Below are 288,358 nucleotides of genomic sequence, written 5' to 3'. Positions count from 1 at the left end.
GAACTGGGACATTGGTCTTCTGCGCCCATAATAGGACTTGCACCAATGGTTGCTCCTGTTTTTCTCTAATACCTTGAGTCCAACTGGAACTACATACACCACCAGCTACCCTGGGTTTCAGACTTGTAGAGAGAAGATCCTGAGACTTACTAGCCCCCATATTTGCATGAGCCAGTTCCTTATTAATAAATCTCTTAATATATATGTATATCCTATTGGTTTTATTTCTATGTCATATCCTGAATAATCTAGTAAATTTCATCCATCCCCTTGATGTATTATAAATTAAATTAGGCCTAATGATTAGATTCAAGTTAAAAGCATTGGACAAGATTTTCACAGGTAATGTTGAGAAGTTCCTATTGTGTCACATCTGTAAGGACATCATCCAAGAAGTCTCACTATTAGTGACGCTAAGTTTCATCACTAAGATAACAGTCATGTCTATGGCCATACCACAACGCGCCTGATCTCATCTGATCTCGGAAGCTAAGCAGGGTCAGGCCTGGTTAGTACTTGGATGGGAGACTAAGATAACAGTCCTATCTCTTTATTGTAATTATTCATTTTCCATTAATAATTAGTATGCAATCTGTGGCATCATATAAATATTTGGTTCCTTGATGTGATAGGCAGCTTCTGAGGTTACCCCAGAGCACGCTCTCTGCACATGCTATGTACTTGTGTAAGCTCCTCCCCTTGAGTGCGGACTGAACTTACAGTCTCTCTGCTAACAACAAGATAAAACAGTGGAGGTGGGATGTCTCCTCCAAGCTTGGGTTATGAAATAAAACTTAAGTATTTTCCACCTCTCTCCTTATCTCTCGTTCTCATCACTCATGCTGGGGTAGTATGGCATGGGGAGCATCTGAGGCCCTCATTCCAACAATTCTTAAGGACCTGAAGACTGATAATGAAGCAGATCTTAAACCACAAGTGGAGTTTTGAGATGAATGCAGTCCTGGTCAATAGGTCATGAGTGAAGTTGAGCCAGAACCACCAGCTAAATCCCTCCTGGATTTCTGATCTGCAGCAACTGCAGGATGATAAACATTGCTTATCTCAAAATGATGAATTTGAGTGTAACTCATTCTCTGTAAAGAATTACTCCAAAACTTTTATCTCATGATTTTAGCATCTGCTAACAATCATTGCCTGACTCAACTCTTATAATGACATGATAAATGGTGACTTTCTAACTCCATTTTTCTTCCTATGCTTATTAGTTGATATTCTTCTGTAAAGAAAGTATTCATTTACTTTTACTCATTTTTTTTCTTCAGTTGAAAGATTATTAAATCACATTTGAGTCAATGCCAGTACTTAGACTGTGAAAACAAGACGGCAGAAAAGGAAGTCCTGGGTTTTGGTCCTCATTACTAAGAGACTAACAAGTAACTATTCACAGAAAATAACATCAGTGTGAAAAATCAGAATCCAGGGGTGTGGATGAAGCACCCCTTGAATAACAAAAACTGGGAGAAGCCAGATTAGAAGACTAAGAGGGGTGGATTCACTTTGACCAATTTGCCCTTCCTTCAGGCTGGCACACTGCCCCACTGACAGGGTTCCCCTGGGTCCATGGTTTCTCCAGTGGAGAAAAGAGAGCCTGAGGTTGATACCCAGCTTGTCCAGCATTCCATCAGGAATGCTTATGTCTATCCCACCTCACACGGAACACTGGGGGGAATTGGCAGAGTTACACAAAATGAGGTCAACTAGAAACAAAGAAGAAGGGAAGAACTCACAGCAACCAGTGCAATGATCGTGCTGTAGCACTGCATTCCTCATCGCAAGGGTCCTAGAAAGAGTGGAGAGAGAGACAGAGGACAGAAAGTCTACTTAAAAAAAAAAAACAATGGCTTGTCTCAACAGCAATGTGTGAAGGAAAGAAGAAGTCCAATGCAGTCATGTCTACCCACTGACCTCTCCCATCCTCCTCTCTCCCCCTAAAGTTTATTTGGTTGGTTTGGACTCATTTATAGCCTTTGATTAGATATCGAAGGGGCTTAAGGAAGACCTTCCTACTGCACAGGGTTAGAGGCACTTGAGCTAGGACCCCACTCTCCAAAACTCTGGTAGTTGGGTTATGGGGATGAGGGGAGGCATTTCTGGGAAATGCAACCAGCCTAGATAACAGGAACTCACAGAGGAGCAGAGACTGTGACAAGTTTAGTAGTCTCTAAGTGGGTTATCTCCCTTCCCCCATCACATCAGCATCTTCAACAGAAAGAAGCATCAAAGGAAGCCAATCTCTCACACACTTCCCAGGCAGAGTAGAGGTGAGAGTCAAACCAGGGTGAGAGGTGGGTAGAGAACCCTGTTTGAGGTTGTGGTTGATTCCTGTTAATAACTTTCCTCTAAGGACAGGAAACTCTAGGAAGAGGGAGACCCAACAGGGGATCTTTCTTCCCACCCCTGCATGAGGCAAGCTGTCTGCCAACCCCATCTTCCAAGGAATGGCCTTACCTGGGAATTCCCACTATACACACCCTCTTCTTTTTTTCTAGTCAAACTCTGTTTACTCCCTGGCCTGCCTCCCTCCCTCCCCTCTAAAACTTTACTACTGATTTCTCTTTCATGGAATTTGGGACTGAAGTTAAACTACAACAGTGGTATCAACACCCAGTCTTGCAGGAAAAAAAAATGACAAAGAAATTTAACAAAAATATATTAGTAAAAAAAGTTAAAAAAAAAATACTGGCTGAAAACTTCCCAAATTCAGGGTGAGTAATGGACATCTGGGCTTATGAGTCCCAAATGCTTTCAAATCGTATGACCCTGAAAAAAATCACCAAGACACATTATAATTAAATTATTAAAAGTCAAAAATAGAGAATTTTTGAAAGCAACAACTGATTAATTATATACAAGAAGTCCCATAAATATGAGCAGATTTCTCAGTAAAAATCTTGCAGCCCATGAGAGTGTCTGATGACATATTCAAAATGTTGAAGCAAAAAACTTGTTAAATAAGAATACTATTCCCAGAAAACTGTCCTGAGAAACAGAGAATTCCCAAACAAGCAAAAGCTTGACCTGCAAAAGCAGGTCACCATCTGACCTGCCTTACAAGAAATGGTAGAGTTCTTTACAGTGAAATGGAAATGAAATCAACAATGAAAAACAGTGAAAAGCACCTAAATATATAAAACTCAATGATAAACATAAGCAGTCCACATCAGAATTTTCTAATGTTGTAATAGTGGTGCATAAATTACTTTCAATTCTAGTTTAAAAGCTTTAAAAATTAATGTATTAAAAATAACGACATAATAATTTGATAATGGATACACAATATTATAAAAATGTATATTGTAATACCAATAACCTAAAATGAGGGTGTATGGGGAAAAACACAGAGTTTTGTAAGCAGCTGAAGTTTTTATCAGCTTATAATTGGATGTCATAACTATAAAATATTTTATGTAAGCTCATAGGTAGCCACAAAGGAAAAACATGTAGTAGATGGCACAAACAATTAAGAAAGAAGTCATTCATCACAAAGAAAAACTGCGAGAGAGGATGTAAAGAATTAAGGAAATACAAAAGTCAGAAAACAATAAGACTGCAGTAGTTAAGTCCTTACATACCAAAAACTACTTAACTGAGCTCCCCGGGGCACTCAGTTGGTTAAGTGTCAGACTCCTGATTTGGTTCAGGTCATGACTGAACCCATAAAGGGCTCTGTGTTCAGCAGGTAGCCTGCTTGAGATTCTCTTTCTCCCTCTTCCTCTGCCCCTCCCCCTGCTCATACACACTGACTCTCTCTCAAATATATAAATAAATCTTCTTTAAAAATTGCTTAAAGATAAATAAATGCTCCAAACAAATACTATAGAAAGATTGAATCGGTATAAAACAAATTCCAATGATATGCTACCTGCAGGAGACTCACTTTAGCTTCCAGGACACATATAGGGGAGGGGAGCCTGGGTGGCTCAGTGGGTTAAAGCCTCTGCCTTCGGCTCAGGTCATGATCCCAGGGTCCTGGGATGGAGCCCCGCATCAGGCTCTTTGCTCAGCAGGGAGCCTGCTTCCTCCTCTCTCTCTGCCTGCCTCTCTGCCTACTTGTGATCCCTGTCTACCAAATAAATAAATAAAACCTTAAAAAAAAAAAAAAAAGGACACACATAGGGGAAAACTGAAGGTATGGAGAAAGATATCCCAAGAAAATGTCAACCAAAAGTGAGCAGGGATACCTACACTTACATCAGACAAAATAGACTTGCTGTGAAAGAGGGTAACAAAAGACAAATAAGGTCATTATATGGATAAAAGGATCAGTTCATCAAGAGGATATGATAATTATCAATATTTATACACTCAACATAGGAGCACCTAAATATATAAAGCAAATACTAACACAGATAAAAGAAGAAAAGAACAGCAATGAAATAATTGTACAAGATTTTAATACTCCACTGTCAACAATGGATAGATCACCCAGACAGAAAAGAAGTAAAATAGCAAGTGTAAACAATATTATACCAAATGGATTCAATAGACAAAAATGTTCCATCTAATACCAGCAAAATACACATTCTTTTCATGTGCACATAGAACATTCTCTAGGACAGATCATACGCTAGGCCACAAAGTAACTCTTAAAAATAAAAAATATTGGGGGGTGCCTGGGTGGCTCAGTGGGTTAAGCCTCTGCCTTCGGCTCAGGTCATGATCTCAGGGTCCTGGGATCGAGCCCTGCATCAGGCTCTCAGAGAGCCTGCTTCCTCCTCTCTCTCTGCTTGCCTCTCTGCCTACTTGTGATTCTCTCTCTCTGTCAAATAAATAAAATATTTTAAAAAATAAAATAAAATAAAAATAAAAAAATATTGGGTGCCTGTGTGGCTCAGTGGTTTAAGCCTCTGCCTTTGGCTCAGGTCATGATCCCAGGATCCTAGGATTGAGTCCCGCATCAGGCTCTCTGCTCAGCGGGGAGCCTGCTTCTCCGCACCCCTCCATCCCATCTGTCTCTCTGCTTATTTGTGATCTCTCTCTCTCTGTCAAATAAATAAATAAAATCTTTAAAAAATAAAATAAAAAATACTGAAATGCTATCAAGTATCTATCCTTACCACAATATTATGAAACTAGATATCAATAACAGGAGGTTAATTTGGAAAATTCACAAGTATGTGAAAATTAAACAGCATACTTCTGAACTACTAGTGGGTCAAGAAGAACAAAGGAAAAGCCAAAATATTTTGAAACAAATGAGAAGAGAAACAACAAGAAAAAACTTGTGAGATACGGCAAAAGCCATCCTAACAGGGAAGTTTAGAGCAATAAATGTCTACATTAAGAAAAAAGAAAGTCTCAAATAAACAACCAAACTTTACATGTCAAGGAACTAAAAAAAGAGGAAACAAAATTCAGTAACAGGAGAAGAAAAGAAGAAAGATTGTAGAAGAAATAAATAAAAGAGACTAGAAAAACACCCCATAATCAGGAGGGATTTATCCCTGTGATTCAAGTTTGGCTTAACATAAGCAAATCAATAAATGTGATTCATCACATTAACAAAATGAAGGATTAAAATCACATGATTATCTCGATGCTAAAAAACATTTAACAAAACTGAAGATTATTTCATGATAAAAGCTTTCCACAGATTTGGCTTAGAAGAAATGCTCCTCACATAATAAAAGCCATATATGACAAGTCCACAGCTAACATTACATTACATTACCACTTCTAGTCATCGTAATTAACTTAATCATCAGGAAAAAAGAATCAAAACCACAATGAGGTATCACCTCATACCTATTAGGATGATAGTATTCAAAAGACAAGAGATGGGGAACCTGGGTGGCTCAGTCAGTTAAGCATCTGACGCTGGGTTTCTGCAAGATAGCAATGTTGGGAATAACCAGAATGTGAAGAAAAGAGAAACGTTCAGCACTATTGGTGGGAATTAAAGTTGGTGTAGCCATATGTAAAACTATATGGAGATTCCTCAAGAAATTAAAAATAGAACTACTGTATAGTCCAATAATCCCACTTCTGGTATATATATATATCCAATGAAAATGAAATAAATATCTCGAAGACATAACCACACTCCCATGTTCATTACAGCATTATTCACAAGAGCCAAGATATGGCTACAGCCTAAGTATCCATTGGTGGGTGAATAAAGGAAATGTGCTATACGTGTATAATGGAATATTTTTCAGCCATTAAAAGAAGGAAATCCTACCTTTTGCAACAACGTGAATGAACCTGGAGGATATTATGCTAAGTGAAATAAGCCAGGCACAGAGAGCCAAATGCTGATCACTTACATGTGGAATGTAAAAATCTCAAACTCATAAAACCAGAGAATATATGGAGGTTGTCAGAGACAAGGGATGAAGAAATAGGGAGAGGTTGGTCAAAGGGTATGAAATTTCAGTTATAAAATGAGTCAGTCCCAGGGGTCTAACATACAGCATGGTGACTATAGTTAATAACACTGTATTGCGTACTTGAAATCTTCTAAGAGTAGATCTTAAATGACCTCATGACAAAAAAAGATTATTTTTTTAAAGGTAAGAATGTCAAGTGATGAATGGATTAATTAACTTAATTGTGGTAATCATTACACAAAAGATCTGAAATCATCATGTTATACACCTTAAAAAATCATGTTGTATAATCTTAATATATGTCATTTTTATTTGTGAATCATGCTCCAGTAAAATTGAGGGGTGGTAGGAAAGACGTGAGTTGTTTAATCCTTACTGACACATCTTGGTGTTCTCCAGTTATTTTTTTGTTACTGATGTCTAGTTTAATTTCATGTGGTCTGAGAGCATGCTTTACATGATTTCTATTCTTTTTGCTATGTGTTAAGGTGTGTTTTATAGCCCGGAATGTGGTCTATCTTGGTGAATGTTCCATGTGAATTTGAGAGGAATGTATATGCTGCGGTTGCCAATGTAGCGTTCTTCAAATGTCAAATGTCAGTTTAGATCCAGCCTATGGATGGTGCCGTTCAGTTCAACTAAAATCGTCCTCCCTTATTCACGGTGGATATGTTCGGAGCTGCCTGGTGGATGCCTGAACAAGTAGATACTCCCGAACCTATGGAGACTGTGTTTTTCCTATACATCCCCACCTATGATAAAGCTGAACTCATATATTTGGCACAGTAAGAGACTCATAACAATAAGCTAGAACGTTATAACAATATACTGTAATGACAGCTATATGAATGTGATCTTTCTCTCAAAATATCTTACTGTGCTGTGCTCGTCCTTCCTCCCAGGATGTAAGATGATAAAATGTGTACGTGAGGAGACGACGTGAGATGAATAACAAAGGCATTGTGGTATCATGCAAGGCTCCTACTGAGCCTCTGACAGTACGTCAGAAGGAAGCTCATCTGCTTCCAGACCCCACAGTTAACTTCAGGTAACTGAACCCATGGAAAGGGGTGCCTGGGTGGCTCCACAAGTTAAGCCTCTGCCTTCAGATCAGGTCATGATCCCAGGGTCCCAGAACCGAGCCCCGAATCCTGCTCTCCACTCAGCAGGGAGCCTGTTTTCCCCTCTGCCTCTGCCTGTTGCTCTGCCTACTTGTGCACTCTCTCTCTGGCAAATAAATAATCCTTTTTTAAAAAAATTAAACCATCGGGACGCCTGGGTGGCTCAGTGGGTTGAGCTTCTGCCTTCAGCTCAGGTCATGATCTCAGGGTCCTGGGATCCAGCCCCGCATCAGGCTCTCTGCTCAGCAGGGAGTCTGCTTTCCCCTCCACCTCTGCCTGCCTCTCTGCCTATTTGTGATCTTTCTCTCTCTGTCAAATAAATAAATAAAATCTTAAAAAAAAAAAAAATGAAACCATCAAAAACAAAACCATGCATAAGAGAGTACTACTATATGTCCTTACTAATTTTCTGCCCGCTGGACCTATCAATTACTAATAGGTACTCAAATGAATTTTATATGATTTTATATACTCTTTTTTCTCTTGGCATATCAATTTTATTTCTTCTTCTTCTTCTTCTCCTTCTTCCTCTTCTTCTTCTTTTTTAAGTAAGCTCTACACCCAACATGGGGCTTGAACTCATGACCCTGAGATTGAGTCACAGGCTCTACCAACTGAGCCAGCCAGGTGCCCCATCAATTTTACTTCTAGTTAATTTTTTTTTCCGTGTTTCAGACTGCTGTGTGTGCAGTGCCCTGAGGGTAGTAGGCTGCTAAAAGCCAACTGTCCAATTTTTACAGTCCCATGGAAACCAGGACCACAAACCCTACTGGCCTCCAAAGCCAGGAACCTGAAGTAAATGCTGGATACCAGAAACATGTAAGAGCTCCTCTCTGAGGTGCTGGCATTCTGGAGTGTGAAGGGGGGTGGTGGGTGGGGGAGCGGAAAGACAGTGCCTGCTGTCTGTAGGCTCAGGAAAGGTTTACAGTCAGTTCTCAGATGTACATTTAATTAGAGGCCTGGCCCTCAGGCTGCAACTATGGCAAGGCCTCTGTCACTGAACGACTGAGCTCCTGAGTCTGCTGCCTCTTGCTGGGGATCATAGCTGTTTAAGAACTCTTTCTCGGTTGGTTACAGTCCTGTGGGATCCACAGTGGTAAGGCCTGTTGGCCCCTGGAGCCAGGCAATGGCCGGGTGGCGGGGGGAGTGGTGCTCCCTGGCTGTAGCTGCAAAAATGAGGGCACCAGACAAGTGTTTAAGGTTCTTTCTGGAAGAAACCAGTGAGCTGGAGGGCGGGGGCAGAAGGAAAGCACAAACACTGAGTCCCCGGGCCTCTGCTCCCTGGGGATAGCTCCATAGGTCCCTCTAAATGTGCCAGACCAGCGGCCAGCCGCGTCCTTAGGTCACAGCTCCCAGACCAAGCAAAGAGGCCTCTTCCTCAGAAAGCCTGGGCGTGTGTTTTAGTCTGCTCTCTGTGCAGTGCCCTGGGAGAGGGAGTCGGCCGACAACCATCTCTTTGGTTGTTACAGTCCCTTGGGACCCAGGAATGCAAGCCCCTCTGGCCCCCACAGCCAGGTGATCAGGCAAGCAAACCAACAAAGAGGAAGAGGGAAAAAATGAAAAGGGGAAAAAGAGATGGCGTCTGCTGGCTTTAGCAAGGTGGAGTGAGCTGGCTTTAGCAAGGTGGAGTGAGCTATTAACCTTGACAATAAAACTGCCAGTTAAGTTAACTGCAAAAGATAGTAGGGTTTTTTGTTTTGTTTTGTTTTTTCCAGGAATGGCACAGAACTGCAATCGAGGACAAGCCCTCTAGGTTAAAACTATAGGCAAATCGGGAGAACAAAGAGAGAGGAAACTCTTCTTTAGAGGAAAGGGAGGAGTAGGGAGGGGCTGTCATAAACAAAACGTCCATTGGCATAAACCAAGAGCTGGAAGTATAGTGAATTTTCACTGGATAAGTTGTGATTGTCTCTTATTGCCTCGACTGTTGAAACCCTCCCCGCTCCCCCAGCCCCCCCAAACCTTCCTTCCTCCTGCTGGGAGAGTAAATAAAATAGTGTATCCCCTGGGACTGACTAGGAGTGGTAGGGCTGAGTCCTCTCCCTCGGGCCTCCTAACACCATTCTAAACGAGTTTTCCTTTTATTAATTTCCATAGGTTCCACCTAGTGGACCATAATGATGGCACCTGCTGGAAAGAGGGAAAAATGGTGCGTGCTGGCTCCAGCAAGGCAGAGGGAGAGCACTAGCCTCCCTCCCTGGAGAGTATTTCATCAGGCTCCTGCCCCTCTGACCAATGCTTTAAAACCAGCAACTAAATCTCTTTCCAATAAAGTCTAGGTGTTTTCCAAAGGGCTGCTTCTGCCCTGGGCCCCTGGAAGGGTGAATGGCATGTGAGCCCTTTAAGAACCATTCCTCAGGGCGTGCCTGGGTGGCTCAGTCAGTTAATTGTCTGCCTTTGGCTCAGGTCATGATCTCAGGGTCCTAGGACGGAACTCCAGATAGGGCTTCCTGCTCAGCGGGGAGTCTGCTACTCCCCCTCCCTCTCCTCCACTTGTATTTGTGCTCTTTCTCAAATAAATAAATAAATACATCTAAAAATAAAATAGTATTCCTCAGTTCCTGTAACCCTTTGGGTCTTGTGGATGGCAGCCGTGATGGTCTTCAAAGCCAGATGTTTGGGGGCCCATCTCTCAGTTGGTAGTCTTTTTTTTTTTCTTTCTTTTAAGATTTTATTTATTTGACAGACAGAGGTCACAAGGAGGTGAAGAGACAGGCAGTGGGGAGAGGGAAGCAGACTCCCCGCTGAGCAGAAAGCCCCATGTGGGGCTCAATCCCAGGACCCTGGGATCATGACCTGAGTTGAAGGCAGAGGCTTTAACCCACTGAACCACCCAGGCGCCCCTCAGTTGGTAGTCTTAAAAAGTGGGGTGCCCACTGTAGGGTATGAACCCTTCACTCCCTATGGAGAAGGTCTGGGTTCCTGAGTTCCCTTGAGATTGTGTGTGAAGTTCTCCCTTTAGGGATTTATGGCAAGATTGTTCTCAGCCTTTCTTACCAGTTCCATGTGGTTTCCCTCTCATTTACCCAGTATAGAGGGGTCAGTCCATCATTTTTTATTTTTTTCCCAGAAGAAACTGTTCCAAATATAGCTCTACATTCAGTCTGTCCAGGGGAGAAGGTGAGTTCAGAATCTTCTAATATCACCATCTTGAGCTGGAACTTCTATCATTCCTTTCTGTTTTTTCCTTAGGATTTCATTTTTCTGCTGAGACTGCCCAGTCAGTTTTTGCATGCTGTCTACTTTATCCTTGGAGGACTTGGCATAGTTGTTTTCAGTCCCCAGTCTGATCATTCCAACAGCCCTGCCATGTCTGGTTCTGGTGCTTGCTCTTGTCTCTTCAAATTATCTTATTAAATACATTTGCTCTAGATACCTAGAACTAACAATATGGGCCAACAGTATTTTAAGTTAAGAAAATACTATATTGTAAACTACACTCAAGTGCAAAAAAAAAAAAAAAAGCATTCAATATAAAAAAAAAATACACCTGGGCACCTGGGTGGCTCAGTCGGTTAAGCTTCTGCTTCAGCTCAGGTCATGATCCCAGCGTCCTCAGACCAGATCCTGCATCAGGTTCCCATATAGGCAGGGAGTCTGCTTCTCCCTCTGCCCTTCCTCTCTTGCTCTTTCTCCCCGTCTCTCTCTCTAATAAATAAATAAAATATTTTTTTAAATTTTTTTTTAAGATTTTATTTATTTATTTGAGAGACAGAGGTCACAAGTGGGCAGAGGCAGGCAGAGAGAGAGGGGGAAGCAGGCTCCCCACTGAGCAGAGAGCCTGACAAGGAGCTCAATTCCAGGACTCTGAGATCATCACCTGAGCCGAAGGCAGAGGCTTAACCCACTGAGCCACCAAGGTGCCACTAAATAAATAAAATCTTAAAAACAAAATTAAACAATACATTTGCTCTGTCGCTTCAAATCTTTACCTTTCTTTCTTTATAGCCAGACACGATGTGCTAGGTAAAAGGAACTGTTTTAAGGAGGCCCGTAGTAACGTGGAGGCGAGGTGTAGGCCAAGGAGACGGGATCTATGACTAGGTCTTTCAGTGAGCTTATACCTCTGAAATGTGAGCTTGTTGTTTAAATTGTTTTCCCTCCCCCGGGTCAGAGAGGATTTGGATAGAGTGGGCAGGCGTTGGGTAGTTCTCTTCATTGAGGTTAGTGAGGCTCTGATAAGACCCCAGCAGGTGAGGCTCTGACTAACTAGTTTCTCCTGAAAACAATCCTTGTTAGGAACAGAGGGCTCTGATGTATCTTAAAAGGGCTGCCTTCAGAAGTATAAGGGGCTTTTTCCCTATGTTCGCTGTGAAGACTGGTCAAGGTCCTGGAAGTAAATCCCCCAGTATTGTGCCCACCGAATGCCCCCCCCCCATGACGGGGTCCTCTGGAGTCATTGACTCTAGAGGTGCCCACACTGAACCCTCAGCAATGCCTCCAGCATATTTCCAGTTTTTCCACCTTGGCCCTGGTTCCCGCTGCGGTTTCAGCTCTGGGTATCTGCTCCGGTAAGCCACGACTCTCTGTACTCCCCTGTCTCTTCAGTCTTGAGCAGCTGTTTGCCCTGTGTTTTCCTCTCGTTTCTGAATCCAAGAAGAGTTGTTGATTTTCAGCCTGTTCAGCCTTTTTACTTGTTGCTAGGCAGAGTGGTGGATTCCAAGCTCCTTATACGTGAAACCAGACTGGTCTTGCATTTTTTTTTTAAGATTTTATTTATTTATTTGACAGACAGAGATCACAAGTAGGCAGAGAGGCAGGCAGAGAGAGAGAGGAGGAGGAGGAAGCAGGCTCCCCGCCGAACAGAGAGCCCGATGCTGGGCTCGATCCCAGAACCCTGGGACCATGACCTGAGCCGAAGGCAGAGGCTTTAACCCACTGAGCCACCCAGGCGCCCCTGGTCTTGCATTTTTTAATGGTGAGATATGAAATACGTGTCATAACCCTTATAGTTTTGTAACGGTCTTGGCGTGTAAGACACGGTGTAAGATCCCTTCCACGTAGAATCAAGATTGGTCTTTTGGTGCTGTCTTTGCAGAAGATGAAATCTCCAGTTTGACGATCATGCAAGGGCTGGGGTGGCAAAGGCAACCTGGCCTGCTGATGACGAATGAGTGTCTCTAATAAGACATTAGCAGTGTTTAAGGACAGGCATTGGATTGGTCAAATTAAGGGCGCCTTCAAACAAATGAATTAAAAAACAACAACACATTTGTTTGACTGTAAGAGAGCCATTGTGTTTGTTTTGCTCGGTTTTGTTTTGCTTTGCTTTTCCCCGAGGATTGAGAGAGGTAGAGAAAAGCGAGAAATTTTCGTAGCTGTGTGGTTACTTGTCAAATATCCTGACTAACCTTACCATTGAAGTTCATTTCTCTATCACTAGAGAGGAACAAAGGGATTCCAGAGTGGGGAAAATTCTTTCCGGTGGCAGCTTAGCTACAGTTGTGGCAGTAGCCTGTTTGCAAAGAAAAGCTTCTAACCATCCTGAAAACAAGGAAATGAATGTCCTTCTTTTGTTGTAAAAGAAGGGAAAAGGGTAATGAGCAAATGGAGAGTCTAAAAGTGGGAGAAACAGATAGGGAGGTTTTCAAATGCTGCCGTGGAAGGAGAGTCCCAATTAGGGAGAACGGCATTGTTTTCTTAGTCATGGCATGCAAGGGAGAGACAACAACAAAAAAGCTAGTTGAATGTTCTAGCAATTAGCCAGCTAATCCTTGAAATCCTCAGAGTTGCCTTTTGGTCTCAGGGAAAGGGAAATTAATGATGGTGTTAAGACATTCAGGGGACAGAGTCGTCCCTTCACTGGAGGTAATGTGTCCTAGCTACTGCTCTTGAGGAGGCTGAATCATTGCATTGTGTTTTTAGAAACCTTATGTCTGTTGTGGGCAAATGCTTGTGATAAACAAGTTGTTAAAATCAGATGAGCAGAGAAGACAGTTATCTGCATGACGGATAAGGAGAGAATTACAGGGAAAGGTTAAATTTCTCAGGTTTGCAGAGAGTCGGAGAGAAATAATTACTGGCTTCAGGAAACCCCTGAGGCATGGCAGTCCATGTGTATTGTTGATTTTTTTTTCTCTTCCATCTGATGGCCAAAAAGATATTTGAATCAGGGTAAAGGGGTATGGTGGGGGTGAAGGGGGAGCAGAACACAAGTTGATAACTGTGAAGTGAGTGGTGTTGGATTGCATATAGGCCAGAAGGCATTGGGGTTAGGAACTAGAGGAAACTGGGTTTAGCTAGTTTATTGCTCACAAATGTTAAACTAATCAGTATCCCTTACCATTAAGATTCTTTACGGCAGGTAGGGGAGGATTATTATTACAAGATGTGTCAACAAAGCCTTGAGTTCTAGGGTGAAATTTTTGGAGAGCTTCTAGTTGTAAGTATTCCTGGTAATCTTGGGAGTGGCATGGAAGGATGTATTTCTATTTCCAAAGGTATGGCCTCCTAGACTTGGCCTGGTCAGAGGAGTGAACTCCCCAAAGGGAGTCAGGTATTATAGTTAACAGTTTGTATTTAAGTATGTGGACCTTTTTATGAGAGGAAAAAAAAAAGTGTTCAATGAGTCATAAAAAGGCAAATGTACATAGGTACAGAGTAAGGAACTTCGAGGGTGACGCATTTGGGGAAGAAAATCTCTTCCCAGAAAGATGAGTGGACCTGTGGAACTAAGCACTAAGTCATACTTTGTAGTGAGAGGTGCTAGTGAGACAGAAAAAGATGTAAACAAAGGCAAGTAACGTTTAAATTTATCATCTCCTCCTTTTTAAGTCCAAGATGAGGATGTCAGCAGGGTTAGCACCTCTGAAGCCTCTGAGGCAAGGATCTGTTCTAGGCTTCTCTCTTTGGCTTGTAGATACAGAACATTTTCATCATCACAGAAAATTCTATTGAACAATGCTCCTGCAGGCCTGAGAGCACAGTGTCTAAGACTTTACATTTTGTGAAAAGCAAATGAAACCAAATGATGCTAAGTACTCACATGAAGAAGTTAAAACTCAGTGACTGAGCACAATTTATTTTGAGGGCTGTATACTGAAACAATGTTGATAAGTACAAATTTATAACATTTTGATAAAGCACAGACTAGATTAATTCAAGGGATGGTTGAGTATGTATGATGCCTAGCTCTAAGGATCCTGAGTAGAACAGAGTCTCTTTGTGGGAAAATTTCTATTTGAAATTAACCTCAATAACCAGAATTCCAGTTGCTTCCATTGATTTGGAGGTGGGAGTGTAAGGTGCTATATTGGACTACATTAAGAGGTTAATGGGAAAAAAAAAAAAAAGAGGTTAATGGAAATACTTTTGCACGGCTTCCTGAACATGAAATACTGACTTTGTGAGACCACTGAAGCATTTATTTATATTCCTGATTTACATAATTTGACATAATCCATATATACTGCTCTCTGAGATAAAAATTTAACAGGCCTGCAGATGCCGGTGAATGTTTAAAATACTATCATATACTTTAGAATTTTTCCAGAGGCAAGTTTAAAATCTGTAAGGTCAAAAATTCAAAACACTGACAACACCAAATGCTAGGAAGAATGTGGAACAACAGGAATGTGCATTAATTGCTGAGGGGAATGTAGAAACTGTATAGCCACCCCTTTGGAAAATATGTTGGTAATTCCTTACACAAGCTAAACATGATCTAACCTTAGGACCCAGCAATCGCTCTCCGTGGTATTTACTGAAATGAATTGAAAACATGTCCACACAAAAACCAGCACAAGAGGTTTATAGCAGCTTTATTCACAAAGGCAAAAATGCAAAGCAAATGAAATGTCATGGAGTAGATGATGGATAAGGAAATTGTGTAAATCGCAATGGAATATTATTGAATGATAAAAGAAAAGAGCTTTTAATGAAGAAAATACATGGGGGAAACTGGAATGAATACTGCTAAGTGAAAGAAGGTTTTTAAAAAGGCTACACATCATATGATTCCAACTATATGGCACTCTGGATAAGTTAGAACTACCTAGACAGCAAGAAAATCAATGGTTTCTGGGAGTTGGAGGGCAGGGAGAAGGAGGCTTAAATAGATTGAACACAGAGGATTTTCAGAGCAGTGAAACTAATTGTAATGGTGGATACATGACATACCTTTTTCAGTGCCCACAGTACAACACAGAGTGAAATCTAATAGGAACAATCCACCTTAATTCATATTAACGTACTAGTCTAAGTTCATCACTTGTATCAACACACACCCCAAGGCAAGATGTTAATAATAGGAGAAACTATAAGGAGATGGAGTATATGGAGTATATGGAGGTCCCCTACAAAATTCTGCTCAATTTTGGAGCACCTAAAACTGATCGTAAAAATAAAATCAAGTATTAACGAATAAAATAAAGAGACGAACAGAAACAACAACAAGCAGATTTAAATAGAGAGAACAAACTGGTGGTTGCGGGGGGAGGGGGAAAATGGGTGAAAGAAGTAAAGGGAATCAAGAGTACACTAAATGAACATCGAGTAATGTATAGAATTATTGTACCGTCTTATTGTACATCTGAAACTAATAGTTGAAAAAGGAAAAAAAAATCTGTTACTAAATGCGGGGGCGAGGAAAGGGTGGAATCTCTGCAGAAACCTGCAGGGCTTTGAATTTTTTCCTACAGGCTCATAATCTCCAGACTGGGCGCTTGATTTTTCATAAACGGTAGAAGAAAAGCTAAAATTTATCTAACCTTTACATCACAGGTACTGCGTAAGTGCCTTATTAATCTAATCCGCAAATATTCATTCAGAGCATCCTATTTAACCTACGCAATTCATGTCGTCGTCACACAGCGCTATGACATATTGTCGTTATTCACATTTTTTTAAAACCGTTCTGAGAGCGAAGCCAAATAGTCGACGAATACAGAATATGGGACTAATCTGGATTCCAAATCCAAAGTTCTAAACCATAAATCCGAACGAAAGAAAATTAGCGATTTCTAATTCCGTCAGCTGAAACAATGAACAGCCGATAAATCTCGCGATATTATCGAAACTACTACTCCCAACAAGCACAGCGGCTTCTGTCCATCCGCCTATCCCCTTGAGTGTGGAGGGCCCCGGCATGCCTTGAGGCGCGAAAGGCAGCTCGGGAGCCGTAGTTCTCTTGGACGCCTACCGGTATTGCCAGCGCGGCAGTGGCGGCTCTCGGTTCCGTCCAGCGGGTTCTGTAAGGCGAGCAGAGGCGGAGAAAGGGCGCGGAACTGGAGGAGGGTGAGTCAGACACTGTCTACGCTATAAAGGGAGGCGGCACTGCGGCACAGGGCTGAATTAGGTAAATGGACCCGTGCTGCAGTCTCTCCGGAGACACCGCGATCTAGCGCCAGCGAGAAGAGGGCGAGGAGGAGCCAGAGCCCGGTCCTTGCACCCATTCTCGCCCTCGTACCCCGCCGCCATCGCCACCATGCAGTCCCGGGAAGAAGCTCCGCGCTCTCGCCGCCTGGCCAGTCCTCGCGGCGGCAAGCGGCCCAAGAGAATCCACAAGCCCACGGTTTCGGCTTTTTTCACGGGCCCGGAGGAGCTGAAGGACACGGCTCATTCTGCAGCCCTCCTGGCACAGCTGAAGTCCTTCTACGACGCGCGGCTGTTATGCGATGTGACCATCGAGGTGGTGACGCCTGGCAGCGGGCCTGGCACCGGCCGCCTCTTCCCCTGCAACCGTAACGTGCTGGCTGCCGCGTGTCCCTACTTCAAGAGCATGTTCACCGGCGGCATGTACGAGAGCCACCAGGCAAACGTGACCATGCATGATGTGGATGCCGAGTCCTTCGAGGTGCTGGTCGACTACTGCTACACGGGTCGAGTGTCCTTGAGTGAAGCCAACGTGGAACGCCTTTACGCGGCCTCTGACATGTTGCAGCTCGAGTATGTGCGGGAAGCCTGTGCCTCCTTCCTAGCCCGCCGCCTTGACCTGGCCAACTGCACTGCCATCTTCAAGTTTGCTGATGCCTTCGGCCATCGCAAGCTGCGATCGCAGGCCCAGTCCTTTATAGCCCACAATTTCAAGCAGCTCAGCCAGATGGGCTCGATTCGGGAAGAGACTCTGGCAGATCTGACCCTCGCCCAGTTGCTGTCAATCCTGCGCCTGGATAGTCTCAACATAGAGCTGGAGCAGACCGTGTGTCATGTGGCGGTGCAGTGGTTGGAGGCGGCTCCCAAGGAGCGAGGTCCGAGCGCTGCGGAGGTCTTCAAGTGTGTCCGCTGGACGCACTTCACAGATGAAAATAAGGATTACCTGGAAGGGCTGCTGACCAACACCATTGTGAAGAAGTACTGTCTGGACCTTATTGAAGGGGCCCTGCAGATGCGCTATGGTGACAAGTTGTGCAAGTCTCTGGTGCCGAAGCCAGAGACCAGCAGTGGCAGCAGCGGCAGCAGCAGCAGCAGCAGCGTGGGCGGCAGCGGCAGCGGGGGCGGCAGCAGCGGCAGCGGCAGCGGCAGCGGCAGTGGCAGTGGCAGCGGCAGCGGGGGCGGCGGCGGTGGCTGCAGCAGCAGCAGCAGCAGCAGCGGTGGTGGTAGCTCTAGCTCCTCTGTCGTGCCCACAGCAGAAAATCCCCCCCAGAGGCTGGGCGTGTGTGCTAAGAAGATGGTGATCTTCTTTGGACATCCTAGAGATCCCTTTCTGTGCTGTGACCCATACACCGGCGATATTTACAAAGTGCCGTCACCTCTGACCTGCCTTGCTCACACTAGGACTGTCACCACCTTAGCTGTCTGTGTCTCTCCAGACCATGACATCTACCTGGCCGCTCAGCCCAGGAAGGACCTCTGGGTGTACAAGCCAGCCCAGAATAGCTGGCAGCAGCTTGCTGACCGCCTGCTGTGCCGGGAGGGCATGGATGTGGCCTACCTCAATGGCTACATCTACATCTTGGGTGGGCGAGACCCCATTACCGGTGTTAAGCTGAAGGAAGTGGAATGCTACAGTGTCCAGAGAAACCAGTGGGCACTGGTGGCTCCACTACCCCATTCCTTCATATCCTTCGATCTAATGGTAATCCAGAACTATCTCTATGCCCTCAACAGTAAGCGCATGTTCTGCTATGATCCTAGCCACAATATGTGGCTCAAGTGTGTTTCTCTCAAGCGCAATGACTTTCAGGAAGCGTGTGTCTTCAATGATGAGATCTACTGCATCTGTGACATCCCAGTCATGAAGGTCTACAATCCGGTCAGAGGAGAATGGAGGCAGATTAATAATATTCCCTTGGTGTCGGAGACCAACAACTACCGCATTATCAATCACGGCCAAAAACTGTTGCTGATCACCTCGCGCACCCCGCAGTGGAAGAAGAACCGGGTGACCGTGTATGAATATGACACTAGGGGGGACCAGTGGATTAACATAGGTACCACCTTAGGCCTCTTCCAGTTTGATTCTAACTTCTTTTGCCTCTCAGCTCGTGTTTATCCTTCCTGCCTTGAACCTGGTCACAGTTTCCTCACTGAGGAAGAAGATGTGCCAAGTGAATCTAGCACTGAATGGGATTTAGGTGGATTCAGTGAGCTGGACTCTGAGTCAGGAAGTTCAAGTTCTTTATCTGATGATGATTTGTGGGTTCAGGTAGCACCTCAGTGAAATGCACAGGATCAGCAGAATTTGTTGTAGATAGGTTGAAACACTAAGGTGTTTTCACTGCTTTGGAAAGTGTCTTAAAGAGATACCCTTTCTCTTTGCTGGGGAAAAAAACAACAACAACAACAGGTTGATTCATTTCAGGTTTGGCTTAGAAAGGGTATTGTTTGAAATACTAACATAATTTAATGTTAGGGAACTTGTACACTCAAAGAAATCAACCTATTTAATAATTTACTGTTCTAAAAGTCCAGTATTGATTTGATTGTTGGGTTTGTTTATGTTTGATTATACTAATTTAGTGTTCTGTTATTAAATCTTATCTTCTGTTTTGTGCCACAAGTACTGTGACTTGAATTTTGATTTTCACAATAGAAAGCTGATTGGATAGGAATTACCAGGTAGGGTTTGGAAAGTCTGTCTTTTCCTTTAGGACAGGGTAGAATGTTCCAAAACCTTGGAAAGTTCCAAAACTTTAAACTAGTGGGTTATTACAAAATGTGTTCTAATTTAAATAGAGTTTGCCAGGTTTTTGTTCAGTTACCTCCCCTTTTGTGAAGAGAAAAAATGCCTATGTTTAATGTGACTGGTGATTTCATTTGTAATGATGTACAACATGGCTGTAAGCTGACTAAAAGTAAAAACAAACAAAAACAAGATTCTACTGTTTAAAAAGAAACTTCAGTTTTAAATTTGTACTGTAAAATGTGTATTTGCAAACAGTGACCAATGTTCCATCTGTTCTAGTAGGGTCACCAGTCATCGAAAAACCTTAAAAAAAAAAAAAAAATGAAACTAACTTGCTTTGTAGGTTCACGTTTTTGATCTATACTTGATATATGCTTCACAGAATCAGAGGAATCATCCTCTTTTTCACTGGACACGATTGTGTAAATTTGTATCCATTGTCTTAAAAAGTTTATGTGATTCTTAAAATACTTTGGCTGTACAGTTTTGGTGTTCATCTTAGATTTGTCAGCAAAATGTGATTATTCTTTGCTGTTTAATGAGATAATATTCGTTTTGAAAATCTGTGTAAGCTAAGAACAGTATTTTATTGAGATCAGTAGATATTGTGTCTATCAACTATAAAATCAAGTGCCAGCAAAGAACTTTAAAACTTTAAGTTGTGTATAGAACTGTTTTGTGTAGCATTGAAATATTGTCAGTTTTGTAAGTCACTAAATGTTATTATCAGCTTAAAGGTATTTTTGTATTAAAAGTTTACAGTTAAATAACATAAGTGAATGATGGCATTTGGGGCCAGTAGTGAAAGTATATTTCGTCTAAAATATTTCCCTAAGCAGTGGTACACATGGTTATTTTATTAGGGTATTTGTATCTGTTCTGTGTTTCTCTGTGAACCATGCTCCGGTCTTTGTTTCTGTCACACTATGTAAGGGAGAATTCAGAAACAGAGACTACATCATACAAAACTGACCTTGCTAAATACAAGTGCTTACCTCTTGAGGATTTACTGGCTATGGTCATCATGCTCCGTATCCGTGAAAAACGACCAGATGCTTACAGTGTAAACGTTTTTTCTATATACCCAGTTAGAATTTTCTTCCTAAATCCTCAGTCAGTAACACGCTAATTCCTCTTCTCTGTTTATGCTCTAGTGGTAGAATGCTAACATTTCTCACACGGTGGCTGAATACAGAGGATTGTGTTCTCAGGTGGGGAACTGAATTTTTTAATGAAATACTATAGGATGAAAATGGAGAGAGGGACACAAAGGGTTAAAAAAAAGTTGTCTCAGCCATTTTGATTGGCCATCTGAAGATACTACAAAACATTCCTCTTTAATGTTTTTTAGTGAACTAAGATGCTTGTCCTAACAGTATGTGTTCCTTCAAAAGGGCAAACATGCTTTTAGTTGTTTAAGGCTACGTTTTGTTCTATTTAACAGCAGGGTTGTTACAAGCACTGTACTTAACACAAAACTGTGTCTCAGTAGTGTATTTGGCCAATTTTTTCTTCACCAGTAACTTCTTGTGGATAGCTTTTTGTTTTGTAAGGTTGAAATAGGACAGTGCTGATCTGAACCAGATTGTCTCTCTGCAGAATGAAAGTATGCAAGTGACAAATTCTCTAATTTGTCATTCTCAACCTTTGAGTTAGGGAAAAGCTAAGTAGCAGTAATATCTTGGTTTACAAAGAAGTTTTCTTGGGAAGAATTTTGGTTTCGTGATATATTTGTGAATTAGAGAATTGATGTTAATCATTATTTTATAGATAAGTGATTTGTATGTGATTAGTTGCAAATAAAACTGGTATTAGAACCTAAACTTCCTGCCTTTTTAATTCAGTGTTTCTGCAAAACGTATAAAACCCTTGCTTGTGCCGTGAGTGACACAGCCAGCAGTGTTGAAATCCCTTCTTGACAGGGAAGCACCTTTTGTCTCAGTTTTCCAATTAATCAGCACATCTTTTAGTGAATGCTCAATATAACGCTCTTTGCAACACTATTCTTTGTAAGATTTAAATGACCTTGATTATCTTTTGTATCTGTTCCTGTAGTCTGAAAAGCGTAACCCAGATTTTGCAGGTTCTTCTAAGTCCAAACGATGAGTGTCATTAGGGCTTCCAGAAGGATAAACTAGAAATTAATTTTCACAACTGGATTATCTATATTAAAGAAAGAAATTAAATTATAATAGCTGTTTTCATTGCTTTTAGTTGAGCAGAGATTTTTTTTTAAGTTTTTTGTACTTGATATTTTGAGAATCTGGGGAAAGCATGATCCATTTTTCCCTCCCAGATTTTATTTATTAGAGCACAAGGTGGGGAGGGGCAGAGGGAACCAAGAAGCAGGCAGACTTGCTGCTGAGCAGGGAGACGCGTGGGGCTGGATTCCAGGACCCTGGGATCATGATTGGTCCATTCTTAAGAAAAAAAGCAAATTTGTCGTAATTTTATAATGTCAAGGGTGATATGACACTTCTGCTCGTCAGACCTAAGGTAAGAGTATATGTCACAGCGTTTCCTTCCATATCTGCTTAGAAACTTCAAGATCCTTTGCATCACTCTAACTTTAAAAGGATATTCATTATAGCAAGTATGAGAAAGCAGGGAAGTATTAGGAAGCAAAATCACTCATAGAAAATGTGACCATCAGTAGAAACGTAAGAGAATGGTATTTTTTTAAACAACAGCATTCAATGTGATTTGAATCTGATTGATTTTTTTAAATTATAGTTTAAAAAAAAAACAAAAGATAGTGTTCACAGAAACCTCTGAGGCTCAGAGTATCCTGGGGGCAGTAGGTTTTTGTGCAAAACAGGAAGAAGGACCTCCTCGAGTCTGAGCCATTTGTCATGCAGATCTGATTCATCAGATTCATCCTTACATGTGCAGCCTTGAGGATTCAGCACCGTCCAAGCAAGGCACAGAGTAGGGAATGGATATTGTTGTAATAACATCCATCTTATATGGGAGACCTGTTTGCTCCTATAGTGGCCTAATCAGGAGTCACCTAATGGAGTCAGCCTTTTACACTCCCACTTTCAAAGTTAAAATTGCTGCTTAGAAACACTGTACCTCGGGGTGCCTGGGTGACTCAGTGGGTTAAAGCCTCTGCCTTCAGCTCAGGTCATGGTCCCAAGATCCTGGGATAGAGCCCCACATCTGGCTCTCTGCTAGGCAGGGAGCCTGCTTCCCGCCCCCTGCCCCACCCACCACCTGCCTGCCTCTCTGCCTACTTGTGATCTCTGTCGGTCAAATAAATAATTTAAAAATCTTAAAAAAAAAAAAAAACATATCTCAATCAAATAGATTTGGGGGCAAATTACTTGTTAATTCTAGGGAAATGAGCTAAACAGGGCTTAATGTAAACGTCAGGTAAAATTCTTCTCCCAAATAGAACTGTCTGTGCCTTAAAGAAAGGAAGAGCCAGTACTCTAAATTGTAAGTAATATTGCCTTAACCTAGATGGTCTTAAGAAAATCAAGTACATTTTTTTGGAGGGTGGGGGGAGCTATTGTAGCAGAAAAATCCAGCAATTGGAATTTACAGCCTGATCTAGAGTCTGTCTTCAGATGATATCGTGAGCTAATGTTTTCTCTCACTTTGTATATTGGTTGGAATGTAGGTCTGGTTGTAAGTAACAGAGACCTAGTAGTTATTTAAACAAGCAGTCTGTCCTATAAAAGTCCAATCTGTTATGTTGCCCCTCATCTAGAAAGTCCCCTGAGATCCAGGCTTTTCTGTTTTCCCATCTGTTATCCTTAGGGGTTGTCCTGGTCTACATGACCCAAACTGGTTGATACCCGTGTCTATTGGTTACATATTGTTGATATATACATCAAGAAGAAAGGAAGGAAGAAGGAGAGATCATGACCCTCCCCTGTAGGAGAAATTGTGCACATCACTTCCAGGCACACAACGCTGGCCAGGTCTCAACCATGTAACTACACCTGGCTTCAAGAGTGCCTGGAAGAGGTAGTCTTTATTCTAGGACATGTATCAGATTAAAATTCAGGGGTTCCTTCTTATCATAGAATGGGGGAGAAAAGCTATTAGGTTAAATAGCAACCTCTATCACACCATCTGTCAGGCCAGATGTTATCACATGGCCACCAAAGTCACAACACCATCCGGGGGTGACTGCAATCCCTGCAACGTGGGGTGGGCCTTCACCCCCCAGAAATCCTTGGGGGAGCTCCCTGGGCCGCTGCTCTGTACAGAAAAGGCAAGGAAAGTCACTTCATCCTGTTTCGATTAAATAAAGCTTCGCAGACTCGATGTGTACTGAACCCTAGATCATGAGCCAAAGCCTAGTCTTGGCATTGCATCACGGAATGTTTCCACTTCTGAAAAGAAAGAAAAGAGCACTGACAATGGCTCTGTATAATCAACGGCAGTATTAATTATCTTAAACAGCAAATGTTACTTCTGTTTAAAAAAAAAGCTATCAGAATACAGAGTAATGATGAAAACTGGAAGTTTCTTAGAACAAGCTCAGCTATTTAGCAACATTCTAGCATTTTCTGTGCCTGGATCATCTCTGCAGTGCTGTGTGAATGTAAATCTACGGGTCCCCCCGCTGTTGAAGCCCGGACTGTCAGCCACAATAGTCTATTCAAAACTTCATTTCTTGCTGGATTCTTGTCCTGACTTCCAGTTCATCATGCTTTACTCAGTGTCCACATGGAGGGTCACTCCCTGCGTTGGGGCAAACTTCAAAAACAGCTGCCAGAGGATGTTGTGAATACTCGCTTCTGTCACATTGGGATATAGCTTTTACCATCATTATCATTACAAATACCCACATTTTATTTAGAAAATGCATCCCTTCTTATTTTGACATAGAACCCCAACCTCTCCCAGCAAGCAAAGAGTAATACACCAGTTAGTAGCTGTGTTTCTAGCCCTACATTAATCAAGATTGTAAGACTCCATTTTCTGTTTCATTGCTAAATCTCCTTCCTCTGAGCCCAAAGATACGATCTGTGATCTGTGCAGTGACTGGGTTCTTCTGCATTTTCTGCTCTGGGTATTTCTTGTGTAGGGTCACAGCCCCATTACTTTCTTTCCTGCAAGACCTTCTCACACGCGGGAATTATCCAGTTTATTGATGTTTTGACTCTTTCTTATCTGCCTCCTGCACCAGAATGTGAACTCCACCATGGAGGGACCCTGTTTGTCTTTTCCTCGGCTCCCTACACAGCCAGGCACACAGTGTTCAATGAATTATTTGTTGAACAAAGAAATAAACGTATTTGGTGCTTGTTTGCATTTATATGAGAAACACTTGCATTTAGAAATCTCATCTTTTTGTCAATTTTCCAGCTTTGAGGGAGAGCTATTATTAAACTCTTTTGTCTGGTTGTCATAGCAACACACTGGCCTCCCGAGCTACAGGTTATTTCTGATGGGCATATTCTACCCGACAACCAAACGCACGGTATTTTCAATTATGGAATAATGACGTTATTATAAATCACAGCCCTCACACTGTATCTTTCTCTATCTTTTATAAAGATAGCAGAAAATTAGCAAGAAAACAAGTCTGCTCAGACCGCAAAGGCTAGAGGATAGAAAGCAGCCTAACCTACATCTCTAGCCTCAAGCCTTTCGTGTTCCCTCCGAGTGCTCTACCTTTCCACAGCCACCTTTGAATTCAGCTGGCTTTCTGTCCAAGCTGTCCAAGGAAGTTTAAAAAATATTAATTGTTCCAAGACTCTAAAGAGCTCTATTGTGGCTTAACGTTCTCTTTTTCTCCTCCTTGCTTGTTTCTTAAATCTCCTGTGAAGTAAACAAATAATAGTCTTACAAAAATTGAGATTTGCACTGAAAAGATCCAAAATCAGGTACTCCCCACCCCCGCCCCCTCACCCCCCCACCCCGACCTTGTTCCTTTGGCTCATATTTTAGTGGCTGGAGCTGAGAAGGGTTTTATTAAGCAGAGTTAGAAATCACAGAAAACTCATTAGGATCCTTTATATACGACAGGGTTTTGGGGGGCCATTCAGCCAGCCATCAGTGTAGTTTTCAAAAGGCAGAGTCCGATGGTGATACGCTGAAGGGATCTTACATGGACATAGTTATGCGGCATTTTCTCTTCTGTAGATTTTCCTCCTCTTCTAGGGAGAGTCAGGTGTCATCCATTTCCAAGGTGTATCCTGTGGTAATTACTTCACCCTTCCTCTGTGCTGTTCCGAATGCTCTTCTTATAAATAAGGTTGCAGTACCCACCAGTAAGCAGTCATAACCGGGTCTAAATGAAATTATACTGCAATTAACTTACCTCCTGGGTTTTAACATAAAAGCAGGAACCACCCACCACTGCCAATTAGCAGGGGGTTGTAAAGGGATTCATGCTAAATGGATATCCCGATTTGGTTTCACTTTTAAACAGAGGGGTTCAACAGCAGGCTAGATGAAGAGGAAGAAAGAATCAGCAGATTCTTGTTACTCGTGGAATTTCAAACGATGCACCAACCTGGTTATTACCTTTTCATTGTTTTACGTGAGGGATGCAGTCAATGTCATCTGTGCGGGTATCAGCTCTTCTGTCTCCTGTAAAAATAAGCCCAGCAAAGCTTTCATGAAACCCTTGCATCTGATCCTGCTTTTTGATCTGAAGACTTCCTCTGTCTTTATTTTAAACGATTTTTACAATCGTTTGCAATTACAAGCTGGAATGCAAAAAAGTACATGATAAGAGCGGTGGGCTATCTGTGACAGTTTAGCCTTGAGGTCAGGGCCCATGTGAAGTGCAGGTGCCCATAAGGAAGTGAAAGTAATATATTCTGCAATTCAAAACAAATTAGAAAAATTAAGAGTATTAAATAATAATTCTAGGTTTATTTTTTTAACGCTATGCTTGAGGAAAGATGGATTTCCTTTAGGAGAATGAAGAGGTCTTGTGGGAGTTTTCTAGGCTTAGAAATAGATTAGACAGATTCTGTCTGGAATAACAAGTTATAATATACTTCAAAATTTTAGGTATGATTATGATTATTCTTATGTGTATTAAGGAGATATTCAAAGACAGTAAAACTTAACCTCCCAAAGCCAGTTTTCGTGTGTTTTTTAGTCTGTTCTTGATCCCTCTGTCACTTGCTCGCTCTTGGGATTTGAAGGTTGTTTTTTTTTTGGGCCTCATAGTGTGTGGCAATGCTTACCCAAGATCCTTCCACACCCTCATCTGGTAACTGGAACAACTCAGGATTTTATGGATGTTCCTTGTGTGATCTAGGTTGGATTACAGCAACCTTCGTGTTTTGGCACACTTTCTCCAGGCATTTTTTGGAAAACAAGTTTTCTTACACAGATCATATAGGTCATACTATCGATTTATTGTGATTTCATGTGATTTTTGTCACACTTTCTCATTTCCTAGAAAGTTCTCGCTCTTAAAGTTGCCGCTATGTGCGCACGCCCACACTCTAATATGAAGAGATTATATATACGAGGATGGTTGTTGCAATTTCATCTTAGTGTTGTTAAAAGGTCATTAAGGCTTATCAACAAATATTCATAGATTAAGCATATACCCAAATATTCAGCAAGCATTTATACTAAAGAACCATAGGCAGACTTTGAAAAAAAAATGAGACGGATCTGTGTGCATTGACATGGAAAGATGTTTGCCCCAGAATTTGTTAGTTTGGGCCACGTGACATCTGAAACCCTTTCCTATATTTGCCCAACCTAATGTCGTGTGAGTGTCCTAGGGACCAGGGCTTCTCTACAGAAGCCAGAAAGTTCACAGGCAGGTACCACCCCAGGCTACTGGCAGAGCGCCCGAGGGGAAAGGTCATGGGCATGGATGGTCTTTTCCAGGACTTCCACTCTCCAGAAGGGACACAAAAGAGCAGAGTGTGCAGAATTCATTCTGGGACAGAGGCAGAAAGGACATTTACTTTTTGGAGCAGCTGAGTAACAGCATATTAATAAGACCTTTTAAAAAAGATTTTATTTATCCATTTGAGAGAGAGGAAGAGCGCTAGCAAGCAGAAGCAGGAGCAGGGAGGAGAGACAGAAGCCGAGGGAGAAGCAGGTTCCCCACTGAGGAGGAATCCGGAAGCAGGACTCGATCCCAGGACTCTGAGATCACCACCCAAGTTGAGGCAGATGCTTAACCGACTGAACCACACAGGTGCCCAATAAGACTTTTTGGTGTGACTTTTCACTTTCTTTTCTAAATTGGTATTACATTCAATTAATTCAAAATTCAAAGAGTACAATACCTACATAATGAGAGCCCCCCCTCACCTTTCTCCTGTCCATCTTATCCCTAACACCTAGTTTTCTTTTCTAAGCTTATTAATTTTGTGTGTCTCCTTTTAGGCCTGTATTCTGGACATACAGGACAGTGTGCCTATCTTTCTCTTTTTTCCCTTTTTCTTGTTTCTTTTTCTTTTTACTACAACAGCAGCATATTATATAAACTTCTGATCTTGAAGCACATTCTGTATCCATATGTCAGGAACATGTCGATTCTTTGATAGTTTTAGAGTAGACATTGTGCAAATATATCATAATCCAGTCCGTTTCTACAGATGGACATTTCAGTGACTTGGTAGGCCTTTGCTGTTACTAAGAGTGCTGCTGTCAATATTCTCATACTTCTGTTCTTCCATATCTTTGCCAAAGCTTCTGTAGGAAAACCTTTTCAAAGGGTATATACATTTGGAATTTTGATGAGGTATTACAAAATTGCCTCTGGAAAGGGTAAGCCAATTTATGCTCCAACCTGTGATGAGTAATGATACCATTTCCCCACATTGCCCTCCAAAAGATATTACTAGATTATTGATCTTTGCTCTAACTTGATTTTTACTTTATTTCTGGCTGTTTAAGAAATTTTTGTTTCTTGGGGCACCTGGGTGACTCAGTCAGTTAAGTGTCCCACTCTTGATCTCAGCTCAGGTCTTGATATCACGGTGGTGAGTCAGAGCCTCGCCCCAGGCTCCATGATGGGCATGGAACCTACTTTAAAATTTTTTTTTTAATTTTTTTTGTTTGTTTCTTCATGTTTTCTGAGCTATGTCTCTGCCTTTCCAACACATTCCTTTTTTTTTTTTTTTTTTTGCTTAAATTAACCAGAGAAAGTTTTTGTTGTTTGCAACTAAGAACGTAAACCTAGAGATCTATGATCTATGATATATTTTTGAGAGTAAAATCAAGTTGAGGAATAATATGCATACAATGATTGATACTTTTATGAAACCAGAGTAAATCAAAACAACAGCTATATAGACATGCAGATGGGTATTTAGAGAAATACCTGGAAGGATACAAACTAGACAGTGGCTGGTTACCTCTGGATAGAGAGGCAGACTGACAAGGTTAGGGGGACATGTTAACTTTCCCCCTCATATACTCATATCATTGGAATTTTTTATAATGATCATATTCCACTTTTTAAAGTTTTAAATTAAAAAAAAAATAGGGCCTTAAAAACTGTTTTCAAATTCTCGAATCTATGGGGCTGTGTTTGTTTGCTTGGGCTGCCCTAACAAAGCCCTACAGCCCGGGGGGTTTCAACAACAGAATTACGTTTTCTCACAGCTCGGGAGGCTAGAAGTCCAAGATCAAGGCGACAAGCAGATGCAGCTACCAATCTGTTCTCTCTGAGATCCGAGATTGCCGGAGGGAAAGGAGGAGACCACAGTCCATCCATCTTTTTCATTCCTCTTTGGTTCAGTTTTTATGGGGAAATCACAGTGCTATTAGTGTGATGAAAATATTCCTCCAAATCAATGGTCGTGCTTAGCGTCTTGGTCCTAACAGTTTAGCTTGGAGGACTCAGGAATGGCAGAAGGCAGGAAATGGTACTATTACACGGAGGTGCAGTCAACAAACATTTCGTGAACCAGTGAACATTTTTATGGTCTGTGTGAATTTGAAAACTGGTTACAAAATATATTCCTATCTTGTGGGTAGAAGCTGATGTGACACGCCTTTGTCCTACTTACATGGGTCACAGATCTTACCAATTACTGCATAGCCTTTTGTGTTTTCATCCCGTATTAATTTTCTGCCATTTGCATCCCACGCCAGAGTGGGGAGGGTAACATCTCTTCTCTTGCTCCAGGAAGCCCTTTCCACTAGGGGGGTGGCGGGGCAGGGTAAAGCAAAGGTGCCTAGACCCTGTAGCAGAATATACCAGATTCTCAGAAAAGCCCACTTTACACAGTATACTTCTAACTCACAGAATTTATGTTATTTTTCTCCTTTCTGGGGTCAGTGACATGAGTCAAAGGCATCTAATCAAACCCTCAGAGAGAGATGAGTCCTAGCATCATGCGGTGCGATGATCAAATTTTTGCCTTCTGTCAAAAAATGTATTTTGGGAACAGAGAGGAGAATGATGTGTGAGGTCTTTTTACAGTCACTGCGGAAATATGTGCGTGGCACAGATCTGCTAGGCTCATTATTTCATGTCTCTGGATAAATACTGAAATTGTAATTAGTATGGTAATAAATACTTAGGAAACACGAGGACGGGTCTTCTTGATTCCACTCTGAGTTCCGCTAGCCAACACCAAAATTACATTCTGACCTCTGAACCAAATGAATTAATGCCCAAGAAGGTAATGCAATGACAGGGAAGTCTACAGGCCAGATGCCTGATTGCTGCTGCAGAAATCATGATATAATGAAGCTTATGTAGTATGGAAAACAAAAACAAAAAACTTCTCAAGCCAGCATGTGATGCCACGATTCACAATGTTTGGCTACTTTGGGCTTTAGGAACAGCTTGCTAATAGCTTGCCAATTATTTAAGTGATGTAATTTAATTTCTTCTACATCACATAGTGGTTTATTAAAAACTCACATTTAGCTCCTTGGCCCTAGAGGACCAGCTCATTTGTTACTGTGGCTAACAGCTTCCAAGCACTCTCTGACGACTTCACTATTGTCCTAATGCCAAGAGGAAAAGAGACGCTTGAGCCCAAGTAATAATCAAGTGCAAATAAAGACTCAGTTGATGAGCTAAACCCTACATCTCAAACTTAAATCTGAACCTGTAAAATAAGAAGATGGGAATGATGTTCAGATCTCAAGATATTAGAGAAAATCTCTCTTTGGTCCCATGTGAGGTCCTTTGTCCTGAGTTCACAGTGAGTGTTTGCTGTATGACAAAGCCCTGGGTGATCCTTTGTATAATTGCGGTGTTTTGTTTTGTTTTTTTGGTCTAAGAAGTGGAGGACCAAAAAACCTGGGAGACAAGGAAGGGAAGTGAATCACTAGCAAGAAACTTAAGAGAAAGGTAGATTCCACATAAAAGAACTCCAGCCAGCGATGTATCTCTAAGCACATAGAGGGGTCCCTATTGCCTTTCAAGCCTGGGAAACTGAAAGCTCGATTTCCAATGCAAATTAAAGAACTAAGGACTTTGTCTCAACTGATCAGGAGAAAAAAAAAATTAGGATTCCCCATTTGCCAGGTGCCAGAAGTTACTTCAGTTCTGTCCATTACCTTTTCTAGAAATACCCAGGCCAATACTTCCCTCTACCGCTTGGAAGCAATTCTACAGCACAAGTCAACCAGAATGAGTTATATAAAATAACATACCTATTTCACAGGTGTGGGAACTGAGGCATATGTGTTAAAGGTGACCTCTGCAAAGTACAAAGGGAAAAGTGTGGCAATGGCTCAAGACCCGCTCACTTTTGTAGAACATCTTTAGGTAAGTGTAAACAAATTTGCTTTTCTGAATGTGTTTCTGAACCAGAGGGACTTTGTTATGTGAAGAGAGGAGGCTTGGCAAAAAATAGCTCTTTAAAATAGATTTTTAAAAAATTGATAGAGTCACAGTGCTAACTAACATGTAGAGAGCTTGAAAGTCCTCATTCCAGCCCTTCTAAGAAAAAAAAGGAAAGGTCACCAAAATTAAAATCAATACAATACAGTGCCTAGTTGGCTCAGTGGTTAAGTGTCTGCCTTCAGCTGAAGTCATGATCCCAGAGTTCTGGGATCGAGTTCTGCATCTGGCTCCCTGCTACTGGGGAGCCCGCTTCTCCCTCTGCCTGCCACTCCCCTGGTCATGCTCACACACTCTCTCTGTCAAATAAATAGATAAAACCTTCAAAACTTAAAAAAAAATTTTTTTTAAAGATTTTATTCATTTATTTGACAGACAGAGATCACAAGCAGGCACAGAGGCAGGCTGAGAGAGAGAGAGAGAGAGAGAGAGAGAGAGGAGGAAGCATGCTCCCCGCTGGGCAGAGAGCCTGATTCGGGGCTCCATCCCAGGACCCTGGGATCATGACCTGAGCCGAAGGCAGAGGCTTTAACCCACTGAGCCACACAGGTGTCCCTTTTTCAAACAATTTAAATCAGTGAATTTTCTTAGAGCCATCTTAGAAACCTGGGGTCACCTGACAAAGCACCATCCCCCAAACCAGAAAGACTGGTAAACACAGAGGACTTTGATAGCTTACCTGAAGGAGAAGCCCCAGCCAGGACTGGTAGGGACACTTACAAGGTAACTGACAAGCCTGCTGGAGGCTGAATGCCCAGGAGCCTCAGTTAAAAACTCCTGAGAGCCCCATCTAAGAGAGACTGTCGGGGGGGAAATCCCTCATTCTGAGGCTTTACCACCAGGAGCACCATCAGTTCTTACAGCAAAGACCTCTGAAAAGTTCCCTCTCTGTAGCCCAGGGGGAGGGGAAAATTAACCATTTTGAAATACGCCTAGGGGGAAAAATATCTTTTTAAAATGACCCCAAATGCATTCTGTTTTTCTAACAAAACCCTACTATCAAAGGAAACTGCTTTATCAGAGCCTTAACTGAGGTGAAGGGAAATCCCAACTCTAGTACCTTCTAGTTTCCCAGGATCACCAAAGTGGGAAAGAAGGGAAGCTGACCAGTGTTTGTGGAGGTCACAGCCCAGAGGCAGGAGCCCACCAGGACACGGAGACTTAATCATCAAATTCTAGGATGCTTCTCTTCCCTTATGCTTTCCCAGCGCATCACCAGGGATCCTGCATAAGGGTCTGCATATATATAAAATGGTGGTTGACAGCTGAAAGAATGAACGGCAAGGCTCAGACTCTAGTTAAGGAGGAATTTCCAGGCCAAGACAACTGAGGAGAGACAAACAAGAACATTAGATCAAATTGAAACCTCTGACACCTACAGCTACACCTACAGTTGTAGGAAACATTAAACACTGCCTAGCTCCAAGGAAAACAAGCATAAAAATCTCACAGTAAAGGCCGATTTACTTCCGTTCCTTTTCTCCAAGACATCATGAGTGGCATTCAACACAAAAATTACAAGGCATGCTAAGAACTACAAACCCCAATCCAAAGAGACAAAGCAAGTATCACAAACCGATGTAAATATGGCAGAGATTATAAAATTACCAGAAGCCGAAGATAACTGATTAAAATGCTAATGGCTTTCATGGAAAAAGTGGCCAGCATACAAGGACAGAAAAGTGATGTGCAGAGAGAAGGAAACAGAGAGAGACAGAATCTCAGAGAGAGAGAATTTCAAAAAATCAAAGGAGGGACGCCTGGAAGTTCGTCTGTTGAGCCTCTGCCTTCAGCTCGGGTCCTGATCCAAGGTTCCTGGGATCAGTTCCTCATTGGGATCCTTGCTCAGCAGGGAGCCTGCTTCTCCCTCTGCCTGCTGCTCCCCATGCTTGTTCGCTTACTCTCTTTCTTTCTCTGACAAATAAATAAATAAAATCTTTTTTAAAAATCAAAAGGAAATTCTAGAAATAAGAAACATCATAAAAATGAAGAATGCTTTTAATGGGCTCATTAGCAGACTGGACATGGACAAGTTAGCAATTAGCTTGCAGGTATCTCCATAGAAATCTCCCAGTGTGAAATGCAAAGAAATAAAAGAATGAAAACCAACAACACTGGAACAGAATCTCTAAGAAGTAGCCAAGAAGTATGCACTACCAAGAGTAAACTTGAACCCAAACATTGGGCTTTGAGGGACTGTGTGTCAATGTTGGTTTGTCAGTTGTAATCAATGTACGACTCTGTTGAGGGGTTGAGGGACCTTGATAGTAGTGGGTATGTGGGTGTGGGGACAGAGGGTATGTAGGAACTCTCTGTATCTTCTTGTCTTTTTTTTTTTTAAGGTTTTTTTTTTTTTTTAAGTAATCTCTACAGCTCACATGGGGTTCAGACTCACAACTGCAAGACCACGAGTTATAGGCTCTACCGACTGAGCCAACCAAGTACCCCTGTACCTTCTTTTCACTTTCATTGTGAACCTGAAACCTCTCTAAAAAATATGCCTCTTTTATAGATAAGAAGATGGAGGCAGAGAGATTAAATAGCTTGCCTAAAATTTACCAAGGTCTACCAGGTACAAAATAGGGACTGGCAGAGTCAGTCTGGCCCTAGAGCATTTGTCTTTAACCAGTGCACTTTTCTTCCTTTTCTGAATCTTGCTTCTTTTCCAACGAAAATGTATCTTGTAGATCAATTCATAAAACACATGTAGAGTTCCTTTTAATTTAATCAGTCTGTGTTGCTAGACCTTCAAGTTGCTTCTAATGTGACTTAGAAATAATGCTACGTTGGTCTTCTATGTCACTGCTGTCAATTCGAAATGAACAGATCTTTTGGGATGTCTAAAAGAAAGTTTTATTTGAGCCCAAGTTAGGACAGCTACCCAAGACTCATGCTCTTCACAGGGAAGAGAGTGCTCCAGAGAACTAACAGTTTTAAAAAACTCAGAAGATGTTTTATCATAAAGGAATGCAGGGAGGAGCAGCCTTGATCAATATCTCAAGGACAAGATGGTTTTCCTTTAGGCTACTCATTCACAAAGCTGATGGAGGATGCATGTGTGGTGGCCCATACACCAGGCTTTTGGTTTGAACAAAGTTAATATACAATCCTGTTGACTTAGAAAGAAATCCAAAATGGTTTCCCTCATGTATCAGGCCTTTAGAGAGTTTTCTCTCATCATTTCCTCCTTTCGATCAATAATCTTTTGACAGAAGGCATTGATGACCCTTATTTAGTCCCTCAATACTAGGGTGATTGCTTATCTGCCCTGGGTCCATCATGTCCTTTGGTGTTGGGCCCCGTTTAGGTCACCTAGGAGTCTCCATCAGGGTGGTGGCTGGGGGTGGTCAGCTCTATGGCTTTTCGTAGGGAATATTATAATTGATTTTTCTGATGAGGGAATTGTGAAAACATTACATGTGTGCTTTAGTGGTGAGTTTTTTACTTTTACATTTTTGGGCATACACTTATAGCATAAATGTAGAATAATAAGTAAACTCCAATTAATAGTATTCCAAGTAACTAATGGAGAGAGTGGGTACAGAAGTACAATAACAAGAATCCAAAAAGATCCAAGTATTTTTGATAACCTTAAATTAATTTGAGTATCTTTTTACCTTTTTTATTTATAGTTCTTTGTACTTTGTGATATGTTTGATGACTGGTTTAAAATGGGATTACATTTTCTGTTATTATAAATAACAAATTCTCTGGTCAATTAGTTTCCATAGATACTACTTCTTATGGTAGCTGTAATTCTATTGCCCAAAACATTTAGTCATTAATATTAGTATAATTTTTGTTAGAATCAGGTAATTCTATTTGAGGTGCAAAGCTAATATTACACTATATAGCAGTAACATTATGATGAAAAGTATTCTGGTTACAAAAGAAATCAAGGAGTATTACAGTGGTGTTTTGCAAACCTTCTCAACAAAATCTTCCTTTTTCCCATATAGTATATGTCAGTCTGTATAGATCTATGTGTTATAGACCCTGTTGGAGTGAATTCAAAGTTCCCTTGTTGTCCAGGGCATAATCATATATTTTGCTGAATTCACAGATGTCCTTTGATACTAGAATCCAATAAGAACCATTGGTTAATAAGGCCCATCTTCCTCCAATGGGAAGAACTCTGATGGTATTTACAATAGTTTCTTTTCCTATTATAATGTTGAAATAAGTCTGGTTGGCCATAATTTAGAGTATTAAGGCAGTAACTGAACATTTACATAAATTACAGGAGTCTTTAACAATTTTCCACAGGTTAGAAGAGTTGTACATTTTGGGTTTCTGCAGTTAATGATGAAGGTCACTGAGCCATAGTTACCTCAGAACCTTCTGGGTTTTATGGCAGAGTTAGATTTCAGAGATGGCTGAATCCACCAAGTTGTTCCTAAGGTAGCATTTTTGTGGATAACCATTGTTTTTTGTTACTTTGTCTTAGGCCATTCCATCCACAAAACTTGGTTTGTGGGTACATTGGATATTTTGGTATGTTGGACAAGCTGCTGCTAAGTTTCTCCCATTGTTGAACCGGGAGAATAAATTATCACTTAAGTTTATAGAGACACAATATTTCATTCTGTTTTTTAAGCTAACTATTTTTTAAATTAACATATAATGTATTATTTGTTTCAGGGGTATAGGTCTGTGATTCATCAGTCTTACATAATTCACAGTGCTCACTATAGCACCTACCCTCCCCAGTGTCCATCCAGTGACCCCATCCCTCCCACCCCCACCCCTCCAGCATCTGTGTGTGTTTCCTGAGATTAAGAGTCTCTTATGGTTTGTCTCCCTCTCCGATTTCATCTTGTTCCATTTTTTCTTCCCTTCCCTTATGATCCTCCATCTTGTTTTTTAAATTCCTCAAATCAGTGAGATCATATGATAATTGCCTTTCTCTCATTGACTTATTTCATTCAACATAATACTCTCTAGTTCCATCCATGTCTTTGCAAATGGGAGGATTTCAGTTTTTGATCGCTGCATAATATTCCATTGTATATATATTTACCACATCTTCTTTATCCATTCATCTGCTGGTGGACATCTAGGCTCCCTCCATAGTTTGGCTATTGTGGACATTGCTGCTATAAACATTTGTATCTTTGGAGTAAATACGCAGTAGTGCAATTGTTGGGTCATAGGGTCTATTTTCAACTTATTGAGGAACCTCCATACTTTTCTCCAGAGTGGCTGCACCAGCTTACATTCCCACCAACAGTGTAGGAGGGTTTCCCTTTCTCCATATCCATGCCAACATCTGTCATTTCCTGATTTGTTAATTTTAGCCATTCTGACTAGTGTGAGGGGGTATCTCACTGTGGTATTGATTTGTATTTCCCTGATGCCGAGTGATGTTGAACACTTTTTCATGTGTCTGTTGGCCATTTGGATATCTTCTTTGCAGAAATGCCTGTTTGTGCCTTCTTCCCATTTATTGATTGGTTTCTTTGTTCTTTGGGTGTTGAGTTTGATAAGTTCTTTATAGATTTTTGGATACTAACCCTTTATCTGATATGTCATTTGCAAATATTTTCTCTCATTCTGTTGGTTGTCTTTTGGTTTTCTTGATTTTTTTTTTCCTTTGCTGTGCAAAAGGTTTTTTATCTCAATCAAGTCCTAATAGTTCATTTTTGCCCTTGCTTCCCCGGCCTTTGGTGATATGTCCAGGAAGAAGTTGCCGCAGCTATGGTCAAAGAGGTTGCTGCTTGTATTCTCCTCTAGGATTTTGATGGATTCCTGTCTCACAGGTTTTTCATCCATTTTGAGTCTATTTTTGTGTGTGGTGTAAGAAAATGGTCCAATTTCCTTCATCTGCATGTGGCTGCCCATTATTCCCAACATCATTTGTTGAAGAGATTGTCTTTTTTCCATTGGATATGCTTTCCTGCTTTGTCAATGATTAGTTGACCATGGAGTTGAGGGTCTATTTCTGGGCTCTTTATTCTGTTCCATTGACTGGTGTGTCTGTTTGTGTGCCAGTACCATACTGTCTTGATGATTACAGGTTTGTAATAGAGCTTGAAGTCTGGAATTGTGATGCCATCAGCTTTGGTTTTCTTTTTCAACATTCCTCTGGTTATTTGGGGTCTTTTATGGTTCCACACAAATTTTATATTATTTGTCCCATTTCTGTGAAAAAAGTTGATGGTATTTTGATGGAGATTGCATTAAATGTATAGATTGCTCTAGGTAGCATAGACATTTTCACAATATTTGTTCTTCTAATCCATGAGCATGGAATATTTCTGCATCTCTTTGTGTCTTCCTTAATTTCTTTCATGAGTGTTCTATAGTTTTCTGAGGAAAAAACTCCTTTGCCTCTTTGGTTAGCTTTATTCCTAGGTGTCTTATGGTTTCAGTACAGTTGTAAATGGGATCGACTCCTTAATTTCTCTTTCTTCTGTCTTGGTGGTGGTGTATAGAAATGCAACTGACTTCTGTGCATTGATTTCAATGGTCATTCTATTGAGTGTTATATATAATAAAGGTTAATTGTGAGTTAGGTGGTATTTTTTGAAAGGTCTTTCCTGATGGAGGCCCTTTGTAACACATAAGCACCAGAAGCTAAAGGAGCATTAGAGTATGTCCAAGAGGTCATAAACATTTTATATAAGTTATCAAATAAAGCACTAGGGGAGTACTAAAATTATGTTAGTTAAATCAGTGGGTAACCACAAAATTTTATCAGAATGTAATAGAGAGGTGAAAGCAAATACATAGGTTTACTATCTCCTGATATTACAATTTTAAAAGAAGAGTAGAAATATAGACCTGGTCCCAAATCTGGGAAAAGCAGTCTACCCTGATGTCATTACTTCTCATCCTGGTTTGTGGTTTGATCTTCAAGTGGCCCACTGAACAATAGGCACAAAGTTTGATGATGCATGAGCTATTGTGGTGGTTTTTTTTTTTTTTTTTTTTTTTTTTTTTTTTTTTTTTTTTTTTTTTAACATCAAGCTGTTTGTATTTTCAATTTGCAGAGCTTCCAGGAAAAGGGCAGTTTTCATTCTCAAATGATTCCCAGTGAGAAAAATAGGGGAAAATTGGCATGTTAGTTTGGAGAGTTGCAGGCAGGCATTGGAGGACACTAGAAGAAATCAGGGGCTAGTGCCCAGTTTACAGTGAATAGTATTAAAATCTAGTATCTGGGGCGCCTGTGTGGCTCAGTGGGTTGGGCCACTGCTTTCCGCTCAGGTCATGATCTCAGGGTCCTGGGATCGAGTCCCACATCGGGCTCTCTGCTCAGCAGGGAGCCTGCTTCCTTCTCTCTCTCTCTGCCTGCCTCTCAGTGTACTTGTAATTTCTGTCAAATAAATGAATAAAATCTTAAAAAAAAAAATCTAGTATCTGCAAAGATGTGTTATTGAAACATTTTCATTCTATAATCACTTTTATTTTTACCTGAAATAGCCAAATTAAGACTAATTTGTTTGTAAAAATAATCCAGTTCTAATAAACTGGGCCTCATGTTTTATGTAAGCATGGGAAGAATAGTGATTGACCATATAAGCTCTTTAAATCTGCTTTGCTGGAACTTTTCATAAGGAATTTTAGATTGAACTTTTAATAGCCTCTAAAGATCAGAAGGAAAGCCAAATTCTTGCTGTCAGATTTCCCTGCAATACCTGTAGATTTGGGTGAATTCTTCTTGAGATATCCAAAATATCCTGAGTTTCCTGCACCTGCCAAGAAGTGACATTCTTCACTCACCTGTTGAGGCTGCTGGGAACTCTGTAAGCAAGGTATCAGGTTGATACTTCCAAGGGGCTTTTTTGGCCCCATAAAGTCAATCTTAGCTCCTGAAAGCTGTCTGGTCGTATCTGAAATCTGTGTGTGTCTTTCTCAGAAACTACATTCCTGTCAAATCCTTGGTAAAATAACCAATGTTTCCAATAGTGTCTTATTACAAGGAGCACTGATTCTTACTGAACTTATGCAAATATAATTGCCATGAAAGAAATAATACTGAGAGTTTCTGAATTCTAGAAGGTTCAGGTAGGGGGAAAAGATAAATGTGTCAGTTTGTTCATGAAGGATTACTTTATCATATTTCGTAAGTCATTGGTATCTTCAGAGGAAAAGTTTCCTTAAATCTGGAAGAGCAAACAGAAGAGGACAAGCAAAGTTTCACACAAAAGTCTTCAAAACCATAATCTTCCTTGATTCATTTGGTCTCACGTCAGTAATTCTTGTTCTGTTTGAATGCAGCTTTTCCTTTAGTTTTGCAAATTATTATTCAGCTTAGTGTTATTACTTTAAATATATTAGAAACCATTTCGTGAGTCTGCTTGAAGATGAGCACATTTTGTAAGAGCGTCAGAACAAAAACTACTAATGACACAAGACTCAAAGATGGCCATGATTAAGAACCCAACGAGAGCTCATTATCATGCAGTTGACGAGGAAATCTAGCGATTTCTGCGACCAGAACATTTTAAAAATAGAATGTCAAGGGATGACCTTATACCAGAACATATTTAAACTTCAAGAATTTTATATAATTTCTGAAAACAGTTATAGCATTTACCTATAAAATATAACCTAAGAAGGCTCATTATCATTTGTTTGACAATGCTTCCCATGTAACACCACCAAATAAACACATCTAATTAGTCAACATGACTTCATTTAGAATTCCAGTGTTGGGAGATTTTGTTAAGAACATCAGAAGGTCAAAAGAAAAAAAAAAAAAAAAAAAGAAAAAAAGAAACAGGAAAAAAAAAACCCACAAGAAAACCTCAGAGAGTTTTAAAGAACGTGCCTAAAAAAATAAAAAAATAAAAAATAACAAACGTGCCTAGGGAAGCCTGAGTGGCTCAGTTGGTTAAGCGTCTGACTTCAGCCTAGGTCCTGATCTGGGGGTTTGGGGATCGAGCCCAGCATCAGCTCTGTGCTCAGTGGGGTGTCAGTCTTCTTCTCCCTCTCCCTCCGCCCTTCCCCACCCACCTCCAGCTCATGCTGTCTCTCTCAAATAAAATAAAAAGCCTTTAAAACACATGCCTAAATAGGATTATAGATCATTATAAAATTTAACTATTTAACCAAGATGGAAACAAGAGATTCCAAAGGCAAATGCAAGTCACCTAGTTGTTAGCAAAACTTAGGTTCTTTTAATATTGAGTTTTAACTTCCTAAAGTAATCAAAGATGTGATAAAGACTAAGTATAGAAACCTTGTGGGGTAGATAAGGAAAAATTTTGTTTGTAATCTCTCTCTCTTTTTAAAAAATTTTTAAAAATTTATTTGTCAGCAAGAGAGAGAGAAAGAGCACAAGAAGAGGGAGTAGCAGGTGGAAGGAGAAGCAGGCTCCCCACTGAGCTGGGAGCTGGATGTGGGACTTGATCCCAGGATGCTGGGATCATGACCTGGCTTAACCGATTGAGCCACCCAGGCTCCCCTGTTTATAATGTCTTATCAAGAACCGATTAACAGGGATGCCTGGGTGGCTCAGTTGGTTAAGCATCTGCCTGTGGCTCAGGTCACGATCTCGGGGGCTCTCTGCTCAGTGAGGATCCAGCTTCTCCCTCTCACTCACCCTCTGTTCTTTCTCTCTCTCAAATAAACAGATAAAATCTTAAAAAAAAAAAAAAAAAGAGGGACACCTGGGTGGCTCAGTTGGTTGGACGACTGCCTTCGGCTCAGGTCATGATCCTGGAGGCCCGGGATCGAGTCCCGCATCAGGCTCCCAGCTCCATGGGGAGTCTGCTTCTCTCTCTAACCTTCTCCTCGTTCATGCTCTCTCTCACTGTCTCTCTCTCAAGTAAATAAATAAAATCTTTAAAAAAAAAAAAAAAAGAGCAGACTGACAATCCAAGGAAATTCTCTTTTTAACAGAGAGGAAGGCTAAATCTCAATCTTACATCAATGTACATTTGAAACACACGCATTCCAATCTTATTCAGTCCTGAGCACAAATAAAATTCTTCTCCAAAGATTTCCCTTTACAAACCTACAGCTTTCTAAAAAAACAAAAACAAAACCTACAACTTTCTTTTTCTTTTTTCTTTTTTAGCATTTTTGTATATATATATATTTTTAATTTTCATTTATTTTTAAAATTTCTTTTCAGTCTTCCAGCTTTCTTTTTCATTCAGATTTTGTCCTAAGCCTTCTCTAAATAACCAGTTTCATTTGAAGACAAACTTGCTTTCTTTTCCCTCAACAAAATTGCATTCCCATTCCTCAGACCTTTCTTATCAAAAAAACACATCTTACTTTCTGTACAGAGTTGCTTCCCTTATCATCTCCATCAGTCTTAATTACCTTTATGAGAATTTTAACTTTTAGAAATCTTCCTCTCCAGGGAAAACTAAGTAGTTACCCATTGTGCACTGCCTGTTACCAGAACTCATTAGATCTGAAATGTGGTGGTGGTGGTGGTGGTGTTTTTAAGATTTTACTTAAGATTTTGACAGAGAGAGAGAGAGAGATAGGGAGAGAGGTAACACAAGCAGGGGAAGTGAGAGAGGGAGAAGCAGGCTTCTCGCTGAGCAGGGAGCCCCATGTGAGGCTTGATCCGGGGACCCTGGGATCATCACCTGAGTTGAAGGCAGACGCTTAACCAACTGAGCCACCCAGGCACCCTAGATCCGAAATTTGTGAATACATTTTTTAATTTCTAGAAGCACTTTTTTTTTTAATAATACAAAAGCATTTTTGCCAACAAAACCAAATATCCTCCAATTTCTCTACAATAAGAAGCCAAAGCAGACAACCCTGCATTCAGTTACCAGTATTTTGGTATTCTATCTTAGTTGGAAAAGATTTAGATATCCAATGAATTCAGCCCAATGCATCACTTAACTTAGCAAAACTTCAAAGTTTCAGGTTACCAAAGATTTGAAAGCTATAACACTTTTTATTTATTTAACCTATTTGCTTGTAAGAGTTACAGCATGAAAGCTTTATAAGACAGACAAAATCAGGGCACCTGAGCAGCTCAGTTGGTTAAGCGTTTGCCTTTGGCTTAGGTCATGATCCTGGGGTCCTGGGTTTGAGTCCCACACTGGGCTTCTTGCTCAGCAGGGAGCCTGCTGCTCCCCCTGCTTGTACTCTCTCTCACACACACAAAAATAAATAAAATCTTAAAAAAAAAAAAAGACAAAAATCAGTCATCATTTTTAGTCATTTTTTGCTGACAATTTGGAACAGAGATAATAAGCTTATTTGACTTTTAGTAAACCTTGGTAGAATAATAGTTTTATATTTCATGTTGATAAATCTAAAGACCTATTTTAATTAAACAACAAACTTACATTAATTTTAATTATTGAATTTTTCCCCGAGATCATATGAATTTGAAAAATGTTTGGGTTAGACACTGAGAGATACTTAGTCTGAGTGCATTTTAGAATGCACAATTCCTATAAATGCTTCCTTAAAACAAATAGAGCTTTTACAAATTAATTTTAGCAATACCATCTGGACATAGAAAAAAAATCTTACATTTATAACACACATAAACACATATACACAAAGTGCAAACAAAATCTAATCTCTTTTTTCACTGACATTAAAAGAGCAATTTCCAAATCTCTTTCCTTTTTTTGTTAGGAAAAAGAATAAAACTCAAAATAAAACAGGAAGACTATTCTTTTCTCCCATTCTCCACTATTTTTGGTAAGAATACCATTTTTTCCCCGTATCAGTAAATATGTCACCAATAATGAATTATTGCTCTTGCAAGTAAAATATAGTGCATACATATATATATATATATATATATACATATATATATATATAATTTAATTTTTTTTTCAGAAAAAAATGTAAGTAAGCTCTTTATCCAACATGAGGCTTGAACTCCCAACCCTAACATCAAGAGTCATGAACTAGCTAGGTCCCCCAGAAATTTTTGTAATTAAGTTTTTAATTTAATTTATTTTTTTAAAAGATTTTATTAATTTATTATTTATTTATTTATTTGACAGACGGAGATCACAAGTAGGCAAAGAGTCAGGCAGAGAGGGAGGAAGGGAAGCAGGCTCCCTGTTGAGCAGGGAGTCCGATGCTGGGCTCCATCCTAGGACCCTGGGATCATGACCTGAGCCGAAGGCAGAGGCTTTAACCCACTGAACCACCCAGGCGCCCAAGTTTTTAATTTTAATCCCGGTGTTGCTACCATACAGTGTTATATCAGTTTCACGCATGCAGTGTAGTAATTCAGCAGTTCCATACCAACCCGTTGACTCCAACCCCTCTAGGTTATTCCCACCTAAGAACCCACCTAAAGAACATTTCCGATAACCCTGAACAGCTTTGAAGAAAAGTCAGGACCACCTACTCAAATTGAGAAAGTCTGGATATCAGGAGAATGCACCCATACACCCACAAGGAGCTGAGAAGTCGGAGGGGGCACAAAGGGCCCATGCTGGTGCCAAGTGCAGAATTCCAGGTAACAGCCCGGTGTTCTTAGGCAAGTTGCTCTGATGCCCTACCAGCCCTGCCAGGAAATGTCGATGCAAAATAGACAAATCTTTTAGACTCTCTTAAAGCAAGAAAGAGAGTTTTATTGGAGACCAAGATAGGACAGCTGCCCCGGAAACATCTCTTCATAGGGAAGAGAGTGCGCCAGAGAATGAACAGGTTTTACAGAGTTATGTCCTTTTTTACATATTGTAAAAGCTCAAAAGATTACAGATTAGGGGTGTCTGGATATCTCAGTCGGTTGGGCATCTGCCTTCCCCTTGGGTCATGATCCCAGAGTCTAGGGATCGAGCCCCATGTCCAGCTCCCTGCTCAGCGAGAAGCCTGGTTCTCCCTCTCCTCCCCCTGCTTGTGCTTGCTCTCTCTCTATGTGTCAAACAAATAAATAAAAACTTAAAAAAAAAAAAAAAAGATTATAGATTAGCATATAGGCAGGAATCCTGAGTTTTATGCCAGGAATCACAGGGAATCTGGGGAATAGGAGCCTTGTTCAATACCCCAAGACATTCACAAAGCAGATGGACAATAGCTCGTGTGGTGGGCCATACATCAGGCTTGTGATCTGAAGAAAGTTAATAGTCCTGTTGATGAGGAAGAAATCTAAAATGGCCTTCCTTGATTTCTTCTTTCTCCCTCCACATGATTTCTTTCCCTTATATATCAGGCCTTCAGAGAGTTTTTCTCTCCTCACTTCCTGCAGGTGTGAGAGTACCTATAGGATACATCCTTGAACATGGACTCGCCGGTTTAACAGATACATACCTGTAAATTCTGATATATTCTTCTCTGTTGATGTTATATTGATTTATAGTGATGTACAAATGGACATGTTGGCTTTGGCACGGTCAAGTAGGTAGGGCCACAAAAAGAGGTAACACTGAGGCTTGGAAGGAGAAAGTTTATTGTGGTTACAGGTCTCAGAGAAGATCATCACATGCCCCACGAGGCCACCGGGTGAGCACTAGGTTTTGGCAGAAGACAGGAACGAGGGGCAAGTGTAGGCCAAAGTCTTTGTTGGGGTTTCTGTGGGAAAGGCAAGGCAAGGCAGGGCAAAATGCATAGTTTAGGATTGGTGGGTTTGAATAATTCTAGGGTGTGCTGGGCTATCGAAGTGGTCTCTGGTTGTCTGCTCTCTGGCCCTGGGGTGATTTAGGGCAGAGAAAATGCTGGTTCAGTGTGTGAGAATTAGATAAGGAGGTGGCCAGAGGGTGGACTTGGGATTGGTTAGTTTGTATGTGAAAGATGGGCTTCAGAGCAAGGCCTTTGTTATTTCTAAGAAAGGGGTAGACTTGGGAGGGGCCAGGAAGTATTTTTAAGATGTCAAAACACCCATGAAATACAGAAAAAAAATTAATGCATGTATTTTAACTAGCAGTGTATAAGATCATGTATTTTCCCACAGTAGGAGTATGATCTATATTTCTTTTGTTATTCCTCTTCTGATTATGTTTCTCATTCATTCTCTAAACAACGAGTAATAACTGCTTCTGATGTGCCACGTACTTAGACATGTGAACAAAACAGACAAAAACCTTGTCCTCAGGAAGCTTACCTTTCAGGAAATGTATAGGGCCCTTAGGGAGGAAACCACAGAACTTGAGAGAGACAAGAAGGTAAGAAGGTGTCTTGCCATATCTCTGTGTCAGCTTCAATTTCTTTCTTTGGTGTTTTTTAGTTTTCTGACTACAGGTCTTTCATCTCTTTGGTTAGATTTATCTTAGGTTTCTTATTTTTGGTGCAATGGTTAATGGGATTGTTTTCTTTTTTGGGATTTATTTATTTTTATTTTAGAGAGAGAGTGTGCACATGGTGGGGAGGGGCAGATGTAAAGAAACTGAAGAAGAATCAGAGAACAGAGCCCATCATGGGGCTCCATCTCAGAACCTTGAGATCACGACCTGAGCCAAAACCAAAAGTCATATGCTTAACCTACTGACTGTGTCACCCAGGTGCCCCAGTGGGATTGTTTTCTTAATTTTACTTTCTGCTGCTTCATTATTGGTGTATAGAAATGCAACATCTGGGGCGCCTGGGTGGCTCAGTGGGTTAGGCCGCTGCCTTCGGCTCAGGTCATGATCTCAGGGTCCTGGGATTGAGTCCCGCATCGGGCTCTCTGCTCGGCAGGGAGCCTGCTTCCCTCTCTCTCTCTCTCTGCCTGCCTCTCCATCTACTTGTGATTTCTCTCTGTCAAATAAATAAATAAAATCTTAAAAAAAAAAAAAAAAGAAATGCAACATCTTTCTATGCACTGATTGGTAAACTGCAACTTTACTGAATTCATTTTTCAGTTCCAGCAGTTTTTGGGGGGAGTCTTTTGGGTTTTCTATATATAGTATCATGTTGTCTGCAAATAGTGGAAGTTTTACTTCTTCCTTACCCAGTGTGGATGACTTTTCTTTTTTTTCTTTGATTGCTGTGGCTAGGACTTCTAGTACTATGTTGAGTAAAAACAAAGTAGCCATCCTTGTCTTGTTCTTGACCTTAGGGGAAAAGCTCTCAGTTTTTTCCCATTGAGGACATTAGTTGCGATAGATGGCTGTGCGGCTCAGTTGGTTAAGTGTCTGCTTTTGGGTCAGTTCATGATCCCAGTGTCCTGGGATCCAGTCCTGCTTCTCCCTCTGCCTCTGCCCTCTGCTTGGGCACACATACATACTCTCTCTCTCAAATAAATAAAATCTTTTAAAAAAGGATGTTAGCTGAGGGGTTTTTTAATATGTGGCCTTTATTGTGTTTGGGTGTGTTCTCTCTAAACCTACTTTGTTGTTGTTGTTGTTGTTGTTGTTGTTTTTATAAAAAATGAATATTGTACTTTGTCCAATGCTTTTTTTGCATCTATTGAAATGATCCCATGATTCTTACCCTCCTATTGATGTGATGTATCATGTTGATTGATTTGCAAATATTGAACTACCCTTTGAACCCAGGAATAAATCCTATATGATGGTGGGATGATTTCTTTAATGTATTATTGAATTCAGTTGGGTAGTATTTTAATGAGAATGTTTGTAACTGTGTTCATCAGGGATATTGGCCTGTAGTTCTCTTTTCTAGTGGTGTCTTTTTTAAAAAAATATTTTAATTATTTATTTGGCAGACAGAGATCACAAGCAGGCACAGAGGCAGGCAGAGAAAGAGGGAAGCAGGCTCCCCGCTGAGCAGAGAGCCGGAAGTGGGGCTCGGTCCCAGGACTCTGAGATCATGACCTAAGCTAAAGGCAGAGGCTTAACCCACTGAGCCACCCAGGTGCCCCTTTTGGGTATCAGGGGAATGTTGACCTCATAGGATTAATTTGGCAATTTTCCTTCCTTTTCTAAGATTTGGAATAGTTTGAAAAGAATAGGTAATAAGTCCACTTTAAATGTTTGGTAGAATTTGCCTATGAAGCCGTCTGGCCCTGGATTTTGGTTTGTTGGTAAATTAGTTCCTTCATGTTTGTTATTAATTGTTTTATGTATTTGGGTGCTCCTATGCTAGGTGCATAAATATTTACATTTGTTATAGCTTCTTTTTGGGTTTCCCCTTTCTTATTATATAGTGTCCTTCTTTGTTTCTTGTTATAGTCTTTGTTTCAAAGTCTGTTTTGTCTGATATAAGTATTGCTACTTCAGCGTTTTTAAAAATTTATTATTTATTAGAGAGTAAGATAGGGAGGGGCAGAAGGTGAGGGAGAGGGAAACTTTAGCAGCACACTCTGCATTCAGCATGAAGCCTGATGTAGGGCTTGATTTCATGACCCTGAGATCATGACCTGAGCTGAAGCCAAGAGTTGGACATTTAACTGACTGAGCCACCCAAGCGCCCCTTGGTTTTCTTTTGACATCCATCTGCATAACAGGCCAGCTTTCACATCCATCTGCATAACCTCTGCACAACAGAGGTTTCTCCATTTCCTTACTTTCAATCTACAAGTGTCTTGGGCCTAAAATAAGTCTCTTGTAGACAGCATATAGATGGGTCTGTTACCCTGTATCTTTTGATTAGAGCATTTCGTCCATTTACATTCAAAGTAATTATCAATAGATATGTATTTATTACCATATTATTACTTATTTTGTGGTTATTTCTGAAGATTTTCTCTGATCCTTTCTTATTACTCTCTTCTGTTTTGCTGATTTTCTTTAGTGATATATTTGGATTTATTTCTTTTTATTTTTGCATGTTTATTAGTGTTTTTAAAAATTTTTATTTTTTAAAATTTCTAAAGAGATTTTATTTATTTGACAGAGAGAAAGAGAGAAGAGGGAGAGAGGCGGACAGATACAATAGCAGAGTGAGAGGGAGTAGCAGACTCCCTGTTGAGCAGGGAGTCCAATGCAGGACTTGATCCCAGGACCCCGAGATCATGACCTGAGCTGAAGGCAGATCCTTAACTGACTGAGCCACCCATGTGCCCTATTAGTTTTTTTTTTTTTAAAAGATTTATTTATTTATTATTTGAGAGAGAGAGAGAGAGCATGCACACAGGGAGGGAGAGGCAGAGGGAGAAGGAGAGAAAGAACCCACAGCTGACTGTGTACTGAGCAGGGAGCTCAGTGCAGGGCTCAGTCTTACAACCCTGAGATCATGACCTGAGCTGCAATCAAGAGTTGGACACTTAACCAACTGAGCCACCTGTGTGCCTGTTATGGTTATCATTAGGTTTCTATGTAAACTCTCCTTCAATAGCAGTCTACATTAAATTGATGGTTAAGTTTGAATCCATTCTTTTCTCTTCTCCTCTCTATATGTATTGGTATGTATTATTTTGTATGGTATGTATTATCTATATGTTTTGGTATGTATTACTTTATCCTTTTTTTTTTTTTGTGAGTTCCTTGATTAATTTTATACAGAAATATTAATTTTTATTGCTTTTGTGTTTCCTACCTTTATAACATAACTTTTGGTCTCTTTTTTCTTTCCTTTTTTTTTTTTTTTTTTTTTTTTAAATTAAGGAATCTCTGTATTCAATGTAGGACTCAAACTCATGATCCCAAGATCAAGAGTTACACGCTGTAATGATTGAGCCAGCCGTGAACCTCTGGTATCTCCTTCTACTCATGAATTCCTCTTTAATATTTCTTGCAGAGCTAGTTTAGTGGTCACAGACTCCTTTAGTTTTTGTCTGTCCGGAAAAGCCTGAATCTGTCTATTCAGAATGACAGCCTTGCTGGATAAAGTATTCCTGGCTGCAGATTTTTCCCATTCAGCAATTTAAATATATCATGCCACTCCCTTCTGGCTTTCAAAGTTCTGATGAAAGATCTACTAGCCTTATGTGTTTTCCCTTGTAATATACCAACTTTTGTCCTGCTGCTTTTAAGATTTTTTTTTCCTTACCACCATACTTGTCCAGTATAATTACATGTCTTGGTGTGGATCTGCTTTTGTTGATTTTGATGGGAGTGCTCTGTGCCTCCTGCATCTGGATATCTGTTTACTTCCCCAGATTAGGGCAGTTTGCATTATTATTTCTTCAAATAATTTTTTTGCCCCCTTGTCTGTATTCTTGTACGACTCCTACAGTGCAAATATTAGTACATTTGATGGAGTCACTGAATTCCTGTCCTTGTTTTGTGTAACTTTTTTTCTCTTTTGTTCAGCTTGATTATGTTCCATTACTCTGTCTTCCGGGTCACTAATTCATTCCTCGGCTTCTTCAATCTCACTATTCATTCCATCAAGTGTGTTTCCCATTTTGTTTATCGAGCCCTTTATCTCTGCTGTATTATTCCTTTATCTGTGTAAATGTCTCACTCATCTTCCACTCTTTCTCAAGTCCACTGAAAATCCTTATGATCATTGCTTTAAATTCTCTATTAGGCATGTTAGCTTATCTGTTTTGCTTCGATCTCTGGCCATGGATTGTCTTGTTCTCTGGTTTGGGATAAATTTCTGTCTCCTCATTTTGTCTGCTTCTCCATGTCTGTTTCTGTGTGTTAAGAAAGTCACCTAGGGGGGCACCTGGGTGGCTCAGTGGGTTAAGCCGCTGCCTTCGGCTCAGGTCATGATCTCAGGGTCCTGGGATCGAGTCCCACGTCGGGTTCTCTGCTCAGTGGGGAGCCTGCTTCTCTCTCTCTCTCTCTGCCTGCCTCTCTGTCTACTTGTGATCTCTCTCTGTCAAATAAATAAATATATAAAAATCCTTAAAAAAAAAAAAAAACAAAAGCTCAATTTAAGAAAGTCACCTAGGTCTTCTTTTTTATTTCTAAGTAGGGGCTTGAACTCACAACCCTGTTGTGAGTCAGACGCTTACCCAACTGAGCCACCCAGGCACCATGGTCTTCTGCTCTTGAAAGTAGTGACTTTATAAAGAAGAGGTCCTGGAGTGCCTGGCAGTGCAGTATCCCGTTTATCAGAACTTGGGATTTTAGAAGGGTATCTAATGCTTATACCCTCCTGCTGTGTTTGAGTCACTTTTCCGTTTGGTGCAGGCATCTGCACTGACTCTGGCGTAGTGAGGGTATGCTTGTTCTCTGTGTTGTTTGTGGGACTCAGGCAGGCCAGCTCTGAGGGGACTGCCTGCTAAGGAACTTGGCATTAGGGTAGTGGTGTTAGTAAAATTTCTGTTGGGGCTCTAGTTCTATGCTGGATCGCCCAAAACGCTATGGCAGCTGAGGGCTATGTGCTGGAGCCAAGGAGGATGTGAGGTTGGGCGTGCGGCAGCAGCTGAGCGAGTCCCACAGAAGCAACTATATACCTTGTGGTTCAGCAGGGTGTGAGTAGGGTCTAACAAGATTTGCCCTGAGGGGGTGCTTGGCTGGCTGTCAGGGGAGCGTGCAGCTCTTGGTCTCAGGATTGGGGGTTTGAGCCCCATACTGGGTATAGATTACTTTAAAAAAATATAACAAAACTTGTGCTGAGCCCAGGGTTGAAACTAGTGGGCTCAGAAAAGGCAGTCACTGCGTGTGGGGGGCCGGTAGCATGTTAGGTCCTGAGTGTCCGTGCGGCACCACCTCCCACGTCCCGCAGGCGGCCCTGTGTTCATGCTGGGGGCGGGAGGAGGAAAACGGCACCTGCCAGCTCCCTCATTTTTGAAGTCCCCTAACATAATCTGCAATCAATATGAACAGATCTGTCTCCTGTTTCCCCAGCATTGCGTAAACGGCTGTTTTGCATCTCCAAGCAGGCTGCTGTGCCTTCAAGGGTGGAAACCCAGCTATCCCTTGCCCAGGGCTGAGTTAGTTGACTTTTAAAGCTCCAGGCTCCAAGTCCCACTGGTTTACAAACTCATAAAACTCAGCACCTCTGATTTTTAAAGCCAAACCTTATGGGGATTAACCTCCCCCATGCGAGCTCCCTGATACCAGGGCCCATTTCTCTGCCCTCTCCTGAGGCACAGCTGCCTCCATCCCATGGCAGCCTCCCTCTGCCTTTCTGAGTTTCCTAATCTTTCAGATGCAGTTCCTTCTCTGTGGTTAGTCGTGGAGTCTGTTCTGCCAGTCTTTGGATTGTTCTCCTGTTTATTGACTTGGATGTGGATGATATCTAGTTGTAAATGTGGGACAGGGAGAGCTCAGGGGCCTCCTATGGCACCATCTTCCCAAGCTCCTGATGATAAGCTGTGTTCTTTGCATTTTTTGTATGAGCTAACTGGGGGTAACATGAAGCAGCATTTCATTTATGGTTTTCTTGCTTTCTCCAACTGAGCACCAAATACACTGGTTAGGTAGATGACAAATGGGCTACTCAGAATCTAAAACACTTCTTCATAATGCTATATATTCACGAAATATCCAAATAAGTCAACTGAATATAAAGACAAATCTCTAAATACTGCTTCACCAAAGCTATATTGACTCTATTGATTATTAGAAGGAAAAAAACCCAATATTATTTTTTATAACATTTTTAATAAGCTATCATTTTCTTACATGTACACTAGTAAACTTAAAAAGACAAATATTTACTACCAAATGTTAAATACTGTACAATTTATAAAAAATATAATTTTTAAGAATTTGGAGTAATAAAGGGAAGAAACCTACTTCAAATGGATAAAATAAGAAAATTCTACTTCTCAAGAAATTTAACTAGAAAGACATTTCCCATTTGTCTAAGGGAACACTAAAAACTTTACTGAAGCCAGAGACACACTATTTTTTTTAAGCTTTCATCTAACATAGCTTTAAATAAGCCTTAAAAATTATTTTCCAGTACATATAAGGCTGCTAAACAGAGTACATGACTGCAGGATTGACTGTGCTAGCATGGGAAGTCATAAAGAACAGAGATAAGTCTCTTTCATCTTTGTATCTTCAGCTCTAGCGTAATGCCTAGCTTAAAGTAATGTTTAAGCAATGCTTGTGGCTTTGAACTGAACTGGGAAAATACACATTTCTAACTTTGGTCCAATTTTCATTCCATATTAAGCATTTACACTTGAAGTACCTGAGTAGCAGTCCTGTTCTTTGGCCCTTGACCTTAAACATAGTATGTATGGTAAGCTAACACACATACGCTTTCTCCATCAGCCTTCTCACAGGATCCTCAAAACTGAACCATCATGTGACTGAATTTTCTTTTATGCGGTCTGATTCTTTGCCTTGGATAAGTTAGTATCAGTGTGCAAAAGTAATGCATTTTCAGTGCAGGATAAGAATGTACTTTTGAGTAAGAATGGAATAAAGGCCTTGCTTTTCCATGTTTTAAATAACAGATACATAGCATCTTATATTATGTCATAATTAGCAATTTTTAGACACTGAACATAATACACTGTATTACAATGAAATGTGGTAGGCTTCCATTTTAGGAGCAAAAATAAGTTTCACATGAAAAAAGATTTATTTTAGATTCACATAAAATACATTTAGAATAAATCTAAATTTTTAGCATTTAAACAAACACAGAGGAGCTTCAAGATGTATAGTCTCCATGCTGTCCAAAGAGGAAGTACAAAAAGCTCTTTTATAATTATTGATCATCACCTCGTTGCCTTAAATTTCTAGATTTTCCATTTTCAAGTCTTCTCTTCTTAAAGACTGGGGCCACTCCATCTGCCATGACTCCAAGAGAAGTGACTGTTTTTTCTTTAAATATTACTTTGGGTTGCCCACCAATATCAGGTTCTGAAGTTGACACATATTCATTTTCGGTGCTCGGAAGTTCCAAATCTACCTCCTCACTGAAACAAGAAGTAAAAATAAAACCATTATCTGACAGACTTAAGACAAACTTTTACATAACCTCCGAGTCTACTAAAGGCCCAAGAACATCTTTCTAATGACAGTGAGAGGTTAAAAATCATTTCAAAGTAGGCAACTACTTAAAGATACACATTTTATAGTATTATTTAAGATAAAGAATACTTAGGTGGCTACATGTCTGGGAGTTTCGTCTATTTTTTTATTCCTACTGCACAGAGCATGTATCATCTAAGGCAATGTTTGTGCTTATACATGACCAGCAGTACATGTTACAAAGATGGGTAAGTTATTTGTGGAAGCCAATCTTGCCATAAACTGTTGACAAGGACTCTGGGGGCTTACATAGCACAAGGTGAAAACCATAGGATCCCACCACCATCCTATGGTAGGTGACTCTACAGGCCTTTTGCCTAGTACTCTTTTTCTAAGAAGTAGTCCTTCAACCACCCACGTGGTTAGTAAAAATAATTAGCTTACTAGTCTAGACATTGGTACCTTATAAACATGAATCTATGATAGTACCCCACCCTCTCCACAGTTAATTTTCCCTGAAAGAGCAACTACTTCATGCCACCCCCATCAGTTCTACCCATTAGCTTTTTGACACGGCCAAGAAAGATCATTATGTTTAATTCTGTAGTGGTTAAGAGTATAAAATCTGTGGGGAACTACATCTCCTCCTATTTAAAGGAATTCTGCCATGACTGAGAATATAGTTGGCTTACAGAGAAAAGCAGCAAAGCGGGGGACAGAGAATACTGTCAATGTTTCATTACTCCAGTAACTCCTGAGACTCAGCCCAATTCTTGCCCTACCCATAGCTTGGTAGGTAGAATCTTCCTAAGAACCTCTGAATTATTAACCTTTTTTATTTAAGGTAACTTAAGTTTCTATCACTTGAAACCAAAAGATAGTATTTGTTATAGACTAACCATATAAACATGGGTTTATTTCTGTGTTCTCTACTCTGTTCCCTTGATCTGTGTCTATTTTTGTGCCAGTACCATACTATTTTGATCACTATAGCTTTGTAGTAGGTCTTGAAATCTGGGGTTGTGATACCTCCAGCTTTAGTCGTCTTTTTTTTGGTAAATTAATTTCTTTTCAGTCTAACAGAATTCATTGTTTATGCACCACACCCAGTGCTCCATGCCATATGTGCCCTCCATAATACCCCCACCACCTGGGTCCCCCAACCTCCCAACCCCCGCCCCTTCAAAACCCTCAGATTATTTTTCAGAGTCCATAGTCTCTAATGGTTCATCTCCCCTTCTAATTTCACTCATCTCCTTCTCCTCTCCATCTCCCTATGTCCCTCCACAAGTAAGTGAAACCATATGATAATTGTTGGTATTTTGATAGGGATTACACTGTATCTGTAGTAGGTTGCTTTGGGCAGTATAGACATTTTAACAATATTATTTCTCCCAATCTATGATAATGGAGTATCTTTCCATTTGTTTGTGTTGGCTAAGACTTACCAATATATGCCTATTTGGTCCAATTATCTTAAAAGTACATGATAACAAATTTGATTCCCTCAAAGAAAGATTATCTAGAAAGATCTAAAGCAATAGTACTGCAAGATTTTTTTTTATGTCCCATCGTACATATACATGAATAAAAACAAAGGTTTAAAAAAGTAGGTTTCTAGGCATAGTAATTACTTAAAAATAAAATCTTTTTAAAAAAAGTTATATTGGGGCACCTGGGTGGCTCAGTTGGTTAAGCGTCTCCCTTCAGCTTAGGTCAATATAGTTACAGGGATGTAAGTATATTGATCAAGCCCTGAGTCGAGCTCCCTACTCAGCAGGGAGTCTGCTTCTCCCTCTGCCTCTCACCCTGCTTGTGCTCTCTCTATCTCACATAAATAAAATCTTAAGTAAAAAGTCAGCTCTAGGGGTGCTTGGGTGGCTCGGTTGAGTGGCTGCCTTTAGCTCAGGTCTTGATTCCAGGGTTCTGGGGTCGAGCCCCACCTCGGACTCCCTGCTCAGCCAAGAGCATCTCAGGGGAGAGCCTGCTCCTCTCTCTCCCTCTGCCTGCAGCTCTGCTTACTTGTGCTTTCTTTCTCTAGTTCTCTGTCAAATAAATAAATAAATCTTAAAAAAAAACCCACCAGCTCTAAACTTAATGCGGGGACTGAACTCACAACCCTGAGATCAAGAGTCGCATGCTTTACCAACTGAGCCAGCCAGGTGTGCTCCTATTTTTTTTTTTTTTTAATGTAAAAATAGTTAGAAATTCACCAGGATTGCAAACAAAACAAAAACAGAGAATGTTAAGTACAAAAATAACATTTCAAACTAGTAATAGGCAGTTCAAAACTAAAACAAAACTTCTGCTTGAGGAAGAATCTATCTTAGTAGATTATAATGTGATAAACATTTCCTCAAAATCTGATAAGGGAATGCAGAAAATAGGATTCTCACTGGAACAGGTCTTAAATCTGGTTTGTTTTGAAAACATATGCCTTCTAAAACTTTGATTTACTGTATTAAAACTGCATGTTAAAGCGTTTTTGTTTGCTCTGCCTACTTCCCTATTTTCTCTTAGCTTGCCAACAACAGTGCTAGTAGCTAGTAGCCCCTGCAGCTGATGGGAGTATTAACTCTTGGCTTTCTACTCTTTTATTAGAGGAGAGGAAACTGAGGTTTAAAGATATTAAATAACTTGGTCAATCGAACTTAGGGAAGTGGAAGAGCTTGAAATAAAATCCAGGTGTGTCAGACTTAAAATTTATATTCTTTCCCCTACACCAATCTGCCTCCAAGTGAAAGTAAATAATTTTATTAACCAGGGGAGAGATGCTTGATGAATGAAGAATAGTAGAGTTGGTCACTGGAAAAATGACTATGTATTCAAAAATATTTGATGTGAGAGTCATGTATTTTACTTGAATCTTAGTGCTTTATATTATATTCTGGTAGAGTGATCAAGCTGTAATTTTTAAAATTTTTCCTTTTTTTTTTTTTTCAAAGATTTTATTTATTTATTTATTTGAAGAGAAAAGAAGGGGAAGCCTCAGGCAGGGGAGAGGGAGAAGCAGGTGCCCCTCAGAGCAGAGAGCTGATGTGGGGCTTGTCCCAGGATCCTGGGATCATGACCCAAGCCAAAGGCAGTCACTTAACCAACTGACCCATCAAGTCACCCCTGTAAGTACTGCTTCTTACGTGGGATTATGGGAAAGATAAGACAGAGAAGGGTTCCATTTTGTGAAATGATGGTTCTAGGAACCAGTGGAGGTTAACAGAAATGGCAGTGAGGCAGGATATATTATGACATATTTAACAGGAAAGAAGTTTGTAGGCAAGAGCCTGCAAGTTAACATCTTCCAGAGAAATGCCTGTTCAAATAATTCTGGGACAGTTACAAAAATAATTACATAAGCACTTCTACAAAACCATAATCATTTCCAAATTCAAAATGCAAGAACTGTAAAGGTTATAGTATCTGAACACAATGTAATAAAGGTAGAACAAACAACCCCCCCCTCCCCAGTGTAGATTTAAAAATGTGAAAATTAATAAAAGGAAACTTCATTTAGAATGGAGTCAGGAGGCCAGCAGGGCAAGCTCTCAAACCCTATTACTCCTCAATTCCAGACCCAACAGGAAAAGAGGGACCTTACACACAGATACCACTTTGCTATCCCAGCAGGAGGAAGAAAGGCTTTCCTCCTCCCCCAGGAACAATCCAGCCAATGAGAGATGGTCACATCTCACTCAGCCAATGGAAAGCCACTATATGTCCACTTGCCAGTTTACTTCAGTGGACTGTTTTATTTGTAATAGCTTTCCTAACATCCCACTTTTGTCTAGAAAAGGGCATTCCTCGCCTTCCTTCTGCAGATTAGCCTATGGTTTTGTCCTACGTTATTTGTTCTGGACTGGAATCCTCTGCTATTCGTGAGTAAATCCATTTTTGCTGATAAAATAATGGACAGTTTTATTTTTAAGGTTAATACTATTTGGTGATCAGAAATGGGATCCAGTGAAGATCCTCAGCAACTCTGAGGTTGGGTGAGCGAAGACATGATGGTACCTACAGAGCCAAGTGAATTTGCAGCTTACTCTCCAACCCGGGAATTTAAAGGTAGGTTTTCTCCTGGATTTTGAGTGCCATGTTTTGTGTTCAAGCTCCCCAGGCTTCATTTGGGATTGTTTTAAGGCCTTGAGTTTTTCTTGTTTTTACATCTCTAGCAATTACTTCTTTGGCCTTTGGTCTGACTCCTATTAGAACTTGGACTGTTCCTATGCTGGTCTTTGGCCCAACTCCTGTCTGGATCCAGACTCTGTGCCTACTGAAAGAGTTCTAGCATTCAGTCTGACTCATTTTTGGAACCAGACTGTTACTGTTGAAACTGTGCTGTTTAGAAATTTTCACTGCTCTAGGGAAAAGTCTCTAAGAAATGGGAGCCCAGTCATCAAAATGCTTGAAGGTGCTCCCTCACCCCCAATGTCCTTTACATCTTTCTGGGATGTTTTGTTTAAAATATATCGTCCCTATGCATCCATATTTATAACTAAATAGATCAACTTAACCAAAAGTAAATCTGAACTTCAGTGGCATTATGGGGAACTCTGAAATCCCCAAACTTGTTTCATTCAAATTTAAATTGGAAGGCTATGACTGGGAAGGGGAGAACCAACATGGTGGAACAGTAGGAGTCCTTAATTTTGTCTCGTCCCAGGAATTCAGCTAGATAGTTATCGAACCATTCTGAATCCCTACAAACTCAACAGGAGATTGAAGAAAAGAATAGCAACAATTCTATGAAAGAAAATCAACCACTCTCTGGAAGGCAGGACATGTGGAGAGGTGAATCTGAGGCGATATTTGGGAAGATAGACCGTGGGGGGAGGGAGCCTCTGTGAGCCAACTACCGGCAAGTGATAGAGCAGCAGAGAACAAAATCAGAACTTTTAGAAGTCTGCTCCACAGGGGGTCACTGCTCCAGTGCCTAAGCAAGGGGTGGGACTCTTGGGGGAACAGTGTGGTCTCAGGACCCTCAGGGTCACAGAAAGACTGGGGGTACTTGAGTGTGCCAGAGCTCCCAAGTATTTTTTTTTTTTTTAAGATTTTATTTATTTGTCAGAGAGAGAGAGGGAACGAGAGTGAGCACAGGCAGACAGAATGGCAGGCAGAGACAGAGGGAGAAGCAGGCTCCCTGCCGAGCAAGGAGCCTGATGTGGGACTCGATCCCAGGATGCTGGGATCATGACCTGAGCCGAAGGCAGCTGCTTAACCAACTGAGCCACCCAGGCATCCCCAGAGCTCCCAAGTATTGAAGTCAGGAAGCCAGCTGCAAAGACAGACCTGAGGAGTGGGCTTTCGGCTCCAGGATGCCATAAATTGATCTGTGGCACAGTTGGGCCACTACTCTTTAAGCAGGGACCCCACAAGTGGCACATCTGGGGAGATTCCCCTTCCCCCCTGGGAAGGAGTGGCATGGGAGTGCACCACAGCAATCTGCTGGCTTTGGAAACTCCAAATGGGGTCGTGTGCCAGAGACAGAAATGCTCGGTCACAGGCCGGGTGAGCATGGAGTGTGGGTGGAGACCAGGAAGACAGGAGTAACTTTGACTGCTTTTCTCTGAGGGCTCACTAAGAGGGACCTTGAATTCTGAGCTCCTCTAGGGCCAGAGACTGGGAGGCTGTCATTTTCATTCCTGTCCTCCAAAGCTGTGCGGAAAGCCTCCAGGGAACAAAAGCTCCCTAAAGCAAACCCAAGCAGATTATTTAGCCTGGCTCCTGACAAGGGTGGTGTAATTCCACCTGAGGCAGACATTTGAAAATCACTGCAAGAGGCCCCTCCCACAGAATATCAGCAAGAACATCCAGCCAAGACCAAGTTTACCAATCAATGAGAACTGCAAAATTCCAGTGCTGGGGAATACAGCACATAGAATTCATGGTTTTCCCATGATTCTTTAGTCTTTCAAAGTTAATTTTTCTAATTTTAATTTTTTTCCTATTTTTTTCTTTGAATTTTTCTTCCTTCGTCAACCAACCTCTTATTTTCTAATATTTAAAAATCTTTTTAAATTTTCATTTTTACAGTCACTCTATCCTTTCATTTATTTAACCACATTTTTTGTATATATATATATATATATAAATTTTTCTTTCTTTAAAATTTTGGGATACAGTTTCTTCTAACAGACTAAAATATACCCTAAATCTAGTGTATGGCTTTGTTCTAGTCCGGCCTAATCACATTTTAAAAAGATCTTTTTTCAACCAACTTATCAGTTCCTTTTAAAAAATCTTTTAAAATTTTCATCTTTACAGTCACATTCCATCCCTCCATCATATTTACCCTTATTTTTGTATATATGTATGTTTCTCTTTCTTTAAAATTTTGGGAGGCAGTTTCTTCTAACAGACCAAAATACCCCAAATCTAGTGTGTGGTTCTGTTCTATTCACCAGTCTAATCATATTCTTTTTTTTTCTCCCATTTTCCCCTGCTTTTAGGTCTCTTCTGATTTGTTTAGATAATATTTTTCTGGGGCCGTTGTTACCATTTTAGCATTTTGTTTTTTTCACTCATCTATTCTTCTCTAGACAAAATGACAAAAGGGAAAAACTCAACTAAAAAAAAAAAAAAAAAATGAACAGGACGCAGTACTGAATGCCAGGGACCTATCAATACAGACATTGGTAAGATCTCAGAACTAGGGCGCCTGGGTGGCTCAGTGGTTAAGCCGCTGCCTTCGGCTCAGGTCATGATCTCAGGGTCCTGGGATCGAGTCCCGCATCGGGCTCTCTGCTCAGCAGGGAGCCTGCTTCCTCCTCTCTCTCTCTCTGCCTACTTGTGGTTTCTCTCTGTCAAATAAATAAATAAATAAATCTTAAAAAAAAAAAAAAAAAAAAAAAAAAAAAAAAAAAAAAAAAAAAAAAGAGTTTCTTCTGTTTAAAAAAAAAAAAAAAAAAAAAAAAAAAAAAAAAAAAAAAAAAAAGATCTCAGAACTAGAGTTCAGAATGACAATTATAAAGATACTAGCTGGGTTTCAAAAAAGCATAGAAGATACTAGAGAATCACTTTCTGGAGAAATAAAAGAAGTAAAATCTAACCAAGATGAAATTAAAAAGGCTATTAATGAGTTCCAATTAAAAAAAAAAATGGAGGCTCTAACTGCTAAGATAAATGAGGCAGAAGAGAGAATTAGTGATATAGAAGACCAAATGATGGAGAATAAAAAAGCCGAGAAAGAGACAAACAACTACTGGATCATGAGGGGAGAATTCGAGAGATAAGTGATACCATAAGATGAAACAATATTAGAATAATTGGGATCCCAGAGGAAGAAGAGAGAGGGAGGCAGAAGGTATATTGGAGCAAATTATAGTGGAGAACTTCCCTAATTTGGGGAAGGAAACAGGCATCAAAATCCAGGAGGCACAATAAACCCCCACCCCCAAAATCAGTAAATATAGGTCAACACCCATCATCTAATATTAAAACTTACAAGTCTCAGGGTCAGAGAGAAAATTCTGAAAGCAGCTAGGGACAAGAGGTCCTGACCTATAACATTAGAAACATTAGACTAGCAGCAGACCTATCCACAGAGACCTGACAGGCCAGAAAGTACTGGCATGATATATTCAGAGCACTAATCGAGAAAAACATGCAGCATGAATACTATATTCAGCTAGGCTGTCATTGAAAATAGAAGGAGAGATAAAAATCTTCCAGGACAAACAAAAACTGAAAGAATTTGCAAATACTAAACCAGCCCTACAGGAAATATTGAAAGGGGTCGTCTAAGCAAAGAGAGAGCCTAAAAGGAACATAAACCAGAAAGAGAGACAATATACAGTAACAGTCACCTTACAGACAATATAATGGCACTATATTCATACCTTTCAATAATTATCCTGAATGTAAATGGGCTAAATGCTCCAAAGAGACACAGGGTATCAAATTGGATAAAAAAAATAAGACCCATCCATATGCTGTCTGTAAGAGACTCATTTTAGACCCAAAGACACCTCCATATTTAAAAGTGAGGGAGTGGAAAACCATTTACCATGCTAATAGACATCAAAAGAAAACTGGCATCAAAAGAAAATAAGGCAATCCTTATTATCAGACAAATTAGATTTTAAACCAAAAACTATAATAAGAAATGAGGAAGGATACTAGATCATACTTAAAGGGTCTGTCCAGCAAGAAGATCTAACAATTTTAAATATCTATGCCTCTAACGTGGGCGCAGCCAATTATATAAACCAATTAAGAACAAAATCAAAGAAACACATCGACAATAATAGTAGGGGACTTTAACATCCCTATCACCAAAATGGACAGAGCACCTACGCAGAAGAGCAACAAGAAAATCAGGGCTTTAAATGACACACTGGACTAGATGGACTTCATAGATATATTCAGATCATTCCATCCCAAAGCAAGAGAACACCTTCTTCTCTAGTATACATGGAACACTCTCCAGAACAGATCACATCCTGAGTCACAAATTAGGACCCAACTGGTACCAAAAGATTGGGATCATTCCCTGCGTATTTTTGGACCACAATGCTTTGAAGCTAGAACTCAATCAGAAAGGGTAAGTTAGAAAGAACTTAAATACATGGAAGCTCAAGAGCATCCTACTAAAGAATGAATGGGTCAACCAGGAAATTAAAGAAGAATTTAAAAAATTCATGGAAACAAATGAAAATGAAAACACAACTGTTCAAAATCTTTGAGATGCAGCAAAGGCAGTCCTAAGAGGAAAGTATATAGCAATACAAGCCTTTCTCAAGAAACAAAAAAGGTCTCAAATACACAACCTAACCCTACACCTAAAGGAGGTGGAAAGAACAGCAAGTAAAGACTAAATCCAGCAGGAGAAGAAAAATAATAAAGATCAGAACAGAAATCAATGAAATAAAAACCAAAAGAACAGTAGAACAGAACAACAGAACTAGGAGCTGGTTCTTTGAAAGAATTAGTAAGTCTGATAAACCCCTGACCAGACTTATCAAAAAGGAAAGAGCAAGGACCAAAATAAATAAAATCATGAATGAAAGATCAGAACTAACACCAAAGAAATACAAACAATTATAAGAAAATATTATGAGCAAACTATATGCCAACAAATTAGATAATCTGGAAGAGGGGCACCTGGGTGGTTCAGTGGGTAAAGCCTCTGCCTTCAGCTCAGGCCATGATTTCAAGGTCCTGGGATCAAGCCCCGCATTGGGCTCTCAGCAGGGAGCCTGCTTCCCCCCTCCCGCCTGTCTCTCTGCCTACTTGTGATCTCTCTCTCTGTCAAATAAAAAAATAAAAATCTTAAAAAAAAAAAAAAAAAAGATAATCTGGAAGAAATGGATGCATTCCTAGAGAAGTATAAACTACCAAAATTGAACCAAGGAGAAACAGAAAACCTGAACAAACCCATAACCAGTAAGGAAATTGAAGCAGTAATTAAAAATCTCCCAACAAGAAGAGCCCAGGGCCAGATGGCTTCCCAGGGGAATCCTACCAAATTATTTAAGAAAAATTAATACCTATTCTCCTGAAACCATTCCAAAAAAAATCGAAATGGAAGGAAAACTTCCAAACTCATTTTATGAGGTCAGCATTACTTGATCCCAAAACCAAAGACCCCATCAAAAAGGAGAATTACCAATATCCCTGATGAACATGGATGCAAAAATTCTCAACAGTAGCCAATAGGATCCAGTAGTATAAAGGATAATTCACCATGACCAAGTGGGATTTATTCTTGGGCTGCAAGGGTGGTTCAATATCCACAAATCAATCAGTGTGATACATTAATAAAACAAAGAACAAGAAACATAGAATGCTCTCAATAAATGCAGAAAAGGCATCTGATAAAGTACACCATCCTTTCTTGAATAAAACTTTTCAGTATAGGGATAGAGGGTACATACCTCAATAGCATAAAAGCCATCTATGAAAAACCCAGTCAATATAATTTGTTGTATGGACATTTTAACAAGAGTTGTTCTTCAAATCCATGAGAAATGGAGTATCTTTCCATTTGTGTTATCTTTAGCTTTTTTAATCAGTGTTTTCAGTTTTCAGAGTTTAGATCTTTTACCTCCCTGGTTTATTATTATTATTATTATTTAAGTGGGCTCCACAACCAACATGGAACTTGAATTTATGACCCTGAGAACAAGAGTCACATGCTCCACTGACTGAGCCAGGTAGGGGCTCTGGATTTCTGTATATTGATTTTTGTATTCTGTAACTGTAATGAATCGATCAGTTCTAGCACTTTTCTGGTGGCCTTTGGTGTTTTCCATATATAGTATCAAGTCATCTGTCAGTAGCAAATGTTTTACTTCTTCCTTACCGATTTGGATGTTTTTTGTTTTTTGTTTTTGTGGCTAGGACTTCCAATAGTATGTTGACTAGAAGTGGTGAGAGTGGACAACCTTGTCATATTCCTGATCTTCAGGGAAAAGCTCAGTTTTTTTTACCATTAAGTACAATGTTCTCCTTGGGTTTTTCATATATGGCCTTTATCTTGTTGAAGTAGGTTTCCTCTAAACCTACTTTGTTGAGGTTTTTATCATGCATGAATATTGTAATTTGTCAAAATGCTTTTCCTGCATCTATTGAAATGATCAGATGCTTTTCATCATTTCAGTTGTTTATGTGATGTGTCATTTTGAGTGATTTGGGAATACAGAATCACCCTTGCATCCTGGAATAAATCCCACTTGATTGTGAATGATTTATTTTTTAAAGATTTTACTTATTTATTTGACAGAGAGACAAAGCGAAAAAGGGAACACAAGCAGCGGAGTGGGAGAGGGAGAAGCAGGCTTCCCGCTAAGCAGGGAGCCCAATTTGGGGCTCAATCCCAGGAACCTTTATGACTTGAGCTGAAGGCAGGCGCTTAACAACTGAGCCACCCAGGCACCCTGAATGATTTATTTTAAATGTGTTGATGGATTCAGTTTGCTAATATTTTGTTGTAGATTTTGCATTTATGTTCATTAGGATAAATATATGTTCACCAGATGTTCTTTTTTTCTGTAGTGTCTTTATCTGGGTTTAGAATCAGGGAAATCCTGGCCTCATAGAATGCATATGGAACCTTTTCTTCATCTTCTGATTTTTTGAATAGTTTGAGAAGACTAGGTATTAACTTTTTATTTTTTTAAAAGACTTATTTATTTGACAGAGCATGTGTGCAGCAGAGGGAGAGGGAGAAGCAAGGAACCCCCTGTGGGACTTGATCCCAGGACCCTGTATTCATGACCTGAGCTGAAGGCAGATGACTAACCAAAAGAGCCACGTAGGCACCCTAGGTATTAATTCTTTAAATGTTGTTAGAATTCACCTGTGAAGCTGGTCCTGAACTTTTGTTTATGGGGAGTATTTTGATTACTGATTCAATTTCATTGCTTGTATTTGGTTTGTTTAAATTTTCTATTACTTCCTGATAGTTTTGGGAGGTTAAATGTTTCTAGAAATTTGTTTTGTTTTTTAGGATGTACAATTTGTTGGCATATAATTTTTCATAATATTCCCTCATAATCCTTTATATTTCTGTGGTGTTGGTTACTTTTCCTCTTATTTTGTTTTTTATTTTTTGACAAGTCTGGGTCATTTATTAATTTTGTTGATCTTCTCAAAAGAACTGGCTCCAGGTATCATTAATCTGTTTTACTGTATTCTTAGTTACTATTTCATTTATTTCTGCTCTAATACTTATAATTACTTCCTTCTACTGGTTTGGGTTTTGTTCTTCTTTTTCTAGCTCCTTTAAATAAGGTTAGGTGGTTTGAGATTTTTCTTGCTTCTTGAGGTAGCCCTATGCTGCTAACAACTTCTCTCTTAGAATAGCTTTAGTGGCACCACAAAGATTTCAGACTAATACCTGTTTTTACTTATTTCCATGTAAGTTTTTATGTCCTCTTTGATTTCTTGGTTGACCCATTCATTGTTTAGTAGCACGTTATTTAGCCTCCATGTATTTGTCCTCTTCCAGATTTTTTAATTTTTAAAAAATTTTTTAAATGTTTTGAGACAGAAAGTGAGTGCATGCACAAGCAGGAGAGAGGGGCAGAGGGAGAGAAGCAGACTCCTCATTGAGCAGGGAGCCTGATGCAGGGCTCAATTCAAGGACCTCAAGATCATGAACTGAGCTGAAGGCAGATGCTTAACCAACTGAACCACCTAGGAGCCCAGTCTTTCCAGACTCTTCCTGTGGATGCATACTGTTGTGTTCAAAAAAGATGAATGGTAGGACTTCGATTTTTTGCTATTTGTTGAGACTTGTTTTGTGGCCTAATATCTGATCCGTGCTGGAGACCTATGTGCACTTGAAAAGAATGTATGTTTTGCTGTTTTAGGATGGAATGTTCTGAATGTAGATCCATCTGGCCAATGTATCATTCAAAGCCACTGTCTCTGGTTGATATTTTGTTTGGATGATTGATCAATGTGAGTGGGGTGTTACTACTGCAGTTACTACTGCATTACTATTGATCAGTTCCTTTATGTCTGTTATTAACTGTTTTATGTATTTGGGTGCTCCTATGTTGGGTGCATAAGTATTTGCAACAGCTTTATCTTCTTATTGGATCATCCCCTTTATTATAATATCCTTCTTTGTCTCTTGTTACTTTTTAAACAAATTTATTTATTTTTCTCTTCACAGGGAGAGACACAGCAAGAGAGGGAACACAATCAGGGGGAGCAGGAGAGGGAAAAGCAGGCTTCCCATGGAGCAGGGAGACTGATGCAGGGTTCGATCCTAGGACTCTTGGATCATGACCTGAGCCAAAGGCAGCCAATTAACAGCTTAGCCACCCAGGTACCCCTAAAGTCTATTTTTTTTCTAAAAGAAGGTATATTTTGTCTAAGTATTGCCACCTGGGCTTTCTTTTGACATCCATCTGCATGACAGACGTTTTTCCCTCTCCTTATGTTCATTTAGAAAGTGTTTTTAGGTCTGAAATGAAAGCCCTGTAGGCAGCATATGGATGGGTCTTGCTTTTTATCCATTCTGACATTCTATGTCTTTTGACTGGAGTCTTCAATCCATATGCATTCAAAGTAATTACCACAATTTATTTATTGCCATTTTGTTCCTTTCTTCTCTTTTTCTCTTCTCTGATTAGTTGGCCTAAGTGATATACTTGGGTTCCTTTCTCTTTATTCTTTGACTATCTGTTACTGGTTTTTGAATTGTGGTTACCATTAGGTTTGTAAATAACATTTTTAGCATACAACAGTTTATATGAAGTTGATGGTCACTTAAATTTGAACCCATTCTTTACCCTTCTCCTTCCCCCCACATTCGAGATATATGGTTTCATGATTTATATCCTTTTACTTTGTGAATCCCATTATCGATTTTATAGATACACTGCTTTTGTGTTTCCTACTTTTCTTACTACACTTATGATCTGTCTTTCCACGCAAAGAGTCCCGTTTAACATTTCTTGTAGGACTAGTTTAGTGGTCATGAATTCTTTACCTTTTATTTGTCTGGCAAACTCTTCATCTCTGGGATGCCTATTTTAAACAGTACCTTGAGGCTTCCTGATGTTTTCAGGATTGGGAGTTTGCGTTTTTGCAAAATCCTATTTCTGAATCAACTGAGGCAAACAAACAACTGAAAGGCACCAAAATGGCTTCTGAGGCCTTTTTCTCCCTACCTTCGTCTGCACCCATCTTGTACTCAGTCCCCAACTCTGGCACCATTTTTGTCTATTCTCTCTGAACTTGCCTTTTCTACTAATCTCTCTGCTGCTCCCTCCTCTCCTGAACTGACTAAAACCTGCTTCTTTAAGTCTTTTAAGGACTAAATAAATCTCAAGTTCCTTATGTTTGGTGTACTAAGGCTGAATTATGAGCCACAGTTATAGTTCCCTGAAGTGACCGAGGACTCTCAGTAAGTCTGCTGAAGAATTTAACACAGTTTATCAAACTTACCACTTGGGTTTCTCAGATCTATATCCGTTATTCCATGTGCTTTAAGAAACAGGACAAACACTGCATAATACTAGCTAGAGAACATCCTGAAAAATAAACCTCTAACTAGAACACTTGTTGGAAATCTCCACTGAGCAATTACAGTTGCTTTTCCTAAAGTCCATTGTCTGAAACAAAATTTAGGTTTGTACACAAAAGCTTGATGAACCTGTTCATGTTGATTACGAGGGGCTCCAAAATGTCTTTAAAGAAGATTATGATCTTTCTTTAGACGCTGAATCTACTCAGGTAGCATTCAACTTTGTGTTTATTAATGTTCCAAACTGGGAAATTTCTCCTTTAGTTTAAAACGACCAGGATAAAAGGACATACTGCCCACTCCAGATTTAGTTACTATGGCAAACCAGCCTGCCTGCATCCTAGATGAGTCACCTAAAAGACAGACTGCTAAAAGTATCAATTTTCAACTCTGGCAAATGAAGGCCCCTAAACACAAAACAAAAAAAAAAACCCACCCCAGTTTCTGCTATTACTGCAAAGAGCCCAGGCAGCTGGGCAGAGGGGTGAAGGGAGGCTGTTATAAGTGTAAGCTCTCCAGGCACTTTCAGCCCTCTAGTCAGCCTTTCTAATGACCTCCTAATTCCCAATGATGGGGCTCTGAGGAACTGCAGGGGCTCTTTCCTCTTAATCATTTCGGGGAAATCACTCTCCAGATTGGGAACAAATCTCTCTCTCCAAATTGACACAAGCGCTACTCTCTGTCATCCAGCCCACAGCGACCAAGCTGCCCCTGCCTTGGAGTAATAAAATGGCTCAGACAGCGGAGATCTCTAATAAACCTCAAAACGTTCCTGTCTCTGAATCTATTTCCTTTTGTTTAGGCTCTTTTTCCCTTAGTTATTGCACTCTATTCATTTATTGGGCCTAAATTTCTTAGAAATTCTGGCATGAGATGCTTTTCTTCCTCCCAAAGAGGGAAATAATTCTAGAATTTGAGAGTAGTAATCAAAATAGTCAACCAGGGCAATTAGAGGACCTTTGACGTCTTCTATTTGTTCCTACTGAATTAGCTACCATCCTCTATACAGCTCCTCAAATGATACTGGGAGAATCCACAGTGCACCTTCCTTTAAAATTCAAATAGAGTCCTCAAAACTTCACCCCATAATTAATCAATACTCTATAAGTAAAGAAGCCCTTTCAGGTGTCAAACGCATAATATAAGATTACAGGGCCCAGGGCCTCACTATCCCCCTTCCCTAGTTCCTGTAATATGTATTTTACCTGGGAGCAAACCCAGTAGCTGAGGATGGAGGTTCTTCCAGTATCTCCAAGCAATAAATAACATTGCTGTTCCTCTCTTGGCACCCTCCTGGTCCTAACCCCCATATGCTACTGATACCCATTTCCAATGAAAGGAAGTTTTTCATTGTAATTGATGTACGCAGTGCATTTTTAGTGTTCTAGTTGATAGGGAGAGCCACTGTCTTTTTGTTTTCATTTGGAAAGAAAAGAAGTATATGGAAGTACACCTGGACAGTACTTCCCCAGGGTTTCAGACAATCCTTCCTTTTCACAAACCTTTGAAGTTGATCTGGATATCAGGTTTTCTGTAGATTCTAATTTCTAAAATGTAGATGATATGCTTCATTGCTTCCCTTTTCAAATCTCTTCACAAGAAGATAGAGATCCACCTGTTAAAACTTATGGCCTTAAAAAATAGACGTACAGGGGTGCCTGGGTGGCTCAGTGGTTTAAAACCTCTGCCTTCAGCTCAGGTCATGATCCCAGGATCCTGGGATCGAGCCCCGCATCTGGCTCTCTGCTCAGCAGGAAGCTTGCCTCCTCCTCTCTCTCTGCCTGCCTTTCTGCCTACTTGTGATCTCTATCAAATGAATAAATAAATAAAATATTTTTTAAAAAAGAAAAAAGAGACGTACAATCTCCAAAGAGAAATGGCAGTTTGCTCAAACTCAGGTTGGACACGTAGGGTATCTGACCTCAGAGCAAGGACTACATCTGGATCCAGAAAGACTTCAAGGCATCCTGAATTTCCCCAAACACAAAAGTAAGTACCAGGTAAAAAGCTTTCTTGGACTGGCTGGCTACTGTCAAAACTGAACTCCAAACTTCTCTATTCTGGCTCAACTTTTATATGCCTTATTTAAAAAAATGGCAAACATAACCCCCTTATTTGGAAAGACGGATACACAGCCTTTGAGAACTTAAAGCCTAATAAATAATAACTCCCCTTGCTCTTGGACATCGTCACTATCAACTTCCTTTTTTTCCTTTGAATGTAAGAAGGAACAGAATGCCCTTGGAGTACTGACCCCAGAATATGAGAACCATCATGGACCCACAGGCTGTCAAAGCCAACAACTAGATGCTGTGGCACAGGGATATCCTCCCCTAGCCTCAGAGTCATTTCTGCCACTGCCTTTTTAGTTAAGGCCACTGAAGAAATAGAGGATTCCCTTTAAGAATCCTTGTGCCCCATGCAGCAGAAGCCGTTCTGAATTCTCCTCTTACTCTTGCTCACCTCCTATGAAATCGTTATGCTAACTGCTCCTCATGTAACTCTCACTGCAGTTAGACCCTGCTATTCTCCCCTCCTTCACGGATGAAACCTCTCATGACTGCTTAATGTTGACAGCTCACCTTTTGACTCCCTGTGACAATTTACAGGAAACTCCTTTAACCAATGCAGATTTTTCATGGTTTACTGATTGTTCTTGTTTAAAGGGTAAGAACGGTAACTAATGTGCGTAGCATGTTATTGCATACTCCTTTTGAAGTCCCTGAGGCGGCACCTTTAATTACTTGAGTCCAAGAGGCTGAATTACACATCCTTACTTGAGCTTGTATTTTAGGCAAGGGTAAAGCTACGTATGTTTATACTGACAGTTGGTATACTTTGGGGAGAGCTCATGACTTAGGAATATTATGAAAACAACAAGGTGTCCTTACTTCAAACGAGAATAAAAATGACTTATATGTCCAAAATGTATTAGACGTCATAGTTTTGCCAGTGGCTGTAACTATTATTAAGGTTCCTAGGCATTCCAGACTTAACACCCTGGAGGCCAAAGGGAACCACCTAACTGATATTTTGGCCAAAAATGCTGCACTCAGGAGATCAACAGGCAAACCTCTGTCAAAGTCCACAGAGATGTTCTCCCAAATATAATTTGGGAAAACTGACAAGTCATATCTAATAGTTGGCCCCAAGCAAACAGAAACAGTATCTGAAATGTAGTAATTGTTGGCTCAATAAAAAGAAAACTCTGGTTTGGACCAAGTAACAATGTGGCCTTACCAGTAATACTGATTCCCAATACTTACCTCTGTACATGCATTTAACCTGTGGTCTACTGATAAAATAATAGCATTCATCAACTGATACTGGTGAGGGAAGTTAGTAAGGCTGCAAAAAGTGTGTACCTCACCGGTCCCACTTGTCCAAAGTATCTTCCACAGAAACCTGCTTGGAAAAATGGATTTCATACAACTTCTCCCTCTCGTGGATAAATATTTTAGTCATGGTTTGTATGTTTTCTCACTGGACTAAAGCCTTCCTTTGCAGACAGGGCAATAATGCTTTCATGGCTAAAACACTGTTAGAAAAGATTATCCCTACCTGGGAACCCTCTCAAATTTCACAGTGATTGGGGAACCCTTTTTCCTAGCCAGGTGCTTTGAAAAGTGTATGCTGTTTGTCCAGTTTTACAACACTTTCATTGCACATGTCCTTAATCCGCACTTAATCACATGCAGTAATGGTGCTATTAGGACACAACTCATACAGCTGGTAGAGACCCTCCAAAAACCTTGACCGGAAGCATTGCCACTGGTCCTAAATCTCAGACTTACCTGGTTTGGAACTCATAGACTCTCACCCTCTGAGAGAGTCACAGGATGCCCAATGTACTTGGCCCCTGCCTCCTCTGACCCACAGTAATAAAAGAAGATCTATTTCAAAAGTATAAAGATGTAACTGCTTCTGTCAAAAGTAACCATGTTGTGGCATGTTTTTCATAGTGCACTCTGGGGGTGACAATGACCTTAAGTATTATACCTTGCAACACAAGGATTTTTTGGTTGGAAAAGGCATCTCCAAAATCCTTACTACCTCACTAGAAAGTCTCTTATCAGGAACTGCAAACCAACCCTTGTGTCTCCTGAACTCCAAGGAAGACTCTTGGTTCATGTAACATATCTAAAGAAAGCATAACACCCTGACTGCACCTGCACATCATGTAGTGACCTGAAAGTACAGATTTCCTGGAACTGAAGCAGATAACCTCTGATGACATGCTTTCCCAAGATATCTGGACTAGGCTGTATGCCTTTTTTCTCACTCTTCTCTTTCATGGAAAGACAAAGTATTCATCTGCATTTCCCAATCCCTCAGGAAAAAACCCTCTTCTTTGGATCATGGTCTTTAGGAAACATCCGTATGATCCCAAAACAAATGAATTTTTCACTGATTTTTCTGAAGGGTTAGAGGATTTGGGGCGCCTAGGCAGCTCAGTAGGTTAAGCCTCTGCCTTTGGCCCTGGTCATGATCCCAGGGTTCTGGGACTGAGCCCCACATCAGGCTCTCTGCTCAGTGGGGAGCCTGCTTCCCCCTCTCTCTGCCTACTTGTGATCTCTCTCTTGATCAAATAAATGAATAAAAAAAGTCTTAAAGAAAAAAAAAAAGAAGATTCAGAATTCACAGAAAGTTTTATTTCATCTGAACTATTAACGGACTTTGGATTCTTGTCCAAAATAACAGTTTCTGACTTTGCAAACTTACTGGCTGTATTAGCTTTTTTTTTTTTTTTTTTTTAAGATTTTGTTTATCTTAGAGCAAGTGAGCACACGCATGCATGCGTGAGTAGGGCAAGAGCCAGAGGGGGTGGGAGAGAGAGTGAGGATCTGAAGCAAACTCTGCACTAAGCCTGACATGGGGCTCGATCTCACAACCGTGAGATCATGACCTGAGGCAAAACCAAGAGTTGGGACACTTAACCAACTGAGCCACCCAGCTGCTCCCTGACTGAATAATTAATAGCACAAGTTGGTTCTAAACACTTCTTTCTGAGATAATACTATTTTAAAAACAATCTTTCAAGTTTTACTGTTTTGCAAAAAGTTCACCAGCTATTGTTTCATTATACCTGCACTGTATCTTCCAAAATGCACTTGGGTTAATTCCTTCGGTGTGTGTCTATAGTATCTACTATTCTGTTTTCATTGTTGTTTTAAGTGGGGGCTTTCAGAAAGGAGGCAAACATGACTCCAGGTTTGCCTTCATAGGGAGAACTTTTCTCCCCTATGTTGGAGTAAGTGCTAATAAGTATTTCAGCTGGCTACTTTCAGACTAAGAGTCCTCGCTTGGAATCTGGTTTAGAAATATCATACAATTTGAAATTGTTACTTCTGTTTTGCAGAAGTTATTTTAAGTTTTATACATATATTTTGTCTGCACTTAAACAAAATGGACCCAATAAAATGATGCTGGCCCATCCAACACAATCTCAAGAAGATTAGTGTGAGCACCTTAGAGTTTCTCCCTCTTAACCTTTCTTGCTACTCAAAGGCGGCTTTAAGTGGTTTCTAACTGCAATGCACATTCTTTCTGATATTGCATATGACAACCAGGAAAGGTCCTTCCAGGCACTGAGGGATAAAACCACCAAATATGGAAAACCTGACTTCATCAGAAATACTTTCAAAGAAACTTCATCAAAAGGGAGAAATGTGGAGGGTTGGCTAGGAAGATGGTGAAGTAGGACCTTAAGTTCACCTTGTCCCACAGATACAAGTGTACCACTTACTTCACTGTAAATAACCCAGAAAATGATCCTGAAGACTGGCAGAACAAACTCCGTAACTAAAGGTAGAGAGGAGGCCACAATGAAGAAAGTGGGCAAAGATGCAGTGTGGGAGTGAAATGGATTGTGCCTATCTGTGATGGGGAGAAGGGTAAAAAACTAGGCTTTCACACCAAGCAGCCCATGAATGGGGAGAACAAATCCCTGTAACATTTGCCTTTGGAAGTGAGAGGAGTTGAATTTTTGAGTTCTTACACCCAGTGAGACTTAAAGCCTAGAATTTTAAAAATCAGAGGGCCTGGCTCTGGGAGAGTACAGAGAATATTAAGAAGCTGAGTTCACACCCTTAAAGAGACAGGACAACCAGCAACACAAGGTCATACAGCACAGAGCCAGCAGTTTGAAAAACACCAAAAGCAGACAGAAGGGAGAGTGATGTGTTCATTTCAGAGTGTGGCCTGGAGACACAGGGTTCCTCCAGGAACAAAGGAGTGGCAGGTGCCATTTCCCTCCCTAGCCTCCCCCCACCCCCATAAACAATGGCCACTTGTGGGAATGAGTGAAGCCAAGACTCATTACCTAAGTTGCGTTCACCAAGACCTGCTGTCAACCCCCCAACCCTATGCTTCTGTGGATCTCCCTTCCTAGTCACAGTTGCTTCAGTACCAGAGCTGCAGATCCCTTCCCTGAGAACTATGGCGCAAACCCTGCCAACACATCTCCTAACCTGCATGTTTTGTGAAACCTCATTCCCTGTGAGGGGGCAGGTCTCATTTTGCAAGCAGACCACTGCACACTTCGTTAAAATGCACCTCTCACCCCTGTTGCAGACCAAACAATAGGCAAAGAGAATCTCTGCAGACAACTGGACTGAAAGCCAAAGAAGTCACGCCTCAACAGCAGAGAACAAACATACGCAGCATAGACTTCACGAAGTTCCAGGCCCTGGGGAACAGGGGACACTGCACTGCAGGGCCCTATAGGACTTCTCCTCATAAAACTATTAGTGTTAAAAGCACAAAGTAGCTGACCTTCCAACACATAGAAACATACACAGAAAGACAAAATGAGAAGACAGAAAAATATTTCCCACATGAAAGAACAGAGCTAAACCATAGCAAGAGAGCTTAAGCAAAATGGAGAGAATATGCCTGACAGAGAATTTAAAGTAATGATCACAAAGATACTCTCAATGGACTTGGGAAGAGTGGAGAACATCAGTGAGACCCTTAACACAAAAATAAAAAAGAACCAGAGATCAAGAACATGATAAATGTAATTAAAAATACATCTGATGGAATGAACTGCAGGCTAAATGAAGCAGAGGAACAAATTAATGACCCTGAAGACAGAGTAATAGAAGGTAAGTTGGGAAAAGGAGAAGAAAGAAAATCATGCAAATTAAGAACAGTCTTTTAGGGAACTCAGATTCCATCAAGTGTAGTAACATTCACATTATAGGTATCTCAGAAGAAAAACAGAAGAGGGGGCAGAAAATTTACCTGAAAAAATAATAGTTGAAAAATTACCTAACCTGGGGAAGGAAACACATCCAGATCCAGGAGGAACAGAGATCTACCCAAAAATTCAACCCAAGGAGGTCTACACACCAAGACACATAGTAATTAAAATGGCAAAAAGTAGCAATAAGGAAAAAAAAAGAAAGCAAGTAGCAAAAGAAAAGAAAACAGTTACATACAAGGGAAACTCCTTGTATGGCGATCAGTAGATTTTCAACAGAAACTTTCCAGGTCAGAAGAAAGTGATATGATATATTCAAAGTGCTAAAAGGGAAAGACCTGCAGTCAAGAATACTCTATCCAACAAGGCTACTGTTTAGAGCAGAAGGAAAGACAATTTTTCAGTCAAAAACAAAGTTCATGGCCACTAAAACAACCGTGCAGGAAGTATTCAAGGAGCCTCTCTGGCTGGAAAGGAAAGACCATATAAGTGAGAGTGTAAAAAAAAATTTTTTCCTGTAAAAATCAGTCAAAGGATTAATAAAATAAAGAGATGACTATGACACCGTACCCACACATCAAAAACCAGTAATAGATATGCAAAGAATACAGAGAAAGGGATTCCAGTACTTTACTAAAGAAAGCCAACAAATATGATAGAGACCAGGAAAAGAATCAAACTCTTTAAAATCAACCACAACACACATAATGAAATGACAATAAATACATACCTACCAATAATTACTCTGAATATTAATGGACTAAATGCTCCAATCAAAAGACATAGGGTGACAGGGTAGATTAAAAAAAAAAAAAACAACCAAAAACAAAATCCATCAATATGCTGCTTACAAGAGACTCAGTTTAGCCCAAGACACCTACAGAATGTACATAAGGGTATAATGTACATAAGGATATCTATCATGTAAATGGATGTCAAAAGAAAGCCAGAATGGCAATACTTGTATCAGACAAAATAGACTTTAATACAAAGACTGTAACAACAAAGAATGATGCTATGTAATAATAAAGGAGACAATCCAACAGGAAGATATAACAACTGTAAATATTTATGTACCCCCAAACATAAAGCAGTTAATAAAAAACAAAAAGGAAATCAATGAAGGTAATATATTAGTAGGGCACTTTATTTATATATTTATGTATGTATTTACTTGAGTGAGAGTGAGAGTAAGCAAGCAAAGGGAGAGGGAGAAGCAGACTCCCTGCTGGGGCTTGATCTCAGGACCCAAGATCATGACCTGAACTGAAGGCAAATGCTTAATGGATTGAGCCACTCAGGCTCCATAAGTAGGGTACTTTAACACCCCCCTTACACAGATGATAGACCATTCAAATAGAAAATCAACAAGGAAACAGGGTTTTGTTTTTCAAGTAAACAGTGGTTCTGAATGACACATTGGATCAAATGGATTAACACATATATGTGTAGAACATTCTATCCTGAAACAGCAGAGTATACATTCTTTTCAAGTATACACAGAACATTCTACAGGAGAACATAAAACAAGTTTCAATAAATAGAAAAAGACTGAAGTCACACTATGCATCTTTTCTGAACATAATACCATGAAACCAGAAATTAACCACAAGAAAAAAAATCTGTGAAGAAGACAAATGTACGGAGGTTAAATATCATGCTACTAAACAGTGAATGGGTCAACCAAGACATCAAAGAAGACATAAAAAATTACATGGAAACAATTGAAAATGAAAACACAATGGTCCAATATCTTTGGGATTCAGCAAAAGCTGTTTCTAAGAGGGAAGTTTATAGCAACACAGGCCTATCTGAAAAAGCAAGAAATATCTCAAACAACCTAACCAAACACCTAAAGGAGCTAGAAGAACAAAACCCCAAGCCAGCAAAGAATGGAAATAATAAAGATGAGAACAAAAATAAATGATACAGAAATAAAAAGAGAGAGAGAGAGAGAAAACACAGATTGCTGAAACCAGGAATTGTTTATTTGAAAAGGGTAAAAAAAAACCCTGCTAAACCTTTTCATGGGGGGTGGAGAGGACCTAAATAAACAAAATCAATAATTAAAGAGGAGAAATAACCAAGACCCCTGAAAACCTACATGAAAGTATACGTGCCAACATATTGGACAACTGAGAAGAAATGGATAAATTCAGAGAAACTAAACTCCCCCAAAACATAAGTCCAGCACCAGGAAGCTTCATAGGTGAATTCTACCGAACATTTAAAAAAGAGTTACTACCTATTCTTTTCAAACTATTCCAAAAAATGTAAGAGGAAAGAAAATTTCCAAATCTACTCCATGGCCTCATAGACAAAACCAGATAAAGACAGCCCAAAAAAGTAAACTACAGACCAGCATCTCTCATAAATATAAAAGTTCTCAACAAAACATCAGCAAATCGAATCCAAGAATACATTAAAAAAAATCACACCACAATCAAGTGGGATTTATTCTGAGAATGAAAGGGTGGTTCAATATTTGCAAAACAATGTGATATGTCATGTCAATAAGAGAAAGGATAAAAAGCATATGATCATTCCAACAGATGTAGAAAAAGCATTTGATAAAGTATAACATTCATTCATATAAAAACTCTCTGCAATGTAGGTTTAGAGGGAACATACCCAATGTAATAAAGGTCTTACATGAAAAATCCACAGCCGACATCATACTAAATAGTGAAAAACAGAACTTTTCCTCTAAGGTCATCAACATGACAAGGATGTCCACTCTCAGCACTTTTATTCAGCAAAGAAGTCCTAGCTACAGCAATTTCAACATAAAGAAATAAAAGGCCTCCAGAGACTCCTGGGTGGCTCAGTCGGTTAAGCCTCTGCCTTTCGCTCAGATCATGATCCCACCGTCCTGGGATCCAGTCCTGCCCGCATCAGGCTCCTTGCTCAGGGGGGAGCCTGCTTCTCTCTCTGCCTCTGCCTGCCACTTTGCTTGTGCTCTCTCTCTCTCTCTGGCAAATAATTAAATAAAATCTTAAAAAAAAAAAAGAAAAAAGAAAAAGAAAAGGCCTCCAAACTGGGAGGGAAGGATAGCTGCAGATAATATACTATATATAGTGTGTGTGTATATATACATATACACACACACAAACACACACACACAAACCCTAAAGACTCTACCAAAAAACTGCTGAAACTGATAAATGAAGTCAGTAAAGTCACAGCATACAAAATCATTGTACAGAAATCTGCTGCATTCCTATATACTAATAACGAAGCAGCAGAAAGTAAAATTAAGATAACAATCCCAATTACAACTGCACCCAAAAAAAAGAAAAAGAAAAAGAAAAGAAAATCTAGAAATAAGTTTAACCAAAGAGTTGAAAGACCTGTACTTTGAAAACTGTAAAACACTGGTGAAAGAGATTCAAGATGACAGAAAGAAATGGAAAGACATTGTACACTCATGGGTTAGAGGAACAAATACTCTTAAAATGCCTATATTCCTCAAAGCAATCTACAGATCAAATACCGACAGCATTTTTCACAGAAAAATGAACAATCTTAAAATTGTATGGAACACAGATCGCCAAAGCGATCCTGAGAATGAAAAATAAAACTGGAGATATCACAATTCTAGATTTCAAGTTATATTATAAAGCAGTAGTAATTAAAACAGTATGGTACTAGCATAAAAACAGACACACAGATCAATAGAATAGAATAATATAGAAAACCCAGAAATGGACCCACAATTACATGGTCAATCTTTTTTTTTTTTTTTAAAGATTTTATTTATTTATTTGACAGAGAGAGAGATCACAAGTAAGCAGAGAGTCAGGCAGAGAGAGAGAGAAGCAGGCTCCCCGCTGAGCCTGCTTGATCCGGGGCTTGATCCCAGGATACTGAGATCACGACCTGAGCCGAAGGCAGCAGCTCAATCCACTGAGCCACCCAGGTGCCCCTACATGGTCAATCTTCAATAAAGGAGGAATCAATATGCAATGGGAAAAAGATAGTTTCTTCAACAAATGATATTGGGAAAAGCGGACAGCTACATTCAAAATGAAAAAACAGGGGCGCCTGGGTGGCTCAGTGGGTTAAGCCGCTGCCTTCGGCTCAGGTCATGATCTCAGGGTCCTGGGATCGAGTCCCGCATCGGGCTCTCTGCTCAGCAGGGAGCCTCCTTCCCTCTCTCTCTCTCTCTCTGCCTGCCTATCCATCTACTTGTGATTTCTCTCTGTCAAATAAATAAATAAAATCTTAAAAAAAAAACAAAAACACAAAATAGGACCACCTTCTTACACCAAATAGAAAAATGAATTCAAGAGGGATTAAATGGGGAACCTGGATGGCATGACCAGTTAAGTATCCAACTTTTGATCTCAGCTCAGGTTTGATCCGAGGGTCATGAGTTCAAGTCCTGCACTGGGCTCCATGCTGGGTGTGGAGCCTACTTAAAAATAAATAAGTAAATAGGGGCGCCTGGGTGGCTCAGTGGGTTAAAGCCTCTGCCTTCAGCTCGGGTCATGATCCCAGCGTCCTGGGATTGAGCCCCACGTCGGGCTCTCTGCTCGGCAGGGAGCCTGCTTCCTCCTCTCTCTCTGCCTGCCTCTCTGCTTACTTGTGGTCTCTGTCAAATAAATAAATAAAATCTTAAAAAAAAAATAAGTAAATAAATAAAACCAAAAACAAACAAAAAAACCCTAGATGGATTAAAGACCTAGATAAGAGACCTGAAATCATAATAATCCTAGAATATAACACAGATAGTGATTTATTCAGCATCAGCCATAGCAAATTCTTTCTAAATACATCTCCTGAGGCAAGGGAAATAAAAGCAAAAATAAAGTACTGGGACTTCATCAAAATAAATATTTTCTGTACTGTGGAGGAAAATTAGCAGAACTAAAAGGCAACCTACCAAATGAAGAAGATCTCTGTAAATGACATATCCAATGACGGGTTAGTATCCAAAATATATAAATAACTGATATAAACTGGGGTCCCTGGGTGGCTCAGTCAGTTAAGCACCTGACTCTTGATTTCACTCAGGTCACGATCTCAAGGTTGTGAGATTAAGCCCAGCATCTGGCTCCATGCTCATAAGGGAGTCTGCTTCTTTCCCTCTCCCCCTGCCTGTGTGTGAACACTTTCTCTCTCTAAAATAAATAAATGAATTAAAAAAAAAAAAAAGAACTGATACAACTCAACACCCAAAACCATAAATAATCCATGGGCAGAAAACATGAATAGACACTTCTCCAAAGACGACATACAAATGGCCAACAGATATATGAAAGGATGTTCAACATCACTGGCCACTGGAGAAATGAAAATCAAATTTACAAGGAGAGTGGGGCACCTAGAAAGCTCAGTTGGTTAAGGGGCTGGTTCTTGATTTCAGCTCTGGTTTTGATCTCAGGGTCTTGGGATCGAGCTGCACTGGGCTCCCTGCTCATCAGGGAATCTGTTTGAGGATTCTCTCTCCCTCTCTCTCTGCCCCTCCCTTGCATAGGCACACACACTCTCTAAAATAAATCAATAAATCCTTTTTTTTAAAAGCAGATTTTATTTATTTGACAGAGAGAGAGACAGCAAGAGAGGGAACACAAGGGGCGCCTGGGTGGCTTAGTGGGTTAAGCCGCTGCCTTCGGCTCAGGTCATGATCTCAGGGTCCTGGGATCGAGTCCCGCATCGGGCTCTCTACTCAGCAGGGAGCCTGCTTCCTCCTCTCTCTCTCTCTGCCTGCCTCTCTGCCTACTTGTGATCTCTCTCTATCAAATATATAAATAAAATCTTAAAAAAAAAAAAAAAAAAAAGAGAGGGAACACAAGCAAGACCCTGGCATCATGACTTGAGCTGAAGACATATGCTTAAGGACTGAGCCACCCAGTTTCCCCTAAATCAAAAAATCTTAAAAACAAAACAAAACAAAACAAAACCCTAAGAGGAGAAACCACCTCACACCTGTTGGAATAGCTAAAATCAAAAATATAAGAAATAACAGGTGTTGGTGCAGATGTGGACAAAAAGGAACCCTTATGCACTGTTGATGGGAATGCAAATTGGTGCGGCTACTGTGGAAAAGTGCAAAAATTCCTCACAAAATTAAAGATAGAACTGCCCTAGGGTCCAGTAATTGCACTACTGAGTTTTTACCCCCCAAATACAAATACACTAAATTAAAGGGATACATGCACCCCTATGTTTACTGCAGCATTATTTACAATAGCCAAACTATGGAAGCAGCTCAAGTGCTCTTTGACAGATGAACAGATAAAGATGTGCTATATATATAGATAATGGAATATTATCTGGCCATAAAAAAGAATGAAATCTTGCCATTTGCAATGATACGGAGGTGCTATACAGCATCATGTTAAATGAAATAGTCAGAGAAAGACAAATATACAATTTTACTCAAACCAAAATATCCCTTCCTCATGTCCTGTCACAGCCTAAGTGTTCCTCTGAAAAAAGAACAAATAAAAAAGGAAACTTAAGAAAATTCAGGGTAACAAAATTAAGAAAATAAAGGTAGAAATGGATAAACAAAATCCATTAATAAATGGAAGCACAATAAAACATGAAATCAAGAATTTATTCATTAAGTAAAAACAGATTTTTAAAAAATCCTTTAGTGGAGACCCAAGCCTCCATTCCCCACAAAATGATCAACAATTAAAGAGCTGTATGTGAAGAAAAACAGTTCTGGGAGTGATCTGGAATCCACTCAAGATATGTGAGTGACATAGAAAACCCTGAGAACTACAAAAGAGAAAGACAACTTCATTCATCTCTATCATTCCACCTACCAAGGTGACATTGCTCAGAGCCAAGAGGAAACTTCCCAGCTAAAAAGAGTTCCCTTCACCAGGTAACAAGAATGGGATGAGTGACCAGCTTATCTAGCCTTTTGGGGCACTGCAAGAAGGTCCCATTTTAGTTTCACTTCATACTGACAAGCTGAGATGTACAGAGATGGCTAAGAACAAGAAGAGAAGTGGGACCTACCAAGAACAGCCATGCAGTGGGAGTGATTGTGGTTCACAGTGACCTGCTCTACAAACTCACCTGTAACTGGTGCCCTGCACCACCAGACATGGAATCACAGCATGCTCCACTGCTGTTCCACCCACAGATAAGTCCTCCCTTACTGAAGTCAGTCCAAAACATCTCGAAGAAGTGATTCTTTTTTCAGGTGTGTAGACACCTATTGAAGGCTACAGGGATCACTAAGAATCGGGAAAAATGTCCCCCTCCGAGAAATATAGTAAACCTTTAGGAACTGGCCAAAAAAAATCAAGAACTAAGAACTGCCCAACAAAGAATTCAAAATAATTGCTCTATGGATGCTCTGACAGCCATAAGAGAAGAGAAATAAGCAATTTAGTGTATCAGGAAAACAAAAAGAACAAAATGAGAAGTTCAACAAAGAGAAAACAAAAAGGAACCAAAAAGGTTTTGGTGCTAAAGAATAAAATGAGAGAACTGAAAAATTCAACAGAGAGGAGCTTCAACAGACTAGACCAAGCAGAAGAAAGAATACGAGAGCTTGAAGACAGACACTGGAAGTTAGGTAACTGGAGGAGAAAGAAAGTTAAAAGAATGAAGGCAGCCTATGGAACTTCTGGGATACCAAATAGAAATAATGTATGCATCATTATAGTATTAGAAGGAAAAAGGAGGGAGAAAGGACTTATTTAAAGAAGTAATGGCTAGAGGACTTCTGGGAAGATGGTGGAGTCAGACAAGCTCACCTTGTCCCATGCACACAACTGGATAATACATCAGTGTAAATAATCCAGAAAATGAACCAAAGACTGGCAGAACAGACTCTCCACAGTTAAATGTAGAGAACAGGTGACATCAAAGTGTGTAGAAAGGGTGGAGATGCAGTCAAAGCCACACGGCTTCTGTGGAAAGGAGGGATGCCATGGGCACAGAGAAGGGAGAGAGACTGACACTCACTCCAGGCACAGGGAACCTCTACTAGGAAGATGAATTTCTGTAACACTTTGCTTTGAAAACCAGAGGGGACTAATTTTGCAAGTTCTTTGTTGTTGTTGTTTTTTAAAGATTTTATTTATTTATTTGACAGACAGAGATCACAAGTAGGCAGAGAGGCAGGCAGAAAGAGAGAGAGGAGGAAGCAGGCTCCCCATGGAGGAGAGAGCTTGATGTGGGGCTCGATCCCAGGACCCTGGGATCAATTTTTTTTTGCAAGTCCTTACAATCCGTGGGCTTAACATCTGGAACTTTTTTTTTTTTTTTTTTTAAATGACCTGAGCTGAAGGCAGAGGCCTTAACCCACTGAGCCACCCACGCGCCCCAACATCTGGAACTTTAAAAATCAGTGGGCTTGGCTGTCTGAGAGCTGGAGGTCAATAGTAACCGGAGTCCCTACCCTTAAAGAAACAGCACAACAAATAGCCCTGTGTGGAGAAAAAGCCCAGAAACAGCAGTTGGAAAAATGCCCAGAGTATACAGGAAGGGGATTTACTTACTAGTCTCAGAGTATGTGTTGGAGGACTAGGGATTTTTGGAGCAGAGGGATCTTTAGGAGACTTTTCCAGGACAAAGGAGGTGGCAAGTACCATTTACCTCCCCCATACTCCTAGCCTAGACACATAGACAACTATGGGAATCAGTGCAGTGCTAATACTGTCCACTTAGCTTGCTAACAGTGCATCCCCCTCCTTCTACAGACCTACCCCCTCGGACCCAGCAGGTCCCCTCCTGAGCAGACTAGTGTAGACCTTGCTGGCACTATGCCCCACCACCTCTTTCTCCTGAGGACTGGTCCCCTCCAGCTCTGTGGCAGTTTTCTAAAGTGGCTCCAGGTATCTTCCCACAACAGACCTATGCAAACCTTGCTAATGCTATGCCCTTGCCCCTGTATTCTCCTGAAGACTGAGCCCCCTCCAAAATGCCCTTGGCTAGGGCCCATCTAAACTGAAGTCATAAGCCTGGCAGTGTGCAAGCAGCCCTGACAGATACCAGCATCACTCCAAAGTGACTTTTGTTCTAGGGTAAGGGAAAGATAAACCAGACACATCAGTCCTACTACAGCCCTAGCAGTGGGCTGGGGGCAGACATTGGGTTTGGCTACAGGCCCTGCCCATCAATGAAAATTTTTCAGGCAATAACACAGGGAAGGTGCTCTGCATTTTGCTGCTACTGCATCTCTGGCAAACATCTGGTCTGACTCAAATCAAGCCTAGGCAGCCCCCAACTGATCCACTTATAACACATAAACAAAACCCTGCCCCCAAAGGCAAAGAGAGCCATTGCAGATGACTGGTCTGAAGGCAAACACTGCTCAGCCGCAGCAGTAGGATGCATACGACACACATAAGAGACCCCCTTGAAGTGCCAGGTGAACAGGAGGACACTGCACGGCAGGGCACTATGGAAACTCTTCTTCATTAAGTCCATTACTTTCAAGAGCAGTAGACGTGGCTGATTTACCTAATGTATAGAAATAGACATAAAGGAAAAAAGAAAAAAAGCCAGACACAGAGAGAGCAAATGAACAGACAGATGACTATATCCCAAATGAAAGGACAGGACAAAATCACAGCGAGAGAGCTAAACAAAACAGATAACATGCCTGAAAGAGAACTTAAAAGTCATCATCATAAAAATACTTACTGGACATGAGAAAAGAGTGGAGTACCTCAGTGAGACCTTCAAAAAAGAGACAGACATAAAAAAGAACCAAAAAGAAATGACGACTTCAATAAATGAAAATAAAAATACAATAAATGGAATAAATAGTAGACTAGAAGCAGCAGAAGAATGGATCACTGACCTGAAGAACAGATAATGGAAAGCCATCAAGCTAAATTGGAGAGAGAGAAAAAAAAATTTAAATAGCCTTAGAGAACTTGGCGACACCATCAGTGTAATAGCTTTCACATTATAGGGATTCCAGAAAGAGAGAGAAGGGGCAGAAAATTTATTTGAAGAAATGAAAGCCAAATCTGAGGAAGGAAACAGAAATCTAGATCCAAGACACATAAAGAGTCCCCAAAAAAACCAGCCTAAGAAGGTCCACATCAAGACACACAGTAATTAAAATGGCAAGAAGTAGAATTTTAAAAGCAGCAAGAGAAAAGAAAAGAGCTACATAAACGGGGAACCCTATAAGGCTATCAGTGGGTTTTTCAGCAGAAACTTTGCAGGCCAGAATGGAGTGCTGAATTCAAAGGGCTAAAAGAAAAAAACCTGCAATCAATACTCTATTCAGAAAGGCTACCATTTAGACTAGAAAGAAGATAGAGTTTCCCAAATGAGTTAAAAAGGAACTCATTACCACTAAACTATCCCTACAAGAAATGTTGGGGCACCTGGATGGCTCAGTGGGTTGGGCCTCTGCCTTCGGCTCTGGTCATGATCTCAGAGTCCTGGGATGAGCCCTGCCTCGGGCTCTCTGCTCAGCAAGGAGCCTGTTTCCCCCTCTCTCTGCGTGCCTTTCTGCCTGCTTGTGATCTCTCTCTCTCTGTATCAAATAAATAAATAAATAAAATCTTTCAAAAACAAAAAAGAAGAAATGTTAAGGGGGCAGAGGGAGTGTATACCTGGCTGGCTCAGTTGGTAGAGCATGCAACTCTTGATCTTGGAGGTCACGAATTTGAGCCCCATGGTGGATGTGAAAACTACTTAAAAAAAAAAAAAGAAAAAGAGGGACACCTGGATGGCTCAGTTGGTTAAGCCACTGCCTTCAGCTCAGGTCATGATTCCAAGATTCTGGGATCAAGTCCCACATCAGGCTCCTTGCTCAGCGGAGAGCCTGCTTCTCTCGCTGCCTCTGCCTGCCTCTCTGCCTGCTTGTGTGTACTCTCTCTCTATCTCTGGCAAATAAACAAAAAGAAAGAAAGAAATGTTAACAGGAACTTCTTAGGAAGGGAAAGACTGTAAGTATAAGTAAAAAAAGGAGAATGCACAAAAGCAGTAAGATTAAGTATATCTATATAAAGCAGGCAAGGGCTTACAAAATAAAAGTAGTAAAGTATGAAACCATATATCTTAAATGTAAGGATGGGAGAGGAATAAATTAATTAAGTCAGAGAAAGACAAATACCAAATGGTTTCACTCATATGTGAAATTTAAGAAACAAAACAAATGAACAAAAGAGATAAAGAAGCAAAGAAAAAAAAAAAAAGACTCTTAACTATGGAGGACAAATTGATGGTTTCCAGAGAAGAGATGTGTAGGGGGATGGGTGAAATAGGTGAAGGAGATTAAGAACACACTTACAATGATGAACTCTGAATAATGTACAGAATTACTGAATCACTATTTGTAAACCTGAAACTAATATAACTCTGTATGTAACTATACTGTAATAAAAAAAAAAAGAAGGGATATTACTGAAATAAATATATAAAGAAATAATGGGTGAAAACTCCCCAAATGTGGGGAAAGCTCTGTACATACAAGTTAAAGCTAACAGGTCACCTAAAACTTTTAATACAAAAAGATCTTCTCTTTTAATACAAAAAGACCTGTGTAAAAAAAATAAAGAAAGAAGTTTAAAAACAGCAAGAGAAAAATAACTTCTCTCATACAAGGGAATTCCATAAAGCTATCAGATCTCAGCAGAAACTTTGTAAGCCAGGAGAGAAAGGATGATATATTCAAAGTGTTAAAAGAAATAAACTGGAAAACAAGAACACTTTTTTTCCTCCCTCAGAAATAAAGGTGAGATAAATACTTACGTTAAAAAAAGAAAAAAAAAAAAACCTCAGAATTTTTATCACCACTAAGCTGTCTTACAAAAATGTTGTAAGTAGTTCTTTAAGCTGAAATGCAAGGTTGCGCATTATTAACATGAAAATATATGAAAACATACAAGATAATGGTAAAAGTAAGCATATAGTTAGATTCAGAATACTCTAACACTATAATATGGTGGTGTGTTAAACTTAACTCTAGTATAAGTGTTAAAGGACAAATGTAATAAAAAAATAGCTACAGTGAAAACAATTTGTTAATGGAAACACAATATATAAAGACATAAATTTGGACATTGAAAACCACAAAAATATAGGGGTGAATAAAAGGATACTTTTTGTATGTGATCTAAGTTTTTATCAGTGTCAACTATAGTATGTATAAAATCTTTTATGTAACCATGATGGTTATTACAAAGCAAAAGCTGTATTACTATGGAAAGCCATCAATTCACAAAGAAAAGGAGCAAGAGAGGAAAAAAAAATGGACAAAGGGAACAAAATAGTCAAAAAGCAATTATACATTGAATTCTCCAATCAAAAGATATAGAATGCTTAGATAGATTAAAAACAAACAAACAAACAAACAAAAAAACAATAAAAAGTAAGAACCAACCAGATGCTGCCTATAAGAGATTTGTATCTGATTTAAGGACACACACAAGTTCAAAGTGAAGGGATAGAAAAAAGTATTCCATGAGAGTGAAAACTGAAAGAAAGCAGGTAGCTACAGTTACATTAGACAAAGTAGACTCTAAGCCAAAAATGGTAACAAGAGACAATAAAAAAAGTCATTATATAATGAAAAGGAAGCCAATTTATCAAGAAGATATGACAGTTAAAAATATGTATGCACCCAAAACTGGAGCACCCACATAAATCAAGCAAATGCTAATAGATCTGAAGGGAAAAACTGACTCCAATACAATAAACAGGGAAGTACAATATGACACTTACAGCAATGAATAGATCCTGGATACAGAAAATCAGCATGGAAACATTACACCTAAACCATACTTTATAGATCAAATGGATCTAACGTCCTATAAAGAACATTCTATTCAACAACAGAACACACATTCTTCTCAAACACAGAACATTCTCTAGCACAGATCATATGATAGGTCATAAAACAAATTTTAGCAAATTTAAGAAAACTGAAATCATATGAAGTATCTTCTCTGACCAAATGGTAAGAAACTATACACTGACAGGAGGAAAACTAGAAAATTCACAAATATGTAGAAATAAACAAACTCTTCAACAGCTAGTAAGTCAAAGAAGAAAATGGAAATTTAAAAAAAAAAATGCTGAAACAAAAATGGAAACACAATATATCAAAACCTACAGGATGTTGCAAAGGTGGTTCTAAGAAAGAGTTTATACAGTAAATGCCTACATTAAGATACAAGAAACATCTCAAACAACTTAACTTTACATTCAAGGAACTAGAAAAAAGAATAAATAACAGATCACAGCAGAAACAGAGACCAAAATAGAAAAGATTAAGAAACGTGAGAGAAGGTTCATTGAAAAGAACAAAACTTTACTAGATTAAGAAAAAAGAAAAGGATTCAAATCAGAAATGAAAGGGGAAGCATTACAACTGAACTATAAACTATCGTAAGAAACAACTATGAACAACTGCATACCAACAAACTAGATAACCTAGAAGAAATGGATACATTTCTAGAAACATATCACCTACCAAGACTGAATCATGATGAAATTAAAAATCTGAATAGACCAGTAAGGGTATTATTTTTTTTAAAAAAAGATTTTATTTATTTATTTGACACGAGAGAGAAATCATAAGGAGGCAGAGAGGCAAGCAGAGAGAGAGAGAAGGGGAAGCAGGCTCCCCGCTGAGCAGAAAGCCCGATGCGGGGGCTCGATCCCAGGACCCTGGGATATTAAACAAGTAATCAAAAACTTGCCAACACAAAGAGCCCAAGACCAGATTCAATGGTGAAATCTACGAAACATTTAAAGAATAATTACACCAATTCCCCTCAAACTCTTCCAAAGTACTGAGGAGAAGAGAACATTCCCAAATTCATTACAGGAATCATACATAATCCTGATTATCAAAGCCAGAGAAGGACACTACAATAAAGTTACAGACCAATATCTCTGATGAATATAGATGCAAAATTTTTCAACAAAATATTTGCAAGCTGAATTCAACAATATATTAAAAGAATCATATACAATGACCAAGTGGGATTTATTCCCAGGATGCAAGGATGGTTCAATATCCAAATGAATTGTGATATATCATATTAATAGAGCGAAAGACAAAAGTCATATGATCATTTCAAAAGGCAGGAAAATGGTTTGACAAAATACATCTTTTCATGATAAAAACATTCAACAAACTGGATATAAAGGAAATGTATTTCAAAATCACAAAGGCCATATATGACAAACCCACAGCCAACATCATGCTGAATGGTTAAAAACTGAACTTTTCCTTTAAGATCAAGAACAAGATAAGGATACCCAGCCTTATCACCCTTTCAACATAGTACCAGAAGTCCTAGCCAGAGCAATCAAGCAAGAAGAAATACATAAATAAAAGGCATCCAAAGTACAATGGAAGAAGTAAAACTGGCTCTACTTATATATGATTTCACCTTAGACACAGAAAATCCTAAAGATTCTACCGAAAAACTGTTAGAACTAATCAATGACTTCAGTAAAGTTGAACGATACAAAATCAACACCCAGAAATCAGTTGTTTGTATACATTAACAATAAAACATCTAAAAAAATCCCATTTACCACAGTATCATAAACAATACTGAGTGATAGATTTAACTGAGGTACAAGAACTGTGCACTGAAAAGGACAAGACACTGATGAAAAAAACTGAAGACACAAATGTAAAGATATCAAACATTTGTGGAATGAATATTGTTAAATGTCTGTACTGCTCAAAGCCGTTAACAGATTCAGTGGCTATCTGATCAAAATCCCAATGGCATTTTTCAAAGAAACAGAAAAAAAATTCCTGAATTTGTATGGAGCCATAAAAGACCCTGAGTCGCCAAAGCAGTCCTGAAAAGGAAGAACAAAGCTGGAAGTACCTCATTTACTGATTTCACACTAAAGTATCAAACTATAGTGATCAAAACATTCCATTTCTGGAATCTTAAAGGGATACCTGCATTCTCACAATCACTGCAGCATTATTCCTAACAGCCAAATACAGAACAGCCAAACTGTACATCAAATTATGAACTGATGAAGAAGATGTTGCATACAGGTACACTGTATTTTTTTAAAAGTTTGCAAGACATTTTGCTTTTATGAAAGACCTACATTAGCATCTGTTTTTGTTAAGAAAAATAAATCTGAAGAGGATTTTTACTTTTACAAGAAAAGGCAAAACGTGAAAGTAGTATTCAGCATTTATTTGACAGCAAGCCCTCACAGAGGTGGCATGTACCCCAGGCAGCCAAGAGTGTCACTGCTAAGCTCTCCTGAGAACTACACTTTGTATCTCAGCATCAAGCTCCTTGCCATAGCTTTGAACTGTGCCTGTGCGCATTTGTGCTTTACCTCGATTTATTCTGGGCAGCCTTCTTTGCAAGATCTGTGTGTTCTAGGTATCAAAAAAGCCAAGAAGAGGCCACTTATTGAGTCTGGGAATGCTCAAAAAATCTTCCATATAAATGAATGGTAACTGCTTTTTTGATTTATGCCATTTGAGTTTACAGAAGATTTCACAGGAAGGCTCTATTTTTGGATAGTGGACAAAACCTTTATATATACAATGGAATATTATTTAGCAACGAGAAAGGAGGTCATCTACCATTTATGACAACATGGTTGGATCCTGAGGGCATTATGCTAACTGAAGTTGAGTTAAACAAAGAAAGGTAAATATGGTATCAGTTATATGTGGTCTAAAACATCCAAACTCATAGAAATAGAGTGCTTGTGGTGGTTACTAGGGTGTGGGGGGCTGGGGAAATAGGGAGACTGGTCAAAGGGTACAAACTTCCAACAAGATGATTAACAATTTGGGCTATCTAATGTATAATATGATTATAGTTAATCAAATTGTATTACATACTTTAAAGTTGCCAAGTGACTAGATCTTAAATGCTCTCACCATTAAAAAAAATAGTAATTATGTGACATGATGGAGGCTAACACTATTACGGTAATCATTTTATAATACATGAGTGTATCAAATCAACACATTGTATATCTTAAATTTACATAGTGTTACAAGTCAATTATGTCTCAATAAAGCCAGAAAAAATTATTTAACAAATATCACAAAAGAAGAAAAAATAAAAATTTAAAAGGAGGCATTAACATCTGAAAAACTTAAATTATAAAGAAAATTCAATGTATATATTTTAATATATGTATATATTTTAATATTTAAACCTTTGATTAAATACAATATTTAGGAAAAAATATAAATTATCAAAACTGACTAGCATTCAAGAATAAGTAGCTGAAAGTGAAATAAGTTAATCAGAGAAAGATAATTATCATATGATTTCACTGATAGGTGGAATTTGAGATACAAGACAGAGCATTATAGGGGAAGGGAGGGAAAAATCAAACCAGATGAAACCAAAGAGGGAGACAAACCATAAGAGACTCTTAATCTCAGGAAACATACTGAAGATTGCTGGAAGGGAGGGAGGTGGGAGGGATGGGGTGGTGGGGTGATGGACACTGGGGAAGGTATGTGCTATACTGAGTGCTGTGAATTGTGTAAGACTGATGAATCACAGACCTGTACCCCTGAAATTAGTAATACATCATTTGTTAATTAAAAAAAAAAAAAAGAAGAAGTAGCTGAAGCTGCAATGTGTTTAGTTACTGGGTGCTTAGGTGTTCTAGGTACCAACTACATACATGGTACTGTGTTGACTTGTCTTTTCTAATTTATTCTTCACCATAAATTAGAAAATGGAACTATTATTATGCCATTTTACAAATGAAAAAATTGAGGCTCAGGTAGATTAGGCCATTTGCCCACAGTCATGTAGATAGTAAGCACGAATCTAAAAAGTTATCAAAAATTAACTCCCCTAGGATCCAGGACCAGAAAATTGTACTAGTATTTTCTTTTAACCTTTCTAATCCCCTGTTCTCAAATAAACTTCCTAACCCCAAAGAAACCATTAAGTATTCTAGAACATTAAAGAAGAGGAAGTTTCTGGAAAAAGAAAAGTTACTAGAAAGTTACAGGGGGAAGAAAACCATAAAAAGAAATGGAAAATTAGAGATGCCTGGGTGGCTCAGTGGGTTAAAGCCTCTGCCTTCAGCTCAGGTCATGATCTCAGGGTCCTGGGCTCAAGCCCCACATCAGGCTCTCTGCTCAGTGGGAAGCCTGCTTCCTCCTCCCTTTCTCTCTCTCTCTCTGCCTGCTTTCAATCTCTGTCTCTGCCGAATAAATAAATAAAATTTTCAAAAAAAAAAAAAAAGAAAAACTACCTAATTCACTTTATTTAGCATAAATTGGATACAAAAATCTGATAAAGATCTGATAAAGATAAAGATATTTAACAAACAAAAGCAAAACTAAACTACAGACCACCATTCCCAATGTTTTCTACATCAAAGCTATCATTACTGAAATTTACCCAATTTTTTTTATAATAACCCTTGAAATATCTAGAAATAAAGCATACTTCTTCAACATAATAAGGATTACCTATCTTAAGCCAATAGTGAATATAATCCTTAATATAAATTTTAGAGACATTTGCACTCAAATCAGAAACAAAACATACATGCCCCTTTCAACCCTATATCATCGGGTATGAAAATCTAACTAAAATAAATAGAACATGAAATAAACGGGAAATATAATCAACAGAAAAAAGACCACAAAATATCTGCAGACAAATTTCTGCATGAAAAACCCAAGACTCGGGGTGCCTAGGTGGTTCAGTGGCTTAAGCCTCTGCCTTCGGCTCGGGTCATGAGGTCAGGGTTCTGAAATGGAGCCCCTTCTCTCTCTGCCTGCCTCTTTGCCTGCTTATGATCTCTGTCTATCAAGTACATAGATAAAATCTTTAAAAAACTTAAAAATAAACTTAAAAAAAAAGAAAAGCCCAAGACTCAAAATAATAAATTTTATAAATAATATAATAATTCAGCAATACAACTTGATTCAAACTTTTTGAGACCATAACTCCTGGTTAAAGAAATAGTAGAAAACATGGATTTAATTCACAATTTAAAAGAAGCAAATCATGTAAAAATATATGTAATTAAATTTACTAAGCACTTATTATGTGCCAGGTACTGATTTTAATTTTGGGGTACAGAAGTGAACCAACTAGACTAAGTTGCCTACATTCAAGAAATGCAAGGATGAAGCTTAACAGAGAGGCAGTTACAAAGGTTGTGTAAAGAATCATACATGATAACTTGAATAAAAAGAGAGATAAACAACATTTTTGGATGAAAATATGAAATACTGAAAACATCAATTTTTACCAAATTCAACAACTAAAACAGAATTTCAATCATTTTGATTAAAATCACATTATAGTTGTTGAACACTTGCAAAGTCATTTAATTTACCTGGGGAAAAAAATGAAAAGAAAAACAAACAGAAAGGAACTACTTAAGAATATTTTGAAACAAACAAACAAACAAACAAAAACCAGGATATACCACCAGATAGTCAAACATTATCATATAAAATTGTATGATTAAATCATGATAATTAAGTCTTTACGGTACTGTCACAAAAACAGATAGGCTAATAATGGAACAGAATAGTTAGCTAGAGCGGCGCCTGTGTGGCTCAGGTCATGGTCTCAGGGTCCTGGGATCAAGCCCCACATCGGGTTCTCTGCTCAGTGGGGAGCCTGCTCCCCCGCTCTCTGCCTACTTGTGATTTCTCTGTTAAATAAATAAATAAAATCTTAAAAAAAAAAAAAAAAAAGAATAGTTAGCTAGAAACAAACTGGCAAATTCAAGAATTAAACCTGAGATTAAAAAAAAAGTGTCACTTAAAAATCTCATCTCATATGATGCATCAAAATAATTAGGGATGGATTAAATAGTTATGTGAAAAAGAAGACAGACCATATAAATCAGAAGGAAATACAAGTATATATTTGACTTTTGGATGGAAATTATATCAGTAAGATAACAGATCACAAAAGAAAAAAGTTGGACTAGTTAAGCCTGACAAAATTGTGCACATCAAAATCCATTGTAAGCACAGTTAAAAATCAAACTAAAATGAGGAAAGTCCACCATAAATACAACTAAACAATGGTTTGCATCGTACTACAAAAGGAGCTTGTAGAAATAAGGAAAAGACTAATAGTTCAATAGAAAAACTTGCAAAGACTATTGACAATTTATAGAATACAAAACACTGATAAATATATGAAAAAAAACAGTAAATAAAACTAAAGGTTTTTTTGCTGAATTAGAAAACATTGGGACGCCTGGGTGGCTCAGTTGGTTAAGCGGCTGCCTTAGGCTCAGGTCATGATCCCGGCGTCCTGGGATCGAGTCCCCCTTGCTCAGCAGGGAGTCTGCTTCTCCCTCTGCCTCTGCCTGCCTCTTTGTCTGCCTGTGCTCACTCTCTCTGACAAATAAATAAATAAAATCTTAAAAAAAAAAAAATTATATGCCCCTGATGAATCACTAAATTCTATCTCTGAAACTGATAATACACTGTGTTAATTAAACAGAATTCAAATAAGAAATTTTTTAAAAAAGAAAATATTTAAAAGCTCAGGAATAATTATTGCTGAGAAGGTCCAAAGGGACAGAAACTTTCAGAAACTGCTGATGGGAGTACAGATTGGTATGCTCTTTTTGGAAAGTAATTGGGCACTGTATATCAAGATTTTTAATATGTCATAACCATTAAACAGGTATTCCATTTCTAGAAATAATCAGAAATGGTTACAGAGTGATATATCAATGTAATAGTCAAAATGTTATAAAATCCAAAAGTGCAGAAATAACCTAACTGCCCAACAGCAAGGGAATGACTGAGTAAAATCAAAGTACATCTAAATGATTAAATATTATATAGCAATTAAAAGTAACACAAAATTCTAATAAAGTACAAAAATATTAACATAATGCTAAATAGGGAAAAAGAAAAAACTAGGTAAAATATTTAAAAATGTTACTATTATCTCTTGGTAACTGAGCTATTCTTATGTTTTTCTTCAATTCAAAAAATTTTCTATAATAAAAATATAATATTTTTATTATATTTTAATATAAAAATATTTTTAGGGGGGAACTTTTAAAAATTAGGTTTCTCTACTTAGGAAGTCAGACATAATCCATCACATGTGAAACTAGCTGACCAAGACAAAATTTAACACGAATGGTTTATAGTATATTTATCACATAGAAAACAAAATACCTGAATTTTAAGAAATCTTAGCTTTAAGTATAGGAGATGTTGGTATAGTAGGGCCATTTTCCTACTGTAAGTCGCTTAAAAAACATCTCTTAGTAATGCAGCCTATTATTTCTGCAATTTCAGCATCATAGTCAGCATGGCTTATCATGATGCCTGGCAATCTGCTGCACTAAATGCATTTTTTCTAGTATTACATTAAGTAACAAATACAACCTAAACTATCATAATGATCGTGACACTCTGACAGCAGTTTTAATCTATACTATGGTATGTTATCCCTGGAGAATTAATTCTTATTAGAACATATAGATCTTTCCTTACTTAGGATGGGGTTATGCCCAAATAAACCCACTATAAATTGAAAATATCCTAAGTTGAAAATGCATTTAGTACATTTAACTTAGCCTAGCCTACCTTAAATAAGCTGAGCACATGTATATTAGGCTACATTGGACAAAATCATCTGATACAAAGCCCATTTTATATTTATATAAAATACTTTCTCCTGTAATTTATTGAATAGTATACTGACAGTGAAAAACAAAATGGTTTGAAGTATACTGGCTGTTTACCCTCATGGTCACACTGCTGCCTGGGAGTGCATGAGAGAGAAATGTATAGGAGTGTATCGCTAGGCAGGGGGAAAAGATCAAAATTCCAAATCTGAAGTATAGTTTCTACTGAATGCATATCGCTTTTCCATCATTTTAAAGTCAAAAAAATCCCACGTCAAACCATTACAAGTTGGAGACTGTCAGTATAAAGCTGGCCAAAACCTGCATTATCCTATCTTATGAAAAAATATGATCTTTTCGTTAATGTACAGTTTTAAGAGTAAATAATTTCACTGTAGAAGTATCCACAGAGTAGTCATTTTACATTACCAATTCAAAGCATTAATGTTTTTGGAGAAAAACTGCTAACTCATGTACTTCTTTCCCCCCTGAAGATTTATTTTAATATTTAAGAAATAATTTGTGGAGCTGGGAATGACTTCTTCCTTTTACTGTGTAAATGCTCCAAAGGCAATAACTAATTTAAACATGTAATCTAATAATATAAATCAGGTAATATCCCTACCATGATCTTGTTTAATTGATAAAATTGTTCTGTTTCTTGACTACTGGCTTTATTTTTTAAAAAATTCCATTTATTTATGAGAGAGGAAGAGAGAGCTAGAGAGGGGGCAAGAGTGGGAGGAGGGGCAGAGGGAAAAGGAGAAGCAGATTGCCTGATAAGTAAGGAGCCCAACGCTGGGCTTGGGGCGTGATCCCAGGACTCTGGGATCATGACGTGAGCTGAGGGCAGACACTTAACCAGGTACGTTTGAATACTGGCTTTAAAACTTCAGTGGAGTGTCGTAAAACATTTTTAAGATGGTAACAAAATAAAAGCTTTTTTCTCACTTTTAGACATATACTATGAAGCCTCTATTGAATATGCAGATATTTGTTTGTCCAACAGAATAATCATGCTGAGTGTGAGAACACAAATGTGTACATGGTGTGAGTTAGCGTGTGAATATGTGGTCAAAAGAAATGTTATATTTGGGTAGGAATTAGAGAGATCATTAGAGGTTGCACTAAGTAACATACAGAATTGCTGAATCACTACATTATACCCCTGAAACAAATATAACACTGTATATAACTATACTGCAACTAAAATAAACAAACAGCATCTCTCCTACCAAAAAAACCCTCATTAACTTACTTTTTAAAAAATAACCAATACTTTACAGTTTCAAATACTCTAAAATACTGAATTAGAAGAGATAAAATCACTCTAGAAATAAAAGAAATGAGCCACACTTTTAATGAGCACCTTATCCTTGAAATTAGTTACTGTGACGTATGGAAGTACTGAGATAGAAAATACAATTTGTATTAACAGTGGGATTAAGTTTTAGGTACTTACTGAGATTCAACTTGTTGTTTAATTTCTTGCCATTCTCCATATGGGTTTGATTTTTTATGAGCTTTGGATTTTTCTTCATTTGGACCTGATGAATTTTGTTCTTGGGTATTTTTTTCTTTTTGTGTTTCTGGTTCAGTTCCTTTATCACTATTTTTATTTTTTTCCTGAAATGTCAAAGTCAAGAAATAACATATTTCAAGCAAAACTACAGGGACACAATTTCATTAACATAATCTTACTGATTTATAAATAATAATATACTAACTCAATATTTTTAATTTGCACATTACACAAAAAATACACATAGAAGAATTTTAAATTTTAATCCTTGATTAGGTTTTTTAATATGTCAGATGTTAAGATACAATGGGCCAAGGCTGGTTTTTAAAATAATCTAGTATGATGTTTTTTTTAAATTCCAGTACACTTAACATACAGTGTAATATTAGTTTCAGGTATATTAGTTTAGTGACTCAGCAATTCCGCACATCTCCCAGTGCTTATCACAACACAGGCACTTCTTAATACCCATCACCTATTTCTCCCCCTCCCTACCCACCTCCCCTCTGGTAGCCATCAGTTTGTTCTCCATACTTAAGGGTCTGTTTCTTGGTTTTTCTCTCCCTATTTTTTCCCTTTGCTTGTTTGTTTCTTAAATTCCATGCAAGTGAGTTCCTATGGTATTTATCTTTATCTGACTTACTTCACTTAACACACTCTAGTTCCATTCATGTCATTGGAAATGGCAACCTTGCATTCCTTTTTTTTAATAGCTAAATAATAATCCAGTACATATTCATATATCACATCTTATTCATCTGTCAGTGAGCACTGGGCTACTTCCATAGTTAGTTGTAAATAATGCTGCAATAAACATAGAGGTTTGGCTTCCGTAGTTTGCTTAGGGATTTGGCTTCCGTAGTTTTGCTAACATAGTTTGACTGTTGTAAATAATGCTGCAATAAACATTTTTTCCTATAGTTTTGATTTGTATTTCCTTAATGAACAGTGATGCTGAGCATTTTTTCATGTGTTGGCCATCTCTTTGTCTTTAGAGAAATTTCTGTTCGTGTCTTCTGTCTATTTTTAGTTGGATTCTTTGTTGTTTGGATGTTGGTTTGTATAAGTTCTTTATATATTTTAGATATTAACCCTTTATTGGCTATGTATTTGCAGAATCTCTTCTCCCATTCAGTAAGTTGCCTTTTAGTTCTGTTGATTGTTTCCTTTGCTGTGGAGAAGGTTTTTGTTTTATTGTAGTCCCAGTAGTTTATTTTTGCTTTTATTTCCCTTCCCTCAGTCATATGTAGAAAAATGTTGCTATAGCCAATGTCAGAGTCCTTACTACCTGTGCTTTTTTAAAGGATTTATGGTTTAAGGTCTTACATTTAGGTTTTGTTTTTTGTTTTTTAGGATTTTATTTATTCATTTGACAGAGAGAGAGATCACAAGTAGGCAGAGAGGCAGGCAGAGAGAGAGGGAGAAGCAGGCTTCCCACTGAGCAGAGCGCCTGATGCAGGGCTCGATCCCAGGACCCTGAGATCATGACCTGAGCTGAAAGCAGAGGCTTAACCCACTGAGCCACCCAGATGCCCCTCTCATTTAGGTCTTTGATCCATTTTGAATTTATTCATGTGTATAGTATAAGAAATTGGTCAGTTTCATTCTTTTGCATTACCTGACCAGTTTTTCCAATACCATTTGGTGAGGATGGTCTTTTTCCTGGTGTATATTCATTCCTGCTTTGTCAAAGATTAATTGACCATAAAACCGTGGGTTCATTTCTGGGTTTTCTCTTTTATTCTGTGGATTTGTGTGCCTATTTTTGTGCCAGTAACATACTGTTTTGATTACTAAGGCTTTGTAATATAACTTGAAGTCTGGGCCGCGTCGGGCTCTCTGCTCAGCAGGGAGCCTGCTTCCCTATCTCTCTCTCTCTCTGGCTGCCTCTCCGTCTACTTGTGATTTCTGTCAAATTAATAAATAAAATCTTAAAAAAAAAAAAAGAAAAAATAAAAAGAAAAAGAAAAAAATATAGGGGTGGAAATAGTTTATGTTCCCAATGGCCAGAGAGAGAAACATCATTAATATAAGGGGCACTGAGTGAAAGATGATGGGATTGTGAATGCAGAAAAGTCCTAATGACTCTACTAAAAAATGCTATTGGAACTAACAGTACATTTAATAAAGTTGTCAGAAATAATTACTATGTGATTTTTTTATATATTAGCAGTGAACAGTTGGAAATTAAAAATTTTAACCTGTACCACTTATATTAGCACGAAACAATTACCCAGGGATAAATCTGACAAAATATGTGACACTGAAAACTCTAAAATACTGTCGAGAGAAATTAAAGCAGACTGAAATAAAAAGAAAATAAAGAAAATAAAAAAGAACAACAAGAAATATAAACATCATGAGATAGCTACTATAAGGCCTCTGCGGCTGCTCCTCTACAAACTGGATACAGCCCTCAGCCTGAGTTCTACCAAGAATTATGGGGTACGTAGAAAAATTCCAGGCAAGGACAACGATTCTAGATGTGGCCTGGAAGTACCCTCTCTCCAGTATCCTTAGATTTCCTTCACTACTCTGGCCAGTAATGTCATCTATGGATCAATGCTATGTGTCTGTTTTGCTTTGCCACCTAGGCTCCCAGAGTATTCCTGGAAAGATCACAAAGCAGGACTAGCAATACTGTAAAAATGTTTAATTTTACTTTTCTGCCATGGATGGGGATTCAGCAGCATCTGACAATCTTTTTACTTGGTTCACTTTCTCTCCCACCCCAGCTGAATAACTGTTTCAATTCATTAATGTTGTCAAGCTACTCAAAGCTCCTCACTCTCAGGAAGCAATCTTGATTTCTTTATAAATGAGTAAACTGAGGCTAAAAGGGAATGACTCTTTCAATTTCCTTCCTGATACCAACTCATCCATAGTCCTACCTTCTTACAGAAAAGGAAAACCTTACCCTATCGAAAATGAGTTTATTCCTCGTTCAAGACCAACCTATCCACCTACCCTTGTTGGTATTCCCACTCCACCTCCTTTCGAGTCCCTCTGAATGAAAGCATCATTACCACAAATCTCTCATGATTAAGAGTCAACGTGTAGCCATCATCCTGACAACCAATTTCTAGGTTTCATCTCATATCCAAACCACATATAAACCATGAACCACTTTTCATTCCTCTATAATTGGAGTTCTTTAAGACTTTTTATTTCTCACTTGACAGTGAGCGAGAGTACAAGCAGGGGGGTGGGGTGGGCAGAGGGAGAAGCAGATTCCCCACTAAACAGGGAGCCTGATATGGGGGTCGATCCCAGGACCCCAGGATCATGACCTGAGCTGAAGGCAGATGCTTAACTGAAGATACTCATTTGCCCCTTTATTTATTTTTTAAAGTTTTTATTACAGTTAGTTAATATAGTCTAATATTAGTTTCAGATGTACAATATAATCTGAGTTCTGCCACCTCAAACCCTGGTGAAACTACTAGAAGGGCTTCATTCTTCTTGTTCTAGACCTAATTAATACTTGACACTCTATTCCTTTAGCTTCTTGGATCTTAAATTCTTCTGCTTCTCTGCATAACTTTCTAGCCATTCTTTCCATTATGAGTTCCTCTTTCCCTGCCTGTCACTTTAATATTTAATGTTGCCCAAAGTCATTTTCCTAGGTTATTTCACTCATTCTGAGATTTAAATTACTACCAGTATGCTGATGGTACTCAAATTAGCATCTCTAGCCTAGATACAGATACTCAGATTTGTATATTCAGACAGCTCTCTAGATGTTCCTGGGGTATCTCAAACTTAGGAAGTCTAAAAATGAACTGTCTTGCCACCAGATAGATACTACAAGTGCTACAACCATTTATCCATTTGCTAAAAATGTACATCTTGGCTTTACTTCTATCTTCCACCAGAAAACTGAGTAAGTCTGCTGAGCTTTCAGTAAATTGGTAACGTTCTATAAAGAATAAATCAAGAACCTACCTTAAACTTTATTTTTGGCTTTTGTGTTTCGGTAGAGGCCTCTCCTTTTTCTGCTTCCTCTTCTCCATCAGAATCACTATGAGAATCTGATGATTTAGACTCTTCTAGGGTACCAAGTGATTTTTCATCGACCTTACTAGAAAGCAGATCGCCAGAGTGTGGTATGAAATCATCAGGTTTTTCCCATCTGGATTCTATTCAACAAATTTTAATAGTCATGTTATTTAGTTACCAATTCTATTCCAAAGTAAATACCAATATAACACTCCCTGTCATTTACAAATGTATTTTTTTTAATTTTTTTTCCCCACAATATATTATTAAATAATAGCACTACATCTATTTTACACTATCACTTGATTAAGAAGATAATAAATAAGAATTCCCAAAGCACTTGCTCTTTTTATCTTTTGAGAATTGATTTCAATCTGGATTCCAGACACATAAACTATAACCCTAATGGAAAGAGACCTAAGAACTGGGCAACACCTTTGAAGGACTGTCACACTTTATCTGACACCAGTATCAGGAAACATGTGCTAATGAGTACACATTAGATTTCCTGGAATTTATTTATCACAAAGGTTTCCTGGGGTCCGCACAGAGTGAAATCATACTGTGAAGACCTGAATGAATATAATTCGTCATTTTTATACTAGGAAAAAAATAATCTCCATTGCACTCTACTGCCATCCAGTGGTTTACTGGGCTTTTAGTAAAATGAGAGCCTGGTGGCAGGTATTAAGGAAGGCACATACTGCGTGTGGCACTGGGTGTTATACATAAACAATGAATCTTGGAACACTGAAAAAAAAAAGATAGCATTTCTAATTATCTAACAGTCTCCATTTTTAGTATAATAAAAGGGAAAGGAATGATAAGATTTACTGTCTAACTGAGACACTTTTAAGAGTGAAAGGGGCTGTATCAATAATTACGCTCGCTATACATAAACTGAAACAGTTTGAGGGCAAAGCAGTTTGTATAGCCTCTTATTAAAAGAGGGTGTTTTCTAGGGCGCCTGGGTGGCTCAGTCAATGGAGCATGCAACTCTTGATCTCAGGGCTGTAAGCTCGAACCCTACTCTGGACGTAGAAGATTAGTTAAAAATAAAATCCTTAAAAAAAAAAAAAGGTGTTTTCCAACATGAAAATAATTATTTCCTTATTTATATTTCACACGAGTAACAAACTTTCAGGAAATAATTTAAGCACCTACTATGTATTACGTACTGTTCTGGGAACTTCATAGATACCCGACCTTCATGATCCAAGAGTATACATGATCATCTCAGTTTTGCATAACAGTGGCTAGAGGTTCAGAGACTTCCCCAGAATCATAAAGCTGGTAACGGAAGAAGCTATGCACTAAGCCCAGCACCAATTCTCCACCTATATTATGTCACTATATTATTTTATTCAGTATATTCACTATATTTATTTTATTCAGTATCTCAATTTTACCAAGCTAGAACCATTACTACTGTTGGGCAGGCTAGGTTATCTACTTGGAGGCTAACATGGGCCTTTTCTTCCAAAAAGATTTAATGCTATGTGTTTGGATAGTAGAAATTTGATAAATAATTAAATAAAGACTCTCAAACTTCTACTGATACTATACATATTTTGGAAAATTTAATTGTAGGAGAAACTAACTATAATTACTTGCTGACCCATTCTATAAAATTAAATTAGAAAAAATGTTAACTTGAAAAACTTAGATAATAATTGATAACAGTTATGCATGTTTTATAAATATTTACATATAACTGAAACATTACTGGGATAGTAAAAGTGAAAATCTGACATTCTAAGCCACTGCTAACATAACTTGTTTTGTTTTTAAGAAAGGAAAAGGCAAGTCAAATTAGGTGATTTCTAAGGTAGCTTTCAAAGTAATGATTATATTTCTACCATAATAATTTAAAAAGTTAATAATGGGCACGCCTGGGTGGCTCAGTGGGTTAAGCCTCTGCCTTTGGCTCAAGTCATGATCTCAGGGTCCTGGGATCGAGCCCCACATCTGGCTCTCTGCTCAGCAGGGAGCCTGCTTCCCCTTCTCTCTGCCTGCCTCTCTGCCTACTTGTGATCTCTCTCTCTCTCTCTGTCAAATAAATAAAATCTTAAAAAAAAAAAGTCAATAATGATAAAGTAAAAATAATCTTTAAAATTTGTGAATGGCACATCAAGTAAGAATTATGAGCAACACAGTATATTATATATGAAAACCTTCCTGTTCTTCCATTGTGTTGTTTTTAAATTACAAAAGTAATATACACATGCTATGGATATATGTTGATCGCTATACTACAATTCCTAAGTTCCCTTCATCAGCAGGCTAATAAGCAGTTCCAGGTACAACTTTATATAGTTAGGATAATCAAAGGTCATACTTACCTCCTGTTTCTGTATTGTAATAGTAGGTATAACCATCTTCACTTACTCCTTCTACCCAAACAGTCTTCCCTGCTATCTAATGGGAGGAAAAAAACCAGCATAAACGGAAGATAATGATGTAGTTATACTATATGAAATAACTAAGGCATAGAGTCAGCTACTTTCCCTTTCCTCTTAACACCTGGGAATTAGAGAGGCAGTATTGACTATGGCCAGGAAGCTTGGTTTGTGTTAATTATAAACTAACTTTCAGAGAGAGAACATTGCACCTCTGAAAGATAGGAACAATTCTTTGCAGATGGACAGGGACATCTGAATGCAATGGACTACAAATTAACTGATGATATTTGCCCTGCATGGAGTTTTTAGGTAGATATCAATTTTTCACCTCCACCCAGTCTTCTCACAAAAGAATATAGGAAGAAAGTAACAAAGTGTGTGTAGGGGGCCTTATTTGGAAGTAAATTTGCTTAACAGAACTCTTTTATAAAAAACCCAGAAACCAATCAGTTTAAAGACACTAACAGTATGCTTCAGTTACCTTTTTTAAGTTTCCTTGAAATCCTTCTGGTCTCTCCCATTGGGATGCTTAAAGCAAAATATACTTCATTAATACAATTTTTTCACTTTAAAAGAAAAACTTCTCAAAAAATTTAATTTGGCAAAAATTTATAGGACATTTAATGTGTACAAAACACTACAGGCCTACAGTTAAACATAGAATTGAAAAATAAAAAGAAACAATATACATCCCAGTAGTATTATACAGAACATATTTGAATGATATTTAACCAAGAAGGAAAAACAGAATGAGGATTAGAAGTTACTGGGACTGGGACGCCTGGGTGGCTTAGGTGGTTGGACGACTGCCTGAAGCTCGGGTCATGATCCCGGAGTCCCAGGATTGAGTCCTGCATCGGGCTCCCAGCTCCATGGGGAGTCTGCTTCTCCCTCTGACCTTCTCCTTGCTCATGCTCTCTCTCACTGTCTCTCAAATAAATAAATAAATAAAATCTTAAAAAAGAAAAAAAAAGAAGTTACTGGGACTTCCACAAGAATTCTTAGATGCAGGTAAGATCTCGCAGAATTCAGAAGTCTGTTTTTTTAAAGATTTATTTATTTATTTGAGAGAGACAGAGAGCATACAAGTGAGTGTGCATGCTTGTATGCATGGGAGGCTGGGAAGAGGGAGAGAACCCTAAGCAGACTATCTGGGGGCTCACAGAGCCTGATGCAGGGCTTTATCCCACACCCCATGAGATGATGACTTGAGCCAAAACCAAGAGATGGATGCTCAACTGACTGAGCCACCCAGGTGGCTCGACCCAAGGATCGAAAAGCTTTTTTAAAAGTTTATTAATATTTTTTTTAGTAATCTTTACACTCAACACAGGGCTCAAATGTATGACCCCCAATTTAAGAGTCATGTGTTTTTCTGACTAAGCCAGCCAGGTGTCCCAGGCTTGATGAGTTCTGAAGAAACGAGATGGTCGTTTGACATCCTAGGGAGGGGAAAGTGAGAAACAATGAATGACTTAAGATGAACAAGATGAAAGATGCAGGAATTAAAAACAAGTACACCTGACCCTTGAACAACATGGGTCTAAATTGTGCAGGTCCACTTACAAGCAGATTTTTTTCAATAAATATATTGGAAAATTTTTGAGAGATTTTTTGACAGTTAAAAAAATCCTCACAGATGAACCACATAGTCTAGTAATACTGAAAAAATTTAAAAAAGGTATTACTATAAAATATAGTATATAATACATATAACACACAAAATGTGTGTGTCAACTGTTTATGTCACCTGTAAGGCTTCTAGTCAATAGTAGGCTATTAGTAGTTAAGTTTTTGGGGAGTCAAATGTTATAAAAACCATATGATCCAGTAATTCCACTATGGCATACACTTGAAGAAAATGAAAACATTAATTTGAAAAGATAAATGCACCTCTATATTTATAGCAGCATTATTTATATATGATAATAATGTCTATTATTATATATAGACGGATACAAAAGCAACCCAAGTGCTCATTGATAGATGAGTGGATTAAAAATGTGAGATACTCATCTCTCTCCCTCTTTCACACACAGACATGCACACACACACACACACACACACACAAATATTACTCAGCCATAAAAAATAAAATCTTGCCATGTAAGAGCATGGATGAACCTAGAGGATATTATACTAAGTGATATAGATCAAAGAAAGAAAGACAAATACCATATGATTTCACTTACATGTATAGTCTAAAAAACAAAACAAATAAAACCAGACTCTTAAATATTGAGAACTGGTGGTTGCAAGCAAGGGTGGTGGATGGCTGAACACGTGAAATATGTTAAGGGGAAGAACAGGCTCAAACTTCTAGTTATAAAATAAATAAGCCATGGAGATGAAGAAAAGGACAGCAGAGAGAATATAGTCAATAAAGCTGCAATAGAAGTGTATTGGGACTGCAAATGGGGTGAGCATGGGTTAAAGTTTGGAACTGTCAAATCACTATGTTGTATACCTGAAACTAATGTAACACTGTATGGCAACTGTACTTTAAATTATAAGCAGATTTTCTACCACATGGGGTAGGAGGGTCAGCGTCCCTAACACCTGTTGTTCAAGGGTTTTGCTGAGAGCAAGACTAGAAACGGTAGGATGGCGAACAAAGGAAGCAAGCAATAGGAGTTAAAAGGGAGAAACACATAATTAATAGCTCTTAAAAATCTTTTTCATAAAAGATTTTACCTATTTATTTTAGAAAGAGGGAGGAAGGGGCACCTGGGTGGCTCAGTTGGTTAAGCGTCTGCCTTTGGCTCAGGTCATGGTCTCAGAGCCCTGGAATGGAACCCCACATCGGGTTCCCTGCTCAGCGGGGAGTCTGCTTCTCCTTCTGCCTGCTCTACCCCGCCTGGCTTGTGCTCTCTTTCTCTCAAATACATAAATAAAATCTTAAGAAAAAGAAAGAGGAAAGAAAGGAGAGAGCATGGGGGTGGGGAAGCACAGAGGGAACGAGTAAGAGAGAGAAAATCTCAAGCTGACTTCATACTGAGAGCCAGGAGCCCGATGTAGGGCTTGATCCCACAACCCTGACATCATGATCGACACTGAAATCCAGAGTCAGATGCTTAACCAACTGAGCCACCAAGGCGCCCCCTTAATAGTTTCTATGTAAATCTAAGAAAGACTTGTGATCCTTAGCAAACACAATCATTTGCGGTTCACTGCTGAACTAACTAACATGTACTTCTCTTAAGGCTCAGTGGAAAATGTGATTATTATTATTTCCATGTAATCCAAAAGTGTGATTCTAAAAATTGTAATAATTATAATACTGACAGCCCAATGTTTTTTTCACGATTAACTCTGATCTCATTTCCTACCTTTCTGATCATTCTTTTCTTTCTGTATTTTCTTCTTTCCTTCAATATATGTACTATCCACCCTTCGTACTTGTTCTCTTCTTTCTCCCTGTGATCTCATATACTCCTAAAAGTTCATGTATTATTTACACTTCTATCCTGCCACATTACTGAACTGCTGTATGAGTTCTAGTAGTTTGGGGGTGGAGTCTTTGGGTTTTCCACATAAAGTATCATGTCATCTGAGAAAGGAGAGTTTGACTTCTTCTTTGCCAATCTGAATACATTTTATTTCTTTTTGTTGTCTGATTGCTGTTTCTAGGACTTCTTGTACTATGTTGAACAACAGTGGCGAGGGTGGATATCCTTGTCAGTTCCTGATCTCAAGGGAAAGGCTCTCAGCTTTTCCGCATTGAGAATATTCACTGTGGGTTTTTCATAGATGGATTTTATGAAATTGAGGAATGTCCCCTCTATCCCTATAAGCTGAATAGTTTTAATCAGGAAAGGATGTTGTATTTTGTCAAATGCTTTTTCTGCATCAATTGAAAGGACCATGTGGTTCTTGTCTCTTCTTTTATTTATGTGTTCTATCACACTGATTGATTTGAGAATGTTGAACCACCCCGCATCCTAGGGTTAAATCCCACCTGGTCGTGGTGGATAATCAATGCACAGAAACAAGTTGTTTCCTTATACACTAACAATGTAACTGTAGAAAGAGAAATTAGAGAATCGACTCCATTTACAATAACACCAAAAATCACAAGATACCTTGAAATAAACCTAATTAAAAAGGGAAAAGATCTATACTTTGGGAACTAAAGGACACTCATGAAAGAAACTGAAGACATAAAAAGATGGGAAAACATTCCATGCTCATGGATTAGAAGAATCAACACTGTTAAAATTACTATGATATGCCCAGAGCAATCTATAGTTTCAACACCATCCTAATAAAAATAGCAATAGCATTTTTCAAAGTGCTGGAATATACAATCCAAAAATTTGTATGGAACCAGAAAAGCCCAAATTGGCATCATGTTCCCTGATTTCAAGCTATGTTACAAAGCTGTGATCACCAAGACAGCATGGTTCTGGCACAAAAACAGACACATACATCAATGGAACAGAATAGAGAACCCAGAAATGGACCCTCAACTCTAGGTCAACTAATTTTCAACAAAGCAGGAAAAAGTATACAATGGAAAAAAGACAGTCTCTTCAATAAATGGTGCCGGGAAAATTATACAGCTACATACAGAAAAATGAGACTTGACCATTCTCTTACACCATACACAAAGATAAATTCGAAATGGATGGAAGACCTCAACGTGAGGCAGGAATCCATCAAAATTCTAGAGGAGAACATAGGCAGTAACCTCTTCAGCAGCCACAGCAACTTCTTTCAAGATACATCTCCAAAAGTAAGGGAAAATGAAAAGCGAAAATGAACTTTTGAGATTTCATTAAGATAAAAAGTTTCTGCACCACAAAGGAAACAGTCAACAAAACAAAGAGGCAACCCACGGAGAAGGAGAAGATATTTGCAAATGACACTACAGACAAAAGGCTGATACCCAAGATCTATGAAGAACTTCTCATACTCAACACCCTAAAAACAGGTAAGTCAAAAAATGGGCAGAAGACATGAAAAGACCTTCTCAAAAGGAGACATACAAATGGCTAACAGATACATGAAAAAACGCTCATCATCATTAGCCATCAGGGAAATTCAAATCAAAACCACACTGAGATACCACCTTACACCAGTGAGAATGGCAAAAATTGACAAGGCAAGAAACAACAAATGTTGGAGAGGTTGTGGAGAAAGGGGAATTCAAGGTGGTACAGCCACTTTGGAAAACAGTATGGAGGTTCTTCAAAAATTAAAAATAGAGCTACCCTATGATCCAGCAATTCCACTAGTGGGTATTTACCCCAAAGATATAGGGGCAGTGAAAAGAAGAGCCATATGCACCCCAACGTTCATAGCAACAAGATTCACAATAGCCAAACTGTGGAAAGAGTCAAGATGCCCTTCAACAGATGGATGGATAAAGAAGATGTGATCCAGACACACAATGGAGTATAACTCAGCCGTCAGAAAGGAAGAATACCCAACTTTTCCATTAACATGGATGGGACTGGAGGAGATTATGCTGAGTGAAATAATTCAAGCAGAGAGAGTCAATTACCATATGGTTTCACTTACTTGTAGAACATAAGGAATAATATGGAGTATATTAGAAGGAATGGAAAAGTGAAGGGGGGGTAAGTCAGAGGGGTAGAAGAACCATGAGAGATTGTGGACTCCAAGAAACAAACTGAGAGTTTGAGTGGTGGGGAGATGGGTAAGCCCGGTGATGGGTATTAAGGAGAACATGTATTGCAGGGAGCATTGGGTGTTATATGTAAACAATGAATCCTGGAACACAGCATCAAAAACTAATGATGTACTATGTGGTGACTAACATAATTTAAAGAAAAAAAAAGATATTATCTACATTTCTAGACTCAATTTATCTCCCAAATGCCAGACTATAATCAGCCACTGAAAACTACCACATGAATGTTCTGGAGGTACCTCAACCTCAACATTCCAAAAACTGAATTTATTATTGTCCCACTTTAACCTACTCTATTTCTGTATTCCATACTTCAGGAAATGGCACGATCTTCCTAGCCCTCCATGACATAGCGCCAACCTATTTTTGTAGCCTCTTTCTTCTGCTACGACATCTTCAGAGATCTGTATATGTATATACATTTTTAAAGTAAGCGTTTATTTATTTATTTTTAAAGATTATTTGTCAGAGATGGAGAGACTATAAGCAGGGGAAGCAGCACATAGACAGAGAAGGCTCTCTGCTGAGCAAGAAGCCCGATGTGGGCTTCAATCCCAGGACCCTGGTATCATTACCTGGGCTGAGGGCAGCCACTTAACTGCCTAAGCCACCCCAGCATCCCACAGAGAACTATATATTTTACCTCTACCAAATGACTATTTCCCAAACTTTCAAACTTTTTATTTTTTCATTTTTTTTTTTACTTTCAAACTTTTTAAACCTTCATATTGTTCTACCTGTTTGGAGTGCTTGCTTCACCCTCATAACAAACTACTACAATCTTTTTCAATCAAAATATCTATAAAGTGTCTATACCATGCCAGGCACTGTATTTGGTGCTAGGGATACAAATGGTGAATAAGAAGACATCATTCTTGATGTTCTCCTTTTAATTTATAAATGGGTTCAAAAGTAATTTCTGTGATAATCTCTCACATCTACATAATCACACTCCCTTACAATTTGAAGTTCCCACACAATTTTACATCTCTATTCTATCACAGCACTTTAAAACTCCTCCTTGTATTATGCTTATTTCTAATCTTAAATTTTATAATTCTGGATGGTAAGATGCTACATAAATATATTTACTTATCTCAGAATTAAAATGAATAAGTCCTCAATACATTTAGTTTTAAAGGAAAACAAAACTGCTTTTGATATTCCCACTGGAAAACACCACTGTGTATTTTATTAGAAAGTGATATCCAAAACATGAATAGGAGGCTGGGTTCTTTACTACAAGATGGCTACACAAAAAAGAAAATGGTTCTGGTTCCCAGTCTGGTTTTGGATAGAAAATCTCTCCCACAGAATATTTTAAGAACCTCTGCAATTTGTAAAGTGGATCTGAAATGCCTTATTTCCATGTAAATTGCTTTATTTTAATGTAGTTCATGCTTTCAAAAGATACTCTTGAGATGGGGCGCCTGGGTGGCTCAGTGGGTTAAGCCGCTGCCTTCGGCTCAGGTCATGATCTCAGGGTCCTGGGATCGAGTCCCGCATCGGGCTCTCTGCTCAGCGTGCTCAGCGGGGAGCCCGCTTCCCTCTCTCTCTCTGCCTGCCTCTCCGTCTACTTGTGATTTCTCTCTGTCAAATAAATAAAATCTTTAAAAAAAAAAAAAAAAAAAGATACTCTTGAGATAATATAATGCTTTAATTAATTTGAAAGGATTCCATTCCTTTAAAATTTTTTTGTTGTTGTTTTTAATTTGAGAAAGAGAGAGTGCAAATGAGAGCCCAAGCAGGAAAGCACAAGCATAAAGGCATAAAGCACAAGCATAAAGGGAGAAAGAGCGAAAGGGAGAAGCAGCCTTTCTCCTGAGCGGGGAGCAAGACGCAGGACTCCAAGGGATTCGATTCCAGGACACTGAGATCATCACCTGAGCCAAAGGCAGATGCTTAATTGACTGAGGCACCCACGTGCCTCATAAGGAACCCATTCTTAAGGGCTTAACTAAGTATAACATTGAGTCACTATAAGAAGGATATCTTTTTCTTTTTTTTAAGAAGGATATCTTTTTAAAGGGCACATTATTTTTTTACCATTGTGGCAAAGATGTCAAGTTACAGTCTTCCATTGTTTAAATGTTCCAATATTAACTAGAACAAAATAAACAGTCAGTTATCATTCTTACCAGTTCTATGCCTGACCTACCTCCCGTGATAAGATCATAATAGTAATGGTAACCCTCAGAGGTTATGCCTTCTACCCATCTGCCCTTTGAAGGGTCTTTTTTCTTTTTCTTCTTTTCCTTCTGTTGCTTTGGTGCAGAGGTAGGTGGGATAGTGCTTGTTACTGGTGATATACTTGGCTCTGAAATTTCTAGAGAAAAAGATAAAAGAAAGGTGAAGTACCAACACTTTTTTTTTTCCTGGTATGAAACAACTAATAATGTTACTCCAATTAAAAGTCTGACAAGAAGATTCTTTTGGGAACTTGACAAATTATAAATAAAGCTCATTTTGAAAACTAAATATGCACAAATATCCAGAATTATAAAACAGAAATGATAAGGGGAATCTAATTCTACCAGATGTTAAAACTGACTCTAAAACAATTGGTATATTAAAAAAAAAAGTAAAATGAATCCTGGAGTAGGTAAACATATGAATGAAATAGAACAAAGAGTAAAGAGACCCAAATGCAGACTCCTGATGCCTATTAGAAAAAGAGGTCACTTAACAAATGATGTTGGTTACTTATTTGGAAAAAAGTCGAGCTATTCTCCACTCCAAGTCCCCTCTCATGTTTGCACATAAATATAAACTTCAGATTAAAGATATATGTGAAAAAACCCCACAAACTAAAATAGTGTTAAACCTACATACAAATCCAAATAAATAAAAATAAACAACAAAAATAATATGCTATGTTATTCATAATAGAATTAAGATTTTTAAAAACTAAAAAAAATTAAAAGACAAATAATAAGTATTTACAACAAATATGGCTCATGGTTAATTTTGTAACAAAGATTCCTTACAAATAAATCCAACATTCTAACAAAAGATGGACAAAAAGTACAAAGATAAGACAGCTTGGTATTAGCTATCAATATATAAAATATATTTATACTTTGATTCTGCAATTTCATCTCTATAGAGATTAAATTTACAGAAATAAATATGAAAAAACACGCCTGCATAACGGTTCACTGAAGCATTCATTCTAACAGTGAAAACTCTAGGCAACCTAAAATGTTAGTCTGGAAGAGATTAGTTAAATAAGTTATGACACTTTTATGGCATTTTGTTATGGCATTTCATAACCTTTATTAAACACTTATTGCAAGTGGTCACTGTAATAAGCAGTTTATACCATTATGTTACTTAGTTTTTGTGAAAACTGGAGGTTGTATATCTAGCAAGTGGCAATTCTGGTGGATTCCAAAGTCTGTGCTCCTAACCACTCTGTAGCCATTAAACACAATGTATATCCTTAATTATTTAAAAGAAAGGAAGTATTTGACATGTTATTGAGGGAAAAAATAAAACCACCTCCAAATAGACTACAAAGTGGCGTATAACTTAGAAAACTCTAATGATGTCTGGGATAACCTTAAAAGCATTTAGTTTTTAAAAGTCTTTTCTTTGTACTGCATTATTGCACTTTAAGGGGAATGTATATCCTATTAAAGAAAATGAGGCTATCAAAAATAATTTGAAAAATCCTATTTAAATACATTTAAGTACAAAATGCAAAGACTGATTTGCTTATAGGGTAGCATAATGGAACCTCCCAATCCATATAATTGATGAGATGAATTTTCAACGACTCCCTTTTAATCCTGCAGGAACACCTCTATCCTTTTTTTTCCTTTAAGCATACAGCTTTATCCTCATGGAAATACAGCCCCCATCCCTTCCTTTTAACTAAAAATGTCCAGGATAATATTTTTAAAGTCTGGTTACAACTATCCTTATTTGATGAGGGCAATACCAATTGACTTATTATTCTGCTTAAAAACTAATGGAAAGAAGTTTTTGGAGAGTGAAGAATATCATTCCATGTTGACTATCTCAACCATTCTGCAATATCAACAACTGGGACTGCTATTTGCCTGGTTTAAGGATAATGGATTTGTCAAGGAAGAAATGCTGACAGAAAAGCTCCTGAGTTAAAGCCTAAGTTCATCAACAAGACTGATACACTCTACTTAATAAATGCCTTTATCCGGAACTGAGTTATCTTCAAACCTCCAAATTATTTACCTTCTTGCTGGTGACCGCATGGCAAAAGGGGACTCTCATATCCTGCTGGTGTATGTGAACTGGTCCAACCACTATGTAGAACTTATGGAGGTTCCTCAAAAAGTTAAATACACATATACCATATGACCTAGCAATTTCACTTCTGGTTATCACTCAATGGACATACAAGCAGCATTTCAAAGGGATATATGCACTCCCATACCTACTGCAGCATTACTCATAACAGCCAAGATATGTAAACAACCCTAACGCCCATCAACAAGATGAATGGATAAAAAAGATATAGTACATATGCATAATGTAATACTATTCAGCCATGAGACAGGAGGATATCTTGCCATCTGTAGCAACATGGATGGAACCTGAACATATTATGGTAAGTCAGGTAAAGAGAAGACAAGCATACTGCATGATATCACTTGATGCGGAATCTAAGAGTCCAACTCATAAGACCAAAAAGTAAAATTGTTGTTTCCAGAGGATAGGGGGTTGGGGGCTAATGCTGATACTGCTTAAGGTTATAAACTTGCAATAAGTAGTACTTAAGCCACAGAGATTGAATGCACAGTATAACGAATATAGACAACAATACCATAATAGATAATGTGGTAAATATTGCTTTAGTAGTGATCTTATTACGGTATATAAATGCATCAAAGTATCACCTGCATAAACTATGTTTTATGTCAAATTTATCCAATTAAAAAAATTATCTGCCTTCTAGTGGTAAAATCAGTAAATTTGTCCACAAAAGGCTAATTCACTATAACTCAACTATATAACCAAACATAATTCATACTTTTGACCATATGGATAAAGCAAACTGTGGTTATAATACAAGGCCTATTTTTTAATGAATAGCTCCTTTTAGCCAAGTACCTAAAAAACTCAGCTGTGTCTGAAATGAACACTGACCAAGACAGAACTAGGACTAGCTAACCACCGAGGCAGTATGGTTATGAATGGAGATGTTACAACATGAAGCTTTAAAAGTAAAATAAAAGTGCATAAGCAAAGTCCCATGGTCTAAATACAGCTATGATGCATAGGAAAAGCACCAAGACTAGACCCTGAGTGTACCACCTCTTTATGGAAACAATAAAAGCTCACTGAGCATGACCTCTGATGTTAGTTTTAAAACATGCTGGCTGCTTTTTTACCTGACTCTAAGCCAAGCCTTTTCAAATCCTCTTGGTATGCTTTCAGGGCAGCTGCCTCCATTGCGGCAAACTCCTTTGATGCCTTTTCTTCTTCCTTTGCCTTATCCAGGCTTTTCTGTTTAATCTATGTAAGACACATATAAAATCGAAAGCCAGATAAAGGACCGATATTTACATAGAAAAACTGGCAAAGAAATAAATTAAATTACCTCACTGATCCTCTTTGCAACATTCTCCTTATGATTCTTTCCTCTTTCGTGAAATTCAACACTCTTGAAAATTAATAAGAGAGAAAATGCAAAGGAAAGTTACATTAATATCATAATGGTCACAGTAAGGTAACAATAAATAGAGGAATGGAACATAACAAAATTGGAATGATTGACAGGAAAATAATTTTAATGCAAATCAGTCCTTTTAATCAAATGATATGAGGGAACTGAACCATGTTAATTGTTATCATATCCTCTGGTTTCCTTTGGTGCTTAAAATAAACTATGATAACCATATCAATGGAGAAAAATACAAAGTACCCGTGATGACAAATCTAGTTAATATGATTGTAACAAGGACTCAAACAAGACATGAAGCCAGAGAGAGGAGTGGGAACAAAACTTAACTTCAAGAAACACCTCTCAACATAAAATGTCAAAACCTGTAAGTCTCTAGAATTTGTACTGCTCTGGAAACAGAGAATAAACAATATTAGAACTTATTCCTCCAAACTATGAGGAAAGTAGACAGCAAGGAATTCCTTCCAACTTATGAACAAATACTTTTACACACTGTGGTAATGGTATAAGATGTACAACTCTTATGGAGGACAATTTGGCACTATCTACCAAATTTTGGCTGCTGGAATAGAGAACAAAGTTCCTACATACTGACATGGAGAGAGCTCCAGAGATACTGTTCAATTAAAAAAACAAACACGAGGGGCACCTGGGTTAAGCCTCTTCCTTTAGTTCAGGTCATGATCCCAGGGTCCAGGGATCGAGCCCCACATAGGGCTCTCTGCTCAGCAGGGAGCCTGCTTCTCCCCTCCCCCACCCCGCTCTCTGCCTACTTGTGATCTCTTTCTCTCTGTCAAGTACGTAAATAAATAAAATCTTTAAAAAACAAAACAAAAAACCACGAAACTATGGTGAAGGATAATGTGTATGGTATCCTAGGTTTTACATGACGCTGTAATAAAAACCTGTATGTGCAAACAGAAACAATGAAATGGACTAGAAAATGAAAAAAAGTGGTAACCTACAAAAAGTGATGGTGACTGGATGGGACAAAGGAGTGAGTGAATGTTATTACTCATTTAAAACAGTCAGGAATGCTCCCTAAATTACAAATGTCTGGGTGTACGCAATTAAACAATTTCTGATAAACCTTGCAAAATAAATTTTGTCAATCAAATCTAAGCTAAGCTATCCTAAAGTACTACCATGAATTCCTCTTTAAAGTGAGACATTGTAAAACAAAGGTTTCACAATGGAAAAAATTCACCTTCTAATTTTCATATATCAGGTTTCCTAAAGTTAATTATACCACACAAAGAATATTAAAGACCCATTTCAAAACAAAATAATTTTGTTTCTAATTAAAGGTTAAACTGATGTATATTAATAATCCAAAGAGAACAAAGATTATCCTAGAAGGGATTATTTACTCTTCTTGACTCCTAAAATTCATTGAACTGATTAGGAACCTCAAGAGAGGAGAAACTATCAACCATTTGTACAGAATTCATAATTTATGCAAGGATGGCCCAAGTTAAACAAGTTGAGATCTTTAGCAACTATTCAAAAGACCAAAAACAAAATCCTGGAAAAAAAATATGCCCAAACTCCTTGTACACAGTAGTAAATAAATGTCTATCAAAGAAGTATAATATTGTTAAAAACGGGGCTGCTGTTCTGTTGTGCATGCAACTCTATCAAGTACAAAGGCTAGGAATATATACTTAAAAGATAACCCCGTCTTTCAGTATATAATAATATATACATTCTGTATATAATAATATATACATTATGGCATGCACATAAGGGGGAAAAATCAGTGATGCTTTTATGTCTTAAAAGTTTAATCTAGATTGAGATACAGTAATAAATGCTTAATAGAGCTGCTATTTTCATAATAGTCCATGAAAGAGGTAATGATATTCTTTAAAATGAAACCATTTATAGCTACAAAGCTTTGCAAATATGTTTAATTTATTTTTCTGGAGTTGAAAAGACACAAGATAAACTACAATAATGTTCTTTTTTATATATAAACGGCTTTGTCCTTTAGTATTTTTTATATGGTAGTATTAAACAACATCATAATGTGGATAAACATGGAGATGACCCAGTCAACATCCATTTTCTGAATGTGACTAAAGGACATAGAGAAATAATTTGGCTCAACATATAATCAAATTTAACCCGATGAAAAGGAAGAAGGCTCACCACTTTCGTACAAGAAATGAAAAGACAACAGAAATATTTCAATGTTTTGAAAAATCAAGAGCAATGTATTTGAAGGTGCTTCATAAATACTGTTCAGATCAAAAAGAAACACAGGAATACAATATCATTAAACTCTCTTATAGTGGAATTATCATACAGGCCTATTGTCCGCTATCCAACACTTGCAGTAATCACAGAATTTCTTTGGTTGCGACTTCCAGTAGTCTGCCCTGAAAAAGAGAAAAACAGGTCTAAGCTTATTTATAATTAAAAAGGCAAAACTGTGCATGTTTTTATATCTTCTTAGAGTCTGAAATATAACACCCTCTTGCTGAATCCTGTCTTATTATACACATTACCTTTAGTATTTAACTCATGCAGCAGTTATCTGAAATTGTTGCCACCAGAAAAGTCGTCTGCACCGGATTTAAAACTGCCTTTAATAAAAGTGCTTAAAAAAATTTTTTTTTTTTTCTCATTTGCCACTATCATCAGTATGAAGAAATAAGAAACATCTTGGAAAAGATTTATCTTCTCTATGCCTTTCTGGCAATTTGGGAGATTGCCCTAATGGAGGCCTGAAGAAGCTCAAAGTTTGCTTTAAATCAAGTTAGTTCCATCAAAGGAACAAAGAACAAGACTCTTTTGGAGGGAGACTGGTTCCTCCGAGACTATCAGTTTATACAATTTGTTTTTGGGACTTGGGGCAAGAGGAGTTGGAAAAGCCAAGGGACCTCTTAGCCCGCAAGGCTTGGGGGGGTTGAGTGGGAGTTATGCTAATAAGACTCGCCGTTTCTACCAGTCGGTGAAGGCGGAGGTGGCCCAAGTCCAACCCTAAAGTTTCACAATACCCCAGGATTCAAGCGCTACAGAAACGAATAGGGTGCTTGCTACCCCCCAACTGTGCAAGTGAGGGAGCTCCCGGCTGCTTCGCGGGCAGCAGTCCAACCTCAACTGGCCGCCAACCTCCCTCCCGAAGCCCGAGCTTCGGGCCCCCAGGGCGCCCCGAAGGATAGCATTTCCAAATGCCCTGAAAACCGGCCCTGCCGGTCTGCTGCCGGTCCCGAGCGAGTTAAGAGCACCTCCGTCACGCCTCCAGCCGAAAAGAGGTGGGGGGGGGGGTGGAGGGCGAGACCCGGCAGAGAAAGGGCCGCCCTGGGAAACAACACCTCGTTGTTTAGAGCCTGAGACCCGACTCACATGACTGGACCAGCCGCTCCGTGCGTCGCCCCGGGGTCCGGCTCGAGCTCGTGTTCCCCACGCGGGGCGAGTTGGGACCCAGCCCGTCGCGAGGCCCACCGTAGCCTCCAAACCCGAACACCTCCCTCTTTCCCCGGGACCAGGGTTCCACGGTTCCCAACTACGGATGCCCAGGCGACTCAATCCGCGTTCGAAATCTCCTCCTCTTCCCCTCCCCCTACGGGGCGGTACTCTGGGATCCTGAGAGGTGGGGTCGGTATAAAGGGGTTGAGGTCACCCAGAAGGGGTGAAAGCGCGACGGGACCTGAGCCGAAGGACAAGAACTTCACGCCTCAAGTCCCCGCATCATCCCGCCTTCACTCTCTCTCTTCCCCTGGGATCCAGAACCTCCACCCTTCTAGGCTCGCTGGCTCGTGGCCGAGGAGCTCGCGCGCCGCCTCCGCCCCAACGCAAACAGCTGTTCCCCGAGACGTCGCCGCCCTCAACTTTGCCAACTAGTCCGCACGCACTTTGACCAGCGAAGCAACCCGGACCTGTAGGCTGGGGGCTGTTGGCGGAGTTAGAAAAAGAAAGGTGAAACAGCTGGTGTCGGGGCAGCGAGTTGCTGGGCTTTGCCTCAGAACTTTCCGGAGGCGGCGGAGTGGCCCCGCCCCGCCCCCGCGACGCCCGCGCACACGGGCCGGCTAGTTCCTTCGCTCGGGGAGCGCGTGGGCATCCGCGGCGGCTCGAGTGGCGCAGAGGCGACGGGGGGGAAGAGCGGCGTGGGGAAGCACAGCGGAGGCAGTGGGGGCGCGTGCACTTGTCAGGTGAGTCACGGCAGCGTCTCTTTCAGCACTTCCCATATGGTCTAGCGGTTAGGATTCCTGGTTTTCACCCAGGCGGCCCGGGTTCGACTCCCGGTATGGGAACGAAGTAACACTTTTAACACTTTTAAAGAAAAAAACCGAATGGGAGAACTTACTTATTTTGTTTCCCCTATTCTGACTCTCTACTTGTCTCCTTCTGATGAGTTTGTGACAAACGGACATTCGTGCTACGCCGGGCAGACTGGAGGAGCGAGTGCGCTTGGGTCCCTCGCCTCCCTGCTCTGCCAGCGGAGTTTCACTTTCCAGGGGCTGCCCTCCTGCCCCTCCGCCCCGAGTCGTCCTTTTCCAGACGCTCGGGAGGTGATGATTAACTCCGGCCTAGTCTTATCTCCTCCCAGCGCCCCCCGCACCACTCCCCCCCCCGGGCCCACACCCTCCGCGGCCGTAGTTTTCCGACCGTCCCAAGTGACGTGGGGCGTGTTCACCCCCTGCCCTCGGCGCCGGGAGTCCGCGCCCGGTTTGGAGTCCTCGTTTCTTTCCGCCTGCTGTTTACGGGGACACCCCCTCCCCCCCCCCCCCCCCCCCCGGCACAAAGCCGCCTGTCGCGGGGCGCGCGGCGGCGTGGCGGTCTGGCGAGCCTCGGTGCCTTCGGGCGCGCTTTCCCGTCCGCGTAGCTGCCCGTCGCCGCCCGATCGGCCGCGTGTCCACCCGGCTGTCCCGCAGCGGCCGAGCCCGCCGGCCAGCTCCGCCCAGCCTGACCTCGGGGGCGCTGGTTTCTGCGCACAAAAGTCCCGCGGACTCCGGAGCCACACACTTGAGTGCCACTGCCTGGGAAGGCCTCCGGGGCAGGGAATTTCCCCCCCCCCTCCACCCCCAATCCTCCCGCCCGGCTTTAAAGCGCGCACCCGGACGCGCGCGCACGTGCCGTGGAGAAGAAAAAATACCACTATGATGAGATGTCTTTAGGGAAGAAATTTAACTTTCCAAAGGGTCTAACGTTTTGAGCGCCGCCGATAGAAGAATCTTGGGGTGGAGGTGGGGCTTGGAAGAGAGAAAATTGGCTGGAGACTGGGGAGGGGATGTTATAACAAAGTTTCACTGTATTTTTAAATATAGAAGCCCTGTGTTTATTACAAAGAAGGGGCAGCTGTGTCAGCAGCATGTGAGCTGTAAATGAAACAAAAGCGTTATCTTAAATGCAAGCTGAAATTAGAAGATGGGGTGAGCTATAATGTTTAGTCCGTTGGGCCTCTGGGAACAATTGGAGAAGGAAGAAGTGGCTCTTGTGGATGGGTTTCTGGCCAGTGCATTGAGAAGAGCAGAAGTGGTGGTTAGTGAGCGCATTTCCAAACTTTTATATTTTAACCGCACAGTGAGTTTTGAAATAATCTGTTAACGTGATGCGCATGATTAAGGATTAATCACTTTTATATTGTAAGTAAACTTCCGTAATTTAAAATATTTTACCTCTTGGTTAGCTGAAATCTTTGAGTATTTACAAGCACCGTCACACGCTTTTGAAAGTTCCCGATGTTCAGGATCGTATTAGTAGGTTTTGGACACAGTACTGAATGGAATTGTATTTTCGCTCCTGCGATTAGCTCGGGATTGACCTTGGGTGAATCTTCCACCTCCTCTGTGCGCATTGTTTACAGCCTAAACTCTTGATAATACATATCTTCAGAAGCTTCGGATAGAGTTGCAAGAATTGAGCAATTCTTGAATAGGTCATGCAAGTGGAAACGTTTTATTTACGTGGGGAAAGTTTCATTTAAATGAAGAGTAGGATTGTGTCATTATTGAGAAACCATTTACTAAAAAACTCCGTCGGAATTTGGAAGGAGGGAAAGACCCCTCTGCCTTGTCTCTGGAGAGGGCTTAATTGTTCTTGACCTTGCATTTTGTGTTGACGTGGTATCATACAGTACCAAGGTGCTAAAATGGATATGATTTTCAACTGAGCACCCAGGAATTGCAAATAGCTTTGCTTTTTGTATACTTAAAGGATTGCTGAAGGGAGTAGTTTGGTGACAGTATTTTTCAGACTCCTATACTGTGTACCAGGCCAAACAGGGTAAGGCACTATCAGAGTTACAGAACATCACTTTTACTCCCGAGACCTGGCAAAGAGAGGTAGAGGGGAGAGTGTTTGCCTTGAACCTTGAAGAACTGGTTGGATTTCTCCAAGTGGAGAATGTATCTTAAAGCTGAGGGGAGTGGAGGGTGGGGGGCGGGGCTGGAGGAGGAGGCGGAGTCAACGGTATGAAGCTGGCACACTGTCTGAACACAGTGTCTAGAGGAAGAGGCATGGGAGATCAAGCTGGTATGGTAGAAGAGAATTTCACCTTAATAAATTTTGACTAGATAACAGGTTCTTTTATCAAAGGAGTACCATGTATGTAACTAGAGTTTTCAAAACATTTTCTCCTTTGAAAAAACAAATATAGCAGTAATATGTGAAACTTTACTCTGTTAAAAACCTTAAGCAATGTAGAGACTTGTGCCCGTATTTTATGTTCATCAGTTGAATAGTAATTTTTAATTGATAGAATGAGAAAAGCAGTCAGTTAGAATTCATTTTGAAAGAATGAAATCTTGGTTTAAATCATGAGCATTATCTACAACTATATTCTTACTAGCATGCTTTATTGAAAATGACCTTAATATTCTAAGACTGAGCTGCTAGCTGCTCTCAATAAGGCATACACCTTAAATTGGTTAAGGGTCAGTGATAAGTTTATAAGGCTTCATTCTATGTGTTTGTGCCTTGTTACCAAAAAGGCACTGATAGTCATTAGGTGTTTTAGGTGTCCCCTCATGAGCCACAGAGTAAAGGGATACTAATTGAGTGGTATGTATTTGCCCAAGTAGTCTCTAAGATTTGCTGCTCTTAGGCACAATCAGAAGCTATATGACCATTTAGTAAATGTTTACACAGATGAATGCCTACATTTAAAGAAACATAAGGGATTAAAAAATGATGGCATTTAAAATCCAAGGACTTTGCCATGGTTGAATATTATCTGGCCTCTATTTACCTCCCCAAATTCATGTCCTCCCTTCTCTGTCTCTTCATTATATATCAGCCACACTGGCTTCCTTTTTGTTCCTTGAACATGCCAAACTTGTTTTCCCACTTTTATTTCTTGGTGTTTCCACTGCCTAGAATATTTCCCCTCCAGCTCTTCATATTTCAGTCAACATCAGTGAGGTCTTTCTGATCACCCTTTTTTTTGTTGTTTATTTTATTCTTTTGTTTTCTCCTTTTTTTCTTAGTACCTGAAATTAACACATTCCCTTGTTTCTGTTTATTTCTTAACCTTTTTTCCCACTAGAGTATAAACTCCTGGAGGGTAAGGATACTGAATAGTGAAATCATTCTTGCTCTTTAAGATTCAAACAATAGTGAAGTAGTTGGAACCCTCATGCAATGCTGGTAGGCTGTAAAATGGTGTGCAGTCTGGAAAACAGGATGACAGTTCCCTCAAAATGTTCAACATGGACTTACCATAGCCAGCCTTTCCATTCGTAGGTATCTACCCAAGAGAAATTAAAACCTGCCTGCACAAAAACTTGTACATGTGTTTATAGCAACATTATTCGTAAGCAGAAAGTAGAAGTGCAAATGCCTATCAACTGAATGAATAAGATGTATCTAAACAGTCAAATGTTATTTGGCAATAAAAGTGAATGAGCCAATACATAACATAATATAGATCAGTTTCAAGATGGTTATGCTAAGCAGAAGAAGCCAACTCAAAAGACCACATTTTATATGATTCCGTTTATATGAACTGTACATAATGGGCAAATCTAGGAGAGAAAGAGGATAGATTATGGTTGCCTAGGATTGGGAGGTGAAGGGGCAGTAGTTACAGGGGCATGGCTTGGAGTGACTGCTAATGGAGATAAAGGTTTCTTGTTAGAGTGTTTGAAATGTCCTAAAATTAGAATAATGATAATGGTTGCACAACTCAGTAAATAACCTAAACGTTGAATTCTATTCTTTGGGTGAACTATGGTATGTAGAGCATATCAACAAAACTTAAAAGATTGAAGTAATAAAAAGCTTACATAATATTTTGTCTCTGCATTTTATTTTTATCATTTGGATAGTAAGCATTTAAAAATATAAGTGGAATAATTTAACACTGCAGTTCTAGCTCCTTGGATGTAGCAAGTGTTCAGTAAAGAGCTGATGAAGGAGGTTAATCTATACAGATAATTATGATACAATTCATAGTGTGACAGATGATCAGAGGGAACAAAGCCAAGGGTTATATGGCTTGGGGGCCTCCACGATATCACATCTGGAGTCATGTGAAGTGAATGGAAAAAGGCCTCCTATAGGAGGCAACATTTGGGATGGGCTTTGAAGTCTGGTTAGGCATTTTCTGGTGATGATATAGTGGAAAGCAAGGCATTAAGAAAGAAGCAGGCCAGAGTAGAGGCAGATTAACAGTCACTAGCACATTTTGGCTGAGCTGAGGGTACAAGCAGGATAGGAATTGGAAATAAGGCTGCAAAAATAGATTAGAGCCTGCAGCAGACAATGTTGGTGCTGTCAGATCCCTGGTGTCTTTATCATCCCCCCCCAACCAGTTGTATGCCTCGAGTGGTGCTTTTTTACCTGTGGAGAGCTGGAAGTACTTGGGGTTTGTCCCCTTACCTTTAACAACTCTCCACTGAAGACTCTCCAGTCAAGAGAATAACTTTGAAGCAGGGACTTCGATTTGTTCCCTTCTATACCATCAGCGCCTAGAACAGTGCTTGGCACTCAGAGAACATTCAGAATGTATTTGAATGAATGAATGCAAACCAGGAAGTTGGAAGGTCTATTCAAAGTTTATTTTACAGATCCCCTTACCTCTTCCAGAGCACTTAGATAGGAAATTTTGGAAGGTTCTGATTGTGAAGCTCTTTGAATTTGGGGATAAGGAATTTACTTAGCTGGGAAAAGGGATTTCTAGTGATACAAGTTTTTGATGAAACTAATTTGGTGGTAGTGTGCATGATGAACCAGAGGATGGAAGGATTGTGTCTGTAGTGTCCACTCTCATCTGCCCATTCCTGTTTCTGCTCCCACTCTCCCTTTGCATCCGGCCTTAAACAAGGTGGAGTGTCTCCGGAAGTACAGAAATAATCTGATAGCTGTCCTTGTCTCTCTTCTCTCCTTAAATAGGGTGGTAGCAGTGGAATGCAAAGGATGAGATTTAAAAAAAAAAAAAAAAAAGTAAAATGGAAGAAAAAATTGAAGATGCCAGGAAGTAAATACTCCTAAAAGAAATAGGGAGGTTACAAAGCATAAATATGTATTTATTTGTTTATTTATTTGGAGAGAACAGGCAACTGTTACTCCTAGGGTTGGTCAGACAGTAAACTACTACTGCCCACCTTTATGTGTATGTGTGTGTGGCATTTTGAATACTAAAACTGTACGTTGAATCCAGAGACAAATTTAAATGAGACTGCCACCCTGTGGACTTAGATGACCTAATATCATCAAGAATCCTAATAAAACCTCACTCATTTGAAATTCACTATTTTCGAACTCATCATGGTTCTTCTCTGTTGTTACTTGTGGGTTGGAAGGTTGAAATTTGTTTCCTGAACTTTTTCTGAGGCTTTTAAATAAAGGAAATTTAAAATACAGTCAATAGTCTTTAAAAGTTGCTAGGATAGGCTCCTGGGTGGCTCATTGGGTTAAGTCTGCCTTCAGCTCAGGTCATGATCTCAGGGTCCTGGGATTGAGCCCTGCATTGGGCTCTCTGCTCAGCAGGAAGCCTGCTTCCTCTGCACTCTCTGCCTGCCTCTCTGCCCCTCTCTGCTTGTGATCTCTCGTTCTGTCAAATAAATAAATAATTTTTTTAAAAAAAAGTTGCCAAGAGGGGTGCCTGGGTGGCTCAGTGGGTTAAAGCCTCTGTCTTCAGCTCAGATCATGATTGCAGGGTCCTGGGATCAAGTGCTAGTCTGCAGCTCCCTCTGCCTGCAGTTCCCCCTGCTTGTGCCTGTTCGCTTGCTCTCTCTCTCTCTGATAAATAAATAAATCTTAAAAAAAAAAAAAAAAAGTGGCATGTTGTAAAATAGTCTTTTTCCCCCTTCTATTGTACTAATTTTTTTTTTTTTTAAGATTTTATTTATTTGACAGAGGTCACAAGTAGGCGGAGAGGCAGGTGGTGGGCTGCTGAGCAGGGAGCCTGATGTGGAGCTCCATCCCAGGACCTGGAGATCATGACCTGAGTCAAAGGCAGAGGCTTAACCCACTGAGCCACCCAGGCACCCCTGTACTAATTTTTTCATCCTATGTTATAATACATATGGTACTGCTTTTGACCGTTGTAGCTCTTGAGAAATATTTGAAAACTCTCTACCCTCCCTCTTTTCTTTGGCTAAGTGAAAGTGACTTCCTTCTTATTTTTTTATAGAGCTGGATTTTATTGTTAGAAATTGTCCAGGCTTTGATAAATTGCCTTAAGTGTATTTATGTAAATAATTTAGATTTTATTCAGTGTTAGTTATTTAGAAGGGCAGTCTGCTCACAAATTAAACTGGTAAACTAATTTGACTCAAAATGAAATAGTGATTGTGAAAGACTTTCTTGGTCTCTGCAACTCAGGCAATGGTTCTGTCTAGAACTCGAGAAAATAAAACTTTCCCAGCAGAAGAGCTGTTTACAACTCGATGTTGTAAATGGCTTATATTCCCTGAGGTGTCAGGAGGGGTGGAGTAGCTGTTTAGCACTTGAAATTTGTATTAACAGTAAAGCAGAAGTGGGCTGAAGCAGCATTCTGAGGTCAGCAATGGTGCATTCTTTCTGAATGTGGTTTCTAGACTGAGGAGGAGAATGGTTGAAGTATCAACTGGACTCCTCGCCCTTCAGTTACCTGATACTTCCTCTTAGGAACCTTATATTTTGGTAATGAAGAGATTTTCAAATAGAATAGTAATGATTTTAAGTAACTCATTATTTCCTTGAGTTTTTCTGAAAAGTGTAGCATGACATATATCATGATATCCTTTAAATGGTTTCATTTAACTATTCCAAAGTAAAGGAATGGGACTGGGGGGTGACTTGTATACATTTTTTTGCAACATTTATATCTTATATTCTACAGTTGATGTATACTCTAGTTTATATGAAGTAGATGATGAATCGTGAAAATGCAGATGTTTATCTAGGTTTACAAGGTACATTGCTATTAAAAAGCAGTATTATTTAAATATCGTTTAGGTATGGAAAGTAACTTTTGAGACACTTCATGGTTCATTTGCTCCTTTCCTAAGTATTGGGACCAAGAACCAGTAAAGTTGGGGAGGTATTTGTTTTTTAATCTTTAATGGTTTCATTATCGTATTGGCTTTAAAACTGTAAATGACATTGTACTTATATAAAGAAAATTTTAATTTGATCTTTAGTTTGCTGTTTGTTATTGTATAGTATTTGCCTTTTTATGCTGGAATGGTGATTACTTTAGGATTAATGGTAGCTAGCGTTTCCTTTTACTTTTCACATCTGGCTTCATTTTCACAAATGTAAAAATAAATATTTTGTTCTCTGAAAAGTAATTCCAGTATAGGTGACTTGAATTTTGTTAAAGAAGTAACATCTGTTTCATAAATTTTATGTGCGCACCTGTGTTTGCAAATTCAAAATTTTATTTTTGAATGAAGACTACTCACTATTAAATAACTTTGATTTAAAACCTTTTTTGCTTTGTTTTAGATCTCTGGGAAGGTACTTCGCTAGTGAAGTGTCCAGACAATCCTTCTAAACAATCTTAAATCTTTCTTTGTAGTTTAAATCTCTTAATTTAGTTAAACCCTCTTTTGGATTTAAAATCCCAAACCTAGGATACATTTCTGATTTAGGATGTGTTGATATATTGCTTTGTATATAACTTTTCATCTGTTCCCAGATTTAATTAAACATTTAATTTGAACTTTCAAGATTGTAATGGGATTTGTTTTACCCTAGCTTTCCTGATGTCTGTAATTTATCACTGATACTCCCTTGTGCTACGGCATGCAGATGACTCAATTAACTGGGAAGGTTAGGGCCCTGCCACTCAATCTCCCACTGAGCAGGGTGGGCACTGACCCAGTTGTAAGAGCTGAAGTAGGAAGTAAGAATGTGACTGGAAGAGACTGACGGCAGACAGGGTCCTAGCAGTCTGAGAAGATACACAGGTGTGGCTAAGGGTGAGGGGAAGTATCAGGATGGAAGGAAGAACATAGTTAAGTTCCTTGAGTTCCAAGCAGGCAGTTGTCATCAGGGAATTTCAGATATGAGTAGGGAAGCCATTTCTTTGTTTTCCCTTGTTTTTTTGTTTTGTTTTTGTTTTTGTTTTGTGGGTTTTTTGCCACTGCACATGAACCACAATTTTACTGTTCTTTAAAATCCTGCTTTCAAAGACTGTCTCTTTTCTATTTTCATTAGCTTCTGGAATGTCTTGGGTTAGTTTAGGGGTGCATGTTTTAATGGGACTTGTTACCACAGCTTTGTAGGAAAAAGAAAGCACTTGAAGTTTATAAAAAAAGCAAAGCCTCACAATCATTAGAATGGCTGCTATAGAAAGAAAAGGAAATAACAAGTGTTGGAGAGAATGTGGAGAAATTAGAGTCCTTGTATACTATTCATGGGAATGTAACATGGTACATACAGCCACTATGGAAAGCATTATGGTGGTTCCTCAAAAAAAAAAAACAAACAAACAATTACTGTATGATCCAGCAATCCTATTTCTAGCTATATACCCCAAAGAATTAAAAGAAGAGTCTCAAGGAGGCTCTGTACATCCATTTACACAGCATCATTATTCACAACACACAAAAAGTAGAAATAACCCAAGTGTTCTTCGGTGCATTAATGGATAAACAAAATGTGTATACATACAGTGGAATATTTTTCATCTTAAAAAGGAAGGATATCCTGCAATTTGCTACAACATGGGTGAACCTGGGGGACATCATACTAAGTGAAATAAAATAGTCACAGAAAAATAAATACTGCGTGATTCCACTTATTTGTGGTATCAAGTATAATCGAAATCATAGAGGCAGAAATTAGAATGATGACTGCTAGGGGTTGGGGGAAGAGGGAATTGGGATTTGTTTAGTGGATATAGAGTTTCAGTTTTGTAAGATGAAAAGAATTCTGGAGATTGGTTGCACAACAGTATGATTATACTTATTGGTTATGATGGTAAATATACTTATTGGTTATGATGGTAAATTTTACGTTATGTATATTTTTCCATAGGTTTTTTTAAAGGAAAACTTGAATTTATATTTGGATATTAAAGTTGTAAGATTATAAAAACCTCTGTGATGAGACTGAGGCTATTTGGTGGATATTCAGGTATTAGTTGCCGAATACCTGGATAGAACCATGAAAAATGCAGACAAGATCCTCATGAAGCTTACAGTTTAGAGCAGGAGACAACTGTTGCATATGGGGGAGACCCTTGACAGAGTAGGGGGAGGGGCTACATTGAAAAGGCTTCTCCAAGAAGATGACATTTAAATGGAGATGTGGTGGATGAGTATGCTTAGTGGCTAGGAAGGAAAGGGTGGGGAGGCAGGAGGGAGTAGTATTTTGGAAAAGCTCCAAAGCAAGGAAAGGAACAGTCTCCTTTGGAAGGTGAAAGAAGATCCTGAGGGCTGTGATGTGTGAAAAGTTGGGGGAGGTGACCAGGGCATGTATCAGATCATTGAAGTCACTGTAGGCCACCACAAGAATTTTGAGTGTTGAGGCACCTGGGTGGCTCTGATGCTTGAGCGTCCCGACTTTGGCTCAGGTCATCATCTCTAGGTCCCAGGATGAAGTGGAGCTCCCTGCTTAGAGGGGAGGCTACTTCTCCTTCTTCCTCTACCTCTCCGCCTACTTATGCACTGTCTCTCTCTGTATCTCTCTGTCTCAAATGAATAAATTAAAAAATCTTAAAAAAAAAAAAAAAGGATTTGAATGTTATCTTAAGCAGAGATGGCAGATGTAGATGGGCTTAAACCAGGGAGTAGGGAGGTAATGTGGAGTGGGAGTAAGGAGAAAAATCCTGTATCTTCTCTTCCGTGTAGGTTTTAAATATGAATTACCTACTTAATCTGGAGCTTGAATGCCAAAGGGAAAAATGGTTCATTTATATTTATTCGGATGATATATTGGTTGCCAGTGTGACCTGTTGATGTGCTAAAACCTCAAGAGTAAATTTAAGGGGATTGTCAAGGACAATCATGGACATCTATGAAATGTCAAGGGCAATTGAGCAGAGGTGATTTTCACCTTTATTCTCTGATTTGGTAGTTGAAACCCCAGAAATGGATGGATTTGCCCAGGGAGAGTTTGGAGAGGAGTGCTTTCGGTGGAATGTTTAGAACTTCTCTGTGTTCAGTGACGAGGTGGTGGAGTGGGGCAGAGAAGACTAAGAAAAAGTACTCCAGAATTGACGGAAAACCAAGAGAGAGCATTTATTAGGTCTAACAAAACAAGTTCCAAAATCATTAATTGGTTTTCACCCTGTGTGGTCATTAACTTATAGATTTAGTGGTTTAATAGAGGTATAATTCAATTTGATTAGATTCAATTCGATTCGATTAGAATGAATTAAAAAATGAGTGGAAAGTGAAGAAATGGAATATAGACAAATCTTTGAGGAAGTTTGGTTGTGAAGGGAGTGAGAAAAGTGGTAGATGGGTTTAGGGTTATCCAGTGATTGGAGTTGTTCCTATGGAAAAGTCTGAATTTAAAGAATATCTTTTTTGGATCTATGAAATGTTTGAAAAACACATTACACACCTTGCCCTAAATAGGATTTACCCAATGCAAATATGACCTTCTCATGGATTTAATCTAGATATGGTAATATGGAATTACATATATACAGGGCAGTCAGGTTTCTGGAGGTATGGAGGTCTCTCTGTCACTATACTAATTTATGGTCCTCAGGGAAGTAAAAAATAGAGAATCCTGAGTCCCACTTAATCAGTTTTAACCTTAGGTGTAGGACTCAGGAATGTGTGTTTGCACGGTGCACATGTCTTTAGAGGATTCTCCTGCATCTCTTCTGCGAATGGCCTTGGAGAAAGTTGCTCTGAGAATCCTTTACTTTGAAATGTTCTGCTTTTTAATAGCTCTAGCATGACTTAAATGAGATGTAGGGCAAGCACTGAGGAAGGAAAGATTTTCAAAATTTTGTCTTCTGGTATGATTGGGTAGTAGTAAAAGTTTTTAGTGTTTTAGGATGAAACTAGCTTGATCCTTTTTCCTGATTGTAAAAGTGGTAACATGTTCAGTGTCAGTACTTCCGCTTTTCTTGTTTCTTCCCTCCTTGCACTCTAAGAAGCATGGTGCTTACTCCTACTGAATTGCCTTTGTTTGCTCCTAGAACTTCCTCTACTAATAATATTCCATAGCCTCCGCTGTATATGGCGGGTTCCTATCATTCAGGTCTCAAAGCAGCTGTCACATTTTCAGAGAGGCTGTCAAAGTAGGTTTTCTTGGTCACTATGTCACTTTGCTGATTTCCTTCATATGTGGACAGGGACTCTGCCTGAATTGTTAACATGAATCTATAGGTAAACTGTATCCTGAGTCTATACAGCATGTAGAAACTACTTAAATACTGGAAAACAAATAATAAAGATCATAAAAACCTTAACAGTATTAATACTGTTAACTTTCAGTTAACTGTAACTTCAGATGTTGGAATGTGGACCACAGATGCATAAATGTTGATTGTACGTGACATAGACTGTTTGTAACTTGTATATTTCACTTAAGTGTATTCTGGAGATGTTTTCATGTCTACACCATTTTATACAGATAATCATTCTTAACAGCTGAGTGATACGGTATGTTCAATATGATGAGGTACAGTCCCTATAACATCTGATTTGCCTGACGGTCCTTTTTTTTTTTTTTTTTTTTTTTTATAATTTTGAATGATAGTGCTGAATTTCTATCTACATCTTTTTTTGTTAGAACAAATGCTTATGATTGAAATTGCTGGATGAGAGGATCTATACATTAAACCTTTTTGATTGTGAAATTGCCTGCTGGAATGATATTCTTTTACTCTCATGAATAGCCTATGAGACGATTTATTTCCCCTGGACCCCCTCTAATTATTTTACTCTTTGCTATTTTAATAGGGGAAAATGGTATTGTTTTTCTGCTTTAAGGTTCAAGAATGAGTATCTTTGAACATTCTCTGTTGTGTTTGGCCACATTTCTTTTGTGAAGTGCATATATATATTCATGCTCAGTGCCCAATTTTTCTGTTAGAGTGTTTGATTCTATAATAGTAGTTTTTTTCTCTTGTATTTTACTACACAGGTTTTTAAATATACAGCAAAGATGAATTTTGCTCATGTATCTGCCATCTAGTTTTTATCATTAACATTTTATAATATTTGCCTTATCACACATTTATCCTTTTATCAAAAGTAAATTGCAGGTATTAGTACTTTTCCATCCAAATACTTTAACATGCTTGGCATTGACTATAGATTCCATGTTTGTTTAGTTATTTTTTTCTTTTGATGTAAAGTTTATATAAAATTAAATGCATGAAACTTTTTACTTTAAATGTTTTATTTTTTTAAAGACTTTATTTGTCAGAGCAAGAAAGAGCACGCGCGCACAGCAGCAGGGAAAGTGGGAGCCAGAGGGAGAAGCAGGCTCCCCACTGAGCAAGGAGCCTGGTCTGCTTGTCCCTCTTTCTTTGCCCTACTCATGCTTTCTGCCTCTCTCTCAAATAAATAAAATCTTGAAAAGAAAATAAAACAGAATCGGATGTTTATTGATCAAGATTTTTTTATTTGAGAACACACACATGAACACACACACACGTGGGGAGGAGGAGGGAGAAGAGGGAAAGAACCTCAAGCAGACTCTGTGCTGAGTGTAGAGCCTGTGACAGGGCTGGATCCCAACCCTGAGATCATGACCTGAGCTGAAATCAAGTTTGACACTTAAATGGACTGAGCCACCCAAGGGCCCCACTGTTCAAAATTTTGATGAGGAGGCCAAGGCTGTCTTCTGTCAGTGAGCCCATGGAGGCAGCTCCACATTGTAGGGTCTTTCATACGCACCCACAAGATGTTGCCTGATAGTTCTAGTTTTGATTTTGTAAGAGGAGCATGAACTTTATTTTTCATAAAGTATTTGCTGGATTTCAATGTATGTATTTGGCTGTGGAAGCCAAACCAAAGACTAGCTTTTTTTTTCTTTTCTTTTTTATAGGACTTTTGGTCACATATACCCCTTGTATTTCCTTTGCCTTAGCTTTGGTTATAGTGGTTTTAAATTTTTACGTAGTCAGATGTCATCATTTTCCTTGTATTTTGACTCCCTTTTATGTCAGACATAGGAAGACATTCCTTACCAAATAATATACAGGTGTTTATATTTTCTTCTGGTACTTTTCCTTTTATTACGTTTGAATATCTATTAGGAAGAATGTGGTATAGGGATTTTTTAAAGAAGATTAGCAGTGGTTTGAGATCATCAGCATATACTGTCTAATGAACAGTCTTCTCTTCTGTATACCTTTTTCTGATACAAAATAGAATTTAATGTTTTATTGATGCCATTTTTTAGTAAAGATTTAATTTTTAAGTAATCTCTGCACCCAGCGTGGGGCTTGAACTCACAACCCAAGATCAAGAGTTGCATGCTCCACTGACTGAGCCAGCCAAGTGTCCCTGATGTCATTTTTATTATAATCTATGTTTGCAAATAGTATCTGCTTTCTGTTTTTGAGAGTATCAATTTTTTTTTTTTAATTCGGCTCCATTCTGGGCTCCAACTCACAATCCCAAGATCAAGACCTCAGCTGAGATGAGGAGTCGGATGCTTCACTGACTGAAGCAGCCAGGCACCCCAAGAGTTTGAGATGTCTTTAAAAAAAAAAAAAATCCTATTATATTTAATCTCTCTTATTCCTACATTTAGATACTTGAGATAATTTATTGCCCACAGGCACATTCTCTTTCACTATTTCTTTTTTATGGTTTCATCACTTTTCTTATATATTGTTTCATTCAGCTGACCTCTAGCGGAGTCTTGAAGAATGGGGAGAAAGGATAGTAGGGAAACAGTAGGAAGAGTCAAGGCTGAGAGAGGTTGGTAAGTCGTGGAGACTGACTTTTCTGACTTTTAATTGTCTGAATTCTTAATCTGTAAAGCAGATTATGCATGTTTATTTTAGCATCCTTAAATTTGGGAAATGTATATTAAGGTGGCTCAAACTAAATTCCAAAGTTCAAAATATTTATGAGATTTTTAAAGTTTGGGGTGTTATCAAAATGGCATAGAATTCCACAGTGAGGGTGGTTTTTAATCCTGGCTTTAAAGGAGCAAGTCATAATTTTTGAGCAACTAAGTGTATCCCCTATATTACTCTTTTTTACGACTGGGTGATTCTTCAGACCAGAGCTGACTCAGCAGGGGAGAGATGCATACTCTAGGGTGGCCCACATGGCTGGGGGGTCTGTCTGTGCAGCTCTCATACCATCGTGGTGGCAAGAGGGATCCCAGCAGCATGAGAGGGTAAGCCCCTGTGTCCTTCTCCTTTTTAGACCTGTGCTTGTGTCTTATTCTTATTCCATTGACCACCGCATATTTAAGGGATGGAGAAATAGACTGTGCTTCTCTATAGAAGAAGAGGCAGAGTCATATTTCAAACTTAGAAGTCTGAACAGCTTAGTACCTATTAGTACAGTGGTTTACCACAGGAAGTGAAGGAGTTAGCTACCTGGATATCTAACAGAACAGCCTCCCCGGTAGTGAGAAGACGCTGTGCACAGACCTGGAGGGGAATAATGCTTAAGATGTTCCTCGGATAGCAAGGAGAGGTCAGTGGGACTAGAAGACAGGGAGTGAGCTGAAAGTAGGAAGAGATACAATCATAGAGGTTGGGGCCAGGGTAGGATCTTGTCCTTGTAAGCTCTTATGAAGACTTATTTTTTGTGTGAAAAAAAGAGCTAAGGGGAGTTTTAAGGTAGAAGAGTGATATTATCTGGCTTGTGTTTTAAATAGATTACTGCTGGCTGCTGCTTTGAGACTAGATTGTAGGGAAAGAAGAACAGAAGCAGGAGGGCTCCTGAGGCTGCTGCAGATTAAGAGCACACAATGGCTTGCAGCACGATAATGACAATGAAGCGGAGTGATTCTAGGATTCTATGTATGTTTTGAAGATTGAGCCAACGGGATTTTTGGATATGACTGTAGGACAGAAAGAAGAGTCAGTAACCAAGGCTTTTGGTGTGAGCAGCTAGAAGTATTCACTGTCTACCAAGACTGGAGAAAACTGGATAGAGTAGGTGTTGGAGAGAAGACCAGAAATTCAGATTTGGATATGTTAAGTTTGAGAAGACTGTGACATTTTTGGAGGTGTCAGGTTGGGTTAAGAGTCTGGAGTTCAGGAGCAACACCTGGAGATAGAAATTTGTGAGAACATGGGGGTGCCGAGGTGGCTCAGATGGTTAGGTGTCTGATTCTTGGTCTCAGCTCAGGTCTTGATCTTGAGGTTGTGAGTTCAGGCCCCACCTTGGGCTCTAAGCTGGTAAAAAAGAGGAAAAAAAGAAGGAAATTTGAGAACATTGAAATACTGAGAGCATTGTGTATATCTAAGAAGTATTTCCTAAAATGACTATAAATATAAAATACTTCTAAGTTTTAAAGTTTCATTTGTACCACGGGTATGGTTTGAAGTAGGGAAGAAGAGAAGCAGAGCAGTTTAGCTGGAGCTGAAGTGTATCCTTGGTGATGACAGTAAACTGAGAGTTTAAAGAAGTTGTTAATTGTTCCATCTGTACAGTATTATGAAACATGAAAGCCTGTAGGCTAAGTATCTTATTTGAATATTCCTTTTTACTGAAACATTTACCAGTTTGTTTCTAATTAGGGAAGTTTATTGACAGAGGGCTGCGTAAGTAAACACCTGAAAGGGACAGAAGATCAAAAGTTGAGGGAAAGGACCATGATTAGATAATCTGTTGTACTCTTTTGAGAGGTTTTTTTGTTCACTCCTTTGCTCTCTGTGTCTGTCTCTCTCCCTTTAACTTTCTTCATTGTCTATTAACATAATGAGATGTTCAGGTGTAAGCGTGGGGACTAACCCAGAAACTGTCCTCTCTTAACAAATGTAAAGCTTGCTGCTCAGGCCTCAATCTCCAGACAGGGCTGCAGACCAAGGCTTAACCAACCCATTCATAGATCCTGGACCGTTCAGGAAAATGCGGAAGGGACCTTAGTTTTTGTGTAATTGAGGCGTATACAGAAATGACCTGAGAATGGTTTGGCTTGTGTGGAAGAGAAAAAAACAGATTTATCATTGAGCCAATATTTAGTTCAACTTCCAAATATTTTCATTCAGCAAATATTTATTACCATACTATTGTGGGGTCAGGAATGCTATCAGGCTAAAATAAATGACCAGAGAGACATGTAAACAAATGATTTAAAAAAAAAAAAAAAAAAAGCAACCCAAACGCCATGTTCTTCACCAGATATTCCAACAGAGTAGCAGGAGGAGTTATGAAGGAAATCTGTTCACTTTTAGGTTCTCAAAACCTATTGGGAGTGCTTTGTACATTTTAACAATGCTTAACTGTATATGTGAATGCATAAGCAATGTGATTCATATGTCTGTTAGATAATTTACAAAATACAGACGGAGGTACAAAGGAGAAAATGACCAGTTCCTCCTCGTAAAGATGGAGAGAAGGGCTTTGCAGGAGATTCAGTGGGTAGAAAGGCCAACAAATACGGAGTTAGAAAGCATGACATGCTCTGAATAAGTTCAGCAGAGTTGGATTGTGGGGTATATGTTAGGAGGTAAAAAGGCCACAAGTGAAGCTACTATAGGATAGACCAAAATCAAGATGCAGAAGTATCTTGTATTGGGGGCACATTGTTGGCTCAGTTGGTTAAGTGTCAGAGTCTTGATCTCACTCAGGTCTTGATCTCGGGGTTGTGCGTTCAAACCCTACATGAGGCTCCACACCCAGCTACTTCAATAAAATCTTGTACTGGAATTTATTCTGTGAGTATTACAAGGCTATTGAAAGTTCTTTTAAATAGGAGTATTAAGGGACGCCTGGGTGGCTCAGTTGGTTAAGCAGCTGCCTTCGGCTCAGGTCATGATCCCAGCGTCCTGGGATCGAGTCCCACATCGGGCTCCTTGCTCTGCAGGGAGCCTGCTTCTCCCTCTGACTCTGCCTTCCACTCTGTCTGCCTGTGCTCACTCTGGCTCGCTCTCTCTCTGACAAATAAATAAATAAAATCTTTTAAAAAAAAATTTAAATAGGAGTATTAAAAGAATAGGTAGAATGAATAAATGAATAGGTAGAATTCATGAGAAATTCTTAAAAACACAAAGTCATTCTTGAATTAGGAAACCAAAGTTGATAGAATTTTTAAAAAGTTACAAACATATATAACTGGAAGTAAGTACTACAGGTAAGGGTTATATCATTTATGGTAGAATCTGTTTTATCCCTTTCAGATTACCTATATGATCTTAGTGTAGGTATAACCTAAACTAGATGATCAAACTTACACTAAGGTAATCAAAATATGCAGGATGGCATTGGTTGGTTTGGGGAAGAGAAAGAATATATTTTTGCCTTATGAGATTATTGCAAACATTAACTTTTTTCTTTATTAAAAATTCTATTTATTTAAGAGAGAGTGTGCATGCAAGCACAGTGGGGAGGAGTAGAGGGAGAGAATCTGAAATCTCTGATGGTTTCTTGTCTTTTTTGACTCTGACACTTCAGAGTACTGCTCAGGTGTTTTGTAGAATGTCCCTCAATTTGATATTACCTTCTATTTTCTCATGATTATGAACTGGAGTAATGACTTTTTGGGCTTTTGGATTTTTAACATAATTATAACATAAAATTACCCTTTGTTCAGCATATAGTTCTATGAGTTCTAACACATGTATAAATTTGTATAGCCACCACTATAATCAGGATATAGAGAAATTCAGTCTCCCCTCAAAACTATTGTGTTCTTCTGTCACACCCTACCCCCTAATTCGTGCCCCTATTACCACTGATCAGTTCTTCGTCATTATAGATTTGTGTCTTGGAGAAAGTCATATAATTGGAATCATAGAAGATATAACCTTTGACACTGGCTTCTTGGACTCATCAGAATGCTTTTGAGAATCCTCTAAGTTGTGTTTAATTAATAGTTATTCCATTTTCTTTCTGAGTATGAAGGTACTGTTAGAATGTTTATCTCTTCTCCCTCCTCCTTTTTTGATAAGTAATTGAGAAATATCATGTCCTTCTGGCACTATAATAAGCAATTTAAATGATTTTTTTGTGTGTGAAATAGGGATTATCATTTTTCCCCATTACAGAAGTGAAAACATAGGCGTGGAGCTAAAGTAGCCCTAGGTCATACAACTAGTTAATAGTGGAGCTGGGGCCCAAACCTAGGTCACCTGCTCTAAAGCCCATGCTTTTGGACTATGTGGTTAGTTGCTAATCGTCAGCAATATAATTAAGAGCAATTGAAGTTCTTGTTTAACATAACATAAAGTTCCTCTTCTTTTTTGTTTATATTTAGTTCTTTTTACTAAAGAGAAAAATAATAGAACTGTAATTTTTTTCATATTGCTGGTTTATAACCTTTGGGGCTAATAAGCCTTCTGTGATTCAGTTTTAAAGCACAAAGTCAAGCCAAGTAAATAATCAGTTCACAAGCAATTATGAATTAACATGGAGTGCATCTGTTTATGAGAATTAAAGCCATAATACTAAGTTTTTTCTTTTTTAAAAGATTTTTATTTATTTATTTGACAGAGAGAGAGAGAAATCACACGTAGGCAGAGAGAGAGGGGAAACAGGCTCCCCACAGAGCAGAGAGCCCAATGTGGGATTCCATCCCAGGACCCTGAGATCATGACCTGAGCTGAAGGCAAAGGCTTAACCCACTGAGCCACCCAAGCACCCTGCCATAATACTAAACTTTTTCTTAATCTCCTCCTAAACAGGATCTCTAATTTGTGTTATAGATGAGTAATAAATGTTATATAAAAATAGACACTGTCTAAATAGTTTAAATCAGCCTAGTTTAAAATAAGAGATTGGCCTTCTATCGGAGTCTTCTTTCTTTTTCTTCTTTCTTTCTAAAGAGCTTGGAGGTTTGGGGTATTTGGGGTTTTTTTGCTCTCGTACTAAAAGCCCATTTACTAAACTATCCTCCTGTCATAGGATAAAAAAGAGTGTTCCCAGAATATTAGTATAAGGTTTCTTGTGTTTTTACAGATATTTTATTAGTGAACTGAAATAAATGTAATAGGGTTTGGGGGAAACATAAAATTTCCAGTTATTCTGAGTATCTGGTAATTTTATGTATTACTTTCAGTAAACTAAAATTTTGATGGGGAGATTTCTTTCTTAAATGTGGCCTTTGTGTGGTATTTGTTCTCTGTTCCTCAAACACTTCTCAGAGGACTTGGAGCGGCTACAAAATCATAAAACATCAGAACTGAAATGGGTCTTCAATATGACCAGATCTCTAGGCTCTCCTAGTATTTCAAGAAAAAGGAAACGGAGTCCCCAGCGGTAGTGTAGCGTGTCTACGGTCACGGTTGGTCATACCAGCTGCATGGTGTGGCTCTTGCCCTGAGACAAGTTACCAGTTTATCCATGTGGAGATGGACTTGTACAGAATTTACTGCAATACGAGGTGGAATGTTCTTGGCAGCAGAAAAGGCACTGTTTTTCTTAAACAAGCCCTCCCCTCCCGCTTCAAGTCTTTTCTTGACTCATTCACTACACAATAACTTTCTATTTAGTTTCTCACCTTTCATTCTCTGTTAAACTGTCTCTAATCAGATGTTTTGCCTTTTTTTTTTTTTCACCTCTACCATAATATGAAAACTCTTATTTCAAAATTCATAGTGACGTTCATGTTGCTAAATTCTGCTGGTTTTTTTGGTGTTCCCCCCACCCCCCGCCCAGACTTCATTTTATTTGATCTGTCCTCAGCATTTGGCACAATTGCTCAATCCCCTTTGGTACTCAGATTCCAGGGTAATACCATATTTGCCTTTTTTTCCTGTGACATTTTTGAGTACTCCTTCTCAGCCTTCTCTGATAGCTTTACCTCAGCTCCCCCACCTCTAAATATTGGAGGGTCCCAGGGGTCTGTCACTGTTACTTTTCTGCCTGTAGCTTTAATATCATATACACATTAATATCATGTATATGTTAATGACTTCAGTTTGCATATCCAGCCCATACTCCCGCCCTGGGCTTTGGGACTATGTCTGCAACTCAGGGACAATATATCCAACTAGACATCTCCACTTGGAACATTTAAAACTTAATGAGTTCAAAACTGAGTTCTTAGGTCTCCTGGGTGGCTCAGTTGGGTTAAGGATGTCTCTCTTGATTTTGGCTCAGGTCACGATCTTAGACTTGTGGAATTGATCCCGGAGTCGGGCTCCCCACTCAGTGTGGAGCCTGAGATTTTCTCTCTTGCTCTCTATCTAATACTCCCCCACTAGCATGCATGCACACACACACTCTCTGAAATAAATAAATCTTTCTTTCAAAATATTTTATTTTTTATCTGACAGAGCACAAGCAGGGGTAGTGGCAGAGGGAGAAGTAGCAGACGTTTTTAACTGACTGAGCCACCCCGGTGCCTCTAAATAAAGAAATCTTAAACAAAACAAAACCTGAGCTCCTGATATTTCCATACCCCAAACCACCATCATCTGTGGTCTTTCCTGTCTCAGTCTGGGCAACTGCAGTCTCTGATTTGCCAAAAAAGGAGTTTTGAGACCTTTCTTTCCCCACCAACTCTTCTCCATCCTTTTAGAATTCTTGTTGGATATTCCTCAGAAACACAGCCATAATTTGATCATATCTTCCTCTTATGCTGCCTCTTTTGTCGAAGTCATTATCATCTTCTTGGGGCTATTGCGTTACTTCTCCTTGCTTCCGTCCTTGCCCTGCTGCAGTGTGTTTTCAACACAGCAGTCAAATCTTATGACTCATATGATGAAAACTCTCCAACTATTAAATCTCTAAACAGTGAGGCCCTCCAACAGTTTCTAGTATTCTTCCTTCTCTTACTCTCCTCCTTACATTTCTTTACATGCCCCCCCTGGCCTCCTTGCTTTCCTTGAACATTTCAGGCAAGCTCCCTCGTAGAGTCTTTCTCTGGCTTACAGGCCTTCTCTGTCTAGAATGTTCTTCCTTCAGATGGGTCTACATGGCTGGAAGTCTTTACTCAGTGTGGCAAAGTAAATCCTCCGTAGCTAGTCTGTCCAAAATATCATTCTCTCCTCTTTGCTGTCTTGTTTTTTTCCCTCTTTGTCCTTACCACTAGCATATTGTATCTTTTATTTGTATCTTTTATTTATAAATAACATGCTCTATGTTTAGTTTATAATGTTTATCACTTTTTCTTGCTAGAATAGAAGTACCACGTGGGTAGGGATCATGTATTAACAGTGTGTCTTCTACTGTACAGGAAGGGTCTAGTGTCTGCACATAGTGGGTGCTCAGTAAACATTTGTTAAATGAATGGATACCTAGGAGTACCTCAGATAAGTCATTAACTTGATATTGGGCAAGTCAATTCTCTCTAGATCTCCTTTCCCTATTTTTGAAATGAATTTGAATTGGATCTGTATTTTTAAGCTTTCTTACAACAACAAAGACTTAAATGTATGTAGTATCGTGGTTCCTTAAAGATTTTTCTAAGAATTCAACTCTTAACAGAAAACTTTGAAAACCATAGTAGGTAGTCCAGATTTTTATTCTGTTTCTAGGGAATCAAAATTTATAAGTTTGTTTCTTTTTCTGCCACCGGTGATAACCACATCAGTTCACATAGTTTTTTTAGTAAGAAAGATTTCTCTGATAGCAGAGTACAAGGTGAGTTGGTGATAGGGAAAGGGACAGTTAGGATATTGTTGCGATACTATTTTTCTACAGGGTGATGCAGCAGCAAAGGAGGACCTTAAGCCCCACATCGGGCTGTCTGCTCAGCAGGGAGCATGTTTCCCCCTCTCTCTGCCTACTTGTGAACTCTCTGTTAAATAAGTAAATAAAATATTTAAAAAAAAAAAACCACACTGTTCCTTTCTTTCTTTAAAATAGACTTATAAAAGGAATTTACTGTGTAAGCGAGGATTCTCTTCTTCGCTTTTATTGTGACTTCTCCTTGAACTCAAATTTGAAAACTTCCTAGTACCTAAAAATATAGAACAGTCTAATGTTCATATCGAGGAAAGCTGGGCTTAAAAAAACATTTGCTTTGAATCTGTCACCCTCGTTCGGCAGCCAACATGCTGTCATTACTAGAAATGGAAGAAGCAAAGATCAAACCATTAAAATGATAAATGACCAAAATCACCATTCTCTACTACTTAAATATAAAAATAAAATTAAAAAGAATGAGATTCAGTGTTATAAATACTTCAGTTGGAAAGAATTAATTTTATTGATGTTAACATCTCTCAAAGTATCATCCCAGGTTCTGAACAACATGCATTTCCACATGTGAGCTGAGATATCAGATAACAGTGAATTCTCTATTTAATCTATTACTAGCTTGGTTAAACCAAGTCCTCCTCCTCTGCTTCTGCGGACAGATTACTAGGACCTATCCATAAGGAACATCCTCTTAGACAAGTGCCTGAGTGTTTTAAAAGGCATACCAAAGTTGAAAGGGGCCATGACTGGCTGGTTTTGCTTACTAATATATTCCTATCAGTAAGACAGGATACAACACACAGCAGAAACTCAGAGACATGAATATTAACTTTTGTTATTTATTTATTTATTTGACAGACAGAGATCACAAGTAGGCAGAGAGGCAGGCAGAGAGAGAGAGAGGAAGAAGCAGGCTCCCCTCTGAGCAGAGAGCCGGATGCGGGGCACGATCCCAGGACCTTGAGATCATGATCTGAGCTGAAGGCAGAGGTTTAACCCACTGAGCCACCCACGTGCCCCAGAAAGAACCACTGTCTTAACTTTAGTTAGCATTCAAGTCCCTCAATTAACTAATCTTGCTCAGCTAATAGTTAAAATATAAATGCTGAAAATTCTTCCAGGCAGCCATGAAAACTTTATATTAAGGTATATACTGACTTGATACATACCTGATTTTACAAATAACCGCATTCACAGTATGTACAGGTACATTATATTAGCCTCACAAGCCTAAGATGCCTCATTTTATTTATATGAAAATTAGAGATTTACTTAAACTTTCTCATCTTGAAGCATTTGATACTGGCTACTTCTGTGAAGCATAGTAAAAACAGTTAATGTTTATAAAGTGCTTATTTGTGCCCAGTAGAATATTAATAACTGTATTACTCATGAACTAGATTTCTTTTTAAAGTCAGGTTTATTGAGATACTGTTTATGTACAGTACAGTTTGCCCTAGTCAGATGTATAGTTCTGTGATTTTTGAGAACATATGTAGGTCATAGAACCAGTACCACAATCACTGTTCAGAATGCTTCCATCACCCCAAACAGTTTCCTTATTCCCCTTTGTAGTCCATTCCCTCCCCTCATTCCTAACCCCTGGCAACCACTGATGAGAATTCTACCCTTTTTGTTTTGCCTTTTCCAGAATGTCATATAAGTAGAAACATATAGTACATATTTTGAGTCCGGCTTATTTCAACTCCCTAATGCTTTTAGATCCATCCATGTGGTAGCTGTATTTCAGAAGTTCAACCCTTTGTATTGCTAATAGCATCCCATTGTATGGATATACCACGGGGTGTTTAACCATTCTCCAGTTGGTGGACATTTGGGTTTCCAGTATTTGGTGATTCTGAGTAAAACTGAAACTGCTAAATATTTAAGTAGAAGTTTTTTTTATAGACCAGTATTTTCATTTCAATTGGGCATATATCTACAATTGAGACTGATGGATCATCTAATATGTATATGTTTATCCTTATAAGAAACCGCTAAACTGTTTTCCAGAGACGCTGTCCCTTTTTGCATTCTTAACAACACTGTATGAGACTTACCATTGCTCTATAAACTCCCTACTATTTGGTATTGTCTTTTTTTTTTTTTAAGTTTTTCTACTGGTATTCTGACTTTAATTTGGATCTGTCTGTTGAATAACGATGTTGAGATTTTTGTCTGTGTTTGTCTGCTATCTGTATCTCTTTTTTGGTGAAGTATCTATTCAGATCATTTGACTGGCTTGCTTATTTATTTATTTATAGATTTTATTCATTTATTTAACAGAGCGAGACATCACAAGGAGGTAGAGGGCAGGCGGGGTGGAGTAGAGCAGGCTCCCTGCTGAGCAGAGCGCCCGTGGGGCTCCATCCCAGGACCCTGAAACCATGACCTGAGCGGAAGGCAGTGGCTTAACCCACCAAGCCACCCAGCGCCCCTGTATGACTGTTTTAAAAACTAGTTTGTAGGGCGTCTGGGTGGGTCGGTGGGTTAAGCCGCTGCCTTCTGCTCAGGTCATGATCTCAGGATCCTGGGATTGAGCCCCGCATTGGGCTCTCTGCTCAGCAGGGAGCCTGCTTCCATCTCTCTCTCTCTCTCTCTCTCTTTCTGCCTGCCTCTCCATCTACTTGTGATCTCTCTCTATCAAATAAATAAATAAAATCTTTAAAAAAATAAAATAAAATAAAAACTAGTTTGTATTCTTATGTTTAAGTTATGAAAGTTCTTTATTAACCATAGTAGTACATGCACTGGTTTTAATGCTCATAGTACTCCTCTGAGGTGGGTACTATTAGCCTAAATCACAGATAAAAAAAAGTTATGTCAGGGCGCCTGGGTGGCTCAGTGGGTTAAGCTGCTGCCTTCGGCTCAGGTCATGATCCCAGGGTCCTGGGATCGAGTCCCACATCGGGCTCTCTGCTCAGCAGGGAGCCTGCTTCCCTCTCTCTCTCTCTGCCTGACTCTCCATCTACTTGTGATTTCTCTCTGTCAAATAAATAAATAAAATCTTTAAAAAAAAAAAAAAAGTTCAGCACAGGATTGTTAAAGATAGCCCAGGAATACACAGCTAATAGGTATCAGAGCTGGGATTTATTTGACAGAGATCACAAGTAGGCAGAGCAGCAGGCAGAGAAAGGGGGAAGCAGGCTCCCTGCTGAGCAGAGCGCCTGATGTGGGGCTCGATCCCAGGACACTGGGATCACGACCTGAGCCGAAGGCAGAGGCTTAAACCAATGAGCCACCCAGGCGCCCCTAGTGTTCAATTTCTTTTTTTTTTTTTTTTAAAGATTTATTTATTTATTTGACAGAGATTACAAGTAGGCGTTCAATTTCTATAGGTGGTTAAAACACTGCTTATAGGGACACCCCTGAGCAAGGGGGCAGTATATTGTAATAGTAGCTCTGGAATCATCTCCCTAGGAACAATTAAGATATTTGTTTCTGTTGAAGAACGGTAATTATTTTCACTTTATGTCTCTTACTTCACTTCTGCACACTAGTAGTCAAAGTACTTCTTTTAAATTACCTGCCAAATATCTGCCATTATCGAATAATGAGATACTTTATATGAATGGATTTTCTCACTAGCAGAAGCTCCTCTTTTTGTGCATCCATACTTCATAAAAGATTTCTCACACTTGTTATTCCCTTTGTCTTTTACAGACCTTTGTCATAATAACGCTGACTTCAGGGCTCTTACTGTTTGGTGATACGTAGCACTTATTGACCTTATAGGATAGCTTCAGGTTCTAGGACTTTTAAAGTTATATTTATTTGTAGTTTTATAGGTTTTTATTTTAGGTTTCTCTCATTATCCACTCATTTGTTTGTTCTGATATCATCCTTTCCCTAGTCCCTCTTTCAGCCTTGTAACTTCTAATTAGCTAAAAGATAATCAAATTATTGGGCTTACATGGATATGGTCTAAAATAAATTTCAGCTCTGGGAAACGACTTCGGAGTTTTCCAGTGAACATCTCTTATGACTGCTCAAAGGGCACTTTTTTCTTGTTTGGGATCCAAATAGTCATTCTAAATAAATGAGCTCTAAAGTAAGCTAAACATGACATTTGACAGAGAAAAAGTGACATGTGTTTTTCTTTTTAGCATAATTTTTTATTAGTAATTTGAAAAAAACTGTGGGGATTATCTTAGTAAAAAGGTAAATCAGACAGTGTTCAGCAGAATGGAATAAACAGGCACTTAATGGGCAGAGAGTCAGTTCACTATCATTATGTCTTGTAGCAGTTTATAAAGTTCCTGTCTGAGTCTGTGACAGCTTGTCCTCTCAGCTGTGCCTCTAGGAAGGAAGAATAATCACTTCCAAGTAATTAACTAACAGGAGAAAACCTTGCCAAATCCTATTTACTTTTTGTAAAATATTAAGATGAAGGTGGCTAGGGAGTAGCACTTCATCATGTAAAGCACTTTTGGAAGTGCTTAATGCTTTTAAGCCATTTTCACCAATTTAAGCTCTTACTTAGAATAAATTAATAAATATTCACCCAGGGGACGGGCTAAGTAGTTGTACTAACACTGCGGCTGCTGGGGCTCCTTGTCAGATGTCTGAGGACTGGGAGAGTAAAACTCCACCATCCCTGTCTTTCTTTGGCAGTCTTAGGATCACCATGTATGGTGCAGCAGGGTGCCTGGCACACGGTAGGCTTTTATTTGTGGAAAATTTTGTTTCCCACAAAAGTAAAGAAAACTGTGACGATTGCTTGGAAGTAGTAAAATCATGAACCGGGATTGCATTGGTGATTTGTTTAAAATAAGAGTTTTATCAAGGTTGCAGTTCCACTTAAAGTTATTTTGCTGTATTATATTTTAGTTCCTTAGTAAACCTGGAATTATTTTAAATTTTGTTAATCGGATTAATCCATACTTGCTTTTCCATTGAACTTTGAATTCGGAAATTAGAAAGTAGATTTTATGTTTAGTGAAGTTGTGAATTGCGTCTGAATTTGTAGGTTGCTAGCTTTCCAGATGACATACAATATACCTCTTTCTTGTAAGGGTTAATGAGTAGCCTGGTTAGACTCACTGGCCCATTGTTACATTAAAAGCCAGAAAATTTGCTCTCTCCCTTCCATTCCCTCCCACGTTGTTTTTCTTTTCAGAGTTTTACTTACTTGATATATTAAGATCATTTTTAAAAGTTGAGATTTTTATTTTTTAAAACAACATACAGTTTTAATTTTTTTCCTTGTAGATGATTCCTATTTTGTTGTTGTTGTTGTTGTTTAATCTTAAATTACGGTAATTAACATGAGCTGAATAATGGTTTAATCAAGGTGGATCTTGCTCCTTGGCTCCACGTCCCTCCTTTTTCTATACCTCTCCTCTGTTTTTACCTGTAGATTTGCATGTTTGACCTAGCAGAATAATTGGGTCCACAGCAACATGGGCGTGCCTCCCTTAGAAACACTTAGTTTCATGTATGACTCATAGGCTGAAGCACAGACACCACTTCCCCAATCTACAGGAGCCATTTTAACAGCATAAAACTTGCCGGATTGCTTTTTATTTTCAAGCCCAAAGGACAAAAAGAGAACGGGAATATTTGAAGGTAACTTATTATGATTTTGTGTGTTTGCTTCTGGCTGTTCCCTGAGCTGGTAAACAGAGGGTGGCTCTTACCTGTCGAAGAACATGGCTGAATGTGTTCTTTAACTCTCTGAAAAAATGTGTGTAGTCAGTCACATGCCTGATTGCACTTAACTGTGAGGGAGAAACAAAGCATTCAAAATCTGGAAAGTTTTAGATCTTCCTGGAAAAGCATTTTTTTATGTGTTATATGATTTTTCTTTCTTTCTTTCCCTGTGTGACTTGAGAATAAAGGAGACTTTTCTTTCTTTCTCTTTCATACCACAAAACAAACTTCGGTCAAATTTTTCATTTAAAAAAATCTAATTGTATTTGTGGGGATAGAAAGTTAGAGTTAAGTAAGCTGTACAGTTCATGTGTAATAAGGGTGTTAAAAAAATTCAGAGACACTGGTTTTATTTTGGCGTTTTGGTTAAAGGAGAGTCTGGGCCATAGGTGTTGCTCATTGATTGTTGTGTCCTTTTCTTAAGTTAATGAAACTACACTAAACCTTACTTTTTCAAAACTAAGTAGAAGTGTAAGGAAAATGAATAGTCATTTAGATAATAAGTAAAAGTGGTTATTAAATAAAGAGGGAGAAAGATGGGATAGTTCATTTACTGTTAGAAAAAAATAGTAAAGTTTTATAATTCACACTGGAAACTTACTCTGAGAAACAAGCGCAGATGCATGATGAGCTTCTGAGGAAACATGTAGCATTTCAATTTGTGTATAAAGAAAAAGTAAAAAAGAGTACTGACCTGCTCTCCATATTGCTGTTCTTAAAATTTTTTTCTTTTGAAGAAAAAAATTAATACCTTTTGTTTGAAAGAAAAGATTGCTCAATCTTTTTCTGGAGTATTTATCATCATTGAAATTATGAAGTTTTCTGGCTAGCGTATATTCTGGTGTGCCTTGAAGTTCTAGGTCCTCTGAGAAGCTGAGTGCAGTAGTATTTTACTTATGAAAGCTATTTATGAAATTAAAATTTGAATGAAAGTAGAATTTGAATGTTCAGTGATTATGAGTAACATTTTTGGAAACCAAAAGTCATATTATTGACTATAACAATATTTAGCTAGTTCTTTGGAAATTTGCTGTTCTTAACTTTCTAAGCGCTTGAAGACCAATGAGATAAAAGTGAAGGTATAAAGGCAGTTACTTATTCTCTTGGAAAGGATCATTCTATTAACAGATCTGAATTTTGTGTTTTTGCAGGAAAGGCATAGCAGACATTTTACCAGTTCAGCTCTGAGCCATTGGCTATCATCTTTGTTTGCATCTTGCAGGTTTAATAAACCTCTGAGTAAGTAGAGGCTGTATTTACTTCTACTGTGGTCTATGTGAAAAATCTAATGAAACCTTGTAGCCTTTTTTTTTTCCTTTAAGTTTTTTAAAAGCCAGTGAAAAAGGAAAATAAATGGTGAAAAGCCAAAAGAGGAAAATCCAGCCACACACAAGTAACTATGTAAATTAAGATTTTATTTAGAGAGAAGTAAGAGAATTTAGTTTCTTAAAATTAAGGTACTGTTATAATTTAAATAAAATTGGTCATATGTTTCAGTCTCTTACCCATGTGATAGACTGAAGTGGGACTTGAAGGAGATGGGAAGGGGAAAAAACAGCATGGAAGCCAGGGAAGGCCAGGACGAGTTCCTTAGCAGTCTTCTTCCCATTCTTTTCCTTTCATAAGGTTGAGTATAAGTTTAGATTGAGTCATCAGAATTAAACTTAGAATTACCTATTCAGAGAACCAGAGCACTGAAAAAGACTGAAGATCTCCCAGCGGCCTCACTTTCATAGATGAAGATACAGTGGCTGGAGGGGTCTTGTGACTTGTTCAGGGTCGTGCAGCCCTTAGCGGCACAGCTCCCCTCCTGGAGCTGCTCATGCTAGCCCACACTAACAAGTGATGCTTTGTTTGGAACGGGCTCTATTTCCTTAAGAATAAATAAAACCTTAATTAAGTTGCTTGGTGATAATTTTGGTAGTGAGATGCAACCAAATGATTCTGAAAATGTGTTCAAACAAGTTTCCTTTTTCGTCAGAGAGAAGATGATGCATTTGTTTAATTTCTACCACAGCTTGTTTTCATTACTGAAACTTTTTCATAGTTGAAGCGTTGTTTATGACATTGCTTGTTTAAAATGGGTCTAGGGGAGATGGAAATATAAGGAGTTGGGAATTTACTTTGAACTTCTAAATACAAAGACAGGTTTATTTCTGTCTTAGTTCTATCTCCTCTTCTTTTAGGAAGGCAAATACTATTTTAATACGATGTCTTATTCTGTTAAAGTCTGTGTGTGTGTATGTGTGTGTGTGTGTAAAACTTTGCATATGAGTTTACAAAATCTAGACGTCTCGAAATTCTGACATTATACTCATTTTGAATTGAAACTTTCCAGAATTAGTAATCTCATTTCATTTTTTGGTCATATCTTCTCCTTCTTTGAGAGTGTACTGTACATACTAGGCACTTTTTAAAAATCTTCTGGTCATATAATATCTTTGTTAACATTTTGATGTGTTTTATTGGGGCGGTTGAAATTTACTTTAGATCTTTGTTTAAGTCTGAAATTTGGGGGGGGTTGTTTTTTTTTTTAAAGATTTTATTTATTTATTCGACAGAGAGAGATCACAAGCAGGCAGAGAGGCAGGCAGAGAGAGAGAGGAGGAAGCAGGCTCCCTGCTGAGCAGAGAGCCCAATGCGGGGCTCGATCCCAGGACCCTGGGATCATGACCCGAGCTGAAGGCAGAGGCTTTAACCCACTGAGCCACCCAGGCGCCCCTGAAATTTGTTTTTTTTAAAATCACTCTGCATGTAACTATTGAATCTCCCAAGTCCCCTAAACCAATTCATTATCAGACCCCCCACAATATGGTTGTCATTGTCCTAAAGAACAGACAGCACAGCAGCGGCTAGAAAATAGGGGCTCTCTCCTCACAAACTTGGATTCTTTTTTTTTTTTTAAGATTTTATTTATTTATGTATTTATTAGAGATGGGGAGAGAGAGAGAGAGAGAGCAAGAGAGCACAGGCAGGGCCAGGGGCAGATGGATAAGCAGACTCCCCACTAAGTGGTGAGCCAGACATGTGGCTCAATCCCAGGACACTGGAAATCATGACCTGAGCCAAAAGCAGACACTTAACCACTGAGCTGCTGAGCTACCCAGGTGCCCCACAAATTTAGATTCTTACTGGGAAAACAGGGTATGGTAGCAGCCAGTTAACTAAGAATGGAACCAAATCACTGAGAAGTTTCATTTGGTTCAGACTATTTGCCTAGAGGTAAAACATGACTGAAACTTACAATAGGACAGAGTATGGAGCTTTAGGAATTATTAGTATTGAAAAGTGAATAGCATTTGCCTAGGTTAAGAAGAGTGTCTTCACCAAAAAGAATAAGTATGTAAGCTCTTTGAGATCAGAGAGGTTTCATTTTATTTTTCTGTCTTTTTGGAACTTTGACAGAAGTAGCAAGTACATACGAAGACAGTTGTGATTTGCTGACCCTCTACTACTCGGTTGGGCAAATTCTGCTAAAATTAGGGGTGGCTAACCTTTAAAAGGCATGTGGCCCTCAGCTTCATCTGCCTGATGTCTGCACATCATAACCATTCAAAGAAAAAATGGAACACCTACCTGGTAGTAAATGTTTTAAAGCAGTAATCTTCAACCTTTGGTGTAACAGCGAATCACCTGGTTCCAGCCCAAGATTCTGATTCATTAGGCCTAGGGTTTGGCTTATCAGTCAGCATTTTTAATAATTACCCTAGATGATTGTGGTGCAAGTCCTTGTAGACCACACTTTCAGAAAAAGAGTACAGGTTTAGGAGGAGCAATCAGTCACTTACTTCGCGGTTTAATATTTGAATTTTTAAGCAACAGGGATGTTTTGAAGCCTGCAGCCTCTGGTAAGTCAAGAAAGTGACTGGAGTAGTTTATTATCAATATTAGAACTTACTAAAACCCCTTCTCTACTTTAGTTATTCCTTTCTTTATTCAACTTTGTGGCTTTCCCTTTTTCTGCCTCTCTAATTCTGCTTTTCTTCCTCTCACTCCCAAACCCACCACTATATTGACCACAGTAAATAATTAAGCTACTTATTTTTTTTTCCAAATGTAATTAGCCTATTCTTTATCTCAATGGCTCTCCCAGTGTTAGTTTTTTTAGTACCATCTGGTACTTCTCTTCATTCCCTTATCCTTGGGTTTTTAGACAAAACATTCCTTTCCTGATTTAAGGTAAGATTTATAGCCTTTGAAAATCCTTTTCTCCTGGGAAATACGCTATTATTATTTGCAGTTGTTTCAGGCTAGGAAAAAGGTTGTTTTGTTTCATTTTAAAATACATGTGATGCTTGGATTTGATTTTTGGGATTTCTTTGGACATTTAACTCCATCACTGATTGCATATTCGTAGGTTTTACCTTATATTACTTCCCATCTAATGGGACATAGGTGTTGTCACAGACTGTGGAGAAGGGAAGAACAGTCCATCAGTTGAATGGTCTGAATATAATTATTGTTTCCATTGTTTGGCCAGGATATTTTGTTCTTTTGCTTAGGAGATGCTTCATATGGATGGTAGAAATTGAATTTGTAATAGCATTGAGTCAGCTGAAGTGATAAGGGCAGTTTTGACTGTTGGAGCAATCTCTTTCTCCCATTACTGTGAAAATCTACTGAAGAGAAAGTTTTTTTGTGTCACCTCTATCTTTGTGTCTTGTCAGATGGTGTATACTAGAGTAAAAGTTGCTCTTGATCTGTACTACAAGTTGAGGCATTTTACCCTTTATGAAAAAAATAACTTGGGTGCTATTTGCTTTGTTAGGCACCTGAGCTTTGGTTGTACAGATTTCTGTGCAAAAGCATTTTTATTTCTTCTCTACCAGCTGTATATATCTGAATCAGGAAAACTCTTCCTAAACTTCTCTTCTCTCACCCCTGTAGGAATTCAGAACTTTCCCTTTATCTGCCCTTTAATGCTGAGTAGTAGGTGTCCGCTCTTTTTTGTCTCTGTACCTTACAGCCTGAATTAATTGCTACTGTAAAAAAAAAAAAAAAGTAAGCAATATGAATGCCTTCTAGAGTTTGTCTGAAGCCTGATTTAAGAATTTTTATATTAAAAAATTAATGAAGTGATATATGCACATGATATTTAAAATCTGTAATGAAAAGCGGCCTCCCTCCTTTTCCCCTTACCTGCTGCCCAGAGGCAGCTACTTCTGTGAAAAGGGTTCTTTTTTTTTTTAATTTGTTTTCTTGGATCTATCCTTGTCTAATTTTCTCTCCCATATAATAGAAGCTCTTCAAGGTAGCAGGAACTAGTATGACTTTACAAGATAAAAAGTCATGTAAAGTTCATTGTCTGTGTGATGGATGCCCAGTCATATAGTGGGCATTGTGTTTGTGCAAAGTTGTATAGTATAAAAAAAAAATCAAGGAAAATTTGTTATTTTTGTGTTTTAGGAAATAGTCTTATGAGCAATGAAACTAAAACTATAAATATGAGGTGTTGAATTAGTAACTGTTTATGTGCATCTTTTTTTTTAATATCAAAATACTAAATGGAGGCTTAGTATTGTAGTGGGGCAATTCATTATCTTTTTTGTTTTAAAACTGAATTGTAGGAGTGCCTGGGTGGCTCAGTGGGTTAAGCCTCTGCCTTCAGCTCAGGTCATGATCCCGGGGTCCTGGGATCGAGCCCCGCATTGGGCTCCCAAATCTTTAAAAAAACAAAACAAAACTGAATTATACATGTAGGAGAATATATAAAGCATATGCAGTTTGGATATAATTACAGTGTTTGCCTGTTACACAACAACCGAGGTTAAGAAGTGGGCTTATTGTGTTAGAAGTCCCCTGCTGCTGCCCCGTGTTTGTTTCTTCTTAAAAATAATTACTATCTTGACTTTTGTGATAATCTTTTCATTAAATTTTTACCCCTTATAACTTCATGTAAATGCAGTCACACCATATATATTCTGTAGTGCCTTGCTTCTTTCATTCAACTCTGTGAGATTTATCTTAATTAATTTTAATTGCCATGTTGTAGTCCATTGTCTGTCTAGACCAGAAAGTATTTACTCTTTCTTGTTGATGACATTAGATTATTTCCAGTTTGGGAACATTCTTGCACATGGTTCATGGAACATATGTGCCAGAGTTCTCTAAGGCAGTATCATCATATTGAGGTATTAGAGCTGTTTACAAAGAGTATGGAGAGAATGGATGGTTCAAGATAATTTAGAGTTCTTCATTACTTTTCCTAGGAACAGAGGCCTGCCATTGATGCCTTCTTACCCATTCAATATCTTACCATGGTTTATTGTCCTGGGGGGTAAAATCCTTGAAGACCCTAAACAGATGGGCAATTGAAGCATTTCAGAGTAAGTTGTAGACGTCAACATATTTGACTACTAAACAGTTTACCATGCCTGTCATTTATTAGAGTTATTTCAAACAATTTTGAGTTAAATTCTTAGTAGAATGAATACAATGTAGTCCCAATTATGTACATAAAAATAATGTGATTATTGATACATATGTATTAAAACTATAAAAATGTGGATAGATAGGGGCAACATCGAATTTAGAATAATTGGGAGGGATAAAATGAGATTAGAGAGGTATATATAGGAGGTGTTAGCTATATGTGACTTTTTTCCTTAAGAATCTGAAACAAGTTATGGTAAAATATTAGTGTAAATAAAGCTGATGATGGCTAGATTAATGCATTCTCTTTCTCTTTGGTTGACCTATTTAATAATCAGTTTTGCTATGTAAGAGCTAGTTTATTTTTGTCCCACATTTGTAAATAACTGAGAAATAATGTTAATTTGCTGAGGAACAGAAGGTTGATTTTTTAAAATGTTGAATAAATTCTACATCATAAGATATGTTAACTGCCTGCTTCAGTTAAAGATTAGCTCAATTCAGAACGAAGTTGTAGGACTGTCCCGTATAACTAGTAAGATGACTCTAGACCTACTTCTGATGGATAACTTCCAGTTGAGATCCATTAAGAAGTTGGAGTTATAGTTTGCTAGAAATAATTCCATATTTAGAATCATCACACATTCAGATATTATTCAGAAACACATTTCAGGTGTGTCTGAGTGGCTTAGTCAGTTCGGCATCTACCTTTGACTCAGGTCATGATCCCAGGATCCGGGGATTGAGCCCTCCCTCTGGCTCCTGGCTTGGCAGGGAGTCTGCCTCTCCCTTTGTCCCGCCCTCCACCATTTTTGTGCATGCCTGCTTGCTCTCTTTCACATAAAACCTTTAAAAAACACTTTTCAGAACAAAAAGATTCATAGGACATATAAAATTAATAAGAGTATTAATTGACACTATTGATAGACTTCAGTAAGCTGTTACCCCAAATTAGATTTATTGACACAATCAATGTTTTTAACTTGCTTCCTTAAAATTCTTACAATAACGATAGCAATTCCTCTATCTTTGTTGATTTTTTTGTTGTTGTTATAAACTCAGTGTGGAATCTTTGTATGTAAGGTTTCCAAAATTTAATAATATAATTGGGGTATTTGCCATTAAAAAGTGAAAACAGAGATCTTAATCCATGTTTTTGCTTTCATAATAATCTTTTGGCTCTCTTTTATAAGATTTTCCCCACAATGGGGGTGCCTAGGTGACTCATTTGGTTAAGAGACTGCCTTCGGGGGCGCCTGGGTGGCTCAGTGGTTTGGGCTGCTGCCTTCGGCTCGGGTCATGATCTCAGGGTCCTGGGATCGAGCCCCGCATCGGGCTCCCTGCTCTGCAGGAAGCCTGCTTCCCTCTCTGTCTCTCTATCTCTCTCTGCCTACCTCTCTGCCTACTTGTGATCTCTGTCTGTCAAATAAATAAATAAAATCTTTAAAAAAAAAAAAAAAAAAAAAAAAGAGACTGCTTTCGGCTCAGGTCATGATCCCAGAGTCTTGGGATTGAGTCCCGCATCAGGCTCGCAACTCCACGGGGACTCTGCTTCTCACAACCTCACTCTTTCTCTCTCAAATAAATGAATGAGGTCTTTAAAAAAAAAAAAAAAGGATTTTCCCCACAGTGTATGTATAAGTCATGGCAGAGATGACAGGGATAGAGAAGAACAAATGGAAGTAGAAGTCCTACGATTTTATAGTAAGAAGGATTCTTGTAAGTTATGTAGTTCAAGAGTCTCCTGAGCTTTTTTTTTTAAATTAAATTCCCTTTTTCAGTCTGTATAATTTACTGATTCATTCAACAATTATGTATTATCTCTTAGGCGTTATTCTTGATGTTGGGGAATATATCAGTGAATAAAACAGAATTCATAAATTATATATATATATATATATATATATATATGTATATATATATCCTGTTAATTGACTTCCACTTAAAATGTATTCTAATTAAATTAAAAGATTAGAGAAAGTTACAGATGAATTAGATTAGTGATCCTCAAAGTGAAGAAAGCATTCTAGAACTTATATTTTTAACAGCTTTATTTTACCAAGGGGGAAAAAAGTGTATCCCACAGAGTTTTCTTTTCAATATACCATTCTTCTGAGAAAGGATCCTTGTAAAGGGCATTTAATAAATAATAATAGCCCATGTTTGTAAAGAATTTATATGTTGACAAATATAACCATGGAAACAAAAGCTCTTTGTCGTCCTCAATACTTTTAAGAATATAAATGGGTCTTGACACCAAAAGAATGTTGCATGATTACAAACCAGTGTTTTAAATATCATTCTTACAGAATTTTTTTCCATTCTTTTTTTTTTTTTAATTTTATTTATTCATTTGAAAGAGAGAGAGATAAAGCACAAGCAGGGGGAGAGGCAGAGGCAGAGGCAAAGGGAGGAGCAGACACCCTGTGGAGCAGGGAACCCAATGTGGAGCTCAACGTGGGGCTCTATCCCAGAGCATGAAGAGCATGACCCAAACCAAAGGCAGACACCCAACCATCTTAGCCACCCAGGCGCCTTTTTTTTCCATTCGTAAATTTTATTTAGGATTCCTAAACTATGGTTAAATAACTTGCCTAAAATTGGATAATTTAATAGATTACTGGTACTTACAGCATTTGATTTAATCTTTTTTCCTATTGATAATAAAGTGGAGCAGTCTTAAAAAAATCACAAGTGCTCTAAACTAGAGCTAGAACAAAACTGTTAGTTTAGAGGTTTTTTCCCAATAATAAAGACAGTGGATCACTTTTACCATATATTTATCTGTGTCCCTCCAAGTTCCTTCCACAAATAACAGCAAAAGTCACTAAAATTGGGGAGAGTATTGGGGCACATGGTGGGGCACATTGGTTGAGTGTCTATCTTTGACTCAGGTCATGATCCTAGGGTGCTGGGATTGAGCCCCAAGCACGGCTCTGCTCAGCAGGGAGTCTGCTTCTCCCTTGGCCTCTGCCCCTCCCCTTGCTCCTGCTCTCCCTCTTTCTCTCTAAAATAAATAAATAAAATCTTTTTTAAAAGCTGGGGACAGGCACCTGGGTGGCTCAGTTAGCTAAGTGACTGCCTTTGGCTCAGGTCATGGTCCTGGAGTCCCAGGATGGAGTCCCATGATGGGCTCCCTGCTCAATAGGGAGTCTGCTTCTCCCTCTGACCCTATCCTCTCTCATGCACGCGCGCGCGCTCTCTCTCTCTCTCTCTCAAATAAATAAATAAAATCTTTCCAAAAAAAGTTGGGGAGAGTATTATTTATATTTAATACATTGTAAATTATTAATTACAGCGATTATTAAATATGTAATATATAGTTAATATACTTATGTTTAAATTATATTTAATGTTAAAATATTAAAGTTGCTAGTAAAGGAATACAAATTAAATAAAATTACTTTTGCCCATCATATTGACAAAAATCAAAGTACTATGGGATGGTGAGAACACCATTAAATGTATCTGCATATAGTCTTTTGATAGCAGTATTAATCAAAAAGGCTTCTGGAGATCAATTGACTTACATTAAATGCTTTGAAAATGTACCTGTCTTTTGACATAACAATCTCAGTTGTAGGACTCTTTCTCAAAGAAAACTTAAGGATGGGAACAGAGATGAAACTTTGAAAATACTTGAACCACTGGTTTTTAATAGCACAGCAGATTATAAATTTTATGCCCTGTCTCCTCAAACTTTGTTTTCTTTATCCTCTTAAAAATTACCGAGGATCCCAAAGAGCTTTTATTCATGTGAGTTACCTTTATCAGTATTTACTAATATTAGAAATTAAAACAAAACTTAAAAATATTGATACATGAATATCCTGAAAAATAATAAACTCATTACATGTTAACTTAGTTATTTTTATAAAAGACAAGTGTGTTTTCTTTTTTTTAAAAGATTTTATTTATTTGACAGATCGCAAGTAGGCAGAGAGGCAGGCGGACAGAGAGGGGGAAGCAGGATCTCCACTGAGTAGAGAGCCTGATTCGGGGCTCAATCCCAGTACCCTGGGATTATGACCTGAGCTGAAGGAAGAGGTTTTTGTTTTGTTTTGTTTTGTTTTTTAAAGATTTTATTTATTTATTTGACAGAGAGAGATCACAAGTAGGCAGAGAGGCAGGCAGAGAGAGAGGAGGAAACAGGCTCCCTGCTAAGCAGAGAGCCCGATGTGGGACTCGATCCCAGGACCCTGAGATCATGACCTGAGCCAAAGGCAGCGGCTTAACCCACTGAGCCACCCAGGCGCCCTGAAGGAAGAGGTTTTAACTCACTGAGCCACCCAGGTGCCCTGACATGTGTTTTTTCAAAAACAAAAACTGTGTTGAAAGGAGTGCAAATCTTTATTTAATCTTTGGCTTAACAGAAGATAGCTAGATTTTCATATCTGCTTCTGTCGCAATATTTTGCTTTTGTTGAAGAATGTGAAGAAAATTTGGCCTAATACAGATTTCTAGTTGGAAAAATGGATGTATTTTTTTCTTTTTAATTTTTATTTATTTTTAAAATTTCTTTTCCATGTAACAAAATTCATTGTTTATGTACAACACCCAGTGTTCCATGCAATATGTGCCCTCCATAATACCCACCACCAGGCTGATCCAACCTCCCACCCCCCCAAAGGAGATGTATTTTTTTTCTTTTTTCTTTTTATTAATTTTTAAATATTTAATAAACATATAATGTATTTTTGTCCCCAGGGGTACAGGTGTGTGAATCGCCAGGTAAGGAGATATATTTTAATAGCCACTTCAGGTAGAGGCTTTTACTTTGATACTACACCAAAACTTAACGAATGCTAATTTCTTAATGCTTAGTGCAAAAGGGAGTCGGAAATCCTATCGGTGAACTTTTGACAGACAAAATCCATTTGTCTGTCTTGCACTTTGATGAATTAATGTTTTCCTGAGATAATATTCTTTAACATTATTTATTGATCATCTGAATATTCCAGATGTGTTGACCTGATATTTTTAAAAATCACATTTTTAAATATTATACTAGTCTTATCAAAAAGTCTTTTAAGTATTAGAAAGCTAATAAGCCCAAAGTAGTGTACATAAATTTTCTAAAATTTTGATTTTCAGTTGAAAGCTCGCATTTATCATTAGTGTCAATTGCTGTTAGTTGTTTTCCCGAAGTAACAGGGTCACTTTATTCATTTTTGGGAACTTGTATACCAGATACCCAGTTATGAATAATAAGCAGTTCTTTGAAGTAAAAATGGTGTTCCATGAAAAAAGCAGCTAGTTTAGCTCACAATTAAAGTAATTATTGGAGAGTCTGGCTGGCTCAATCGGTAGAGTGTGTGACTCTCGGCAGGGTCATGAGTTCAAGTCCCAGGCACCACATTGGGCATGGAGTCTACTTTAAAAACAAAAGACAAAAAAGCAAAACAAATAATTGGTGCTTTTGGTCAAGATAACCATTCTGTTTTAGAATGTGTATTTCTTATTTTATCACTCACAGTGCTAAAAAGGCATGTATTTAATGGTTGAAATTTAAGAAAAGAAATAGTTTTGCTCTTCATCAGGAATATTCTTTTTTTTTTTTTTTAAAGATTTTATTTATTTATTTCACAGAGGTCACAAGTAGGCAGAGAGGCAGGCAGAGAGAGGAAGGGAAGCAGGCCCCCTTCTGAGTAGAGAGCCCGATATGGGACTCGATCCCAGGACCCTGAGATCATGACTTGAGAGGAAGGCAGCAGCTTAACCCACTGAGCCACCCAGGCACCCCCTCCCCCCCCCCTTTTTTTTTAAGATTTTATTTATTTATTTGAAAGAGAGAATGAGAGAGACAGCATGAGACAAGGTAGGGTCAGAGGGAGAAGCAGATTTCCCACTGAGCAAGGGAGCCTGATGCAGACCTTGATCCCAGGACTCCAGGATCATGACCTGAGCTGAAGGCAGTTGCTTAACCAACTGAACCACCCAGGTACCCCTTCATCAAGGAAGTTCTTTTTTTTTTTTTTTTAAGATTTTATGTATGTATTTGAGAGAGAGAGACACTGAGAGAGAGCATGAGAGGGGAGAAGGTCAAAGGGAGAAGCAAACTCCCTGTGGAGCTGGGAGCCTGATGCGGAACTCCTTCCGGGGACTCCAGGACCAGGGCCTGAGCTGAAGACAGTTGTTTAACCAGCTGAGCCACTCACATGTCCCCATCAAGGACGTTCTTAAATGAAACTGCCTTCTTTTAAATGTGAGTGCCTTGTGGTAAAGAATACAGTGACTAGTATGGTTTGGTGATACAGCCTGTTTCATGCTAAGGCTAACATTTATGCCTGCCCGCCTTTGCTTTTGCACTCTTAGTGTAAATGTGAACATGGTGAGCAAAGGTAGATAGTACCCTAGTATTACTATGAAAATAGTTTTGACCTCATGAACTCTCTGATGCAAGGGGTTCTGGATCCTCTGTGGGTCTGAGGATTACATTTTGAGGATCGTTGTAATTTGGCAACCTTAGAAATAGTCCAAATGTCCAGAAATGGGGCTTGGCTAAATAAGGGATCATACTTCTACACAATTATATGATAGGAATATAAATTTGTGAAAGTCTGTGTTAAATATGAGCTTATTATACAGTATTTTTCTACACTGGGTGCCTCTGTAATGAGGAAATCAGCATTTCTCGAGTTTATGTGTTGATTCTGACCCTCAACATTTGCATTTAGTTGGTGATTTTGTAATTACGGAAAGAGAAAGAGATTAAAAGGCAAAGAAGGCAGTTGCTGTCTTCCCTTCCAGTCTGAGGGATTTCTGTGTAGTGACTTTGAGTTTAATCTTCAGTGTAAAAGGAATTGGCAGTGGTATCAATCATTTTTAAATGCTTTATAGAAATAGGTGCAATACGCTTTCAAATTCACTTCTTCCTTATAGAGTGACTTCCTCATTTGGCATTTTCTGATTTGATTTACATTTTCTTACTGTGTTGCTCTTAATTGGGAGAACTTTGAGTTGCTTTAGATTACTTAGCTTCTGAGTGAATTAAAGAAGTTTCTATAACAAGCACAGCCAGAGTTTTTCTCACTGTAGTTTAGAACATCTTGCTGATTGAACCATCACTGTGTCCCGTGTGTCAGTGTAGCCCACACCTTTTAGGCAAGTCAGAAAAAGACCATTAGGGTTAGACCTCCAGGCTTAAGATTTCCACCCATGGTGTTTGTTCTTAAGGGGAACCATCCATGTTCTGCGGAAAGTCAGAACACTTTTCATGAGAGGCATCATTGAAGATGGGCTGCTTTCTAGATCTTAGATATGTTTCTTTGTCATAATGGAAGTGTAATAACCATGACTTATTTTCAGTGATAATATTTTTCTAAGCGCTGAGTTCTAGAGAATGTTTAATGTTTAAAATTTCTTTTCAGATAATCTTTGTGTTTATTCAAAATTTTGTGTCTTGTTAAGGTGTGCTGGGAGAATATATATAGTATGATACTATTTATATAAATTTTAAAATATACCAGACAAGGGGCGCCTGGGTGGCTTAGTGGGTTAAAGCCTCTGCCTTCAACTTGGGTCATGATTCCAGGGTCTTGGGATCGAGCCCTGCATTGGGCTCTCTGCTCTGCAGGGAGCCTGCTTCCTCTTCTCTCTATCTGCCTGCCTCTCTGCCTACTTGTGATCTCTGTCTGTCAAATAAATAAATAAAATCTTAAAAAAATTAAAAATTAAAAAAAAATATACCAGACAAAACACATTCTTATGTATTAGAGCCTAAGTAAAAATAATGTGAAGATTTTAGATTTAAATTAGACTAATTAATTAGAATTAATGTTATGTGTGGGTTTTTTTAAGCCTTTATTTTACTTTTCAAAAAAATTTATTTGAGGGAGGGAGGGAGGGGTAGAGGGAGAGAGAATTTCAAGCAGGTCTCCCCACTGAGTGTGGAGACTTACATGAGCTCCATCTCACAACTCTGAGATCATGAACTGAGCCAAAATCAAGAGTAGGATGCTTAACCAACTGAGCCATTTAGGCACCCCAAAGTCATGTGTGTTTTGTTTTGACTGTCAGGGGAGCCTGAGTGGCTCAGTTGGTTAAGCGACTGCCTTCGGCTCAGGTCATGATCCTGGAGTCCCAGGAACCGAGTCCCACATCCCGCTCCCTGCCCAGCAGGGAGTCTGCTTCTCCCTCTGACCTCTCCTCTCTCATGCTCTCTTGTCACTCTCTCTCTCTCAAGTAAATAAGATTTAAAAAAATAATAATAATAAGGGTGAGTCTGGTGGTGGGTATTAAGGAGGGCATGTATTACATGGAGCGCTGGGTGTGGTGCTTAAACAGTGAATCTTGGGACACTGAAAAAAAAATAATCTGAGAGATGGTTTGAAATAATTTGCATTTAAAAACATGATTTATTTTGTAAATGATCTTATTGAAAATGTTTAATGATAAGAACTTTCTAAACTGGATGTTCTATTTGATCTTTTGATCTATGGATCAGAGACAGATTTATATGTTTTTAAAGGATAATTCACAACCTTTTAGTCTTAGGAATAAACTGAAAGGAAGGTGTAATGTACACCTGCCCTTGGTAGAAACAAACATCTGCACACCATCGTAGCATATTTGATTTTTGAGAAGGGGTGGACACTAGGTTCTTGGATGCTGTGAGACTTTCCACCATACTTAGGGTGATTGACCAAACATCAGAGGCGAAAGGAACTAACGTGTAAGGAAATAGATACTTCCCTTGGGATTCAGGGATCATTTATTCCTAGATATTGGGGACAATTGAGGTAATACTTTTACAAGAGCAGCAGTATACCAAGACATGCTAGGAAGACACTAATGACTCTTAGACTCTTGAAAAGAATGAACTAGATTCTTCCACTGAAAAATACTGGGTGAGAAAGAAATCATTTTCCATGCCACTCATTTAAGCAGAGTTACTTACTTTAGGAGCATGGTGCCCTGCTTCAAGTTGACTATTAAATGCATACTAAGTTCTGTTTAGAAAAGAGGTCACAGGAAGCTCTATATGGGCTTATGTATAATAAAATACTGAGTCATTCTGAACATGATCTAGAGAGGAAGGACATTGAATCCTGGTGAAATTGTAGTTGTGGTAGCTTACAGCGTAGGTAAGAATTGACCAAGATGAATGGAGAAAATGCTTGCATTGCATCCAAGATTTTATAGAATATGAGGCATTTGAATGATGAATTGAGTTGATTCTTAAGAATTACTAGTTTGGGGGCGCCTGGGTTGCTCAGTGGGTTAAGCCTCTGCCTTTGACTCGGGTTTTGATCTCAGGTTCCTGGGATAGAGCCCCCATATCAGGCTCTCCGCTCAGCAGGGAGCCTGCTTCTCTCTCCCTCTCTGCCTGCCTCTCTGCCTACTTGTGATCTGTCTGTCAAATAAATAAATAAAATCTCTCTCTTTAAACAAAAAAATAAAAGAATTACTAGTTTGGAAGGCAGCTAGGCATAATGAAAAGTAAGCACTTCTGCTTTAGTTGTAAGTAATTGCAAGTTTGCTTAAAATGACTTAGAGCAGTAAGAATTTACCTCCTGAGAACAGATTTTTATTTAATTTGTGTATATTCACAAATTGAGCATAAATGAGTAAATAATGTTAGCCAAGGTTGGGATACATAGGGAACTGGGCAAGGGGGTAGAAATAGTTTGGTTTGAAGGGGAACCTAAATTATAATCTGGGAAGAGTACTGACAAGAAGCCATGGTGACCAAAAATCAAAGAGGCAAGTAGTTATCTGCCCTGCTTTGAGTCAATTGCTGGAAGGTTAATTTTTTTTTTTTAAGGTGGTACTTATCTCTTACTTACCTAGGTAGTCAAGTGTTACTTCTCTAACCAGTTTGAGGGCTTATTCTATTGTTCAGACACTTGATTTTTTTACTCAGTCATTGTGGTTTTTCAAGTCTTAATTTGTAAGACATTTACTCTTAAGGATACTTTTTCAGAAAACTGTAATAATGAGTTTTTGTGTGCATAATGAACTTAGATCCCAGCCTCAGAATACCTTTTTATTTGCTCTGTTTTCATAAACACTCTTCACCATTCCTATTTTATAGTTGACCGTACTTTCATACAGTTTCACGTAAACTATTGGACTATTTATAAAACAAGACCTAAAGATGTAGCAGAGAAGGCAGGAAGTACTTGACGTTTGTATGCCATATCTTGTTCTCTGCTTCCTGTCAGTTAAACCACGATGAGAGGAACAGAGACACAGATGTACAATTGCTGCTTTAATTTCCCATTAGGGAAATTAAAGCTTGTTTCATTGAACTTCTGTCACTCGTTGATTCTAGGTTGTAGACTTGTTTTGTATTATATGGATTGTATGGAATACAGTTACATGTTTGATATAGAAAATATAACTTTTATATAATTAAACATGTGTTTTGTGAAATTTATACAGGTCATAAAGGATTGGCTTTCAGATTTGTATGTAAGATATATATTCAATATGAAGTGATAAACTAATATTTTGATCTTGAAATTTTAGTATTTAAGCATAATTTTATTTTTGTATTTTGGCATATCCAGATTTAAAGCATTTTATTGTACAACTTTAAGATGACAAAAGGAAGGTCAGAGAGCTTGACTTACTCAAAATATAGTAGATGGAAGAACTAGAATTTGAAAGTGTGTTTTCTGATATTAGTAGGTCCTGTGTCCTTTTAGGAAAAAGTTTGTTTTTATTAAATTCCTATTACACTTATTATTCATATTATTCAGTAATTCAGACTTTCAAATTTACCTTTGTCTGTTCTACCTGGAATATCACCCCCCCCAAGCCCCGCCCCCGCCCCCTGCCGCCATCCCCACCACCTCCCTCATGTTATCTCTGCTTTGAAAAAAAGAAATGCTACTTACGCCTAAAGACATGGCCCACATGTCACTTCCCTGTGAAGTTTCTCAGGTTCTCACAGGTATTTAACTCTTTCTCATTATTCCTTTAGCACTTGGTTGATTTAATTATTTACATTGTTCTTTGGTTATCTGTTTACCTACTTTTTTCTTGCTTAAGGCAATAAACTACTTCTTTATTTTTCTTTTCTTTATTATACTTCTTTATTTTAGGTACCTAGTACCTAGCATGTAATAGATTTTATAAATATTTCTTAGAGGAATAAATACATGCTTGATATTTCTTCGTTCTAGAAACAAAAAAGCTGATTAAAGAACTATAGTATGATTCTTTTCTATAATATTCCTTTATGGTTTATTTGTAAGAAACAGTTTCATTATAAGATTTCTTTCCTGCTTCTTCCTTCCCCCTCTTTGTTTTTGCTGTTTATAGAAATGAAGTGTCTTAATGAGATTATTAGTGTTTTCAGCATAAGTGGAAGTGGTGATTATTAGCTCACTAAAAAATACGGCTGAGAATACCTTAGTATTGATTGCTGTACATCAAAAATCTTTTTCTTTTGTCTTCAGATTAATCTGGAGAAAGTGTCTAGCTCTCCATTACAGTTTTTCTGATTTCTCCACTGAATAAAAGGAATAATTCCCTTTACTGCTTCTTGCTTCTTCCTGTATTTTCTGATTTTATTCCTAAGTCTTATGTACCTCAGTGAAATTGCGCTTCTAAAGTACTGTCTTTCAGTGTCAACACAGAAAATAAAAAATAAAATAAAAATAAATAAATTATAGTCCTATTATCAACAAAACAAGATTCTTTGCAAGCAGGATTTTATTTAGACTGGTCTATTCTAGGAATGTTTTTTAAAAATTCATGTATTAACAGTTTTCCCAGCTGAAAATGGATGTGGGTTACAATCTTATTTTTAAAAATCAAATTTAAATGATCCAATAAAAATCAAATCTAAGGATTCAGATCTGCTTTTAAAGCTTAAAGGAAAAATTATGAAGCTATATGAATTTCACTTCTTAAGAAGTTTCAAAAGAACAAGTGAAGTAGTTCTTATGTTTATTAAAACAGGTCTTAAAAAAAGAAAACTGACTTAGACAAGACATTCGGAAAATAGGGTTGTTGGGTGTTCTTTTATATGTGGGGCTTCCTGGTTTTGCCCCATTTGTTTGTGGCACTTGTGTTTCTTTGTGTTTGAGTCAGAAAATACATGTATATATGTTTCTTTGAGCATAGTAAAGCCCAGAACACCACCAGTTGGCTCTGGCAGGTGAAAACATCACATAAAATTCTGTGAAAGACTAAAGCAGACATAATGAAACAGTAATGTTTTATCATTTTAATGAAGAATTACAGTAAGTAAATATTTTTTATTAACAAAAGACAGTGTCCTTTGATCTTGTGGCCTAATTTGACTTGCAACACAATATACTTTTTATTTTTTTAATTTCTTTTCAGAGTAACAGTATTCATTGTTTTTTGTACCACACCCAGTGCTGCATGCAATACGTGCCCTTCCCAATACCCACCCACAATATACTTTTAATATGCGTTTAAATTATATTAATAAAGGACCATAGAAATAATTTATCTAAGTCTTTTGTTCTTAAGTAGCTTAATAAAGGACCATAGAAATAATTTATCTAAGTCTTTTGTTCTTAAGTAGCTTGTAACCTGGAGAGATGGGACATAGTAAATAATTATAGGATAACAGGGGAGAATGAGCTTTGTGTCTCCTCCTGCTGTGTTATGTATATTATTGTGATTAGCATTTGACTTAGGTGGTAGATTATGCTGGCTCACAGGGCCAGACTGCGCCTTAGCCACTTTGCTTTCCTTGTCTTTTCTTCTGCCTGAATCTGGCACCTAGGTCTCTATGAGCCCTGTTAAGTAAATTTAAAAATATAGCTAGTACTGATAGGATTTCGGAAGACCATCTAGTATATAGGAAAAGACAATACAGGGAGACTTTACTCTTCTTCCTTGAAATGTTTATATTTGTAAAGAGAATGCTTTTTTAAAAAAATCCCAATAAACTCTCTTGTTAAATTTCAATTCAAAGTTGGGGCGCCTGGCTCGCTCAGTTGGTTAGGCGTCTGCCTTCAGCTCAGGTCATGATCCCAGATTTCTGGGATCGAGTCCCACATAGGCTCTCTGCTCAGTAGGGGGGTCTCCTTCTCCCTGTGTCTCAGCTCCCACTGCTTGTGCTCTCTTTCTCTCTCTCTCTCCCTCTGTCTCTGTCAAATAAATAAAATCTTAAAAAAAAAATTCAATTCAAAGTCAAAATAAAAATTAAAGTGAAACAGAAGCTCTCTGGTTATCTCCATCTAGGTTACTCAGCTTTGCCCTGAAGAAACCTGCCTTTAGGTTTAGCTGTAGTTCTCCCCATCTCTACCCTCACCCCATGTTTTCCTTTTCCCTCTCATGTGTACTTAAAGATTGTCTTTAAAGTGCAGCATTTCTCCCACAACTCTTATCTTAGAGTAGGAGAGGTCACATTTTCTGTGCCTAATTGTTAGGGGTTGAAAGATAGTGGGAGATAGACTTGGAAGGAGAGTGGCAGAAGTTTCTACTCCTGCCGTGAGATAACAACCTGTATTGCCCGACAACCTCACATTTTTATTTATTTTTAAGATTTTATTTATTTATTTGACAGAGAGAGAAAGTGCACAAGTAGGGGGAGCAGCAGACAGAGGGCAGGGAGAAGCAGGCTCTCCGCTGAGCAGGGAGCCTGATGTGGGGGCTCCATCCCAGGACCCCAGGATCATGACCTGAGCCAGAGGCAGCTGCTTAACTGACTGAGCCACCCAGGCATCCCAACCTCACATTTTTAATGCAGACTATTTTGAGGGGAAACAATGTTTTCATTAAGATCATTAGATTAGATCAGGAAGCAACAAATATCGATGAGGATGTAGAGAAAAAGGAACCCTCACTGGTGGAAATGCAAACTGGTGCAGCCACTGTGGAAGACAGTGAAGAGGTTCCTTAAAACGTTAAACATAGAACTATACTATGATTCAGTAATCACACTGCTGAGTATTTACCTAAAAAATACAAAACACTAATTCAGAGTTGTTCAGAGGGGACACAGGCAGACTTATACTTATTATAGCATTATTTACAATAACCAAATTATGGAAGCAGCCCAAGTGCTCATCAGTAGATGAATGGATAAAGAAGTTGTGGTGTATATATACAATGGAATACTACTTAGCCATGAAAAAGAATGAAATCATGCCATTTGCAATGACATGGATGGAGCTAGAGAGATAATCTAAGCAGAGTAAATAAGAGAAAGGCAGATACCACATGTTTCACTCATGTGGAATTTAAGAAACAAAACAGTGAACAAAGAAAAAAAAAAAAAGACAAATTACAAAACAGACTTGATAGAGAACAACCTGATGGTTACCAGAGGGGAGATGGGTGAGATGATGGGTGAAATAGGAAGAAAAAAAAGATAACTAGATGAGAAGCCTCACGAAGGCAGATGTTTTTGTTTACCACTTTATTTGTATTTTATTTGTTTTGTTTACCACTTCATTTATAGCATCTAGGGGAGGGTCTTGGCATATTGTAGGTACTTAGTGGTATTTGCTGATTGCATGGAAAGGTGTAAGCATGAGCGGAAGTCAGACATGTGCTCAAACTCTCTGAACACCTTGAGCATTCATTGGCAGGTAGTTATCATGAACCATCTGTGTAAGATAAGGGGAGTATGGTGGTGACCATGACCAGGTCCCTGCCCTTACATGGTTGGTTCCCCCAGTCCTTGGATCCTTGTGTAAATAAAGTGAGGTGGGTATCACTAATGGAACGAATAAATAACAGATAGCAAAGTATTTAGCAGAGGGCTGGGCACACAGAAATGGTAGCGATCGATTACTTTCTTCCACATATTTATTTTGTAATTTGTTATCATTTCTTAAGCTCTTTGAGGATAAGTGTCATGATTTTTTGTGTTTTTTTAAAAACCTCAGTGGTTGGGGTTCCTGGGTGGCTCAGTTGGTTAAGTGTCTGCCTTTGGCTGAGGTCATGATCTTGGGGTCTTGGGACAGAGCCCCTCATCGGGCACCCCGCTCAGTAGGAAGTCTGCTTCTCCTTCTCCCTCTGCCCCTCACTCCTGCTTATCTGTTCTTTCTCTCTCACTCACTTAAATAGATGAAATCTTTAAAAAAATTAAAAAATTAGTGGTTGTTATAAATGTTTAAGAATTAAAGTAGTATGTATGTTTTGCTTTATAAATTGTAAAATTTAGATGTGTGAGTTATAACTAACAAATGATAATGTAAATAAACCTTACTATGCTCTTTTACAATTTCTGGATGTGTCTTTATGCGAAAGCATATTTAAAAGTCTAATAAGTGAGGTACACTTGGCTGGCTCAGTCAGCGGAGTATGTGACTCTTGATCTTGGGGCTATGGGTTTGAGCCCCACGTTGGGTATAGAGATTACTTAAAAATAATATCTATTTTCAAAAAAAATCTAGTAAGAGCCTTTTTCATCTATGATGGTGACTTTGAATTCTTGAACTTTCCAAGAGTAAGGCAAACCCATAAAGCAGAAAATACCTTTATTAATGCACCCTCCCTTGGTCAACTCCATGTTTTCACAGGAGCACTGCTCTTCTGGACATCTCTCTGGAAGGAAGTAAAGCTTCCTTAAGTGTTGCTGATAGTAGTATCTATTCAGTGACCAAGAAATGTGCATCTGTCATGAATATCCTTTCTTCACTGATTAACTAAATGAGCATCACCTATTCAAAATATGATTAAATGGTACTGACAAGATACAATCATCTGTACATTCATCTAGTTCCAGTGTTTCAGTTTCACTCTTATTCAAATGAATGTAGGACAGTTTTGATGTTCAGTTGAATAACTTGAAGAAAGGTTATGTGCTAATGTCAATATCTTTTTGAAAATCGTTTTTTCTTGTTTTCCCCCCTCTTCTTATCACCTAAGGAAAAACAAAAGCTTGAAGTCAATTAGGTGAAAACAAAAACTTGAAGTAAATTAGTTAAGTGAATTTCCTTTTAAACAATTTTATAGCACTGTAGGCATTTTAAAAACCATCATTGAGAATCTCTATTATAAGTAATTAATGAAGAATTTAAGGAGGGCAGTGTACACATTGGTGCCTGGAAGCTATCCATGTAGCAATCAAGTTGTGGAATGTCTGTTTAAGCTGTTCTCATCATTTTTGGATGGTAGTTACCAGATCCCAGGTATGTGACTTGCATTGAGCTTTGTAATCATAGGGACCACACTCTGTTGTTGCAACTTGATTTGAAAACCTTCAGGAACTTTCTACCTCTTCCCAAATCAAACCTAAGTACTACTCCCTGCCTTTCAAGTCTCCATAATTTGGTTTTGCTTTGCTTACTTAACCACATTTTCCACCATTTCCCATTGACACCTCTTAGCTCGTGTGAAGCTGGTAATTTGATGAGTTTTGATTCTCAGTATTCACGTGTGTGCACATGCACTTTTGCACACATGCTATACTTTATTCTTTTCCCTTAATCTCTCAATGACCTGCTACCTTCCTCTCAGATTGACTTTAGGTCCTTTGTTGTCTATGAGTGTTTCCTCAATCTGTTTGCCCATGCCCTCTTCTGAAATGGCTGTTGAACTGACCAGCTTTATGAGCATTTAATTTCCTACTACCTTTGTGGTGTTCTGAACTAGGTTATATCTTTCATGGGAACGAGGCCATGCGTTATCTTTTTGTATTTACCACAATACTGAGTTTGGGAAAGTGTAGTAAATATTCATCAATGTGTTACTACTAAGACAATCAATAGAAGCATAGTTTCTTTAGAAAATGGAAGTTGTAGGAGTGCCTGGGTGGCTAAGTTGGTTACACATGTGCTTTCACCTCAGGTCATGATCCCAGGGTCGGGGGATCAAGTTCCACATTGGACTCCCTTCTCAGCGAAGAGTCTAAGCAGACTCCCTGTGCCTCTCCTCTCTTCTCTCCACCGCCCCCCCCATCCACCTGCTTATGCTCTCTCTCAAATAAATAAATAAAATATTTTAAAAGAAAGGATGTTCGGATGTCTGGATTGCTCAGTCGGTTAAGTGGCTTCCTTTGGCTCAGGTCATGTATCCAGGGTCCTGGGATCAAGTCCTGGGATCAAGTCCTGGCTCAGTGGGGTGCCTGCTTCTTCCTCTGCCTGCTGCTCCTCCTGCTTGTACTTTCTCTCTCTCTGACAAATAAATTTAAAAAATCTTAAGAGAAAATAAAAAAAAAATTTAGAAATGGATGTTGTGGGATCTTCTGATTAGCTCTAGATATACATCAGATAAGTATCACAAAGCATTTCCTCTCACCTAATGTAAGATGTTGATGCACTTCAGTTAACTGAAACAGATTCATATGATTTAAAAATTGAGTGAGCAATTATATTATGAAATATAGAAGAGCCTAAACTTTTAATTATTTTGTATTTTTATTTAATTATTTTGTATTATAAATCTTTATATTTCTTGTGAGGAATATTTAACGTTTGCTTCTAAGATTTCTAACAGTAAGAAGATAAAACGCTACATGCATAATTTATAAATATTGCGTATCTATATTTTATGTCTGTTACAGTACTAAGCTCCTGTCCATCTACTTTCTTATCTCTCATCTGTGGTTTTGTTGCATCTAGTTTTTTGGTGCCATTGAATTTAGAATCTGAGGTGATTGCCAGATAGCTGTGAGGATAAAATGGGAAGAATCCCATTTTAAGGATCTTGACATGGGACACCAGAATTGTTCGATTACATCTAGACTTTCTTAAGATAGTTTCCTATTATTTAAAGAAGAAAAGCGGTAATGCTATGAAACACGGAGGTCATTAGATCATTAGAGGTCTTCTCGCATGTGGGGAGCAGGAAGTTTTGTGTACAAGGAATCTGAAACTCCATCAAACTTGGAAACTTGGGAAAAGGTGAAAACATTTTACTTCTCTGGAGTTTATACTTGTAAGTCTGTTCCCACTGTGATTTTGAAAATGCCACAGGTATAAATGATTGTGATCATCTAAGAATGTATGGAGAGATCTGGATTGAGCATGGCGGTGAGCACAGAGAGAAGCCTGGGAAAGGGTAGTGCATACGGGGTTGGGATGGGAGGACGGGACAGAGCTAATTTTGGCTTCTATAATATTGGGGTGAGGTCAGGGGACCATGAAGACAGTCAAATGCAGAAATGCTGGAATACCTCTTTTTTCTTTTTAAAGACTGTTTATTTATTTGACAGAGAGATAGAGAGAACATAAATAGGCCAAGCGGCAGGCAGAGGGAGAGGGAGAAACGGGCTCTCCGCTGAGCAGGGAGCCGGACATGGTGCTCAGTCGCAGGACCCTGCGATCATGACCTGAGCTAAAGGCAGCTGCTTAACCGAGTGAGTCACCCAGGAGCCCCTGGATAACCCTTTCTGAGTTGGGTGTGAAGAGTAGTAATATGGCAGAGGTATTCTCTTAAACTTGGTCCATGGAATATTCTTGTTCACTCTTTCAGTCCTTATTTTGTTCAGCTATTCTGCTTTACAAATCTGACCAGCCTTTCACAACACAAGGAAGAACCCCACTAATCCCTGTTCATGGGTTTGAACTTCTTCCTATAAGTAGTGAGGTAGTTTTGAGTAAAGAGGTAAGTTGCTGATATTTTTATTTGTGTTAAGCTGTTCCTTTGACTGGATGAAGAAAGCCTGGAGGGAAGCTAGGGTAAAGGTGGTAAACTGGAGGGACAGTGCGTCTCTCCTGAAGAGTCAAACTTCTTATGACAATACAGTTTCTTCTGGAAGAGTGTTGTGTGGGCGTTGGAGGTGGGGGGAGGCATCGCATGCAGCAAAATCTCCTGGGGTACTTTCAAACTAAATGTCCCTGGCTTTTCTCCTGCAGTCTGGACCAGAGTGAAACACTGTTACTGATGGAAACCTGCTGTGTGTTCAGGTGGGGGAACCATTGTTGTAGCATCTTCTAAGAGGATGAATATATTAACGGGAATAAACAACCCCAGAAACGAAACAGAATTTTCCTGCAAGTTGATTCTTCAGAGATTTTCTGGCTTTGCTTATAAGCCCATTGGAGCATGTTTGTGTTTCCTGGACAGGTGTGTTTCTGTCAGAGTTCAGGTTTTGGGTGCTGGAGAGAAGAAAGTTCCTTCAGTTTATCTATATAATAAAAAGTACCCATTAATGACAAAATTTTGATAATTATCACTTTCAAATTTTTTTGAGAAGGGAAAGGAGTTAATTTTTTTTTTTTTTTTTTTTTTTTTTTTAGGACCTGGGTTAAAACACTATCTGATTACTGTTGGATATCTCCTTTTGGTTTTAAATTCTCTCATTTGCAGAACACATACAGAAAAAGGGTTAATCTTGAGACCGCAGGTATTGACAGGTCTAGGTATGTGATCTGTTTGGCTGTTTTGCAAGGTGCTATAAATGCTGCCTGAGTGTAACCTGACACCAGGTAGGCCAGGGTGGCCAAGGATGGAAGTGGAGAACAATGTGAAAGAACCGGAATTTCAGGTCTAGGCAGTGAGTAATTGCAGCCTGGCCTCGGAGTCCTAGAACTGAACATCTGGGTGTCAGCAAAAAGAAGCAAGCATAGAGAAGTCAGCCTCTTGGCTTAATCATATTGACTGTGTGTGTATCTGTTTTTACCTTACAGTGCTTGAGGTAAGATGAGTTTCTTCATGTTTTCCAAGGCCTGCTTCAGCTTTGCTTATGTCACTAGAAGCCTGACCAAAAACACCAGTTTGTGCATCATTCACACAAAAGTAAAATTACATTTTTCAAAAAGTTCTAGGCACTTCAGTTTCCCTTCCCCCTCTCCCCCACCCCAAACTGCAGGAAAGGTGCTTTAGGCAGAATAGCTATTTAGGAGATATTGGTACTAGAATGGTTTCAAGGACATATTTTTAAACTTCTAAATTTCCTTAAATCCTTTGAATATTTGAAATTAAAGGTAGGGACATAGAAAGTTTTTCTTTTTCATTTTTTTTTTAAGTAAATTTTTTTTTTAAATTTTATTTATTTATTTGACAGAAAGAAATCACAAGTAGATGGAGAGGCAGGCAGAGAGAGTGGGAAGCAGGCTTCCTGCTGAGCAGAGAGCCTGATGCGGGACTCGATCCCAGGACCCCGAGATCATGACCTGAGCCGAAGGCAGCGGCTCAACCCACTGAGCCACCCAGGTGCCCCTCTTTTTCATTTTTTGAAACATTTTCTTTTTGAACTAAATTATGAGACCCCTCAATGCATTGGGGAATGATTTATTCCTCTTGTAACATTGACTTGTATTTTTTTAACTTCTGTGTTGTGTATAGAGTACATGAGTTAGTGCTAATACAGTGAGATTTATTTTACAATTGGTGCCTTTTTTTGTTCTTTCTTTCTTATTCATCACTAGGAACTGAGAGACCAACCACGCTTGTTTGGGGAAGTTCAAATCTGGTTACTTAACTTAAATGTAACACACACTCTGGTGTGTTTTTTAAATCATTTTTTCCATATTCACATTTTTTAAAATTTAAGTGATAGAAATACTGTATTCAAAGAATTAGCAAGAATAATATTAGTTAAAATTTGTTTTCAAGTATTTTCATTAATTATCAAGTTGTGGTAGCCTTTTATGAAAAGGTTTCTAAAGGGGCGCCTGGGTGGCTCAGTCCCTTGAACGTCTGCCTTCAGCTCAGGTCATGATCCCAGGGTCCAGGGATCTAGCTCTGGGTCAGGCTTCCTGCCCAGAGGGGAGTCTGCTTCTCCTTCTCCTTCTGTGTGTATGTGTTCTCTCTCTCTCTCTCTCTCTCTCTCTCTCAAATAAACAAATAATCTTTGAAAAAAAAAAAAAGGTTTATTAAAGTTTTCACTCTCTTGGCTGAGTGAAGGTAAAGCAAATGGTATGATATGATAGAGCTTGGGAAAAAATAATAATAGTAGAACTTTAAGTTTTAAAACAATAACAGAAATCTACAAACTCCTGTACTTAAAGTTGTTCCAGGTAAAAATGTGATTAAAAATGATTTACTACGTATCAGAAGTTTGCACAGAATAGTATAAAGATCACTACAGATCCTTGTGTAAAAGACTTCTTTGTTTCCAGATATTCTGCTAAAGACCAATATTGATGAGATTCTATTAATGTAAATAAAGGGGCATGAATAGAGAATGGGGCTGGGAATTTGGGCCTCTCTTGCTTTCTTTGCCACTAACTTTCTTTGTGACCTTGGACAAGTCAGATAGTGCCAGGTCCAAATTCTTTAGCTTGTCAGTGACTGTGTTGATTTATGTAATCCTTAGTGTTTTTTTCAGCTTTAAAATTGTGTAATTTCACACTTTTTAGATTGAGAACAGACAGGCCCTGGGATGATCGTACAGAATATATCTTGGTACCGCCGATTTATTGTTTTCATTTCTTCTGGAAGCTAATGTGTAAAGCATTCTACTGTATTAGAAAACACATGAAAAGTCCTGACTGTAGTATATCACACGGGAATCCCAGTCATTGCAGATTATGAGTTTATTGCTTGCTTCTCCTTTTAATTTACCTAGCTTTTTTCCTCTTACTTTTCTTATTTGATTTTCTTTCATTTCTACTGTGTTTCTTCTAAGGTAATGGTTTTTCCAAATATGCTTGCTTTTCTTATGTTGTGTATGTCTGTATGTTGAAAGGGCCTTTTATTAGGTCATCACTTCATATAAAAATACTTTCTGTTCAGATATTCGGCATCTGGTGTCTGGAGTTACTAGAGAATTCCAGTTCTTTAATTACTTTCAATTTTATAAATATGCATATATACATAAATGTAAGCACTGTTTGCATACTTTATTAAAGGTAATCTTTCAATCACCCCATTGCTCTAAGCTGGTATATTTTTACCTCCTTTGGGCTAGAATTGTTCGAAACATTTTTATTATACCTTTTGTTTACTAATTTTCCTTTTCAGTATAATGAGTTGGTGGCCTGGTAACTTCCAAAGGGTAGCAATGATTTGTTTTTAAATATCATTATGAATTAATAGGTTTTTAGACCCTTGTGTTTAGAGCCCCTTTGAAGGAAACTTAAATTATGTTCAATCAGGGATGAAAAAAGCAGATATGAGAAGTTAAAAACTGATTTTGATTGTCATGTTTTTATAATAACTGAAATATTTTACAATAAATTAAACAAAATAGACTGTTTGAGTTGGTTGTAGGAGCCATCAATGCCTCTGAGGGTTTGTGTTTACAATTAGTAAATTCATTTTGTTTGGAACAGGGGCATAATGGAACTCTGTGTTAGGGGAAGCTTGCCAGACAGGGTGAGGTCCGAGCCTAGAAGCAGCTGGATTTATCAAGTAGGTGCCAAATTTTCAGGCGCTGGGATAGAATTATACTTTTGTTGATAACGGGCTATATAGTATTCTCTGTTGGAGTCTAGCTGTGGTCAAGGAGATTCCCAGAGAGTATGGAAATGAGACTTAAGGACAAATCAGTCATGTGGCACACACCTGTTACTCGTCTCTTGCATTGTGCGGAACCTGTAATGAAGCTGACGTTTATGGAACAGAAGTTATCTGCCAGGCATTCTGTACATGGAGTTTGTATCCCATCTTCACAGCAACTCTGGATGTTGGTGTAGTATTTTCTACCTATTTTACAGAAAGGGGACACTGACACAAAGTATCTTGTCCAAGGTCACAGAGCAGAAGATTCAAGATCCAGGTGGTCTGACTCCAGAGCTTGTGCTGTTTTAACTGTTTTATAATTTGACCATAACTCTGCAGCTTATTTTGTTGATTAAAAAAAAGTAGGAACCTTATTGTTGAGACCCTCCTGTGGCATGTCTCCTGGGACAAGAAGAATGTGATCTGATCTAGTTGAAAGACCCGAGAGCCAACTTGGGGAGTTTTTACTATTCAATGGTTGTTCAACTAGGTGACTTTCCATAGTTGAGCAAATAAGGTAGCTGTTTATGTCTGTATTGGATAAACGGTGTTCACTTATATTTTTTCTTGTTATTTTATAAAGACTAAGTGACACTTTGAAAATGAAGTAGGTTTGAGAATTACTAATGACTCAGCGTGTTCCTGAATATCCTACACATAGTTAATGGTTATAATACTTACAGTTAACTGAAGACCTTGTAATTTGTTAGGGTAAAGCAAAAAAACACCTTTTTCTCTTCATTCTGAGTACTCACATCTTTTTTCATACTAGAGCAACTTTGAGGAATAAGATGTAAGTTCCATCTGAGACATGTTTTAGACACATTGACTCTGAGGGGCACCATTGTGAACTTCTCTAATATAGTGACTGGATTTGGAGATGAGGAGCTGAACTTGAGATGGAAATTCTCCCCCCCACCAATTTGATATATATTTGTATTTACTTAGAAATCTGTGTTTCAAACTATCAGAGCATGGAAGACTTGGGTAGTTTTAGAGGCTAGGCTGTGTACTCTTGCCCTGGGCAGAGTCCTGATTTGGGAGGTGAGGGATCTCTTTGCAGAGGTGTTAAGCCTTCAGATAGTGAGACCTTAGGCACAGGGACTCAATTTATTCATGAAAAACTGAATCATTGATCTAGATGTTCAGTCTCTTCTATTACTGAAAAGATTGTGATGCAATTGGAGCTTTGTTCTTTAAGTATCTCGAATATGTTTGGGTGATGCCTCTAGATCCAGAATCAGGAAATTTCTTCCCAAGACCCCTCTTGGTGCCATAGGTTATATAACTACTGAGAGAAGAAGGCATGGGAAGGAGAGAAGACCAGAGGATCTGATTAGGCCAGTAAAGTAATTCCAAAGCTTTTCTTATACATTTTCAGTTTGTGAACTTCTGTATAAAAATGGGCAAAAGCTACCCACCAGACTGAAGGTGTCTCTTTCTACCCTAATTAGTGATCATGAACACTCATTTCAGTTGTGGTTTATTACCTGGGTGTTAGTGTGTATTGAAGGGTGTGGGTATGTTGATTGTACTTATTTTTGACATTTTTGAACATTTATTAACACATAATAGTGTGGAAATGCTAAGAAAAAGTATACGATTGCCGTGGAAAAGAAAGTGAAACTTAACTTTACATACATGTGTTCACATTGGTCACTGGTAGAGAGTCACTTTGTATTTACAAATAAATGGATTTGGAATGGGCCTTTTGGGATCTATACCTTTTACAGAGAAACTTTTGTTACCAGGAAACATCCTTCGACTGTGGTTATACTTGCTTTTTAAAGATTCTATTTATTTGAGAGAAAGAGTGCACAAGCAGGGGGAGGGGCAGAGGGAAGAGGGACAAGCCGACTTCCCTCTGAGCAGAGAACCAGGCACAGGCTCAATCCCTGGACCCTGAGATCATGACCCAAGAGCCCCCCTGGCACCCCAGTATAATCCTTTTTACATTACTGTGGGCACACAGGTTTGTTAGGTACAGAAGGTATTTTTAGACAGCGGTTACTTCCCCAGAGAAGATTTGCTCTATTTTGCTCCCTGGCATATTGTTTTCAAAATAACAGGCATTCAAACATTTATTCAGTTGAATTAAGGAGACATAATTTTCAAATGTGAAACAATTTGCAGTTAGTGCTAACTTAGCGGACCGGAAGTGCTGTATTTCTGAAGGGAGTGATTCCAATAGGTGGAGGTGTAGAGATGTGGAAGGTTTAATCAAAGAAACGGGACTTGATACTTGAGTGGAAAGATGTGAATGGATGCTGAGGAGGGAGAGGTATCTGGGAATGGGGAATAAGTAGAATTTAAGAAGAGAGGCAAGAATGAATACAATCTGTGTGAAGGAATATAAGAAGGAGACATGTAGGTAGCCAGTCAGTTAAGTGTCTGCCTTCGGCTCAGTTCGTGATCCCAGGGTCCTGGGATGGAGCCCCACATCAGGCTCCCTGCTCAATGAGGGGTCTGCATCTGCCTCTCTCTGCCCCTCCTCCCTGCCTTTGTTTTCTCTCTCTCAAACAAATAAAATCTTTTTAAAAAGTGGGGGAGACTGTAAGAAAGCAAGTGCCGTACAGAAGAATAAGATTGGTTAATAATTTAAGGGGAAAGATTGTAAGTAACATTTGTCCAAAGCCAAATGTTTGTCTTATGCTTATATTTCTGTCCATGTTCAGTTTAGGTCAATGCATTGTTCTTCCCTCCAGTTACGGTGCATTGCTGAAAAACTAGTTGAATGCACTAAAAATAAAAATGCTTTTCTAGTACTGGAGTTGAATCGTATTTGAAAGAGGTGGGGTGGAATAGATGTTGGAGACTGCTGGGTTAGAATCAGTTCTAGCACCTGAGTTGGATTCTTAAACCTTATTTTATTTTGATTCCCAGTTAGGAAAGTTACAGTTATCCATGATGACCCATAGGGTCCAGAGTATATAGGGAATCAGCTTTACTGAAATTAGGAAATTGACTATTTGATTTGGCTGGCATATGCTATTTGGATTTTTTTCAGGAAAACTAATTGACCAGCTCAGCTTCATTCCCTAATTTGTCTCTTTGAAACTAAAATTGTAAATGCTTGGGCGCCTGGGTGGCTCAGTGGGTTAAGCCGCTGCCTTCGGCTCAGGTCATGATCTCAGGGTCCTGGGATCGAGTCCCGCATCGGGCTCTCTGCTCAGCAGGGAGCCTGCTTCCTCCTCTCTCTCTCTGCCTGCCTCTCTGCCTACTTGTAATCTCTCTCTGTCAAATAAATAAATAAATCTTTAAAAATAAAATAAAATAAAATAAAATAAAAAAATAAAAAAAATAAAATTGTAAATGCTATTTCCGAGTAGTAGATGTAATTTAATGTGATAACTTTTGTAATCTTTGTCATTTCATATCACATTTATAGCCATAAGCATACACAGTATTACATAAGATTGTGATGAATTAAAAAATTTTTCCTTCTACTTTTTTTTTTTAAATAGGAAACATCTTTGACAGGCACTTTTTAAGCATTTCTCCCTCCACTGGGAAATTGTTTTCACTCTTAAGTTGCGTTTCTGTTTTTCTACTATTGTAAAGTGCAGTTCTTTGCATGTTTTAATTTGCCATGACGTGGTCAAGTGCCGTTTCCTTCCTGTTGCTTGCAAGCCTGTGCTAGAGATAAGGATACATTTCAGTGCATTAAAAAAGAAGCCACTGAAGACAGGCTTAAGCATGGTAAAACATTCTACTTATCAGAAACCTTTTTAAAGAACAGAAAGAATGGACTTTAATATCTGTTTATTTTTTAAAGCTCTTAAAATAGTACTTACTAAACTTTAAAGTATTAGACAGATTTAAATTCTTATGTATATTAGGCATAACAGGAGACAGATTTAAATTCTTATGTATATTAGGCATAACAGGGTACTGTATGTGTTTCTCCTAAGGCAAAAAATATACAGATGAAATTACTCATGGAGTAGCAATTCCTGTGCGGTTTGCCGAGTTACTGGCAAGAAGGAAATTGTTTATATGTCCTTTATTGCAATTACAAACCTAGTTATTGCTGGGTGGATTTTTTTTTTTTTTTTTTTTAAGTATTTGGTACTTGAACTGTAGTTTAACTGGGGTGAGGGAAGAGAGAATGGCTGCACTTTGAGAAATGAGAAGCGATTTTATCTTAGCAGGAATGAAATTTTCGAAGAAAATATATATCCAACTTAAAAAGAAAAATCCTGCGTTCATCAGTCATGTTAGTTTTGTTTAAAAGCATTAACAAAAAACACATTGGAGATACTGTCCTCAATATTTATTGTTATATTCTAAATGGGTATGATTGCTTTTTTCATAACTAACTTAAACTTCTATTTTTCAGGCCAAGAAGCTCTAGAGAAGAAAAATTTCAGAAAAATTGCCTCTGTTTGACTAAAATATCAGTGAACCAAGAAACTCTGAAGCACCATCCCTAAAGAAAACCTGGTTTACAGTAACTTCACAGAGTTAGCTGAGGGTTTTTTACCCAAATTGGTCACTGGATTCTGCTGCCTCATACTTGAACCTGCTTGGAATTTCTCTCATGTGGATCTAAGGGGAATGCTTTATTATGGCTGCTGTTGTCCAACAGAACGACCTAGTATTTGAATTTGCTAGTAACGTCATGGAGGATGAACAACAGGTATGAAACCAAGAGAAAATTGGATTTTTATAAGTTTATTATTATTATTATTCCATTTGCAACAGAAAATTATTTACTTTAAAAGAAAGTAGGAGAAACTGTATTAATGTAAAAATGTAGATACTAAAAATTTGATGATAATTGTGATCCTGTGTTTTAAGTACTAGTTAATTTGTCAAAGAGTTTAGTCCTTAGCTTTGATGTGGGAAAAGGAAGTAATAATTTCAGGGTTAAGCTTTTTTTTTTTTTTTTTTGGTAAAATGAGACTTATAATACCTTAAGTAATTATTTCAGAGTACTTAAGTGATTTGAAAAGTTCTATATGACATACCAACAAGACATGTACATTTTTTTGGTAATACAGGACCTGTGGTTGTATTAGTTGCTTGCAGTTCTGCAGTTTAAATGCATGTGGTTAATTAGTATTTATAATCCTGGGCTAGTTTTTCAAGTGGATGGAGAGATGTTAGCAGTCCCATAATCATGTATTGCTTCAGTCCAAAGCACATGATTCTGAGGAAGTCACTTAACTTCTCCAGGTCTAGATTGCATCATCTATTGAATGGGAGGATTGAACTGAAAAATTTCTAAATTGGCTTTCACTGAGTTTACATTCAGTGATATTCCAGTTACTGTTTCTAGAATGGGAAGAAGATCCCAGAGACATTGAGAAAAAGGATCTAAGTTAATTCTAGTCTCTCTGCTCCTCTGCCCCACCCCCACTTCAAGGGGAGACGCTAGAGGTTCTTGGGACTTTACAATTTACTTCATTTTATTTTTTAAAAATTTTTAAAGATTTTATTTATTTGGCACAGAGAGAGAGAGAGATCATAAGCGGGGGAGAAGTAGGCAGAGAGAGAGGGAGAAGCAGGTTCCTTGCTGAGCAAGTAGCCCAGGACCCTGGTATCATGACCTGAGCCAAACACTGACACTTAACCGACTAAGCCACCCAGGAGCCCCTAATCTATGTCATTTTAGATAGTTTATGTGAAGATGTAAGACATCATTGGAAGAAATGCTGTGTTAGACTCAGTACACTGGCAAAAACATTTTGAGGGCGTTTAGGTTTAAAATACGCTGAATAAATTGATTTAGATACTGAAATAAGCCTAATCACAAATATCTAACATTAATAGGCCAATTACAATGTATCATACTTTTATTCTAGAAACATAGTTATGACAGATAATAAAACTGATTCTTACTTTGGCCAGGGCTTTATATTTCTTTGCCGTTTGTATTGTCTGTTGAGGTGACAGGATTAAAAATTTCTAAGTAAACCTACAAAAGATGAGAATTTGCATTGAGGTACCTTAAAATCAAGATGAGCTTTGGCTGGGAAGGAAAAAAGTTTGAGGGGGAGGATTGCTAGGTCCCAATTAAAAATATTGATGGGTACATGGATTTAATCTAGAGACAATAGAAAGGATGTTTTAGGAAAGAAAGTATTTTGAGTTTGCTTTAAAACAGGATATTTCTCTGTATGTTAAGGTTTACAAACCGTGTGTTTACTGTACAGCCCTCGTGATGAAAGAGTCCAGGCTCGCTGTGGTGAGGTTTGTTCTCGGTGTGGCCACAGAGGACAGAGCTCGAGGCCACTCACTGGTGTTCTCTGTGCAGTGGCTTTGACACTCTTCTGACTGTGAGAAGCACATTCTACATCATGGTGCAGTACTCGTACCCATGTCTACATAGCCTTAAAACTAGTTTTGCTTTTACCCTTAATCTGTGTGATGCACTTAATTTATCTCACAGAGGTTATTAACGTCTTTGGATAGGGAAATGATGCTCAAGGGTAACATCAGAGTGCTCATATGTGTTTTTTTCTTGTTATTTTCATCAAAATGGGTGTATACATTGTTATATATATTTGCTTTCTGCAGGTATTATTAAAAGGACTTTACAAATATTAGACCCGAGACAAATAGTATTATCCCCCTTTTATGATGAGGAAAATGAGACAGAGAGAGGTTAAACGATTTCCTTGAAACCCTAAAGCTAGTCAGTATTGGAGTTGCAATTTGAACCCAAGTAGTTTGACTCTCATTAGTGATACTCTTCCACTGAGTTTATGTAATTCACTGGTTTATAATCCGTTTATTATAGACTTTTAAAAGTGGCTTGTCAGCCAATGGCCATGTCCAGCCTATGGCCATGAGCACAGCAAACTTCACTGATCATATGGGGCAGATCCAGTCATGTCAGTCTTACTATTAGCATCATGGTTCTGCTAACTGGTTTGCTTGTTAGATTTGTTGTTGTTTTAAGATTGATTTATTTATTTTGAGAGAAAGAGAACGAGCCGGGGGAGAGGCAGAGGGAGAAGCAGATTCCTTGCTCGATCCCAGGACTCCGGGATCATGACCTGAGCCGAATGCAGAGGCTTAACTGGCTCAGGCTCCCAGTTAGATTTTTTTTTTATCTAAAAGTAATAACATGCCAATTGCAAAAGAAGGCACCTAATATAAAAATATGTTTTTACCCTTCCTGCCTAATCCATTTCTCCCCAAAAGACACCATTATTAACATTTGATGTTTAACTTTTTAGACAAAGACCCCCAAAAAAGAACATTGTATGTACATACAAACCTACAGAAAGAGGTTGTTTTTAAGATACAAATGAAAGTATGCTAAACCTTTTTTGTGACTTTTTTTCACTTACTGTATTGTAAATATGTGTGTGTGTGTGTGTGTGTGTGTGTGTACTGGCTCTGTATCACTTATTTTTTATACATGATGGCTGATCGTTATTAGTTTACCAATCTTCAATCTTGGACAAGACAGACTTACCAGTATTTTGCTCTTATAAACAAGATAGCAGTGGACGTCCTCATATGGGAGGCAGTAGACCTACAGTAGTTAAGAGCTCAGATGCTGGAGTCAGAGCATCTGGGTTTCACTCCTCGTGCTGCTTATTACCTCTGTGACTTTGGACAGATTACTTAACCACTCTCTGCCTTGGTTTCCTTATCTGCAAGATGGGAATGGTAATACCGGACCCTGTATTGTGAGAATTAAGTGAGTTGATCTATATAAAGTTCTTAGAACCATGCCTGAACACTCTTGTTTCATTATTGTACACACACATGTGTATCTTTGTACACTTGTATGATTATTTCATTAAGATTTCTAAAAGTAGATTTACTGAGTTTACTCAGTGTATACTGAGCATAAAATACTACCAAATAGTTCTTCAAAAAGTCTGTATCTGTTTCTACTACCACTAACAGTATAGATCCCAAAGTATCACTAACAGAAAGCCTTTTTTCCCCCCCCTTTGATAAGTCTTTTGGGTGAAAAGTGATATTCTGCTACTTTAATTGGCATTTCCTTGATTGCTAACTTGGTTTGTTCTTTATTTACTGTTCATTTGAATTTCCTTTGAATTACTTCTTAATCTTCTTTTGCCCAGTAATTCTTTATATTTTATGAATAATGCATTGTCTTCTAACTCATTCATTGTATAGTTAATGGTTAGCTTTCTTTGTGACACAGAGTGCAGATATGTTTTCCCTATCTGGCATCCTCTTCTAACAATATGATATCTTGTACCCTTTAGCATTTTAATTATATATGTCATAAAATCTACCAGTATTTCCTTTTTTGTTTGTTTCTGCTTAGGAAAGCTTCCCTCACACTAATATTAAATATTCTTTTTATATTTTCTTCTAATTTATGCATTTAATTCCTCAGTATATATGGAATATATTTTTATAAAATGTGAAGTATAGGGATCTGATAACTGCCTTCTTCCACCATTGGGGATGTTGGCTCTTCATGATTTGTGGAGTATTTTATGATTTTCACACTTAAGACTGCCATCTCTGTTATACTAAATTACCACATGTACTTTAGTTTTGAACTTGCTAGTGTATTTTATTCCATTTAATTTGTTTTTATTATGCTACTATCACATTGCTTTCAATAGTATCACTTTATAGATTTGACATCTGATAAGATATCCTCTCTCCTCTGCATTAAAAAATTAGTATAGTGTTTTGAATGAATTTTAGAATCAGCTTCTTAAGTTACATAAAACTGTTGGGATTTTAACTTTTCAAATTTAAAAAATATTTGTGTCATTTGAAATAATTCTGTTGGGGGCACCTGGGTGGCTCAGTCAGTTGAGCAACCAACTCTTAAGTTTTACTCAGATCATAATCTCAGGGTCTTGGGATCTAGCCCCATGTCAGCCTCCACGCTTAATTAACTCCCTCTCCCTCTGCTCCTCCTTTCACTGGTACACACATGCTCCCTCTCTCTATCCCTCTCTCTCAATAAATAAATAATTCTTGTAAAAAAAATAATTCTGTTTTATGATCCTGTATTGGTTTGGTTGGTTCTTTACAAAATCACTGAAGATACCAGATTAGAATACATTTCCTGTTTTGAGTTACGGTCTGTGGTTATAAATGTCATCTAAAGAAACTGACACCATTAAGGTCTGGTTGCCACCACCTTGATTGTCTTCCCTTGTATCGATTTGTACTCTTTTCAAAATTACTGGAAGAACTCCTTTGGGCAAAGATGGGTGTGGGAGGATGGTAGTGTTGGAAAGGAAACACCATTATTGGACCTGACAAGCCACTTTTTAAAGTCTACCCTTGATGTCTGTTCAAAACTGGGAATATTTGTAGCTGACGATGACGTTCTTCTGTGGGAGGGCAAACCGTTTAATACAGTTTGACTGTATTAAACAGGTATGTTTGCCTGGGGAATGAGTGAGAATAAGAAGAAATCTGAAGGCTGTGGAGATGAGTTTGTAAAGAGAAGGAAACGTGACTATGTACTCATATAGCCCAGAAGTTAACTTAATGAAAAACAACTGGGAGTTCAATGCATTTTGTAATTTTGACATATTATGTTATATGATTTTTCAGTTGTTGGTTCTAAAAGTAGAACCTAGCAAATCATAGCTATTTATGCGTAACAGACTTAGCTCACTAGGGAGAAGCTTGGTGACAAGCATGGGAAAGTGAAACAAATATTTTTATAAAATTCTATCGATATAAGATGGTGGTCTTATGACATTCCTTAGGGTATAAATTAGTTTACTCTGACTGTTGATTCCTAGAGGCTAAAGGATAAACAGTGCTTTGCTGGCTTTTTAACAAGACACCCAGAAGTTGTCATACAGTATTTGAGAATCACTGCGTTCTAACTTTGGGAAAGCTTCAATGAGGAAGTTACATTAGAACTGCATTTTCCAGGTATAGGGGCTCCTGGGTGGCTCAGTGGGTTAAAGCCTCTGCCTTCAGCTCAGGTCATGATCTCAGGGTCCTGGGATCGACCCCTGCATCAGGCTCTCTGCTCAGCACCCCTTCCCACCCACCTGCCTCTCTACCTACTTGTGATCTCCATCTGTCAAATAAATAAATAAAATCTTAAAAAAAAAAAAAAAGAACTGCATTTTGCAGGAAGGCTCAGTTTATCTGACAGATTGAAGGGGCAGAAGTGTCTGAAACAGTAGAATGTACCAAAATTTTTGATGGATTTTTCTTGACTATATAGTCAATCTAACCACCTTAACTTATGGTTAGAAGCTTTTCATAGTGTGACTGTTTCATGCTCTTTTTTTTCTTGTACTACATTAATTTTGCCAGCCTACATTAATTTTCCCAAGTGCCTTCCTGCTTGGTCTCCCACATTCATATCTGTTGCCTATATAAGTTCTAATCTCTTTCAAGAGCTTAGGACAAGATCTACTAATTCAGGAATTTTTTTGTTTCCTTCTTTTTCTTTCTTTTCAAAGATTTTATTTATTTTATTTCTTTGTCAGAGAGAGAGAGAGAGAGCGCATACATGCCCAAGCACACATGAGCATGAGCAGGGGGAGGGGCAGAGGAGGAGAGAGGCTCTGGCTGAGCAAGGAGCCCGATGTGGGACTCCATCCCAGAATCCTGGGATCATGACCCAAACCGAAGGCAGACACTTAACCAACTGAGCCACCCAGGTGTCCCTAATTCCAGGAATTTATCCTAAAATCATTACTTCAGGAATTAACAAAGTTTATTCTGTTATTTCTACATCACTTATTGTCACTGTCATACATTTGCCACATTAATTTTTCATACATACATTAATGATTTTCCTGGATAAATGCTAACTACTTGAAGAAAAGGATTACTTTTCCCCCTCCCCTTAATATCTTTCAAAGCATTTAACATCGTAATACCTTTATTGGTTGAGTCTTCTTACAGACTTTGTTAATCCTGTTGATAAAATAACGTGGGATATACATATGCTTGGTTATGGCCCTTATCACATCAGAAGACATTTGAATGAGAGGTAATGTTCTGCCCCAAACCCTCTTGACTATAGTATATGATTTTTTGGGACGTGTTTGTCCATGTTCTCACTTAGTACATGGGCAGTGTGACCATATCATCATAATTCTAAGACCAGGAAGAAATTTTCATGGAGTCTTTTTTCTGTTATGTATTTAGAACTGCGGTATTGTACCACCTCAGATAGCTTTCAGAAATTACCATTGAGGGACACCTGGCTGATTCAGTCTGTGAAGTGGCTGCCTTCAGCTTTGGTCATGATCCTAGGGTCTTGGGATTGGGCTTGTGTCAGGCTCCTTGCTCAGCAGGGAGCCTGCTTCTCCCTCTCCTGCTCCCCATGCTCGTGCTTGCCCTCTCTAATGCACGTGCACACTCTCTTTCTGTCTGATAAATAAAATATTTTTTTAAAAAGTCATTGAAATTATAAATAAGTAAATATCCACATAGAGTTTTTCTTTTTCTCAGGAGATTCCTTCAAGTTGCAGAGGGAGTTTTGACATGGTTGTATCATGAGGTTGTATTTTGTAGATTGAGAAAATGCATGTAAGAATATAGATCACACCTACGGGCCATTTTTTTAGCAATTCTCTTAGGCGAGGGATTTAAGTGGTACTTAAAATTAGAATAGAAGGAATGAGTCGAAGTGTTTTGTGTTTAGCTTGTTCAGGACAGGAAGTTGGAATAATGATGCTAACCTGTATGTGGACATAGGGAATTCTGTTATTTACATATAATTCGTGACTATATGGGCCAATCTACCTGTTCGTATTGCCTTCTTTTTTAATCTTGGCAGATCAAACTTATCAGACCCATTAAAAGTTTGGCCTTCTGGAAAACTAACATACAGAGGTTATTTGTTTCGATTGTGTACATTTGGAAGCTTCATCAAAGGGGTTATGCCATTGAGCCCACAGTACAGACCTGCTTGTATTTGGGTAAAGTCTGACTTTAGTTTTTTGTGGAGGTTTTTTGTTTTGTTTGTTCGTTTGTTTGTTTTGAGAGAATGAGAGACCAGGGGTGGGATGGGTGGGGGGGCAAGGGCAGAAGAAGAGAGAGAATCTTAAGCAGGCTGCACGCCAAGCGTTGGGCCTGACAACCGTATCATGACTTGAGCTGCAGTCAAGAGTTGGATGCTTTATTGAGTTATCTGGGTGCCCTGGCAAAAGTCTGACTTTGAATAGGCCTGAGGCTGGGATGCCTCGGTGGCTCACTCATTAAGCATCTGCTTTTGGCTCAGGTTATGATCCTAGAGTCCTGGGATTGAGTCCTACATTGGGCTCCTTGCTCAGCAGGGAGCCTGCTTCTTTCTCTGCCAGCCATTCTTGTGCATGCGCTCTTTCTCTCTCTGACAAATAAATGAAATCTTTAAAAAAAAAAAAAAGAAGAAGAAGAAGAAGAAGAAGAAGGCCTGAGGCCTCTTCAGGTTATGTGACTGACAACCCTGCCTATAATCTAGTCTTTGGCCTGGCTTATCTCCCTGCCAACTACTGGCAGTGAGGAAGCTGATGGTTGTTATGAAGGAGGAAGAACTTACTATTATTCTCTTTTACAGTTTTTCTTTAAGTCTCCTCCACCTTGACACCTGACCCCATGACAGCATCTTTAAAATGAATATAGATGAGTGGCCTGAGTCCTGGCCTCTTGTCTTTGTCCCTGAACAGCATGAACTTTATTACCCATTACACTCTCTCCTCCAACTATTGGTCCCTAAGCTCTGTGTCCAACCACTGGGTCCCACCAGTCAGCAGTGCAGCTGCCAGTGTCTATGCAGATGCCTGGGGACTCAGGCCCCTGGATCTGTGTCCCATTAACAAGGTATCTGGGGGTCTAGAGGCCTGGCCACTAGGATGGCTGGGGGTCTGGCAGGCATAGGGGCATCCAGGGTGAGAAGGGGACCATGGAAGACCTGAATAACCACCTGACCTCCTCCCTGGAGAGGATAAGAAGCCTGCAGGCTGATAATCAGAGACTGGAGTTCAAAATCTGGGACTACCTGAAGAAAAAGGGATCCTGAATCAGAGACTGGGGGCATTACTTTAAGACTATCTAAGAGCTGAGGGCCCAGGTCTTTGTGAAATCTGTGGACAATACCCTCGTCGTTCTGCAGATTGGCAGTGCTCATCTTGCTGCTGATAAACTTGGAGTCAAGTATGAGATGGAGCTGGCTACGTGCCAGTCTGTGGAGCGTTCTCTCCACAGGCTCCACAAGGTCATTGATGACACCATTGTCACTAAGCTGCAGCTAGAGACAGAGATCGATGTTCTCTTCATGAGAACTTTCAAGAGAGCTGCTCTTCATGAATAAGAACCATGAAGAGGAAGTAAAGGGTCTACAAAACCATTTGCCAGCTCTGGGTTGACCATGGAGTTGGATGCCCCCAAGTCTCAGGACCTCGGAAAGATCATGGCAGACATCCGGGCCAGGTATGATAAGCTGGCTCAGAAGAATTGAGAGGAGCTGAACAAGTATTGGTCCCAGCAGATTGAGGAAAGCACCACAGTGGTCCCCTCACAGACCGCTGAAATAGGAGCAGCTGAGATGGCCCTCATGGAGCTGAGATACATGGCCCAGTCCTTGGAGATCCACCTGGACTAGGTGAAAAACCTGAAAGCCAGCTTGAAGAACAGCCTAAAGGAGGTGGAGGCCCATTACACGAGGCAGATGGAGCACAAGGCCTTTCTTAATATTCAGTCAGGTTGGAAGCTGAGATCTCCACGTGTTACCTGCTGGAAGAGGGGTGATGCCCTGGACAGCAGCAACTTTTTGCAGACTGTCCAGAAGACCACGGGCCACAGGATTATGGAGACAGAGTAGTATCTGAGACCAATGACACCAAAGTTCTGAAGTGTAGAGGCAGTAAAAGCAGGGTGCCCTTTGAGGAGCAGAAGCCCAGTTAAAAGTTTAGAAGTAAAAAAAGAAAAAGTGAATATTGGATAAGGTCATTGCAGAGGGTAGGGCATAGACCAGAAGAGTTCCAGAAACATTCAGTGATAAGTTTTAGTAACTAGTGTTTACTGAGCATTTTGTTCTGTGCACTGTGCTACGTGCTTTATAAGGATTACCCTATTAATTCTTCAAACAATCTTAGGAACCAGGTACTTTAATTCTTACATTACACACAAGAGTCAGGTGAGGCTTAGAGCGGGAAAGCAACTGTCTTGTATGTGAGAAACTGGGAACTGTCCCCCAGCTTGTGCCTTCAACAAATGTATTTGAATAATGCCAGCTACCAGTGCATGCAAGTGGTAAAAGAGTGGTCTTAAATGTGGGAGAATTATTATTCTTTGCAGTTGTTATTTTTAGCAAAAAGAAAATGTTATACATTTAGTTAATTCGTTAATATAATTACAAATTGACAGTCTTTTTGCCCTGATATGCCTGTGTATACCTTAAAAAAAAACAGCTTTATTGAGGTATAATTTACATATATTTAAGTCCACTATTTAGACTGCAATTCAGTGATTTTTAGTATTTAACCAGAGTTGTGCATCCATCACCATTATCAGTACTGGAATGTTTTTTGTTATCCCAAAAAGAAACCTGTACCCATTAGCAGTCATGCCCTATTCGCCCCAATTTCCGCACCTTGGCAACAACTAATCTCCTTTTTGTCTCTGTGGATTTGCCTGTTCTGGGATATTTCATATACATTGAATCATGCAGTATATGGTCTCTTCCGAGAGGCTGACTTCCTTTACTTAAATGGAAAGTTTTCAAGGTTCATCATTTGTAGCATGTATCTGTGATTCATCCTTTTTATTACTGAATAATATTCCATTGTCTGGGTGTACTACATTGTATTTATCCGTTCTGTATATTTACTATTTTTTTAACGAAGCTTGTGTTGGGCAGTTTTTTGTCAGGTATGGAATTGACCATCTCTGTTCTCCCAGAAAGTGCTCAGTCACCTAAAGCAACCTTGCTGGGTGGATAAGAAAATTAGTACCTCAGTGATGTAGCCCAGGTTAGCCACATGCTCTTGAAACTTTTTGCTTCCTTTCTGTTTTACTTAACACATAACATGTAAAGGAAGGATAAGTCATTATATGAACAGTGTTATTAGGTTACTGGCCTTTTTTTTTTTTTTCCTCCTAAGCTAGACTCCCCTTTAACACTCTCTCAAGAATAACGGTGAAGATAATGTCCTTCAGTTACTAAAGTAAAAAGAAAACTGTTACTGGTTTGTTAGAGTGGGGATTTAACAACGTGATGTCTTCAAATAATGTTCATAAATCTTCAAGTAATCTTTAAATAATGTTCATAATGTTAAATAAGTTAGAATATAGGCAGAGTTTTTCTTCTTCTTCTTCTTCTTCTTTTTGACACAGTAACCAAAATTCTCAATATTAAGGCAGCTCTTCTTTTTTGGAAAGAATTACAGTGTAATGATTGGTAGTACATTTGTGAGGTTATCTGTTTCATCTGTTCCCACCTAATGAGACATTGAGAAAAAGAGCCCTGAGCATGTGAGTGAGGAACAGGGAAGTCAGCCTGGAGTTGTAGGGTAGGGACTGGAGTGAGGGAAGGAGCATTTTTCTGTTCTAAAAGGTGATATTTTAGGTGACAATTTAAAAATCTATTATAATTTATGTTTTTGTGTGTGCACTTCTGTCATTCCACTTTATTTCCTGATATGGGGAAAATAAAAACAAGAGGGTTTAGGAAAAACTTCCATTTGCCTGGAATGGAAATTTCCTCGTGGTACTGGTAACTCCTCCCTTCTTTCCTGTCCCAACTTGTAAGCACATGCAGAAACAATTGGGTTTTGAAGATTTACCTGGGAGATGGTTTATTAAAAAGTGATTGATTTGTGTTCATTCAGATCAACTGCCTACAACTTCAGCATCATACTCAATTCTGGAAATTGGTATTTCTTGTCAATTTAGAGTGTGTGACATGTGGCATTAAAGAGTATCAGCTCAGGAACCAGGAGCCACCACTTACTAAATGTGTGACTTCAGACAAATTTTAAAATTTCACTGAGCTTTGATTTCCTTCACCAAAATATAAAAGAATTACTTTCCAAAGTTAGGAACATTCAGTGTTTATGTAAAGTATTTGACAAGAGTTTAGGAAGTGGTCAATAAATGTGACAGTTGCCATTATTAATGATCTGAATTAAAGAAAAGGTGCTAAAGTTTGTAGTGTACCACTGCATACTCTATATTACTCAATTGTGTGGCATAAATCAGGTAATGAAGCCAGTTTTTATAATTTGAATACCAGTTAGACAAATTCATTCAGCCTTTTTTTTTTAATATTTTCTTATTTTTCTTATTCTGGCTTGGTTTTAGAATAAGCCAATAAGCTTGTCACTGAGGTTTTTGAAAATCCAGCAGATTAATTCTGGGGAAGCACTTTCCTTTCCATTATAACATGTTAAATTTGTTTAGACATAATTTGACCTGGAGTTCAGTTTTTTTTGGAGTGACTCTAATGTCTGTCATTGCCTATGATTGGTTAGTGTAACTTTTCCATTCTGGAAAAGGCTTTGTTGTAGCTAAACTCTATATTCAGGTATGTCTGCCTCATTTTATTCTATGATTCTTACATATTTATAGAAGATTCTTATCACAGTCCATCTTTTAGAAGTAGGAATTGCCTCTTTAATTATGATTTTACTTAAATATTTTGTTATATAGATTCTGCATATTTAAAACATCAATCTGGTAGTGACTGCTTTGATGTTATTTAGTTGATTTGTAACTGAATATTTAAACCTGATTAAAATTTATTATACTTCCCAATATCTACCTTTTTTTTTTAACCTCATAACTGATTCTGTTCACACTTAGCCACACACACACACCCTCTTAACCCATCAATGTATTAAACTTTAAAAGTGAGTGCTCTAATAAGAAAATCAAGATTATTTTTAGTGACTGTTGTACTTTGAGTTGCATGGCCAAGTCATAATTTATCCTGGCTGGAAAAAGAAAAATCTGGGTAAAGACTAAAGGCGGCCAATAGTCATGAAAGACCTAAACTGGGATTAGATTTAGCCAAATCAACTCCATAGGGATTTACAGTGGAATTTTAAACATTATCTGGGGGAATTCTGGAGAACAGACCATTTTACTTAGACCTTTCTATGTGTCATGGTGCTGTGCAAGAGAGAAGCTAGGCTTCTTCTGAAACACTCCACTCAGCTGTGGCCAACAGAAATAAACTTCATATATATATATATTTATGTATATCTCCAAGCTTTATAACTGAGATGAAACTTTTATTATGACCATAATTTATCTATAGGAATCTGTACTCCTGTAGTCTATCCAAGTGATTAATCTTGTGGAGTTGGGAGTCAGATTATCTGGTTTCACGTTTCAGCTCTGCCTCTTCCTGCTGTCAGTTAAAGAGCGCAGTGCTATGGGGAACTGACTGGATAAGCCACATAAAGTACTTAACATAGTCGCTGCCTCACACCTACCACCACGTTAGGCATACCATGTTATTTCAATTTTATTGATCATTTTATTGACCTCTTATAGACAGAGACTGGAGGATAACACTTTAAACAGCACTATGGTGAGTTTTTAAAATCCAGTTAAGAAAATACTTTGCAAACTGTTAATTTCCAGAGATCTGAATCCATTTTCTCTTATACACTAAAGCCGCTGGCTACAACATAAAATTTATCTACATCATGATGCTTATAAAAAATACACAATCCATTAAAAAACCTGGGGTATTGAAGGAGAGCCACTGGGAAGTAAGGGGACTGATAAAAGTATATATTTCAATGTTGTGCCCAGACGCTGCTTTGTAAGTTAACCTCCATGCAAAGAATACATTGCCTGCTCTAGTCATGAGTGAAGTATAAAAATATTTCATAACATTTCATAGAGCCCTTTACAGTTGATGGTGTCTTTTCCACATACGCTTTGATTCCCACAAATCATTCTGTGATGGAAGTACTCTTCTTCCCATTTCCTGTTATAGAATATTATCTCATTTATTCCAGGATAGCTAGAATAACTATTTTAGAATCTTGTAATCAGTTCCTAGGGCAGAGTTGCAAAGGCACCCAGGGTACTGTTCAAAATAACCTACCCTAGTCACTAAAGGTATTTGGATCCCAATTCTGATTTGATAACATTGTTTGAGAGTATTAGTGGATAATTTCTGTTCCTAGCTCTTCATTTCTGTACTCATTAATTTTGACAGTACTTGGTTGGTTTGTTTATATTTCTGTTAAGAAATAATTGCACGAGAGATTAGACTCTGAGAAGCAAACTGGGAGGGTTTGGGAAGAGAGCGTGGTGGGGGTTAGGTGAGCCTGGCGGTGGGTATTAAGGAGAGCATATATCACATGGAGCACTGGGTGTGGTGCAGAAACAATGAATCTTGGAACAGTGAAAACATTTTTTTTTTTAAAGATTTTATTTATTTATTTATCAGAGAGAGATGGGGAGAGAGCGAGCACAGGCAGACAGAATGGCAGGCAGAGGCAGAGGGAGAAGCAGGCTGCCTGCTGAGCAAGGAGCCCGATGTGGGACTCGATCCCAGGACGCTGGGATCATGACCTGAGCCGAAGGCAGCTGCTTAACCAACTGAGCCACCCAGGCGTCCCCAGTGAAAACATTTTAAAAAAGATAATTGCAGAACTCTGTGGGGATTTGCTGTATCACTTGAGCTAGCACATTGAAGTACTTATAAATTTTTAGAATTGTAGTAATGAAAATGTCCTAGTAAGAAAACTGAGGAGATTGCCATGAATAATCTCCACATGCATAAAACTGGTAGGCCCTAAGAGTTTCATGGGTGTTATTTTAAACTTTAATGAATCATTTAAACAGTTTCAGTTCAGAGAGAAGAGTTTCCTAATTCATTTTTACAAAGTCAACTTGGTATCACTTTGGTATCACTGATACCAAAACCTGGCAGAAGGTGTGCACACACATTAATAATAGGTTAATCCCAAAATGGATATTTTGTTTAAATATGAGAGCTAATATTTGCCCTCCCTTACCTTTGCCAGACCCTGTGGGCAATATGCATTTTTTTTCTTTTTTTTTTAATTGATTTTATTAAATTGCATGATGTTGGTTTAAAAAAAATAATTCATAGAAGTTTATCCAAAGATGAGAATTATCTCTGTTTGTGAGGTTCCTTCTTTTTCTCCGGCTTGATAATTACACTTTTCTTTACATACCTGGGGGGAGGCAGGCCCCACAATCGTGTCTATAGAAAGCCATCTTGAGATTTTCTTGCCATGAGACTCTGAGCATCCACTAAAACATTTTACCTATAATTTATAAAAGAAAAACAAGTGATTCTGCAGACTAGAAAGTCAAGATCAATAAACCTCTGTTTCTCTAGATTTTCTTTCAAAAATACATATATTTTTCCTTTAACATTTAAAGAGCCTGTTTTAAGTGATCAACTTTTCAGCTGGTTTTGGTTTAAGTGTGTTACACTGGGGTGCAGTTGACTTATAAATGTTTTACTCCTTGTGGTTTCTTTCTAATTATTTTTAGTCATTCTGACTAGTGCAGAATATTTTCTCTAGAAGATGTGTAGACACAAAATGAGCAGACCTTTTAGAATTTCTAGAAGAAAGGAGGAGAGTATTTATTATTCCAGCCCAAGTTAGGACAGCTGCCCAGGGTACACAGTCTTCCAAAGAGAGTGCTCTTGCATATTTTTTTTCGATCTTCTCCAGAACCCTGTACTGTGTGGCAACTATTGTTACCCTCATTTTATGAATAAGGAGAGCCTTTGTAAGGAGGAACCTCTGAGAGGCTGAACGAGGAGATGAATATTTCCCAGAAACACTGCTGTAGATGGTGACAGCACCTGTACCAGAGTGGAGTGTTTGATTTGAGAAAGCCCAAGCTCTTGTCCATGTTGCTGGGGGACATGCAAGAGAGGGAGAGAACCTGGGAGGAAAAAGTGAATCTGGAAGAATATTAACTTAATCGTAGTTTGTAGCTATTATACATAAGTAGGATTTTCCCTTTCTCCCAAATACATTTACATATTAAAAGGTTTAAAAACTAGATTCAGGCACTACACTTTTGGCCAAAGGAAACCTGTGTTTGAGAGGTTAGTTAGACAGACGTGCTGGGCAGTACATACTACAGCTATGTAGACCTTTCCGCTTGTTTGCTAAAGCTCCTTTTCATTTTCTTTTAAAATAAAGATGGATAAGCTTGTGTAAAGAGAGCTTGAGTCAGTCAACAGAAGTATTCTCATTTGCAGATAATGAAGCTGTTTTAATGACAGATTTTTTTTAAGGATGCGGTGAATTTGTCTGTGAAGAAGCCGTCACCAAAACTCTGCTGAGCCTCAAAGATCATTGCACAGTCCTGGCTTAATTTATGTAATCCATCACATCCGGATATCATTCAAAATGTAGTTTTAAGATTGATAATGTGGTAGTATTAAGGTAGGGGAACTCTATGGAAAGGGGACAGTAATGTTTTATACTCTTGGAATACAAATGTGTTCATGTATTAATCGATTAATGGTATTAGACCCATTTCCAGGACTGCTGCTGCTTACCTCTGCCTCAGAACAAAGCTCAGAGCTGAGAGAACTAGAGACCTTTTCAAGTTTCGTTTCTCCCATCAGATGGACCTCTTCTGCTTTTTAGACTTTTTATTGAAACATTGCATACGTACACAAATATTTATCACAAATCATAAGCATACAGTTAGATAAATTGTCACAGAGTTGAACATGTATGTTTCAGCTTTTCATTCAAGTGGATGGTTGTTGCAGAGACTAGATGGTTGGACTGTGTTCCCCACTTTTCTGGAAGGACTTTCTAATTAACAACAAAATAAAAACAAAAAAACCGTGCCTATCAATGTAGGCAGCTTTATTGAAATGTAATTTGTATATAATGTTAAGTGTACAATGTGATGATTTGATGCATGTATGTAAGTAGGAAGCCAAATTTTAACTGTGTATTTCCATCTAAGTCAACTTTTGAGGCACTTAATTGTCAAATTGTTTTATTGAATGGTTACTATATGCCGTGCAGTAGAATAAGTGCTCTATTATATATCATGTCATTGAATTCTTACTAACCTAGAAGTTACCCTCATTTTAGATAGACATGAACACAAAAGCCTAGAGAGGCTGTAGATTTTGCTGGAGCTCAAACACCCCGGGCACGGTGCGGCTATCTGTCAATAAGGGTGGTCCTAACTCTAGAGCTTGTGCAATTACTGTGACGCCCTCTTGTTGCCATCTGTATTTTTAGTGCATTTGCTGCTTGGCAAATATTGTCTGATCGTGTCCTGATAGACGGAGGTGTTGGGTTTTTGGTTTTGTGTTTTTGTTTTTTCAATCAAAGGTGAAGGAAATACTTTCAAAGAAAGCAGCGCTTTTGATCAGCATTCTGATCAGAAGAGAAGGCGCAGGCATTGGTCTCAAAGATGCGTTTTCATAGCAAGTGAATTGTGTTTAGTGTGTGTGTTTCTTGGAGTGGCCTTCGGGTGGGGAAGCTCCCAAAGATCGTGGGAAGAGGGATGCCCCACCCCACCCTCTCTGTTGCCTTGTCTTGTGGCAAAGTGATAGTGGAAATACTTGAAAATGTGCTCATTTTGCACCTATCTTTAAAAAAAAAAAAAGAGTGTCTGCGTGGGGAAGTGTTTGAAGACTGTTTTAAACTGGTCTTTCTCTTAGGAAAACATTTTTTTTTTTTTTTTAAAGATTTTATTTATTTACTTGAGAGAGAAACAGTGAGAGAGAGCATGAACGAGGAGAAGGTCAGAGAGAGAAGCAGACTCCCCATGGAGCTGGGAGTCCGATGCGGGACTCGATCCCGGGACTCCAGGATCATGACCTGAGCCGAAGGCAGTCGTCCAACCAACTGAGCCACCCAGGCGTCCCTTAGGAAAACATTTGATAGCTATTTCATTTTAGTCTGTTTCCGAGGGAATCTTGGCAGGATGTTTCACAACAACCATGTTACCAGATTGAGCTCTGGTGTCAGGGAACTTGGTAAACAACTTATTTGCAAGTTCTTTTGGGTTTTTTTGTTTGTTTGTTTTTTATGACCAAAGACTTGTTAAATATAGTTGAAATAATGACCCATACTTTCTTGAATATCCTCTTAGGGCCATGGATTGTGGCATACTGAGGAAAAAAGCAAGCCTAGAGAGGGTAGCAACATACATTGCTATTTATAGATTGGTCACTTTCCTTCTCTTTTGAACTTGGTGGCATTGCCACCTATGTCATCAACCACAACAAATGGCAACTATATAGTTGACGGTGTTGAAATTTGGGGAACTCTTTCCTGCTAGAACTTGATTTTTAGTATAGCTGCTAAAATAAGAAAAAAAAATTAAAGTTTTGCCTTCAACACATGTGTTAAATTTACCTGAAATTAATAAAAAGGAAAACCGTTATGTACTTTTCTCTCTGGAGTTGTTAAGACCCTCTGTAAACTTACACAATACTTGTAAGCTTATCACTACAGTTTAATTGGCTTATAGAAACTGAAGCTTTGAAAACTCTGGTCTTTGACAGATTGTAATCCCAAGAAGTCTTCCATCTCTCTTCCCACCCATCATTTTGGGATTTATTTTGTTTCTTTTACAAAAACAACTGGGAAAATGGTCTGCAAGTGCCAAAAGATGTCATAATAAAGTAACTTTGTTTTTTTTGGATTACTAGTATTTCAGACATTGGCGTGAATCAAGTTAACTCAGTTAAGGAAATGTAGTTGTGAATTTTGTAATTCTTTAGAGTAGTGTTTCTAAACCCTGCTTGCATGTTAGAACCACCCAGGGAACTTTAATAACATGCCCTGGTCATATCCCCAGATATTCTGACTTATTTGATCCCATGTAGGGTCAAGTATTGATATTTTTAGGTGTTTCCCAGTATATAGTCAGCATTGATAACCATCGGTAGAGTTAACTGGGGTTCCCTGATTCAGCTAAAAAAAAGATCCTGAAGAGATGATTATTTAAACAAAGAAAGGTTTTAGAGATAATTGGAGTTTTTTTGTTTTTTGTTTTTATTTTTTTAAGTAACCGACCAAATGAAACATAGTATTTTTGTTAGGATATCAACCAAGTGTCAACTCTTTCATTTCATAAAAGGTAACAGATCTGAGGTGGATAAGATTTGGTGGTCTTCAACAAAGATACTTAAAGAATAATATCTAGCTTCAATTTAGAAATAGTTACAAGAATATATCATCTTAATTGCCACAAGCTTGCAAAGTTGTTTGGGTAGAGGGAGCCAACCATCAAATGATAGACTTAAAGCTAAATTAAATTGGATGCTGTTGTGGATTGAATTGCTCTCTGCATCCCCCCAAATTCATGTGTTGAAATGCTAGCGTCTAATATCTCAAAATGTGACTTTATTTGGAGACAGGGTTGCTACAGATGTAATTAGTTAAGGTGAGGTTATACTGGAGTAGCAGTAATCCAATTGGATTGGCCCCTAATCCAATATGATCAGAGTCCTTTTGAGAAGAGAAAATTTGGACCCAGATACATACAGGGGAGAGCATCGTGTGAACATGAAGACTGTCATTTATAAGCCAAGGAGAGAGGCCTGGAACAGATCTCTCCCTTAGAGCCCTCCGAAGGAACAACCCTGCCAACACCTCAATTTCAGATTTCCAGCCTCTAGAACGGAAAGACAACAAATTCCTGTTGTTTTGAGCTGCCCAATCCATGGTATTTTGTTACAGCTGCTCTAATGAACTAATACAGGTCCTAGTATTTTATTAATTTTTATAAGGTAAATCTAGGAAAATTTAACATTTGAAATTTTGCCATGTTTTCATTTAAAAGGTTAGGAACCATTTCTTGGTCAGGAATTTTAGACTATGTGGTTATAAAAGTTTTAGGTTCCTAGTAACTCACACTTGAGCCAGTTAGTTGCTAGTCAATCAGTATAAAAGGCAGGAATTTATCACTAGCCTAGACCAGGAGCAGAGTTTCTGGAGTGTGTATTTTCCTTCCATTTATGTTAAGAGAGGGGGTGATTCTTTCCATACCTGAAAGGGGTTTCCTAGATGTATTTTCTATATACAGATTTTAGAGTTGGTCTCTTTGTTGTATGATTTAATAGCACCCTGGAGAAGTTGGAAATGAACAGCTTTGAATATACATCTCCATTTCCGTGGAATAGAGAATAATCCGTGCTTTTTGTGAAAGGAGTGAGTACCTTAGAGAAAGACAGCATGGCTAAGTTGGGAGTGATCCTGGGAAGTCCCATGGCCAAGTTCATAATAGACTTAAACACAACACAGCTCCTTACCTTTTCTGGTTTTTTTAAACAGAGCCAAGTAAGGGGTTATAGCTTAGTGGTAGAGCATTTGGCTGCAGAGCCAAGTTAATATGCCAGTAAAGCAAATATGGCACCATGTTCACTGCTGACCATAACAGCTTGCAGGCAAAGAACATAGACTTTGGAGTCCATTTCAGTTAAGGTTCTACCACTTACGAGTGACATGACTTGTGGCAAATTATTTCCCTTCCCCTTGAGCTTGTGTTTTCCCATGCAGAAGACAGACAACCCAGTGTATCTCCCTTATAGGATCTTGAGATGATTAAATAAGGTAGTAATTCATATAAAGCAATGAGCAGTGCAAGTTAGGTGCTAGTAGATGTTAGTCAATAGCTCTAGCAGAGGTAATAGGTTAGGTGGCCCCGGTGCATGCTACCCGCCTCCCCCATTTAGTCCATAGAATAAATCTCTTCTATAGCAACATTATATCCTTAGGTTTAACATCCATGCCTTAAGACATTTTAACAAAACAAAACCTGAAAATGCCCTAAGGATCAGCTAATGCTCTTCTTTCATTTAAAGTGAGGAAGATGGGGGATCCTGTTAAGTCGGTTAAGTGTCTACCTTTCGCTCAGGTCATGATTCCAGGGTCCTGGGATCGAGTCCCACATCCAGCTCCCTGCTCACCAGGGAGTCTGCTCTCTCTCCCGCTGTGTTCTCTCTCTTTCTCAAATAAATAGATAAAATCTTTATAAATAAGTAAATAAAGTTAGGAAAATGACAGTAGGATTAGAGAATACCCTAGGACTCATGGTTCACAATCTTTTTTTTTTTTTAATTTTTAAAAATTTTTTTATAAACTTATAATGTATAATTAGCTTCAGGAGCACAAGTCTGTGAATCACCAGGTTTACATACTTCACAGCACTCACCATAGCACATACCCTCCCCAATGTCCATAACCCCACCACCCTCTCCCTACTCCCCTACCCACCCACCCACCCCACCCCACCCCCTGCTCCCCTTAGTTTGTTTTGTGACATTAAGAGTCTCTTCTGGTTTGTCTCCCTCCCGATCCCATCTTGTTCCATTTATTCTTTTCCTACACCTCAAACCCCACACATTGCATCTCCACTTCCTCATATCAGGGAGATCATATGATAGTTGTCTTTCTCTGACACAGTCTTTCTTTTTTACATGTTGCTATCTTCTAAATCATAGAACCATGTGTCTCTTTTCATTCTAAAGCTTTTTTGCTTCAAAAAAAACTAAATTTCCTGCTCTACGGTTGCACTCAACATTTTTCTTAAACAGTTTAAAAGTTACTAAAATATTTGAAGTGAAATTAAAAGTATTATTTAGGGTAAATTGAAGTAGGCTTCATTATATATAGACTGTCTCCGTTAAGGAACAAAGAAACTGGTAGCAGGTGTTGTCTCTGGGGAGGGGCACTTTTGGAGAGACAGCATTGATTACTGTTAAAACAGCATGTTCCTGGGACCTTTAAATTCTGGAGAGTACAGTAACCATTTCTTCCAGTTCACTTATTGGCAAGTAGAATTGAACAAGGAAGAAAGTAGTAACAAATATCTGTAGTTATTTGAGACTTGAGAACTATGTGGATTTAAATAAAATTTTGGAGATACCCCTTTTAATACCCATACTCTTAACACTCACTGCCCCCAGTTTCAGGAGCCAAATAGATTTGGTTTCATTTGGGTGAGGACTGCCCCTGGGAATTGCTTTGACATGCCTCTGTCTCTGACTTCGTGGGTGACCTTGGGCAGATGTCTTAATCTAATTCTTCCTCTGCCAATGGATGGAGGGGATAAGCCCTATTTTTACCTGGTACATAGAGTTGTTGCAGCATAAAAATGAAATCATGTGAAAATTAAGTCATTTTCTGGGCTCAGCCTCCTTAGAGGAGGAGGCTTAACCTTGAGCTAACCTTGAGCTTAACCTTGAGTTTTTACAAGAGAAGTAGTGTTTCAACAAGCCATGGGTTCATGCTAGGTAGGATTGCATGTGTAGCATTCGCCTCTTAAAGAAGAGAAAAGGAAAGCCCAGTGACTATGCTTTGCTTTGGCCATTTTATAGACTTCCTCTTGTGTGTGTGTGTGTGTGTGTGTGTGTGTGTGTGTGTGTGTTTTACAGCACACTGTGTGAACCTCCTACTTTCTGTTTTAAAACTTACAATTTGGAGAGTCAGTTATTTCTCACTTCCTCTTTTCTGAAATAGGAAGAAACATTTTGAAACAAAATGATCCGAATATGTTCTAGGGTTATTAACTATAAATTTCAGAGCATAGCATTCTTGAAGGCATAGATAGTATGTTTAGCACCTGTGATATCTTAATGTTTAGTTGAAGTAGTTAAATTTTTAGAATAGAAGTAACATTTATTCAAGATTCAATTGTATCAAGATTATCTCAAGATTTAGTTGTTAAATCACTTACAGTTGATATGCACTTGCTTAAAACAAATACTTCTAAAATAAACAAACAAAAGAAGAAGTAGTATTTAATCTCAGTGTGTAGTGCTACAAACATTTAATTGTACTCTGTATATAAGGTAATATTCATGTATTTAGAAGGTATACACTGAATTATTTAGGGTTAAAGGAGGAGTGTCTGCTGCTATCAAATCAGAAAAAATAGAAATAATAATATAGAAGGATAGTGATAGACATGATTAAAAATTTCACGATCTTCTGACTAAATAGAAAATCAAAGTTGATTTTCCCATTTGAGTTAAAAGCTAGGGTTAGACACAACCTGTGTGCTAATGACAACATAATATTTATTAAACTTCTGTGTTTTTTCCCTGTCAAACTTTTGTTGAGATTTTATTTAATTGTACATTCCATCTGTATGCCACTTTTTATGAATTAATGATATCAGAGGTTTTTTTATTTAATGTGCCTTAAAAATATGCTTTTATAGGATTTTCCAATGAAAACTTGGTTGTTAAGACCCAAGATTGATAATAAATCTGGAGCCCAGAAGGAGTGTCAAGATTTAAGTAACTGATGATAGAAAAACTTACGTGATGTCCAATATAAAATATTTTTTGGTTGTATTTAACAAAAACAAACACCTTGTTAATCCTTTTTCTCCCTCACTTCTGCCAGCTTGGTGACCCAGCTATTTTTCCTGCTGTAATTGTGGAACATGTTCCTGGTGCTGACATTCTCAATGGTTACGCGGGTCTAGCCTGTGTGGAAGAGCCCAATGACATGATTACTGAGAGCTCCCTGGATGTCGCTGAAGAAGAGATCATAGATGATGAGGACGATGACATCACGCTTACAGGTGTGTGTGCCTCTAGCACTTTATCTAGGCATAGTTTGGGGCAGTTTCCTTGCCCTGTGTTTTTTGGGGTGTAAGAAGTCCCTAACTTGGTGTCAAGTTAACTCCATTACCTACAGAGGCTGGAGCAGGGAGAAGGAAACCCTGTTTTCTTCCGCATCTATCTGTGTTTCCTCCCCTTCCTTCTTTCCTAGATATATTGAGATGAATGTGACAGACTACAGGTCTGTGAGAAAGACCAGACCAACTGAACTTCTCAGGTAGTCACTGAATGCTGCTTCTATGCCAAGCTCTGTATTCTTGATAACAATGAGAAGCTGTTCGTAGGGAAAAAGATAGGAATGTTCTTCTTTTCCTGCTGTCACGGGAAGCAAAATAGGAGACCATGACCCAAATGTAGGATCAAGTACTAGGGTTTAAAGAAGATTTCTCTTCCAGTTCAGTCAGAACTAGTAGCATATTTGAAACATGAAAAGTTCATAGTGTAAGTGTGAGGTAGTGGTAATGCTGTTTTCATCCCTTTTAGAATTTGGTACACACATTTGTATTTTTATACACTTACATTTATTTATCTGGGCCAGAAGAGGTAGAGGCGTTTAAGAAAATGAATTATTGGAAGCAAAGGTTATTTGAATATTTATTTTTTTTTAATTTGAGAGAGCAAACAAAAGAGAGCAGGAACAGGGGTTAGAGGGAGAAGCAGGCACCCCCCACTGAGCAGGGAGCCTGACATGGGGCTTGATCCCAGGGATCCTTGGGATCACTACCCAAGCTGAAGGCAAATGCTTAACCAACTGAGCCACTTAGGTGCCCCTGAATATTTATTCTTAAATGTAAAAAGAGAATAGGAAATTAACCTTAGTCACAGTGTTATTAACTAACCCTACACTTTGTTTGCCAACCATTTCAAACTAATGACCTTTTTCTGTTTCAGTATCCTATCTATAATATTACATTTAGTTATTTCTTCTTAGTCTCTTCCAGTCTATAACAGTTCCTCTGTCTTTCTTTGTCTCTCAGTAACCTTGACACTTTTGAGGAGTGCTGGTCAAACATTGTAGTACGGAGGGTATGTGCTATGGTGAGTGCTGTGAAGTGTGTAAACCTGGCGAATCACAGACCTGTACCCCTGGGGCTAATAATACATTATATGTTTATAAAAAAAAAAAATTAAAAACAAAACAAAACAACAACAACAAAAACATTGTGGTATGTCCCTCAATTTTATTTGTGTGATGTTTTCTCATGATTGTACTGTGATAATGCATTTTGAGCAAGAATACCACCAAATGGCATTGTCTTCTTAGGGCATCATATTAACATAGTAGATTTTATTTTTTTAAGGCTGATTTTTAAAAGTTCATTATCTCATTTAATTCTCACAACAGAAAAAGAAAAAAATTAGGTTAAATGAAATGACTTGCTTAAGATCACACACCAAGTGGCTGAGTCTCCACTGATAACATTGACAGACAACTCTTAGTTTCTATATTGTTCTCTGTTTTTTTACAAATTATGTTCTCCTATATTCACATTTTTGTTCAGAGGAACCCAATGAAAGCTTTTTTGATAAATCTAGACTTATCAGATTTTTCCCTACCAGTTAGGGAATTACATTACTCAGGTTGAGAGGTTTCCATTCATTACTGACAGTGAGTTCCATGTTTTATGTAACAGAATGATCATCTCTGTGCATATATCTGTTGTGTAGCTCTTGGGTTTTTTGTGGTATATTCTGTTGTAACTTTCTGATACCTTAGCGTAAGGCTACACTGTCTCTGTAGATTGGAAATGGGGGTCTCCAGTGAAGGGGTATTTATTCCTGGTTTTAGTCATCAGGGTGGTCTGATGACTAAAGAGAAGAAATTGAAACTACGGAAGCAGATCTTAGATCTTTAGAAGAAAGAATTATTTCTTTCTTCTAGTGTTTCCATTCTCTTGGGCTTGGACTTGAAGATAGCTGACGGCAAAATACAGACAGGCTCCTTCCTTCCTAGAGAATAGAACTGGTACTGAAGGGGTCAAGGAAACAAGCCATATCTTGAAAACCAGATTTGCTATTTGCATATTTCTTCTCCCTCCCCTTTCTTATTTTCCAACCTGAGCCTTTATTTATCTCTTCCATCCTTGTTTGAGCAATGACATAAGAAAACAAAGAACCCTTGGAGCCCTCCTAAATTCAGAGTAAGAGGGTAGAATGTTGTGCTTTTCAGAAACTACAGGGGGGAAAAAAGGGAAAGAAGAATTTATAAACTACATTTGAGTCTTAGGTAGCACTTTAGATGATATTAAGGAATTGTTAATATTCTTAGGTATGACAGAAACATACCATACATATGCTAAAATATTTAGAGATGAAATAGATTCCTTCAAAATAATCTGGGGAGTGGGTGTGGGGGTGTGTGTGAGGAGACCTTGGGGGCAGTAATTGGAGTAGGAATGAAAGATGATCAACCTTGTGTTGATAATAGTTAATGCTGAGAGTGGATATGTGAGAATTCATTATACTATGTTCCATAATTTTGATTTTTGTTTGAAATTTTCAATAATAAAAAGATTGATCTATTTTTTTGGATTTGAGGCTTATATTAGACTGTAGGTATCATTGGTGTACCCTGATTTCAAATTTTCCTGGTCATCACAATATTTTTATTTTTATCATCTTGGCCTCCTATCAAGTTTGTTATATATTTGAACCTATAAAATAAATGTATAATGGTAAAATGCCACTTTTATCTGTTTATATGCTAGAGTTCCACATAAGGTTTCCTTTGGAAAAAGGTTATGGTGTTAACAATTTTTGAAAATCATTTAGCCATGAGTTCTTTTGTATGTGGAGATTCTCCATCCATTGCCAGTCTTTGAAGATCTAAAAATAAAATTATTAGCAGAGATGGTACAAATGCTATTTTCTCAAACAGAAGGTAACCATGATGACCATATTCATTAGTAAATCTTCTCTTTTAAATACTACTATTATGTGTCTCTTCCTATGTATTTGTTTTTATAAGTTCAAACACAATTTTTAGTAATTTATAATACCAAATGTATTTAATAAATTATTCCCTAAGTTATTATTGTGTCAATGCTTTCTGGCCTTGGTATAAATAGATTTTAACCAGTTGCTAGATCACAGCTAATCTGTTCCAGAGAAGTTTTAAAGTACGTGTATGAAGAGCTCGTGGGGTTTATTATTGCCGGAAGAAATTTTTGTCATCCATTTATTGAAAGGCTGACATTTTCTTTGTTTTTAAAAGCTAGATGCACTTTTTTGGGTTTTCTTTCCTGTTTCTTGTGGGACCTACCCATTTATTTTGCTTTTCTCAATCTAAGCACTGAAGCTGAATGGAATAAACAAAGTTTACAAACTAACATTGATACTAAACATGTTTAACTTTCCTCATGTTTTGAAATACAAAAGGTGACATGATTTCTATATGTAGCTGGAGAATGATTTATGCTGTATAGTAAGTTAAAAAGGCAAGGGTTAGGTAGCATAAATAGTGTATTAGGAAAAAGTAATAAAAAATAGTGTAATACTATTTTTACACTATAGTATTACACTATACTATATTAGTGTAATATAGTGTAATACAGTTAGTATAGTGTAATACACTATACTATAGTGTAATACTATAGTGTAAAAAGAAAAAATAGTGTAATAGGAAAAAGAATATAAGTGATATGTCTTTGCTTATATTTTTTTAAAAAAAGAAAGATAAATCTCAAAACTAATGAAAATGGTTTCTAACAGGAAAGAGGAAGGGACGGGGATAAAAAAGTAGATTTCCTAAATGTACTTAGTTTGGAGGTGCCTAGGCGGCTCAGTTGGTTAAGCCTCTGCCTTTGACTCAGGTCAGGATCTCAGGGTCCGGGATCGAGTCCTGCATCGGGCTCTCTGCTTGGCAGGGAGCCTGCTTCCCTTCCTCTCTCTCTTCTCTGCCTGCCTCTTTGCCTACTGTGATCTCTGTCAAATAAATAAATTAAATCTTTTTAAAAAATTGTACTTAGTTTTGTTATTTTTACTTTGGAAACCTGTAAACATTTAACATAATTATAAAACAACACTAAGTCCAAAGGAGGAAAAATTAGCAATCTAAAAATCGAAGCACACTAAAACAACTGAAACTAATTTCATTATTGAGGTGTGGCATAATCATATAGAGAAGAATTACTTAAAGTGGTTTTTTTTGGTGTGGGGATACTCAGATATCTCAGTCAGTTAACTGTCTGCCTTCGGCTTGGGTCATGATCCTTGCATCCTGGACTCAAGCCCCGCATCAGGCTCCCTGCTCACTGGGGTCTGCTTCTTCCTCTGTGCTCTCTCAGTCTGTCTGTCTGTCTCTCTCTCGCACCCTCTCTCTCAAGTAAATAAAATCTTTAAAAAAAAATTAAAGTGATTGCTAAGCAGATTTAATTTATTAATATGTTTATTTAGGGAGAATGTGAGCTGGGAGGGGCAAAGGATGGGAGGGGTGTAGCAGGAGAGAATCTTAAGCAGGCTCCACCAACATGGAGTCCACCGTGGGGCTCCATCTCACAACCCTGAGATCATGACCTGAGCTAAAATCAGGGGTCAGACTGAGCCACACAGGCATCCCTAAAGTTATTTTTTAAGGCTGTGTATTTCCTAACAAGAAATAGCCTAAAAAGCAAAAAAATTTAAAAAGCTGCTAAGGGATCTTAAATTGTTCTCAGTAATTGCAGCTTGTGTGAGTGTGTGTATATGAGATAGATGTTAGGGTAAAATCAAATAAGTAATGAAGTTAATGTCACAAGGAGCCAAGATTTATAGAGTAAGATTAGATCTGCAAATGTTAAATTGCAAAGTTAAATAACAATTTTATAATTCTCTATAAATTCTAGGTAAATACATGGTAAAAATATATAATTCTAGAAATAAATTCTTAACACTAAATTTGAATTGAAAATATTAGTATGAACTCATGATCTATTTTCTTCTTTAAAAAAACAAAGAAAATATTTTTTAGCCAAATATGGGACAACTTAAGCATTAATAAGGACAGTAACTCATGGATTGAAGTATATATAATATGTTTATGTTTTAACTTATTTTTTTTTTAAATCTCATTTATTTTAGAGTGAGAATGGGGGGAGGGGCAGAGGGAGAGAGAAATTCAAGCAGACTCTGCTCTGAGCACAGAGCCCAACGTGGGGCTCAGTCTCAAGACCCTGAAATTATGACCTGCGCCAAAACCAAGTTGGATGTTGGGGCACCTGGGTGGCTCAGTCATTAAGCCTCTACCCTCGGCTCAGGTCATGATCCCAAAGTCCTGGGATCGAGCCCCACATTGGGATCCCTACTCAGAAGGAAGCCTGCCCCTCTCTCTCCTACTCCTCCTGCTTGTGTCCCCTCTATTGCTGTGTCTCTCTCTATCAAATAAATAAAATCTTTAAAGAAAAAAAAAGAGTTGGATGTTTAACTGACTAAGCCACCAAGGTGCCTCTCCCCCTTTTTTAAAAAATATTTATGTATTTTACAGAGAGAGAGAGAGAATATGAGCAGGGGGAGGGGCAGAAAGAGAGGAGAGGAAGAGAAGCAGTAAAAAATGAAAAATAGTGGGGAGCCTGAGTATCTCAATCAGTTAAGCATTAGCACTCTTGATCTTAGCTCAGGTCTTGATCTCAGGGTCATGAGGTCAAGCCCTGTGTTGGACTCTGTGCTGGGGGGCCTACCTAGAGCCTACTAGGAAAAAAGAAATAGAGAAATATTTAATAGTCATATTCAATCTAGATTTTCTCTGTTGATACAAAGTATATATATAAATCCAAGTATTAAGTGATGTTCAAGAGATCAAAACCTGTGTGTTTTCAAGCAACAGAGGTCTTGTAGCTAACTCGTGTTTTCTTCAAATGTATTGTAGTTGAAGCATCCTGTCCTAACGGGGATGAAACGATCGAAACTATCGAGGCTGCTGAGGCACTACTCAATATGGATTCTCCTGGCCCAATGCTGGATGAAAAACGAATAAGTGAGTGGTCATGTGCCATGATTGTTCATATTAATGTACTTGGAAAAGTTACTCTTGCCATCATCCTCTCTTAAATGGCAAATACCAAGAGACCAGAGAGCATGTTTCATATGTTTTGTGTCCCAAACACATTTTAAGAAACAATACTAGTTGAGGGACGCCCAGGTGGCTCAGTTGGTTAAGCAGCTGCCTTCAGCTTGGGTCATAATCCCAGGGTCTTGGGATCAAGTCCCAAAATCAGGCTCCTTGCTTGGCAGAGAGCCTGCTTCTCCTCTCCCTCTGCCTGCTACTCCCCCTGCTTGTACTCTCTCTCTCTGATAAATAAGTAAATAAAAACTTTAAGAAAAAATACTAGTTGAGACACCTTTGCTAAAGTATTCAGTTAAACAAGACTTCTTTTTTTTTTTAATTGAAGAAGGAGACCTTTAGGAATAAAAACAAATTATTTAGTTGTCAAATAGCAGATTAGGCAGAATTTATTCTCATAACCTCATTGGTGAAAGTATTAGAGCATTATGGCCCAAACTATTATAATTTAATGATCTGTATGAGTATTCATCAGTGAATAGGCAAAATTCATTGAAAAAATTTCTAACACCTCATAGCAGAAAACTCCTTGCCACGTTATTGATCTGCTTTTAAGTCCATGTTTCCTTTGGGCTTTTTGTAAATTAATTACTACTAAATGAATTTAAGATGTGGTGAGTATTTTCTATATGCACAGCAGTGCATTAAGCAATAATGTGATATACAAATGAACAGATAACTGTTTTTTTCCTCTCAAGTTTACAGATTAATTTTGAAGGTAGTTGTTTATGTAAAAGCCAAAAATAAAGGCCATGGGAGGGATTGCAAAGTATTCTGGAGAACTTTGGAAGAACTCTGGAAGAACTCTGAGACTTTCAGAGACAGGCTTTATAGAAGGAATGTTTTAACCTGAGCTATAAAAGACAAATAAGCTTTTAGTGGTTAGAGGAGATAAAGAGAATGGATTGAGCCAGGGAGACAGACCTGTAAATAAAAGTGAAATGTTTGAGATAAAAATGGTTTGGTATAGCTGAAGTATAAGGTTTGTGGTAGATATGAGATGAGAGTAGGAAGGTAGGTTTGATCTAGATTGCGTGAGCTTCAGATGGCAGGCTATGGAGTTTGGCTTATTCTTACCATCTTTTTCCTCTGTAAACTATGCAAAAGGTCAGTTTTATTTTTCTAGTAATTTTAGGGTATAACGTTTTGTATAGAAGAATTACTTGGTCAAATCAGACGGGTATCAGAGAATAACTTCAGCAGCAATGAGAGAAGAATGGAGAAGAGAAATAAGATAAATTGGTAATAGGAAGTCAAGAAAGAAGGGCATTGAATTAGTCCTGTCAAGCCTGTCTGACTTAGGGTGCCTAATTTCAGACAGAGGAAATAAAAAGGAAATAGATTTCAAGATTTTATTTCTACTTTAATCCTCAGAGAAACAAGAAATTATCTGATGAAATTAGTTTATTTATAATACAAGTTTGATTATAATTAGTTGATTTTGTTTCCATTAGATAATAACATATTTAGTTCGTCTGAAGATGACATTGTTGTTGCTCCAGTCACCCATGTATCCGTCACATTAGATGGGATTCCTGAAGTGATGGAGACTCAGCAGGTTCAAGAGACATACGCAAACTCACCAGGAGCATCATCACCAGAACAACCTAAAAGGAAGAAAGGTGGGTGGTTAATTTGTTTAGAGCAAACAGTCCAATTTTGATGTGGAATCTAAACATAATTTTTTATACAAGGGTATTTCTACACCAATTAAAACTTACATAAGAAAAAATGAGGGTACAAAGCACAATTTAAAAGGTATTTATCTTCACATTAGATTCATTAAAGAATCAGTTTATTTGGTGTATCCTGCAGAAATGGGGTTTTCCAACTTTTTAAAGCCTCAGTCTTTTACCTAAATCCTTTTGCCCAGACTCAGAACGAGCTTGGGTAAGGGCACTTAGTTTCTAGCTTCCTTCCACAGGACATAATTTGAAAACCACTGGCTTAGATTCCAATATAAGAGTCCAGTGGGAAAAATAATAAGTTGGAAATCAGTAGGTAAGTGATTAAAGAGGAAAATACTAGGTTTTAATTAGATTTAAATTTCAAAGGGAATTTTTCACTCTTCACTCTTTAGGACCATATCTGCATTCTAAAGTCTGACCTTCTTTCCATTTCATTGCCTTCTGATTCTCCTCCAGTTTGTGTAATATTTTGAATTTAGTATCTTGCTTAATCACCAACCACCCAGTAACCTAACTTCAGATGAAAGTAAGGGAAAGTCCAGGAGCGCAAAGTAAGAGGAAAATGAAAACAGAGTGAGCCAAGGCTGCCGCATCTCTGAAGGGCTGAGATGGGTACGCCAATCTGATTGTCCATGCAGAGGCCGAGGCTTGTGTCTTGGTCCAGTGCAAGATGAGATTACCAGAGACTTTAGCCTGTCATCAGGATCCTTGAAAGGCTCTCCCCTCCTGGTAAAAACAGTCTACCCATTGGCACAGAAAGGTGTCATGGAAGTTTATATTTCTCAGCTGGGCCTCTGAGTGGAAAAATTCTTTCTGTGAGAAATCATAATCTTATGCTTATTTTAATCCAGGTTTATGATTAGATTTTAAATGATCACTGACTTCAGAAATTCCCAGCCAAGTAATTAACATAAGGGTGACCCCAGACTGGCAATAACATTGGGGTACTAGGCAGAAGCTCTTATAGAAAACTGTTCTGGCAAGTCATACATTTAAACCCAGGCTGACAGGATTTCCTCAAACAAAGCCCTGTAGAAGGTGAGCTCACATTGCAATGTTACAGAATACAAAAGATAGAGAATCCCTGAATGAGGAGCAGAAGACATAGAAGATTCTAGCATTCTCTAAGAACTTCAGATAATAGAATTATCAAATAGAAACTTTGAGTAACTATGACTACAATTATTAAGGCAAAAGAAGGAAAAACAAGGTCAAAGAATGAGACTATTACAAAATACCAGATACAACTTCCTCTTCTGGACAAGATGGAATAACAGAACCTGATTTGGCAACGATTTGGGGTTATGGCAACAAAAACCAAAAATTAGTGGGACTACATTAAACTAAAAGTCTTCTGCTTAGGAAAAGAAACTATCAGCATAATGAAAAGGCCACCTACAGAACGGGAGAATATATTTGTAAGCTGTATATCTGATAAGGGGTTAATGTCCAAAATACATAAGGAACTCCTACAACTCAATAGCAAAAAAACCAAACCACCTGATTAAAAAATGGGCAGAGAACCTGAAAAGACATTTCTCTAACAAAGACCTACAGATGGCCAACAGGTACCTGAAAAGATATGCTCAACATCACTACTTGTCAGGAAAATGCAAATCAAAACCACAGTAAGCTATCCCCTCACACCTGTCACAATAGCTATCATCAAAAAGGCAGGAGATAAGTGTTTGCAAGGATGTGGAAAAAAGGAACCCTTGTGCACTATTGGTGGGAATGTAAATTGGTACAGCCACTATGGAAAACAGTATGGAGTTTCCTCAAAATATTAAAACTACAAACACCATATGATCTAGCAGTCTTACTCCTGGCTACATATCCAGAAGAAATCAAAATAAGATATTGAGGAGATGCGTGCACTCTCATGTTCATTGCAGCATTAAAAAAACATAGGTGGACCTTGAGGGCATTATGTTAAGTCAGATAAGAGAAAGGCAAATATTGTGTGCTATCATTTACATGTAGAATCTGAAATAACCAAGCTCATAGAGGCAGAGAGAGATGGTGATTGCTGGGGATGTAAGGAAATGGGGAGATGTCAGTCAACGGGTACAAACTTCCAGTTATAAAATGAGTAAGTTCTGGGGATCTGATATACGGGATGGTAACTTTGGTTAATGTACTGTATTATATACTTGAAAGTTGCTAAGAAAGTAGATCCTATATGTTCACACCCAAAAAACCAAGTAGTTATTATGTGAGATGATGGTATGTTAACTAACCCTACTGTGGTAATCATTTTACATCATAGAAGTATATCAAATCATCATATTGTACACCTTAAAAATACACAATTATATGTCATCATATCTCAATAATGCTGGAAAAAAATTTTAATAAAGAAACCCCCAGAACTTGGATTTACCCTCCTATTAAAACAACTAAAAATACAGACAACGATGTATGAAACAGTGCCTTTAAAGACATCAGTCAACAAAAACCAGTGATCCCTGAGAAACAGTAAACAAATGAGGTGAGCCCTATGATGACCCCAACTTACTGCATGGAGATTTTTTTTTTTACAAACAGTTTGGCAGTTTCTTAAAACATTTAATACATACTTAACATGTGACCCAGCCATTCTTCTACTCAGTATTTACCCAAAAGAGATGAAGTTACACATTTATAGAAAAACATCTGCATGAATGAATGTTCTTAGCAGTTTTATTTGTAGTTGCCCAAAACTTGAAACAGCCTAAATGCCTATCAACTGCTGTCTGGATAAACCGCTTTGTGGTGTATCTATGCAAGTAAATAGCACTCAGCAATAAAATAGAATGTACTATTGATACATACAACAAAAACAATGAATCTCAGCATAATTATGCTAAAGGAATTACTTACACACCATATATATATGTATCTCTTCATCTAAAGTGGTGGGAACTGCAAACTAACCTCTAATGACAAAATCTGTGAGTAACTGACTACCTTTGGGGTGGGCAGAGTGGGACGGGTATAAGGATTACAGAGGGGTACAAAGTACTTTTGGGGGTGAAGAGTGTATTCACTGTTTTGAACATAGTGATGGTTCCACAGGTCAATACTTACGTTGGAAGATACCAAACTATAGATTTTCAACATAAGCAATTTCATTTTATGTCTGTCATACTTCAGTAAAGCTATTTTTAAAGTGAAGGACTAACATTCTAGTTAGGAAGACGGATGTGAAAGGAACCCAATAGAACACATAATATATGGGTTAAACAGAAGATTAGTCATTGTTTAAAAGATAATTTATGAGCTCTAATATAGATCTGATATAGAATAAAAAGTATGAAAGAGTTTGAGATGTGAGGATTGAATGAAAAGGTCTACATATTTAATCAAAGCTTCAGAGAGAGAGAATATGTAGAGTGAGAAAGAGACCATATTCCAAGATAATGATTGAGGGTTCTCCAAAGTGACATAAATCTCAGCATGGTGAATCCTGAGTAGCATAACTGTCAAAGAAATCCAGTCCTAAATACATTATAGTAAAAATGCAAAACACCACCCTTCCAGCCCCCTCCAAAAACAAACAAACAAACAAAGAAAATACCAGGGAAAAGCTACATTACTTGAAGAGGATTGATTTTTAGATTGGCAGCTTAGAAGCTCCCAGTAGAGAGGCTGGAAGTGTTGAGTATCTTCAAAGTATTGAGAAGAACTAACTGTCACCCAAAAATCCTATACCCAGTTCACGTAGAACTCAAATGAAGCTATGCCACCTTGACTGGTAAGGAAGATGATGGAAAGAATGGATATTGGGTAGGTTTACCAACTGTCTCTGTCTTGACTAAAATTAGTGGTGAAAACAGAGGGAAGAAGAAAATGCTATCTATCAGAAAAAGTTGGTAAATAGAAGGCGTAAAATAAGATGGTAGGAGGGATGAAGCTAACTGAAGTCTTTGCTCCTAATATTTGTTATAATTGACACAGTCACCCAGAAGTATCTGCCTCATGAATGGTTCTCTGCAGATGTCTGTAGTGATGGAAATGGAGATACCTGGCTGATTAGGTTCTATATTTACGCATTAAGAGGGGCCTGAAGAGTGATCTTTTTGATCCACTTCTCGCTGATTCTTATTCACCCTAACTTCAGAAGGGTTTTCCTGTTTGGTTTGGGGATGTGTTGTTACTAACCTTGTGATTTTTAGCTCTGGAATTCTGTTCTGCTAAGTTATTGCCTTACATTATCCTAACCCAGAATTCACTCTTGTGATCTGGACCAGATAGACTCTGCCTCAGGAATGTTAGGGTAAAGGGGCACTTGGCTGGCTCAGGCAGTACAACATGAGACTGTTGATCTTGGGCCTTGACTTTGAGCACTGAATTCGGTGGAGAGATTACTTAATTTAAAAAAAAAGAAAAAGAAAAAAAATTGCTGGGATAAAATACACTAAGGTATCTGTTTATAATCTTCATTGTTTTTCAGGTACAGAATGTTAGTCTGTCCAGATAGCATGATCATCTTAATATAAATCCCAGGCAACATTGCCACCAAGTTGTGCTTCTAGATAAATGGCCAGAAGAAGATCACAAAGCTTTAGAATAGTTGGCTGACCCAAACTAAGTCTGAACACACTACAGTTAGCGTTGTCAAAGTGGAGTTAGAGATTGAATGGCACGTAACTATAATGTTTTGCTGTGAATTAAAAGAAGTATAGAAAAATGAGAGGTTTCAAAATACAGGGGAAAATAAAAGTTGACTATGTAGTTCACCAGAATTTTGCCTCATGCATTTTTTGTATCTCTAGAATGTTGGAAAGTTTCCAGTATTTAAGAACTACCTATATGCAGATGAGAGAAAAGCTGAAAAGTGACTTTTCCTATGCGTATATAACCAACAAACAGAAACCTGCATGGCTTATTTTTTGAGCCTAAGTCTTATCAACATCAAGAATATTTCCCCCAATTTTAAGGAAGCCATGTCAGTTTTGTTACCTCAAAATGTTTCAAACTTAACCTCATTTTTATAGCTGATGAGCTGATGTGTCATTTCCTACATAAAATCGTTTGTGATCTTACCTGTACTAATGATAAATTTTCACTGAAGTTCTTTTCCTTTTGAGTAAACAGCATTTTAGGAAACCAGTATGTGTACCATTGTGTACCTATGTAAAGTACTTGGCATTTGAAATTTAGGATAAATGACCAAATAGCATTTATAAACAGCTAAATTGTCCATTTTATCTCATTTTTGATGGCAAATCCTTACACAGAGCTGTTCTGTTTTCAGGGAGAAAAACAAAACCCCCACGACCAGATTCCCCGGCCACTACGCCAAACATATATGTGAAGAAGAAAAACAAAGATGGTAAGGGTAAGTACAATAATTCCCTTACAATACTTACAGGTCAAATAACAGTTAGATTGCTTTAAAACACCTGCATATCATAAGTAAAATCAACCAGCTCTCTTGACTTATTGAAGTGGATCTTCTTGCTGCCAGATGCTTATAAGGTATAGTTGGGGGATGCCTGAGTGGCTCAGTCAGTTAAGCATCTGATCAGATCATAATCCCAGGGTCCTGGGATTGAGTCCCGTGTTGGGCTCTGTGCTCGGTGGGGAGCCTGTTTGTTCCTCTGCCTCTGGCTGCAGCTCCCCCTGCTTGTGTTCTCTCTATCTCTCTGACAAATAAATAAATAATTTTTTTTTTTTTTAAAGGTAGAGATTGTACTTTCTATAAATAGAGACTGGTAATAATGGAGCCCAAGAAATCCATTTAATAGATTTTCCCTACATACCTGTCAAAATAATCTGTCCTTTAATATTGAGCCTTTTGAAAGAGTTCAACCAGGTTAGCTTTTCAATTCATAGACACTTTATAAGATTGTTTTGGAGTTCTGCTATTTTCATAATTGCTGCCCAAATTTGAAGAAGATTGTTAAAGCCAATCCACTGGCTCTGATACAAAGAGAACAATTGTTGAAAGGTTTTGTACAGCACTTCTTCAGTGGTTCTTTTATGTGATGGCTCTTAAAGAGGTAGGAAAAAAGTCATCTCAAAGTGCTTTCTTCTTAAGTCATCATAAATCTGATTGTGCCAATATTGATCCATCCAGACATCTGATGTGGAACTAATAAAAAGACCTATATTAGACCTTAAAAATTATCACCAGTGCTAACCAAGTTGCATAATATTTTTCTATGATTATACAGGGAACTTATAAAACTTTTAGTTGTGTTTACTTTTGCTCTTTTCCAGTAAAATTTTGGTCAGTTAAACAGAAATTGCTTTTGTTTCAGGAAACACAATTTATCTCTGGGAGTTTTTACTGGCACTGCTCCAGGACAAAGCTACTTGTCCTAAATATATCAAATGGACCCAGCGAGAAAAAGGCATTTTTAAACTGGTAGATTCCAAAGCCGTATCCAGGTTGTGGGGGAAGTACAAAAACAAACCCGACATGAATTACGAGACCATGGGAAGAGCTCTCAGGTACGTGAAGTTTTTTGTCGTTTATTGTGTTAAGAATATTGTTTCCTATATACTAAAAAGCTAGTAACTTCTAAAAAGGTAGAAGATTACAAAAATGTTGAATTTTATTATTGAAGAGCTAAAGCCATGCTACTTATAGAAATCAGTTTGTATTTAAATTGAAATCCTATTCTGATCTGGGAAAATGTTTTTCTTAAAAAAAAATCTTCTTGTAAAGGGATTAGAAAACGTGAACTCTCATCAGAAATTATAAATTAAGCATGGGGCTCATATGATTTGAGCCCTTAAACTTGAATTCAGCACAAAATTGAGTAGCGGTAATCAGGTACTTAAAAAGAGGGTGCATTTTTTAAACGTAAATATCAGGTGTGATCTGTATTATATTGGAATAAATGCTTCAAGAATAATATTAGACATTTTGAACATTTTGAACTAGGTAGGTTATCATTTTATTCCGAAGCTCACTTTTAGTGTGTTTTTCTGTGATCGGGTTATCTATTCTTAAAGATATGCATTTGTTTGAGAAAGAGTTATTAGATACCCTTCTTAAACCAGAACTATTTAGTGACAGTTTGTGTGTATTTGTTCCTTTTTTTTTTTTTTTAAAGATTTTATTTATTTATTCAACAGAGATTACAAGTAGGCAGAGAGGCAGGCAGAGAGAGAGGAGGAAGCAGGCTCCCTGCTGAGCAGAGAGCCCAATGCGGGACTCAATCCCAGGACCCTGAGATCATGACCTGAGCCGAAGGCAGCAGCTTAACCCACTGAGCCACCCAGGCACCTCTGTATTTGTTTCTTTAACTCACACTTTTTAGATTCTTGATCTAATTAAAATCAACGACAAAATTTGAATCACTTCTGTTTGTATGTCATTAAATTTTATATGGAAAACTGAATTAGATTCACCGAATCAGATTTAAACTGGTAGGGACATTATAATAAACGACGGAAGGGAAATAAACTCTTGAGGTTTGTAGTAGATTTTATTATTCCGGCAAATTGGAAAAAGGGGAGACAAAGGAAGAATAGTGAATGACTAGGATAATCCATGTATTCTATCAACAATCGCCTCATCAGAATTGGTTTTAGGTTTAGTTGATAATAAGGATTTTTCTTTATCTGTGAGTATGTGTGTTTTACATTTATACAGAAAAAAAGTTCAATTATACTATCTTATAAAAAATAACTGTGCTTCATTTTGAAATTGTTCTCCCACTTGTTTCCAACTTAAAACCTTTGTTTATGATTAAGGAACTTTACTTTTGTTGAACATAATTTTAATTTATGTTTAACCAAATAAAGTATTGTTAAAATTGTCTGCTTTGAATAGGTACTATTACCAAAGGGGTATCCTAGCGAAAGTAGAAGGTCAACGCTTGGTGTATCAATTTAAGGAGATGCCGAAAGATCTTATTTATATAGACGATGAGGACCCAGGTTCCAGCATCGAGTCTGCGGATCCATCACTGTCTTCAGCAGCCACTTCAAGTAGGAACCAAACAAGCAGATCGAGAGTATCCTCAAGTCCGGGGATAAAGGGAGGAGCCACTACAGTTCTCAAACCAGGGAATCCTAAAGCTACAAAACCCAAAGATCCTGTGGAAGTTGCGCAGCCGTCAGAAGTCCTGAGGACAGTGCAGCCCACAGCATCTCCGTACCCCACCCAGCTCTTCCGGACTATTCATGTCGTCCAGCCAGTACAGGCTGTCCCAGAAGGAGAAGCAAGCACCACCAGTAGTGTGCAGGACGAAACGTTAAATTCCTCTGTTCAGAGTATTAGGTGAGAAAACTAAAGTTACCGATGCATATGTTTACGTGATGTTTCTGACCAGAGTCGTCATTTGTTGATGACTCTGGGTTGGGATTCAGAAATGAAAATAAAAATTATATTGATTTTTAAAGCTAGAAGCCTTGTCCAGCAGATTGGTTTCAGCAGCTGTGTGTATTACATCAGCCCTCTAATTGTATCATTGATTTCTTATTTTTAAACTTTGTCATTACGTGCTGCTATCCTATCCATTTAAATCTTGTCTGCTATATCTCTGAATAATTCGATAGATCCCTACAAGAAGGGATCCACATATTAGAAAATCCAGAGAATGGTTTCAGATCCTTTTTTTTCAAAGTCAGAAGCTATAAAAATTCTACATAAACGGACATACCATGACGTGTATTGTAGTGAGTTCCAGGAAATAACATTATTTTTTGGGAGGATTCTGTCATGGAACAGTTCTAAAGTTTAAAGAGGTAGGGAGGGCCAAGAATCTAAGGTCCACTTTTTCAAGCTTTTAGAGTGGCAGAAATCGGAAGAATAGTTTTTTAGCAATCAGATCAAATTTGCCTCCTAGCCCCAGGAAAGATAGGAAAAACAAATTGACCAAAGAAAACCTCATCAGCTTTAGACTGGTCCTCTGCAGAATTTGGGACTGGTCCCACTGCTATGGGATGGGGGAAAGGAGGAGGGCAGAAAATTAGATGGACATTTGCAGTATTTTTTTCCTTCTACTATCATGAATTTCCAGAATATGAATTATAATAAAATATAGGAGTCCTTCCAAATCCAATAAAAATGATTCTTTGAATACTTCAGTCTCACAATCTTACGTTCAAATATGCCAAAATATAAATGCCGGCATTTTGTTCAGTTGATTTTGAAGTAAGAGACAGTACCCGGAATCAAGACAGAGTTAGATATTCCTGTCTTCCTTGTATGGTCCATTTAAACTTTTGGCATCATGAAAATTGACTTGCAAGGAGTGTAAAAATTACATTTTCCCCATTTTAACTGGACAGGAATGATTATCTTAAACTGTTATTAAAGGAGTACTTATTTTTCTATTTGCCTTTTAATGTTTCATTTTCAATTATTGGTTATGTGTGATGACCCAGTATCCATTTGGTGTGATTCCTCTCATTGGTTGGTGTGATTCCTCTCGTTGGTTTCTAGGCTCTTTGTCATCATATCACTGTGTTTGTGTTGATAGGAAACAGTACATGGCCACAGCTATTCAGAAGGGATCCCCTTCATAGAGTGATTCGTTATTTTTAAGCATCTGTAATCAGCTTGCTTTTTATACCTTGAGGATAAAATAAATGCCTGCCCCCCCATCAAAAAAATCCCACATAACTGTAGCTCTGAAAGGTGTTAAATTGTAATACTGAATTGGATGCAGTGTTACTCTGAATGTCAATTTCTGAATGATACTCAGTGCCAGATATTAAAACACTATAATACACTCCCTATCCATGATTTTCAAACTCTTTTGGGGTACTTTCCAGAATTTTCATGTCCAAGGTCCCGGATTATTCTGGATTATTCTATGGATTCCCTGCCTGCTTCCTGCTTCTACTGTTTTTTCTCTTCAGTTCAACCTATGCAAGACCCTTTGCTCTGTTACTTTCTTGCAGCTTTTGTTAGATCTGTGTTGCACACAAAGCGCAGTCAAATTTCTGGAGGATCAGCTACCAGCTCTCACTCTCTGCTCGGATTCCTTCCTTGTCTTCTAGCTAAAGCTGCCTGCTTGGGTGCACCGCAGTCTGGTCAGTGAACCAGGCATTGCCATTGTCATCAATGCCTGTCTTCTCCCATACATTTAAACCAAAGGAGCCACATTTTAATCGTTGCTCTTCTCCTACCACTTAGCCTCATGTCTGGCACATAGCATCCCTTCAGATGTATAGAACTTATTTTGAAATAGTGTCTATATTCATTCTGTATCTCCTCTCAGAGTAATGAGTTCTCTAAGTGGACTGCTTATATAATGAAGAAATCACAAAACTTAACTTGTCAGACTTTAAAACATACTTCCTTGTTGAAAAAATCATTTTATATTTATGTGTATGTATACACATATTCTTCATCATTCTTTTGACTTTTAAAAATATTCTCTCTTTTGGGTGTACCTTCTATTTATATCTCCCCCCAAATCCTACTTATTTTAATGTAGTTAAACCTTTTATGGAATGCATTTTATTCCCTGAAATAACTAGATGAGGAAAGGCCAAAGTTAATGAATAATAATGCTCTTTGAAGAGTGACACCTGCTGAATATAGTAACTTGGGTTTTGCCATTGTTCCTTTCCATTATATAGAAAGAAAGAAAAGTCTTAAATTTCATGCAAATTGTACATATTACTCTGAAATTTTATTGTATTTTTAGAATCATTTTTCATTAGATTAATTTCTTGCTTAGCACTTTATTTTTTGTCTTTTTTATAATTACTCCAAATTTTCATTATGAAAAATTTCAAAATATCAACAGATTGAAATAGTACGATGAACACCTATTTACATCCTTTTTGATTCACAGTTGATAACGTTTTTGCCTTACTTGTTTTCACTCTGTATTTATTTATAACCTTTTTTCTGTTGGGCTATTTGTCAAGTAAGTTGACATCCTTATGACATTTCACTCTCAAACATTTCAACATCCTGCTTTTAAGAATAGAGAGATTATCCTAGGTAACCATGTTATCACTCCCAAGAAGGATAAGAATACTTTAGCTATATTTTTCTCAATTTTATAACTACTGATTAACAAAATCAAAGACCACTTAAAGATTTTTTTCTGTAGCTAAGATGGAATATATATGATTTAAAATTAGATTATTAATATAACAACAAGAACTGACACTTTCAAAGCACTCTCTGTATTTCTTACACTTTTCCATATATTAATGTCTAATAACCTCACTGATCAATGAGATATAGGTAATATTATTCCTATTTTACAGATGAGGAAACCAAGGCAAGGAGAGGCCAAGGAGCCTGGTCACATCTAGTAAGTGGTGGGGACAGCGTTTTAATGCAAGCAGTTTAGTCCAAAGCAGTGAGCTTTAATGATTTGTCACTCTGCCTGCTGATTCACATAACTCTCGTGAATTACCAATTATTTACAATGAAGTAGCAACATGTTTTTTCTTTTCTTAATTTTTCCTTTGCTTGTGTCTTTTTGTCTCACATAATTGCATGTATCTATGTGGAAATCTATTAAGCTTTTCTTAATTGATTTATGGTATATGTGCTCGATTTTTAAAAATTTTGATTTTGACTCTGACTTCATGTTATTTAAAGAGACAACTACAACAAAAGTAAACCTCTGGTCAGATTTTTTCCTGAAATTGTCCCTTGGTAAACTTGCAAGTCCATATGCCTACCTAGCATAACTTCTTTCTGTATAATATTTTCAAGTACTAATAGTTTGTGTTAGGGTCTTTTGAATAAATTAGCTCTAAAAATGTATAATGTGTAGATTATCTTAAAAACAAAGTAATGGAGTACAAAGAATGTATATTCTTTCGATTACTTTCCAGCCCTCCATCCTTATCAATTATTAGATGTAACATTGAATCAGATTAATTCACTATTCTGAGTCTGTTTCCTCATCTGTAAAATAAAGATAATACTTAACTTTACAGGTGATTGTAACAGTTAAATGACATTCTTGACATCTGAGTAGATACAGTAAAACTGTGCTAGTTTTTACTAACAGTAAACTAACTACTAACTAGTTTAACATTTAGTAAAAACTAAATGTTATACTATATATCTGTTTTCATCTCAGAAAGTTTGAGGTATTTTAAATTTCTAGTATTGTAGTAGTGGTTACGAGCAGCTTAGGAAATTTGTATAAAGTAGTTTACTGTAACCTTTGTTATATAATATAACATCACCAGACACAAATGACTGCTTAATCATTAACTAAGACAAAAATAATTTAAAATTTCTGTAGCAGGGAAAAGGCTGCATAATATTTTACCTTTAATATTTTAGAATTTGTTCAAATAAGCCAGTATATTTACACTGTAGATATTTTAGATGAGTATATGTATTTTCTGGAAGATGGCAGTCTGTTGTTTTGAGGTCTTTTTTCTAGTTTGAACAAAAGCATTGAAAGTCTAGTGGTAGCCCTGGTTAGCAATATGGAAAATTTCCAAGTACATTCTTGCTTGTACCACACCTGAGGGAGGAAAAAAGGAAGGTGGAGTCATGTGTTAAAGGTGTGTAATTGCCCACAGCTTAAAGATATAATCGGCAATAGTCATCTTTAGCTAAAGTTATTTAGGACTGAGGAAGTGGCAGTGTGTTGTAATTATCCTAAGGCACAGAGGCCTTGCAGTCAGATGGCCTCTTTCCTTATCAAACTGGTCACCTCATGCTAGCTGTTCACCCTCTTTGTGCATTTAATTTTATATATAAATGGGGATAATAGTACGTATTGGGTGGCAAGACTATACATATTTCTAGATATAATCTGTGCTCACTGTATATACCGTGTGTACTATTTTATCTGTATATACATGTACATGAATGCTTGTCATGGGAAACCCTTTATTTAAGAAATGATCTCTGGCTGCAGGGTCAGTTACCACACCGAGGCTCAGATTCTACCCAAGATGTCCTGATGCACGTAGGCAGGGGGTAGAAAGGAGGCACCGTATATTTTGGAAAAGCTGCCTGACTCCCAAAGTTATTCTGTATTCTACCAACTCTTCCTTGCTTGACCAATAATATCAGCAGATCTGGCCTTTATTTCTAGTCATCCCCTGCCCACTTATTAAATCTTCATTACCTGACTCATGCTCTTTTCTGGCTCTGTCCTTCGAAAGAAGCTGCTAATATCCTTCTCTAGACTGATTCTCACAGTGACAACTTGGTTGGAATCTGAACTTGGAAATCAGAATCCTATCATTGTGCGCAGGCTGTAGTCATCCTGTGTCTTTCCACTTGCTTTGAGTTTCTCTTAAGTTGCTCTGAGTTTTCTTTTCATATTTCCACCTAGTCCATTTGTGTTCTCCAGAGTTTCACTTCTCACCTATGTGACAGGCCACATAACGTAACTTACTAAAATTTGCCTGTAATAATCTATGTGCAATGATTAACATTTGGACTGTGGGGGCCAGTCTAGCTGTTAATCATTTGAAGTAGCAATCATCTATTGTTTTTGTAAAATAGCTTTACAGAATCCAGAAGAAACACAATTGAGATCCAGATGCTGAGTTTTTTCAGCTGCATTTGTTTTATGCTAACAATGGTCATAACTATAATTTCCACAGCAATGAACTTTTAAAATTGGATTGACTCATAATATCATTTACAAATTTCTTCAGTAACCTAAATGAACAACCTTACATAAACCAGGTTTACATTAAAGGATTTTATGTTAAATTGTATTTTTATGGCTAAAATCTGTGAAGATTATTTGAGCTGAGAAAACTGTTAAAACATGCCTCTATTTACTTTTGCCAAGCTTGACCTTATTTTTTGCTCTTTCTGGCAACCTAAAGAACCCTCATGAGTTAATTATATTCATGACTTGTTTTGTGTAATATGATATGAACTGTGAACTATTAATCTCTTCTGCAAAAAAAAAAAAAAAAAACCCACAAAATTTCTTTTGATAGTTCTGTCATGTATACATTTAAGACTGATTTTTTTTTTTTTATTTTACAATCCTATGAAGCTAGGTAATTGTGGACGAGCATTGGCCCTTAAGTATTAAAAATAATGAGAGTGAATCCGATACATTTGTTTTAAAATTCCCAGTTTCCGTTCACGTGGCTCATACGTAACTTCTTTTCCCAGCATTTTGAGATCCTCCTCCTTCCCCAACAAAATTGCCTCCCCATTTGCGTTAATGTGGTACTTTGCACAGACTTTTTTCCCCCTCATCAGATAGTATCACACTTAATGGCTTGAAAGTTTTGTGTCAGGCATTCCATGTAATACAGAGTCTGGTATGGTGTTTCTGCTGTGTCGAAGATATGGGAAGTAGCATTCCAAATGTACGGCTCCTATTCTATCAGAACGACTTATCAAACATTAAACTTTTAAATGATGTAGAATGTGCTGATTTTCTGTAATTTCATCATCTCAATAGGACTCTACAGGCTCCAGCCCAAGTTCCAGTGGTCGTGTCTCCTGGGAATCAACATTTGCATACAGTAACACTCCAGACTGTGCCAATCACAACAGTGATAGCCAGCACAGATCCATCTTCCGGTGCTGGGTCTCAGAAGTTCATTCTACAAGCCATTCCATCATCACAGCCCATGACAGTATTGAAAGAAAATGTCATGCTGCCGTCCCAGAAGCCGGGCTCCCCTCCTTCCATCGTCCTGAGCCCTGCGCATGTGCAGCAGGTTCTTACCAGCAACGTCCAGTCCATCTGCAATGGCACCGTCACTGTGGCTTCATCTCCGTCCTTCAGTGCTACGACTCCTGTGGTGACCTTTTCTCCTCGAAGTTCACAAATCGTTGCCCACCCACCCGGCACAGTCATCACGTCAGTTATCAAAGCTCAAGACACAAAAACACTCGTAGAGGAAGCGGAGAAAAAGGAAGCCGAAGATAATTTGAAAGACGACAGTGAGAAAACTGAACAGCCACAGCCTTACGTGATGGTGGTATCCAATTCCAGTGGATTTACCTCTCAGGTAGCTATGAAACAAAATGAATTGCTGGAACCCAACTCTTTTTAATAAATACGCCAAAGGAATTGTGGATGATTGTTTTTTAATTGAACATTTTCAGTTGCCTGCAAACTCTCTGGTTGATTCTAAGAGGAATTCTACAGATGTTCCTAATTTTTTAGCTCATTGTTAAAAATATTAATTTAGAGTTAATGTTGACTTTGTTAGATGAGTTCCTCTTTGTTCTCCAAATGTTTCAGAATTCAATTGTGAAGGAACAGGAATTTTGTACTATGAAGTCCTTCTTTTCAGATTTTTTCTCAGTTGCTATATCGTAAACATTTTTAAAGTTTCTTTTTTAATTTTTACATGGTATTAGCTTTTCTGATTCTTTTGTAAATACAGTACTTCAATATAAGGCAACAGGAAATTTATGTAGGAACTATTTTCATTCCATTTGTGTAAGTTAAAGTCTTGACTCTTTCAAATGCAAGACTCCTATTTTCTATTTTGTTAAAATTATGATTTCACTTAGATTGATGTTAGTTGGTTGCACTGTATAAGGAAATATGAATATGTAAAAAAAACATGAAAAATTGGAAAATGTCCATGATATGGCTGAACCTTACTTCAGAAGCAGAATGGTACAAAAGCATCAGCCCTTTCAAGAGTGGCTGTCCTGCTGAATAGTTGTATAACGTTGGGCAAAGCCTCTGGATCTTTCTGGGCCTCGTTCTCTGAAAAAAGGAAGGGGTGCTTTGGATTAGACTTGATGATCTCCAGTTTGCTTTCTGGTTCTATATTGAGGTTTCTAGCACCTATATTTTAAAGTTAAATCAACTAAACCATTATCACTTATTTCTTAATGTAGATATAGCTAACATATTACAGAAAAGTGGCCCTACAAAATTCATTCTTCTGTTATCCATAAAATCTGTTATGATTCTGAATTCTTCCTAAATACTTTGTTAATTAACTCTTTAGACCACTGTGCACTGTGGTCATTAGTAAACTTATGTTGCCAAGTGCTAAACAATATACTGCCATTCTGAAAGATCCAGGGCTCGCTCTCAAGGGCCCAGAAAGCAACCAAGACTTGAGCTAATCTGGCTGAGTAGTCAGTTGCTATAAAAGCATAATTGCTTTATATTTTGGATCATTTTTTATTGGGAGTTGGGGGGTTGCATACAAAGATAATATACATTATATCTAAGTCTCTGAAATGAAATAGTTTTTAGATTACTTTTTCAACTGTAAATAATGTACATTTAATTTCACAAAAAATGTTTTCTGCAAATTTTCTAGTACAGCAAAGGAGAAACTTTTGTAGATGAAAAAAATCATTATGTTTAGAGGTCTAATGTTATATGTTTTCATATTATGGAGTGAATTTGTATTTAAACAAAAATTTAAATTTTGGAATCCTCTAAACATTTTTGTATCTTTAATTGGTTTATTATTAAATAAATCATGTAAAAATTCTCAGTGTTTGTGTTTTCAAACAAATGTCTCTTGAGAACAAATATATAGAGAATGTTGCTAGCATTTACAGTGTTACTAAATGTTCGTATAACAAGCTCCATTGGTCAAATTATAATTGCAGAATTGTCATCCTCTCATTTTTCCTTGCCACTGTGCCAAACTGTGGTTTCCAGACAGCACACAATGGATCATCAAGCTCTGAAAATTAGAAAACCATAAAATTTTCCCAGCAATAATATTCAACACACTTTAAAAACCAAGTTTTTTTCTTTAAACCAAGTTTTTTTTTTTTTTTAAAGACTTTATTTATTTATTTGACAAACAGCCATCTCAAGTAGGCAGAGAGGCAGGCAGAGAGAGAAGAGGAAACAGGCTCCCCACTGAGCAGAGAACCCCATGCGGGGCTTGATCCCAGGACCCTGGGATCATGACCTGAGCTGAAGGCAGAGGCTTTAACCCACTGAACCACCCAGGTGCCCTAAAAACCAAGTTTTCTAATTGGAAAAAAATTTTTTTTCTAATTGGAAATTTTATCAGCTAATTGTTAAACTTGGAAAACATGGAAACAGAAAAATAGATGAAAATTTAAATATTAATGCAGTATCCCTGTACACTTACTCATTTTCTGTCAGTTAATACTGTTCCAAAACATGATTTTAGTGGGAGCATTTCTATCTCTGAAGTCAGAGGGAAGCAGAGAAGAATTTGAATGAATAGGCCTTGCTAAATTTCCCCGTGTACTACCCTTCACTCATACCCTTTTTTCCTGTCAGTTTTCTTGACTTTCCACTCTATCAAATCTCGTATAAAAATGCTAGGCTTAAGCATTTCTTTGAGTCTTCATTTCCATTTGAAGTCTCCCGTGTCATGTAAAACATATTAAAATAAATATGCTTTCCTCCTAAAGGAAAGGTTAAAACCTGTCTTTGTCAGTTTGATTTTTAGGTTCAGCTAAGGACCCTAAGAATCATGGAAAAGTTCTTTCTCTTCCAGAACTCTCTCTAGCTATGCATCCCCTATTATAATTTCATTGTATTGAACTCCTAAACAGGAGGATAGTGTTCATTTGCTATCTGGCCTTGTACATCAAATCATTGATTCAAAATGTATTTATTCATGTGATGTTATGGTCACTGTCCTTAACCTAAAAACTTGACGCTTTCCTTGTTTTCCATTTATTCTTTAACCCTCTGTAGTATTGCATTCACCCTATTACCCTGAAATAATTGCTGTAAAGGTCACTAACTAGTAATTAATTGCCATATTGCCAAATTTCTATCCATACTTATTTTCCATGACCTTTCTAGTATTTAACCTTTTATAACTCCCCCTTTTTTTTTTTTTTAAGATTTTATTTATTTATTTGACAGAGACCACAAGTAGGCAGAGAGAGAGAGGAGGAAGTGGGCTCCCTGCTGAGCAGAGAACCTGATGCAGGGCTCGATCCAGGACCCCACTCGGGATCATGACCCGAGAGGCTTTAACCCGCTGAGCCACCCAGGTGCCTCTGATAACTCCCTTTTAAATTCTCTCTTGCCTTCACTTTCATGCCCAGCTTGCTCCTGTTCTCCTCCTGCCTTTAATAATTTTTTAGTATTGCTTCAGAGGCTTTTGCAAAGGTTGGCGTTCCCCATGTTTTATCCAACGATCACTGTTCTTTTCATTGTCCTCACCTTGTTCCTCACTCACTCAACGGGAGTGCCAGTTCAATTATGTCAAACCCTTCAGTGTCGAGCCCTTCCTTACTGTCCTCAGAGTTGATGTCCTGCATGGTCTTACCCCTTCCTTGGGCCCACCAGCCTTATCTTCAGATTTTACTCTCCAAATCGTAACTGTCAATAATGATTGAGATGATTTCGGTTGCATGAAACAAACAAAAGCCTAATTCAAAATTATTAAATAGTACAGAACAAAAAGTCTGGAGTCCGGTTTCCAGGTTAGTTAATTCAGGAACTGAGGGGTGATAGCAACCAGATTTCTTCCTTCTCTGCTTTCCCATCCTCAGGATTTTGGTTTTATTTCTAGGATGGCTTCTGCATAGTTGCAAGACAGCTACAGTAGTTTCTACTGCTTCTGTTTTTCGAAGAAGACCTTTCCCAGAACACACTGAGCAGCCATCTCTTTAGAGCTCATTGGCGAGATTGGTCATATACCCCTTCCAAAACCACCTGCTGGCCAAGGAAGTAGGATTGCCATAAATGACTTAGTTGTATGTTGAGGAGATGGAAAGCCAAACAAAATTAGGGTTCCATACCACGAAATAAGGGAGGAATGATACAGTCTACTGTCACCCATACACCTCCTCCTTCCTTCACATACTCTTTAAAAAGTGCTCATGCCTACATAAAACGTATCTTCCCAAAGAGAGATCACCCGAAGTCTCATCCAGTTACTTGATCCAGTTTTATGACTGGGACCTTTGGGATGATGCACAGTCCTCTTTTTCAGATCAGCTATGCTCCTGGGTTTCTTGTCCTCCCCAGTCATATCTACTATGAGCGCTCAGAAAAAGATTTTTTTTTCCCCTAGGGTTTCTCAGCGTTAGAATACATTTCTTGATAATGGTGTGTTTGATGCACTGTCCCAGGGTCACCCTATTTCTGTCTGGAAGCATTGTGTCCTCAATGCCTTCCATCCTGCCTCTTCGACATGCCTGGCCAGTTTTGCATACCAGGGTCAGCTGGGGAGCCTTCCATTTCCAAATACCAAACTGTCTGTTAGTGTGAGTTCTTGACCATTTGCAACAGAAATGGATTCTGGTTTTTAGAATAAAAGAAATGTCATCGGAAGAATATTGCATAGCTCAAAGAATATACGAGAGGACTAGAGAGTCGGGCTCAGTCTGAGTCACACAGCTAGGAAAAGTCTGCACAACTAGTCTACAGGGAAATTGTAGCCACCTCGGTCAAGCACTGAACACCAAGCTTTGTATTACTACCTCTACTGCCTTGGGAATTTGATCTTGAGGGGAGTGCTACTACCTCTAGAATTAATCAAGGTACTTCCTTGATTCACTGTTGTCAACTAGCTACCAATTTATGTGACTGGCAGAGCCTAGGTCAAGTGTCCAGCCAGGACCTGAACCCCAAGGCAGGCTGAGAAAGCAATTTCAGCTTTTTGACTAGTTTGGCATTTTTTCAGCTTCTATAGAGGAGCCTGCCTGAGTGGGAATTAAGACTCAAGGAATCCCCCAAACATAAGGGGGCTGAGATTACGAGCTGCCCAAAAGAATGACCTATGTCTTCCATGAGGGAAAATCCAGATTTTGTGGCGCTTGAAATTTACACAATTTGGTGGCTGGGTGGGTGAAGGGGATATATTTAGGAAAAAACACAACCCCTTGCATTTGCTGTCACTCTGCTTTGCACAGCTTATCTCATTCTTTTTTTTTTTTTTTTTAATTGAGTAATATCTACACCCATTGTTGGGCTCCAACTCATGATCCCGAGATCAAGAGTCACATGCTCTTCCGACTGAGCCAGCTGGATGCCCCCAGTTTATCTCATTCTGTTAGGCTAACTTCTACCTGTTCTTTGAACCTCGGCTTACACATTACTTCCTCTTGAGAGCTTTCTCTGAGCTTTTAGAAGCTTCCCACTGCTGTCATAGAGCCTTTTAATTTCTCCCATTTGGGCACAGAAAACACGATGATAATAATTGCTGGCTGATAGGTGTGATTCCAACACTGTAAGAGGCAAACTTGTAGTCATTCTAGTACCCTAGTTCCTAGTGTAATAACCTATGCACTGTACATACTATTTATTAAATACTGACTAAACTACATGTTCTCCTTGCCTGTTTTCACACTCGTTTTCTCATGTTGCTAACTACCATCTGTATGCTGATGACTCTCAAATCTTATCTAAGGAGACAAACTTGCCTCAAAAATAGCTTTATGGAGCTGTAATTGACATAAAATAAACTGCACATGTTTAAAGAGTATAAACTCACCATCACAATAATCGGATAGTGAACCTTCCCAGGTTTGGTGACCATTAGCCTAAAATTTACTTTGTGCCTCTTTGTAACTACTCCCTTCTTGCTATTGCTCCTTGCTCTTCTTGGCCCATTCCACCCCCAGTTGACCACTGATCTGCTTTCTGACACTATAAATTATATTGATTTTCATTTTCTAGGGTTTTATATAAATGGAATCATAGAGTATATACTATTTTTTCTTTGGCTGCTTTTACTTAGTGTAATTATTTTGAGATTTATCCATGTGTAGTATCAATTTATCATTCCTTTTTTTTTTTTCTTTAAGATTTATTTATTTTTAGAGAGAGAGCCTGGATTTGGGAGGGGCAAAGGGAGAGGGAGAGAAACTCTCAAGCAGGTTCCAGGCTGAGTGTGGATCCTGACTTGGGGCTTAATCTCAGGACCCTGAAATGATGACCTGAGCTGAAACCAAGAGTCAGACATTCAACCAAATGCGCCACCCAGGGACCCCAGTGTATCATTCCTTTTATTACTTATATATCATTGCAGGGATATACTACAGTTTATCCACTCACCCCTGGATAGACATTTGAGTTGTTCCTATTTTCAGCTCTTACCATTAAAGCTGCTATGAATATGCCTGTACAAATCTTTACATGGACATGTATTTTCTTTTCTCTTCAGTAAATAGGAGTGGTCTGGCTGGGTCATAGGATGGTTATACCATTGTACATTCCTACCAGCAGAGTATGAGTTTTTCAGTTGTTCTACATCCTCTCTAACATTCTGGCCATTAAAAAAAAAAAAAAAAAAAAGATTTTATTTATTTGAGAGAGAGAGCATCAGCAGGGTGTAGAGGAAGGGGGAAGAGAGAAGCAGATTCCCCACTGGGCAGGGATGCCCAATGGACTCTGGGATCATGACCTGAGCCAAAGGCAGCTAACCAACTGAGCCACCTGGGTGCCCCTAACATTTTAGCCATTTTAATGGGCTGTTGTGATATCTCGTTGTGGTTTAATTTACATGTCTTTTAAGGACACTGATTTTGAGCATATTTTGATGTGTTTGTGTGACATCCACATATCTTTTTGGATGAAATGATTGTTAAAAATTTTTGCCTGTTAAAAATCCTGTTGTTTTCTTATTACTGGGTTTTGAGAACTCTTTTTGTATTCTGGATGCAAGCTCTTTATCAGCTATATGATTCACAAGTATTTTTAAAGTGCAGAAACCTTTTAATATTGATGAAGTCTAATTTATTAATTTCCTTTTAAGGAACATGCTTTTGGTGTCACATCTAAGAAATCTTTAGCTAATTCAAAGTCACTAAGATTTTCTTCCATCTAGAAGTTTTAAAGTTCTTTTTTTTTTTTTTTTGAAAGATTTTATTTATTTGTTTGACAGAGAGAGATCACAAGTAGGCAGAGAGGCAAGCAAAGTGAGAGGGGGGAGGCAGGCTCGCCGCTGAGCAGAGAGCCCGATGTGGGGCTCAATCCCAGGACCCTGGGATCATGACCCGAGCCGAAGGCAGAAGCTTTAATCCACTGAGCCACCCAAGTGCCCCTTTTTTTTTCTTTTCTTTCTTTTTTTTTTTTTTTTTAAAGATTTATTTTGGAGAGAGAGAGAGCACATGTGAGTGGGGGTCAGGGGGGAGGAAGAGAATCACAAGGAGACACCCCAAGTGCAGAGCCTGGTGCAGGGCTTGATCTCACAACCCCAAGATCATGACCCAAGCAGAAACCAAGATTGAGCCACCCAAGTGTCCCTAGAAATTTTAAAGTTCTAAGTTTTACATTTAGGTCCATGATCCATTTTGAATTAATTTTTTAAAGATTTATTTATTAGAGAGAGAGAGCAGATGCATGCATAATCACGAGTGGAGGGGGAGAGGGAGCAGCAGACTCCCCACTGCACAAGGAGGCTGACACGGGGCTCAATCACAGGACCCCAGGATTATGACCTAAAATCAGGGCAGACACTTAATGAACTGAGCCACCCAGGCACCCCAAGACTATCCTTTCCACTATCTACTCTGAATTACCTTTCAACCTTTGTTGAAAATAAGTTGTCTATGCATATACAGGTGTATTTGTGGACTCTGTTCCATCAACTTGTCTATCTTTGTGCTAATACACCAGGTTGATGTGTTGAAATAAGGTAGTGTCAGTTCTCCAACTTTGTTATTTTTTAAAGTTTATTTGACTACTCTAACTTTGTATCTCCATTTGAATTTGCAGACTCAGTCAGAAGTTGCAGACTCAACTTCTAAAACCGAAAAAGCATTTGGGGTTCTGACTGGGATTATGTTGACTCTACAGATCAACTATGGAAGAACCCACATTTTAACAAGATTGAGTCTCCATAGATGCCTCTCCATTTGTCTTAAGTGTTCTTTAATTTCTGTCAGCTGTGTTCCATAGTTCTCAATGTATACTTTTTGCACATCCTTTGTCAGATTTATTTTTTAGTATTTAATATTGATGTTACTGTAAATTTCATAAATTTCCAATTCTGTTTGTTGCTGATTTTGTTTTAAATCACTCCATCCTACTTATTAAGGCACGAAAGGCACAAATCTTATGTGTATTACTCAATAAAATTTTGCATCTGAATACATTGATGTAACTGCCACCTAAATCAGATGTGTAACATTTCCTACATCCAAGAAGTTTCCATCACAGCTCTTCCCAGCTAGATCACCTTCTGGTATCCCTCAAAATAATTTTTATCTTCATATAACTGGAATCGATCAGGATGTACTCTGTCTGGCTTCTTTAACTCAACATTATATGTTTGAGGCTCATACATATTATTGTGTGTATTGGGAGTTCATTCTTAATTAGTGCTCTATAATATTTTTCTCCTATCAAATGGCATTTATTTCCAGTTTTTCCTACTATAATACTGTGATTGGTATTTTTAAAAAAGATTTTATTTATTTATTTGACAGAGATCACAAGTAGGCAGAGAGGCTGGAAGAGGCGGGAGCCGGGGGGGGGGGAATGCAGGCTCCCCATCCCAGGATCCTGAGATCTTGACCTGGGCCGAAGGCAGAGGCCGAACACAATGAGCCACCCAGGAGCCCCTGTGGTCAATATTCTTGTACACAATCATAAGTACTCTTTTCTCTTGGGGATATGCCCAGTGATAGAATTACCAGGTAATAAGGTATATGTAGGACTAGTTTTAGTAGATAGGGTCAAAAAATTTTCTAGCGATTCCTGGCTGGCTTGGTCAGTGAAGCATGCCACTCCTGATCTTTGGGTTGTAAGTTCAAGCCCCACATTGGCTGTAGAGACTACTTAAAAATTAAAACAAAAACAAAAACCCTTAGAAAGTCTTATAAAGTAATTATAACCATTTATACTCCCACTAGCAATATACACAAGTTATAGGTGTTCCACTTTACCAAGGCTTGGTATTGGAATTCCTTTGTTTAAAACAATTCTGGTTAGTGTTTAGGACTGAAGCATGATTATAATGTCCCTAATATAGCTATTGATGTAGAACTTCTTTTCATATGCATACTGTCCATTTAAATAACATTTGAAAATCAAAGTAATTCACTTAACATATTAAAGGAAAATAGATACAAACATTTCCATAAAGGCAGAAAAAGCATTTGTTATTGAATCCTCTCCCCTCTGATGTTAGAGCTAAGAAGCCCATTATTACTATCCTAGTCAACACTAAATGAGACATACCAGCAAGTGAAAGACCAAGAAAAAGAAATAAAGGGTATAATCATTGCACAGGATCCTAAACCATCTTCATTAACAGATGACAAAATTATAGTCATAGAAATTCTAAAAGAAACTACAAGGTATTAGAAATAATAAGACAACTTGGTAAGAAGGCTGAATATGAGGCTAATATGTAGAAATCAATATTGTTTCTATATACCAGCAACAAAGTAGAATACAAGACTTTCCAAGTGTCATTTAAAATTGTATTTAAAAGCCAAATTCCCAAGTATAAATTTAATGAAAGATACGTGAAACCTCTACACTACAATTTACAAAACACGCTGGGTGAAATTAAAGACTACTAAATACATGGAAGGTGTATGATATTTTTTTTAAAAAAATGATTATTTATTTGACAGACAGAAATCACAAGTAGGCAGAGAGGCAGGCAAAGGAGTGGGGATGAAGCAAGCTCCCCAACAAGCAGAGAGCACGATGCAGCCCGATCTCAGGACCCCGGAACCACCACCTCTGAGCCAAAGGCAGAGGCCCCAACCCACTGAGCCACCCAGGCGCCCCTGTATGAATGATACTTATGGGTTGCAAAACTCAGTATTAAGATGTCAGTTTTCCCCAAACAGATCCATAGAGCCGATGAAAGTCCAATTAAAATTCCAGCAGGGTTTTTTTGTTAAGTTGACAAGCTTATTCTAAAATTTATAAATAAATGGAAATAAACTTTATAAGATCTCTCATATAATGGAAATTACAAAGGACTTGGAATAGCCAAGGCAACCTTGAACAGTTCTAGGACTTCCAGACTTAGTATAAAGCTACATTAATTATGACAGTCTGGTAGTGGTACAAGGTTAGACAAACAGACCAATGGATTGAGAACCTGGAAACGGGCCCACATATAAAGGGATCAGCCACTTTGCAACAAAAGTGCCAGAGAATTTAATGGGGGGCAGTGACAAATGACAGTCTTGTCAATAAAGAGGGCTGGGTCAACTGAATACCCCCATGGGGGGAAATGAACCTTGACCCCCGTCTCCTACCTTTCACAAAAAAATGAGATGAATCACAGACCTAGATGTCAAAGTTAAATAAAGCATCTGGAAGAATGCACACTGTATCTTCACGACCTTGGAGTAGGCGAAGCCTAAGTAATAGGACACAAAAGCACTGGACACAAAAGATGAGCAAACCCAGCGAGTTTTACCTCACCATTTGTTTTCACCTTTCTGTCCACCCCTACAATCACTGACCTACTTAAAAGAGTCACTTTGGCTTGTAACACTTCCCCAACAGTGTCCCAACAACTGTTCTTTTCCCTTTAATCATTGTTCCATAGCACAGACACCACAATACACTTCTAAAAATGCGAATTTGACTGTAGTTGCCTTTTTAAAACTAGAAATTCCGTAGTGGGCTAGCACCGGGACGCACATTACATCCAAGCTTCTCCGAAGACCACAGGCTCGCCCTTTCTGACCTGGCATTTCACCTGCCCCTCCAGGAAGCGTCCAACTTGAATTGTGGCTCCACCAGTTTCAGACCTCGTATTACTGTTTGTCTCATACACGTCCTAGTCTGTCCTAATTGTCTTTTCCATTTCCTTCATCCACTAATTCTAATTTGGCTTTTGAGGCTGAGGCTCAGGTGTCACACCTTTGAGGAATCCGTCCTTACACGTAATAGAGGGTCATTCTCCTTCTTTCCCTTTAGCATCCAAAACAATTAGCTTACATTTCTGGAGAGCATATTAACATCTCTGAACCCCAGTTAGTGTAGATTTTGGAAGTAGTGGACACTCAAGTGCACTTACTTGCTCATCTCTACTGACTGAGAACTCACTCCCACTCCCTCCTCCACCATGGAACTTGCTGGAAGCTTCTATCTGATTTTCCTATGTCAAAGGGCGGTAAGGGAGACTAAGACTAGGTTGGAAAAAGTAGAACAGTACGGACACAACCTCAGGCCACCTTCTTCCCTTCGGGGCCTTCGAATGTAACAGGTTTTCTTTTCAATCGGAGACGCCAACTATGAAAAAAGCCCTGCGCTGCCGAGTCTCTGGGTAATGGCAGGGTTCAACGGCACCGGAACCAAAGGGCTCCCTTCCGTGTAGCATCTGCAAAGGCAGAACGATTTCCGTCGCGTCCTTGTCGGTTAGGATTCCCAGCGCACAGATCACGGGATCTAGGCGCCAGCCGGAACTATGCACCCGGAAGAGGATCCGGCGAATGACGTCACGGATCCCGAAAGGCTGGGCAGCCCCCGGTAGCCATGATGAGAACGGTGGCGAACGGTAGCGAAAATGGAGCCCGACATGCCTTGTTGTTAATAGACGTCCAAACTCTCCCAAACGCCCCCACGTTCCTGTGGAATAACAGTATGCTACAAAAGGGCTTTGAAGCTACTACCGCTGACGGCTCTTTTGGAGTACGCAGGCGTACTGGAAGACAGGGCCAGCGTGAATAGCCGACGCCTCCGTAACCATGGCTGCGAAGGGCGGGGACTGAGCGCGCCGGTCACGGGACCGGGGCGGGGCCGGGCCGGGCCGGGAAACTCAGTCCTCCACGGTCCCAGCCGGCCCCGCGCACGCTTTTCGTCTCCCCTCCCCCGCCCCGCGACACGCTGCGTGGCTGCTCGTTGGCTACTTAGGACGGAAGCTCTCTTGGTGCTGCTCCAGAAGTTTCCCCCTTGGGCGGCGGCGGTGTAGCTCGTAACCTCGGTGGTAGCCGTTCTAACAGAAACAGCGATTCTTAGGGATGGCCGCAGGACCTGCAACAGCCCAGAAGTGCGTGTTTTCCTTCTCCGTGCTATTTAATTCTATCTGCCCCCGCCCCCATCACTTGGTTAGTGAGCCTGTCGTTGTTTTTCCCCCGGCAGGTTTTCCCGGAGCTTCTCAGATGCTCTGATCGAGGAGGACCCCCAGGCGGCGTTAGAGGTGAGAGAACCAGTCTCCGCTTCCTCCACTTCTCTCGGAGGGACGCGGCCACGACGGGTTCCCGCGGACTCCGCCTCTTCCCAGCACTGCCTGCCTGGGACCGGGGTTGCTCTCTTTATAATGGATTGGCCCCTGAGACTGACAGCCTCCGTCTCTCCTCGGTTCCATAGTGGCCCAGTTCCCCCAGACCCTTGTTCTTGCTCCCCTCCCACTCCTAGACCGTTACCGCATCCTCTTAGCTCCTTGGGATTACCTTCTCTATTTCTGGGGGGGGCGTAGTTGACATTCATCGTTGGCCTGGAAAGAATTTTTTTTTTTTTTAATTGTATGTGTGATTAGAAGAAAAAGTGAAATCTAGGCTTGATGGTATGTGTTAATTCGGTTTTTCATTTGATAATCATCCTTGCCATTCTTACACGCCAGAGGTTGTGCTAAGTGCAGACTACTGGAACAGAAGCCTTTTCCCGTATGTCTCTGAATATTTCCAGATGTCCCGTTACTGTTCGTTATTCACTCGTTTATTTCTCGAAACTACTTTGAGTTGCTTTTATGCAAGACACTGAATCCTGTGGATGAAAGTCTTGTTTATGTATTTGACTCACAAGGCACTTCGTGTGAAGTGAATGACTGTACAGCCAAAAAGAAAAGTCAAAAGAGCAAGAGTTAAGTAATTTAGAATAATAAAGAGAGCCCAAGCTAAGGATCCATGATGCAGTTGATTGCAAAATTTAGGCAGGGTTTTTTTTTTTTTTTTTTTTTGCTTTGAGGCAGGAGGGAAAAAGGAAATCAAACCTTGTTGGGGTGTTATAATTCAGTATAGGTAAGGTTAGCAGTTTGAGGCAAGAAAAGTTTTTTGCAAGATAGGACCTTAAAAGAAATTTGCCACGTGGGTAGTAGAGTCCATCTGAAGGGGTGATAACTTGAACAGAGACCAGAGGGAGTGAGCTCTGGGAAGGAGCATTCCAGGAAGGAAAAGAGCCATTGCAAAGATCCTGAGGTAGGTCACAAGTAGGCAGGGAGAGAGGCAGAGAGAGAGGAGGAAGCAGGCTCTCCGAGGAGCAGAGAGCGCGATGTGGGGCTTGATCCCAGGATCCACCCTGGGATCATGACCTGAGCGGGAAGGCAGAGGCAGGTTTTACTAGGGGCGCTATTAGGCGCCCCTAGTAGCTTGATTGTTAAAGTGTGGTTTGGAACCAACAGCACCAGCACCACCTGGGAATTTATTAGAAATGCATATTGTTGGCGCGCCTGGGTGGCTCAGTTGTTAAGCATCTGCCTTTGGCTCAGGTCCTGGTCCCAGAGTCCTGGGATGGAGACCCCTATTGGGTTCCCTGCTCTGTGAGCCTGCTTCTCCCTCTCCCTCTGCCTGCTGTTCCCCCTGCTGGTGCTCAAGCTCTTTCTGTCTCTCTCAAATAAATAAATAAAAACTTGAAAAGAAATGCAAATTGTTGGGCTGCATCTGAGATTATTGGAAGTCCTTACAGCTTATGTGGTGTAGTACTTACCCTTTCACTTTACAGAAGAAAACTGAAACCCAAAGAAATCCAAATGATCTGTCATAGAGATGTGTATAGCCAGTTAGAAGTAGAAGGAGACCCTTAGGATACAAGTTTCCAGACTCTTACTCTGGTGCAGTAGAGAAGTAATTCTCAAATGAGACCAGCTGCAGCAGCATCACGTGAGAACTTGTTAGAAATGCAAATTCTCAGGACCCACCACCTACTTGAATTAGAAACTGGGAGTGGAGATAATGATCATGGTAAGAATCAGCTGTGTTAAGAGAAAGTGTACTTGTTATTTTTAATTATTTATTTGAGAGAAACAGACTGGAGAGGAGGGGCAGACAGAGAGGGAGAGGGAGAATCTTAAGCAGGGTCCATGCTCAGCGCAGATCCCAATGTGGAGCTAGGTTCCACCACCCTCAAGATTATGACCTGAGCCAAAATCAAGAGGCAGATACTTAATTGACTGGGCCACCCAGACACCCCGAGAAAGTGTTCTTTTTAAAGCTTGAGGTGACTTCACAGTTGACCCTTGAACAACCTGGTTTGAACTGTATTGGCCCACTTACATATGGATGTTTTCTAATATGTGCAGTATTATAAATGTGTTTTCCTTATTAATTTTCTTCACTAGCTTTATTGTAAGAATATAATATATAATATAGCATACAAAATATTTGTTGACTGTTTAATCATTGATAAGGCTTCTGGTCAATAGAAAGCTGTTAAATTTCTGGGGAGTCAAGTTATACTTGGATTGGATTTTTGACTGGGAGGGACAGTACCCCTAATATATCCCATTGTTGAAGAGTCAGCTAATCATTTTGCAATTCAGGACACTTGATACATCAGTTAAAATGTTACATTTTTATATAAGATCATCCAATTAGGATGAATGTTAGGGGAGAAATTTGTATCAAGCTGATTGACATTTTTCATTAAACATTTAATAGTATATATTAGTGGTGAATTTTGCACTGGGAGCCAGGGATCTAAAGATGAAAAGACTGTATCAAGGAAGTTTGCAGTCTAGTAGATAAATAGACAAGTCAACAGATTATTAAAATATAAGCTAAATATTTTAATGGAGTAGTGTATGAAGTACACTAAGAACATAGCAGAGTAGAGGCTAATTGGGATAATCAGAACAACTTCACAGATGTCTCAATTCACTAGGAAGAGAGGAGTGAATTATGAGAATCTTTTGAGGCCCAGTATGAATAGTGGTTAAGAGCATAGGCTCTTGGAGCAGCTAGCTGTCTCATGCGGTGGAACATGAGACTCTTGATCTTGGGGTTGTGAGTTTGAGCCCCACATTGTGGGTGGAGTTTACTTTAAAACAACAGCATCAAAAACCCCTCAGCTCTGGAATCAGTGCTTGAAGGGTCCAAATCCTGGTTTCATAATAATTCTGTAGCCTCAGGAAAATTCCTTATGTCACTTTGGATCAGATTTCCTTTCTGTGAAGTGGGACTAACAGGACCTATTTGAAAGGGCTACAATGAAGATGAGTAATGTAAGGTACAAGATGAGGTCCTTGAGGTAGGCATCTTGTAGCTTCTTTGCTCTCTAGGTTCTAGCCAGACTTTTTAAAAAAGATTTTATTTATTTGAGAGAGAGCATACAGGCATGAGCAGGGTGAGCGGCAGAGGGAGAAGCAGATTACCTGCTGAGCAGGGAGCCCAATCTGGGACTTGATCCCAGGATCATGATCTGAGCCAAGGGCACTTGAGCCACCCAGGCACCCCAGTGCTGTCTTTTTTTTGTGTCACTTGAATGTATTAAGATAAGTCTTTGTAGAGGGCCTATGGACTTGGAACTCCTTTTGCTTAAAATGTACTTTTTTTTTTTTTTAAAGATCTTATTTATTTGACAGAGACACAGTGAGAGGGGGAACACAGGTAGGGGAAGTGGGGGAGGAAGATGCAGACGTCCCACCGAGCAGGGAGCCCGATGTGGGGCTTGATCCTGGGACCTGGGATCCTGAACTGAGCTGAAGGCAGACGCTTAACAACTGAGCCACCCAGGCGCCCCTAAAATGTATGGTCTTGTACTGTCTCATTTTCCTTGGAGATGCTCATCACTTGTGATTTCAGCTGACAAGACACCTCAGAGAAACTTTTTTTCTTGGACCACCCTATCTAAATTGAGCCCCCTTGTAAGCTCCAAGGTGGCAGGGGTTTTGTGTGTCTTTTTTTTTTTTCTTTACTACATTCTCCATGTAGTACCTGTGATGTGGTAGGTAGGCACTCAGATGTGTTATGTGAAATGACTTCTACCATAATTCTTGTAACAACTGAGGTGGGTATTTGCATTTTACTCATAAGGAAGCAGAGACCAAAGAGAGTCACTTACTCAGCGTTAGTCGAGAAGTGACAAGTCTCTGGGTTCAAGGCATCAAGGGTCTTCCTCTGGAGGAGGGTATAGGTCTAAGGATGTATAATATAATTAAAGGTTTGGTAGCTGACTTTGAAATAGCTGACCATTGATAGCTTTGTTCAGAGCATTGAGAATGTAGCTGGTTAGCATAAATGTTACCTGTTTTGCATGGCTGTGTGGTTTTTCTTTAGCCGTGCTAGGTGGTTTAAGAAGGGAGAAGGCCTGGTACTCTTGTTTGTCATCTGTGATTGGGGGATTAGCTGTGGCTAGAAGAAAAATGGGAAGTGAAATCAAATTGAGATACTCAGAGCTAGCTACATGCCTTCAGCAGTTAGGTCAGTCTGAACAGTCTGCTTTTGCTTTTAACCATAACAAGTTAACTTGTTGACTAGCAGTTTTAAAAAGCCTCAAACTTTAAAGATTCAGAAGTTCACTTATCTAAGATCTAAGTTTTAAACAATTTTAATGCCTTAAAAAGGAGTTTTTCCCCCGTTTTGGATTGTCAAGGTACTTCTTTCACCATTATCTTGGTAAAGATTTCAATGTAATTATATTTCATAGTTCACTGAGTTTCTTTGTTTTTGAGAACTATAAGTTGCTTGACAACAACTTACTTTATGTAAGTTTATCTTTAGACATGTTTACATTATGTTTCCCATTGGTCTGCATTAAATAATGGCCTTTTGCCGCTGTTATTCAAATGTTGGCACTGAAGTCCTTGTCTTTGAGATACCTCTCTTTAGTCCCTTTGTACTCTAGAAGCGAGCAACTGTTGTCACAGAAACAGAACTCTCAAAACATGCCACAAGTCTGATGTAGTTAATACAAACGCAGATCATTGTTTTAATTTCAGTTTTCTTGGTTTTATTATACTGTATATTGTTTATTCCAAATAAACTGTTTTGTGTTTTAAGACTTGTATTTGTGTGTCATATTCAGTTTGTGTTCTATTTTTTGATAACTTTTCAAAATTATGGCCTAATAAGTGAATTGCTTAGTTTATTTAACTGAATCACAAAACTGGTTCTCCTTAACCAACAATTGGTTTGTGTTTTTATAGGTCATTTGCAAGTTGGTTGTTTGAAAATCAGTTTTACTTGATTCCATTTTATTTATCTTTGTACCCCCAGTGTCTGGCCTGTGTTTGTTACATACTATATGTTTAAAAATACTTATAAATGATGAACCAGAGCCTTGTACAATTTATAGTAGCTTTTTGACCCATAGTATATCTGTTTTCTTGCTGAGGAGAGGCTAGAAATTTGGTTTGGATATGTATTTGGGTAGATAAATAAGCTATCACAGGTTTTCAAAATTGTTGAAAGTTCAAGTGCAAGATGGTATTATTTAACTTGGGAATTTCAGAGTGTTAAGAAACATTAATACAAATGTCATTGGTGTGTGAAAGATACTTTGATTAAAGAAAGGTTACCAAGAGGCAGTGTGGTTTGGTGCTTAAAAAATCAGATTTGGAGTCAGACAGACCTGGATTTTATAGGCTTGTCACTAACTAGAAAGTGAGGGAATGGATCCTCTGAGCACATCTGGGTAAGAGCTTTCCAGAGAGAGGGAGCAGCAGACACAGAGTCCTGAAGTGTTTGAAGAACAAAAAGGAGGCCATGTGACTAGAGTAGAGGAGCAAGAGGAAGAGTATTAAGAGTTGAGGTCAGAGAGCTAGCAGAGAGTTATATCAAGGAGGGCCTTGAAGGTCGCTGGAAGAACTTGGGCTTTTGCTTTGAATCAGCTGAAAAGACATTGGAGAGTTTTATGCCTATTGACATAAACAAGATCTGATTTTCATTATTGCTTGGATCAGGATAGTAGAGGTGGTGAAAGTAAAAAGTGGTTTGGATTTTAGGTATGTTGCATTTTAGGTAAATGATTATCAAGAGTATAATTTGGTTTTGGGGAATCATGCTATAAAAGCAAAATCAGTGATGTGTCATTATTGAATTTTACTTTTTAAAATTTTTATATGTTTATTTGACAGAGTAAGAGAGCACAAGCAGGGGGAACAGTAGAGGGAGAAGCAGGCTCCCCGCCAAGCAGGAATACCAATGCGGGGCTCAACCCCAGGACCCTGGGATCATGACCTAAGCCGAAGGCAGATGCTTAACCATCTGAGCCACCCAGGCGCCCCTGAAGTAATTTTACCTTTTAAGAAAACTACCCAGATCCGTAGGATGTGTGAACACTGGGTAGAGAATCAAAGCATTGCCTACATTTATCCTTGGCATCACTGATCATGCTATATCACTTCTTGCATCATTATTGCTCTAGCTACCACTTATATTCTCTGACTGTCCAGGGTGACAGAGTTTTAATCTCATGTTAAATCTTGATCAGTTGATGATAGCTATGAGGTGCTGTATCTGGGCTGTCAGCAGAATGCGGTAATTTCTTAGGGTTGTTTGCTATTGCTAGAAGATGGGAGAGGGACAGATAGGGTTCGTTGTGTCTTTATTAATTCTGTTAACTTCTTGAGCTCTAGATTCAACTTCAGGTTTTTTGGTTTTTATTGGACAGTTTCATATTTTCTAGGCATCTCAAAATCTACATGGTCTTTGAGTTGTCTTCAAATTAGAGGGAGAAAATCTGCTTGTCAATATATATCGTCTAAAGTCTTCAGAATAAATGAGGTAATAGAAATTACCATTTAGTGAGTTCCTACTATAGACCAGGAATTGTGCTAAGATACTACATTAGATTGTGGATTTTGCAGGGGAGACTGGAGAAGGGGTGATATCGATCTTCTTGCCAAAAAACACTCCAAGATTATTCTGTTATCTTACTTCCAAGAAGCTTACGGTAATAGGTTATTTGATTAAAAATCATGTTTAAGGGACACCTGGGTGGCTCAGTTGGTTGGATGACTGCTTTCGGCTCAGGTCATGATCCCGGAGTCCTGGGATCAAGTCCTGCATCAGGCTCCCAGCTCCACGGGGAGTCTGCTTCTCCCTCTGACCTTCTCCTCGCTCATGCTCTCTCTCAAATAAATAAATAATCTTAAAAAAAAAAATCATGTTTAATGAAAATTCAGATGCATTTAGGGACCCTGGGTGGCTCAGTGGGTTAAAGCCTCTACCTTCGGCTCAGGTTGTGATCCCAGGGTTCTGGGATTGAGCCCTGCATCAGGCTCTCTGTTCGGCGGGGAGCCTGCATTCCCCCCTCTCTGTCTCAGCCTGCCTCTCTGACTACGTGTGATCTTGGTCTGTCAGATAAATAAATTAATTTAAAAAATAAAATAAAATTCAGATACATTTAAAGAACATTTGTTGACACTCAATGTGTTTGTTTTTGTAGGAGCTGACTAAGACTTTGGAACAGAAACCAGATGATGCGCAATATTATTGTCAAAGAGCTTATTGTCACATTCTTCTTGGGAATTACTGTGGTAACTTTTCTTACTGAATGTATTATTTTTTCTTTATAAGTTATACATTTTACCTGAGATACAGTGAATCAAATCAGTAGAGATCATTTTTGAGGATTTTTAAATTGATCTTTTATACAAGGTGTGAAGTAGCTGAAACATGACAGACATGTTGAGCAACACCCATACAAATGTTCTGGGTGTTTCTTTTTCCTTCAGTGGATAGAGAATTTATATAGTTTTAATTTGTAGTTATTGGAGATATTAACAAAAATAGCATCACATGTGTTATTTTACAGACTATTTAAATAAAGTGCTCTTATTTGTAATTTTTATAAAAAAGAATGTCTTTATATATTACTTGTGTAACTTTTAAATTATTCTGGGTAGAGAACCTAGGTAGGGGAAAATTAAACATCTTGAGTCAGATTACATAAATGATGGTAATGAGAAAATTAGGTGAATTTTGTGACAGAACTTTATACATTGACTGAATAGCTTTAAAAGGAAAGCTAAATATTAGGCTAATAAGGTGTGAGAGTGATTTTTTTTTTTAATTTTATCTTGGATTAGTTTTTCCTAATTTAAAAGCATTTGTCCATTGCACTAATTTGAAAACTTAAAAATATAGGGCTGATTCAGGTTTTGTGTGTAACTTGTTAGGATCCATAAATTAATGACTAAAACCCCCTTTTTTTGTATGTAGATGCTGTTGCTGATGCAAAGAAATCTCTTGAACTTAATCCAAATAATTCCACTGCTGTGCTGAGAAAAGGGTATGCAATAACTATTCTTCTAATTGGGTCTGGACTACTGATAGTAGGTGTTTAGTTCATTGAATGAATGAATTTTAAGTTTTATGTAAATAGTGAATTCTGTATTTATACATTTTATAGCTGAGATAGGATTAATTTTTAAATATAATTTTATACTTGTGTTAATTGTAGTATGTGTGTTTTGAAATAGTAGTGGTTGAAGTAATTACAAGGAAAAGATGAAACTGATGGATTTCAAATTCTTTTTTCATTCATCATTTGGAATTTATTGTACTTAACTGACTAGAGAACATCTATTTGTCAGCCAGGCTGGATTGGCTACACTTAATGCTGTGAAAGCCCTGTATCTCAGTACTTCACATCCCAGCTTGTTTCTGTTGATAAGTGTAATTTTATTCTTAAGAAACTTATTTGGTTTCTTAGCATAACTATATGTTGGAATAGGCACGTGTACACAATTAAATCAAGAAATTCCTTCTGAAATGAGTTCCAAAATTCGGTTTTAATGAGAATTAAATTTAATGTTATAGTATATTAGAAAATCTCTTGACTTACTAAGATATAAATTATTATTCTTTTTTTTACCAATAGAAAATATTAGGATATTTAATTTAGAAAACCTTTTTGCATGATCTCATGTGTGTGCGGTTTTTGTTTTTAATATGTTTATGCAGGATATGTGAATACCATGAAAAAAACTATGCTGCTGCTTTAGAAACTTTTATAGGAGGACAGAAATTAGATAGTAAGTATTGGAATTGTATGTTAATAAACTAATCCATTATGTCTGTGTTTTAAATATGATGGCTGAATTTTGTTAGTGTGATCCCAAGTTCATTGTAGAAACTTAACATCTTTTTTCTTACTGACATTTCCTGTTGATTGCGTACTTAAAATTGATTCAATTGGCCTTTAGCATTTAAATCACAGATAAACTTTACGATTAGAGGTTAAAAACGATATATAAACACTCAGTGTGCTTCCTTTACTTAGTCTGACTTTATGTTTTTCTAGTGGAGAACTGAAAATTTAGTTTGCTCTCATTTTCAGAAGTCCTTTCGGTTTAGGTTATTCAGGTGGCTGAGATAGGAAGTTTTACAGCAGACATTTTTATTAACAAGTGAAGCATCAGTTTGGGTAAATTGTGATGGATAGAAACTTGGAGCTTTGAGAGAGTATTGTGAGTTTTTAATGTTGGCTTCAGAGAAGTATATGAAAATTAGCAGTATGGATGTCTGCACATTGTGTAGAAATTTTAAGATCCAAAAGGCGAAAGAGTCTACAAAATACGGAAAGAAGTTGTAAGTAACCTCATAGATAATTGTAAAGTGCCTAATCAGAACTGTGTAGTACCATTTTATCTTACTCTAATGATAGTGTTTTATCACAGTTCTCTAAAGCAGTGGTTCCTAGGTACGGATGATTTTACTTTCCGGAGGACATTTAGCAATATCTGAAGAGATTTTTGATTATCGTGACTGGTGAATAGGGATGTCCTATGGATACCTAGTGAGTAGAGGCCAGGGATGCTAAACATCCTACATTGCAGAGAGGTAGCTGGTCCAAAATAGTAGTGCTGAGGTTCGAAACCCTGTTCTGAAGTATTAATGAGTATGTTTTTATATTTTAAAAATGTACTCTTGTATTGCTTTGAATATTTGCTTTCCTGTCATGTACCTGCTTGAGAGAGGACAGTGGGCCCAACTTCATAATTGGAGCCTACAAATTAGGAAGGAGTTGTGAATGGTACATGAGTAATTTGGCTATTTACTAAGCAAGCCAGCATATCTGCACTCTGCAAATTCTGAAGAGTCCAGTTATCCTGTACCTTAATACATATTTGAAAACCCTGAAGAGACATAAAGCATTCCATCTTGTAGATTTCTAAGCCCTGTTCCTTATTTTTTTTTTTTGAGCGATAGATAGTTCATCACCTAAATTATTTCCTTTATTAATATTTTATTCCCATTGATTTTTTTTTAACTGCCATTAATGTTTATCTTATTTCAAAATCTGCTTCAAATGAAGGTCTGTTTTTGGTAAAATTGCTTTTAAGAGTATTTTTATTTTAAAAAGTTTTGTCTTTTAATTCTAAGGAAAATTTATGTTTAACTGTTAGGGTTCCCTTATTAACAGTCAGGGTAAAAAAAAAATTGTAACTCAGAATATTACCTTTTTTTCTTTTGGTATGGTAGGAAGCTTGGTTTTACTTACTGATTACATTTGAGTAATAGGTTTTTCAAATCTAGGATTTTGATAAAATTTTTACCCCACCAGAAGGAGCATGTGCATAGATGTATGTAGGTTTTAGTTATGGCCTGTACAATTGAATTTCATTTATAAATTACTCTTCTAAGAAATTTTTATTTTTCAGAATAATCTTGCCTGCAATTTGTTTGAGTTTGCAAACTTTTATTGAGCGTACTTTTAATAATTTTTAACATTATATTAGATTAGACCTAGTACTGTTTGGATTAACATTGTTCTGAGTCTTTAGAAATTAATTATTTGCTTATGTACATGTTTACATTGCTATATCTAAATATATAGTTCACCATCTCTGGTCTCTGGGCTGCTGTGGAATCTGGAGATATGACAGAACTGCACAAAGTACAAAGGTGCTTTTTGGTGTTGGTAGGAATGGCATGGTAACAGGAAAAGCTACTGAGAGAATAGTAGATAGAAGTGGATAGCTGCATTAGAAAATAAATCTGGGGTCAAAAGAGGCTTCTAGACGTTGGTCCAGCTATCTGGTACCAGGCTTCCATCCCACACTAATTGATGGTGTGTTGGGTATTTAATTCAGGTTTGATTTTGTTGTGTGAGAGGAATCTCCTTTAACAGGAGAGGGGTGAGGGGAAATGTATCTGTATTTGTATCTGGAAACCAGTAAGGTTGTCTGTGGCTAAAACCATTTTTTTTTTTTTTAAATTAAAATTCTTCAGCATGAATGTCTTACGTTTTAAATGTATTTATAGCTCTAGTGTTATGTTTCTATAAATCCTGCTAGGACAAGTATTTTTGTCTGATTTTTTGCTGAATCTCCATTGCTTAAAACACTGTTTGAAACATAGGAGATATTCATTAAGTACTTGTTGAGTGAATATGTTCGATGCTGCTGATGAGTGAGTGATGTTACACTCAGTTTGTCTGTTCTAGGTACAGATCCTGATTTCACTGTCTGGGTTAAAAGGTGTCAGGAGGCTCAGAATGGTAAGTATGTAGGTTTCCCATGTAAATTTTTGACATTTTTGGATTTTAACAAATTTGTTTTTAACTTTACAACTTTATAAATCATAAATTTAAATAGCGTGTTTTCCCTTAGATAGGGATTTCCAAGGTTTTGTTATGTTGAAAGGGTGATTTGGATGGATTTGTCTTGTAGTTGTGTTATTGGTAAGAAATTATTAAAAGTCTTCAATGAGTCTGGGATGCAAAATTAAACCATTTTTTTTTTAAATTTGGAATGTGTGGAAAATTGGGTTAGTGTGTTTGTGCTGTAGAAGTTGTGTATGTAACTTAGCTTCTAAATGTACTGTTAAATGGAAATGTTTTCTTTTTATGTTTTTAATAGGATCACAGTCTGAGGTGGTAAGTATAAAATTTTTATTCTTCATATTCTTACTTAATTATAATGTTGCCCTGTATTTGAGACAGGACTCTGAATGGTCTTTCTTTTACTTAGATCTTGAGCAATTCCATGTAAGTATTTTTTCCTTTAGTAACTGAAATAATACAATTTTTGGTGAAATGAATAATTATTGGACTTGTTTAATGTGTGATCAACTTGATTTGGCATATTTTAGTATGGTCAGGGTGGTTATTTTTTCTTTTCCTTGCTGAAAAGTCATCACATTTAGGTTAAACAGCTGCTGCTTAGAAAGCACTTTCAGGGTTTATTGTGGTGTACTGAGAACACAAAAGTTAAGTAAAATTTGGAAATGTTTGTCTAATTCAGTCACATCTATTATTTTGGATATGAAGGTTTCCAGGTCTTTTCAGTCATTAAAAGTTATGGTGGAGTTGAAAGTTGCTTGATTTTTTTTTTTGAACCACTTAGGTTTATTTATAACACGCATAGTTACATTATGCACTTAGGTTTATTTATAACACACACAGTTAAATTCTGGCTAGTGGTTTTTAGCAGTGATCATCTGCAGTTTAGTCAGTAAATAAAATGACAAGGATTCAGGAGATGAATATGTGTCTTAACTCTGTCGGCAGTTACTTAACCTTCTTGGGTCTCTTCATGTCTGAAGGAAGATTTACATCTCTGTCTTTCAGAATTACATTGTGACATTGAGAAAGTCTTCTATTCTCTGGGCTTTCTTAATGTGTAAACTGGGCCTAATAGAGCTAATCTCCTTCAGGTTGTGAGCGTCAGGCCAGATATGTGTATATGTGGTGACTGGAGTTTGGAGCATCACCAAAAGTGAGCCCTGTCGGGTTATTGCTACACCTGAAAGGCTTTTCTATATTCCTAAGGGTGATGAATGAGGGAAGTATTTTTGGCTTCCTTTGGGGCACATGGGTGGCTCAGTTGACAAAGCGTCCGACTCTTGATTTAGGCTCAGGTGATGATCTCAGAGTCATGGACTCCAGCCCCTAGTCAGGCTCTGCACTTAGTGTGCTGTCTGCTTCTCCCTCTCCTTCTGCTCCTCCCCCTGCTCACTCTTGCTAGATTTCTCTAAATAAATAAATGAAAATTTTAAGTAAACAAAAGTTGGGTTTCTTCACCTGCTGGTATTTCTGTTTAGGTTTTACAGTATTCTGTTTGGGATTGGAACAAGTCCTGCAAACAACAAAATAGCATTCGGATCATACTTAGTAACACAGACAGCTGTTTAGCCACAGTGCATTTTGTAACTGTGGTGGTTCACACTAGTTAAGTTTTAATCTTTGCACCATTGTGAACAGGAATAATCTGCTCTAGTCATTGTCTCTACTTGATATCACCTAGACTCAGGTATTTCTCAATAGTTAATAGTGGAGAGAAATTCTGAGTTAGACTTAAATCTGTAGAGGGGTTTTATTTTGTTCCTCTAAACCCCATCTCTTCCCTATCATGGGATGACTTTGAGGTCACCTATAACCCAGAGCAAGTTCTTTTGATTTACGAGGTCTTAACTGGCACACATGTAGTTTAGGAAAGTATGGGTTGGTCTGGAATCATGATTCGTTTGTTTCTTGATGGGCAGTATAGAATTTTTGTTACTGAGATACCATAAGCACAGTAAGCTGTTAGCTGGAAAGCACCATGGAAATGTTCTTTCATATATTCCAGAGCAGTGTTTGATGCCACTGCTAAGCCTGAATGTTATACTAAAAAATGTGTTGGTTTTTTAAAATGTCATTGTTATTTTCAGATTAGAGAGCCTTGGAACTGGACATTTAAATGTAACCTTTTCCACGTAGACCTTTAGAAAGTTTTTTGTTTTATGCCTTTATTTTTATTCTGAATTTTTTTTTTTTACTTAAACTCAATTTAATTAACATATAGTGTATTATTAGTTCCAGAGGTAGAATTTAGTGATTTTTCAGTTGTATGTAACACCCAGTGCTCATTCCATCAAGTGCTCTTCTTAATGTCATCACCTAGTTATCCCATCCCTCACCCACTGCCCCTCCAGCAACCCTCAGTTTGTTTCCTATGGTTAAGAGTCTCTGTAGCTTGTCTCCCTCTCTCTTTCCATCTTATTTTTCCTTCCTTTCCCCTTATGGTTGTATTTTAGAAGAAAAATCTCCTTTGACATTTTAACTCATAATATTATAAAAATGTTGAATATTCTTAAATTTTCTGATAACTTGTATTTTTAACAAGAATACTATGCTTTGTCTTTGAGGGATATGTTGATGTTGTTATTCCATATCAAAGTAACCACAGCATTGGGTAAATTAATAATACATGCATTTTTAATACATAGTTGCTAAACTAATTTGTAAAATCTTTCTCTTGCAACTTGCCAAAATCAGTCTGCATCCCAGAGGACTCATCAGTCAAAAATCAAGTAAGTGTTTCTTTTTCATAAATATGCATGGTAAATATGGCTAAAGGAAAAAATCCTGTTTAATAGTAAGCCAGTCCTTACCCTGTGCTGTTTGGTGTTTTTTAGAAATTGTGTTTAGCTTGGGTAAACTAATTCTAAGGCTGTTTACTGATTGATATTAGTGTTTATGTTAAGGTTAAATTCAAGTCAGTTCTCTACTTTAAACTTGCTTCATCTGGTTCCATATAATGTCACCTTTCCATGAATGACAAGAGCCTCTTCCAGTTGTTACTACACAGGTAAATAAATTAGTAGTAGTAGGCTTGGCAGAATTGTAACTACCTGCTTTTTATATTTTAGAGTAAATTTTTCATTGAGTAATTCTGCGTGGGTTGAAAGGGACAACTGTTGCTCAGGGCAACAGTTACAGTAATGAATTAATAAGCATCTAGCAGGTATTTGAATTTATTTTTAATTATTCATTAGTCATGTGTACAACTTGAATTCTTAGGACTATAATAGAAAGAAACACAAGGCATTGATTTGGAGTTTTGCATCCCCGCTGAATTTTAGAGGGAAATTGTGAGACTCTTAAAGTTTGTTTCTTTAATCAAGGTGCATTTTAATTACCTAAAGTGGTTTGGAAATGTTAAAACAAAAAGATCTGTACCTGCTCTTTCTAGGGAGATTTAGGGTGACTCTCCCAAATACCAAGTAGATAAGGAATTTGGACTAGCTTGATGACAGCAGCAGGAATAGAAAAGAAACCTTAAATAATAATTATGTTTGGAGCATACAATAACCCACCAGTATTAAACATTGATTTAATACTGGTTCTGTGTACCAGGCACTATGCTTATATATTATATATATACTATATATATATATACTATATACTATTATATTCTAGGAATATAATAGTAGCAGGATAGATAAACTGCTCTGCCTCGTGGAGTTTATGATCTAATACAGGCTAATTTGAGAGTGAGGATCCCTGCATTTCTAGAGGCTTATGTGGGAAAGACATAATTAGAATCTCTAGGCACATTAGTTTTCCCATGTACCTTGAAAGTGAAGGAAGATACGGTATTTAATGTGGATGAGTTAAATTTTAAGTTATTTTAATTTTAGCTCATTTGCTTCTGCTCCCTGTGTTCAGGGCTGTTTGCCCCAGCTTCAGTTAAGAGATTTTGGTGTGGAGTCCAGCTGACATGGATCCAGTTTAACACCTGCCTCTGACTGGCTGATTGCTTCGCCCATCTGGGCCTATTTTTCATCTGTAAAAGAGGGATAGAAGTGCTTTTTCTTACTATTAGGTTGAAATGAAAGTGTAAAGCTGTTAATGGTATATAATAATGGTTTGCTGTTAAGAGTAAATTTCATCTTTAACATTAGCTTAAGCACAACAATATTAGAGATAGGAGTCAGAGCCCAGAAAATCATGGAAGTATTTAAGTATCCTGGAAAGGTTTGAGGCATCATACCCTAATGTTCTTCTCCATTAGTGCAGATCAAAGAAAATTAGTTATATAAAATTGTTTCTGTGAATCACCATCTGCTTTGCTTATTTGTTCCTCAAGGTGGAGCTCTTGTTGTTTATCAGATTGTAGTTTTATCTTGATAAAACATAAAGCAGCAGCAACTTTAAGAAAATTAAATGTTCTAAGGTTTTTCTTTTCTTTTTTTTTATAGGTATGACTGGTATCAAACAGAATCTCAAGTAATCATTACACTTATGATCAAGAATGTTCAGAAGAATAATGTAAATGTGGAATTTTCAGAAAAAGAGGTTATTACAGTCTTTGAACCATTTTTTATTTTGAGATTAAATACTTTTATTTGGAAGTATAGTATACCGCAGAAGAATCTATAGCAGTTTATCAGATATTTCTTCCGGCAATGTGGAAAATGCTGATGAAAATCTGAAGCATTGCTTTTCAGCTTGAATGATTTTAAATTTTGAGACAAATGTATACTGTAGGTTATAGCTAGATGTGCATTATCTTTTCTTTTTTAGATTTGAAATTCAAAGCAGAACTTGGCTGACACATATAAAAGACATTAGTAAGATGTGATTTGGTTACATTTGTATACCTTATGAAAAAGGTCTTATTTTTTGTGTGATTTATACATCTTAGAATTTACTAACCACATTAAATTAAATTAGTGTGACTCGTAATTTGATTTCTTAGCATTTAGTGGAAAACTTCAATGATATTTAAGTTAGTGGCAGAAGTAGGTATTTTGCAAATAAATACTTTTGTTACATTTTGTGTTGTTTTGCTCTTATATCTTGAATTTTCTAGAGATTTAAACGTTAAATGAAACATACTGTGTTCTGCTTATTTAATTGTGTATGTGAGAATCCATGTAAAAGATTCCAGGTAGAAAAAGATTATTTTGAATTTCTTAAATTTGATATTCCATAGAAAGTGTAAAATAATCAGTGGCAGCATGAAGTTCTGTTATATTCAGTCTAAGTATTTTACCTTTCATTATATAAATTTATAAAATGCGCTGCTAATTTTGTCTTCATTAGTTGTCTGCTTTGGTGATACTTCCTTCTGGAGAGGATTACAATTTGAAACTGAGACTTCTTCATCCTATAATACCAGAACAGAGCACATTTAAAGTACTTTCAACAAAGGTAAGACAATTTTAAAAGAGTTGGCAGTAGTGGGGGCATCTGGCTGGCTCAGTAAGAAGAGCGTGTGACTCGATCTCGGGGTCATGAGTTCAAACCCCATGTTGGGTGTAGAGATGGATTTTTTATTTAGTTATTTATTTTTATTTAAAGATTTTATTTATTTATTTGACAGAGATCACAAGTAGGCGGAGAGGCAGGCAGAGAGAGAGGGGAAACAGAGCAGAGAGTCCCATGCAGGGCTCAATCCCAGCACCCTGGGATCATGACCTGAGCCAAAAGCAGAGGCTTTAATCCCCTCAGCCACCCAGGCTCCTGAGAGATAGATTTTTTAAATGAGAAGAGTTGTCAGTAGTATTTTCAGAATAAAGAAATATTGGTCAACTAATTGCCAATGTGATTATAAGCTTATAGATCCTTTTAAGCACATATTTTCAAATTAAAAGGTACAGGTAAGTGGGTGTCTGGGTGGCACAGTCAGTTGGGTGTCTGCCTTCAGCTCAGGTCATGATCCTGGAATTCCAAAATGGAGTCCCGCCTGGAGCTCCCCACTCAGTGAGGATTCTCTTTTTCCTTCTGACCCTCCCCTCTCTCCTGCTTTCTCTCTTTCACTCTCTCTCTCTCTCAAGTAAATAAAATCTTTAAAAAAGAAAGAAAGAAAAAAGAAAAGAAAGATAGGTAGGCAGGTACAGGTAAATAAAACAAATTTCGAGTAACAGTTTTCTTCCCAGATTTTAGGACAATGAAATTTAAAAGTTAGTTTAACCTTAGTAGTGTTTGTATACTTAAGATTGGTATATTTCTTAAAGAGGTGTTCAAAAAAGTTGAAATTATCAGCCTGTCTTTAAGATTTGATAAAGTCTCTTCTCTTAAACTTGGCCTGTTTTTGATGTATAAATATTAATGTATTAAAAAAATATAAACTACTATGAAGATGAATCTGCTCTTTTTTTTGTTTTTTAATTAAGCTAAATATTAAAATACTTTGTTATGAGGGAATACTGAATGATTTAAACTACAGTTCCGGTAATTATATAATTTTTAGGTTTCTTTATATTTTCAAAAAGTAAAATATGCAGTAGAACTAAAATTCATAGAATGCTTTAGACAGCAGTCAGAAGATGTAGGTAGTATAAGTCGGACAAGTACTGAACTACTGAACTGAAAAATAAAAAAAACCTGACTCTGGTTCTTTGCTTGTCCTGTGAATTTAGACTAGTCATGCAATTATTATAAGACTAAATTTTCACTGTCTTTAAAAATGAGAGGTATGGACTAAATGAGCACTGAATTTTTTTTCATCTATAAAATTGTGTGAGGATGTATAATGAGTTATGACAGCAGGTGATTTAAGTAGACTTTTTCCATTACAATACCTTCTTTATACAGATGTCTTAGAACGTAACTATGTTAGTAACTATTGAGTTTGAGTGCTAAGGACGTGAATTTTCCTATCCTAGAATAGAATCAGGGTTGGCCTGCGTTTGGGAGAAATGATGACTGGGCCTGCAGAAAGAAGAGGATACCTGCAAAACATTTGAGCAGAAGCGCAGAGTTAAGAATTGGTAGTTTTGGGGCATATGGCCGGCTCAGTGGGTTAAGCCTCTGCCTTCAGCTCAGGTCATGATCTCGGGGTCCTGGGATGGAGCCATGCATTGGGTTCTTTGCTCAGCAGGGAGCCTGCTTCCTGCTTTCTCTCTGCCTGCCTCTCTGCCTACTTGTGATCTCTTTCTCTCCCTCTCTCTCTCTCTCTGTCAAATAAATAGTTAATTAAAAAAAGAATTAGTAGTTTTTTGCATCTAGTTAGAAGTGATTTCCCCACTTATTTGAAGATTACAAAGTACAGAGCTGTTAAATTATGAGTAGACATGAGAAGACACAGTTGTTTGGATGATAGAAAGTGAGAAAAAGGGGTGAAATCTTAACAAGATTTTAGTCTTACCCCATCCACACAATGTAGAATTTGTTTTATAAAAGAAGCTGGGTAAATAATCAACCACAAAACTCTAGCTAGATTTGGGAGATCAGAAAGTTACGGGTTTGGCGTTTTTGTACATATTTTTACCAACAGGTTGTTAATGCACATTTCTTTTGAAGTATAATAGATGGTAAATGACTTAAAAACTTGTGTTACTGGGTCTCCTCATATAATTTATGGAAGAATAGGATGTGTGGTAATGAATACACAAGTTTGTGTGGCTAGAATTGAGGATGTTAACAAAGCATGGTATTCTCTCCTTAATTCTCCTTTGACTCTTGAGTGCTTGTTTCTAACCATCAGCAACCCCCCTGCTATATTCCCAGTTTGCTTTTTTGATCCCTTCTTTCTTTAAATGCTACATGACAACTTTTCTTTTTTATATAGTAGTTCATGTATATATTTCATTATTCTTGCATCTTGTCTGTGAGGATAGGAAGCAAGTCATATCCATACCTGCAGGTAAGGATATCCCAGTTGACTCCACAAACTAAAAAATGAGTAATTCTTTAGTATAAGTATGATCCGTTTGCTAAATTTGTCTAGCCCTGTGCATTGTACGTAGTGCTGGTCAGTAATTGTTCAGTGAATGAATTTAAATTGGATTCTAATGTTAATGCTTTGAGATTGATAGAGTATTTTTATTCTTCGTTTTAATAGATGAAAAGAAACCGAGGTTCCTGGACTTTTAAATGCTTTTCCCGAGTTTTACATAGTTACTGAATTGTTCATCCTGGCCCAAAAGGAATACTTCTCTGTCTGGAAAGCTAGTGCTTCTTTGTTTAGGTCTTTCTAAGTTCTTTAATAAAGTAGTAAAATTTTTAAGAAGTGTAATGGAAGATAATTATTGTTCTTCTCAACCCAAAGTAATATACATTAGTTTTGTTAAGACTGCTAACTTTTAAGCTGTGTTTTATGGGAAACTAATTGAAATAATTGCACTTAATTTTATCTTAAGGGAAGTGAAAGTTTTGAATCTTTTTTTTCATACAGCAAAGGGAGACTGTTTCAATACTGAAAGTTAAAATATTTCTTTGGATTACTGAGGCTTACTTAATGATGACACTAAGAAAAAAATAAGTCATTTGATTTTCATTGGTATTTAGGTGTCTTGAATTCTGTCTTGAATCAGAATGGTTCTGTTTAGAAGAATCTGGTAAAATTAGGGATTCCTTAAAATCTTTGCTTTAAAAGGCCTATTTCTTTGCTTTGAGAATCCAGTTTCTTTCTTTTCCACCTTCAAGGCTGAATAAATGTTGCATATTCTTGTATAATTGTTGAATTGTTATTAATTCAAGTGAACATTAATTTGCAGTGAAAATAAATAAGAGCTATAGGACCCTTAAGTTAATGAAGCAGCATTTCTTGGCTCAGTATTTTATAGTAGCATATCTAGTCAGAATTCATATTTTTTTCCAGTACCTCTGATAGTTATTTCTACTTTTTATTGAAAATCAGCCTTCATAACTGCCTATTCATTTTCTTTATTAAGAAACTGTATTGTTTCTTTGTTCCGTCTTGTTAATTTCATGACAATATCCCCTGCTCACAATCACAAGATTATAACTTCAGTGACAGCTATGCTGTGAAATACTCATTTTAAAGATTAATAGTCACTACTTCCAAAAAATTAGAATTTTCAAAATCCTTTGAAGTTAATTCACTCTTGTAGAAATGTTCTTTCGGGCACCTGGCTGGCTTAGTTGGTGGAGTATACAACTCTTGATCTTGGGGTGATGGGTTCGAGGCTCTTGTTGGATGTAGAGATTACTTACCCAATAAAATCTTCAAAAGAAAAAAAAGAAAAAGAAATGTTTTTCTATTCCTGTTTCTAGTCAAAGCAGTCTTTTTGTATTTGTATCTATATAAACTATGAAGGCTTTTACCTGGAACTGTGAGAAGTAAAGTATCTTTATTTGGAGACAAATAATTGCTCCCTTCTCCTTTCTTAACTGAATAAAATTGAGAGGTTTTAGAGTGAACTTTTCTTTTTTTTTCTTTTAAAGATTTATTTATTTATTTGACAGACAGATCACAAGTAGGCAGACAGGCTAGCAGAGAGAGAGGAGGAAGCAGGCTCCCTGCTGAGCACAGAGCCCAATGTGGGGCTCTATCCCAGGACTCTGGGATCATGACCTGAGCCAAAGGCAGAGGCTTTAACCCACTGAGCTACCCAGGCGCCCCTGAACTCCTTTTCTTAATATTCATAGAAGAATCCTAATAATGATGTAATAGAATTGGAGATGTTTGGGCAGGATGCTTCTGCTTTTTTAAACACAAAGGTGTGGGGGTTTGGGGATTGTTTTATGTCTTTTTCTCTTTTAAAATTTTATGCATTTAATTAGAGAGAGAGAGAGCGCACACACGAGCAAGGGAGGGGTTCTGGGGAAAGGGACAGAGAATCCCAAACAGACTCTGCACTGAGAGCAGAGCCTGAGGCAGACTTCAGTCCCATAACCATGAGATCATGACTTGAGGCGAAGTCAAGAGTCCTATGCTTAACTGACTGAGCCACCCATTGGCCCCATGTTTTACGTCTTTGATACAGTGGTGGTGGTAATAGTTTTTGTTGTTGCTTTTTTAAAATAAGTATTTGGTTGCTGATAATCCACGGATTGTTTTTGAAGTGTATTCTTGCCCCCTTTTCTATTAATGCATATTCATATATTTTCCAAAGAAAAGGATTTTTTTTTAAGGATTTTATTTATTTATTTGAGAGACAGAGATCACAGGTAGGCAGAGAGGCAGGCAGGCAGAGACAGATGGGGAAGCAGGCTCCCTGCTGAGCAGAAAGCCCATTGTGGGGCTTGATCCCAGCACCCTGGGATCATGACCTGAGCCAAAGGCAGAGGCTTTAACCCACCGAGCCACCCAGGCACCCCAAAAGAAAAGGATTTTACTGTAAATACTGTCTATAGCTATCTCTTTAAATTTAGCCATACCTTTTGGATAATTTTTTGATGCTCTTAAGTATTCTACAGCAAACTATTTCATTATGCATTTATTGTAGCTTAGCCAGTCTTGCTGTTTGACCTGTGCAGAATTACAGTAGGTAACTGTTTTGATTGTGGTGTATTATCCCATGTGATCCTCATAAATACTGCTTGATGTAGGTATTTTTATCACCTATTTATAGGTATAAACTGAACCCAGAGATGTTAAGTAATTTGCCCAGATTTTTTAGCTAATTATAATGATGAAGATAATGATAATAGCATTCAGTTATTTGCCAGACACAGTGCTCTGTTCTTTTCATACATGGTTTCATTTAACTCTGACAAGGACCCAAAATGAGGTAGACTCTATTAAATCACTTTTTACAGGAGAACAGGCTCAGTGAGATTAGGTGCTATTCATGGTCATAGTTCCAACAAGTAGTACCTGTTTATGACTCCTTTCTAAAATTATGCAGTTGATAGTTTTTGTCCTGCTTTCAACCTCTGCTTATTTCTGAGGAAATAAGTAAAACTTCTAGCAGTGGAAGACTCTTCCAGCAAGTTGTCTATCTATCTTGGTTGCCTCATCTCTAAAGTATGAATGGTAATCTCCTTTTATAGGGTTGTCCTATTAAGTGATGACATATGCAAAGCACACAGGCTTTATAGTAGTGCTCAACAAATATTCTCGCTATTATTATTTTATCCTGATTATGTAGATTTTTATTCCAGTTATAAAAGCAATAAACGCATATTATAGAAGATGTAGAAAAATATAAAGGAGCTGAGAAAGTAATCAGTCTCACTATTAATGACATTTTGAGAGACTTCCAGAAGATGAATTTTTTTTTTTTTTAAATTTTTATTTATTTATTTGACAGACAGAGATCACAAGTAGGCAGAGAGGCAGGCAGAGAGAGAGAGAGGAGGAAGCAGGCTCCCCGCTGAGCAGAGAGCCCGATGCGGGACTCGATCCCAGGACCCTGGGATCACGACCCGAGCCAAAGGCAGCGGCTTAACCCACTGAGCCACCCAGGCGCCCCGATGAATATTTTTTATATTTAGATTTTTTTTCTTTTTAAAGATTTTATTTGAGAGAGGGAGAGAGCAAGAGGACACAAGCAGGGGGAGGGGCAGGCAGAGGGAGAAGCCGACTCCCTGCTGAGCAAGGAACCAGATGCAGGACTCCATCCCAGGACACAGATCATGACCTGAGGCGAAGGCAGACTCTTAACTGATTGAGCCACCCAGGTGCCCACCCCCCTTATTTAGATCTTTCACTACAAGTGATATACTGGAATTTTTTGTTTATGGGAGTATCTCTTCTGATTAATTTCTTCAGGAAGAATAGAGACTGTGATTTTATGTACTATCACAGTTCCTGGCCCACAGTAGGTACTCCTTAAATACTTGAATTGTACTATTAGAGCTTTTGTGATTTTTCAGTTTCTCATCATTAATAACTATCTTCTGCATTTAAAAAAAGATTATGAAATGATTTGAATGAAAAAATAAAGATGGTAGATGTGCAGTATGGCTTCAGAAAGACTGAGTTTGCTCTATTTTTGGACGAAGTGGTTAGGTACAGCCGTTAAACGTGCTGAGAGCTGAATAAGAACATTGTGAAATTACATTCTAAAGGTCAGAAACAATTGTTTAATGACTACAGCCTTGAAACAGATGGTTGTCAAAACTTTGCCAGGAAAAAAGTTCAGCAGTAAATTGGCATAGCTCTCTAATCGCTGAGAAAGATGCCTTCCTGTCAGCCTATGGCAGTAAGTGGGAGCTTTTGCCTCCTCCTAAGAAGGTGGTGTCTGGATGCCATGACCCTTTTGGAGTAATGGCTTCCCTTTAAATTTGAAGTTCTTTCATTGGAAAATATTAAATTGTCCGTGCATAAAGAATTTAGAAGTGGGTGATAGTATGCAAAATCATGAAAACTTAACAATCTGGAACAGCAGGGATTCTTATTTAGTAACCTGTGAATACTGCTTTGGGATATTACTGAAAGCCTTCCCCGTGCATATGAGAGGAACATTCAGACCAAGGTTCTAAGTTAACTTATAAATTATTTTTGACTTAAATGAAAATAGAATAGCTAGATAATAGTTGTAATAAACAATATCTGAAATTGGGTGTGTGGTAACTCTGGAGTTACCTGCCAGAGTCATTAAGACTTAAAACTTCATTTTTACAAGCATGTATAAGCATTGAAAGTGAAATGGGTGTAAAAAGGAATTCACAGAAAATTAGCTCTCCCACTTTTTTAAAAAGCTGCTTTAAGTATGTTTTTATTATGTGCAGCTATTTTAATGAATGGATTAAATACAATTTCAAGTTCAGTTCAGTGTTTCTCACTTGATACATGTCGTTACTAAGGGCTTTGACTTTGGCCTTACAAAGTCCTCATTCTGCACATTTCATACTGCACCGTTGATACTGCACAATTACTCAGGTTATAGTGGCTTTCAGTACATGTGAGTGCCAGTGTATGCTGCTCCTTATGTGAAATAAGGAACTTTTTGTTGACTATGCTTAAGTGCAGGAATTTGAGATGTGAATGGAGGGATCCCTGAGGCAGAGATATTATATTAGCTAAGGGTAGTGTTATGTATACACTGCTTGCCAGGTCTTCATTTCCAGATGAGTTGAAAAAGGAACAAGATGAAGTTTTAAATTTTAGGATAATATCCCCTTTCAGTAACTGTTGCTTTGTCATTGCCAGCTATTAGAGTTTTGCTCCTTTTTGATAAATATTCCAGCAGTGACAACTTAAAACAATCATATTCCTATGCATATTACAACCCTATTACTATGGGTAGTGTATGAGAAAATATGGGTAGTGTTTTACTTTATAAAAATTAGTCATTCATTTTAGAGAATTCTAGAGATACATATAAACTTAATGTTAAAAATACTATACTTTCCCAGTGACATTTGTTTCATGGTGTTTTCATTATGAAAACAGTTTTTTGTTAAATTTCTGTGCTAAAGAAAATAAAAATACTCAAAGACCACATCCCTCTTATACCATCACTTCTGTCTGATTAAAATTACTGGCAGATTTCTCCGTTAGTGTTTTGTTAAGGTATTTTAAAATGTAAATATTAAGGATTCTGACACTGAATGCAGGTGGTAGAAAGATCTGAATTTTTCTGATTTCACAGAGTTAAAGAACCAGTGTGAATAGGCTTTTCTTTTTGTTATATTTGTCTTTTGATTTTTTTTTCCTATTTACAAAAGTAAATCCTTTTCTTAGAAAAAATTAGAACATAAAATTCTGTTTTGAGGGGCGCCTGGGTGGCTTACTTTTAAGCATTTGACTCTTGCTTTTGGCTGGGGTCATGATCTCTCAGGGTCTTGAGATGGAGCCCTGTATTGGGCTCTGCGCTGGCTGTGGATCCTGCTTAGAATTTTCTCTCTCCCTTTCTCCCTCCCCACGCTTGCACTTCCTCTCTCTCTAAAATAAATATATAAGATCTTTTTAAGAAAATTTTATTTTGGTTCTTAAACTGCGTAATAATTGGCTTATTAGTGCTATTAATGCTGATTTTGCGAAGCTAAAAATGGGAATGAGAGCATTATTTGAACAAGGAAAACAAGGAGCACAAAAGTGCTCTTTGAGTGTGTGTTACAGTTAAGGGTAGACTCTGGGGTGGTGCAGCCTTGATGAGAGAATTAAAGATGCTTTTAATATTTCATTTTAATAAGTGAAGCTAGTTCAGCATCTAGAAGGTCTTTGTAGTTTGCCTTACACGTCTTTCACCTTTATTTTTTACTGTTTTAACATAAATCCTGGACTTGAGACAAATGGGTCTTGTCCATACTCCCTGACGCACTATGTCCTTTGAAACCTCAGGGCTCCACTTTTAGGCGGTTTCTTTTGCCCCTGGAGACGTCCCCCTTTCACTATTGCAAATACTTACGCCCCTCAAAGCTCTTCAAGAGCTACCTACAAGAACATGTTTTTTAATATTTTAAAAATCCACCACATCCTTGAAGATTACAACTTGCTCATATTCGGTGTTTAATAATTATTGAGTGAATTATTATGAACATTTTAGATTATTTGTAGTATTTTTATACAATGATAGGAATTTGTCTCAACTCTCAAATGGGTTATTGTGTAGCAAATATGGTAATACCATTATTTTTTAAAAAGATTTACTGGGGCACCTGAGTGGTTCAGTCTGTAGGGCATCTGCCTTCCACTTAGTTCATGGTCCCAGGGTTCTAGCATTGAGCCCCATGTTGGGCCCCCGCTTAGCAGGGAGTCTGCTTCTCCCTCTCTCTCCCACCGCACTTGTGTGCTTTCTCACTATCTTTTTCTCTCTCAAATAAATAAATACTTTAAAAAATTTTTTTAAAAATTTATTTTAGAGAGCTTGAGCAGGGGGAGGAGCAGAGACAGAGAAAGAAAGGGAAGCAAACTCCCCAGATCGGGGTGAGTGGCTTGATCTCGACAACCAGAGCTGACATCAGGAGTCAGATGCCTAGCCTACCTGACTGAGGCACCCAGGCACTCCTGTACTAATTCCTTTAGAACAGGGTTTCTCAGTGAGGAGTGCTGTTGACATTTTGGGTTGGATAATTCTTTGTTGTGGAGGGGTTGTCCTTTATGTTGTAGGATGTTTAGTAGCATCCCTAACCCCCACCCCAGTTGTGAGGACCAACAATAGCTATAAAAGTTGCCAAATCACCCTTGGTTGAGAACAGTTCATTGGAAGAAAAAAGCATATGGATTTCAGGATTCTTAATTATAGCTTGTAGTGTGTATGCATGTTGTTTTTGAAGGGTGGCTTTTAAATAGAAATAAAATGTTTCAGAGTTCTTTAAATTTAACCTTGTATAATTCAAGGAAATCATCTTGGGCACTATTAATTCTTAAAAAATTTTATGACTTAAGGAAATTGCATTTGTTTTTTACTGTTTTGTATATTTTACCTGAAATAATAAATTTTATTTGGTGTTTCCTCCAGATTGAAATTAAAATGAAAAAGACAGAGGCTGTGAGATGGGAAAAGCTAGAGGGGCAAGGAGATGTGCCTAAACCAAAACAGTTCATAGCAGGTTTGTTGTCTGGCCTTGATGAGCTTTAAATTCATATTGTGTTATATACTTGAAGTTAAATAGTAATGAGCATTTTTTCTATTTTCATTATTTATGTTCCCAAGAACAACAGATACAGTGAGTGCAGTAAGATTGCTCTGTAATGAATACAAAGTGCCTTTTATGTAAAGTTTCTACCTTCTTCAATTCTTCAGCTGAGAATAAGAGTGAATGCCTGCATAAACCCTGAAGGGGTTGCGTTTTTATTGTTTACCCAGTCGCTGTATGACATTAGTTGAGGGTTGTTTTTGTGTGTTGCCCTTTCCTATTGCTTCTTTTTGGATTGTAAGTGGATTAGAGGTTTATTCTGCTGAAATAATTTTCTCCTCTTCGCTCTCCTTTTTATTTATTCCTTTCTATTTCTTCTGATATTGTCAACTCTAATTTCGTGGACTTTCAGGGCTTCGCAGAGTAAAATACCTAACCCATTTCACTCTATTGCTCTTAAAGAAGTGCTCACAAACACGTCATGAAAACCTAAGAAAAACCCAGAAGAGTGAAAACTAGGGTTGATTGTTTTTAACCCTATAAGGACCAGGCTACTTACTTGGGATCAATTTTAAGCCTATGCAAAAGACAGCTATTTTTCTAATGGAATGATTAATCTGCTTAGATACTGTTAGAATTACAGTCTGAGAGTATGTTTTATAGCAATGCCTTCATTAGGAAAGGAGAGAAAATTTTTTTGATTAATGTTCTGATTTGATGACTAAAATGCTACTTCTAGATTTTTTCACTGCTCTTTCTGTAACAGAAAACAGATTTCTTATGGCACCTTTTAGAAAACACAGTTAGCCAACAAATCATTAATTATATATTTTTAATTTATTTTTATTTTTTTATTCATTATATTTTATTTTTATTTTGAAATAATTTTAGATGTCCCTAAAAGTTGCAGAAATGATAAGTTCTCATGTACCCTTCACCCAGCTTCCCTGCATAATAACATCACAACTAGTCTGTTGTGTAATTAGCAAAACCAGAAAATTGACACCAACAGATAATTTTTTAAGGATTGAAATATTTGAAGTTGGTATGTAGGCTGTTAAGCTTCTGCTTCACGTTTTATGTGAAAGATAGAGGAAAGATGTTATGTGATTCTTTTGGGTCTGACTCCGAGAGATTTGGGGGCTGAGGTTTATATAGAGCTCAAAAAGCGTTTAAAAAACAAAAACAAAAAACTTTAAATCTTACTCAGTTCTAACAACAGTCCTCTGTAGGAGGCAGCCCTGTTTTGCAGGGTCTAAAAGTAAGCAATTTGCTTAAGATCACCCAGCAATTTTTGTGGTCTAGGACTAAACCCTGGTCTTCAGGGTCTTGGTCTGGTTCTTATATAAACCCTGTATGTGATGCTGGTTGTTGCTGCATCTTTTAACAATGGAAAAAAGTCTCTGCTGACCTGAGAATCTTTGCAGTTATTTGATATTATAATGAATGAACAAGGGAGTTAGGTTACCCATCCATTCCTAAGTAGTTTATCCACCATCTACTGGTGTTAAAGTTTTCTGAGAATAAATATGGAGATTTTTTTAGTGTTGTAGTTGCAGAGTTTTTCTAAACTCAATGCCTTGTATATTTCATATGCTATTCCTTCTGTCTTGTTATATTTTTGTAAGGAATTGATATGCTTGTCAGATTCCCATGTCCTGCAAGCTGGAGAGTGCAGATAAGGGCAAGTTGTTTAACCTTTCTGGACCAGTTTTCTTATCTGTAAAATGGAGGTTAGAATCTGTTCCCTTTCTTCTAGGGAGTCGGCATTAGGATTAATTAAACCCATGCATTTTTTAGGCTCTTGATTTAATACGACATACTTTTTTTTGCTTTCTTTGGCTACTAGTGAAAATGCACGTAGATAGAGAGGGGATTACTGGTAGAAAAGGGTAGATTGGAAAACTGTATGCTTACACTAAAAAAAACTATGTGGCGTGCTGTTTGGTTTTGTTTCTCTGGGGAGATAGACAGGGAAGAAGTTGGCTTACAGGTGAAAAGAAGGGATGGAACAGCAGACTGAACAGTTGGTAGTTTCTCATTTTTGAACTATTTTGAGGAAAGAGGGACATGTTGTGTGTCCTAATTTATTAATAGTAAAACTTTGAGTCAGGTTTTTTAAAGCTCTGTGGCTACACTGTCCAGTATGGTGACCACATGTACCTGCTGAACATTTGAAAATGACTGGTTTGGATTGAGTTGTGCTGGAAGTATAAAATACCAGATTTTGAAGACTCTGAAAGAACATAAACTGTCTTCTTAATATATTTATATTGATTCATGTTGAAGTGATACCGTTTTGTGTATGTAGGTTAAAAATATATTACTAGAATGCATTTCACCTGATTCTTTTTAGTAACATGGCTATTAGAAATTTTTAAATTATGTATGTGGCTCACATTTGTGGCCTGTGTAGTATTTCCATTGGAGAGTGAACACAACTGCTCTTATAGCTACTAGGTAGATTACTTTTTAATTACTCAGGTGCCACCATCTTGATTCCCTTAGTCTTTGGGATAGCCCTGGCAGTGCCCTGAGCTGCTGAGCCAGTCAGTAGCCTCTCTGGTTTTAAGCAGCCTTGGTTTACCTCAGTGTGCCCTACAGGTACTATTATTTTCTGTGTGTGCATGAGTGAGCAATGATCACATGGTGTATTTTTCAACATTCAAGAATTGCTTATTATCTCCTATTGAAGTAATTAATAATTTAATGTGGGGAGAGGATGGAGTCTTAACTCACCGTCTAATGGCGTGGATAATTATATTTTCAGTTTATCTCTACTCTGAAAGAGAGATGCAGCTCAAAAAAGCCATGTTTTTAACATTTATTAAAATTTACTTAGAAATTTCTTAATGAAGCATTATTTAAAAACCCTTTTTAGAATTGTACTATCTCAGCAACTTTTCTGTAAATATAAAAGTTCTAATATATTTCTCACTCAGTTCCCTCATTTTTAATACAAAGAATGTTTTTAATCTAATTCTGTAATATGTACCGAAAACATATACTTCATTAGATTTTGCTCAAAAGAAATTCCTGGATTTTACATTACACTGATTCAGTTTGTAAAAGTGTAAATCTGATTTTTGATTTATATATCAGAAAGACATTTATTATGAAATTTAGTAACCTAAACTATTTTCTGCGATGTTCTGTATGTCATGGTCACAAAGTTTGCATATTCTTGACATAATCATATGTTGATTAATCACATCTATCTTTTTTACTCCGTAGATGTAAAGAACTTATATCCATCATCATCTCATTATACGAGAAATTGGGATAAATTGGTTGGTGAGATCAAAGAAGAAGAAAAAAATGAGAAGTTGGAGGGAGATGCAGCTTTAAACAAACTATTCCAGCAGATCTATTCAGATGGTTCTGATGAAGTGAAACGTGCTATGAACAAATCATTTGTAAGAACATAAGCTTGAAAAACATATACTGTGGTAGTACTCCAGAAATTTTAACAGAAAGATTAATTAGGCAATTTAAAACCATATTGCATGTACTGTGGTTGGGAGGCTTTTTTGAATAAGCTTCATCTGAACATTTCTTTCTGCTCTAAACTAAGAGTAATAATTGGGGAAGTTGGAAACTTGTCGGGGAGTTGAGACGCAAGTGGTTTATTCCAAATACTTTTAGTTACTGAGTTAGAACTTAGAAGGCTTAAGGAAATACTCTAATTACTCTAGTTGGATTTATCACAATAGCTAAAGGAATCTCCATTAGAACCATATATAGTGGCCTCAGCGTTAGAGATGAAGAATATAGACAGGAAACTGCCAGAACAGTGTTTGGCAAGTAGAAGGTGCACATTAATTACTCATTGGTTTGTTAATGATTTGTCTGTTGATTAAGGAAATAAGCCCCAGGACAACATAAATACCACCTGAATTCAAGTTCTCAAGTTCTGAGATTTTTAATAACAAGTTATCTCTATAAAACTAGGTCGATGATTTTCCTGTAGTTGTAGTCATTTGACTTTTATCAGTAGTTTTGGAAATGTCACTTTCTTCTAAGGCATTTATATTCAAATTAGTATTTAGTTAATAAATGTCTTGGAGACTCAGATATTCCACAGAAGTTACTGTGTTGTAACTGCTCGTGATTGAGCATTTCACTGTTAATTTAAAAAAGTGTTTCTAATTAAACTTCTTATGTTGAAATAATTACAGATTTATATGCAGTTGTAGGAAATAATGTAGATAGAGATCCCTTGTATCCTTTACGCAGTGTCCCCTAGTGGAATCATCTTGCAGAACTACAGTAGTGTATCACAACCATGATATTGACAGTTCAGATGAAGAACATTTCCACTGCCACAGGGATTCCTTCACTGTAGTCATTTTATAGCCATACACACTTCCTCCACCCTGCCCTTCCTTAATTCCTGGCACCACTAATCTGACAGGTCTTTGTGAGATACATAGTTTGCACATATTTTCTCTCAGTCTGTACTTTGACTTTTTGTTTTCTTAATAGTCTTTTGCAGAGCTAAAGTATTCAATTTTGATGAAGTTCAATTTATCAGTGTTTCATTTTATGGATTATGCTTTTGTTATCAAGTCTGGAACTCTTTGCCTAGTCTTAGATCTGAAAGATTTTCTCCTGCATTTTTCTTTCAATAAGTTTTATGGTTTTACATAATATGTTGAAGTCCATGATCCATCTTGAGTTAGTTTTTTTTATATGAAGTTGAGATGTAGGTTGAGGTTTTTTGTATGTTTTGTTTTTAGCCTGCCTGTGATCATTTGCACCAGAACCATTTGTTGAAAAAACTCTAACATTGAATTGTTTTTTTGTTTCTCAAAAGTTACTTGAGTATATTTGTCAGTTTCTGAGTTCTCTTTTTTATCGACCTACATGTCTCCCTCCGTTAATACTATAGTCTTGATTATCACAGTTATGTAAATTTTGAATCCAGGAAGAGTCATTCCTTCTGTTTTGTTAGTCATTTTCAAAATTGTTCTAGATACTCTAGTTCTTTTGCTCTTCCTCATAAACTTTAGAATATTTTGTGTATATATATCAAAACATCCTCTTAGGTACGCATTGGACTATCTATCAATTTGGAGAGATTGACATTTTTACTGTGTTGAATCTGCCAGTTCATTTATTTAGATCTTTGATTCTTTCATCAGCGTTGTGCAGTTTTCTACATGTAAATCCTAAATGTTTTGCAAGAGATACCCAAGTATTCTTTTTTGAGTGATTGTAAATTGTATTGTATATTTAACTTTGGTGTCCTTGTGCTAGTGTTTAGAAATACAGTTGGTTTTTTGTTTATCTTATATTCTGTGTCCTTGCTAAACTTGTTTATTCTAGGAAATCTTTTGGTAAGTGTGAGTTTCTATGTAGGTAGTCATATTTTCAAGTAAGGACTTTTAAATCTGATATTTGTGACTTTCATCTTCTTTTTTTTGCTTTATTGCAACAGCTGGAACTTCTGGCACTATGTTGAATAAGAGTGGTGAGAGTGGACATTTATGCCTTGTTCCGATTTTAAGGGAAAAACCAGTCTTCCACCATTAATTACAGTGTTAGTGATAGATTTTTTGCAGATGCTCTATCAGGTTGAAGGTCTCTATTCCTTGTGAGATTTTTATCATGAATGGCTGTTGACTTTTTGGAAGATAGCTGTTAGGTTCATCTATACCAACACCACACAGCTAGCTGTGCTTTTTTGGCATTGATTAAAATGATTATGTGATTTTTCTCCTTTAATCTGTTACAATGGGGATTTTATATGATTAGTATATTTCAGCTAAAACCCTGCTAGAGTAGGCACCATAAACACACACAATAGAAAACAGAAAGTCAAATCAATAATCTAATTCACATCTGAACAACCTAAGAAGATAGCAAAATAAACCCAAAGCAAGCAGATGGAAGAAAATAACAAAGAACAGAAATGAATGAAATTTATAATAAAAATTATATTTTATTTATTGCATCCTTGGGATAAGCTTCACCTGGTCATGGTGTATAATTCCTTATATATATATCTCTCAGTTCTATTTTCAGATACTTTGTTAAGGATTTTTTAATCTATGTTCATAAGCGATACATTTTTTTTTTGTATGTCTTTGTCTGATTTTGGTATCTGTGTAATACTAACTTCATAAAATGAATTGGGAAGTACTCTACTGGTTTTTGGAAGAGATTGTGTAGAAGTGGTGTTGATTTTTCTTTAAACTAGTAAATCATCTGGGCCTGGACATTTCTTTTTTGTCAAGATTTTAAATTACTTAACTATTCTAGGGGTGCCTGTGTGGCTTAAGTGGTTTAGGCCTTTGCCTTTGGCTTAGGTCATGCTCTCAGGGTCCTGGGATCGAGCCCCGCATCAGGCTCTCTGCTTGGCGGGGAGATTGCTTCTCCTTCTGTCTCTGCCACCTCTCTGCCTACTAGTGCTCTCTCTCTCTCTGTCAAATAAAATAAAAAATAAAAATAAAAATAAATTACTCAATTATTCTAATAGCTTTGTAGGACTGTTCCAGTTATCTATTTCATATCATTGAATGACCTGTGGCAGTTTGTGTTTTTGAGCATTTTATTCTATTTAGTTTGTCTAACCTGTCAATGTTGGTAGTATTTTCTTACTATTTTTATTTTGCTATCTACAGGGTCTGTAGTGATATTCCATTTCATTCGTATGGTGGTAATTTGTATCTTTTCTTTCAGTCTTGATACAGAGGTTTGTCAATGTCACTGAATTTTTTCTTTCCACAAAATCAGCCCTTTGTTGACTTAAGAATATATTTTCTTCTATTTTTTATTATAAATTTCATTCATTTCATAAATTTCCCTTTTAGCAGGGTTTTAGCTGTCTCACAAATTCTAATGTTATATTGTCATTCAGTTTAATATGTATTTTGATTTCAGTTGAGACTTCATCACATGGATTGTTTAGAAGTGTGTTGTTCAGTTCCCAAATGTTTGGAGATTTTCCTGTTACCTTATTGGTTTCTGATTTCATTCCATTGTGATTTGAGATTACATACAACGTGATTTACATTGTTTCATTGCCCAGCATTCAGTCTATCTCAAGTTTATGTTTCGCTTGAAAAGAAGTTGTATTCTGTTGTTGGAAGGAATGTTCTGTAGTTGTCTGTTAGATCTTGTTGCTTGATACTGTTGTTGAATTCCTTTGTATCCTTGCTGATATTGTCTTATTGTTCTGTCAATTTTTGCTTCACATATTTTGTAGCTCTGTTTGGTTCATATGCATTTAGGATTGCTGTATCTTCATGGTAGATTGACCTTTTTATCATATATACATGTCATTCTCTAGCTCTGGTAATTTTCTTTGCTCTGATACTAATGTAGCCAATTCTCCTGTCTTTGATTAATCTTTGCATGATGTGTTGTTCCATTCTTTTATTTCCAACCTGTCTATATCATATTTAAGTTGATTCCTTCTGTTTTAAAGTGAGTATCTTGGAGATAGCATATAGTTGGGTTGTTTTTCATCTCTTCTGCCAGTCTCTGTCTTTTAATTGATGTATTCAGATAATTTACATTAAATGTAATTATTGATACATTAGGACTTTAATTCTGCCATTTTCTTTTTTTTGTTCTGTGTTTTGTTTTTGTTTTTCCTGCCTTCCTCTTAAATGTTTTTTAGTTTCATTTTTATTTATTTGTAAATTTTTTAGTGGTTGCTTTGTATGCTAGCTATATTATACATAGCTTATCATAGTTTACTGGTGTTATTTTTAAAAGATTTTATTTATTTATTTGATATAGAGAGAGGGATTACAAGTAGGCAGAGAAGCAGGCAGAGAGAGAGGGGGAAGCAGGCTCCCTGCCTAGCAGAGAGCCCGACATGAGATCATAACCTGAGCCGAAGGCAGAGGCTCAAGCCACTGAGCCACCCAGGCGCCCGACCTGGTGTCATTTTTTTTGTCAGTTTGAGTGAAGTGTAGAAACCTTACCACCCCCCCTTATGTCCCTTTACCCTTTCTCATTTATAATTTTCACAAGTATTTCTTCTACATACTTTTAGAACCACATTATACAGCATTATATTTTCATTCAACTTTCAAACATAATTTAGAAAGCTCGAGAAAAAAGCAAATTCTATTTTATTTGTTGTCTTTTTTTCATTTCTTATGTTCTAAGATTCTGTCATTAGATTTTTCTTATTTTAGAGAACTTTCTTTAGGCATTCTTTTTATTTTATTATTATTATTATTTTTTAAATAGGCTCCATATCTGGAGTGGAGCCCAGTGTGGGTTTGGACTCAAGACCTGAGCTGAAGTTGAGTCGTATGCTTAACCAACTGAGCCACTCACGTGCCCCCTGGCATTCTTTAGATCTGCCTGTTACAGATTCTTTGTCAGCAGGGATTTCTTTAGTTTTATTCTGATTGGGGTTTGTTGAATGTATAGGTTTATATGTCTTTCCAAATTTGGGAAATATTCAGCCATTATTTCATTGAGTATTTTTTCAGATCTACCCTCTTTGTCTTCTTCCTAGAACCTGATGATATAAGATAAATATTTTGTCACAGTTTCACACATCCCTGGGACTTTCTTCATTTTATTTCTCTTTTTTCTCTGTTGTTTTGATTAGGTGATTTATATTGTCCTGTTTTCAGGTTCACTGATTCTTTCTCTATCTGTTCTCTTCTGTTCTTTAGTCTGTTTACTTAACCTTTTTACTTCAACTGTAGTTTTTAATTCTAAAACATTCGATGGTTCTTTATATCTTTTTTCTTTGCTGAACTTTTTTATTTTTCATTTATTTCAAGCAAGTTCATGATTTCTAGTTAAAGCATTTTTTATTATGACTACTTTAAAATCTTTTGTTAGATAATTTTAGCATTTATCATATCTCTAAATTAGCCTCTGTTGGTTGTCTTCTTTCTTGAAAAAATAGAATCTGAAATTTTCCTTATGCTTTTTTTTTTTTGACCAGCAATAAGTGATTTTTCAGTTGAAACTGGGATGTTTTCGTGTTCTGCAGTGCGACAGCATCTTATTTAAATCCTCTATCTTAGGGATGCCTGGGTTGCTCATCTGGTTAAGCATCTCCCTTCAGCTCAGGTCATGAACCAGGGTCCTGAAATCGAGTCCTGCATCAGGCTTTCTGCTCCTCAGGGAGCCTGCTTCTCCCTCTACCTGCTGCTCTTCATTCTTGTGCATGCTCTTTCTCTCTCTGGCAAATAAATAAATAAAGTCTTTAAAAATAATAAATCCTCCCATCTTATTTGGCTTTCTCTGCCAGTCATTCTGTCAGAGGACAGGAAGGCACTGCCTCGTTGTTGCTAGGTGGAGGTAGAAATCCAGCATGCTAATCAGCCTCCTTAGACATCCCAGAGCATCTCTTTGTTACTACTGGGAGTGGGATATAGATACCTATATGGTTTTCACTGATACCACAGGTGGCAGAGGAGGTGGGTTCATGATAGCCTAGCATGGATGGAAGTCTGGGCTCCTCGCTCAGCCTTTACTGGCCTTGAGCGTGGATGGGACCACAGGTTTTTCTGTGGTGTCTAGTGCAGTAGAGCAATTATAACATAAAACTTTTCTGTCTTCCTAAGCTATCTTTTTGTCTTTCTTCATCGTTTAGCTAGAGAAACCAGGTTTCTCTTCAAGATTTTTTGTTTGTGTGCCTCTTAGTGTTTCTGGCTTCTTTAGGAGCAACTCTAGGACATGAGGCAAAAAGGAAAACCCAGGAGACTCACCACCATGTTATGTTGTTCCTTGGCTCCCAAGGTCCTTAGCTGATCTTCTTCCCTTCATCTTTTAGAGTCTTAACGTTTGTTTACATATATATAATGTCCAAGGTTTTTAGTAGTACTTAGGAGAAAGAATAGGATAAAGTATATCTACTCTGTGTCCCCAGGAAGGGAAGTTAGTTTCTTTATTGACTTTTTTAAGGGTATGCTAGAAAGAATAGCAGTGTGTGAAATTTCAAAGATAGATTATAGAATCTACATCCATTTTCATACAGAGGCTTTGCTAATAGTGAATGAACCATGTACACCCATAAAACAAGCCGTCTAAAACATACCAAGTACTTCTGGAAAGACAAGCAAAGTAGACTTTGTCATCTATGATCTTGCAGTCTAATCGGGACAAAAAGACCAACATGTACAAAATAATGAGAGGGAAATGCTAAATTGCACTGTAGTCCATAAAGAAAGAGGGGGAGATAAATGTCATCAGTAATATCAGATTATAAGCTAAATTTGCTTTCTTCATCTTCATAGGAGTAGTTTATTATATAGAATTTATCTCTTTTCAAATTTTTCAAAGTTTTAAAATTCCACCTAGTTACTATACATGTAATATTAGTTTCAGGTGTGCAGAATAGTGGTTCAGCACTTCCGTATACCACCCAGTACTCATCACAAGTGTACTCCCTATTCCTTATCCCCTGTTTAGCCCATGGCCCCATCCACCTCCCATCTGGTAACCATCAGTTCTCTGTGGTTAAGTATCCATTCTTTCGTTTCTTAAATTTGCCCTTTTTTTGTTTGTTTGTTTCTTAAATTCCACATATTAGTGAAATCACATGGTATCTATCTCTGACTGACTTATTTCAGTTAGCATAATACTCTCTAGCTCCATCCATGTCATTGTGAATGGCAAGATTTGATTCTTTTGCGTGTGTGTGTGTGGCTGGGCAATAATTCATTGTGTATGTATACCACTTTTTCTTTTTTCTTCTCAGATGTGGGTCAGGATTAGATTAGGTTTTTATGGCCAGAGTTAGGGTTAGGGCCCAGGTAAGGGTATATGCCTTGTATCTGCAATTTAGAGAACTTGCTAGAGGACTCGATGACATTAGGATTGGGGTTAGGGCTTAGGGCTAAGGTTAGGGGTTTATGATGTTAGTGGGTTTGTATTAATGAGAGAGCATGTTACTTGAATGACAGTTTCTACACAGTGTAGTTCAGTGAGGTACGCACAGGGCCCATGCTATATGCTGTTAACGTGTTTACATACACATATCTGAATGAAAGAAGACGTTACTTAAAACATACACTGTATACTTCCACTCAGGTAAGAGTAGGTCTGTTCTCATATGCTTCAACACATTACATTTACAAACATACATATCAATATTTTATTTGAAGTCTACCATGTGCCCAACTGTTGTGGCTTAGATCTGGGATGTAAGTGTTAGAAAAATATGTTACTTGCCTTGTTGGAGCTCTCAGCTTTAGTAGGAACCAAGGGTACTAAGCAGATAAAGCAAACCCTTAAAATTCTTAACAGTGTAGTGTGATGCATATTGCATTAACGGTAATTATGATCATAAAGAATACAAATTCTACAAAAGTAGAGTCCTGATTAGGGTCAAAGGAGGCCACAGAGAAATGGTGATATGTCATGTTTAGAGGATAGCTAAAGAGTATGGAAAATAAATGGGTGGCAAAGAACATCTCATGCGAAGCAACCCATGTAAGGGAGCTTGACAGGAAGTGTGAGGCATGGGGTTACATGGAGGTTCCAGTGTAGTAGTGGGGTTTATAACTATATACATATGCCAGTAGCACAGCTGATTATGTAAAAATGTTTAGATTTTGAGAATTCACACCTTTTTTCTGTGATCCAAGTCAGTTTAATTTTTAATTTAAGATAACAAATGTCCAGAGTTTTTTAGAATGTACTTATGAATATGCTAAAGTTGTTGGTAGGTGGTAAATTCTATTAATGGTAAATAGATAATCAATTCTTTAGTGAGATACACATTTTATGTACTCATGCGTATGCACATTGATTTGAAAACTTTCCAGCATTCCCTTGTATATATTTGCCACATTAAGGGGATCTTAAAAGCTCTGTCCAATTTGTAAAGAAAGCGTTTACTTTGCCTGGTCTTTACTATCTTTAACAAAAGAGATTAGTCATTTTCTTGGGGAGCCAATTTTGTTTTCATCAGAAGGTAGATTTTCCACATTTACCTCATTTCTGGTTAGCCGAGGGAGATGTGCTTTTTATTTATGACTGTGTATGAACATGATGCCTTCTGCCTAATTTATCTGGAAAGTCTAAAATTAAATCGAAGTATTGTCTTATGTTTATATTGAGCCAAACATAACTTATATTTAGAACACTATACTTGAAACAGTTTTAGAAAAATACTCTGTTTTGATTATATGGTCGAAGGATTAATCTATTTTTATTTCTTATTACAGATGGAGTCTGGTGGTACAGTTTTGAGTACCAACTGGTCTGATGTAGGTAAAAGGAAAGTTGAAATCAATCCTCCTGATGATATGGAATGGAAAAAGTACTAAATAAATTAATTTGCTATCACTGTATTGCATATATTCACCTATGCCCATTGTGTATTAATATCGCATTCTTGAATTTTGAACTCTGAGTATCTTTTTGAAAGGTTATACCTCTTTACCTCTTTGTGCTTTAAAAATCATTTTCCTCCCAAGTGTTAAAAGATTCTAATGAAGAACGAAGATCGTATTTTAACACTTTTGTCCTTAAGGATTTCAGACATGCCGAAATGAAATGAAGTATCATTTGCTACTGGATAGGTTAGTTCTACCTAGTTATGGAAGTGGAAAAATCATTAATGGGATATCTTGGGTTATTGCCTTATTTTTGATGGAGTATTCTGTTAATAATTTATTAGATTTGGCAGTTTGGGTGAGCACAGATTTTTTTCAACTTCCATGTTACATTGTTTGCTTTTAAAAAATGCTTTTGGATGCAGTTGTAAATACAGTTTTTCTATGAAGAACCTTGGTTTATTTACCTTTTTCTTAAGTTTTATAATGAGAACTTTGAGAAATTATCACAGGGAATTCCTGTTTGGTTATTTTTATGGGAAATATTTGTAATTACACTGAGATTGTGGTCCTTACCTTCCAAATCCTGTATAAAACATAAGAGACCTGAGTTTAACATGCTGCAAATTTATCCATACTGAAGGATAATCTGTGAAATTGGGTCTAAGAGTTATTTAGGAAAGCCCAATGCTACTTCTGGCTGGGTTTTTTTTGTTGACTTTTTGTTTGTTTTGTTTTGTTGGGTTTGGCCCCCTTCCCCGCATCAGGAGGTTTAAAATTACTGATGGTTTGTTTTGTTTTGTTATTTTGAATTTTTTTTTCTATATTTTTTCTTTATTAGAGTATTTCTCATCTCACATCTCCATGATTACTTTGGTTTCCGTGGTTTAAGGTAGCTGCTGAGAGAATAAATTAATAGGTATATATTTAGTATGTACTCTATTTCTAGAGTAAATAGATACCGTGGGAATACAAAAAGTAAAGACACGTTCATTAACTTCAAAGAGCTTATAATCTAGCAGAGAAAAAATTAGCATTCATGAAAGAATTGTGGAATGGCTGATTGCTGAACTCATTATAAATAGAGTCTTGAGACAGAAAAATAGTGTGTTATGATTAAAATTCTTTGCAGTCTGAACTGTTACAAAGTATAGGCCAATGATGACCTATAGGTCTGACTTTGCTTTTGGACCATAATTGTTGAATTGTTGAGGTTGGTGTCGAGGTTGGTGTCTGTTAGATCTCACAGTGCGTTAAGGCATTCCTGTATCCTCCTAGCTTAGGGTAAGGTAGATGAGAGGCAAATCAGGCATTGAGTCAGCCTCCGAAAGAGTGAGAATTCAGTCCCTTCCATTTATTCGTTTGACTTGAAATGTAGCAGGGTTCATGAGGAAAATGGTGGTGGGGTGATACCTGACTACCCAAACCTCTTACAATCTATTAATGTACCTGGGCGTTTTCACTTCTCCTTCTGCCCACTTACGGCTACAGGCTACGTTTTTGGTTCTTCAGCACTGAAGGAAAAGGCAAAATTAATTTCGCTTGTGTGAATTTCTGAAATTTTCTCCTTAAGGAAATTAGATAGTTTTAGTGTTCTGTGTGGCACAATTTCTCAGAACCGTTAGTTCTCAGGGGTGATTAGGGAGGCCAATGCTACAGACACATAAGCTGGGCAACAGCACTACACCAGGGACAAGAATCCTAGCTTCAACAAATCTCTGCCACTAACTACCTTTATAAACTTCAGCAGGTTTAGCCTATGTCTTAGTTCCTTTATTTGTAAATAATCTTTAGGGCCTTAGAGTTAAAATTAAAAGTCCATGATTTTTTTTTCTAACATTTTATTTGTTTATTTGAGAGTGAGAGAAACAGAGCACGAGAGTAGGAGAGGGTCAGAGGGAGAAACAGACTCCCCGCTGAGCAAGGAGCCTGACATGGGGCCCGATCCCAGGACCCCAGGATCATGACCTGAGCTGAAGGCAAATGCTTAACCAACTGAGCCACCCAGGTACCCCTAAAAGTCCATGATTCTAAATAAATATTTTTGTTGCTTAAGAGCAGCTTTTTTCTTTCTTAGGAATGACACTATTGTAATAGAAGTTGATTTTTTAAAAATTCTAGTACTATTTACAAGGATGCATCCTACCCATAGTATGTTTATCTGTTGGCTAGATTTATTTAATACTTGGGATTCAGGATTTGCTGAGCCAAATGGAGTTCCAAATATACGTGAGTATAAATGGACCTGGTCCAAGTACAACAGACTTATGGTGAAGAAGGGACTTACGAGAAGTAGGTTAGAGTGCTGCCTTAAAGTACCACTCTGAAGTACTGCTTCTCTTTCACCCTTTTAGATAATGAGAATTTTTAAGCCTCCAGAAAGTTAAAAAAACAAAAACAAAAAATCATTTCAATTAAGAGCCTCTTTATCCTTATTCTCTATATTCTCGGATATTAATTGCTCTCTTTTTCTTTCTAGACTTCCATTTTCATTTCTTAAATTTTGGTTTTCTTAGTGTTCTGGTCCTTTTATTTCTTTTTTTTTTTTTTTAAGATTTTATTTATTTATTTGACAGAGATCACAAGTAGGCAGAGAGGCAGGCAGGCAGAGAGGTGGAAGCAGGTTCCCTGCTAAGCAGAGAGTCCGATGCGGGACTGGATCCCAGGACCCTGGGATCATGACCTGAGCTGAAGGCAGAGGCTTTAACCCACTGGGCCACCCTGGTGCCCCTAACCTTTTATTTCTTAAGAAGGTACATTTTTTTTTCTCTTAGTATTTCTTATTTTCCTTTTTAAGGTGTAGTGCTGGAATATATTTTTTTCTTAATCTTAGCTTTTTCATCTCTTCTGATTTTTGTAATCTACTGCACCTGACTTCCCAGAATTCTCACACTTACCTTCAAAGAATTGTGAACAGGGTAATCTACTTCTTTGAACTCTTCTATCAAGTAATCTCTTGAGATGGCTATATAGGGTCAATTTTGATAATTTTCTGTCTGTCCTGACCCATTCAGAATTGATTGCCAGCTGTAAGAGAGTCAGCATTGGCAGTTACAGGCCACTTTAAAAAATAATTGGTTTTCTCTATCTTTATATGGAATGGAGAGAAAGGATGGTTTGCATTGATAACTACATTTTAAAAAATATTTCATCTCTTAGATATGTGATATTCGCTAACTTCAGAACATCAAATGATTATTGTCTCCCTGAGGCTAACTATAATAGAGCAAGGGAGAAAATTGGATTGTCTTTTAAATATATTTGTAAATTTATGAATTTTATAAATTTCAAATATTTAAAGTTGGGTATGTCAGTATATTACTATAAATAAGTAGATATGTTAATTTAGTTTAATACTTAAAATATTTGGCTATTCTTACCCATTTTACTTTGCTTTTCTCCTTCCCCCATTATCTACATAATAGAATAGGTCGTTGATTTCTGAGATCTCACTGATTCAAAGCAGTATTGCCTATCAGTTTACCATCTGATTTGCCTAATGCCCTTTAGCTGTACTGGGATCTTCCTTGTCCAGATTAGTGTGCATGTGTCTGACTTGTAGCTATTACTGACATTTCCAAGAATATTCAGAAAATATCTCGGTGAATGGTTGGTTAAGAGAGCTACTTTTTTTTTTTTTAACCATCTCTAAAGAGGTTTACCTTGAGACATTCACACCTGTTACTGTGTGGTCTCATAAGAATGGATTTTGGTTATCTGGCTCGGAGGAACCAAGGAGAGGAAATAACAAAATAAAAGGACAAAATAGTGGTGTCTGTGTCGGAAAGAGTGAAGTAGTTCTGAGTGAGAGATCATCAGGTTATGCAACTATGCATATTCTATTGTAGGTTCATTTTAAACCAAGAGATTTAATTTAGGAAATGTCTGCGAACTTGTGGGTAAATTAGAAATACTGATTTACCCACAGGTGTTTCTCTTTGGGATCATCCTTGTGATCTGCTTCTGAAATTAACTCTTAGCCTTTCTTCCTACCTCAGTGAACGTGCCCCCCAAATCAAGCTAAAATCCTGTACATTGCTTATCCATTAGGGCAGCAGCAGTGGTAGCTATTCTGTACTAGTACATTTTATGGGTCAGGTGTCACTAAGTGCCATGTGTACACTACCTCATATATAACAGCCTTGTCAAGTAGTGATAGCATCTTATTACAGATTAGAAAAATGAGGCCAAAGTTAAGTTCTTTGCCCAAATTTACTCTACTGATAAGTAATGCAGCAGGGATTTGAACCCAGGCCTGTCAGACTCCAGTGCCATACTTTAACTTCCTCTTGAGGTTTATGAGTTGGGTGTACAATGAGTGATTGTTATTATCTACCTGAGAATGAAGCCAAAATGTGTAAGTTGAATTATTTAATTCTGCTTGTTTGTGGGCTGGGAACGTATTTTCTTTCTTTGTCTTTCTGTCTTTTCTTTCTTTGCTTTCATTCTGAGAGAGCAAGTGCGGAAGGGGAGTGGCAGAGGGAGAGAATCCCAAGTCAGCTCCATGCCCAGCACAAAGCCCAACGCAAGGCTCGTTTCCATGACCCCAAGATCGTGACCTGAGCCATAATCAAGTGTTGGAAACTAAGCCGGCTGAGCCACCCTGCTACCCCTAGAAAGGTATATTTGTAAATGTCAGAATATTATCAGTTTTTTAAGTGGGAAAACTTACTAGGAATCCAAACCTCTTGCTTATGGAAGGTAATATAAGCAAGTTACCTTGATTTATGTTGAAGGTGCTGGGTGATGGTTGTTATTTGTTTTGTTTTGTTTTTTCTTAAATCTGGGTAATCACAGAGAAACAAGATACCCTTAACAACTGTTACAGGTGTAGGAAGACTGACACATCATATTGATCAGATTCTTAGGATAATAATCTCCACTTCGTGAGCTGTTAGGAATTAAATGAGTTATTTATTTTAATCCAGAAGGCTCTAAAAACTAAATTTATATGTGAATTTACAGTATGAAGTCATATTTTGCTACACAAATATTAGTATGTTTAATTAGAGAATGCTAACACAGACCCTTCTGATGTTAAAAAAATTAATGATATATCTGTATTCTAAAATCCAAAATTTGGAATTGTAGAAACACATCTGACTCCCAAGGGATTTGAAAGAATTATGTACCTGTATATTTAAAGTGCAAAGAGCAGTGCTTAATGTTACAGATAATGTCAGGTTTTTTTTGTTTGTTTGTTTGTTTTTAAGATTCTGTTTATTTATTTAGAGAGAATCTAAAGCAGACTCTGTGCTCAGCATGGAGCCTGATGGTAGTAGGGCTTGATCGCACAACCCTGAGGTCATAACCTGAGCCAAAATCAAGAGTTGGACCCTTAATGGACTAAGCCACCATGTGCACCCATCAGATTATTATATATGCATTTAGGCTGAGAGGCTTAAATCCTGTAGAAAGCCTTTTTGTTATAAGTTCAATCCTATAAGATTCAAGATTCTGTTTGAGGAAAATATCAGCTGGTTAAAAATTGTTCGTATCATTTTTAAATGATTGAAAGCATATAGAAAAAGTCTTTAATTTGAATGAGTATTTTAATTAAGCAGAGCTTAAATGTCTAAGTATTAGTATTTTAAAAAGAATTATGAAGTGTACTGGTGGTGGAAGATATAAACTATGAAGAATATTAAGGGATTTCTTTTCAGAAATTCTTCAGTTTTAATTCCATTTTAATTTAAATGTCAAAACAGTAGAACTGTTAGGATTTATAAAAACAAGATACATAATCACACCACTTGTAAACCATGAATTCTGTCCTGTTCCATCAGTGTAGAGAACGTGATTTTTTTTGGTTTTTTTTGTGTCTTTTGAATTAACATATAATGTATTATTTGCTTCAGGAGTACAGGTCTGTGAATCGTCAGCCTTTTTTTAATTTTAAAAGATTTTTATTTGGGGTTGGGAGAAGTGGGGTGGGGTTATGGACATTGGGGAGGGTATGTGCTTTGGTGAGTGCTGTGAAGTGTGTAAACCTGGCTTTTCACAGACCTGTACCCCTGGGGATAAAAATATATGTTTATAAAAAATAAAAAATTAAAAAAATATATGAACCATCAGAAATTTAAAAAAAAAAAAGATTTTTATTTGTTTATTTGACAGAGAGAGAGAGATCACAAGTAGGCAGAGAGGCTGGCAGAGACAGAGGGAGAAGCAGGCTCCCGGCTGAGCAGAGAGCCTGCTGTGGGGCTCGATCCCAGGACCCTGAGATCATGACCTGAGCCAAAGGCAGAGGCTTAACCCACTGAGCCACCCAGGCGCCCCTGTGGGTCAGTCTTAACACATTTCACAGCACTCACTATAGCACACCCTCCCCAGTGTCCATAACCCATCCACCCTATCCCTGTCCCCCCCACATACCCCACCCTCCACCCCAGCAATCCTCAGTTTGTTTCCTGAGATTAATAGTCCTTATGGTTGTCTCCCTCCCTGGTCCCATTTTGTTTCCCTCCTTACCCTCCACAGTCCCCCACCCTGCCTCTCCAGTTCCTCATATCAGAGAGATCATAAGATAATTGTCTTTCTCTGATTGACTTATTTCACTTAGCATAATACCTCTAGTTATACCCATGGCATTGCAAATGGCAAGATTTTGGGTTTTTCTGATGGCTGCATAGTATTCCATTGTATATATATACACACAACATCATCTTTATCCATTCATCTGTTGAAGGACATCTAGGTTCTTTCCATAGTTTGGCTCTTGTGGACATGGCTGCTATAAACAAGAATGTGATGTTTTTATAGGTGTTAAATCATCAGTCCTGTTTTCATACCAAAGAATGGGGAACGTCAACCTTAAAATAGCCAGTTATTTTGCCAGCAAAAGAATGTATTCAGGAATAGCAAAAAAAAAAAAAAAAATGCAGTTTAGAACATTCCAACTATGGTAAACCATAGGCAAGTTCAGGAATGAAGAAGACAGGGTTTTAATAGAGGAAAGGAGGAAGTTGGAGGGGGAGTTTTTGAAAAGTTTGTTGGAGGAGGAGAATTCCGGTTTGTGGTAATTTCTCATGGGCTGAGATGTGGCAGTTTCTTATTGGCTAACCAGGAATCAGGTTTTCTGCATTTAGTAATTTTTGTCCCTCTGTGCCAGGAAGGATCTTACTTGGTTGTCCTCTCCGACAGTGGAGAGAAAGTGCACAGGTGGGACACTGTTTAGGCCACATTTAAGTAAAAAGGAAAGGTAGGAGGGAGATCTCAGACATTTCGAATCTGAAGTCTTTATCTTGGAAGTTTAGTAAGCATGGGAGACCACACTAAAAATACTGAGCTGGAATTACCCTATTGGACATGTCATTTTTACAAAAGATTGGTAGCAACGGGTATAAAGCTTAATAAGAATTATACAAAGCAGAATTGAAAGTAATAATGGTAAGTCCAGTTTGTTCAGGGCTTGTAAACCAGAAGCCCAAACGTGAAGGTAACCAAACCAGCTGAAGAGATCAAAGAATTGTTAAGTGAAATTTACTGTAGCTAATGTGCTTCTTCCCTCATTTTAGGCAGTTGGATTTCTACTTCCCCAGAGGAATTTATCCATGTGCAACATGTGGTATTGGCAGTCACATAAACACCTCCTCATTCAGCAAGTATACAATCAAGGGCTATACGATTAGCCAAAACTATCTAGCCACAGAATCAAGTGATTGCTCGTGGGCACTGTTGCCCTGGCAGCACAGTCGGGTGACTCTCATGTCGGAGAGATTTCTGATAATGCAGCCATTGGTGCTTACTCTGACCTAAGGCAGGTGCTGTCTATGTGGGCAAACTGGGAGTCCTGTTTGCTTCTTGCAGGTCCCCATTTAAGGGGACCATGGAGGCTTCATGGGGTGGACTAGTAGTAGGCTTCTCATTTATTACGAAGAGAAAACAGAACCATTAAGTACAGTAAGAGCACATTGGCCTTTCATTGTTCAGTCAAGGTAATAAGTTGCCTAAGCATAGGGGAAATTTGCCAAAACCTCCACATGTCAAGGAGTAGCTGGGGTGTGTACATACGACTTTATAAACATAGCATTTATGGACGTATTGGTCAATATGGAGGTCTTTGCAGCATTCAGCCAAGACACAAATACAGTATTACATATTGAAAGACCACCAAGATACATGGGTTTGATAGCAAACCTGCAAATGGTCTGATTCATGCTGACTGCTCTAGCATTGTACATATATATATTTGATGGATCACATTCTTCTTTCCCCGGGTTGGGTTAAATTGCGGCAAGGAATGGTGGTATATGGATTTAGTATTCCACCTTTATATTAAAGGGTCCTGTGGGACAAATCAAACTTATGGTAGCATCTGGGATTCCAAGGACTAATTTATAGGGTAAACTAAGGGGTCACTGCTGTCATGGACAGATAGTGGTTTCTGGTGACGAATCCAGTAGTTGGAGCAGCTTACCCCTTCAAGGCATTGGGAGATGCTGACAAAGGCATTACCCTTCCATGAAAGAGAGGGAGAGGCACTCCCAAGACAGATCTTTTCTAATAGTATTTTAGCCGTGGAAAAGGCAATAGCCTAACAACGAAAAGCTTCAGTACAGCGAGAAAAACATACAAACTATGACTAAAACACATTTATGAGACTGGAGCAGGGGAGAGGTTGACTGAAATTTATTTGCCAAACTTTGTCCAGTGGGCAATTTAAAAGTGTCCAGGATGGGGGCATCTGGGTGGCTCAGTCAGTTAAGCATCTGCCTCCTGATTTGGCTCACGTCCTGATTTCAGGGTCCTGAGATTGAGCCCTGCATCACACTGTGCACTGGGTGTGGAGCTTGCTTAAGATTCTCTCCCCCGGGGCACCTGGGTGGCTCAGTGTGTTAAAGCCTCTGCCTTCGCTCAGGTCATGATCCCAGGATCTTGGGATCAGTCCAGCATCGGGCTCTCTGCTCAGTGGGGAACCTGCTTCCTCCTTTCTCTCTGTCTACTTGTGATCTCTGTCAAATAAATAAATGAAATCTTAAAAAAAAGATTCCCCCTCTCCCTCTGTCCCTTCCTTCCCCTTACTTGCATGATAGCTAAATAAATAAAGTGTCCAGGAGCAGTACTGATAATATTCCTTGTATTTGGAGCAGGTGTGGCAAGCAAAGTAGGAACTTTTGTGTTTTTATTGATAATTCCCCATCAGTATTGGTTCGTAAAAGCTATCATTTCATCAGAAGACCAATTATTCAAAGCATATATATTATGAAATTTTTAAAAATTTTATTTAACATTGAGATGATGACTTGAGCCAAAATCATGAGTCTGGTACTTAACCGACTGAGCCACCCACGTGCCCCCGGTATGAATAGCATTTTAAGACCTTAAGGTTTCTACTGTTTGGCCAAACCAGAGTTGTCTCACTGAAACAACAGTTACTAGATTTCTAATTTTATTTTTCCTTTTCTGAGGCCAGTTGAGCATTGCTAGTCAAGTATTCTACATTATCACTTGAGAGATATTACAGAGGATTCCTAGTGTATGTAAAATTTGTTTATGCTATACTGTAGGCTAAGTGTGTAATTCAGTATGTCTGAAACAACATATATTTTAATTAAAAAGTAATTTATTGTTAGGGCTCCTGGGTGGCTCAGTTGATTAGGTGTCTGCCTTTGGCTTGGGTCATAGCCCCAGGTTCCTGGGATCGAGCCCTACATTAGGCTCCCTGCTTTATGGGGAGCTTACTTGCTTCTCCCTCTCCTGCTGCTCCCCCTGCTTGTGCTCTCTCTTCAAAAAAAAAAAAAAAAAAAAAAAAAGTTCTGTATTGCTGAAAATGCCAACCACCTTCTGAGCTTTAAACAAGTCCTTTTCTGGGAGAAGGGTTTTGCCTTGATGTTGACGGCTGCTGACTGACTGGGGTGGTTGTTGCTGAAGATTGTGATTATCGCAGTTTCTTGAGACAACAGTGAAGTTTGCCTGTAAATTGACTCTTTCTTACATACACAATTTCTCTGTAATGTGATGCTGCTGGGTAGCATTTTACAGAACTTTCAGAATTGAAGTCAGTCCTTTGGAACACTGGTACTGCTTTATCAACTAAATTTATGTAATATTGTGAGTCCTTTGTTGTTGTTCCAACAGTCTGCCCAGCATCTTTACCAGGAATAGATTTCATCTGAAGAAGCCACTTTTCTTGCTCATTCATAAGACATATCTCTTCAGGGACGCCTGGGTGGCTCAGTTGGTTGGACGACTGCCTTCGGCTCAGGTCATGATCCTGGAGTCCAGGGATCGAGTCCCACATCAGGCTCCTAGCTCCACAGGAAGTCTGCTTCTCTCTCTGACCTTCTCCTCGCTCATGCTCTCTCTCACTCTCACTGTCTCTCTCTCTCAAATAAATAAATAAAATCTTTAAAAAAAAAAAAAAAAGACATCTCTTCATCTGTTAAAACTTTCATCATGAGATTGCCGTAGTTGTCACATTTTCTGGCTTCACTTCTAGTTCTAGCTATCTTATTATTCCCACTAAGTCTGTAGTTATTATTATTATTTTTTTATTTGACAGAGATCACAAGTAGGCAGAGAGGCAGGCAGAGAGAGAGAGGAGGAAGCAGGCTCCCTGCTGAGCAGAGAGCCCGATGCGGGGCTCGATCCCAGAACCCTGGGATCACGACCTGAGCTGAAGGCAGAGGCTTAACCCACTGAGCCACCCAGGCGCCCCTGTAGTTATTTTTCTACACTGAGGTTTTGAACCACTCAGAGTCATCGATGAGAATTGGAATCAGCTTCTCCCGAATTCCTATTAATGGTGGTGTTTTGACTTCTCCCCATGAATCACAAGTGTTCTTAATGGCATCTAAAATCGCAGAAGGTTTCAGCTTCCTTTGCCCAGATCCATCAAAGGAACCCCTATCTATGGCAATTGTAGCCTTGAAATTAAAATTATGCCTTGATCTGTAAGATGCAGAATGCATATTGTATTGGATAAGTTATTTTTTTTAAAGTTTTATTTATTTATTTGACAGAGATCACAAGTAGGCAGAGAGGCAGGCAGAGAGAGAGGAAGGGAAGCAGGCTTCCTGCTGAGCAGAGAGCCTGATGTGGGGCTTGATCCCAGGACCCTGGGATCATGACCTGAGCTGAAGGCAGAGGCTTTAACCCACTGAACCTTCCAGGCGCCCCTGATAAGTTCTTTATATATTTGGATATTAATCCCTTATCAGATACACCATTTGCAGATATCTTCTTCCATTCAGTAGGTTACCTTTTCATGTTCTTGATGGTTTCCTTCACTGTGCAAAAGCTTTTTATTTTGATATATTCCCAGTAGCTTATTTTTGCTTTTGTTTCCCTTGCCTGAGGAGACATCTAGAAAACTGTTGCTAAGGCTGACATCAAAGAAAGCATTGCCTCTGTTTCTTCTAGTTTTATGGTTTCAGGTATCACATTTAGGTTTTTAATCCACTTTGGGTTTATTTTTGTGTATGCTCTGAGAAAGTAGTGGTCCAATTTTATTCTTTTGCATTTAGCTCTTCACTTTTCCTAGTACCATTTATTGAAGACACTGTCTTTTCCCTGTTGTTTATTCTTGCCTCTTTTCTCATAGATTAATTGAGCATAGAAACATCGGTTAATTTCTCTCTGTATTTTGTTCCATTGATCTGTGTGTTTGTTTTTGTGCCAGTGCCATACTGTTTTTACTACTGAAGTTTTGTGGTATATCTTGAAATCTGAGATTGTGGTATCTTAAGCTTTGTTCTTCTTTTTCAATATTGCTTTGGCTACTCAGGGTCTCTTGTGGGTCTATACAAATTGTAGTATTGTTTGTTGTAGTTATGTGGAAAATGCTATTGGTATTTTGACAGGATCACATTAAATCTCTAGATTGCTGTGAGTAGTATGGACATTTAGCAGTAGTCTTCCAATCCATGAGCATGGTATGTCTTTTCATTGTGTTGTCTTCAGTTTCTTTCTTTTTTTTTTTTTTAAAGATTTTATGTATTTATTTATTTGACAGAGAGATACAGCGAGAGAGGGAACACAAACGGGGGGAGTGGGGAAGGGAGAAGCAGACTTCAGGACGAGCAGGGAGCCTGATGCAGGGCTTGATTCCAGAACCCCGGGATCATGACTCAAGCGCAAGGCAGATGCCTAATGACTAAGCCACCTAGGCACCCCTCTCTTCAGTTTTTTCATCATTGTTTCATGGTTCAGTGTACAGGTTGTTCATCTCCTTGGTTAAGTTTATTCCTCGGATTTATTCCTAGGATTTTTACTCTTTTGGTACAATTGCAAATGTAGTTGCTTCCTTAATTTCTCTTTCTGCTATCTGATTATTACAGAAGCGCAGTCAATTTCTGGGTATTGATTTTGTATTCTGCAACCTTACCGAATTCATTATTTTAATAATTTCTTGGTGGAGTCTTTAGAGTTTTCTATGTCTGTTATCTACATATAGTGTCAGTTTAACTTATTACCAATTGGGATGCCTTTTATTTCATTTTCTTGTCTGATTGGTGTGACTGGGACTTCTAGTACTATGTTGAGTAAAAGTGTCCAGAGTGGGCATCACTGTCTTGTTCCTGATCTTAGAGGAAAAGCTTTCAGTTTTTCACCATTGAATATGATACTACCTGTGGGTTTTCCACATATGGCCTTTATTATGTTGAGATATGTTCTCTTTAAACCCATTTTGTTGAGAATTTTTTATCATGAACAGATACTGAGTCTTGACAGATGTTTTTTCTGCATCCGTTGAAATGACCATGTGATTTTAATTTTTCATTTTGTTAATGTAGTGTATCCCATTGGTGGGTGAATATTGAATCATCCTTGCATCCCTAGAATAAATCTTCTTGATCATGGTTTGTGATCCTTTTAGTGTATTGAATTCAGTTTGCTAATAACGGTTGAGGATTTTGCATCTGTGTCCAATGTAGTTACTGGTCTATAATTTCTTTTTAGTGTCTTTCATTGTGGTATTGGGGTAATGTTAGCCTCATAGGATGAATTTGGAAGTTTTCCTTTTCTGTTTTTTGGAAGAGCATGAGTAGGTATTAACTTTTGCTTAAATAT

The 288,358-nt window shown here is 38.1% G+C and overlaps 4 protein-coding genes, 1 non-coding gene and 1 pseudogene across 10 annotated transcripts; 5 read left to right on the top strand and 1 right to left on the bottom strand.

Moving 5' to 3' along the window:
• Window positions 1-16,581: 16,581 nt before the first annotated feature.
• LOC131813817 (kelch repeat and BTB domain-containing protein 6) lies at window positions 16,582-19,482 on the top strand. The gene has a single exon (XM_059144306.1). It carries the CDS (start codon window positions 16,896-16,898, stop codon window positions 19,068-19,070), a length of 2,175 nt encoding a protein of 724 aa, XP_059000289.1. The 5' UTR covers window positions 16,582-16,895; the 3' UTR covers window positions 19,071-19,482.
• Window positions 19,483-51,540: 32,058 nt separating this feature from the next.
• On the bottom strand, window positions 51,541-118,306 carry WBP4 (WW domain binding protein 4). Of its 3 annotated transcripts, none has more exons than XM_059144599.1 (10): window positions 118,172-118,306; window positions 116,168-116,240; window positions 113,776-113,838; window positions 113,567-113,690; window positions 110,350-110,517; window positions 103,017-103,063; window positions 102,476-102,551; window positions 100,080-100,273; window positions 96,075-96,238; window positions 51,541-52,834 (listed from the first exon to the last, which is right to left on the bottom strand). In XM_059144599.1, the coding sequence occupies exons 4-10, from the start codon at window positions 113,625-113,627 to the stop codon at window positions 52,624-52,626; spliced, it is 921 nt and encodes a 306-aa protein (XP_059000582.1). In that variant the 5' UTR covers window positions 113,628-113,690; window positions 113,776-113,838; window positions 116,168-116,240; window positions 118,172-118,306; the 3' UTR covers window positions 51,541-52,623. The 3 variants fall into 3 exon arrangements, with proteins under 3 accessions (XP_059000582.1, XP_059000583.1, XP_059000580.1); XM_059144600.1 differs by lacking the exon at window positions 118,172-118,306 and adding an exon at window positions 117,744-117,861; XM_059144597.1 differs by lacking the exon at window positions 118,172-118,306 and adding an exon at window positions 117,211-117,368.
• On the top strand, window positions 117,876-225,834 carry ELF1 (E74 like ETS transcription factor 1). 4 transcript variants are annotated; one of them, XM_059144594.1, is made up of 10 exons: window positions 117,877-118,016; window positions 146,792-146,879; window positions 178,624-178,923; window positions 201,551-201,731; window positions 207,614-207,721; window positions 209,263-209,430; window positions 214,736-214,819; window positions 215,745-215,937; window positions 217,268-217,717; window positions 223,818-225,834. In XM_059144594.1, the coding sequence occupies exons 3-10, from the start codon at window positions 178,852-178,854 to the stop codon at window positions 224,416-224,418; spliced, it is 1,857 nt and encodes a 618-aa protein (XP_059000577.1). In that variant the 5' UTR covers window positions 117,877-118,016; window positions 146,792-146,879; window positions 178,624-178,851; the 3' UTR covers window positions 224,419-225,834. The 4 variants fall into 4 exon arrangements, with proteins under 4 accessions (XP_059000578.1, XP_059000577.1, XP_059000576.1 ...); XM_059144593.1 differs by lacking the exon at window positions 117,877-118,016 and adding an exon at window positions 145,409-145,556; XM_059144595.1 differs by lacking the exon at window positions 146,792-146,879 and having other exon boundaries at window positions 117,876-118,016.
• Window positions 118,047-118,118, top strand: TRNAE-UUC (transfer RNA glutamic acid (anticodon UUC)). Its single transcript has one exon. It is a non-coding gene; the product is annotated as a tRNA-Glu (tRNA).
• LOC131814011 (keratin, type I cytoskeletal 18-like) lies at window positions 186,252-195,004 on the top strand (annotated as a pseudogene).
• Window positions 225,835-235,762: 9,928 nt separating the features above from the next.
• Window positions 235,763-275,372, top strand: SUGT1 (SGT1 homolog, MIS12 kinetochore complex assembly cochaperone). Its single transcript, XM_059144681.1, has 13 exons — window positions 235,763-236,256; window positions 236,349-236,406; window positions 243,591-243,681; window positions 244,367-244,436; window positions 245,111-245,181; window positions 247,596-247,649; window positions 248,011-248,027; window positions 250,410-250,444; window positions 252,116-252,212; window positions 252,963-253,070; window positions 262,961-263,051; window positions 266,313-266,494; window positions 275,234-275,372. The coding sequence occupies exons 1-13, from the start codon at window positions 236,228-236,230 to the stop codon at window positions 275,333-275,335; spliced, it is 1,005 nt and encodes a 334-aa protein (XP_059000664.1). The 5' UTR covers window positions 235,763-236,227; the 3' UTR covers window positions 275,336-275,372.
• Window positions 275,373-288,358: the final 12,986 nt, after the last annotated feature.

Source organism: Mustela lutreola, chromosome 13 (genome assembly GCF_030435805.1).
Source record: "Mustela lutreola isolate mMusLut2 chromosome 13, mMusLut2.pri, whole genome shotgun sequence".
Taxonomy (NCBI): Eukaryota; Metazoa; Chordata; class Mammalia; order Carnivora; family Mustelidae; genus Mustela; species Mustela lutreola.
The sequence above is the reverse complement of the archived record's forward strand: the minus strand, read 5'-3'. Positions and strand labels throughout refer to the sequence as shown.

Coding starts and splice junctions, on each gene's coding strand:
- LOC131813817 (XM_059144306.1), top strand. CDS start 16,896: ATGCAGTCCCGGGAAGAAGCTCCGCGCTCTCGCCGCCTGGCCAGTCCT.
- WBP4 (XM_059144597.1), bottom strand. Junction 96,239..100,079: donor AGCCAAAAATAAAGTTTAAG/GTAGGTTCTTGA, acceptor TTGACATTTCAG/GAAAAAAATAAAAATAGTGA. Junction 52,835..96,074: donor AAACAACAAGTTGAATCTCA/GTAAGTACCTAA, acceptor TTCTTGTTTCAG/TGAGGAGGTAGATTTGGAAC.
- ELF1 (XM_059144595.1), top strand. CDS start 178,852: ATGGCTGCTGTTGTCCAACAGAACGACCTAGTATTTGAATTTGCTAGT. Junction 178,924..201,550: donor TCATGGAGGATGAACAACAG/GTATGAAACCAA, acceptor CACTTCTGCCAG/CTTGGTGACCCAGCTATTTT. Junction 201,732..207,613: donor CGATGACATCACGCTTACAG/GTGTGTGTGCCT, acceptor AATGTATTGTAG/TTGAAGCATCCTGTCCTAAC.
- SUGT1 (XM_059144681.1), top strand. CDS start 236,228: ATGGCCGCAGGACCTGCAACAGCCCAGAA. Junction 250,445..252,115: donor ACTCATCAGTCAAAAATCAA/GTAAGTGTTTCT, acceptor TTTTTTTTATAG/GTATGACTGGTATCAAACAG. Junction 253,071..262,960: donor TTAAAGTACTTTCAACAAAG/GTAAGACAATTT, acceptor TGTTTCCTCCAG/ATTGAAATTAAAATGAAAAA.